At 43.8% G+C, this 269290-nt stretch overlaps 48 protein-coding genes and 3 non-coding genes across 75 annotated transcripts in view; 26 read left to right on the top strand and 25 right to left on the bottom strand.

Moving 5' to 3' along the window:
• Positions 1-34656, bottom strand: part of LOC132256545 (disco-interacting protein 2) — a 37157-nt gene extending 2501 nt beyond the window's left edge. Inside the window, exons 1-11 of one of the 8 annotated variants that reach the window (XM_059753034.1) lie at positions 34160-34656; positions 11304-11381; positions 6655-6957; positions 4978-5106; positions 4339-4711; positions 3793-4284; positions 3572-3729; positions 2103-3479; positions 1910-2032; positions 585-745; positions 1-62 (exon numbers count right to left, since the gene is read on the bottom strand). The exon at positions 1-62 is cut by the window's left edge and continues 658 nt beyond it. In XM_059753034.1, the coding sequence (XP_059609017.1) occupies positions 1-62; positions 585-745; positions 1910-2032; positions 2103-3479; positions 3572-3729; positions 3793-4284; positions 4339-4711; positions 4978-5106; positions 6655-6957; positions 11304-11381; positions 34160-34241 (3338 nt within the window). In that variant the 5' untranslated portion in view covers positions 34242-34656. Of the gene's footprint in view, positions 63-584; positions 746-1909; positions 2033-2102; positions 3480-3571; positions 3730-3792; positions 4285-4338; positions 4712-4977; positions 5107-6654; positions 6958-8463; positions 8731-11303; positions 11382-14588; positions 15384-34159 lie in introns of those variants that run through there. The other 7 variants (XM_059753027.1, XM_059753028.1, XM_059753035.1 and 4 more) reach the window with 7 other exon arrangements.
• LOC132265774 (uncharacterized) lies at positions 15297-22473 on the bottom strand. Its single transcript, XM_059766548.1, has 5 exons — positions 22382-22473; positions 22155-22247; positions 17124-17861; positions 15411-16823; positions 15297-15346 (listed from the first exon to the last, which is right to left on the bottom strand). The coding sequence occupies exons 3-5, from the start codon at positions 17791-17793 to the stop codon at positions 15297-15299; spliced, it is 2133 nt and encodes a 710-aa protein (XP_059622531.1). The 5' UTR covers positions 17794-17861; positions 22155-22247; positions 22382-22473.
• Positions 34657-34725: 69 nt separating the features above from the next.
• Positions 34726-35763, top strand: LOC132256583 (uncharacterized protein CG1161). The gene is made up of 4 exons (XM_059753078.1): positions 34726-34914; positions 35006-35124; positions 35195-35435; positions 35498-35763. Exons 1-4 carry the CDS (start codon positions 34858-34860, stop codon positions 35651-35653), a joined length of 573 nt encoding a protein of 190 aa, XP_059609061.1. The 5' UTR covers positions 34726-34857; the 3' UTR covers positions 35654-35763.
• LOC132256581 (zinc finger protein 227-like) lies at positions 35762-37576 on the bottom strand. The gene is made up of 4 exons (XM_059753076.1): positions 37245-37576; positions 36482-37186; positions 36273-36425; positions 35762-36196 (listed from the first exon to the last, which is right to left on the bottom strand). The coding sequence occupies exons 1-4, from the start codon at positions 37542-37544 to the stop codon at positions 35810-35812; spliced, it is 1545 nt and encodes a 514-aa protein (XP_059609059.1). The 5' UTR covers positions 37545-37576; the 3' UTR covers positions 35762-35809.
• Positions 37577-38203: 627 nt separating this feature from the next.
• LOC132256579 (general transcription and DNA repair factor IIH helicase subunit XPB) lies at positions 38204-40801 on the bottom strand. The gene is made up of 2 exons (XM_059753075.1): positions 40682-40801; positions 38204-40620 (listed from the first exon to the last, which is right to left on the bottom strand). Exon 2 carries the CDS (start codon positions 40613-40615, stop codon positions 38231-38233), a length of 2385 nt encoding a protein of 794 aa, XP_059609058.1. The 5' UTR covers positions 40616-40620; positions 40682-40801; the 3' UTR covers positions 38204-38230.
• Positions 40802-41035: 234 nt separating this feature from the next.
• LOC132256582 (protein FAM117B-like) lies at positions 41036-43992 on the top strand. Its single transcript, XM_059753077.1, has 2 exons — positions 41036-41421; positions 41490-43992. The coding sequence occupies exons 1-2, from the start codon at positions 41217-41219 to the stop codon at positions 42356-42358; spliced, it is 1074 nt and encodes a 357-aa protein (XP_059609060.1). The 5' UTR covers positions 41036-41216; the 3' UTR covers positions 42359-43992.
• An 8415-nt stretch (positions 43993-52407) lies between these two features.
• Positions 52408-54041, bottom strand: LOC132255885 (venom carboxylesterase-6-like). Its single transcript, XM_059752056.1, has 2 exons — positions 52804-54041; positions 52408-52740 (listed from the first exon to the last, which is right to left on the bottom strand). Exons 1-2 carry the CDS (start codon positions 54039-54041, stop codon positions 52548-52550), a joined length of 1431 nt encoding a protein of 476 aa, XP_059608039.1. The 3' UTR covers positions 52408-52547.
• Positions 54042-56589: 2548 nt separating this feature from the next.
• Positions 56590-57991, top strand: LOC132265714 (syntaxin-12). Its single transcript, XM_059766478.1, has 3 exons — positions 56590-56839; positions 56949-57158; positions 57390-57991. Exons 2-3 carry the CDS (start codon positions 56953-56955, stop codon positions 57982-57984), a joined length of 801 nt encoding a protein of 266 aa, XP_059622461.1. The 5' UTR covers positions 56590-56839; positions 56949-56952; the 3' UTR covers positions 57985-57991.
• A 462-nt stretch (positions 57992-58453) lies between these two features.
• On the bottom strand, positions 58454-64266 carry LOC132255884 (ankyrin repeat and BTB/POZ domain-containing protein 2). Its single transcript, XM_059752055.1, has 8 exons — positions 63395-64266; positions 62086-62874; positions 60258-61917; positions 59739-60195; positions 59477-59682; positions 59246-59403; positions 58861-59185; positions 58454-58683 (listed from the first exon to the last, which is right to left on the bottom strand). Exons 1-8 carry the CDS (start codon positions 64264-64266, stop codon positions 58459-58461), a joined length of 4692 nt encoding a protein of 1563 aa, XP_059608038.1. The 3' UTR covers positions 58454-58458.
• A 9253-nt stretch (positions 64267-73519) lies between these two features.
• Positions 73520-75480, top strand: LOC132265740 (mitoguardin). The gene is made up of 3 exons (XM_059766508.1): positions 73520-73877; positions 73937-74398; positions 74460-75480. The coding sequence occupies exons 1-3, from the start codon at positions 73833-73835 to the stop codon at positions 75435-75437; spliced, it is 1485 nt and encodes a 494-aa protein (XP_059622491.1). The 5' UTR covers positions 73520-73832; the 3' UTR covers positions 75438-75480.
• Positions 75481-75632: 152 nt separating this feature from the next.
• Positions 75633-80049, top strand: LOC132256285 (probable histone-lysine N-methyltransferase CG1716). 2 transcript variants are annotated; one of them, XM_059752618.1, is made up of 6 exons: positions 75633-75883; positions 75945-78078; positions 78142-79023; positions 79086-79210; positions 79278-79805; positions 79878-80049. In XM_059752618.1, exons 1-6 carry the CDS (start codon positions 75794-75796, stop codon positions 80043-80045), a joined length of 3927 nt encoding a protein of 1308 aa, XP_059608601.1. In that variant the 5' UTR covers positions 75633-75793; the 3' UTR covers positions 80046-80049. The 2 variants fall into 2 exon arrangements, with proteins under 2 accessions (XP_059608601.1, XP_059608600.1); XM_059752617.1 differs by having other exon boundaries at positions 75942-78078.
• Positions 80050-80104: 55 nt separating this feature from the next.
• Positions 80105-81007, top strand: LOC132256289 (large ribosomal subunit protein eL27). Its single transcript, XM_059752621.1, has 3 exons — positions 80105-80216; positions 80458-80683; positions 80751-81007. Exons 2-3 carry the CDS (start codon positions 80465-80467, stop codon positions 80934-80936), a joined length of 405 nt encoding a protein of 134 aa, XP_059608604.1. The 5' UTR covers positions 80105-80216; positions 80458-80464; the 3' UTR covers positions 80937-81007.
• Positions 80999-82914, bottom strand: LOC132256286 (tRNA (uracil-5-)-methyltransferase homolog A). The gene is made up of 2 exons (XM_059752619.1): positions 82684-82914; positions 80999-82602 (listed from the first exon to the last, which is right to left on the bottom strand). Exons 1-2 carry the CDS (start codon positions 82801-82803, stop codon positions 81028-81030), a joined length of 1695 nt encoding a protein of 564 aa, XP_059608602.1. The 5' UTR covers positions 82804-82914; the 3' UTR covers positions 80999-81027.
• A 53-nt stretch (positions 82915-82967) lies between these two features.
• LOC132256287 (protein disulfide-isomerase) lies at positions 82968-86610 on the top strand. The gene is made up of 4 exons (XM_059752620.1): positions 82968-83084; positions 83268-83489; positions 84678-85969; positions 86047-86610. The coding sequence occupies exons 2-4, from the start codon at positions 83336-83338 to the stop codon at positions 86089-86091; spliced, it is 1491 nt and encodes a 496-aa protein (XP_059608603.1). The 5' UTR covers positions 82968-83084; positions 83268-83335; the 3' UTR covers positions 86092-86610.
• A 183-nt stretch (positions 86611-86793) lies between these two features.
• Positions 86794-88081, top strand: LOC132256303 (oocyte zinc finger protein XlCOF26-like). Its single transcript, XM_059752640.1, has 2 exons — positions 86794-87019; positions 87085-88081. Exons 1-2 carry the CDS (start codon positions 86864-86866, stop codon positions 88036-88038), a joined length of 1110 nt encoding a protein of 369 aa, XP_059608623.1. The 5' UTR covers positions 86794-86863; the 3' UTR covers positions 88039-88081.
• Positions 88082-88165: 84 nt separating this feature from the next.
• On the top strand, positions 88166-93953 carry LOC132256301 (mediator of RNA polymerase II transcription subunit 1). Its single transcript, XM_059752638.1, has 4 exons — positions 88166-88352; positions 88437-88576; positions 88643-91661; positions 92518-93953. The coding sequence occupies exons 1-4, from the start codon at positions 88334-88336 to the stop codon at positions 93660-93662; spliced, it is 4323 nt and encodes a 1440-aa protein (XP_059608621.1). The 5' UTR covers positions 88166-88333; the 3' UTR covers positions 93663-93953.
• Positions 93954-94068: 115 nt separating this feature from the next.
• On the bottom strand, positions 94069-98409 carry LOC132256302 (caprin homolog). The gene is made up of 4 exons (XM_059752639.1): positions 98047-98409; positions 97637-97819; positions 96600-97572; positions 94069-96227 (listed from the first exon to the last, which is right to left on the bottom strand). The coding sequence occupies exons 1-4, from the start codon at positions 98170-98172 to the stop codon at positions 95395-95397; spliced, it is 2115 nt and encodes a 704-aa protein (XP_059608622.1). The 5' UTR covers positions 98173-98409; the 3' UTR covers positions 94069-95394.
• A 68-nt stretch (positions 98410-98477) lies between these two features.
• On the top strand, positions 98478-104740 carry LOC132256300 (Golgi-specific brefeldin A-resistance guanine nucleotide exchange factor 1). Of its 2 annotated transcripts, XM_059752637.1 has the most exons (7): positions 98478-98801; positions 98867-99065; positions 99126-100565; positions 100630-103767; positions 103824-103969; positions 104069-104105; positions 104222-104333. In XM_059752637.1, the coding sequence occupies exons 1-6, from the start codon at positions 98697-98699 to the stop codon at positions 104102-104104; spliced, it is 5064 nt and encodes a 1687-aa protein (XP_059608620.1). In that variant the 5' UTR covers positions 98478-98696; the 3' UTR covers position 104105; positions 104222-104333. The 2 variants fall into 2 exon arrangements, with proteins under 2 accessions (XP_059608620.1, XP_059608618.1); XM_059752635.1 differs by lacking the exon at positions 104069-104105 and having other exon boundaries at positions 104222-104740.
• Positions 104741-104867: 127 nt separating this feature from the next.
• LOC132256304 (UPF0235 protein C15orf40 homolog) lies at positions 104868-105469 on the bottom strand. The gene has a single exon (XM_059752642.1). The coding sequence runs from the start codon at positions 105329-105331 to the stop codon at positions 104894-104896; it is 438 nt and encodes a 145-aa protein (XP_059608625.1). The 5' UTR covers positions 105332-105469; the 3' UTR covers positions 104868-104893.
• Positions 105470-105966: 497 nt separating this feature from the next.
• LOC132256593 (ATP-binding cassette sub-family G member 1-like) lies at positions 105967-108366 on the top strand. Its single transcript, XM_059753097.1, has 6 exons — positions 105967-106165; positions 106233-106717; positions 106780-107116; positions 107321-107451; positions 107524-107692; positions 107760-108366. The coding sequence occupies exons 1-6, from the start codon at positions 106072-106074 to the stop codon at positions 108362-108364; spliced, it is 1821 nt and encodes a 606-aa protein (XP_059609080.1). The 5' UTR covers positions 105967-106071; the 3' UTR covers positions 108365-108366.
• Positions 108367-108404: 38 nt separating this feature from the next.
• On the top strand, positions 108405-110031 carry LOC132256595 (uridine 5'-monophosphate synthase). Its single transcript, XM_059753099.1, has 2 exons — positions 108405-108668; positions 108742-110031. The coding sequence occupies exons 1-2, from the start codon at positions 108528-108530 to the stop codon at positions 110029-110031; spliced, it is 1431 nt and encodes a 476-aa protein (XP_059609082.1). The 5' UTR covers positions 108405-108527.
• Positions 110032-110084: 53 nt separating this feature from the next.
• Positions 110085-111340, bottom strand: LOC132256599 (calcium-binding and coiled-coil domain-containing protein 1). Its single transcript, XM_059753105.1, has 3 exons — positions 111147-111340; positions 111015-111090; positions 110085-110951 (listed from the first exon to the last, which is right to left on the bottom strand). Exons 1-3 carry the CDS (start codon positions 111338-111340, stop codon positions 110085-110087), a joined length of 1137 nt encoding a protein of 378 aa, XP_059609088.1.
• Positions 111324-112853, bottom strand: LOC132256598 (E3 ubiquitin-protein ligase RNF220-like). Of its 2 annotated transcripts, none has more exons than XM_059753103.1 (3): positions 112750-112853; positions 112256-112652; positions 111324-112194 (listed from the first exon to the last, which is right to left on the bottom strand). In XM_059753103.1, exons 2-3 carry the CDS (start codon positions 112646-112648, stop codon positions 111424-111426), a joined length of 1164 nt encoding a protein of 387 aa, XP_059609086.1. In that variant the 5' UTR covers positions 112649-112652; positions 112750-112853; the 3' UTR covers positions 111324-111423. The 2 variants fall into 2 exon arrangements, with proteins under 2 accessions (XP_059609086.1, XP_059609085.1); XM_059753102.1 differs by having other exon boundaries at positions 112256-112678; positions 112750-112843.
• An 89-nt stretch (positions 112854-112942) lies between these two features.
• On the top strand, positions 112943-114768 carry LOC132256594 (another transcription unit protein). The gene is made up of 2 exons (XM_059753098.1): positions 112943-114480; positions 114540-114768. The coding sequence occupies exons 1-2, from the start codon at positions 113010-113012 to the stop codon at positions 114725-114727; spliced, it is 1659 nt and encodes a 552-aa protein (XP_059609081.1). The 5' UTR covers positions 112943-113009; the 3' UTR covers positions 114728-114768.
• LOC132256597 (probable phenylalanine--tRNA ligase, mitochondrial) lies at positions 114724-116162 on the bottom strand. The gene is made up of 2 exons (XM_059753101.1): positions 115642-116162; positions 114724-115583 (listed from the first exon to the last, which is right to left on the bottom strand). The coding sequence occupies exons 1-2, from the start codon at positions 116133-116135 to the stop codon at positions 114761-114763; spliced, it is 1317 nt and encodes a 438-aa protein (XP_059609084.1). The 5' UTR covers positions 116136-116162; the 3' UTR covers positions 114724-114760.
• Positions 116163-116592: 430 nt separating this feature from the next.
• On the top strand, positions 116593-118333 carry LOC132255648 (zinc finger protein 90). The gene is made up of 5 exons (XM_059751752.1): positions 116593-116999; positions 117063-117720; positions 117790-117886; positions 117960-118056; positions 118199-118333. The coding sequence occupies exons 1-5, from the start codon at positions 116831-116833 to the stop codon at positions 118327-118329; spliced, it is 1152 nt and encodes a 383-aa protein (XP_059607735.1). The 5' UTR covers positions 116593-116830; the 3' UTR covers positions 118330-118333.
• An 862-nt stretch (positions 118334-119195) lies between these two features.
• Positions 119196-122620, bottom strand: LOC132255883 (sodium-coupled monocarboxylate transporter 1-like). The gene is made up of 7 exons (XM_059752053.1): positions 122463-122620; positions 122079-122395; positions 121930-121997; positions 121040-121203; positions 120344-120971; positions 120104-120282; positions 119196-119463 (listed from the first exon to the last, which is right to left on the bottom strand). The coding sequence occupies exons 1-7, from the start codon at positions 122618-122620 to the stop codon at positions 119196-119198; spliced, it is 1782 nt and encodes a 593-aa protein (XP_059608036.1).
• Positions 122621-123637: 1017 nt separating this feature from the next.
• LOC132256512 (annexin B9) lies at positions 123638-128405 on the bottom strand. Of its 3 annotated transcripts, none has more exons than XM_059752970.1 (4): positions 128271-128405; positions 125369-125893; positions 124379-124795; positions 123638-123966 (listed from the first exon to the last, which is right to left on the bottom strand). In XM_059752970.1, the coding sequence occupies exons 2-4, from the start codon at positions 125879-125881 to the stop codon at positions 123910-123912; spliced, it is 987 nt and encodes a 328-aa protein (XP_059608953.1). In that variant the 5' UTR covers positions 125882-125893; positions 128271-128405; the 3' UTR covers positions 123638-123909. The 3 variants fall into 3 exon arrangements, with proteins under 3 accessions (XP_059608953.1, XP_059608956.1, XP_059608954.1); XM_059752973.1 differs by having other exon boundaries at positions 124388-124795; positions 128271-128403; XM_059752971.1 differs by lacking the exon at positions 128271-128405 and adding an exon at positions 127978-128184.
• A 10396-nt stretch (positions 128406-138801) lies between these two features.
• Positions 138802-139802, top strand: LOC132255882 (uncharacterized). The gene is made up of 2 exons (XM_059752052.1): positions 138802-139008; positions 139067-139802. Exons 1-2 carry the CDS (start codon positions 138802-138804, stop codon positions 139703-139705), a joined length of 846 nt encoding a protein of 281 aa, XP_059608035.1. The 3' UTR covers positions 139706-139802.
• A 66-nt stretch (positions 139803-139868) lies between these two features.
• LOC132256513 (serine proteinase stubble-like) lies at positions 139869-140853 on the top strand. Of its 2 annotated transcripts, XM_059752975.1 has the most exons (3): positions 139869-139907; positions 139980-140172; positions 140240-140853. In XM_059752975.1, exons 2-3 carry the CDS (start codon positions 140015-140017, stop codon positions 140820-140822), a joined length of 741 nt encoding a protein of 246 aa, XP_059608958.1. In that variant the 5' UTR covers positions 139869-139907; positions 139980-140014; the 3' UTR covers positions 140823-140853. The 2 variants fall into 2 exon arrangements, with proteins under 2 accessions (XP_059608958.1, XP_059608957.1); XM_059752974.1 differs by lacking the exon at positions 139869-139907 and having other exon boundaries at positions 139911-140172.
• A 19-nt stretch (positions 140854-140872) lies between these two features.
• On the bottom strand, positions 140873-149532 carry LOC132256511 (uncharacterized). Of its 2 annotated transcripts, none has more exons than XM_059752968.1 (7): positions 149171-149532; positions 148346-148766; positions 142482-143394; positions 142136-142414; positions 141711-142076; positions 141430-141652; positions 140873-141367 (listed from the first exon to the last, which is right to left on the bottom strand). In XM_059752968.1, exons 2-7 carry the CDS (start codon positions 148757-148759, stop codon positions 141043-141045), a joined length of 2520 nt encoding a protein of 839 aa, XP_059608951.1. In that variant the 5' UTR covers positions 148760-148766; positions 149171-149532; the 3' UTR covers positions 140873-141042. The 2 variants fall into 2 exon arrangements, with proteins under 2 accessions (XP_059608951.1, XP_059608952.1); XM_059752969.1 differs by having other exon boundaries at positions 149196-149532.
• Positions 149533-151890: 2358 nt separating this feature from the next.
• LOC132255881 (protein jim lovell-like) lies at positions 151891-161756 on the bottom strand. The gene is made up of 5 exons (XM_059752051.1): positions 161667-161756; positions 157850-158068; positions 155761-157009; positions 154809-154940; positions 151891-152654 (listed from the first exon to the last, which is right to left on the bottom strand). Exons 1-5 carry the CDS (start codon positions 161754-161756, stop codon positions 151993-151995), a joined length of 2352 nt encoding a protein of 783 aa, XP_059608034.1. The 3' UTR covers positions 151891-151992.
• Positions 161757-176806: 15050 nt separating this feature from the next.
• On the top strand, positions 176807-180350 carry LOC132265566 (ubiquitin-protein ligase E3C). The gene is made up of 5 exons (XM_059766279.1): positions 176807-177196; positions 177256-178214; positions 178281-179143; positions 179201-180045; positions 180115-180350. Exons 1-5 carry the CDS (start codon positions 176864-176866, stop codon positions 180280-180282), a joined length of 3168 nt encoding a protein of 1055 aa, XP_059622262.1. The 5' UTR covers positions 176807-176863; the 3' UTR covers positions 180283-180350.
• Positions 180267-180806, bottom strand: LOC132265567 (DNA-directed RNA polymerases I, II, and III subunit RPABC4). Its single transcript, XM_059766280.1, has 3 exons — positions 180606-180806; positions 180451-180543; positions 180267-180385 (listed from the first exon to the last, which is right to left on the bottom strand). Exons 1-3 carry the CDS (start codon positions 180670-180672, stop codon positions 180363-180365), a joined length of 183 nt encoding a protein of 60 aa, XP_059622263.1. The 5' UTR covers positions 180673-180806; the 3' UTR covers positions 180267-180362.
• A 79-nt stretch (positions 180807-180885) lies between these two features.
• Positions 180886-191566, bottom strand: LOC132265530 (fasciclin-2). 5 transcript variants are annotated; one of them, XM_059766229.1, is made up of 9 exons: positions 191194-191566; positions 190944-191118; positions 190662-190715; positions 188307-189131; positions 187070-188039; positions 186471-186660; positions 183235-183442; positions 182951-183040; positions 180886-182265 (listed from the first exon to the last, which is right to left on the bottom strand). In XM_059766229.1, exons 1-9 carry the CDS (start codon positions 191243-191245, stop codon positions 182124-182126), a joined length of 2706 nt encoding a protein of 901 aa, XP_059622212.1. In that variant the 5' UTR covers positions 191246-191566; the 3' UTR covers positions 180886-182123. The 5 variants fall into 5 exon arrangements, with proteins under 5 accessions (XP_059622212.1, XP_059622214.1, XP_059622215.1 ...); XM_059766231.1 differs by lacking the exon at positions 182951-183040 and having other exon boundaries at positions 180886-182286; XM_059766232.1 differs by lacking the exon at positions 182951-183040.
• A 666-nt stretch (positions 191567-192232) lies between these two features.
• LOC132256161 (pyruvate dehydrogenase (acetyl-transferring) kinase, mitochondrial) lies at positions 192233-196468 on the top strand. 3 transcript variants are annotated; one of them, XM_059752401.1, is made up of 4 exons: positions 192233-192501; positions 192565-193391; positions 194990-195262; positions 195717-196468. In XM_059752401.1, exons 2-4 carry the CDS (start codon positions 192585-192587, stop codon positions 195846-195848), a joined length of 1212 nt encoding a protein of 403 aa, XP_059608384.1. In that variant the 5' UTR covers positions 192233-192501; positions 192565-192584; the 3' UTR covers positions 195849-196468. The 3 variants fall into 3 exon arrangements, with proteins under 3 accessions (XP_059608384.1, XP_059608382.1, XP_059608381.1); XM_059752399.1 differs by having other exon boundaries at positions 192233-192505; XM_059752398.1 differs by having other exon boundaries at positions 192233-193391.
• A 1587-nt stretch (positions 196469-198055) lies between these two features.
• LOC132256156 (protein daughterless) lies at positions 198056-205166 on the bottom strand. Of its 5 annotated transcripts, none has more exons than XM_059752390.1 (12): positions 204828-205166; positions 203375-203427; positions 202729-203187; positions 202104-202373; positions 201094-201165; positions 200651-200897; positions 200368-200461; positions 200106-200201; positions 199559-199663; positions 198954-199099; positions 198408-198523; positions 198056-198221 (listed from the first exon to the last, which is right to left on the bottom strand). In XM_059752390.1, exons 1-12 carry the CDS (start codon positions 204907-204909, stop codon positions 198177-198179), a joined length of 1785 nt encoding a protein of 594 aa, XP_059608373.1. In that variant the 5' UTR covers positions 204910-205166; the 3' UTR covers positions 198056-198176. The 5 variants fall into 5 exon arrangements, with proteins under 5 accessions (XP_059608373.1, XP_059608374.1, XP_059608377.1 ...); XM_059752391.1 differs by having other exon boundaries at positions 199559-199648; XM_059752394.1 differs by lacking the exon at positions 199559-199663.
• Positions 205167-205257: 91 nt separating this feature from the next.
• LOC132256153 (axotactin) lies at positions 205258-212938 on the bottom strand. The gene is made up of 7 exons (XM_059752361.1): positions 212830-212938; positions 210224-211233; positions 207673-210132; positions 206974-207603; positions 206309-206917; positions 205911-206092; positions 205258-205713 (listed from the first exon to the last, which is right to left on the bottom strand). Exons 2-7 carry the CDS (start codon positions 211194-211196, stop codon positions 205291-205293), a joined length of 5277 nt encoding a protein of 1758 aa, XP_059608344.1. The 5' UTR covers positions 211197-211233; positions 212830-212938; the 3' UTR covers positions 205258-205290.
• A 918-nt stretch (positions 212939-213856) lies between these two features.
• Positions 213857-214556, bottom strand: LOC132256166 (putative oligosaccharyltransferase complex subunit CG9662). The gene is made up of 2 exons (XM_059752406.1): positions 214388-214556; positions 213857-214320 (listed from the first exon to the last, which is right to left on the bottom strand). Exons 1-2 carry the CDS (start codon positions 214527-214529, stop codon positions 214010-214012), a joined length of 453 nt encoding a protein of 150 aa, XP_059608389.1. The 5' UTR covers positions 214530-214556; the 3' UTR covers positions 213857-214009.
• A 132-nt stretch (positions 214557-214688) lies between these two features.
• LOC132256159 (caspase-8) lies at positions 214689-216308 on the top strand. The gene is made up of 2 exons (XM_059752396.1): positions 214689-214861; positions 214923-216308. Exons 1-2 carry the CDS (start codon positions 214739-214741, stop codon positions 216306-216308), a joined length of 1509 nt encoding a protein of 502 aa, XP_059608379.1. The 5' UTR covers positions 214689-214738.
• LOC132256168 (UPF0547 protein C16orf87 homolog) lies at positions 216264-217078 on the bottom strand. Its single transcript, XM_059752409.1, has 2 exons — positions 216661-217078; positions 216264-216451 (listed from the first exon to the last, which is right to left on the bottom strand). The coding sequence occupies exons 1-2, from the start codon at positions 217002-217004 to the stop codon at positions 216364-216366; spliced, it is 432 nt and encodes a 143-aa protein (XP_059608392.1). The 5' UTR covers positions 217005-217078; the 3' UTR covers positions 216264-216363.
• Positions 217079-217166: 88 nt separating this feature from the next.
• On the top strand, positions 217167-217904 carry LOC132256165 (B9 domain-containing protein 1). The gene is made up of 2 exons (XM_059752405.1): positions 217167-217416; positions 217482-217904. The coding sequence occupies exons 1-2, from the start codon at positions 217170-217172 to the stop codon at positions 217808-217810; spliced, it is 576 nt and encodes a 191-aa protein (XP_059608388.1). The 5' UTR covers positions 217167-217169; the 3' UTR covers positions 217811-217904.
• A 73-nt stretch (positions 217905-217977) lies between these two features.
• LOC132255879 (uncharacterized) lies at positions 217978-219209 on the top strand. The gene is made up of 2 exons (XM_059752050.1): positions 217978-218019; positions 218084-219209. Exons 1-2 carry the CDS (start codon positions 217978-217980, stop codon positions 218873-218875), a joined length of 834 nt encoding a protein of 277 aa, XP_059608033.1. The 3' UTR covers positions 218876-219209.
• Positions 219114-219625, top strand: LOC132256167 (CCAAT/enhancer-binding protein homolog 2-like). The gene has a single exon (XM_059752407.1). It carries the CDS (start codon positions 219227-219229, stop codon positions 219536-219538), a length of 312 nt encoding a protein of 103 aa, XP_059608390.1. The 5' UTR covers positions 219114-219226; the 3' UTR covers positions 219539-219625.
• Positions 219626-219849: 224 nt separating this feature from the next.
• On the top strand, positions 219850-220806 carry LOC132256164 (MICOS complex subunit Mic27). Its single transcript, XM_059752404.1, has 3 exons — positions 219850-219920; positions 220017-220163; positions 220221-220806. The coding sequence occupies exons 2-3, from the start codon at positions 220024-220026 to the stop codon at positions 220750-220752; spliced, it is 672 nt and encodes a 223-aa protein (XP_059608387.1). The 5' UTR covers positions 219850-219920; positions 220017-220023; the 3' UTR covers positions 220753-220806.
• A 112-nt stretch (positions 220807-220918) lies between these two features.
• Positions 220919-220990, top strand: Trnam-cau (transfer RNA methionine (anticodon CAU)). The gene has a single exon. It is a non-coding gene; the product is annotated as a tRNA-Met (tRNA).
• A 592-nt stretch (positions 220991-221582) lies between these two features.
• Positions 221583-221654, top strand: Trnam-cau (transfer RNA methionine (anticodon CAU)). Its single transcript has one exon. It is a non-coding gene; the product is annotated as a tRNA-Met (tRNA).
• Positions 221655-221843: 189 nt separating this feature from the next.
• Positions 221844-221915, top strand: Trnaw-cca (transfer RNA tryptophan (anticodon CCA)). The gene has a single exon. It is a non-coding gene; the product is annotated as a tRNA-Trp (tRNA).
• On the bottom strand, positions 221854-241590 carry LOC132256160 (UNC93-like protein). Its single transcript, XM_059752397.1, has 8 exons — positions 241221-241590; positions 236968-237393; positions 231873-232168; positions 230854-231088; positions 223270-223461; positions 222473-222702; positions 222119-222279; positions 221854-222049 (listed from the first exon to the last, which is right to left on the bottom strand). The coding sequence occupies exons 2-8, from the start codon at positions 237237-237239 to the stop codon at positions 221960-221962; spliced, it is 1476 nt and encodes a 491-aa protein (XP_059608380.1). The 5' UTR covers positions 237240-237393; positions 241221-241590; the 3' UTR covers positions 221854-221959.
• LOC132256158 (medium-chain acyl-CoA ligase ACSF2, mitochondrial-like) lies at positions 224183-226157 on the bottom strand. The gene has a single exon (XM_059752395.1). It carries the CDS (start codon positions 226142-226144, stop codon positions 224390-224392), a length of 1755 nt encoding a protein of 584 aa, XP_059608378.1. The 5' UTR covers positions 226145-226157; the 3' UTR covers positions 224183-224389.
• On the bottom strand, positions 239454-240385 carry LOC132255453 (juvenile hormone acid O-methyltransferase-like). Its single transcript, XM_059751498.1, has one exon. The coding sequence runs from the start codon at positions 240338-240340 to the stop codon at positions 239492-239494; it is 849 nt and encodes a 282-aa protein (XP_059607481.1). The 5' UTR covers positions 240341-240385; the 3' UTR covers positions 239454-239491.
• Positions 241591-269290: the final 27700 nt, after the last annotated feature.

Below are 269290 nucleotides of genomic sequence, written 5' to 3'. Positions count from 1 at the left end.
TACAGCACGTGATCCGGCGAAGAGTTGGCTCGCCAGCGCAGAACGGCCGTGATCAGTTGGTGCTGAAAGGCAGAAGGATTAGGCTGAACTCTCGTACAAACATACATACTTCCGGAGCATCGTCTTAGAATTGTTTTCATAAGCGTCACAGAGGCGCTAGCGTCGCACATAGCTGCCATTTTAATTTTCTAGACTTTTCTAATCAAAGTTTGTACTTAATCAATACAGAATATTGTTAAAAATTTCATATTTCACTCGTAATTAGCTTAATATTTCGTCTCAAATGCTAGAGAATTATTTGCGAGTGGAATATTTCCACTTTACTTGAAGCGTCGGGTGGCCATTTTGAAAAACTAACCCAAGCCATCTTTTTCCATCTATATTTCTATGTGTATTTTTGCAATTTTCAGCGTTTTATTGTATCCTTTAGACTCTGATTCTTCTTACAATGTAAATACACTTTAAATGATATTTTTTCTCTAAAGATTTTCCAGGTTTTTCAGTGAAATTTGAGGTTTTTTGTGCGAAAATTCTGGACAATGCTCCGGAATTCAAATCCTGCTCTTCTTTGCTCGCATTCTCACCTTCCTTTCGTTGTCATCCGAGAGGCCAATATCGCGTCCCTGCGCCACAGCCAGGCGATTGCCCTGCACCAAATTTCCCACCATCACTGACGCCGGACCCACAGACGTGTCTGTAACACATCCAGATGAACTTCCAGATAGAACTTGTGGTTGGAGTGCGCCTAGCCACAGTTTTGGGCATTTTTATTTGAGGGGGCGTGTTAATTTGTGAGCGACAGATTGCGATGCGTTATTGCGAGCGAGAGTCAGTAGGTGAGAGGAGTTCAGTAAGGAGATCACACATTTTTGTTTGTTTGTTTGTTCCACATCCCACATTTTTCGCAACCATTTTTGCATCCATTTTTTTCACGTATTTCATTGTTGCATGATTTTTTTTTCAATGTGTGGTTTGTGTGTGATTTTTGCGTGTATTTTGTTTGTGTTTTTTTGTGAGTGTTTGCAAGAAAAGAATAGAAGGAAAGAAAAAAGAAAGGTGAATTTTAATGAATTTTCACAATTAACCTTTTCTCTCGGTTTTCTCTTTTTCGTTTTTTGATAAACAGGAAGAAATCTTTCAAACAACACTATTTCATGTGAATTTTTAGAAAGAAAAATTTAAAAATCAAAATTGAAAAACAGAACAGTATTTGAAATGATAGAAAAGGACTAATAAAAAATAAACACAAAATAGAGCCAATTTATAAGAATTTCTTCTAAGTCCAAACAATAAGTGAGAAGCACTTTCAAACAAGTGAAGAAGACAAAAAGAATAGAGTTCTAAGAGATATCAAAACATCTAGGAAGAAATAAATCGAGAAGAAACTGAGAAATAATGTAAAAGTGTGCAACATTATCTGTAGCTTTCATAATCATGTTATAAACAACAATTTCACAAAAGATAAAACACTAAAAACTCAAACATTTCAACCCTCTTTTTCACCCTTTGTGATTTTTCCCACGTAACTTTAATCAATATTTTATGTATTTACAAGATATTGTGTTATTCAAATGCAAGAATAAACAGAATATAATAATATGAGATCAATTCTAATTGAAATATATATATATATTTTTTTTAATAATCTTGTAAATTACATAAAATATTGCGCAGATTCTCAATTCCTACATTTAGCCATTCTTTATCAAATCTATCATTCCAACAGAAGCTTCCACATTTTCAACAGCAAACACAAAACAAAATATCATTGAAAACGTTGCGTTCAATAAACACAGGGTTAAATAGAGAAGATTAGAAGAAAAAACGAGCAGAACAATAGTTGAGAAGGGGGAACAAAATGAGGCGTCTTTCATCTATTTGGAGGATTTCATTGGTCAAAAGGACTCACCTTGGTGCATCTCGCGCGGCTTCGGCAGATTCGTGACGCACGTGTGTGGACACATGAGCACATTAGCTGGATGCAGAGATCCCTCGAGGAATCGCCGACGAGCCTCACACAGATGAATTCCTCCTGTCGAAAGAGAGCGAGAGAAATCGTGAATTGAGCGGCATTGCCGAGAAGTGTGGCTGGAAACTCTTACCTAATGGAGTTTTTGGCAGGTGATTCGGTGGCACGAGAGCGAGACAGTAAATGCCAACTTGGTGGATGGAATCCACCGCCTGCAGCACTCGTGACATCCACTGGAATGACTCCTCCTCCGAGCAATCGGGCCGCTGCTCTGCAATCACGCACACGCGCTCGTCGCGCAGCACTTTGATGCTGAACACGGCGATGCGGCCGCGATAGATGAAGCGCATCGGCTCCACAGCCAGCACGGTGGCAATGATGTCGTCCGCATTGTGCTTCCGTCCCGTCACGGTCATCAGGCCGTCGCGTGAGCCACAGACAAACACGAGACCGCCGGGCCCCAGGAAGCCCAGCAGACCGCTGCGCACGTACTGATCGTCACTGATGGGCTTCACGGGCGGCGGCGGCGCCCCTTCCTTCGGCTCCGGCGGCTCCTCGGGCATCGGCTGCACACGGAACGCCGCATTCGTCAGTCCATCCAGACCGTAATACGACGTACCCGAGGCGCCAGAAGTCACGCAGATCTCACCCACTTGATCGGTCTTGCACAGCACTGGCGGCCCTTCGGATCGCACCACGACCATCGTCGTGGCTGGCATGACCTGGCCACAGTCCTGCAGCGTGAGCGACGTGAGGGAGTCCTCGCTGTCCACGCGCACCACGCCGTGCGACAGGGCGGCCATGGACAGGACGCCTCTGCCCGTGGTGGCGGACTGACTGAAGCCACCCTGGGCGCGTCCTGGTCGCCTCAGTGACACCGTGAAAGCCTCTGAACTGCTGGCGCACGGACAGATAGCATCTGGCCGCAGACCCTTCGACTGGAACACACTCAAGAACTGATCGCAACTCGACAGCGACCACGGATTGGCGCCATCCGCCACCAGCAGCATCCGCAGCGACGACAGCGAGATGTCCTTGTGATCCTTCGTCGCCAGCAAGCCCCAGTGCAGATCGCGACTCTTCACGAGGCAGCACGAGGCGCGATACTTCGTGATCAATTGCATCCACGATGACGGACGCAACTTCATGAGTGCATAAGGAATGAAGAGAACGTGCATTCCGTTCAGCACTGACGTGAGCACGCTGTGCCACAAACCGACTTCACGCTTGAAATCCAGCACGCACACCACAGTCTCACCCTCCGTGTAGTGGCAGGCCATCGTGAGGGCGCGAATGTGATTAATCATGGCCTGACGCGACACTGTCACGCCCATCACGCTGCCCTCCTTGTCCGTCGTGTACTCAATGTACGACAAGGCATCCTCGTTGATGCGCACGTTGTTGATGTTGAAATCCTTGGGCGGCTTGGGCAGGTGTTCCGTGACGAACCAGTGAAGTCGTGGCCATCCTTTCAATTTCGCAATCTCTCCCGTCGTGGACTTTGGCAGTCCTGCATGGAAGAATTAAAGGATTTAGTCACAGTTCTTTTGGACAAATCACATAATTCTTCATTCACACATCTGTGTTCAGACATATTCTCACCTTTGAGACACGCCTCGGATGTGAGCGCGATCTGGACACCGCACGAACTCAACAGGAAGCCCACTTGCTGAGGCGGTGAATCCGAACTCGACAGAGGCAGCTCGATTGGCAGTGGAACGAGGCCTCTGAACATGCATCCGTACCAGGCTGTGATGAAGCTGCAAAAATACACGAGAGATATTAGTAAATACTCCACACTATAAAAGTCTCACACAACTCACTTGAGAGGATCACTGTTGGGATAGACGAGAGCGACTCGATCTCCAGGTTTGAGCGTAATCTGTTCTGAGCCCTTGTTGAAGATCTTCGTGGAGAGTGCGTAGGCGATCTTCTGGGCGCGCGACATCAGCTTCCCATACGTCAGTGTGGTTGTCATCTTCCCATTGGGATCCAGAACTGTCGCCATCGGTGATTTTGGTGAATTCCCACCGTATCGCTGCAGGGCAGCCTCGAGAGTGCGCGACAGGCCCGACATCACCACCAGCTGTTCACCCTGCACGGGCGTCATGGTGCTGCCCTCGGGCTTCGGTGCGTTCGGATCCTTGGGATTGGCCGCAATCTCCAGCTCGATGTCATTGTCCTCGTAGAATTCGGGCAGAGGACGTCGCTTGGGACGCTTCAGCGTGTTCAAGAGCTGCTGAATCTTCGCCGACACCTTCCATCTGCCCGCCGTGCTCGTGTCACCGGGCTCCGTTCCCGCCACATTCACGTATCTGCCGAAGAGTGAGTGTAAATACAAGCCAAAGAATCAATGCTGCAATGTTTACCTGGTGACACGATCTGCTCCGCGCCGTGTGTTGTTGAATTGCGTGATGTCAGGCGCGGCGTACGGACGAATCTGAAAGTCCGAGATGTCCGTCATGTCGTACGAGTTCTTCTGAGTCCTGTGAACACTGGCTGGCGGCGATCCTGCACTCGAGGTGTCCGACAGCGGTGGCGCGGGCAGATTCTGTGGCCGCCTGTCGGAAATGTGCGACGATGTCTTGTGATGCTCGCGACTCGGCGGATGATGCGATGGCAGCTTTGCCGGCTCCCTCGGAATGTTCCCACCAACAACGTGATCACGTGGCAAATTGTATCCATCGCGTTCTGGCGTGGAAATTCTCTCCTCTGGAATACTTCCCTCCTCAGATGACGATTCTATGTGCGCGCGAAACAGAAAACAAATAAGAAGAACGAGAAACCATTGAGACAATCAGCCATGAATTGGTAATCTTATGGATGTCACAAGTCTGAATGAACACATCAAACTTGATCTTTTGCCATTAAAATCACACAAGAGAAATCTCTCTTTCTCTCTCTTTCTATCTAGAACATTGTGAAAGGGGTGAAAAGCACCAATCTCTCTTTCTTTCTCTCTCTCTCTCTTTCTCATGAAGGATTCATGAAGAAATGATCATTTTTACCTGAATCATCATTGTCACGATCGGGACTACGATTAAGCACAGAACTGCGTTTTGATGGCATTGGTAAGCTAGGCTTTGGTCGATTTTTTAGTGCGGCCAGAGCTTGCTGAACGGCCTCTTGTCTCACTTCTGCGGAATGATTTTAATGATCAAAACAATGAATGTGTGAGTGTGTGTTGGAAAGATGCATAAATGAATGAGTCAAATTAAATTGAAATGTAAAATAGAATGTGATTATAATGAGATTTCTAACGCAATCATTTTTTTTTTCATGATCTCTGTACAATTTGTGGGGACAATTTTGCTGATCTTCCTTTCATTTTCTCACATATAAAAGATATTTACATTATTTCACAAAACAACAACAGAAAAAACTGTACAATTCATCTTGTAATATAAAAAAATGTCACAAGAAATTCTCTTTACAATCAAACAAGTCAAAAGAAAAATAAAAATATGCCACATTTCCCCTAAAAACTGATAAAAAAAATGTGCAGACATTTCTAAAGTGTGATCATTTTGATAATTATTAATAAATAGAAGAGAAAAAAAAGAACAAATACAACTTTAACACGACAAATTCAACATAAAGAACACCTTCAATCTTTTCATGCACAGAGAGAAGAAAAGAAAAAAAATCTTCAAAGTTCTCTAAACTTGTTTTTGTGCAATTTTAACAAGAGTGCAAAGAAAATGTTGGAGAAACAATATTTCGTCAAAGAATTCACTCGTGCGCTTCCTCGAGACTCTTGTTGTTGCTGTTTTTTTTCTTCACCCATCAAACACTAATTCTCCATATTCTTGCTTTCATTTTATCTTCCAGTCCAAATCGTGCTTCGTGTGTCCCCATTTTCCGTCCCTCTCCTACTTTTCCCTCTCCTTTGCATTGACATTTTCTCACATTTTCTTTCATAATTGCGCCCATTTTTCAAGCATCTCTCAAATACAATGTCTGAATGCAATTTTGCCATCATTTTTGCTCATGGCGAAAAACTATCTTGACGTTTTTCTTCTTCTTCATCTTCTTCCTCATATTAATTTTTCTTTTCCGGAAAGAAAAGCGCATTTGTCAACTTTCCCCAGTGCTTCACTGCAATTTTTTATCAACACTTCTTTCAGCATTTTTAATGGTGTTCAAGAGAGAAAAAATTGACGATAGAATTTTATAATAATGATCACTGTGACATTTTATATCAGCATATTTGTCATATTTGCAAAAATTCAAGGAAATCGCTTTTCATTACACTCTAAACACACTCGAGAGAAGGACTTTGTCATGTATTTAAAGACCATCACGAAGCGCAATCGACCAGGGAAAATTTCAAATTGACCATTGAAAAATCATGGTCATATTTTGAGACACAGAAAATAATAATTGTGAGTATGAAATTCAGTGTTAAGCCATAAAGTTAGACGTTTAGTTGCTCAATAAAGAAAAAAAAAAACTAAAGCTTCTTGTCAATGTGATTTTTTCTCATAGTGCACAAGAAATTGATGAAGCAAAGCCACTTAAACGCGAATCCCTTTGCCTTCGGTTCTCAATCTCAAAGTCCAACACTCGAGCAGGAAGTCTGATGTGTGGAAAAAGAGACTCTTCTTCGTCATTCTTCAGTGTTAATTGATGAGCCTATATACATGATTTCTGTTAGGAAAAAAAAACTGTCTTGAATTTTTTACCGCTCGTGTATCGACTCTCTTGTCGCCCCAGACGCCGATTTCTCCTGGCCTCAGCGCCAGATTCCGTCTGCTGCTGAGGCTGTTTCTTGTGCTGCTGCACACTCTGGCCACTGGCACTGCCCGTCTGCGTCGATGGCACATTTGCGGCACGATTCTTCAGATTCTGGGCAATTTGCGCGAGAATCTGCTGCGGCCTCAAGTCCCTCTCATTCACATCATGTGGCGACTTATATGGACTGCATCCGCGAAAATTGGGCTTTGACTCCTCCGCAGTCTTCTTCTCAGGACTTCTCTTGTCCGTCACTAATCATTATGTTTGATAAACAAGCAACCGTCCAACACGCGCGCCCCAATGTTGCACATTTTTATGTGATTGAATTTCGCGTGATTTCAATTGCCATGCAAAAAAGAAAAATTTCACACACAAAAATTTCAACAACAGCAAAAAAAAAGAACAGAGAAGGATCAATAGTAAACAACATGAAACTAAATATAACTGAATTAATAAATCTATTAATATCAAATTAATTATAACTATTATTGCTCAAAATCACGCAGTGTCTTTTCCGTCCCACAGAATCCGATAAAATTTAGCACAATATTAATCACCGTTGTTAGATATTTAAGCAAACAGACAAACAGTTAGGGAGAATTTCCCGCCCCTCCAGTCAAACATGTGGACTTTTGGGCAGTTTTCATCGTGAGATCACCGTGTATGATTTGGCGTTAAACATCAGCTGCGCGCGGACCTTGTAATCAATTCCGAAAAAGCGTGAAATGCGATGTACAGTAAGAAAAAGAGTCCAAATACACGCATCAAGAGAATTGTGTGTGGATGGATATGAAAGAGGCGCACAAACAGCAAAGAGGTTGGAAATCAAGTGCGATCGAAAATCATCCATTGGATATAATTTATGAAAATTTCAACACATAAAAGAACACAGCAAAAAAAAAAACTATACATCTCGTATATATAAAATGGTTGATCTTTCAACAATTGTACAATTTCAACACTCTCACCGCGAAAGCATTGCGCAGCATTGCTGCAAAAAGATCTCAAAATCAAATCCCATGCAAAATCCAAAAAACGTTGAAAAGAAGGGTGATGATAGAGTCAGAGAAAGTGACTTGAGTTGCATCTCTCTTTTATGGTAGAAATATTTCTGCTGACCAAGGGCATTTTATTTATGAGATTATCTATGTAAATTCACTGAAACATTATCATCATATTCAAGGTTGATCGAAGTTGATATTTGATTATACTTTCAACTATTATGCAGATTCATTCACTGAACCTTATTAGGACAACCTCAAGTACAATCTCTATTGATTTTGAATAACAAATAGAGTTCGATTCACTATATTTGAAGTCATTCTCTTTCTCTTTATATAGACTCTGGTATTTATTAATGAAAAGCATTCATTGCTTGAACAATTTAAACAAAAGGAATAATTTTAATCTACATTTAAACTGTGCGCTTCATGTCTTTTTCAGTCTATCACGATTCTTCACGAATCTCATAAGATTCAAATTTTTACAAACTGTTTTCTATGCTATAGAAAACCAAAGAATCCTCAAATCATCTCGATGGAATATTGTGAATTTCATGCAAGACAAACTGAAACGTCGCTTCTTATCTTCATGATTCTAAGCATTGCTTATTCTTAACGTAAAATTTAGCATCTTACAGTTGAAGAGGACTGGAAAATTCATTGGCAAAGGGAAATCATAATTGCGTTAAGCAAGAACTAATCAATGCACACACACACACACACGCACAAGTTCTACTCAGTGGAACACGTAATAACCTGAGTGATAACGCTTCTCATTGTGCGTGACACGCCGCTGCGTGCGTCTCGTGCGATTCGGGTGGTGGTGCCCCGAAGAACCACCCCCAGATGACTTCTGGTGCCCATGCGACGATGACGAGTGGTGATGATGATGGTGACTCGACTGCAGCGAGTGCACGTCGTCCACATAACTATAGCCATCGGCTGACACAATGCCGCCCTTTGAGCTGCCGCCGCACGGAATGGGCGGCGGTGGCTTCTGCTGCAGATTGTAATACCCATCACCTGATTTTCCATCCCACCGTTTGTTTTCCACATTCGCACACAAGAGACACATTGGCGGCAATTGGAAGAGAAGGTAAAAATACATTTTGTGTAATTCACCAAACATCACAGTTAATTATCCCGAAAAAGCCACCACATTGGCATCCCGAATTGAGAGAGATGTTGAGAGATGAACTCGAGAGACACTTTCGTGTGTCTCAAATTAATAATCTTATGCGGAATCATCACTGTAGCCTTATGAATATTGATTGGTGTGCTAATAAGCGAAGAAATAAAACATTCTAAGAATTTCCACTGGGAGAGAGAAGAAGAGAAAAACACTTAATTTGCTCATTTATTTCTATAATACTAATTGAAATTTTCGCTTCCTTCAACTCTCTCCGACCGAAAAAAAAACGAACAGATATTAAATGTAACTGTTGTACAATCTTGGAATATTTTTACAATCTTGCCTGCAGAATATTAATAATATGCTAGAGCGAAGAGAAGAAGAGCCAAAGCGGCACATTTTGTGTGCAATCACTGGATTAAATCGGACAGTTTTACATCTACACCACATCCTCATGGGTAGAATTTCTTCTCCAACAAGCACAAGAATATGCTTACAAATTGTGCCTAATTGAAATCAATTTCATCTCTTGTTCTTCATCTCTCAACAGAGAGTCGTTAAAATCACTGCGCCATAATTACAGAAATTTTCTTTCCAAAAACACGATGCAATCTTGAATGATTTCACAAACTTCTGATGTCAGTTCTTCATTCTTCAATCGTTCTCATACTTGATAATATTCAATATATGAAGGGCAGTTCAAGAAAATCATCATTTTCTTCTGACTTCCACTAAAAAATCCTTTAAAAATGTACAATAAACTAAAAATCGTGATAAATTTCTTGGTCAGTGAATGAATGAATGATATAATTCAAAATTTTCAATTAAAATTTCGTCTTATTTCATTAGAAAATTCCACTCTTTCACATATTCTTCTCTCTCAACCATTTAACGGCCTTCTCTTCGTCTTCATTGACGTCACACCTCGCAATTTGTGGTCAATTTGAGTTACATTTTGACTTGAAATATATCTCACATGAGAATTACTCTTGACGTGAGAGCGTAAAAAAAGTGAGTAGCAAAGGCCTCATAATCATCTTGAATATGATTTATATGATGATTTGCAATTGAGCAGAAACACGATGATTTGTTCACCAACACGATCGCGCGACAGGAGGAATCACAGAAACCAGACGAAAAGTGTTGGCGAAGCAAAAAGAAACGCATCAATCTAAAATGGCAATTTGAGCTGGAGCAGAGAGAATGATGATGGAAAAGCATCAGAGATTTATACACACAACATTATCTCCGGTGCGGCGGAAAAGACGTCTTCTAGCCGATCATCATCATTTCGTGGCCACTTTGCTGTGTAGCGAGCCGATGGGCTCTAGCGGTTATATTAATTGCACCACCTCGCCATGGCGATCAACTCTAGGCCACCAACACGCGCGCATGAGCCACATTGATCGCGCATAATACACACAGCAATCTCTTATGCACTGTGGTCATTCGCCTCCCCTCAATTGCATTCAATGAGCTTTACATCTCTCCATGTTTCATGCCTTCAATCTCCTGCCGTCCCGCAACAGAATGGACGCGCGATAAACAATTGAGATGAGATTGATGAGGGGTGCAATTCACTTTGCACGCATTTTCATATTGAGAAAGAAAAGAAGAAACAAACATTATTCTTCAACTGAGCAGAAATCTCTTCGCGAGTCAGATTCTTCACACCATGTTTCATTTCCCTCTCTAGCGTCAGCAATTGATTTCATTTTTCTGAACGCAAGCACTGAAAAATGAGATGAAATTTCAGTGTAAGACAAAAAAAAAACAATCAAATCTCCGAGATTTATCACCGATGGAAACTCCTCAATAATCATCTTGATAGTATCTTTTTCGCACCATATTCAACGTCATCTGCTCTTCAACTTCTTGCACAATAATTATGCAATTCATCTTTGTATATTCTTGTAGATATTTAAAGTATATTCTCACCTTTTATGGTGTCGGTCTTGAAATCACTTTTGTGTATATTATAATACAAGAGATGCGATGCGTGTGCCGCAATTGAATATCATTTTACTTTAAAATATGAAAAATTATTGTCTATTATTGCCATGCAACCTTGGGCAAAAATGGAGATGAAAGAGTCGAAATACAATCATTTGGCACACACGAATCAATCACTTAATCTCTATTGACCTGTATTTCTATGTCTTGCTTGCCTAGACACCCTCTTGATCCACATATTGCGTACCGTTCTAATCGCGGAAATGCTCAATAAGATCACTTATTGAGAAAATCATCTTATCACATACACGATAATTATTGAATAATTTCTAACTGGCTCAGTGATGCTGATGAAGTAATCATTTACTTGTCGCGCCAGCAGTTTCTCTCAACATCTCTCATATTCGTGTCACTCAGTCACCGATTAAATGCAAAGATTAATCATATAATATCCGCTAAACCACACCAAATTTATACACTATCAAAAACCTCGTCAATTCTTTTTTCTCACCTGGCTGCGCATTCTTCGCCAAATACGGCTGAAGTAGTCTTGTTCTCTTCTTCTCATATCCTTTCTGTGTGATGTCACCTGCAATAAGAGATGTAAAAACATGATTTTAGAGAAGAAGCAGCGAACAGTTTGGAGTGAAAAAGCAGAGTAAATAAATCAAACAGGTCATTAACATTAGAAATTTGTTTCAGACTCCAAAGCATCCATGTAATGAGGAAGAAAGCCTCAATTAATCATAAATACAAATGAAACTGATGCTCAAATAACTGTTGAACAACTTCAAATCTCCACTGATTCCGTTTTTTCCTCTCTTTCTCTCTCTCTCCTCTTTTCATACCTCGTGCGTCCATCTCATTAAACTCACCACAATGCTATGTTTATGATTGCTCCTTCTGACAAAATGCTATGCTCTCTGCATTACTCAATGTCCAAATATGCTATTCGAGACTAAAGACTTCTTCAAGATATGACACTCTTTTGCTTTATCGTCAAACTGTATAATCTCAAAATCCACCCACGTGAATTTTAATGAGACTCACGACAGAAAACACCACAAATATGGCATCACAAGTAAATATTTCAGTTTGTATTTTGCATTTTGAGAGGCAAATCATCTCACGTTGCAACAGTCATCCCGTCCTTATCTCACACACAATCAGGGTCAAAGTCAAACTCAGCACACGTGAAGATTATCCCAAATTTCCTCCCATACAAACTACAAAAGTGTGCAACTCATCCTCAACAATATCCAACAACAACATTGTACCAATGTCCACTGGCTGCGTTGCCCTCTTGTTGTGGCTACTCTTTTTATCGCCCATTCCAGCAACAAAAGCAAAGACACACGCGAACAAAAAGAGCCCGCCAACTCAGGAATGCGTGTTTTCATACAACAGCACTGCTTCTATTTAATCACCGAAATGTGACTAAATATTTTCTACACTTTGTCGTATTTTTTTGTTTCTTCTCCTCTTGTCATTTTCCCCGAAAAATTTATTCATATCACAAACCACCCAAAAAAAAGAAGCCAAAATTCAGTCAATATATTGAACAAATTACATGCATTAAGGCTTTACAAAATTATTAATAATAATATTGAACTCATTCAAGGCTGCAAAAGTAGACTTTTTTCACACATTCATTGTGTGACTCATTGTGATGTTTTTGCCCTCGTGCGACAACCAAGAAGAAAATAAAAGGCAACACAACAACAAAAAAAAAGAACAGTGCGATGAAGAGGAATTCATGTGATAAAGTTATATTCTTGTAGCTTTTGAAGGGTGTATGCAAATTGTACAGAAGGCAATGTTTGGAATGACAAAAACGCCCCCAAAAGCAGGAATTGACCTCTGAATTGTCGCTCATTCCAACACAATCATTGCCACATCGCACAACTCACTTGTCTTTTCAATAGGCCGAATGAATAAAAATCACCCACGCAAAATACATTTTAGTACTAATAAGTCTTGTAACATGAATGTTATTGTGCATTTAGTCAAATCACACAACTATTCGAATATCAAATAAAATACCCCTTGCGACACAGCATCATTATGACCATTGAATATCTGAGAGTGATTTGAATAACACCATCGAAAGCACTCTTGAAACATCTTTATAGATTAGACATCAAACTTAGCAATTAAAAAATCAGACAAATTATTAACAAACACTCATTCTAACATTACATCAAATCTTGATATTGATAATCATTTAATCCTGCAATCTTTCACTCCATTAAGGTCTCTTTATAAACCTACCGACATTATAATATAATCTATCACATGCCATCTGTGTATTCTGACAATAATAATACACTTGGAAATTTCCTTTATGTTCAATGGCAATGAATATTGACGTGAGTTTCACTTTCAATAACAAATAATAATAACTATTGAGGCTCTTCTTTTTCCTCAGTTTCACTCCATAATGTCATGTTGAAGACAAAGTGTAGAAAACTCTATTAATGCCATGTGATTGAACTCATTCCTTTCGCGTGTGTGTCCTCCACAATCACACTCTGTGCTGCCCGATTAAAATCTCCCCTTAATGGCACAGAGAGAGAGTGAGTCTCCAATTGTTTACACCCCCACATTTTTAGTTATTCCGCACTTTGTGATAAAATTCCATTGAATTTTGCAATTAAGTTTCAAAAAGTAACTGAGAAAATCAATGCTGCTGCAAATATTTCTCTCAAGTATAATCTCTTCGCCAATGACACATGAAACATACATATATAAAAGCCATGCTTCGTGCATTGACAAAGACACAACTCTTGGAGATTATTTGTGGAGCAACTTGTGTTATTGTAAATATGCGTACAGTCATGGCAAAAAAGGCACTGCTAGTGAGACTCTATTTGCTCTATTTGACTCTTATAGCTGAAGTTCCAATTGAACACGTGGATATTCAATTGATAAATATTCATTTGATCTCCTCGCAAAACAACCACACAATAAAAACAACACACACCAAATACGATAGAAGAATGCGCGAAGGAGAGGCAAATGATCCATTTTCGCCATTGTACAGTTTCCTTGAGAGACACATAGATAGAGTGAGAGAGATCTTCTTTGGGTTGTTAACCAAAAAAAGAGAAATCAATTGAAAATCACACTGTACATAATTGTCCCGTGAGAGACTTCTTTGTCAATGGGATGAGTCAAATGTGGTACAAGACATTGGAACATTTCCAAACAATTGAATGTCTATATATTGAAATTTTCAGTGAGAATCCCAATTCATCAAATTGTGCGGCAAGAATAGCGAGAATCATCAATTCTTGATGTGTTTTCTTCTCGTGAATTTACAGTACAATTGACTCTCTCTCTCTCTCTCTTTCTTTCTAAGAAGGAAAATTCAATAAAACTCACATAGTTTGAAATCTTATCATTATTTGCATCTCATTGTTTTCTTAGGAAGATTTCTTTTGCCTCATCGCAATGCCGAAATATTCAACAACAGGAAAATCTCCCACCATTGAGTTATTCACATTACTTTGAAGCAGAGGTAAAGTTTAGTGAGACATGAGAAACTAATGAAAGAACTTGAGAAAATTTGTCAAAGTGAAGGGAAAAAACCGCAAAGTAATTTTTTTCTTTCTCTCTTTTTTTGGCTAAATTGACTGACCAATTCTATCAAGAAGAGAAGACATCCGTTATAGTGCGACCAAGAATGTTCTTTTCTCTCCTGTCATGAAAGAACGCCATTCAGGGAAGAAACCAATGTGTTTTCATTAAACCCTTTTTGACCAATACATTTTACTCATATTTATATTATACTCACTATAGTAGCTGTAACCATTCTTTCTCAGTGTTGAGTGATTCTTGCGCAATTTCTTCTTGGACTTCCTCCTCTTCACCTTCCGCTTCTGATATCTCACGCCACACTCACAGAAGTCCTCATCATCGAGGCAATTCACCGAGTTCTCATCGTCCTCCACGGGATTTCCATGACCATCACAGATACACACACTCTCGCCAGTGACACCATCCACCACGCCACACCTGAAGCAGTACTCGCATCCACCAATGCTGTTCGTGATGAATTCATTCTCACTGAACTCATCACTGTTCTCCTGGCGCATATTCACGTGATTTTCCACCTCCTCAGTCACCTCCTCCTCCTCCTCATTGTCATTCGACTCGGACGAGCGCCGGATTTTGCAGCAACTGCCACAGCGAATGCCGACCAGGGACTTCTTGGCATTCTGATGCACCGGCGGAAAGACATTGGCCAGCGAGATCTCCTGCTTTCCCACACCATACAAATCCTCCTCATCCACCACCTTTCGGCGCTGATTCTGCCGATACAGACGACTCTTCGCCATGCGTCGCCTCACTTCTGGCGGAAATTGAATCTCCGCATACGGCACACGCTCGTACAGACGCTGATTCTGTGCCGGACTCGCAGCTGAAGCCTGAAACATCAGCTCCGCATACTTCAAATGCTCCTCCAAACTCTTGTCCATGCGTCGCACTTCCTGAAACTGATTCAGACGTGGCGTTCGACGATTTGTACTACTCGCACTCCCGCCACCCTGACTATTGTTCACCGTTGCCGATGGTGGCCTCTTGTCCGGGTGCGGAAATGAGAAATCATTGAAACTCCCCGGATTCACTTGCATCGACTCATCTTGCATGGCCAAATTGGCACATTTGCGACGCAATGTCTCATTCCTGGCCACAACATGGGGCGAACAGTACAGTTCACGCTCACCAAAGTCCTGATAGAAGTCAGTAATTGTGGCCTCATTGATCTTCTTCTTGTGCATATAGTAATTCCTCAGGCGTGCCAAGTGCTCCTCATAGAATGTCTCAAGATCATTGATCTCTTGCGTGAAAATGTCCTCGTCATCGTCAAAATTACGCCTGCGATAGAACTCCTTCTTGTTCCTGCGACTGCAAAACTCCTCGAAATCCCTCAAGAATTGACTGTCATACTTCTGCTTCTTCTTCCGCCTCGACGAGTTCCTCTGCACGACCATCACCCTCTTAAAATACCCATCACGACTCACAGAAAGCTTTGGCTTTCGCCTCTGTTCACCCTTCTTCGATTTCTTGCTCTTCCGCCGAAAAAGGCTCTTTGGCTTCGTCAGCGTCAAACTGAAGCCCGAATCTCTCGATGACATGGATTTGAAGGATTCATTCTTATTTGTCGCTTTGGCACCCGAAAACTTCCCACCATTCATATCCAGTGACAATTCATCCTGACCCAGATTCAATTGCTTCCAAATCCTCCCGAGATTCACCGAGTAGAGTTCCTTTTGACGCGTAAACGGATTCGTCTTGATCCTCAAAGGATAGGGAATACTTGAGTCTGGCGAGATGATTTCCCTCTCATCGAAGTTATTCTCTGCGTTATTGTACGGCTTCGGGTACTCAAGATTGATCTCAAAAGTCGTTGAGTACTTCATTGGCTTCACCTCCTTGTCCATCTTTGGTGTCTCCTCAATTCTCTCCAGTGTGCTCTCGTCCTCCGAATTTCCCGAGCTCTTCTCCGTCTTCAGCGCCTTGTAAATCTCAAAAGTACACTTTCCATTCTCCTCACGCGCCTTCTCCACATCGTCCTCCTCTTCCAGCGCCAAAGCCGAGTCCTTGCTCAGCTTCTTCGTCAGATTCTCCCGATTCTCCAAACTTTCCTCCACAATTGCCGGAATCTTAATCACCACGCCGCCACTATCTTGCGCCGTCTTCACCTTCTCCATGCGAAAAGTGTGCGAATCAATGATGGGAAAGCTCTTCTCTGGCTCATAAATCAGTCTCGTGCGTGACACATTGCCCGCACTCATAGCCATCTCTCGCGTGACAATCTTCGCTGGCTCGCACTCGTCGAAGTTCGTCTCCAAATACACTTTTGGCGGAGCACAATATGTCTTGAATGTCACCAAACTCGGCATCTCTTCAACCGAAATGATGGACGCCGTCGCGCGATCCACCTCCGAGTCATCGCCATCCGTCAGGCTCTTCACGGCGCATCCCATTGTCTCCATGCTCTGCAACGAACGGTCTCGATGGTGGCCTAGCGAGAGAGTCTTCTAAGTGTCACCGTAAAAAACACGAAGCAAAGAAATGATTTCATTTGATGTTCTTCCAGCCGAAATAGAACAAAACAGCTCAATGCGTATCTTAAGAGTCTTTTAATCCCATCAAATAGACCAAATATGGATTTTCTGAGCAAAAATAGTGATGTTTCTATAGCAAATGAATCTAAGAAAGTGTTGAAAATAACTTTAAAAGCCCATTAATGCCATTAATATTCCCATTTGAGCCGCGTGAAGAACATCATTGAAACATTTCTCTTCACTTCACTGCATCCTACCTGATGACGAATGTCCTGAAGACTGATTCGACGACGTCTCCCTGCCAGACAGGACGAAAGTGTTGACATACTTGGAGTCATCTCTCACATCGTCATCCTCCGGCGAATTCTCCTCTCCGGCATCCACCACGATCGAGTGCAAATGGTGCGAACCTGTGACATCAATCAGACTCTTGCACGCCTCCGTGGCATCGCCGGCGTGAATTCTCTCGTCGTCGAGCCTCTTCAGATCACAGAAAATCGACTCGCTGCTGTTGAAGCCACGAAAATCCATCTCCACCGTCTGCACCTCGATCTCACGCGTGTTCTTCTTCACGCCGCCCAGCGACAGGATCTCCGTGATCTCCTGCAGGGAGGACTTTGGCCCATTGTCACCATACTGATGCTGGCGCTGCTGCATCAGCACATCCCTGTGACTTACCAGCGAATTGGCCACTTTCATCGCCGCCACATCATCCAGGGCAATAACAGACGACTTTGCTCGCGTCTGACCACAATTTCCTCCTCCATTGGCACGCTTATTTCTACCACGGTCCAAGTAACTCTTCCGGATGCTGATGCGTTTGAATGAATCTGACCTCTTGAAGCTGGCATCGACACCTTTTTCTTTATTCTTGCTCTTTTTCGTCTTCAGCAAATTCCTGATGGACTCAAACGTGATTGGCTTCATCTTTTGTCTCTCTTTCAGCACTTGTATTTCGTTTTTTTTTTTCTTTCTTCAAAACTCCTGCACTGACACTGGAAAAAATTCCTCCTTATCACACACCACACAAACAATTTTAACATTCCTTCTCATGGATAATCTCAAGATACTCCAGTCTACTTTCCCCACTTAATGTAATCATTTCACTTCTCTCTCTTTCTCCCTGTGTTTTTCTCTCTCTCTTTGTCTCTCGACTTATGCAATACATTCTTTCTAAAACAATTAAAAATTACTTTAGCTACCAAATTGTTAATTGCTCTTCACGCGAGACTGAGAAGAAGGAGAAAACTGTCTTCACAACTCTCAGGAAGACAATAAAGTCGTAAAAAAACGAAGCTCTGAAGACATTTCTCTCACTCTGTTCATCATGTGAATATTTTGTTGTGCATTTTCGAAGTGAAGGAGAAAACATAAACACCCACAAGAAGATCGTAGCACGAGCTAATTGTCATCATTTGTACGTTATAATTTCCACAATGCTACCTTTTGACGGAGCATTTTTCCCACAGACCAGAAAATTGATGACATCGTGTAACACATAATTGGGAATAAATTTATCATCAAGACTGATATTTTCTCAAATCACCTCACCGAGGTTTAAATTAAATTTCACTCCACTCTTGAAGCACTCTTATTGACCTCTTTCATATTGCTATCCATTCATGCGTCGTGAATTATTTGTTCCGATGAATTTAGCTCTGAAAATTCTCTTCAAGGTTAACAAGATCTCTCTCTATATTGATGTGCAGTAACGGGAGTTAAGATCGTAATTATGCACGAAAATAAGGAGGGAAGAACATAGGAGAGATAATTAAATTGAGTGAATTAATTGACGATAAAATATTACATTACGGTCTCTCTTTCATTTATTAAAAATTTGAATAAAATCACACACTACCGAATGGTGAATCTGGATGAAAGTTATGTTTGAAAATGATCTCTAGAGATTCTGAATGTAAATTGCTCAATTTCTGCTCAACGCGCGCACAATATATGAGAAGTGAATTTAGCAAAAATGCCAAAACATGCATAATGAAGACACTCCAGATTATATAAAATACAATTCTAGTGTAAAAAAGCGAATCGAGGCATAAAAAGTAGGAATATCAAATCATTTTTTTTTATTCATTCACCTCTTCACCACCATTTGAATCTACAAAAAAAAATAAAAACAGCGGCAGTAAAAAGCAATGTTCAGTTAGACCAACAGGAAACAGAGTGGAAAATAATTTTTGTGTAATACTTGGGCATATTTCTCCAATCTTGATAACACGATTGAATAAAATGGAATAGAAGTAATTAACTAATAATACCAGAGGAAATTGAAGTTATTCATAGAATAGCAAATGTTCAATTTATAGGGCAAATTTCCCCTTCATTAACCATCTTAATTCACATCCTCTGTGCGCGTGTCGCTTTTGCCACATTTTGATCAAAAATGTTTGAAGAACAACAAAACCACACACGAAAGCCAACACGTTTTACTTTCAATCTTGTAAACCACAGAAAAAAGCAACTGGAAAATCGCGGCATTTTCTATGTCAGAGAATATCACCGGCGAATTAACTCGGAATTGACCGCATTTTTCCACTCACGTTCTATCAATTTCAGACATTCCGAAAAACATGCGCAATTTATTCTTTACAATCATAAAATGATAATCATAAATCTACACAAGAAGGACTTTAGAAAATTCATAATTGTTCAGTCATTTGTCCAGATAAAACGGATTCTCTTCAGTTACCGGAACGCTGAGCAAATTGTTATTCATTTTCTGTGTTAATGTGCCTGTCTGATGTTTAACTGGGCAATTCTGAGAATGTTCTCCAATTTTTGCCTTTGCACACTCTCACAGACCGTTGGATTGATTCTAGCCCGCAATATTTGATGTATTCTAACAAAACCATCATCATGGCATGAATTTAGGCGATGTAAAAAGCTATCGTGCAAAAACAAATCTCACAATTCACGCCAACGTGAAGCATGTTATTCCGCATGGCGCACAAATATATTGCCTGTTATGCTGAATAAACCATCGAAATTTGCCACTTCACGACGATCGCATGGTTTCTCACCTAAATTTGTATTCAATAATACACATTTTCTATTTAATCAACGCACAATTGTTTCTGATCACACAGAAAAAACATTGTTATCATGCAGAGAAAGAGCAAAATAATTTCACTCGGTCAAATTTAACACATTTCATTCTCTCAATTAACAGAAAAATACTTCCTCAAATCAAACTGCTCCAAAAAAAATGATCAATTTCTAACAATTTCCATGGATTTTTCTCAGTGCATTTGGCGCCAAGACTTCTTTAACTCTTTCTGTTTACCATTCACTCGACAAAAAATGAGTCAGGAAAATAAATCAACAGTGGCAAATGAAAGAAATTTCCTTAAATACACACAACACTCTTCTTTCTCACTCTATTTTCCATTTCACCTCACACTAAAACGTGCCACCGAAAACAAGGAAAAAGCGTTCAAAATTGCCAATTGAATTTAAAAAATAATTTGGTGAAATTTTTTCAAGTGATTTTTCCTATTTTTCACCATAAAAGGTAATACAATTTCTTTCTCTACTCTGATGAAATGTGTTTGATAAAAATAAAAAAAAAACTGTCAAAATCATCTGAAAAATTACACACGATCTTCATTATATTTTCTTTAGATCTCTGAAAGAGTGAGAGAGAAAAATGTAAGAAGTCTAAGAAAAATTGCTAACTTTCTTATATGCTTTTTTAACTGTAATTTCTTCTGATTACCCTTGAAAGATGTAACAATAAATAACAATTCGTGTGGTTCACTGTCTGATGGTGAATTCATAATTGAATCTCACCAAATTGCTCAAGTACACATAGAGAGAGAAAGAGAGAGAGAGACAGTCAGAAAAATATGCTTACAAGGAATTTCCCAATTAAATTTCTCACTGAATTTCAGTCATATTTTGACTCTTTTTTGAAGAAGCCTCTGATATGAATTCAACACGCCACACCCTGTAAATTCAGTTTAATTTCCAGTGAATCTTTCGCTATTGTTGTGTACACTTTAATTGTTACTTTTTCCATTTCTCATTTATCGCTCGCGCCCCTCTTTCAAATTGCCATTTATAGCACAATTTCAGTAAATGTTGCTACTCTTTTTTCTTCCAACCTTCCAAACAATTACATACAAATAGTGACAGAAAAAAGGAACAACAACAAAAGACACTGGAGTGAAAACTCTCAGTACAATTAATTAAACTTCTTTTACTATTTCACATTTCACTCTTTTTCCACACTAAACTCTTGCATCTTTGCTGTCCAACACTTTTCTCTCTCTCTCTCTCCCTCTGTCTTTGCGTCCAGAAGACGTAACAACATTTCAGGTTTCAAAAGCCAAGGATTTCATCTTCAATCTTGTACAAATTAGAATGGTCACAGCGTGGAAATGACGCCCACTCATCTAAATAACTGCCACTAAAAATTTATTTGCCAATTCTTCTATTCATTCCCATCCTTTAGGGAAAAAAGCTGCCAATACCGCGAAGGCACATTTTATTGCTGATTGATTGCGTTTTAGTAGAAAATATATCTTCTAATTGTCTCACATGGAAATTGTTCAAAATCTCCCACAGATTCTTCACCCATTTTATTTTATACTAAATGTCTTTTGCTCTTCCAATGCAAAACAAAACCCTGAGAGACAGAAAACCAAAAACAGAACAAGAAGAGTCCAGCGTGGAGGCAAAAAAGCACGATTATTCATATACGATAGCATCATTTTGTGTGTGCAACTTTGAGACTATGAAGAGGAGGTTGAAGATGGTTGAATTTATTGCGAATTGTTCAAGAAAATTCTCTCTATATACATATATTGGACAAGTTTCAATTCCAGAATGGAGGGAAAAAGTTGATAAAACCTACTTGAACAAAAAAAAAATTATATATACGAGAGAGAAATATATATTGGAAGTAGGAATAAAAAGGCTTTTATTCTGCCTCTTTTCCATCTCTTCTTGTAATTCTTCTCCACCGTTTTCTCTCCCTCTCTCACTGTCTCTGGGAGCTCAAAACTCCCAGTGAGACAAACATGAGTTTGTGCAGCATCAGAAGAAGTAGAAGAACCACAAGAAGATGGTTGGAAGACGAGTTTAATGACCATCTCGTGAGACTCATTTATTGATTTCCATACACTCTCAAACCCTTTGATTTTAATGCCTTCTCAAAACTCTATCAAAATGTCCTGTTTCTTCTTCTTCCTCCCCCAATTCAATCACAACCAGACTATAGATCAATTTCTTGAGATTATCCAATGGAGAAGTCACATATGAAGATCACTCACAAATTCACCTTTCTTCTCTTTTATGTAATCATGTCTCTCTTAATTCAACACTGTACACAAGTTCAGTTTAGAGATGCCAAAAAAAACCACAATCTAGAAGAAAGTCCAGAAATTCAGCAAAAAATAACCATCAAAGGATATCTTTTCCCGCATTTCCACATTCTTTTTCTACATATGGCAAATAAGGTGAAATATATTATTGCAACATTTATGCAAAAAACACACACATTGACTCTGGTGAACCACTTCTTACACTGAGATCTCTCCAATTCTCTCGCCACGGCGCGTTCTTTACATTTTGCCCACCGCGATTCAACTGAAGGCATAAAGTGGTCTTTCCACTTTGCCAACCCATCGACTTCATGCAGAGCCCACAAACACATGGAAAGACACCAAAAGCTCAGCGGAAAAGAGAAAGAACGAGCATCGGAACACAAACACATTGAAATGTGTGCAGAAAGTCACAGCAAAATACCTGAGAAAACTCATGCAAAACTATTTGTTCTAGAGAGCATTGATCAAAAATTTTTCACAATCAACTCTATTCACGCAAATAAACACTCTAAAATCAAGTGAAAAATACACCAAACAAAACCATCAAATGTGGCAATTGAATGGTTGTCAGAATCTCTCAACTTCTTCACTTAATCAATTGACTAACGGAAAACCTCTCTTTTTATGTCGCACAACACATCCTTTCTGCCCTCTTCGCAGCAGCACAAAATTCACCTGCGACGCACAATCACATAAAACTGAAACCACATCATTAAATACCACAATATATTGATCATTGGGAAAATGCATGGAAAAAGTTCTCAATAAACCCATCCTTGTGTTGCACACAGAAGAGAAACACAAAAAAACCTACACAAGAAGTTTCTCCTCCTCACATCTCTCTATCCATGTTAAACTCTTTTCTTGATCCGGTTTTTGCTCTTTGTCGCACACAACTTTTCGCCTCCCAAAGCGCAACTTTGCTACCTCTTCACCTTCGGAGTCTCTCTCTCTCTCTCTCTCTCTGGACTTTGGAAAATCTCTCAATAGATCGATTAATCCACGGTAAAATGAATTTAGTGATCTTTTTGCACAGATAAAAAATTCATGATATTCATATTCTATTCGAAAGAAGGATAGCAAAGATCACCGAAAAATCCATCAAAGTTGATATTTTAGCAAAAACCATTTAAATCACGACACCCGCAATTAATCACTCTTGGTTTACCACCAAGAATTTGGGCAGGTTTTTGCATTATATTTGCCACATTTCTCAGAAATCACTCTTAAAAAAGAATGCAGAGCAAGAAGAGCAAAAGAATTCATGCTGAATTTCACTAATCATTCTCAATTCTCTGTCTCTGACTGACGTTTGCCGGAATGCCATAAATTCTGAACTAATAATTAAACTACAAGAAAAATCTAAAGTCATAAAATAGTCAGTGGAAAATACTAAAGTGAAAAGACATCACGTGGAAAATATTCCCAATTTGATATGGACATTTTTACCCTGTTGAAGATTGAATACTTTATATATAGTCTCAATTAGAGAGTTCTTCTTCGATTCTCGCACTTCACAATCTCCTTTTCGTTCATCACAGCTTCTTTTTATCTCTCTTTCTCCCTTTTTTTCTTCTTCATGAAATTGAGATGAGAACATAATCTCTTATAAGCAAGAAAAAGAGGTGAAAAAGAGACGCTCAGTCGATGTTGGAAAAAATTGAGATCTCAAGACATTCCATCTGTTACTATTCTTAATTCTTCCCTTTTTCAAAAACTGGTTTTACTTTCCTTCAATGTCAGCCGCTTTGCACTCTACCACAGAAAGAGGGAGAGAGAGACGTTAATGCTCTTTTTCCATACAGCGGGGAAAACTGTCATGACCCAACTTATAATGAGGACTTTGTCAATCAAGTTCAGTGGAGCTTTTGTAAATCCATCTTTTGAGCCATCTTGCTCACGAGTGTTGTGTGTGCATTTCACAAGATGTGCACACTAACTCTGGTTACTAAAAATAACCCCACATAATTTGCCATGAAACCTGTTCTCTTTGCACACACCATCGAGAGTGGGAGGAGATGCAAAAAGAATATCCTTCTTCTGCCCCTTTTTTCCTATGATAAACTCACACATCAGAGCAGAGCCAGTTGATTTCTCCCTCTTTCCTCGCTTGCGCATCCTTTCTGGGTAATTCAATGTGCAGAAGAGAAGAATTTCTTACCTGAAACATGAGACAAGAAATACAAATTAGCCGGTATTTTATTGAATTTCAAATGAGCAGCTGATTAAGAAGGGTGATAATTGAATTCTCTGAATCATTTCCAATACACAGAATCCATTTGACAAAGAAGAAGAATCGCCGATCGGACATTAATTATTTGCCTTCATGTTGTGATTTTTCTCACGCGTCTTCATCGTCCAGAACAGTGCATGTCTCGTGAATAACACACCCTGGGGCATCAAAATGCAATTGTGTGGCGTCAAGAAGTCAGACTATTGTTTATCTCAGAAAATTCATATAAATCAAATGCCCTCAACAGACGTGTCTTTTCTCTGTCCACATCCTCATTATACTATCTTCATATGCAAAATTTATGTTCTATCGCCACATTTTACGGCTTAACACAGAACTTTTCAGCATGATTGATGACTTATTAATGTAATATCAGTGAAAGATTTTGCATTTCTCGTCTAATTTGATAGACACTTCATCCAATTCCACAAGGAAATCATCATCAAAAACTCACTCAAAAGCAATCTCACAGTGATATTAATCTCTCAATATGCAGACAATTTATTAGATCAGCATCGAATAGGCGAGAGAGTGAATATTTGCCTCAATACATCACATATTTCATTCAAATATTCATATTGTATTGTGCAATACAAGGAGAGTTTTCAATTGAAAGCAAATTAATTTGCAATTAAACATTTGTTGCAATCCCACCTCACATTTTCACTCTCTCTCGCACATTTCACTCCTCTCTTTGCCCATGTCTTATGTACAAATATTCCTTTTCTGCTTCATTTTGTCTGTGCACATTCTGTGAAATATTGTCCAATTTCTCTCTCTCTTTTTCCCTCTCGCAACCTCATCATGAATCTATCGTTTTGCACATATTAACAACACTCCCAACTACTGTGAACATAATCGAATAATAAATGAAATCTCTGATCGTGTCTGAAGATCTGAGGAATGCAGAAAAAAAAACCACACAGCGAAGCCAAATTTACAATTATTGTCTACTCAATTATTTTTCTTTAAATATATAAGAAGCTCAATAGTATAAGCAATATATTTGCCGCCCAAAATATAATATAAAGTGTATTTAATCACAAGACGAGCTTTGATGGAAGTTTCGTGTTGCGAAAATAAATACAAAAGTGTCAGAAATTTCTAGTTTAACAAGAGAAGAGAAGCAGAAAATGAAGAGAGAGAGAGAAACTTTTAAAGCAATTTCCGTGCTTTTGGAACTATTCACACACAGTCTCGTCTTCATCGCTCATGCACCTTTTCTTGCAACGTCTTGACGTCACAAAGGTCGGATATTGACCCGCCGCCTTTAAGCTTGACACTCTCTTTCCTCTCTCATGAACATCACGACACAACAGCACACAAAAGCCCTTCTTTTACAGTTAAAAACGTTTTATCAATTTCAAGAGTGCTTATTTGAATATTCGATCTTTTCCTGATACCTTCTTCTTCTTTCTCTCTCTCTCGTCTCTCTCCTTGTGGACACAAAACAGCGCGCGCGCGCGCCTTTCATACACAATTCCATTCAATTGCTCAAGATTACAACTTCTCTCAATTTCTCCATATATTCGTCTCAATGTAAGAGATCCCCAGAAAAAAACACACATATAGAAGCATGAAAAACGACGTGATACCTTAATCCACAAACAGCACCCAAAACTCTGATTTTTTCTTACGAACTGCGAGGCTTTAAGAAAGTGCAAAGCACAGGAATTAAGTAACTTTGAGATATAGAGTGAATTGAGAAGATAAACTGCTATTAAATCAGTGAAATGATGTGAAAAATCGTCGGTTTTCGAATCTCTTAAAGAAAAACTATCATCTGAGACTCTCTCAAAAGTCCGACAGTCAATTTCAACCAGAGTGTCTCGGCTGAAGCCCGTCTCTTATCTTAAGAGGCCAGTCATGGAACTTTCAAACATTCTCTACCTTCTCAAGCATAAATGTGTATATCGTAAAATGAGGTGGAATTTCAAATACTAAAAACACCCCCTTAAAGATCCATAAAAAACCCAACCACAATAAAAGAATGTTGAAGAATTATTACTTTTGAATATGATTAAAACACTTTTCCTTCTAGTCAAAGCAGTGAAGTGAAGGAGATTTTCTTCCACCCACACAAACTCCCAACAATTCTCTTGCTATGCCAATTTATATAACCGACAATTGTTGAGAGGAAAGAGACTCTTTAATTTACACAAATGATTATACTTTTTTACCCACACTCGCTGTGCAGACATAATGCACTATTAAATTCCACACAAATCTCTCAAAGCGTGGAGAAGAAAAATCATTGACTTATCGTCCTTGAAACCATTCCAATTTTATATATTAAATTGCAATCGCACACCTGAACGAGACAAACAAACACTTCTATTCCATCAAAGTGTGTTCCTGGAAAGCAACAAACAACAATTTCACGCGACAAAGTGTCTCTGTGACTCATAAACAGTCCGACAATAGAACTTTTATAGTTCATAGTTTTTTTTTTCTTTTGGTCTTGTTTTGAAAGTCTGCGCGAGAAGGGAAAAAATTGATTTTCATTCAATTCCACATTTAACCTACATTTTTTCTTTCTTCAAACACCCTCAACACAACCTATTGGGAAAAACTCTTTCTTAGAATGTCTGAATAGTCTTCTTTCACTGCTCGCAATAGGATTCTCATTTTCTCACTTGTTTTTCTCTTTCTCCTCCTCTTCTTCTGGCCAGGAAAAAAAATGCTAAATTTCTGCAATTCTATCTCTCATCTCACAATTCACGTGTTTTGTATTACATGAACTTCTACTTTTTTTTCCCCTCTCTTTCTTTATCAAAACAACTGTTTGCTGACCCACTTCCACAAATAAATACAAAATAGCAGAATAAATGGCGCCAATAATCATCACATCAGAGTATTAAAAGGCGAATCATATTCAGAATGTACAAAAGTGCACGTAAAGCAAATGTAAGAAAATCTGCGCCAAATATCACATTTCGCTTATTTGGCAACTTCCTCCTCTTTCATCATTTGCTGCACAACACGATGCAAGAGTAGAGAGAGAAAAGTGTCGTCAAATGATGGAAAAATCATCATGATGCACTTTTCAATGGCAAAACACAAAATGTCGAGACAAGCAAGTATCCTTCAACCGTGCCATTTTTTCTCCCTCTTTCGCTGCTTGCAATCAATCGCAACAAGCATGTGATGACAAAGAGAAGACAACAAGTGAATCATCTCAGTATGTATTCAATGTGAGCACAAACACACACACTGAAGAACAAAAAAAACATCATCATGCCAAGATTGCGTTCAATGCACTTCTCGTCTGTCCAGAAACAACACACAAAACTAACCATCAGACAGAGGAGAAAAGAGAGGAAAATTGTGCAGAGGGAATCGAGAAAGCAACAAGAGAGAAAGATGAAAGGAGAATTGACATTGATTTTGATTGTTTCTAACTCTGCAACATGATGCATTTCCATCCTTAAGCAATTATAAACTTGCAATATGCCACAATTGTCATCAAACATTGTGACAAATTTCCATTGTGACACTTTTCCAAAGAGTCATTGGATGTCACACACCTTTTCCGCCTGCATTGAACACCACAAGCATTAAAATACAAGATGTTCCTTCAACACCATCGCTTTGATGGTAATTTAACACCTCATCTCAAGCAAGAGAATCATTCTCACGGTACGATAACCTTCACTTAGCAAAATGGTGAGACAAATTAGAGTGATTCACGACTCTTCTGCATCCCTTTTCAACTCAATCTTCACTCTCTTTCCTTCTCAGCAATGCAGGCAATTACATCAATTCAAAAGATCCTATCAGATTTAATTTTGAATCTCTGAATGAAGAGATTTTAATTCAATTTATTAATGAAAATGTAAACCACTTTACAAGAAAATTCATTAGAATTTTTCCAATTATTCTATCCTAAATGAATGAGAAATAAATCATTCAATATATACATATTATGTGTAATCCATTTTCTTTTCAATGCAAATTCTCGAGAAGAAAAGATTGAAAGTATTCTGAATGCAAACGACAATTTTATGCAAATTCCCATCAATAAATTTATATCCTTTCGCATTTCTCAGAAATAGAGAACAAAATGCGAAACAACTTCTGAAAATTATTGCAGATATATTATAAGAAGGGAATTTGGACTGAAAGTCATGTAATTAAATTTTAATGTGCACAAGAAAAATAGGTCGATTAATTTGATAAAGTTCACTGATTTCACAGCAAAATTCCCATCGACACACCTCAATTTTCATCAAAAATCCACCCCTTTTCCATTGTGTAATTTAACTCTAAAAAAAATATACCTACAAATATTTAAATTTTAAACAAAAATCAGTCATTTCTGTCTGTCTATTTGTGTGAATTTCCAACTGCCATCAAAATGTGCGAATGTTAAGCCACCAATTTAATGCAATTTCATTCCATGTGCAATTTGCAATTGTCATAATTCACACCACTCTCTCCAAAGCGCCACACAACATTCACATCATATGTATATATATATACATGCATAGAAATATATGTGCGATGAGTGATAAATTGTGAAAACCGCACCAAAGTTGAACACTGCAGAATTTCCACTGTAATCAACTCACTCACAAACACTGCAGCGCCTGATGAGGAAGTTTCACATAATCTATATATATATATTCCTTCCTTCTTATTGAGGAATTCCCTCCCTTAGATATAACAGAATATGCTGAAGGAAATGCTCGAGGGAAAATACTCACAAGCAGGATATTGAGACGAAAATGGAAGAAAATCCATTCAGTGTCACTTGAAAGTAATTTCCATGGAAAAGAGAATCGATCAAAATATAAGAGGAAAAAAAACTTCTCAATATCCTTTTTCTCGTCGAAAGAAATTTCATTACATTTCATTCCATTTTATCTCACTAAAATTCATTTCATATTCACTCTGCGCGCTTTGCAAACTGCAGCACAGAGAAATTCATTCAACATCACATAATCTAATTCAATTTTAAACTCGTTAATTTAAATCAATTACAAAATTTATAATTTTAATATCATAACACGTGAATTTTCATAGCTGATTTTACAGCATTTTTTAAACTTCCTTTTTTGAAAGGAATGACATCATACATTTAATTATGAAAAAAGTACATTTTTCGAAGAAAAATCAATCAAAATTGTCAACACACTTTCCATCCAATCACTTTTAATTGGACGAATGCAGAGAAACACAAATTGAAAATTGCATTTCATACAATTCACCCAATTTCCAGTGTGTAAAGCAATCCAAAAATAGACCATTTTATCCCAATCAGAGCACGAGATGAGAAGAAATGGGAAATTCTACGGAGAATCACGAACGCAATTCAATTGGATTATAAAATCGCTCTATTCATTATGTCTGTATTTCAAACTTTCCTATAATTTCACTCAAATCCAGACAACATTGGTAAATTCATCACAAACACAAGAATAAAAAATTGAAAATTGATTAAAAATTGCTTAATAATTAATTATTCAAAAATTCATTTTCACACAATCTTTCTCAACCATTTGAACCAGACAAAAGTCTTATTTATTTTCCTTGGCTTCTTCACTTTCAAGAGCCTCAAAATTCAATTCCGGACGTTTATTTCGACATCCGCCGAATACGTCGAATGTAAACAAATAAAACACAGCAATCAAATTAGACAACTTTTACCATCTAAATGTAGTCATTTCTTATCCTCTCAATCTCTCTAAGAATCACGCTTTTTGAGGAAAATTTGACGATTTTGCGACAGAGAGAAATTATTAAGTAAAACTTCTCTCCACGAGAAATTCCACACACATTTTCCCAGACGAAACAGAGAAGGAAGAAGTGCAAGATAATAATGTTAAAACGATTACAAACAATGAAGGTGAAGGCTGAAAAACTCCATGAAAATTATGCAATTTCATTGTTTTCTGTCGCAACTCGCAAATGTTATTTATTTATATTCTTTTTCCAACATTAAACATTACACATTTCATCGGCGTAAAGAAATTATCATAACTTATCATTATGATTTACGAAAGCGAATTTTTCTTTTCTCTCTCTCTTTTTCTCTTCTATGAAATTGATATATTGAGAATGAATATTTGCCAATTCTAATAATAAAACACTCTTCCTCGTGGGAGATTAGAATTTCTCAATCTCTGAAAACTTTCCCTCCCAATAAAACACAATCATTTAACCTTGAATTGTTGCCAGAACTAATTTGTATCCTTTGCGAAAATCCTCCTGAGATCATTTATTAATGGATTTTAGTGATGGAAATCAAGTGAATTTTCACACTGACGGAAAATCCTCTTCAAGCCCCTAAGCAAAGGAAACACAACAAAGAGTGTTGTGGAGAGACAGAAGAAAAAAGAAACGCGCCGTGTGTTTGTGGAGAATAAATAGAAAGAGAGTGGATTCTCAACTGCTTATGGACGTGACATCATCGCAAGAGTGATTAAAATGTAGACTCAGCATTTATAATCATCACTTTGAGGGGTTTTTCTGGAAAAATTTCCACCATAAAGAGAGTATAACTTAAATTACAGGCTCATTGACCAGGTGAAATTTTACACTTTTCTGTCACGGTTTAACAGCAATTCCCATAGGAAAAATCCAGGTGCAATCAAGAGTCCCCTTGTCGATTTTGTCGCTTTTCAGCCAATACTCTTTTTTTTGTTCAATATTTCACCATTAAACTAAATTTATACCTTACATTTTCATACTCACACTCTTATTGGAATTCCCACTTGAGCCAAGCAGTTTGTGAGGAAGAATTAAAGGCTCTCTCGCGCTTCATGGCAAGGCAGAAAAACCGCCGCAAAATGTGAATGACTCATGCAACTCATGAGCAGTGGAACACAACAGAAATGTTACCTCAAACAGCAGCAACAAAAGCTGCTGAAGAATTCAGCACAGCACAAATTGGCGAGATGTCTAGTCACCCCTCGAATGAGAAGCGGTAGAGTGAGAGAGAAAGAAGCTCCAGAGAGGAAATACCAGAGAAAAAATGTAACAATTTGGATAGACGATTAATATTCACTCACGGAGTAAAAAACTGACAGACAATAGTCTGATTTTACCATCGTTTAAAAGGCAATAAATTACAAGAAACTTAATTCTCAATATTTTAAATAATTATTTTATAAGAATTCATCAATGTTTCAAAAGTTAATTCACTCATTTAAGCTTAATGAAAGATAATATTTTTGCCGAATAATATCACTTCTAATTCCAATATCAACTTCAAATAAGATTTCCAAAATTTCCACTCACATTTTTACTGCAAAAGACACATTTTTCCCCCTTCTTTTATTTACTCCACAATGAAGTTCATAACTTCTTTGAAGATTATGGGCAGGTTAGACAAGTTAAAAGACCGCAATTGAAGATAAACACAATTATGGTAATTTTCTGGGATGTTTTCAGCGCACTGATGTGAAAAAGAATGAAAGAATCAACCTTTGTCTTATCTCAAATACTATTTCCGATGTTCTGTGGCATTTGCCAAGACGAGATTCTCCATACAACAAACAACACTATTCAATTCTGACCCTGTGAACTCATCACACTTTATTGGCTTCAGCCAAACCGCAGAGAATTGAATTTTTTCGTGTGTGTTTTTCTTCTGATTATTATAAAAATAACCATTACGACATGGAAAAAAAACGACTCATCAATGATATATTTTACAGAGCTTATCAGAGATTAAATTGACCATTCAACATTACAAAGATAAATACACACATTCTGTCAACTGGTAATCACACATAAATCCTTATTTTTCCTCAATTCCACAGGAATTCCACTCATCTTCATGAAATGCAAATTCAGTTGAAAACATCTTTCATTGATACCAATTTATAGCAATTAACCAATTGACACTTTTTAAATTCACACTCTGTGCTCTCTCACCATCACAATTACAATTTACCCGCGAGGCATTCCTTCGGCTGAGCCCACAAAAATCGCCCCACATGGTAGAGTAATTGAACTCGCGCGCCCAGTGAAAATGAATGATAAGGAATTAGTGTGATTTCATTTCCCCAACTTACTTATCGGCGCGCATTTCAGGAGAAAGTTTATGTATGTTTTGTGCGTCTTTTTTTCTGCCATCTCTTCTCGTGCTTTGCAATCAATCACAAACACACACCTTAACCTGCAGCCAAGGTGAGAAAGTTGCCTCACTTTGGCAAATTTTAGTAGTCTTCACAGAGCAATAATCGAAATTATGCTTCTGTGTGTGGAGGAAAAAAAAAGAGGCTTGAATGCGATGTAAATACAATAAAAGTTACTCTTCGTGCTCACTAATCACACTCATTAATTTCACATTGACTTTTACAGGGGTTTTTTGTAGGCTGAGTTTATAAGGAAAAGTGAGAGAAAAGTTTTTGGGATTTTGAGGTCGTGGAAATGGACAAAATATCACCTTGAGAAGTGTTGATATTTCGGAGGAAATTCATAAAACTGCTAAACACAATTTATGAGAAAAATACACATCAGTTTATTCCTTTGAAACACCTTCAAAATCATGTACAATTTCATGCAGAAGAAGAAATAAGAAAGAACTGTGTATAAAACACGCATCAGCAATATAAGAAATTCATGATGCATCGCTGAAAAATTCACCCAAAAGCCAAAATCGATGGACAGCATAATATTTTTGGGCAAAAACCAACGTTTAAATAAAAGTGACGGAAAAGTGGCAGGAAAACATCGCGCGGAACCTTGAAGATTGTGTGTTTGAGAAAGCGCACAGGCAGATGTTTCTTATCATTCAGTCACGACAAAAATTAAATAATGCTCAATACCGAAGGAGAAGAAAGGAAGAAAAAAAAAACTACAGCCAACAGATGAACATTCTATAAATATTCCATCTTCAATTAGTTTGATTGTTAATAAAGAAGGAGAAAAAAAACAACCATCTTTATCATCTTCTTCCTACTTCGCCAGGCACACAAGTCACGTTGCGGCAGAAAAGGTGGAATAAAGATCATACAAGTGAAGTTCCGGAAATAAATTTGACATCAATATTTCTCTCATGAGAAATTACCAGGCAAAAGGATACGAAATGTTGGAACATTTTGTGAATATTTCAGTATCAGACATTTGAATTATTTCTAGATTTCTAATTAACCATAAAACAAAGGCTTTTTATGCCTAATTGTGTCCTTTTTTTTTCCTCCCTCAAAGGACAGCTGAAAAGGTCAATTTCCTTTAGGCAATGTTAATTAAAACACCTTGAATGATTCAGTCTTTGCGTGATGAAATTCTCTAGAAAAATCACTGCTGGAAAACGCATTTTTCGTCACGCAGAAAAATTTTGACGTCAAAATGTGACTATTTTTATCTGGCATTTCAGTGTATATGATGAACTCTTTTCCCCGAGTCGCACGGAAAACAACAACCTTTTTGCATAGGATTAATTGGGAAGATTTTAGGAGTAAAAAAAAGCCTCCAAAATAGCACGATATTTTGGGCGGAGGCTTTTTGCACTGTGCCAACTGCAGGTGAGGTTTGAATTGTAGGTCAGATGGCGGCTGGGAAATCCAGGGAATTCTCAGTAATTGCATAAAGAGTGAGGGGTTGAATTTTACCGGGATTTTCCAGGGTGTCAAAGGCGCTCCTGGCAAATTATTGATCCGTCTGACTGCTTTTCCCCGGCATTTTCTCGCCACTTTGCCCACCCTCGGCGACCATTCAGGGCGTTAAGGGTGCTCTTGGGGACACATTGGGGCTCTCTTTAACTCACCTTCAGACAATTCGAGATCCAATTCGGCCAATTTCTCGCGGATTTCCTCCGGAAGGGCAGAAAAGTCCATGAAATCCGACATTTCGCTGCTTCTTCAGTTGCTCGTAAATGCACAAAATCACACCCTCGCAAGCACGAGATTGAGTCCAGAATGAGCAAAACCACCCTCGAGTCACTCACTCATGTCGAAATGTGAGGAAAAGTGACTATTTTCTGTGCACTTTTGGAAAAATGTCTCTGAGCGTTTTTGTTGTAATTCGATGGAGAGAGAGAAAAAAGGACCAATGTTCGGAATCTGACGAGAACACTGACTTTTCACTCGTCAATTATCACGGGATTTTAGCCTGAGCCACCACATCACTCATTATTATTCACTACAGTGAAGATTGCCTGACACTTTTTCACACATTGGATGCGAATCAACTTCCTATTTGGGGTGGAAAATGCCTTTTTCCCCGGACGAGCGACGAGCACTCGCACTCCACTTCGAACCAAAAGTCCAAAATGGCCTCCGTCTTGTCGTCTTGACAAGCGATGAGAAATCGATGAAGAGCAGCGCCACTGGGTGACTGGGAGCGGAACAAAGAGGTGGACTGTCAGATTGCAAACAAGAAGATTTTCACGAAAATCGTATTTTTGCGAATTTCGCTGAATTCCACCACAATTCCCAAGTGAGAGTCAATGTGAATCGTGCAGAAATGTGGCTGAAAGTCTTTTCCATTGCCCTTGTGGCATTTCTCATCGTGGGCGTTGAGGTAATTCAGAGAAAAGAGCACAATAACATTTTTTCAGGCCAAATTTCATTAACTTTTCTCCCACTTCCCGGACACATTTTCACTCATTCAGGCTCAATCTTATGAGGACAAGAGATGCAAGTGCATCTGCCCGAGTGTCTCGTCAGTGCTAAACAATACAGATGACACGAATAGAATGCTCATCATCGACAATGTTCCGCCAACAAAATGGTGAGTCGCACACTTTCTCTCTCGTCCGGAAGATGTTTTTCCCTGACCACCAAATCTCTGTCACGTGCAGCAACTGCGACGGTGTGATTCTGCCGCGGATCGGCGACAAGATCAAGGGCAAGGAGCAGGAGTTCTGTCCGCGGTGTGAGTGCAAGAACGAGATTCGCAACACAACAATCATCAAGGTTGTGGTAATCATCGTGATCTGGATCATCTCGCTGCTCTCCTGCTACATGCTATTCCTCTCGTGTCTGGATCCGTTGCTCAACAAACGCGTAAAGGCCAACTACCAAGAGCACACCAATGAAGATGTGAGTAAATTCTCTGTCTGCTTGTCCGTTGTCTGAATTTGATCATTCTCTGGCTCTTTCAGGAGGAATCTACCAGCACCCCTTCGTCTTCCTCGCATCCCATGGGTGTTCGCAGCACGAACATGCTGAACAGGGTCGGCCACCAGCAGGACAAGTGGAAGCGCCAAGTCCGAGAGCAGCGCAGGAACATTTACGATCGCCACACGATGCTTAACTGAAGCTTCAACCGTGCGTTAATCTTAATAATTGGCAAGTAATTTGATACATTTATCTCCCTTATCTCTGTAAAAGACTCCTTGTAAGTGATAATAGAAAGGACACCAATGTAGATGTATTTGTGGTGATTAGGAGTTCTCTCGAGCCTTTATTGCCTCTTAAGTGGATTCAGTCTGGTCGTACTTCTTGTGGCGATTCATGTGACCGCGGAAAGAGTCAGCGTACCAGCCGCTGTACGGACACAGGCGGCACTTGAAGCGCTGTATCTTCAGATGATCCCTCTTGATGTGCGCCCTCACGCTCCTGAATTCCGAGTACGTCTTGTCACAGTCGGCGCACTTGAAGCGCTTCCGACTGTGCGTCGCGATGTGCGACTTGAGATTCTTGTCGCTGTGGAAGGATTTGCCGCATCCTGACTCGGGACACTTGAAAGCCTCGTCGGTCTTTTCGTGGCTCTTCATGTGGTGCTTCAGCAGTGTCTTGTACCGGAAGGACTTATCGCAAATGATGCAGACGAATGAGTTGCTGAGTCGTTTAACACTCGTCTTCACGAGGACACAAAAAGAAGGACTTTGATGAGCTAAAATCTGATTGGATTTTGGAGTGTTGAAGAAAACTCACTGGTTGGTGGAAATTCTCTTCGCTCTCCACTCGAGTGGCTTCCAAAGTGTGCCATTCCGTCAAGTGATTGTCCAACTGTTCCTTCTCCGTGAAAAGTTCCGTGCAGAAATCACAGCTGAAGATGTCCTCGCTGTGAACCGCTCTCATGTGAGTCTGCAATGGTTTCACGTGATTATCTCAAGGGGGAGAAGGACGTTCTGGAAACTCACTCTCAGGTCGTTTTTGTACACGAAACTCTTGTCGCAGAGCGTGCACTTGATGCTCCTGCCTCTGCTCTTGTCGTGCACCGACGACAAATGGAACTCCAGGGATGTTGGCCAGCGATACTCGCGATAGCAGCCGTCAATGTTGCACTTGAAGGGCAGACCTTTCGTGTGCGTTCGCATGTGAATCTTCAGGTTCCCCTTACTGCTCACAATCTTCCCGCACACTTCGCACAGCCCATAATTATCGGCAGGATTGTAGAGCGCCGGACTCGCCTTCACTTCAGGCGCTTCAGGCTCTGCGAAGAAGGGATCTCTCTGAGGGTCTGAATCTCTCTCAATCTTCACCACAGTCTCCATCTTCAGGACCTTCTCTCCAGCCACATTTTGACCACGGATTTCTTCTCTGTTGTTGTGCTTCAACATGTGCACTTTGTAGCCAATGCTCCAGGTGAACATCTCATCGCAGATGAGGCACTTCAGAGGACTCTCTCTCCTGTGAGACTCCCTGTGCCGCCCAATTGTTTCCACAGAGCAGAATTGACCGCAATTCTCGCATTGTCTGAACTTGTCCGGAAGCCTTCGCGGCGCAATATTCTCATCTCCGTGGCTCTTCATGTGCCTGAGGAACTTGTACTTCCGCCGAAAGTCCATCGAGCAGAAGTCGCACTTGTAGACATCGTCCAGATTGTGAGATTTCAAGACGTGTTGCTGGAAAGCAGGAATTTTTCAGAGACTATCGCGACTTTGGCAGCGTGTTAAAGATTACCTTCAATCTCGAGAAGCTGAGGAAGGACAGCTCGCAGAGTTCACACTTGAACGGAGACTCTGTGGGAATGGACCAGTTGACCTTCGGCGGCGGATTTGTCCACACACTCCCGGTGTCCTCGAAGAGATTCATGAGATCCTTCAGAGCTTCCCTAGAGAACGCCGGATTTCCACTCGTATGCGGCCTAAAAGTGTCTTCATAATTGTACTGGACACAAGTGTAATTCCCCAGCTCCTGATAGTAGTTCTTCACCAGGAAAAGCCTCTGCTCCAGGCCGAACAAGTCCAGAGAACTCTTCATCTCTCCTGCCCAGCAAAAGGTAAACACGGTAAACACTTAAAATTCCCCTCGAAGGAAGCCTGTCAAATTTACCCATTCAAAAAAAAACCGTCATTTTCATTTCACTTCTTCTCTGTATTCGCAATTATGGGCTTTGGTCGCGCCCTGAAGATCAATTTCTTCTTCACAATGGCCTTCACGAAGTATTCCGTCTTCTGCTTCGTCTTGTTCTCAATTGCCACCGTCGAATCCAGGATTTGACTGTCGGAAATGCTTTGATTCACATCCAGAATCTCCTCTTCGGCGTTATCGCTGTGCTTTAGGACTTTCTGCAGGACCGCGAAGGGCTTCTCCATCGTCACTTCCCGCCCGTGAAGGATGTGGTGGCCAATGATGAGGATCTGCGATCAAAAGACAGGATTTAAGATGGTCTTCCTGGTGAACAGACGCCCAGAAACTCACCGGCTGGCCGTATTTCGTGTAGTAAAGATCGCCGATGAATTGTTTTTCCATGGATTGATTGCCTCTCACCTCCAGATCACCCTGCAGCTCAACGAAGCCCCACTCTGGGACACCATCCTGACACCTGCAAGAAACGGAAATTTGCAGACGAATGAGTAATGAACTCTGCAAGGTAGAAATTTCAGAAGAAAAGCCACTCTCTAAATAATTAATCAGCGTGTGATTTATTGGAAAAATACAGGAATTCAGCCACGGAACTTCTTGAAGAGTGGATGCTGGTGCAAGTTCTTCTTCTTGTACTCGTAGTACACGGCATCGTCGCCACCGGACATTGAGCTGAGGCCGCCCACGCGCTTGGCCGTGGCGCGCGAGCCGCCGGCGCCGTCGCCGGGCACCTTCTCGTCCTCGCAGTCGATATCCGAGGCCGCCAGCACCTGCTGCAGCAGGTTGCCCTGCTCCTCGCGTGTCCTGTACAGCAACTCCACGTCGCTGTCCATGCCCTCCAGGTGCGTGATGACCTTGTAGCTGTAGCCCTGGTCCACGAGGAAGCGCTGTCGCTTGCGCGAGTAGCTCATCTCCAGCGTGTCTTGCGACACGAGCGTGTAGAAGAAGGCGTTGTAGTCCTCGGCGAAGGCGCCCTTCTTCGCGCGCAGGATTCTGCCCAGACGCTGCGCCTCTTGGCGTCGCGAGCCGCCGTGCGACGAGATCTGAATGAGCACATTCGCCTCCGGCAGATCGAAGCTCGTGTCCGCCACTTTGCTCACGAAGATCGTGTTGACTTTGCTGTTGAACTTGAAGTTCTGCAGGATCTGGATACGCTCATTCTGCGACGTCGGCCCGTAGATGTAGGGCTTATTCATCTTGATGGCGTAGTGCTTCAGCGCGAAGACGTTGTCGCTGAACACGATGGTCTTGTCGCCGCGCCGCTCGTGGTAGCGAATGAGGAACTGCGTGGCGCGGAATTTGTTGGGATTCATCACGTACAGCAGCATCTTCTTGGACGTCTGACAGAGAAGATACTCGCGGTAGAACTCAGACGTCATGGGGCACCACACCTCGGCGCACTGCACCTTGGCGATGAAGCCCTCCTTCTGCAACTCCAGCCAGTTGGCCTCGTACAGCTTCGGGCCGATGAGGAAGTTCAGGTCGGCGATCTTGTCATCCTCGCGCAACAGCGTGGCTGTCAAGCCCAGCTTGCTATGGCTCTGCACGATGGTCAGCACGCGACGGAACATCTTGGCGGGAATCGTGTGCACCTCGTCCAGCACCATGATGCCCCACTCCTGATCCTGCAGCCAGCGCATCGTCTGCTCCGCCTCCCAGCTGCGCTTCTGCGTGTGCGTGATCATGCTGTACGTCGTCACGAGGATGCCACAGCCCATCGGCTTGTCCTTGGCGTCCGACGTGAACCGGCAGATCATGCTGTCGTCCGCCGTGGACCACATCTTGAACTGCTGCTTCCACTGCTCCACACTCACGCCGCTGTTGCACAGTACCAGTGCCCGCTTGCGCACCGTGCACACCGCCGTCACGCCCACCAGACTCTTGCCGGCGCCGCACGGCAGCACAATAACGCCCGAGCGGGCTCGCCCGTTGCCGAACATCTTGCGGAGACTCTTCTCCTGGTACGGCCGCAGCACGGCGCCCGGCTTCAGGTCCAGATTGATGTCCGCGTTCACTGTGTCGTTGCGGAAGTCGTACTCAGCCAGCAACGGGTGCTCTATCTCAATGCAGCGCTTCTGCAGCACCTCGATCTTCTCCTGGTTCACCTCGAACGACACCGTGGTGAGATTGACGTCCTCCTCCTCGTCCTCATTGTCGATCTTCTCGTAGTAGTTCGTGATATCCTCCGGCACGGCACTCTCGCCGTTGTTCGGCGGCTGCTTCTCGTCCTGTGGCTCCGCATTGGGCGCCGCCGGCAGCTTCGTCCCGAAGCTCGTGATGCCCTTCTTCTCCTGCACTTGCGTGAGGAATCCGTCGTCCGTCTCGCTGTCCTGCCGTCGCAGACGACACTGCTGGATTGTGGGATCCTTGAGCAGCTTCTGCAGCACGTCCGGAAAGGAGCTCTCCACAAAGTACTTGTTGTGCTTCAGCACCAGCTTCACCTTGCCGTACGACAGCGTGCACAGCTGGATGAACTCCACGATGCCCTTCGGCACGCTGGTCTTGCTCAGGCGATTCAAATACTCCACGATGTCGTGCGTCTGCAGCCCCACGGACACCGCCGCGTACAGGCTGTACGCCGTCAGCTTGTACTCGTGGATGTGTTCCGGACGACACACGGGCTCGGAGATGGCGATGAGGAAGTCGTGCGCCACTTTGTACACCGGCGAGAACGACTCCACGAAGATGTGCCCATTGGGGGCCACCCACAGTGGCCGGGAAGTGTGGTCAATCTTCAGTTCCATCTGCGAACGGTAGTCCTTCGCCCCGTATTCGTCCTCCTGGATGGCGTCATCGTTCTTCTCGGCATTCTTCGACGCGGCACCCGGAATGCCATCACTCTCCTGCGTCTCATCCTCATTCTCCACGAGAGTCGTGTACGCTTCGTCCTCGGCGCGTCTCTTCTTGCTGAACTTGTCCGAGAAGTTCTTCGAATCACGCTTGTTGCCTCTCTTCGGAGGACCCATTTTGCCTGGCAAAACAACACGCTTTACTACAAGAACTCCACTGGATTCCAACACTGGAATACTCACTGTGCGCCTTTCGTGCTGATTTAGGTAGATTTTATCACAAATTCAATAGGAAAATTGGCCAAATAGCCGGAGCCGACAATTTCACAACACTCCTCAATGACGTCTCGCGAATCAAAACAACACATTGAGGTTATGTGACAAGAACAGAAGCAAAAATCTCTGCAATCCCTGAAATTGGGTAAATTTCCATGCTAGAATTGTGCTTTACTTACGTTTTAATCAGAATCGGCATTTATCGTTCACAAAGGACCCCAAAAAACCACGAAAAACCACTGGAAGAGCGCCTCAACACACTCAACTCTGTTCCCAGAAAAGTGTTCTCACTCCTTTGGCGCGCACTCGGATAATCCATGCGACGCTACGACCTCTTCAGGGTCATCCGAGAAGGTGCTTGAGAAGAGGAAGAAATTTTCAGCAACAAAGCTGGTGAAGTGTGAGAAAAATGGCATAAATGGATGTGAAAGGGTGATAATTCCAGCGCAAAGTCTCCCATTTTCTCCACCGTTGATCAAGCTGCGAGATATTGAGCGCGAAAATGTCGAACAGAGTGCGAAATTCCGAGCGACCGCCACCATTGAAGGCTGTTCTCCCCGTTTCCTCCCTGCTGCGCGGCTACCAGTGCCCCCCTTCGGCGTCGTACTTCACCACCACGGCCCTGTCGCCCCCGCTGCGTCACATCTCGCCCGAGCACCTGGTCAGCGCGTCCGGACACCGCAGTCCCGGGGCGCTGAACTACAAAAGTGAGTCTCCTGCGCGCGCGAGTTTGTCGACCTCTCTGGAAAATTGTTTTCTTTTTGCCACTTTGCAGCTCCCGGAAAGGGCATGGGGCGCTCGCTGGAGTCGTGCATGCGGCGAACAGCCTCCCTGGATGCGCTCACGTGCGCCCGACCACTGTGGTCTGGCGTCCACACGCACCACTCGTGCATGTTCCTTCATGTGGACAAGGCCACGCAGACAGACGACAGCTATTGCCTGGAGATGAGCGGGCGTAGCTCCGTAGAGCCCCAGCGCGCGGATACGCCCACGGACGTGAAGGTGGAGAAGGTGGTGCGGCAGCGTCTGCAGCCGCGCTCGCAGCGCAGCGCCGAACATTCCGTCAGCTCGCAGACGATGAGAGCCAGTCCAGTGACCATTCCCGCCAGGGCCGTGCCGCCGGGCCACCTGCGCCCCATGCGTAGCTCCGTGGAGGGCCTGAACCAGGAGATCGAGAAGCTGGTGCTGCTGCCTGGACAGCCGCACTCGTGCCGCCCAGAGTCCAGCCGCAATCTCTTCTCGCGCGGCACACCGGACGGTCATCGCGCCCCCATCGCGGAGCTCCTGCACGGCGACACGCGCTCCGTAAACACGCAGACACCGCTCGGCGACGCCTTCCTGTCGTCCGACGACAGCCAGAGCACATCGCCGGACGAGGCGGGCAGCCGCGGCGCGGGATTCAAGGTCTCCGCGACCGCCATCACGAGCGCCTCGCCCAGGATCAACAGGTTTCTGGCGCGCGAGCCGCCGGACGGCTGCGAGAAGGTGAGTCTGCGCCCCACGGAGTCCAGCGACCACCAGACGACAATCTTCAAGCCGTGCTTCGTGGGCGGCTTGCGGCCGTCCTTGGGCAGCGCCTTCCAGCCACTCCAGCCGCTGTCGCCCAGCGCCGAGGAGCCGCCGTCGACGCCGCCAAACGAGTGAGTATTTTCCACAGCATGGCAACTTTTATGGACTGATCAACTGACGAAGGACAAATTGGCATATTTTGCGATTCTATGTGAAAATTATTGATGCAGAAAAGACTTTTCGGGTGCTATTTGTTAGAAATTTCCCCATTGGAATTGCCTTGCGAACGACAGAGATGCATTCAAGATGATTTTATGTGGGCAAAATTGGCACTAGATTCACCATTTCAATGATTTTTCAACTTACACTTCAAGCGCCAAAGAGAAAAACAACACCAAAATTCCATTTCTCTAATAACTTTGAGGGAATTGAACAAGAAATTAATTATCATTTTAACTTCATGTTAAAATAATGAGAAATCTGAGCTTTTCCTGATTTTTATCTTGTGAAAAAATGGCGCGTTTTCGCTGTTGATTCTTTAAGTATTTAGTAAAAAAAAAATATCCCAGATTCTTTTACCATTTTTTTTTCATGGTGAATCTAGGCTGTAAACCATAATTTGATAAATGATAAATCGAATGGCGCATGTTAAGATGGTTAAAATTGACTTTTTGGTAAAATGAGAACAGAAAAACTATAATTTTGTGCCATCTTCGAGGCGAATTTGCAAGAAATCAATATTCTCATCACTGAGAGACAAGTTTATGACACAAAAAACACACACACACACACACACACGCAAAAGATTAAGGAACAAATTATTTCCAAATATTCAATGTACAAATCATTCTAGAATTAGTGTGTATGGATTTAGTTTTTGGATAATATCAAAAGGAAAGGAAAGTCATTAAGATTCCACTTATTTATTATCTTTGTAACTTTTGTAATTCATCGCTCTGGTGCACGCGATTGAGGTGGCGGAAGGAGTGACAAGTTGCTGAGGATCTCATGTAGAAGAGGGGATGATAATATTTTATTGATATCATAAGATGAGAAAAAATGTGCCTCGCCTTTGGCTGATGAAAAAAAAGAGAGAGAAACGATAGAGAAAGAGAGAGAGAGAGAAATGTATTTGAAACCAAAATTTAAATGAAAGAGTATTTAAACAAATGAAAAATATCGAAATTTACTATACAAAATAAAGAGAGAGAGAAAAAAAAATCACTTTTGAGCTTTAAAATTAACGGATGAAGGAGAATCTTTTTTTCAATTATTAACTGTAGTAATTTGAGATTGCTCGGCAATTGCCACTTTTCCTCCACTTCTTTGTGTTGGCGGATAGATAAGAGAGCCCAGAAGAGACACTAAAGACGAGAGAGTGAGAGAGAAAGTTGAGGAGAATGAGAAAAACTCAAAAAAGGTATTCTTATAATGAGACACAAAGTGAGATGACAAAAATGTTGTGTTGTCTTGATATTTAAGAATATTTTTCTAGCTGTAGCTGCAAAGGAAACTAAATATTTTCATATGTATTGAAGAGAGAAAATATAAGTGGATATCTTTTACAAGGCGGAATTTGAGGGGTTGATTAAGGAAAAAAAAACAAAATACACATATGAATATAAGACGTACGTTTATTATAGCGAAACAGAGAGAGAGACAAAGAGAGCAAACGTATTAAAATTGAGAAAAGAAATGAAAGTGTAGTTGTGTAATGAACATATCTATGCTGTCGTGATTGACTGAAATAAAATCGTAAATAAGCAAAAGTTCCAAAAGAAGCGCGCGAGATCAGAATCCTGACGATATCACTTTGAAGAATCGGTTGCAATTGCCGAACTGAAGGCACTGATAAATGGCGTCCCAGCGGTGGTACAGCGGCTCCTTCACCTCCTTCACCATCTTCGACTCGCTGGAGATCTCCATGCGGAGGCCGCTCTTGCCGTACGGAATCCACCGCTCGGTGATGTAGGCGTCCTTCTTCGGCGTCGGATCTCTGCAAGAGGGAAAAATAGACAGAAGAGCATATGAATAACGTGTGAGGAAATGTGTAAGTTTCGCTTTTCCAACAATCATTCACTTGTTCGCCACAACTGCGCATGTAATCGCTTGCAAACATTCGCAATTATCATGCACCAGCATTTTTGTGTCCGTAAACACACGAGGAAGAATGCCATTCGGTGGCTTTGAGTGTTTCTCGGAAAGTGTTTTGTGTGATTTGAACGTGCTTTTAAATAATGTGCATCAGTTTATTTTGATAATAATAGTCAATTTAGATTTGAGGTGAACTTTATTTTCCAAAAATCCAACAATACACTGCTTCACGCATTTTACTCATCAAACCTGTGACTGAAAATTAGCCTCACATTTTATTTTATTACTACACTTGCCTGTATTTTGCGAAATTCGTAATGTATCGAACCATTCGCTCGCGAACTATAAGATCAGCTTGCGTTATCGGTCGATCATTGACCGGAACAAAAAGATATCGAAGATCATCGCCATGAGCAGCTCCGAAAGTATTTGAGCTGTTCTTGTGCGAGAAGCGATAGAAGAAAATATCAGACGAAGCATTGTCTCGATAATAGTCAATATATTGCTTGAATCCATGAATATCCATGACTTGTACCATCAATCTCTGGCTTTCGTTATTCAACTCCTTCGCTCCGTCGTACAAATACTTCCTCAGCGGTTTCATGATATTATCTTGAGTGAAGGGAAAGGACTTGTTCCATCGCGCCGAGAGAGTTTCCATATTCATAGGGTTGATCGCGATAATCTCAGCTGTTGTGTATCCCATCAGAATTGGGACATCATTCCACACTCTGTGCTGCAGAAGTCTCTGTTGCTCGTCCTGAACCATGGCTGTTCCGGTGTAAGTCGCCTCTTGTCCTTCAGCCGTTGGCACGAAACAGAAAATTCGCTCTCCGAACAACGAAATCGTTGTTTCTTGGCCAAACTTCTGGGTCTGAAAGACTTCAGCTGGTAGAGTTTTCAAGACATTCTTCAGTGAGCCATAATTGCAAGGCACATTGAGGCTTTTGCAGAGGGCTTTTGTGCAGCTTTGAGTGTTGCTATTGTACGCCCATGCATTTAACTTCGATCCACTCATCATAATTGCGGCACTGAACAGTCCTGCAGATGCTGGAGCTTGTATATGATGTGAAACAGCAGCGCTTCCTGCACTCCATCCCATCAAAGTGACCTTATTTGGATCGCCACCGAAGTATGCAATGTTCTTATTCACCCATTTGAATGCTTCTAGTTGATCGTGAAGTCCTAAATTTCCGATGAAATTATCATGTTCGCGATAGAGAAATCCTAAGGCGCCTAATCTGTAGTTAAATGTCACAACGATCACGTCTTGATCCACTAGATAATCCATTCGATCGGCTGAAACTGAATACGCCGAACCAAATTGATACCAACCGCCGAAAACCCACACAATAACAGGCTTTGGAGTTACACTCTGTGTGACTTTAACAAAAACGTTGAGATACAGACAATCTTCTTGTCCATCCACATCAATTGCTCCTCGATTTTGAATGCAAATTGGACTTTTCTCTGTGAAATACCATTCTCGTGCGTAAATGAACAAATCTAGAGGCTGAGGAAGCTCAAATCGAAGATTTCCTATAGGAGGTTCGGCGAAAGGAATGCTCAGAAAGGAGCAGAATTGACCTCCGCTGGGCGTTTGCTGAAGCAATCCATATCCTGTCACTGAACCATGATTTTGTTGCAAAGTCACTTCACAATTTCCTTCAACAAGAACACAAACTTTGCACAAAACTATCAAAATCACAGCTACTTTCCTCATTCTTCAGACACGATTCTTAACTCGCGAACCGCACAGACAGACTGAAATTCATGATCAAGCGAACGTGCTTTTATTTCAGTGTTTGGCCAATAAATTTCGGGCATGTTGTATCTCATTATAAGACTGGAAAATGCAAAAAATTTGCACGTTTTTTTGCTCAGATATAAAATATTGTGATAAAATCACTTCAGACATCCTGCGTGAAGAACGGAAATATATTCTTCAAGATGATTAACTGTTTTTTCAGATTAGATTCTTGGCAATATTTATTCAATGATTTTTTGTTCGTTTTTTTAGAAAGACGACTCATAATTTAAATAAGATAATTAACTTTTGAACATGCTTCTGAGCATTTTCTATAAATCACCAACAATTGAATTATTGAAGAAAAATTGTGGAAATATTTAACTCGACTTCTGCAGTTTTCAAACTATCTGAAAAATTGAAAACTGAAAGAAAAAGCGTGATGTAAATCATTTTTTGAGATCATTTGTCAGACAATTTAGATCTCATGGCCATCGAAACAACTTTCACACAAACTCTTTCCGATTTTTTTGTCCCTCTTCAGAGCAAAAACCATTCTATTTTCAATTCATTTCAAAGCGAATATTCTTTTTTACCTTTTATTCGCAGACATCTGTGAATCAACTTTAACTTGTAATCTCTTTGCATGCTGATTTGCAAGCTTTCGTGGTTGGTTTAGAGATTTATGTAGCGTGTAAATTTTGAGGAGATCACAGAAATTTATTAATTCAATTGAAAATATGAGCAAAATTGCAGCACTTGCCTGTATTTTGCGAAATCTGTAATGTATCGAACCATTCGCTCGCGAACTATGACATCCTGAGGTGTAATTGGTCTGTCGTTGACCGGAACAAAGACGTACCGAAGATCATCTCCATGAACGGCTCCGAAAGTATTTGAGCTATTCTTGTGGGAGAAGCGATAGAAGTAGATGTCAGACGTCGCAGATTGTCTGTAGTATTCAATGAATTGTTTGAATCCGTGCGTGGCTATGGAATACACTGTCAATCTCTGGCTTTCATTGTTCAACTCTTTTGCACCAGCGTATAAATACTTTCGCAGCGGTTTTATAACATTATCCTGTGCATATGGATAGGATTTGTTCCAATTGGCCGAGAGAGTTTCAAAAGTGGCAGGATTTATGGGCAAGAATTCAGCAGTTGTGTATCCAATAATAATCGGGACGTCATTCCACACCTTCTGATGAGTCAATCTTTGCTGTTCGTCCTGAACCATGGCATTTCCGGTGTAAGTCTCATGTCCTTCGGCGGTTGGTGTATAGCAATAAATTCTCTCTCCGAAGAAGGAAACAGTTGTTTCCTGGCCAAACTTTTGTGTCTGAAAGACTTCAGCTGGCACAGTTTTCAAGATATGCTTCAATTGACCATGATCACAGGGAATATTCAGGCTCTTGCAGAGCGCTTTTGTGCAGCTTTCAGTGTTACTCGAGTACGTCCAAGGGTTCAAGAATGATCCACTGAACATTACAGCACCGTGAAACAATCCGGCCGACGCTGGAGCTTGCATGTGATAAGATATCGAAGCACTTCCTGCACTCCATCCCATTAACGTGACACTATTTGGATCACCGCCGAAGGAAGCAATATTCTTATTGACCCACTTAAGCGCTTCCAATTGATCTTTCAATCCCAGATTTGCTATTAAATTGTCGTCTTCGCGATAGAGGAATCCTAAAGCGCCTAATCTGTAGTTGAATGTCACAACAATCACATCTTCATCCACTAAATAATCCATTCGATCGGCTCCTTCTGAGTACGCTGAACCATATTGATACCAACCACCGTGAATCCAGAGAATTACAGGCTTGAGGGTCGTGGAATGACTGACTTTAGCATATACGTTGAGATACAGACAATCTTCTTGTCCATCGACATCAATAGCAACTCGATTTTGAATGCAAATTGGACTTCTTCTTGTGAAGTCCCACTTTTTCGCGTACAGAGAAAGGTCCAGAGACTCAGGAAGCTCCAGCCTTAGCTTTCCAACGGGCGGTTTGAGGTAAGGGATGGCCAGGAAGGAGCAGAAATATCCTCCACTGGGTGTGTTTTTCAATATTCCATATCCTGTCACTGAACCATGATTTTGTTGCAATGTCACTTCACAATTTCCTTCAACAAGAACACAAACACTCCACAAAACTATCAAAATCACAGCAATGTTCCTCATTTTGTAGAAAAGATCATCCACTTTAGAGCGCACAAGTAAACTAAAGTCCACTAGAAAGAAGCCAGTGTTTTTATTGCTGAATCCCGGCCATTCGTGGTTTGTTATGTGCGTTTTCTTACCCCAAAATGCGAGTTGTGACATAAGGAATAATGTAGAAAAAGAAGAGGCATTCAAGTGAAGCTCTTTTATAATAAACACAATTGAGACATTTGTGAGGTAAATGAGTGAAAAATGTTATTTTTATTCCAAATTAATTTTGAAACGCATCCATATTGTATAAATTTTATTCAATGTGTCCATTTTTGACAAAACATGAACACTAAAATACGATAATCTGAGAAGTGTTTGAGCACGACGATTATCTGTTAATAACAATAAATATTTCGATAACTCTTTCCAAACTGCTGAAAAGTGCGTGTGGCTGAAGAATAAATTAGAAAAACTGTCTGATTAATTATCTAATCAGATATAGAGCCTTAAAAACACTTTCCAACTACTTAAAATTCGCACGCAATAGAACTATTCCTCTGTAATAACTTGGGAAAGTAGAGCAGCCAGAAACTTGACATGGACAATTGCATTTTATTAGATTTACGTTTATTCCAAAGTGAGGGTTTTCCATAACCTATCCATTGACAGCCATCAAAGTCTTGACCTTAGCTTGCAATTTTGTAATGTTTGCTTGCCGGTACATTTCAAGATCATTTCCGCATTTCTTGAGGAATTAATTCCTTTTTATTTATTACTTTATGCATTCTTAGGAATGTGTTAAAATATGCTTGACACTTCTGCATAAAATTTTATTTCCTTGAAAGAATATGAATTTTTACTTGCCTGTATTTTGCGAAATCTGTTACGTATCGAACCATTCGCTCCCGAACTACGATATCCTCCGACGTTATCGGTCTGTCATTAACCGGGACGAATATGTAGCGAAGATCATCGCCGTGAACGGCTCCCAAATCATTGGAAATGTTCTTGTGGGAGAAGCGATAGAAGTAAGTGTTGGACATCGCATGGGCTCTGTAGTAGTCTGTGAATTCCTTGATTCCATTAATCATGTAGGCAAACACCAACAATCTCTTGCTTTCGTTGTTCAGTTCTTTTGTCCCTGATATTAAATATTTTCTCAGCGGTCTGATAACGCTGTCTCTTATGTTGGGGTAAGAGTAATTCCATCTGCCCGAAAGGGAAACCACGTTGGCAACTTGTTGCGGCCAAAACTCAGCTGTGGCGTAACCAATCATGATGGGAACATCATTCCACACTTGATGATGCATCAGTCTATGCTGCTTATCCTGGACCATTGCAGTTCCGTAGAAAGCTTCGTTTCTCTCAGCCACGGGCAGGAAGCAGAAGCTTTGCTGGCCAAAAAACGACACGGTTGTGTCGTAACCTAATTCGCGCGTCTGGAAGACTCCTTCTGGCAGGGTTTTCAAGATATCCTTCAGTTCGCCTCGAGAACAACTAACGTTTAAGCTTTTGCAGAGGGCCTTTGTGCAGGTTTCGGTGTTTCTAAAGTACGCCCAAGGATTGAATAGTGTTCCGCTAAGCAGAATAGCGGCGTGGAATAGTCCAGCAGACGCTGGAGCCTGAAGATGATAAGACACAGCAGCGCCTCCTGCACTCCATCCCATGAGAGTGACTCTCTTAGGATCGCCGCCGAAGTACGCAATGTTTTTATTAATCCACTTTAGGGCTTCCAATTGATCTTTCAATCCCAAATTTGCTATTAAATTATCGTCTTCCCGATAAAGGAATCCTAAAGCGCCTAATCTGTAGTTGAATGTCACAACAATCACATCTTTATCAACTAGATAATCCATTCGATCAGCTTCATTTGAATTGGCTGAACCATATTGAAATCCTCCACCGTGAATCCAAACAATGACGGGCTTTAGGCTCTTATTTTGTGTAACTTTGGTATAAACGTTGAGGTAGAGGCAATCCTCTTGTCCTGTTGCATTAACATATGCCTGATCCTGAATGCAATTTGGACTTCTTGTCCTAAAGTCCCATTCTTTAGCTTGTGCGGACAAGTCAAATGGCTGCGGAAGCTCCAATCGCAGCTGTCCCACGGGCGGCTTGAGGTAGGGAATGCCCAGGAAGGAGCAGAAGTAGTCCCCACTGAGCGTGTAGTTGAGCAAACCATAACCCTTCACTGAGCCGAGGCTCTGTTGCAAAGTCACATGGCACTTTCCTTTCACGAGTACATACAATGTACATAAAACAATTAAAAACACTATTTTCCTACTCATGGCGATCCTTCACTCACGAAACGCACTAAAAGACTGAAGTGCAATTGCGAAAAGCAATTGATTTTATTTTTACTCATTATTGGGTCAGTGGAATCCCGGATATTCCGTGACCGGATGGAATGGACAATCAGGCGAAGCATTGCTTCTCTTCAAGTTAAATCCAATTGGGGCGTCATTTGGTGAGGGGAAGTGCTAAATGGTTTAATGTTTGATTAATATCTTGCGCTATTTCCATAATATTTTTATTCGTTAAGTAATTTATTGTGCACTTTCCATTTCGCGATTACACACTAAGATGGTGAGAAGTTGTGTGTGTATTCAAGCCTGGACGATGTTATCAGTGAAGTGTAAAAACTAGACATGATCTTGAAATTATATTTCGTTCGTCTTACCTGTATTTGGCGAAATTTACAATATATCGCACTAATCGCTGCCTAACGAGGACATCCTCAGGTGTTGTGGGAATGCCATTATTTTCGTGTATGAAAATGTAACGAAGTTCATCACCGTGAAACGCTCCAACGTCATTGGTGGCATTTTTGTGGGAGAATCTGAAGAGGAACGACTTTGATAAGGCGCTGGCGGTGTAATAGTCAGCAAACTGCTTGATGCCATAAGTGTTCGTGCCAATTACAATCAGTCTCTTGCTCTCATTGTTAAACTCGTCAGCATTGGAGATCAAATATTCCCTCAGCGCTTCGGATTTGCTCTTGTCTAAGCATGGATATGTATAATTCCACTCTACTTGGAGACTTTCCCTGTTCGTCCGATAGTAGTACCACTCCTCGGAAACCGTGTAACTCAGGATGATCGGGACATCATTGAACACTGGCACAGAGATTAGCTTCTCATGTTCGTTTTGTACCATATTTTTCCATATATGCCCGTTCTTTTGAAAAGTCGGCGCGAAACATGGATAGAGATCACCAAATAAAGACACAGTTGTTTTATATCCGAAGCTGAGGGATTCAAAAACGGATGCTGGAATCGTTTTTAGACTGGTTTTGAATTCTCCACGAGCACAAGATATGTTCAGAGCTTCACAGAGAGCTTTTGCACAGTCTTCTGTGTTCCTATGGTATCCCCAAGGGTTGAAAGAAGCTCCACTGAGCAGAATGGCACCATGGAATAGTCCAGCAGACGCTGGAGCCTGAAGATGATAAGTTATTGAAGCGCTTCCTGCACTCCATCCCATTAATGTGACACTATTAGGATCACCGCCGAAGTAAACTATGTTCTTTTTGACCCACTTTAGCGCTTCCAATTGATCTTGCAATCCCAGATTTGCTATTAAATTGTCGTCTTCGCGATAGAGAAATCCTAAAGCGCCTAATCTGTAGTTTATAGTGACGACAACAACGTCCTCTTGCACTAAGTGATCAGGTCGATTGGCTCCTTCTGAGTACGCTGAACCGTAGTGAAACCATCCGCCGTGGATCCAAACTATCACAGGATGCAAATGTCTCCATTGCACGGGTTTTGCATAGACATTGAGGTAGAGACAGTCTTCCTGTCCAGTTGCATTAAGAAAAACGTTGTTTTGCACGCAAATCGGACTCCTTGTCGTGAAGTTCCACACTTTTGAGTTAGTCGACAAGTCTAGAGTCTCAGGAGGTTCTAATCTCAGATTTCTTACAGGCGGTTGAGCATAAGGAATGCCAAGAAAGGAGCAGAACATCTCGCCACTTTCCGTACGATTTGTTAAGCCATTTCCTATCACTTGACCGTGCTCCTGCTGCAATGTTACAAGGCACTGTCCTTTAACTTGAATCCACTGCAATTGCACTAAAACCACTAAAACTAATATCACAAAAGCACCGTTCTTCATAATCGAAGCTTCTCTAGCGAATAACCTGGATAGACTGAGGCTCGAAGTGAAGTATTTAAGTGCGTTTCCCTTATAACTTCTTGATTTATTTGATTTATTCAACAATGGAATGCCGGACATTTCGTGACTTCTTGAGCTGTTTTTGTTAGGCATTGTGAATATATAGAAAATTGTAATGCGCACAAATCGCATTTGCAAAACTAGGTTCTCTCAATTGGGCACATTAGTACAATTGCCATAGTAGAGACACTCGTATATTCCGTCCCACAAGATGAATGACGTGCTCTCTTTGAAGTGCTCCATAGTCAATTGGCGCCCAATGTTCATCAGCGATCTTCCATTGCGACTGCCGAAGGGCTTCCAAGTCGCATTGAGATGTGGTTCAGGAAAGGGCGTCGGATCCCTGAAAATTTAATTTGTTCTCTATGAGCTTAGAAGGGTGATTTTTTCCCTCCACTTTACTGACCTGAATGTGATAAAGTTCGCCCAGAGTTGCAGCAATTGTGTCGTGTTGTCTGTGCGGAAGATGAATGGCAGATCATCTCCATGGCGTCCGTGACTGAGTGAGAACTTGTACAGGAATGTCTTCGATTTCGTCCTCTTGGCGTACTCCTCGGCAAATTTCACCACGCCATGAATGAGATCCGAGGCAATGAGGAATTCCGTGAAGTTGGATTCCGGCAGTTTTTGCGTCACGAACTCCTCAATGACGGCCAGATGGTCGGGATGCGGCAGGATGTAATTGGATGGGGTGTTTTCGTGATGGTACTTCACGTGCGCCTCCGTCTCGCGTGCCGTGAAGCCGATCAGGAGCGGCACATCGATGGCTGGCTTGGTCTTGATCACGAGTTGGGGGAGTTTTCCCGATGGCACGAAGCAAGGATAGAACATGCCGAAGAGGGTGAAGTAGGCGAGGCCATCGTTGATCACGATGTCCGGTAGGGTGTCTGCGCAGGGAATCTCCATGTTGCGGCACGTGATTGAGAGGCAGAGTTCGGGGGAGGGCGAGTGTGCCCAGGGATTGAGAAAGGAACCGCTCATCATGATGGCGGCACTGAAGAGTCCCTCTGCGGCCGGATCGAACAGGTGGTAAGACACGGCGGCACTGCCTGCACTCCAGCCCATCAGCGTGACTTTTGACGGATCACCGCCGAAGCTGGCGATGTTCCTCTGCACCCACCGCAGGACTTCCTGCTGATCCTTCAGTCCTGCATTTCGGCTGACGTTCCCGCCCTCGCGGTAGAGAAATCCCAGCGCGCCGAGGCGATAGTTGAACGTGACAACGGTGATATTTTGCGCCACGAAGAGGTCAGGAAATTCCGCCAAATCGCTGAAACCGGACCCAAAATTGAAAGTGCCACCGTGGATCCACACGAGAACCGGATCGAGGCGCTTATTCCCAGGCTTGGTGAACACATTGAGATAGAGACAGTCCTCGGATCCTGCCATTGTCTGCTCCTGGAAGTCATACTGAAGGCAATTGGGCGGTCTCTGTGTGAAATTCCACTCCTTGCCGTTGTCCTGCTGCAAGTCCTTGGCCTCAGGCGCTCGGTGCTTCCTCACCCCAATCGGGGGCTGTGCGTAGGGGATGCCCAGGTAGTGACAGAAGCCCCTGGACAGCAGCCCCACGCCGTCGCTGAACTGGCACTCATCACTCGCGAGGCACGCAATCGAGATGTGGAACAGCAGTGCGATTCTGAGCATCTCGCACGACTCTCCGGCTTCAACTGATTTTCGCCAGTGGCGACCTTGCCGCGGGATGCAACTCGAGTGCAATGTCTCGGGCGAATCACGAGCAACATCTTCACCACAATCGCCACCACTCTTCCCGGATCAGGCGGTCAGAGACGCGCGCGCCAACCGCCCGCCGAAGCCATTGACTCACGGCGAGCTAATCGATTTGGAGTCAGTGCTGGCAGAGCAGCATCGCAGAAATCATCTCCGGCACGCAATTAACCCTCGGCTGCAATAGAGGGGGAGCCCCTTCGGCGGCGCGCCATCTAAGATGCTGCAGCGCAGCATCCGCGGCGCCGCGTTATGGCATCCTAGTCAATTGGAAATTTGAGTCATCTCCATTTTAAATGCCGCGGATTCCGAACGTGCCTCGAATGCTCCAATGGAGAAAGCCGCGCTGTGTCTCCATCTCTGCTCGCCTCATAGAATGTGTGATGGACTCTTTCTTGGCTGTTTTGTGTCTCATCCGGAGACGGCAGGTCGCACATGCAATCGCCATTTTGTCGGATTTTGCAGCGTCCGCGATTGGTTGCTCGGGCATTTGGAATCAACCATGAGGCCCGACCAAGCAAAATGAATGAAAAACGAAGTCACAGCTTTCAACAGGCGCCCAGAAGAGGCCGCACAGTCGCCATGTGCAATGCCCGGCATGCTAGTTGGAATCCGTGGAATTTGCTCATTGTGACACAATCAAATTCAATATTGAATAGGCGAGCAGCAGTGGTGGCAGTGCCACTCTCGACAATGCGTGGGGAAATTGCCTGGAAATACGGGTGGATGGCATTTCCCAATTCTCTCTCTGTCATTCCCATTGTCTGCCAGTGAAATTCCCACATTTCTCACATTTAAACCTTTCAAGATTCCTCGGAATGAGCGCTCAGGAGCCAAGAGACGCCAGCTGGTAACTCTCCCTCCTCTTCCGATACGAAGTGGCCTCCGATGATCGGCGCTTCTATCGCAGTACACTGCGCCACTAGTGCTCTTCTCAACTTTGCCCACCAGGCGCACAGAAGCGCCACGCGGGCCGCCGTCGTTTTGGAGCTTTCCCCCCACTCGAGCGGCCAAAATTCGCCAATTTCCAAATTTTTACTGCCGCCAATGACAGTGCTGGTCCGCCAAATTGGCACGGTTCTGATGCTCTGGTGGATATTTTGCCATTCAAGAACCCTCTCTTCAAAAACAAGCACGAGGCGTGCTTAAACGACGTAAGGCGGTGCCTGCCGAAGGTTGCGCTCTGTGGGATTTCTCCCGAAACACCTCGGAATTGATGCATAGGAAAGAAATATTGACACGGTAATGTTCTAGAGTCTATTTGTATTTCTCTCGCATCAATTGGGTCACAAGTGGTCACAAATGACCCAAAAGGTTCATTGCCGTGAAAGGGTTAAATGGGTGAGATGCCAATGAATGGCATGAATTCGCACTCCCCTCCGCCCAATCCAGCTGACTCTGCTTCGCATGGTCGCAGCAAGGGCGGAGTTGAGGTGGTGGCGCTGCCTTCGGGCTCCCCAGAGGATCCGCGGGGGTCGCTTCTGGGCTCCCCTTCGCTGTGAAGCATCGAAATGACAAGTATGCGATAAGAAGAATTTTCTGGTGCGGAATGTCGGCCTCTCGCTCTGACAATGCCCGTCACGGGCGAAATCCGCCAGCAGCCACTTATGCCGCCCTGTTCAGATGCGCGAGTTATTTTCGCCGACGCGAATACTTCGCGGTCGCGATTTGGCGGCTTTAATTGCCTCCCTCGCAATCATAGTCCGCGTCTCGCGGTTTTTTCTGTCAATGCGCCCGGAAGGTCTCGCGAGGATGTGCCCCCCACTCCCGGACGCTGGCTATGGGTGCTGGCCGGAGAGTGCGTCGGAAAAGCCACGGAATAATTCCTAGGCTTCGCGTTTGGATTCTCCGGCTCGCAAATTAGTCGAGTGTGCCGCTTTAGGGCGCACAGTTGCGAAATTGGCGCGCATCTCTGCACCGCCCGCCATGGGCCGTATGATTGCCTGGTCATTAGCGATAATGATGTCCATTAGTTTTGAATTGAAATTGAAGATCATCATCATTATTGATTGCCATGTTGGACTACTTTGCGTCCGCGGAATGGCTCTGTCGTCGCTCAGAATTGTCCTCCGCCACCCGGAGCCAATGTTTTCTGCCCAGGCCGTCCGGGTGTGCCACGCGGGGTGCTCTCTGGCGGCACCACGGTCTCACTTTCCTCGCCGGGAAGCGATTTTCAGAGTCGTCATTGATGCGCTGAATGACAATTAAGTTCACCACTGCACCAGGCGCTCATAAGCTGGCGCTCGCCAGTCCGTCGGACGTCGTGCTATTCCGCGTAAACCACGGTGTCTGACATTTCAAAACAAAATTCGCGCATTAGGCGCTCAGAAGAGGCATTTTCCGGCGTCCGCAGAGCGCCAAATGTCCCCTAACGTCGAAGATAGGGGCCATTTTCCGATGGGTGGGGCCAGACAGTGCGGAAAATGGGGGAAATCGGGGAGCCATTGAGCATTCTGGCGCGAAGGATGACACACAGAGTGAGGATTTAAATCCCCAGCCGAATGTTCGAAATTCGAAAACGCACACACACACTCGCAAACAGCTGATTTGACGTTTGTGACTTTGACAGCGGATTTTTTCTTTTGTGTGTGCGAAAAAGTGAAAAGCAGAGGTAGTTTTTGTTAGTTTTGAGTCCTTGTGCACCGCTCCAATTGGTCGCAGTGTGTCCAGCCATTGGCAAATCCGCGTGGTATCCTCGCCAGAACACCAACAGAGTGGTAAGGAAGAGCTGGATGATTGCGCCCGTTGTCTCTCCGCTGATTCTTGATGACTCATTTGACATGACAAAAAGCAGTGCAAGAAACTGAGCAAAACCTTGTTTTTCAGCATCATGTCTCGAGGATTTAACAACAATTACGGCGCCACGAGCAGCACAGCCGTGCCCGATGTTGTGTCCTTCAGTCCCACTGAGTTCATCTCCCTGTGCGAGAATGTGGCGCACAACATCGGCTCCGTCAAGTCCGGATGGCAGGCGCTGGAGAAGAGCAGTAAGATTATCGGCACGCAGCGCGACAATCAGCAAGCCAGGGACAAAGTGTGAGTCCGGAAGCCTAGTTTGGGGTGTTTTGCGACAGCATTGAAGTCCCTTTCTGACCCGATCAACTTATCTGGTCAGTGATTCATGTTCTATAATTGGTATTTTGGGAGGTTCTTATCGCTAATTGGACTGATACATATTTTAAAGAGACACAATATTTACCAACAACTCGATGTTACTCTTCTGTTGGTTAAAATCTTGCTGAAATTCTTGCAATTGTCGCTTTTCAGGCACCAAGTGCAGATGTCCACGAATCAGAAGATAACGGCCACCAGCAAGGATCTGCAGCGGCTGGCGGCCATTGTGCGCGGCGGCGACAAGCAGCAGAAGCTGCAGGTGGAGAAGCTGACGTCGGACTTCAAGATTGTTGTGGAGAAGTACTCGAGCAGCCAGCAAGCGATCGCCACGCGGATGAAGGCGTCGCTGCTGCTCAACGCGTCGCAGCATGACGACCTGGAAGCGTCGGCGCAGGAGACGCAGCAACTGATGCAGGCGCAGCGTACCCAGCAGCAGCAGCTGCAGCTGGAGCAGGATCTGGTGCTGGAGCGCGAGTCGCGCATGCGGCAGATCGAGGCGGACGTGCTGGATGTGAACCAGATCATGCGGGACCTGAATGTGATGGTGAGCCAGCAGGGCGAGACAATTGACACCATCGAGAGCAGCATCGAGAACACGCGCGGCAACATCGAGGAGGGCGCGTCTGAGCTGATGAAGGCGGCCGAGAATCAGGCCAAGTACCGCAAGAAGGTGCTGATCCTGCTGATAATCGCTGTGATAATAGGGTTAATTGTTACGGGAATAATTGTTGCACGGCTCAAGAGTTAATTTTATTTCTTCCCATTTTTTTTATAATTTTATATATATATTTTTTCACCTACAATTGGCTTTTCAGCGTCCTTTAATTGTTTTTCTTTCTCTCTATCTGTCCCTCATTAGTGAGAAGGGAAGAAGAGATGGAAAAGTGTACATGATACAAAATCTTCTTTACAACACATTTCTAAGAAATACCGTGAAATTCTTAAATACTTATTCGATATAGTTTATGGAAATTCACGTCACTGTCTTTCCTCCCCAAAATGTATAAGTTTTCTGTTCGCAGAAGGGAAAAAATCATAATAGAAACGCAAATGATAGATCCTAACAAATACAAATTACTGTTATGATATAGGATGGATAATGAAATATGATTAAACATTGTATTTACGAATATATTTACTCACAATTAAAATTGATAATATAATAGCAAGTGCGCGTTTATAAATTATTGTCTTAGGAAATAAATAGAGAGGCTGAGCGGCGTCAGGCGCGCGGCGGCGCGGCGTGCATATTTGGTGGATTCTGCAGCGATTGGCGGCTCTTGATACGCGCCTGGAGCGTGGCCAGCAGCCCGCTGAGGACGTCGTGATTGGGGATCTTCTTGGCGAACAGCAGGCGCTTCACGGAGTCATCGTACGTCAGCAGAGCCACCATGTTCTGCAGCAGGAAGCCCTGGCAGTATTCCATCAGTTTGTGCGCGTTGTACACCTGCGCGAGCGCCAAGAGGAGCACAATTTCAATTAGGATAAGCGATAAACTCGATTGGAACAAAATTCTTGTCTTCAAGACTAGGAAAATAATCAATAATGATTCTAGGACACCCAGAGACTAAAAGCGTAGGGATATGATCTATCCGGGAGAGTGTGGAGAGCCTGGAAAACCCACCTTGGCGTGGATGTACATCGCCACCACGTTGTCGATGTCGATCATGCCTGAGCACCTGGCCTCGGTGTAGCGCAGCAATCCGTCCAACTGGAAGAAGCTGGCGGCCGCCATGAGCTCCAGGATGTCGTCAGGTACGACGTCGAGAGTGTTGCAGCCGCCTGAGTAGAGGAACAGCATCACCAGCTCGAAGATGTGATAGCGAATGTCGTTGATCTGCACCGTCGGCGTGTTTCCCTCCACTAGCTTCGAACTGAGCATGTTCTGGAACCTGGGCGACGCCGTCACCAGCACGATCTTATGGCCGTAGAAGATTTTCCCCTCCACCCTGCAAAAGTGCACGCGCTCGTGAACGATCTCCGTGTGAGAGATGTCCTGGAAATCCTACCTGAAAGTCACATCGCTGAGCTCAGGATTGTTGACGAACTTCGGGTCGATGCGACTGCCGTTGCCGGGCTGCATCACGGGCTCCTTGATGGACTTGATGGACTCCCAGCCGAAACACGTGGCGAAGATGTCGGCCAGCAACAGTGTCGTGCCCTCCTTCTGGCAGGACAGAGTGCAGAAAATGAGTGATTTGCCGTGTCTTTTACATCAAATGCACATTCTCAAAACTTACTTTGCTGTAGCGGAAGATGTTGAACAGAAGCGGCAGACATTCGGTGACGAACTGCGAACTGTAGTCATCTGGACAAACTTGCAGGAAGTCCTGGAGCAGCTGATCGATCACTGCGTCCAGTCTCAACTCATGTGCCGCCGCCAGAGCGTGCATCCAGCAGTGCAGCGTCCAGGGAACGCCCAGAGTCCTCAGCTCCACCGTTATATCTGCAGACCCAGAGACATTCAGGGCGAATCCTTCAGGCAAATGGCCAGGAACTTACCCAAGTGATTGTTCTCCGCGCTGTGGTACATCGCCTCCTGCAGACTCTTGATCTGCGTCTTGCTCAGCGCCGGCGCGGCGTCTGAGCTGTGATTCCTCTCAACAGCCGTGCGAGATGTTGAATCTCCTTCGGCCAGCATCTCCTCAAGCGACAGAACCTCGCGATTCCCGGGCGCCAGAGGGTGCGACAGCAGCTTCCGCAGCGTCACTCTCTGGCCGTGCGCCGCGGCGACGGAGATTGCACTGTAGCAGCCTCTCTGGGCGCTGCCCGAGAAGCACAGGGAGTCCTTCTGCTGCGTGGACAGGAACGTGTGCGCTCCGTGGGCCAGCAAGAGCGCCACGATGTCCAGACAACCCGCTCCGCTGGCCACCTGAAGGGGCGTCAGCGTGCACTTGTCCTCACTCAGTCGCGCGCCGCCCTCGACATGAGCGCCGCGCTCGAGCAGAATCCTCACCGCCTGGAATAGCCAAAGCACGTGATAAGCACACGCATACTGGGGCTGATCTGCGGATTTCTTACCTGGAAGTTACCTCTGCATGCTGCAAAGGTCACGGCTGTCCAGTGCTGTGTCTCCGGATGAATGGCCGGACAGTGGCCAGGAACTTCGATGTTCGGATCAGATCCGGTGTCCAGAATGGCTTGCAGTGTCGCCTCGTCATTCCTCATCGCCGCAATCATAAGCGGCGTCATTCCCTGGTGATTCAGTGTGTCGTAGCGACTGGAGGACGGTAGCAGGGAACTGGCCTGGAGGAACAGCTCAGGCCGTCCGGTCATGATGAGGCGGAAGGCCAGAGCGAGAGTTGCTCTCCTGCCGCACTCATTCGGATCCTCTTGTGGGGGATTCGGGCCGCCCGCCACTAGGCGCTTTGTGGGCAATTCCTCCTCCCCGAGAATCGGCCTGGGTGGACAATCCACGCCCGGCAGGAGCAGCCTGGCCGCCTGCATGATGTCATCCTTGTCGATGAGCAGAGCATGACGATATTCTGCGTGACTCGAAGTCACTCGCAGCCACTCGACCAGAGGCGGAAGCACTACATAAGCCCTCTCGTAGCACAACTCCTGGATGCCGTTGGTACCGCCCGAGGAGCCGCCGGCCGTGGCGGAGTCGCCGTGCTCCAGCTGAGAGCAGCGCATGAAGTAGAAGAGCGCCTTGAGCGCCCCATGAGAAAGGCTGACGTGGTGCAACTTCTGTTGCGCCCTCAGCACAAGATCCCTCAACTCTTGCAGGCTCCCGACGCACGTGGTCAGCAGACAGGGCTCCAGCGCCTGATTCTGCTGCGAGCTGTTGACAGATCCAGATCCGATGGAGGATTGACTAGCCCAGCGAGGCATTGTGAGCGCCCCGGAGGCAATTCTGCCGGCATTGAGGTGTGAATAGGGCTGCAGCAGACCCCAGAGGTCACCAGAGCCGGCGATGGCGTGCTCCAGGCCAGTGGCCGTGAGGGGAATGGCCGCGTCCGCGGGCAGGCTCTGTATCAGGATTTCCTCCAGTAGATTCTCCATGCCCGCCGTGAGATACACCGCCGCATACTCGTGCACGAAGCGTCCGAGGCGCGCATCCGCCATCCAGCGATGGAATCTGCCCACGGGCAGTTGCAGTCCGGCACGCGATGATTTGCTTTGCTTCAGCGCTCCATCGCCCGGCACAGCGAACATCGTGGCCGCCCGGAGGCACGCCTTGATGCAAGAATCCGCCAGAGCTGGACACAGCACGATCTTGAACGCTCCCGCCACTTCGTGCTTCGAGCACAGGCCCAGGGCGCACGAGAGGCGCTGGATCTCTCTGGCCACGCGCACCAGGGCGCGCTGCAGCAAGTACCCCAACCGCGGCACCGCCTCGATGCTGATCCGGTCCGCGCTCTCGCGACACCTGCCGGCGCGGATGACGCGCAGGATGCAGTGCTGGCTCCAGGGCGGGTACTGCAGCTCCACCAGGCGATTGTGCGAATCCACCCACACGAACTCGTCGGCACTGGTAACGTTCGTGTTCACCGTCTCCAGCGAGGAGTAGCGCCCCAGGCGGCGTGCCGGCTCAGAACTCTCGGAGCCGGCGCTCAGGCTGCTGTACGTGGAAGTGCTGGTCTGCGAGCGCATTGTCAACTGCTGGATGGCCTGCTTGATGTCCTCCAGGCCGCTGCCGCCCCACGGCACCTTGGCCGGTGTCGCTCGATGTCTGGATCTGCTTGAGTAAATGATTAAAAAATTTGAGTTTTATCATTAAAATTGGAACTTTTAATCCTTACTTATATGCAAATATTAAAGAACTAATATTATATGGAAGTCAAAGAAATTGACTGAGATCCTAAAGAGAATTCGCGCTTGGGTACAGGAGTTAAAAGCTACTCACCGCGAGTGACTTGTACTTGCTCTGGATCTCGTGCTCCTGCTCGTGACGCCGGCCGCCAGTCTGTCTTCCGGAAGCGGTCCCAGCGGCGCGCTGCAGTTGCCGCCGGGAGAGCTGCTGCCGTGTCCTGTGTCTGACATGCTGGCGTGGCCTGAGGAGCGGTTCTCGTCCGACGACGAGTGACACTCGGCGACTCTCTGCAGCCCTCTCAGGTCGTGCGCGTGATGCGTGCGTAGCGAGATGCTGTTCTTCGCCGGCTGCTGCTGCGCCTGGCCGCCCTGCCACTGGTTGGTCTGCTGCGTCGGCGCCGCGGCCTTGGCGGGTCGACTGAGTGGCCCTTTGCTGTCCAAGGCGGCGCTCAGCATCGGCGGATGGTACTTCACCGGCGTGCTCTGGACGGTGAGCTTGGTGGGGCCGGCCAAGGAGCGATGCGGCACCGGCTTCGCCACCTTTCCCGGCCCCGTGTCCCTCTCCGGCACCATCGCGGCGATCGCCTTGCTGGCCGCAGCCACTTGTCCCTGTCGCACCGCTGAGATGGCCAACGTCGACTCGTTGTATGAATTCCCACCAACGCCGTCCTCGCGCTTCGCGGAGCCGAATTCATTGGCGGCGGGGATACTGAGGTCGTTGGCGGGCGAGGCGGCGGTCTTCCTGTACGGCTCGGCGCCCGTGGGACGCGAGGCGATCTCCTTGGGCACGCGCAGGGCCGGCGACACGATGGCAGGACTCTGGATGGGGACGCTGTGTGCAGGATAGGACACAGGCACGCTCGAAGCGGCACTTCCTGAGGGTCTGCAAGTGGAGAAAGCATAAATAGCATTAAAACAACACTCTCAGTTTCTTCTTCAGCAACTCTTCCACGCTATTTTTCCCAGAGAAAACACCTTAATATAATGGCCAAGGGGGAGATAATATAATTCAAAAATTTGTGCACGCATTTTAATTCGTATGAAAAATCTCAAACACTTCTCAGGACTCTCAGATAGAATAAGAAACCTTTTCTAATGCCCTTGTTCAACTGTACACCACTTCTGACCACATTATCTCCCCCTTTGGTGGTGGTAAAACATCTGCCCTATCCGAAAATCTACAAATTCCACGCATCATCTTGCTAAAATTATCCATTTTCATGAGGTTTTGCCAGTGAATACAAAAGACTTCAACGTCAGCATGCACACGAACTTCTTTTTCCCAAACATCATCGCTTTTCTCCGCGTCCAACAATGGCTTAATAAATTTCTCTCAGTGATTTTTCTCAACTTCCTCATTCGCATTTCCATCTCAAAACTGTGCATTTCGCCCAGCTCTTTACCGTGTTCTCCACTCTTGGACGAAACTCCAGTCGAAGGAGTCATCATTCAGCGATTGCACATCGCTGCCGGACGAATTGCTGTCGGCGATGCTCTTCACCAGTCGCGAGGCTTCCACGAAGTTCTCCTCAATCTTGATGTTGATCACCCCATTGATGACACTCTCCACAAAGTGTGGCAGCTCACCAGGCTGACTCTTGGGCGCCACGGCGCACTTCTCGAACGTCTTGTCGTTGATCTTATCCATTTTATCACTTTTCTGAGGCTTCTCAGGCACTTTTCTCACCACTGCTGACTCCTTCTCGCGATTCTTCTCCTCCAGCACACTCTTCAGCTGCCGCATCACATCGCCATTGTCCGGCGCTTGTTTCTTCTCCGGCGCGGGCGGTGCTGTCTCTTCCAGGAGGCGACTGGCATGGTGAATGTCCGGAATAGAGGTCTTCTTCTCACTGCGGCGCTTGTTCAGCGAGTCCCCGAAGTAGATCACAACCTTGTGACCCGCCGCCGAGTTTCTCTCGCCATTCTCTGCCAGATTCGTAGTGCTCCTCACGATACGCTGATCCTCGTCGCGCAGTGGCGCTAAAAAGGAGCTCCTCTGGTAGTTTGAACGACCATCAAACTGCCCCGGAAGCTCATTATAGCTGCTGGCCTTCGTCATGCGTCCCTGAGAGCTCTTCTGTGGCAATTGCCTGAAGAAGGACGAGCGCTTCCTGGCGAAATTCTGTCCCATCTCATTCAGCACGTCCGTCGAGAGGCGTCGCCTCAGTATGAAATTCTCATCATGAGCCACCTTTTTGTCCATCTTCACTTTGATCTGCTTGAAGTCACTCAACTCACGACACAGCGTGCACACGCAATCCTTGGAGCAATGCATGATTGCCGAGTCCACTTTTTTTGCTTTGCACTCTCGAATACAATACTGTAATAATTGCCTTCTCTATACCATTTCACGTCCTCACACCGCCTCAATTCGCGTCCAACTGATGCCACATGAGCCATGAAAAAAGCAGAGTAGCCCTCCCACCCGGCGAGGGCGCCTCTTTCTCCGCGCCCGCCACTTTTCAAGGCCCCCACACATGCCGCGATTTTCAATTTCAATCGCGAACAATGAAAACATTAAGAGATCTTTCACACACCTCAACACTCACACACTGGTTGATGACCAGAGGAGTGCAAGAGCAGCGAATTCACAACTGTGAACATCCCCTGGGCCAGAGCTGAGAGCCGCACAGGCGCGGATCGACTGATTCGTTGATCCCTCATTGCCTTGCAAGAGGGAGATATAATGGTCAGAAGTAGTGTACAATTCAGCAAAGATGCTAGGAAGGGTTGAAAGAGTTGCAAAACTTAATTTTCATAAGTTCATATTCCATTGACGTTTTCCTATCCTGAAGCCAATAGAAAACACCGAAAGACATTAAACTGGGCGGCGCATCCCTGCGGGCGTGGCTTTTTTGCTCACTTCTGAAGAAGTCAGCCTCCACAGCTCACACCGCTGGACTTGAGTCTTCTGCCTTGGTATATTTGTACGATAGAAAGTAAAGAAAAAAAGCCTCTTCCACTCCTGAATTGTTTCAGGTGTGCTGAATGGGAGACAAGCGATAAAGAGATTCTTATGTCGACAAAAAGCCATGTTTAACAGTGGGAGAAAATGATCAACAATAAAGCTGGAGGAAAAAAGCCACACTCACGGGGTGAAAAACTCCCACACTTTCATCTCACTTTCAGACAATTATATTTAAATTATGTTATTTCCTCGAGATGCACACCATCATTTTCCTTTTGGCGGAGAAAAAAAGGCGGAGACGAGCCAAGAAGGTGAGAGGAGACATTAGAAAATCGCATTATCAGCAGGTCGATGATCTGGTGTTTTTCTCGAAAAAATGAAAATTGCAAAATAATTTTTTTTTTGCTTTCCATAGGAAATTATTGTCCTATTCGGGTGGCAATTTCACACTAATTGGCTTCATCTCTTGCCTCACATATCTGTGTCTCTGGCAGCGGTGGTTTCGTGATCGTGAATTGAAAATGGAAATTGAATTAGAGGTGGAATTTTGAAATTTGCAGCTGTGCTGGAAATTGCAAAATTACTGGATTCACTATCACAGAAAATGAAAGGGAGAATATGGAGATCTATTTTGCTTTTTTCCCATAAACTCTTCAAAAACTCTCGTCAGTTTTTCCACCGCGCGCGTCTTTCAATGGTCCACGAGATCATCTCTGGGTGTATATATTTATTTACAATTGAAGAAGGTGAAAAGTTCATTAGCTTCTTGTGTGAGAATCCCCAATTGACTTTCTCCACCTTTTCCACAATTGTTCTCACACGGTTTTGTCTCTATCTCTCTCTCGCCTGCCCTGGAGCTTCTCGCACGGCGCGAAGAAAGAGCCACTTTGGCGGTAGAGGCAAAAATTGGATCAAATTACATTTAGTGAGCGATCAAAGTCAGAACGAGCTGAAGTCGCTTCTAGCGATTAAGTCCGGAGAAAGAAGTGCCTTCACTTCAACGGGAGACGCTCGTGATGAAAGCCCCGCGAAATGAGCTCAAGATCGGAGCCTGAAAATCGAACAAGAAATATTGATCATAACTGTTCAAGAGCCGCGCGCGGTGGCATAATATGCTGACTTTTGGGTCAGTTACCCGCGAGTGAAATTGTCCGAAATTACACACATCACTCAATTTCAGGCCCGGAAAATTGGCCCAGGAAGCCGAGCGAATTTCTTGCCATCTCTCAAGGTCATTCTCATGACGGACCAAGGCATTTCTTTGCGCCTCTGCTTCGTCGGATTTAAACGCCCCGTCTTCATTACCTCTTTTGACAATTTCATCATGCAAAGTCCATCAACGAGACGGTCTCTTTCCATGGACCAAAAACGTGAAATTACGCACTGATTTAAGTACAGTGCAAAATTAATTCCTGCGAATTGCTTCTGCAGTACAAATGACAAGTCTTCATTCATTCCACAGCGGACTTAATCACTGTTTTGCATTGGCAAATTGATTAGGGAAATGCGGGGTTACTAGGGACTGTTGCTTTGAGTCCATTTAGGGTTCTTTAGATTTATCAAAGATTCGCTCTCAGCGATCAATCGCAGGGCTGTCAATTGACCGTTAGAGCGGCCATTTTTCCCGGAGAAAATACCAAACACAGAACAGGCGATACTCACATATATCTTCGTGGCTTTGGTCGCACGATCTCGTGGTTGGCGTCCGTGATGCAGAGCGGACTGAGGGCGCCGGCGAGGTGCTCCACGCCGATGCGGCCCGGATCCCAGCTGTGGCGCCCGGCGAGGCTCCAGGCGGCGGTGGGCGTGCTGGTCTGCGGCGTGGCGGCCAGGCTGGCCGCGGACGGCGGGGCGCCCGGAACAGCGGCCCCGTTCGTGGGGTGACTCATGAGGACGGCCGCCTAGGCCGCCAATCGGTGGAAAGGGGTAACGAGGCCATCCTCCAGACGCGCGCTGACGGTTTCGGGTCAATCTGCAAGACACAGTGTTTGTGACAGAGTGATCAGAATCGAGAGATTGGCAGACTGGCTTTAGCCAAATGTGAGGAATGTTACTCGGTGAAGAGACACAAAGTGGAATTCTCATGCCGGATATTCCAGTGGCATTTGCCGCGCGCACACATTTCTCATTGTCCGAAATGATCTTTCCCATCTTGATTGTGTCTCTTCGCTTCTCGCTAATTCCATCCTCAGCCGCGCGCGCATTTTGTCAGGTCAGAGCAGAACGCAGTCACAGAACATTTCTCGTGACTTCTGGACGTGAACTCGCTCTGTGCGCACGGAAAGGCGCGCACTACAATCCATGCGCAATGCCAACTTCTTAGGCGAGATGCCACCATACACTTTCTCCAGCATCTCGCCAATCGTCTCCGCCCTTGATCCACACACTCTTTCTCTCTGTCTTTCTCGTGTTATTATTATTTTCTTCTCCCGCGGGGAATGCGACGAAATAATATTAAACAGGTTTTCCCAGGCGAGCTTGTGTGAGACATAATTTCAATGATCAGAATTGGAATCCCGTTGCTCGCGCGCAAATCTTGGAGACACACACTTGGTCACTCCTCTGGAATGCTCAGCCACAGTGACTTTCTACGCCAACGCCCCCCTTTTCAGGCTGCAATTTCTCGCTCAATTGCGAGAATTAGCAACAAATAAAAAAAAAGATCGCGCCCCAGCAAAATCACAATCCGCATCCAGATCACAAGTGCGAGCATTTTTATATGAAAATTCCATTGGCAATTGAAAGTTGCATGAGGGTTGTCTTTGCGTTTTTTCCTCGCGCGCGCGCGCCAATAAAAGAAATCTCACATATTCACTCTCTCGCGCCTCTTGCATGGGAAACTATTCAAGTGGCATCTCATAATTGCGGCTGAGAATGGAAAAAATGGGAGGGAAATTAATTAATGATGATCTTCGAGTGTTTAGCGGAGATTTTGAGATCTTGCTTGACGGTGAAAGGGGAGCAATTCTAAGCGCAATTGGGTTAAAAATTCTCAACACACGAGCATTTAAGTCGTTGAAGAGGTCACTTGGATGAGAAAGAGTCCAAAAGAAGATTTCTTAAGCGGATTAATAACCTCACAGTTTGATGTAAATTCCATTTTCAATTTTCTCAGTGTGTTTTCTAGAAGGATATCCAGACTGAAACAGTTCCTAGTCAAATTCTTATAGAGATAAAGTCCTAAAAAGTCTCAATTCTTCCTTGATCCTCCATATAAAATGATTCTAGGCAACTCTAGTGATCCTTCATGGATTGTGCAGAAGACACTTGTGGGCGGATTTGAAATAATAATCAAAATCGTTCATAGTTGTGTAGCTTTTTATAAATTCAAAGCAATTCATACTCAATTTCCATCACAGCGAACAAACATTCAACGTTTTTTATATGATCACTAAGTGCTCATTATAGGATCCATTGAATGTCCTCTTTTTTATAGCCACTCCAAAGCACTCTCTCATGTGTGAAAAATGTTATGCATAAATTTCTCATTGCATGCAGAATTGATTGCCTGTGATATACTTTAACCAACCAGAGTCGAATGTTATCTAAACAGCACGGAATATTTATGGACTTTCACTTTGAGCAACCCTTCTTGTCCTCGCCAAATGCCCATATTCTTGAGCATCTAAAGAGCCAAAACAATGCTGACTTTCCCTTTCCATCTCAAAGTCATAATCGCGCAAATTGAACTGCGCACCAAACTGATTGTAATCTCGAGATTGCTGTGCATGAATTCGGAGGCCATAAAATTTGTACCAATTCTTTTTCTGCCAATCTGCATGATAGCATTTTACACTTATTATTTCAATCATTGCGTGTGAAGAGAAAAAAAAATCGAAACTATTACGGCAACAAAAGTATCCGCATTGCAATTATATGTTCCACTTTGGGTGGTAACAAGTGATGTATTAATAGTTGTTTTGTGTCGATTGTGGGCGGATATTTGTATATTTGGCATTTTGTAAAGAAAGTGAAGTTGCCTTGCTTGCAACTGTTTCGCCTCGTTTGCCAGTTAACTTCAGCGATCCAGAGAGGATTGGAAGCATTAGGAAAATAATGCGGAAGCTGTGGATGTTCCCGACTAATGCCAGCAACTCTGCAGATCAATCAGTGCAGGATGATTGCCTCGTGTGCGAGCCAAGGGAGAGATTATGTGATCAGAAGTGGTGTACAGATAAGCAGAACTCTTAAGAAGAGTGGAAATACTTCCAACACTGCTTCATAAAAAGCTCAATTTAATACATTTTTTGGCACTTTATTTGATATTTTCCAAGGAAAAACTCATCATAATGCTTTACAAAACTAAGGTGTCTTATTTGACTCAGTCGAAGTATGAAAAAAAGACTCTAAAATTAATCATTTTCACAACCAGGCTGTAAATTTACTCATTATTGCCAGGATTAAGGACTTGTGTGCAATAAAAACTGCAATTTTGATTGTTTAGGTGAAGTTTTAGAATTTAATTTAATTTAATTTAGAAAATATAACAAATGAGAATATTTGTAACTCTTTTCCTAAAAATCTGAGAGAGAATTTTTCAAAGTGTTCTCAAGACGCCCAGGAACCTTTTCATCTTGAATGTCTGAAGGATTTTTGGAATCGTTGAGAGTGTCAGGAAGTGGTGTACACCATCTGAGACGCACTATCTGCCCCTTGGTGTGCGTATCCACAATGTCAATGTCATCCCTGAGGGCAAGTAAATTCCTGAGTGGCCACAGAAGTGGCTGATGATCGTCTCTGCATCGTCGTTTTGCCTCTTTGACCATCATTGCAGCTCAAACGCTTCTTCCTTCTCATGCTTCCTCGATTCTTTCGCTGCATTTCTCAAATGCTTCACTCTCTTCCTCATGTTTTTCCCTCCCCATTTTCCACCCAGAGACGGAAAACCTCATCATGAGCTTTTCCTCCACAATCGCACGGTCAATTGCGCTCGCGCGCGCGCTCAGAGTTCAATGGTTTTTCACCAATTTGTCTCTAAGCCACATTTTTAAGTATTGTCGTGTGGAGAACGTAAAAAAAAACTTAACGATTACATTCCGAAATGAAGCAAAGTGTCTCTCGCTGGATGGAAATCACTCAACAACAGAGCCATAAATTTCGAGGTGTACAGTTTTTCCGCCGCCAACAAGTCCATCAATATCTTTGTGTCAAAGAGCTTGAATTTCAGACGTTCAAACCATCACTGGTTAATTGCTGTTCGGGATTCCGGAGTCAGAAGAGGAAATTATATCGCTCACCGTGCATGACACGGTATCTCGAGAGGTGGTTATTATTCAAATTCCGTCAATTAAAGATAATTCTCAATTAACAAGAGCAGAAGGGGCGAAAAGTGTCCATGAGAAGAGGACTTTTGACCCTCCGTTTGCGTGATTTTGCGCCATGATTACGTCTTATTGGCCAAAGACACATTGCAAATCGTGGATGGAACGCCGCGTGCTTTACTCAGAGCGTCAAAGGACAAGGAAAACTTTCTCTCTATCACACAAAAGAAGATCAGTGAAAAATTGGCGGTGTAAATTTAACATTTGTGCCTACCCAATTAGTCTCTAAACTCGATGGATAAATAATAGTGTTTTGGGCATTTGTCTGCAAATTGTCTTAATACACACAATTTACCATTAACCGCCACTTCACACGCCTAATCACACACCTCGAGTCTTTTTCTCACCTCCCAGTTCCGATTGCCATTTTAGTGCAATTTACTCCTAATGCCGCGTGTCTCTAGCCACGATCAAATACAGAAAAATCAAATGGATAATCAGGTGAATGGATTTTGGTATTTGATTCGTGTGTAGTTTCTTCCACCGTCTTTGCTGTTGTAGTTGTGAACAGACGCGAAACAAGTCACAGATATTGCCACTGAACCGATTCAGAATTGAGTAAATCACATTGAGAAATTCGCATTGCTAATTTCAAATGTGAAAAAGAGTAAATGCAGTGGAAGAAAATTCAACCAAATTCAAACAGCGAAAAATGCTGATTTTGCAAGAAAAACTGTCAATTTTTGAACAACTAGTCATCTTTTAAAGCACTAAAATCTATATTAGTGTGCCAAATCGTGCTCTTTAACACTAATTAAGTTTTGGTCTTTCGATTTAAAACATTTAAGTCCACAATTGTGTAGAAATACGACTAAAAAAATTTGTGCTCAGTTCAATATGCTCACTTAGATAGTAATATCAATTCTTTTAATCTGAAATTCGAGCATTTGAGGAACTTAAGCCTTATGAATCATTAGAAAATCTAGATGAGAACCAATCTATGCCACACAGCAGGTTTTGTTCCCGAAATTCCCAGTAATTAAACAGTGGAGAGAGTCGAAGGTTCGCCGGAGAATCACAGTCGCAGCAAGTGCAGCTTGCGTATTGTCGATTCTCTTGGCCACTCTTCGTGGCTGTGCTGGAGGAATTGGGAGTGAATGCCGCGCAGAAAAGCCACCACTACTTGGCAGAGGCACAAAAAGACCACATTCCAATCGGCTATATAACACAGCCACCAACATTATTGAGATAAAATGTCTTGAGACTTTCTATTGCAAGAGCCTTTTGGGAGTCACACAGCGTACATTATATAACCTAAATACTCTCTGACTCTCTCTTTGCACTCTCTGTCCCTCTGCGCCCTTTTCTCAGCACTTGCCACACACTCGCCTGCTGCCCTTCGCGAGGGTGTCCTTTGTGTCTTGTGATCTTACCTCTTGCGGGACTCACGCGCGTATCCACAAGTGTTTCAGGTGCTCCTCTTCGTCACAAAGCACAGACAGAAGCACTGCAAGAATTCCTCCCTGATCACTGGCACTGGCACAACTTGGGCTCTTCACACTGGCGTCACCAGGGGGAGTTTTTGCTTTTTCTCTGGAGTTTTCCCACTGTTTTTCTCTTCACACTCTGGTGCATACGAAATGGCGCGCGCGCAAATATAAGGTGCAATTTTCGTTTTAGGGCAGCTCAGGAGGCAAAACCGTTCGATAGCAGCTTCCAATGGTCCATGACTAACTCGACCGAGTCTCCGACGATCGACTTCTTCAATCGAGACTCGTTCTCTTCTTTTTCCATCCCAAACACCTTCTCGCGAGAGCGTGTTTGTCCTCTTGGGCCGTGCCTCTGTGTTTGTACATGGGCGCTCTCTTCGCGCGCACTCGATGCGGAATCAACAAGTTATCAACGTATGAAAAGAACATAAATAAAATTAAAAATTAAAATACCTTTGCCGCCAGTGTGTGAGTCTCTTGGCCGGCGATCTCGCTCGCTCAGCGGTCACCACGACGCGCGCGCGAGCGAGACAACCTGCGCCAGGAGGACACACAACAGCCCAAGAAGAAGAACGCAGAGAGGCAGAGAATGGCCAGAGGGTACGGGCAATTTTCACGGTGTGTCTGTGTGTGCATCTATTTATCCCTCGCTCACCCATCGCCCAGAAACAGCGCAGCAGAGAGAGAAAGGTGAGATTCTAAGAAGAATAAAAATTATTTATATTAAAACTCTCAACTCTTCTTCATCACTTGTCTCCATTCTTCTGATGGAATTTCTGGAATTTATCGTAGCTTCGAAAAACTTTTTGCTCGCCCATCCAAATGGGAGGCTCTCGCTCTGGGGGCAAAAATCGGTTGGAATTTATCACAAGGAGGGTTAGATAAGGCTGGGTGATAAAGATTCCCTGGAAGTTGTGCGGCTGTATTTAGGGAAGCGCACTGATACCGCTATCTCGAGTGGCTGCACTGCATATCAATTAACACGAATGCTGAGCGCTTCAGCTTCACGCTGACGTCTTTTGACCTTTTCGAGTTCACACGGCATTTGGCTTTGACGACAATACAGTCGAAAAGACAATTCTGATAAAATGAGCGGCAATTTTTATGCTAAATTAATCACAAAATCAACGAAGGGACATGAGTTGTGAAAATATGCTACAAAGTCCATGCACAATTTCACTCTTGTCGTATGAAATTCATGAGAATAATGCAGGACAGTCCGATGATTGTCTCTATCAACATTATCAAAATTTTACAAAATGCTCAACACTTGTAATGAAATAAAGTATGAAAAACTTTCCTTCAATAATCAGACAGAATGTCATAGGATTGTCTATCGGCGGTCAGAATTAATGCCTAGTGTAAATCTTCGAGATATCAACTTTTGTTTCATATGTAATAAATAAAAATCCATCAATTCGTGTAGATAAACCATAAGCGCATTATAGAATTCAGTAATTCTTAAAATAATCAAGTTTCTGGACTGTTTGCGTATTTCGCGCTCTGCATCTCGCGATTTCCCGCCACGCCATCGCGATATATCGATATATCATTGGACTGAACTATCCGACTGTCAAATAGGGAAACATACATGAAACATAGTGAAAAAAAAGCCCGGAAAAGGCATGAAAAATGGGATGATGGGTTCCTACGGAAAAAATCGTGAAAAATCTTATGACGAATTTATTGAACATGGCTGGATATACTATAGTTGCTAATCTCTAAACAATCAAACAATCCCACGGGCTGTGAGGAATATATCCCTGGATTTACCTAGACCACCTAAGGCACTTCCAATGTTAATGTCATTGAGTCTTTCCCATCTTGTCCCTCGTAGCTTAGGATTCATTGAGGACATGTCACCTGACACCCTGGGGATTCGTCTCTTGACACACTTGTTTCAGTCGAGGGACGCCAGTCAATGGGGAACTACAGATTGCGGATTTTCCACCCTTATTTTAGACTTAGACGTTAGTAAAACAGCACAATAGACCCTAGATGTTTTGTAGCTTTGTTCGAGATTGAAATAGTGTGGATTTTCTGTGAATTATGGGAAGTGTTTTGACATAACCTTAATCATGAGGGGTCAGTGAAAGTGCCTCCGATTTTCTTCGGGGTGGACATAGGGGAGACACCAATTGCGCAATAAGCTGGAGAAAATAAGACAAAAAGGAGTGACAAAATGCCAGATTATCAGTTGATACCCTTCAGAATAACCACCCAGAGGGTAAACGTTGGAGAAAGCAGTTTCCGGATGTCAAAGGCTAACTTTCACTGACTTTTCAGGTGGTGATTGTGTCTGTAACAGCCGGGATTGCTCTGCTGGGTATCTTGGCGAGGTACTTGAGACGCCGTCGCACAGTGCGTCCGCCCAGGAGGACCAGGAAGCTGCCCGGCGGCAGGAGGACAAGGAATAGCCTGAGAAGTCCCAATGATGCAATTTCAGTGGCGGGCTCGAAGGCCAGCGCGAGGAGTGTCAGTCCTGGAGGCAGCATCTTAGCACTCTCTGACCGTCTGTCCCTGGCCTCTGGATCCCTGGGAGCGGGAGTCTTGAGTGCTTCCACGCCACTGACTTCTCAGCAACTCGGAGTGCTCGGTATGGAAGCGCTGGAAAACGTAATAACGCACTGGGAAGACGCACTGGCCGCTCACTGCACGGCGTCAGGGGTTCTGGTTGTGGGCTCCTCCGAGGAGTCTGAGTTCTGTCTGGAGATTCAGAACCTCCTGGACGTGGCGTATAGTTTGCAGGTGGGATTACAAGGATTCCCAGTGATAATCTTGTGGTAAATGTTTCTCTGCCTCCCTGTAGGACCAGAGCGAGCTCCTCTTCCTCGACCAGAGGTCGGTGCTCTTCCGGGAGGAGAGTTGTGTGGTGGAAGAGGACGTGACTCGCGGCAAGAGGAGTGGCAGTGATCCAAATCTCGATTCGGCGGAGAGTTTCGCATCGGCTCTCGACCAGGTGGCGGATTTGAGGGAGTTCGAGGAGTTCACGGAGGTGTTTGCCGCCTCAGCGGATAAGTATCCGTTTTACCAGAGCGCCTTGCGTCACATGGAGGAGCATCCTGTGCCTTATCGCACAATGCGAACGGAGTTGGTGACTTGTTCGACGGATCTCGAGTACCTGGGGAAGCTGCACTGCCTCAGGCTGGCCTTTCAGCTGCTCTTCCGCGATGACAGCACCAGCCGATGGGTGGCGGACACCGGCAGGCAGATCCTCACGGATCTCATGTGCCTCGGAGACAAGGATCCCAAGGACTTTCTCGTGGGTTACGAGGAGATGATGACCTTCCTGCAGGACGACACCAATTGGCCGGCTATTGAGCGAGAACTCGAGACGAGGAATGTCAAGGCGATGACTTTTTTCGATGTCGTCCTGGACTTTATCATCCTGGACTCGTTTAAGGACTTGGATTCCCCACCCGCGAGCGTGATAGCCGTGTGTCAGAACCGCTTCCTCTCGAATGGCTTCAAGGAGACCGCCCTGACCACGGCGGTGTGGTCAGTGCTGAAGGCCAAGAGGCGCCTGCTCAAGTATCCGAATGGCTTTATGGCCCACTTCTATCAGATCTCCGAGCAAATTTCACCGCTCATGGCGTGGGGATTCTTCGGACCGGACGACAATCTGCGCGAAGTGTGCCACTACTTCAGGGATGAGACCATTGGCTTCCTGAAGGACATCTTCAGCTTCCAGAAGTGTCGCTTCACGAGCGTGGAAGAGCTCTCAGAGGACATCCTGAAACACATGCGGCAGCGGGTGGACAATATTGGAGTGAAGTTCAGTAATTAGTCGACGCAGTTTTTAACAATAAATAACAAGTTAGCGAATGGGATTAGATTTTTTTTTCCTTCGCCTCGATTTTCCTGACTTTCCTGGCTTCCTGGAGGAGTGAGGTTATGCGATGTGGTGGCGGGAATGTTGCTCTAGCGGAAATTCTGAGAAACACCGTCGTGAAACCGAAGACAGTCGAGGATTTTGCGAAGTGTGACATTCTCGGAAAAACTCCCCGCACGACAAAACAATCCACTCAATCCAGGTTTTTCCGCACCTTTCCGGCATTTTTCCTGATATTTCACCATAGATAAATGATCTGTCATCTGGGAGAGAAGTGATTGATACGCGAAGACAAATAGAAAACATTTGCAATGCCAAAGAAGAGGAAAGGTCGCGGAGGAAAGGCTTCCGGGCGTGCGGCAAAAGTTCCGGAAGCCGCCAAGAGCGCCCCAGAGCCTGAGGTGAGTTCTTAAATGTGTTCAAATTGTGTGGAATTTAATAATTGTTGTGATTCTTCAGCAGGTGGAGGAGGATGTGAAGGAGCACTCGGCGGAACTCGAAGTTCCGGATCTGTCGGACACAGTGGAGATAATGATGCTGGACGATTCAACGTCAAATGACGGATTGGGGAATGGGGAATACGATATAAAGGATGATTCTGTGTATGATCTGGAACAGCAGATGTCTCAGAAAATGTCCTCGAGTGAATTTGACTTTGAGGAAGAAATTCCGGTGTTCAAATTTGAAAAGTTTGGTGCGGAGGAGCTTCACGAGAAGGTGCAGAAGATCAAATTGGAGCCTGTTGAGGAAGTGAAGGTGGAAGCAGCGGAGGAAAAGAAGGCGGAAGCAGTGGAGGAAATGGAGACAGACGTGAGTAGTTCCCTTCCGGAAGCCACATCAACCACTCCGGAGAATCACAGTAAAGAATCCACGCCCAATATTCGACGATCCACGCGAATTAAGAGCATCTCCAAGACAAAGCAACGCTCTCATGGTCACGGATTGGTGCGGGACAAGGAGAAATTCCTGCCCAAGGCGACGCCAGAGGAGGCAAAGCCCATGAAGGTGAAGTCCAGGTGGCGGCATTCGGCGGAGATCGAGCAGAAGCTGTCCGAAGCACTGCCAGAGGTGGAGGTGAAGGCGGAAAAGGGGCCCGAAGAGGCACAGGAGAAGAAGGAGGAACTCGAGAAGGCCAGGAAGGAGGAACTTGAGCAGAAACTGAAGCAATTCCTGCCCATTCGTGACAATATTTATCAGTGCGAGAGGAATGTGAGCAAGGATGCGAAGAAGATGCTGTGCGATTGCTTCCTCACGCCCGAGGACATGGACAGAGGTGAGCTGGGATGCGGTGAGGATTGCCTGAATCGCCTGCTGATGATCGAGTGTGGCTCCAAGTGTGTTGTGGGCGATCGATGCACAAACAGGCGCTTCCAGAAGTACCAATATTCGCCCTGTCGTGTGTTCAACACAGAGAAGAAAGGCCTGGGCATCATGGCCACGGACACAATCCTAGCTGGGGACTTTGTGATGGAGTATGTGGGTGAAGTGCTGAACTCGAAGCAGTTTGAAGTGCGCGCGGCCAATTATTCCAAGGACAAGAACATCCATTACTACTTCATGGCTCTGCGAAGTGACGCCGTGATCGATGCCACGGTGAAGGGAAATATCTCCAGATTCATCAATCACTCGTGTGATCCCAATGCCGAGACGCAGAAGTGGACAGTGAACGGAGAGTTGAGGATTGGCTTCTTTGCCACGCGGAGCATTGCGCCTGGAGAGGAGATCACGTTCGATTATCAGTATCAGAGGTATGGCAAGGAGGCGCAGAAGTGCTTCTGTGAGGCGGATAACTGTCGTGGGTGGATTGGAGAGGAGCCCGATTCCACAGATGAGGAAGAGGATGAAGAGGATGCCGATGATGAGGGAAGTGAGGCTGAGGGAAGTGCCGGAGAGGCAGATGAGGCGGAAAAGATGCCACAGGAAGCAAAAGTCCCGACGAAACCACGCCGGAAGGAGCCCAAACCGAGAACACCGGCTGTCAGGAAGACGCCAGTGCGTCGTCGAAGAGCGGGCAAGAAGAAGCGCCCTGAGATTCTCGATGATCCCGATCTGGACGATGAGATTGACTTGCTGACGGTGACTGGATTGAAGAATCAGGCACACACATTGAAACTGAGTCGATTGATGGTGAGAGCAAAGGTCCTGGAGGCAAGGAGGCGTCTTCTGAATCTCCTGCGGTACGGAGAGTTCCCTTGTCGTCGCCTCTTCCTGGACTACCACGGCTTGAGACTCCTAAGCGGCTGGATGGCGGACGGAGCGGCCGCTGAGAGTGTCTCGTTCCGTTTGGAGCTGCTGGAAACGCTAAAGACACTGCCCATCTCCAATAAGACAGTCCTCAAGGAGACTGGAGTGTTGGGAAGTGTGGAAAAGTGGATGGGATTGGCTGATGCCACACCGCCGACAGATTCTCCGTCAGATAAGAGTACAGAAAGTCCTCCGAGTGAATCCAGTGCTGCTCAGACGCCTCAAGAGACGCCCCAAGAACAGCCACAAGAACCACCTCTTCATGAAGTGTCTCAGGAAACGGTCCAGGCGTCAAATCAGGAGGGAGTGGCTCAGGAGAAGCAACAGCCAGCGGAGACAGTCCAGGAAACCAGTGAGTTTTTACTTCGACACCAGATAAATTTATGTTATTCCTCATATTCACCTTTTCTTTCAGCTCCAGCTTTGCCTCCTGTTCCTGTCGAAGATACAGAAGCGCTGAATGTCAGCATTAAGGATCTGGGAAAGTCACTGTTGGAGAAGTGGCTGAGTCTGCCCGAAGTGTTCAGGATTCCGAAGAAGGAGCGCATTGAGCAGATGAAGGAGCACGAGCGCGAGGCTGATCTCAAGTACATGGCGCTGGGATTGCATATGGATGATGAGGCGCGCGGGGAGGAGAATCGCAGCAATGCCAGGTACAAGAATGCCAAGGAGGAGCCGAGGAAGATTCCGACGGAGGTGAAGCGCGACCGTGTCGAAGATCAGTGGATGAGCAAAGCGCAGCGCCGGCGATTGTTCGCCATGCAAGCGGCTGAGCAGATGGCGGTGCGCCGGCGGATGGACGAGTGGGCGCATCATGAGTTCCGGTGCTCGTATTTCGGTCTGGATCCGTACGCCACGCCGTCAGAGGACATCCCGTCGTGGGTGGATCCGGAGACGGGACAGTGGTTCGCCTATGACTTGACTGAGGTGGAGACGCCCAAGAGTTATGCTCACATTCCGGCGCCTCAGCGGCCGACGTCGATCAACATTGAGGATTATGATCTGCCACAGCTGGACTTGCCTGAGGGTTGGGAGTACGCGCTGGACACGAAGGGGCAGATCTACTACTATCACAGGAAGATCAGGATATGCCAATGGGAGACGCCTATCAGGATTCTGCCACTGGGCGAGCAAGAGGCCGCCAGGGCGGGCAGTGGATCGGAGATGATTGAGGGCGCGGATGAGGGCGGGGACAGTAGCACCACGGACACGTGTGACAGCGAAGAGGAGGCGCTGGAAAAGAGGATTGCCAGGATAAAGAGTCTGCAGAAGATGGGGATCGCTGCATCGGTCATTGGTGAGTGGTTCAAGACGTGCTGAAAGATTTCATTTGAATTTGAGTTGTTCATTCGTTTTCAGCTAAACTGAATCTCTGCGATCCGGACAGTGAGGAGGAGATGGAGAAGCCCGATGGAGAGGAGAGACCAGGAGAAGCTGCAAGAATACGGTGTCGAACAAGATTGGCAGAGTATCGGGAAATTAGTGTAAGTGTGACACAAGATCGTCTGTATGGGATTTCCTGGTATGATCTTTCGTGCTTACTTTTCGCAGCCTCGTCGTGAGGAGGACAAGCTGTACAGCCAGATGGAGATGAAGCGCTATCGGGAGACCAAAGAGAAGTTGAGGCGCCGAAAAGAGGCGCTGCGGAAGCGAAAATTGACTCCAGGCGCCGATGGAGTGTCTGAGGAGGAGGACAAGGAGTCCGAGGAGGCGAAGAAGACTGAAGATTCGAGTGCTGTGTGCGATTCCACGTCAGATCTGCTGATTGAGAAGATTGTCTTGGGCAACAGTCGAGTGGATGAACTTGACGAGCCGTTGATGCGCGGCGAAAGAGGGAAGCAGAAGATGCAGCGCAAGAAAAGACACTTGAGGCACAAGTTGAAGAGTGTGAAGAAGCTGAAGACAGACAATCCTGTAGTGGATCCTCAGGATGCCAATGTGTTGGCAAAGAAGATTAAGGATCAATTTAAGCTGAATATCGCGAGCTGTATTGTGCAACATCTGAATCCATACAGAAAAGACACATGCACTGTCGGTAGGATAACAAATAATGACGATTTCAAGCACTTGGCGAGAAAGGTGAGTCCTCGGGTGATCCCTGACGCCCTCCACTGGAGTGTCTTAATCACGATTTTTTCCTTATCCTTGCAGTTGAGCCACTTTGTGATGTTAAAAGAGCTGAAGCACTGCAACAATGTGACTGAACTCACGGTCACGGAGTCAGTGAAGCAGAAATCCCGCGAATTTATTCGCAAGTACATGGCGAAGTTCGGTGAGATTTACGTGAAGCCTGAGAATGAACCGGAATACAAGGATTAGGCTCTGCATAGCGTTAAGTTTAGTGCGTGAATGTAAAGGATTTTAAGTAAACGGATATATTTGAATTTTTAGTACTCCACGCGCGGTGCTGCCTCTGGCGGCTGAGATGAGGTACCAAGGATTGTAGTGCTGTCTCGCTCTTTTTCTCTTTCCGGGTGTCAAACGCAGAAAGTAAGTCTGCCGTGTGGCTGTATTTTCATCACTTTTTCGTGGGTTTTTCCTCGATTTCCGCAAAGAAGAGTGGTTAAACACGCTATTTAATTGATGTTTTATAGATTTGTGTTAAAATCTAGCGTGAATTTCTGTGGAAATTGAGGAAAACCCGATGTAAAAGTGAGACTATTCGGCGTGGCCATTGTTATGGGCACCTAACCTCACTTTTTAAGGGAGCTAATTTTTCCTGCTCTTCCAGGACCAAAATGAGGAAGATTATGAAATCTGGGAAGGTGGTGCTGGTCCTCAGTGGACGGTACGCCGGCAGGAAAGCCATCATTGTGCGGACCTTTGATGATGGCACGTCAGACAAGCAGTTTGGCCACGCTCTCGTGGCAGGAATCGATCGATACCCTCGTAAAGTGACCGGCAGCATGGGCAAGGCGAAGCTAAAGAAGAAGTCCAAGATCAAGCCTTTCCTCAAGGTGGGTTTTCACATCTTTTCCATCACTGCTGGGTGAATACTGATTGAGGGTTTTCTCTTTTTTCCAGCTCCTGAACTACAACCATTTGATGCCCACACGTTACAGCGTCGACATCCCGTTCGAAAAGGTGAGCGTGAGAGATCTTAAGGATCCAGTGAAGAGGAAAACTCACCGCTTCCAGACGCGCGTCAAGTTCGAAGAAAGATACAAGGCAGGAAAGAACAAGTGGTTCTTCCAGAAGCTCAGATTCTAGGTATGTTCCGGGAACTGACGATTTGTGAGGAATTGGTTTATAATAAAAGTGGGCTTATTATAGACTGAAAATTGCGCCTCACCACAAGACTTTATTCCTTTTCTACACATTCTTCATCTTCCTGAACTTGCACATCATCCGCTTTATCTTTGTCCCTCTCGAAGAGGAGAATCAACTCCATGTGCGGCGTGTGGGGAAACATATCGACTGGCAGGGCTTTCTTCAGCTTGAATGGCGCCCCTTTCATTGTCTTCGAGCACGGACGCATCAAATCCAACCAATTCTTGGTCACGAACTTCGGAGCGCAGGAAACATACACGAGTCTGTTGAGATTTCGGGCATTTCTCAGTTGCAGAATTGATTTTGCATGCAATCCAGCTCGTGGTGGATCCACAACGGCCAGGACATCACCTGAAGTCACGCGATTCATGAGGCTGAAGATGAAATCATCTGAATTGCCAGTGAAGAAGTCACAGTTGTCAATTCCATTGGATTCAGCGTTGAATTTGGCATCCTTCACGGCTTCCTCGATGATCTCCACGCCCAGAATGGCTTTGCAGTGCTTGGCGAAGCACAGACCGATTGTCCCAGCGCCACAGCAGATGTCCAGGACAGTTGTCTCCTTCCCCACGGCGCCCAGTTCAATGATGCTGCTGTACAGCACTTCGGCCGCCGGTGTGTTGATCTGGAAGAAGGATTCGGGGCTGATGCGGAACTTGAGCCCATGAATCTCATCTGTGATGTGATTCTGCCCATGGAGGGCCAACATGAGGTCCTTCTTGTTCTCCTTGTCCTTTTTCCGCATGTCTTGGTAGAAGAGTGAGCTCACATTCAGCATCTTTCCTGGTCCTTCCGCGAAGAACACTTTCACGTCCTTCTGCAGCTCGTGCGCTTCCTCTTCGGCGAGAACTTTCCCATTCACACCAACAATAAGCATGATTTCATTGCTTGTGAAGGACAATCGCGTGACAAATTGCCGAAACACTCCCGTCTGGTGTTCAGGATTGAAGACATCGTGCTTGGATGAGCGCACAAACTGCTGAAACATCCTCACAGCCATCTTCACCCTGTCCGGGATGTGCTTCAGCTCATCCACCGGACACACCTCCACGAAGCCCGTTGCATAGCTGCCCAGCCGGAAGCCCACGACGTCCTCACCGTTGGCATCGCGTCCCACGGAGAATTCACACTTATTCCTGTAGCCACACACCAGCGGAGACGCCCTTATCTGCTCCAATTCGCACGGAAGTCCGCCAAAGTGTTTCCTCACCTCCTCAATTTCCTGCCTTTGGCTGCTGCACGCCATCCAGTGCTGCCCTGAGAACTTCTTCAGCAGATTCTCCACCTCAGACTGCTTCTGCTTCAGCTGATCTTCATAGGACAAGTGCGCCAGCGCTGTTGTGCACTCAGCAATGGTTTTGGCCTTTTTGCCACCACTGCCCAGCTCTCCATCGGCATTCCTCTTCCTCACCAGTGGATCAGGAGCGGGCTTGGCTTCGAAAGCCACAAGTTCCTTCCCCTTCCACGACATCCCATTCAGTGCTTTGATGCCCTGATCTCTGGCTTCGCTGGAGCGGAAGCAAATGTAGATCCACGGATTGTTCCTCTTGATGAGCTTGATTTTGGCAAAGTCCAGCTTTAGCTTGTGCAGGAGCTTGCGCAATTCCTGAAGATGAGATTATTTGGGGAAAATACACTCCAGATTATCTGTTTTCTTTTTTTCTATAGATTTTCATGATTTTCTCACCCCCATTCCATAATGCTTCGGCAGATTCTTCACTTCAATCTTGAAGATTTCAGACGTGAAACCTTGGTTAATGTATGCAAATTCATCACTTTCCGCCTTCGCAGGTTCTTCTATCTCCATAATTTGCGATAATTTCCTCGTTTTCCGCCCTCACGTGTGTGTATTTTGTTGTTTTTCCACGCCGGTTGACGTTCACCTCAGTGACGGCAGCGCCAGTGCACCCAAAAGCGGCGGCTGTCGGGGAAGCGTCGTATTGGCGCTGCAGTCGACCAATCAGAGCTCCCCACGAGAGTACAGTTGAATCCCTGTGTCGACTTTTCCCATTTCCTCACCGGATTATCGCCATTTCCACCCCATTGAGCACGACGGAAGTCTCGCAGCCATCACCGAAATACTCACAGGTGAGACAATGGATCGCAATTGGCACGCAGGGAGGCCTTGGCAGGAAGTCGCCGGGTCGGGTGAAGTGGGGTTTATCTGTTGCTTGTGCCACGTTCAAGTCCCACGTCTCCCACGGCACTTCCTTCAGTCCGTGAGCATTTCACCATCGAGTGACAATCTCCATTCACTTGTGCTCTTCACAGCGAAGCCATCAGACCGGCCGGCAGTCCCCGGGTGTGAATATTATACGTACACTCTACATTAGTGCAACATGAAGCTTTTTGCTCTTTTGAGCGTCCTCGTGACCCTCCTGGCCAGGATCCACTGCGAGGCGGAGGTGAAGGTGGAGGACGGCGTGCTGGTGCTCACCAAAGACAACTTTAAGGAAGTCACAGAGAAGAATGAATTTGTCCTCGTGGAATTCTGTAAGTAACATCACAAAGAAGCGCATGCAGAAGACAAAGCCCCACGAAGAAGGTCTGGAGGGGCTCTTTTGCCATGAGATGCAGTGGGATTTTCTGCGAGAAATCAACCCAGGGTCATTCACCCTCTCAATTCTCGGGTTTTTTCCACTGTCTGGCAGGGAGGCGCCACCCCAAGGGGCCCCTCTACACCCCAATCAATCGTTCTGCATGCCCGCGACACCCCCATTTTGTCTACTTCCCACGGAAAACCACCCGGAGTGGTGCCCCTCAAATCCCGCTTCCATATTGTTTGAGGAGTTGGAAGAAAGGTGACGTGTCACGTCCAACATGAGAGCGCGTGCGAGAGCGAGACGGAGATTCTGCGATGGCGACATCTCTCAGTATCATCCCGTATCATCTCAGCCGGCTCTCTCTCTATTCCCCTCCTCATTTCCATATTCTATCCATTCCGCCATTTATCACTCTATTCTCGCTTGGAATCCTGCTTTTCTCGTTTCGGCCGCCCTCCTGGCATTGCCCGGGTGGAGAAATCACGTTCCCAGGGACGAGCAGGTGCCGGGAGAGCTTGAATTGGTCATGTTTGCTTTATCATTGAGCGCTATTTCACGACATTTTTGAGCACTTCCCCGGTCTTATCAATGAATTTCTGAGCCCGTGTGTTGTTCCCCAGATAAGGCACAACCTAATTGCCGCGGCCCGAGGGGAATTGAGGGCTGACAAGTGCACGAAAAACAGCCCCGCAAATTTATTGCAATGTTGTGTGTGGTCAAATATAGGGCATGACGAGGCGATTTTGGCCTATGCAAGACGTGATGATAGATTGTGACTTTGAAATTGTTTGCTAAAAGTGTCCTTCGAGAGGTCATTAGCTTCAGGTCAAAAGCTGCAGAACAACATTAGAAAGATTAGAATTAATTTATCACACTATAAACAGTTTATTAACATTTTGTGGGGAGAAAATCAATCGATTTGGTTCTTGGACAAATCTTAAGAACCCCTTAAAAACTCTTACATTATGTGCAAATTTAATACACTAGAAATAAAATAGAGAAGAAAATTGAGAAGAAAAAACCTTCATAATTAGATTTATGTGGAGAAGTTGCAAAATAAATGCGAGATTGCTAAAGATTGCTAAATCTTTTTGTGTCTCAATGCCTGCTAAGCAGCTTCCTTTGTCTCTTCTTACAGATGCTCCGTGGTGCGGACACTGCAAAGCCCTGGCGCCTGAGTACGCCAAGGCCGCCAAGACGCTGGCCGAGCGCGAATCGGACATCAAGCTGGCCAAGGTGGACGCCACGGAGGAGAGCGAGCTGGCCGAAGAGCACGGAGTGCGCGGTTATCCTACGCTGAAGTTCTTCCGCAAGGGCAGCGTGATCGACTACACCGGCGGCCGCCAGGCTGATGATATCGTCACGTGGCTGAGCAAGAAGACCGGGCCGCCGGCGCTGGAGCTGGAGACTGTGGAGGCGGCCGAGAAGTTCCTGGAGGACAACCAAGTGGTGGTGGTGGGCTTCTTCAAGGATCGCGAGTCTGACGCCGCCAAGGCCTTCCTGGCTGTGGCCAATGCCGTGGATGAGTATCCGTTCGGTGTGACGAGCAACGAGGATGTGTACAAGAAGTACGAGGCCAAGTGCGGATCTGTGGTGCTGTTCAAGAAGTTCGACGAGGGCAAGGTGTTCTTCGAGGGTGACGTTGAGGAGGAGAAGCTGAAGAAGTTCGTGCTCAGCGAATCCATGCCACTCGTGGTGGACTTCAATCATGACTCAGCTCAGCGCATCTTTGGTGGCGAGATCAAGAATCACCTGCTGTTCTTCCTGTCCAAGGAGAAGGGTGACTTCGAGAAGTATGCCGAGCCTGCCAAGGCGGTGGCCAAGAATTTCCGCGAGCACGTGCTGTTTGTCTCCATCAATTCTGACGAGGAGGACCACCAGAGGATCCTGGAGTTCTTCGGCATGAAGAAGGAGGAGGTGCCGGCCGTGAGGCTGATTCATCTGGAGGAGGACATGGCCAAGTACAAGCCTGAGAAGAAGGATCTGTCGCCGGAGTATGTGAAGCAGTTCGTGCAGGACTTCCTCGATGGCAAACTCAAGCAGCATCTGTTGAGCCAAGATCTGCCTGACGATTGGGACAAGGAGCCCGTGAAGGTGCTGGTGTCCACGAACTTCGACGAGGTGGCGCTGGATAAGGAGAAGGACGTCCTGGTGGAGTTCTATGCGCCCTGGTGTGGACACTGCAAGCAACTGGCACCGATCTTCGATCAGCTGGGCGAGAAGTTCAAGGATAACGATAAGGTGGTGATCGCCAAGATGGACGCCACGGCTAACGAACTGGAGCACACCAAGATCTCTTCTTTCCCCACGCTCAAGTTCTACAAGAAGGGCGACAATGCCGTTGTGGACTACAATGGCGAGAGGACTCTGGAAGCCCTCGCGAAATTTGTGGAGTCTGGCGGAAGCACTCCAGCCACATCTGAGGAAGAGGTAAAAGAATTGCTCGCGCTTGAATCACTTGTATTCCATGCTGGATCATTCTTTCTTTTTTTCTTTGCCCATTCCAGGAAGAGGACGCGAAGGCGGATGAGCACGCAAAGGACGAATTGTAGACTTCCGGAAGCGATTGAGAGAGGGATGATATAAAGTGTGTGAATGCGGCAAAAGCGTAGATTAACGGTGTGAAAGAGTCCCTCTCGGAACCTCTTTCCCTTCTCACAAACTCTCCTCGTTTCACTTCTTCTATTTTTTTTAACCTATAATTCCCCTTCTCATTTTGTTGTAAGTCTTTTTTTTTTGTAAAAGAGTACCAAGAAGAAAGCTAGAGTTTAGTGACTAATATTTCGAGATGAGAGCAAAAGTATATATTATATAGAAATTTGTGTAAATGGAATAATCGAGACTGTTAAGAGAATTTTTCATCGAGGAAATCCACGGAAGACCGTGAATGCCTCACACTGCAGTGTTTACTAACATTCCCTACAGAGCGACTATATACTTGATTGATATTCTATCTCTTAACTTATTTCATCTTTAAGAGAGGTATTAAAATGGCACAAGAGAAAAAAAGGGTCTGTAGCAGAGCGCATTTCTACTGAGAAATTGAATAAAATGATTGGGAAAGAGAGTGATTACAATAGTTTTCAACCATGCTATTTATGTACTTCTGCCTCCAATGTGAAGTATTTTAAAAATAAAATTTTTTACAAAATTTAAGTGCTGGTCTTTAAAGGGTTGGGCGTTTAAACATTAATCATTAAAATTCTGGAACGAATGATGAAACCATTCCAGCCGCTAGATGGTGCAGCTGGCCTTTGAGGTTAGAAAACGTGTGTGATTTGTTTACAACACGAGGTTTCTCATCTGCTGTGTAGTTTTGTGGCCATGGGGAGTCCCCAATTGACGGAAACCTCAGACACAGAGGCAGAACAGATACCCAGGAAGTCTAGGATTAACTACACTTGTCCCTGGGAGGGATGCAAGAGAGGATTCCGGCGTGAAAATGAATTTGACCGGCACTTCTTCAGTCATACTGGAATTGTGAGTAAAAAAAAAAAGTCCCTCCAGGCGCCCCCGTTTTTCTAGTAAATCGTTGTCAATTGTAGAAAAAATACACCTGCGAAGTGGAGGGATGCACCAAAAGCTACATAATCACTGACCATCTAAGACGACATGTGAAAGCTTCTCATGAAACCATTGGTCCGGAAGAGATTTCCTGCTCAGTGCCTGATTGCACGATGATCTTCACCACTAGGAGCAATATGATGAGGCATTTTAGGAAGAAACATGAGAATCCTCGGGTGTTTAGCTGCTTGGACTGTCAGGAGGTGTTCAGGAGGAAGGATCAGTTGAGGAGGCATCGAATGCAGCACACTGGACAGTTTCCTCACGTCTGTGACGTTTGTGGTAAAGGATTTCTCAATCTGAAGGCTTTCAAATCTCATGGAGTGGTTCATCGACAACTCAAGTGTCCTCAGTGCGAAGTGAAAGTCAACAACTGGACGGAATTGGTGACTCATCGTCGACGAGAGCATCAGAAGGTGTTCAAATGTGCTTCTTGCGATAAGGAATTCCACACGAAGGGCCGCCTGAGGAGTCATGAAGTCACTCATCTGCCCAGAGAACAACAGCCTAGCTTCATTTGTGACTTGTGCGACCGCGAGTACAGCCGGAAATCTAATCTCGCTGCTCACATTCACACAGTTCATGAGAATAAGAAGTTCTCCTGCAATGTGTGCCAAGCTACTCTGTCCACCAACCGAAGGCTGAAGGAGCACATCACGAAAATTCACTCAAAAGAGCCAAAAAAGCCTCGCCAAGCGCCACAGAGACCAAGAAATAGGAGAAAAGATGCAGGAAAATCAAGGATCTCTATGGCTTCCATGCTCGCGGGCGTGTCAGCACCTCCAGAAGTGGAGAAAATGCTGCTGAAGAATGAAGGAAACTGTTTGGAGCTGGATTACTCTCCTGTTCTGCTCAGTGGATCAGCCACTGACACGGAATCTGAGATGGGATTCCCATTGTCAGGCATGCGAGTTACTGTGAAGGGTCATATATAGGAAATGTATCATGAATTGTCCAAAAGAAAAGTATATTTTCAATGAAAAGCTTATGTTTTTAGTTTCACTGGAATTCCATATATTCAAGTTGAATGCTGTGAGTTTTGATTGTGATCCCTGTCACCAGTGGCGCTGTCTGATGACAGCGCGAGTGTGTTTTTTTTGGGTGAGAAAATGAAGTGCGTGTGAGGTTTTCAGTGCATATTTCTTTCATTTCTGCATCATCACGAGCATCTTTCATGCCAAATGTGTTCAGGAAGACTAGCTGGTGAGGTGTAGTGTTGGAAAAGTCACGATGACCTCTAAGATGAGCGGTGAGTTGACTGGAAAAGCGCGTGGGCTTTTGACATGTCACTGATGGGGCGCCTTTCTAATTGTGCCACCCTCATTTGCCACAGGAAAGCCTCCCCTGGCCATGAATAGTGTGGGGGAGAAGAACAAGAAGTGGCAGCTGGAGCTGCTGATGGAGCGTTTGCGGTCGAAGGCGTCCAATAAGTCATTTCCAGAACTGGCCAAGTCTGTTCGGATGGCATTGTTGGTGAGTCTCTGATGGATTCCGGGGAGTCTTCTGGCAGATGATTGACTGATTTGTGGTGACTTGCAGGAGAAGCGGTATGCACTGGATGCCGTGGAGAAGGCGAATCTGCAGAAGTGCTTGGACAGTATGCAGCACTGCATAAAAGTGACCACGCGTCAGGGCCTTGTGGAGCGTCTGGAGAGTCTCACGCGGCAACTGGGACTGAAATTCATGGAGGACTCGTCAGGACTATTCATCTCCTCAGACATGTTCTACTTGGAGATCGTGCTGGACGCCAATGGAGCTGTGCAGGACGTGAAGGTGCATCATGAGTGCAAGATTGAGCAGCAATCCTGCAGTGAATTGGTGAATTGTTTGGTGAATGGAGATTTCGCGGACTTCACCACTCAACTTGAGGGCTTGGCGTCCATTTATCAACTCAACGCTGAGCCCAAGATCAAGAGCAAAGCCTTCGTGGCGCTGCAAGCACTGGAAACCGATCTGTATAATCTGTACAAGCTGCAGAGTTTCTACAAGGATCCCACGGCTCTGCTCCTGCAATCTGCCATTGGTGTGGTGCAGAAGAGACGCGGCGGTCATTCAATGAAGTTGACGTACTTCGTGTCGCCTTATGAGCTGTTGGATGCCGAAGCGAAGACTCTGACGCCTCTCACAGTGGATGGCATTCACTCGCGAAAGCTGGGAACAAGTGTGACGGTGAATCTGGAGGCTTCGGCGGCCAATAAGCTGCAGATTCAGTCGATCCTCACAGTGGCACAGGACGGAGGACCTGTTTACGCACCTCTTGGCACACTCAACTCCACCATGCTGCCCGCCAGCTTCGTGCTGACGCTGAACAAGAAGATGCCCATGACGTTGTCGCTGGTGCAACAGCTGACGCAGATCACCGAGCTGTCTTTTGGTCCTGATCCCACCGCGGCGGAGCCCCTGCTGGGCCTAATCGCTGGCGAGGCGATCGATGGCGAACCTGTGGGCGGTTCTAAAGGCATGTTTGTCACATTGCCGGACCAGAATCACTGCTATTTCCTCACTGAGGGTGACTCGCTGAAGGGAATTGTTGTCGCCAGTGTTCCCTTCACGGAACCCATGCACGTGCCCAAGATCATCAAACTCCTGCGCCAACAAGCGCTATTCAACACTTTCATCTCCAGCTGCATTCGGGCCAACAGTCGTCACGATCCGGACAGCACCACGGTGTTTGAAGTGAGTGCTCTCTCTTGTCAGCACCTCATTGTGTCTCTGGAGCATCCGTATGACGAGTCAATGGCCACGGTGGAGTTCAATCTCACGGACGTGATGAATATTCAGTGTCGCATCTTTGCTCCTGGCAGGACTTATGACAGTTTGAGTGGCAAATTAAGTCGCGTGGCACAGAAGACATTGTCAATTCCCGTAACAATGCGCGCCTTGCTCAAGGCATGGGAGCAAGAGAGTACTCTTCAGGGCCAGAGGGGCTTCGATCAGGGGAATTTTAGTCTTGCGCTCGGCTCCGGTGATCCGGGCAGTCGAAATGGGAGTGTTTCGAATGACTTCAGTAAGTCTTCAGACTCCAAACCAGCGTCCAACGTCAGCAGATCGCTGTTCTCGGACGAAGGGGCGACTGAAGAGGCGGAAGATGCTGTGGGCGATGAGGATGCCGCTGAGGATGGCGCGAGTGGATTTGGCGAGACGGATTTGGATGTGTTTGACGCCGAAGTGGCGGCGGAGGCGCTGAGTGAGGCGGGAGCTTTTCAGGTGGTCACGGCGAGTGACGGGAGTGGGAAGAGTACGAAGAAGCGACGCGTGGAGGAGGATTTTTGGAAGAGCCCAAAGAGTAATGTGCTGGACGAGATGAGTGGGAGCGGCAGCAACAGTGACTCCAACTCTTTGGGCGCTGAATTGGCTGACGGTGGAGTCACGGCGTCCAGCTGGAAGTCCGACGTGGAGGCGACGTCCTTCAACATCAGTCCGTCGCGCGAGCTCGATGGCACGTCGGATGGCGAGGCGGAGACTGAGAGTGGCGATGGGGGCAAGAAGAAGAAGCGCTCCCGCGATGAGAGTGGTGAGAAGAGCCTGATGCCACCATTTGTGAGTATCACGCCCATCTCCACGGCTCCGTCGACGAACTTTAGTTCAGTTCTGGCTGGCATTGGTCTGGACAGGAGGCCAGGAATTGAGATTATTCCGCTGGGAGCGACGCAGAATCTCTCGTCTAGCATCACAATAACGCCCATCAATGCATCGAGTGCGCCCAAGGAGAAGAAGTCTTCGTCGTCGTCATCCAAGAGCTCCTCAAAGTCGTCCGACGAGCGGAAACTGGAGAAGAAGAAGAAGAGGAAGAGGGAAGACAGCCCAATGGGACCACCGGATGCTCTTAATAAGCCAGTGAGTGTAAGCATAAAGGGGTCCGATGGGGCGCCGCTGTCGCCTTCGGGATTGCTAAGGAAATTCTCGTCGTCGTCGCCGAAGCAATCGAGTCCCAAACATTCGGGATTGCAGAGTCCCAAGCAATATTCATCGGCGTCGCCCAAACACAGCAGTGGCACGGGATCTGGGAAGCCGAGCATGTCGGCTCTCAAGTCTGCCACGAGCTCGCCGAGTGGCAAGAGTGGTGGTGGTGAGAAGAAGTCTTCCAGCTCTTCGTCTTCTGGCGCATCGTCGCGGGACAAGGAGAGAAGCGAGAAGAAGTCCAGCCGCAGCGACAGTCCGAAGATGAAGGCGTCGTCGGTGAAGCTGAAGCAGATCGATCTCAGTTCGGCCTTTCAGCTGTCTGGCATGGACGCGGCGGGTTTGCAGGATCTCAACAAGTCCTCGCCGCCAAGTCAGACGAAGAACCGCAAAGGTTTGGGCCTCAGTGCGGTGATTGACAAGCTGAAGCTGGCGCAGAATCAGACGGACGAGCCGAAGGAGAAATCACCGCCGAAGGGGGACGGCGTGTCGCCCACATCGTCATCGTACATGGTGAAGCCGAGTCTGGACGGTATGAAGATCACCATCAACAAGACGCGCAACAAGGAGTCCTCGCCAAAGACCAGCGACTCGAAGTTGGGTCTGAGCGCGAGTTCCGGTGGCGGCAGTGGATCCAATTCACCCAAAACCCACACAGGTGAATTTTCAATCTCTTCCTCTGTAGATGGTACAAAAGGAATTTAGTGCATGAGACTGTTTCTAGAGGTTAATTCATGGTGCTTGTTCCTCTCTTGACGTTTTTTTTTTCATCTTTTGTAGAATAAAAGCACTTTTGACTCTGACTTTCTTTGCCTTTCTAACATAGGACTCTTGTGTTAACCCCTTTAGAGCCTCTTTCCTCGCCAAAAATCTCTCGAAAATTGATGATTGATCCTCATTGAAAGTAGGAAAACTCTTATTCTGATGCTTATCAAAGGGTCTTTTCTTATTGGAATGATGAGAAGAAGATCTAATTTGTAGATGGTAGTGTTGAAGAATTGATTGAAATTGATCCAATTTTATCCAAAGCATTCGTTTGATTCTTCCTTTTTTTCAAATAATAGTCAGACTTTTCAAAAATAAACTTCTTCTGGTCATTTAGAAGTGATAAATAAAGTAATTTAGTTGCTTTAAAGAAGGTAAATCTTAATTGTTGGTTTGCAAACTTTATCTTCTCATAGAATTTCAGTTCTGCCTAGATTGCAAAAGCTAGATTTTTTTTTAATTCCCTTCTTTGCTCATGTTTAATACTCAACTCACGCTCTTGTTCGACACTAAAAACTAATGAAAAAAATAGTCTGTTTGTCAAATTTAAATCATTTTCTCTGTTAGGTAAGTTTTCTGTGTTGAAAACGCCTTTAAACAGACTTTGATGTGATGTTTTTTATTCTTGAACACGGAGAGGGTTAAATCACGGGAATTTCTGGGAATTTGCGAAATCTGAAGAAGCATGAGGTTTTGGTGCATGTGGAGATGCTGAGGAGGAGTCTGGTTGACTCTCAACGTCTTTGCAGGTCTGAAACCTGGCGTCAACAGTGGCCCAGCGTCGAAGAAATCCCAGCAAAACTCCTCCGCCACGTCGAAATCATCTGGCGCGTCAGACTCCAGTCGACCGACCTTCCAGAAGTCCAACTCTTCCGGCAGCTTGTCCAGCTCGTCTAAGGGCGGTGGGAATGGGGGTGGCTTCACCAAGACGAGCTCAGGCAGCGATCTGTCCAAGGCCAGTTCAGTGAATCATGGCTCTGAGGCGGGAAAGCGCGCTGAGAAGTCAAAGGCGCCGTCCAGGAACACTTTCGAGAGTGTCTTCCTGCAGGCCAATCGAGAGGCGGACGCAGTGAAGAAGCTTGCGTTCGGCGGAACGACAATTGAGGGTTTCATGAAGGCGCTGGACAAGAAGTTTCAGATTCCCAAGCTGTCCGCCAGGTCGGCGTCCACGGATGAGGTGAAGAAGGAGATGCGGCCGGCATCGTCGTCTTCGGCGCCCACGACGCCCATTCCGCAGATGATGGCCTCGCCCACGGGCAGCAACAGTGGCTCTGGCAGCTTCCAAGGCGTCAGTGGGGGTGTAACGAAGATGCTGGCTGAGTATCTGACTAAGGACATGCCCGGCAAGTATCCCTTCGGCACGAGCGCCTCGGGCGGCGGCAACACGGGCTCGTCGCCGAAGTACGGCGGTGTCTTCAGCTCTGAGATTTCTCTGGGCAAGAGTCTGAGTCAGGATTCACTGAATCGCGACACTGGCGTGCGATCTAATCCCTCAACACCCACATCCCTCGTAGCGTCGCCCTTTCCCTCGCCAGTGGCCATTTCGCGCTCTTCTGCGGACTCTCCGGCTCATGATTCGAGCAAGTCGAGCCTCACGAAGGACTCCACGAACTCACCGCTGGCCACAATGCGCCCTCCTTCGGCACCGCCGACACCCGTTCAGGCCTCCTCTGGCGACTCCGGAGCACTGGACTTCTCCACACGCGCTCCTCCGCCGCCCACGAAGACTTCCTCCTCCATTTCCACCTTCCCGCCGTCGCCTAGCGTTTCGCTGCACATCGTCAAGTCGCCAGTTCCGTCGCCGCTCGTCATCCCGTCGCCCCACTCGGGCTCGCCGTGCATCACAGACGACGAGCTGATGGACGAGGCGCTGGTGGGCATCAGTGGCAAATGACACTCCGCCTCCCAGTCCACATGCCTCGTGCTCGAGATCAGCCTGAGTTTCGCCGCGGCGCGGCACACAAGCGTTTCACACATAAGTTATAAAGTACAAAATATGCTATTTAGGAGTGAGCGTGGCCGAAGAGTGATGGAAGCGTGACGAGAGGAAGAGAGAGAGAGAGAGAAATAGAGATGTCCATATTTTTTTGGAGAATTGAGAGATGAGGATAGAATCTTGAAAAGACTCTCCAGTTGAAGCGAATCTTGACGTTATGAATTGTCTTGTAGAACAAACACACATTTTTTTTTACCCTCCTCTAAATTATTATTATTTTTTCTTCTTCTATCAATTGATTCACAAGAACAATTTCAAAAAATGAGATTTTCTCCTTTTGTTTGCTGTATTCCTCGCTGTAATCGCCGTATTTAGTATTGAAATATATTAATTTTAATCAATCACATACCCAAAAGTGTTTTTTTTCTTTTTCTCCTGGGGTGCAAAAAAGTTCACAGATTGAAGCTCAATAAAGCCAGCATTTTGTGTCATTCTTTTGTAACCTTTTATTTATTCTTCATTTCCAAAAAAGAGCTAGATAGAAAATTAAATGTCAATCTTCAATGCTATTGGAGAAATGCCGTCTTTTTTTCTATTACATGATTTATAACACCTCATTATGCCTTGTGTGAAAGCAATTCCTTTTGTCAATTCATTGTAACTGTTGCTATATATAGTCAATTGCTTGTCTCCCCGAACTCAGCTAAAACACGCTCCTATTCGTAGTGAAGTAGCATTTAAAAACTTGATTTTAAGGTCCAAGAAAAGAAAGAAAACAATTAACACTCCACCTACCAGAGATTCTACAATATCTCACTGAGAATTTCCAAGAGAATTCAATTGACTGATTTGTGCAAAATATTCAAAAGTTTCAAATTCACCATTTTTTTTTTATTATAAATAGTGAAACTACAAAGATGAGACGAATTATATGCAAGATTTTGGATTGATTCGCCGAAGAAGCATTTGAATTCATTTAGAATACAAGCCTGAAATTTAATGACGACGGCTCAAGCTGAAAAAATTTAATAGGATTTGGCTGTAGATTTAGGCATTATAATTGGCACAATTTGACACACTTATGCTAATGATGCTCAACATACAGTTTTGCTAATTGTTTTTCACCTACACAAATATCTATGATCTGAACTTTATGGAAAGTTCCTGCGAAAAACCTCAATGAAACATTTTTTTTCTTCAATCATGCAAATACATTGAGTGGAGTGTTAATATGCAAATAAAGTGAAAGAAAAAACGCCTATCGAGCCAATTAGAGAACCAAAAAAATATATAATTTTCTCTTCTCCTTTTTTTATTTTATAAATTATACAGAAAGAGTCATATTTCTTAGAGAATCTTCAAACAGAAGAATTCAAAATTGTGATTCATCAATTTTGCATTTCTCCTCTGACATTATAATTCATCAAAGTTCATTTCCTCCTTTAAATATATTTGCTGTGGGATTTTATGGAAAAAAAAACATAACGAAATGGGATTATAATACTCGGTTAATTTTCATTATTGAACTCCATTAGAATGAGAATTCCAGTTGAAAACAGGGATAGCGATTGGGCGCGTGGACGCCACACTGGGCCGCCGTTCGTCCCTTCGTGAGACGTTATCAGAGCCGCAGAAGTAATGAAATGATAGTAGAAAGTACGTGAAGAGACGAAAATACTCACGCGGCCGCTTAGTCATTCTGTGCCGCCGCGGTGGCGCTCCTCGTCGGCCCCTGGTAGCCGCCGGCGGGACGCGAGGGCCTATTGTCGCGTCTGTTCGAGTGGCTGCGCTCACCGCGAGGTCCCATCGACGAGCGCGCCGAGCGGCCCTTGAAGGTGCTGCCGCCATTCCCGCCGCCGTTGTGGAAGCCTCCGCCGCCGTTCTGATTTTGGTAGTAGTTGGGGTCATTGTTGCGATAGAATGTGCCGCCGCCGCTGCCGCCGCCTGAGCGATTGGCACCACCGCCGTTCTGGTGGAAGCCGCCGCCGTTGCCACTCGGCCTGCCCGATCTGTAGCCCATGTTGTGCACGCCTCGACGACGCGGATGTCCTGTCGCATAGCCGCGGCGGCTGTTGTATCCGCCCGACTGACTTCCCTCCGCCTGCCACGAGCCGCCGAACTGGTTGTCGCCGCCAGCCGAGTCCGCCGGATTCCACTCCTTGCTCGGCTCCACAACCTGCTCCGCCCAGTCGGTGCTCTCCTCCGGCGGCGCCTTCTTCGTCACCGCCGCACTCTCCTCCGGCTTCCACTCGCTGATCGTCAGCTGCTGCTCCTCCACCGCCGCCGCCGGCTCCTCCTGTCGACTGGGCGGCGCTGGCTTTTCTGGCTGAGCCACACTCGGCATCACCGGCTGACTCGGCGGCTGTATCATGACAGATCGATTCTCAGCTGCGAATTGCTGACCCTGTTGTCCATGAGCCGGCGAAATGGCGCCCCCAGCCGGCACGGGTTGAACTGGCTGAGAACCCGCGTTCGCCGGCGGCAATGGACGAGTTGCTGCAAAGCCAGGAATATGAACAGCGGCTGAAAGAGAGAGAGAGAGAGATTGAAGATGTCTATGAATTTGTTTAATCTCCCAAAGAAGTTCCTAAAAGCATTCCTTCTTGTCCTTTTTCTCTTTCACCAATTAATTTCTGACTGACTAACTTCCTAAAGTCCGCATTAGAAGTGCTTGAGTTGTGAAATTCCATAGCAAGTGACCCAATTTGCTGCCTTCCAAAGATAATTTCTACCTAGCAATACAGCAAGTTGAGAACGATTCAGTGAATTTCCCTTGACCCAAAGATTCACCCACAAAGCAGCTTTCAAAGGAATGCCATTCAAAAGCATTCCCATTGACAGCGCCATTAATGTATGTGCGCTGCCTGAATAGAATTCCACAGAATTTTCGCTCACCTGCGAGATGTTCCGGAGGCGGAGGATTGGCTGTGAGTGGTGCATTGACGACGGTCGGCGGCTTCATGCCCGGATAGACATTCTGCGGCGCCACCATGGGAAAGTTCTGATTGGTGAAGGTCTGCGTGGCGATGGGCACGGCCGGCGGTTGCATGTGGGCCGGCGGCACCGTGACGGGCGGCGCCACGGACGTGATCACATCCGGTGAGTCCAGCTCGGAGTCCTGGAGGAAGAAGTAGGTGCTGCCGCCGATGATGTCAGAGATGGGCCTCATCTGCTGCATGTACTGCTTCTGGTGCTTGAAGTAGTTCTGCTCCATGGCGCGCATGTGTTCGGCATTCATCAGGGGACTGGCCATGCCCACCAGCGGCGGCGTGACCGTGCTCATCACAGACGCCGGGATGATGGTCGTGATGGGCTGTGGCATCAGCATTTGCGGCACCAGAGGCGCCGCCGTCTGGGGCAGCGCGGCTGGAGGCAGCGGCTGAGCTGGCTGTGTCATGGGCTTCTCCTCCACCTTCGGCGGCTCCTCCTCCTCCACCACCGCCGTCGGACTCTCCACACCATTCTTCACCACCTCATCCACTCCGGGCTTGTCCTTGTCCGTGCCTGCAAACTGTTTGTCAAAGTAGCCAGAATTTTGCACCACCTGCAGAATGTTGCGGACGCGCTCGTAGTTTGTATCGCAGAAGGACTTTGGCTTCCCATCCACCGTGGAGATGAGGTGATCGGCCGCCTTCTGGGCGCACGCCAGGTAGCTTTCGAGATTGGATCCGGGCACGCGCTTCACCGTTGAATTGTCGTACAGCTTGTCCAGCAGATCCAACTCCTTCTTCTCCAGCTTTGCCGCCCCATTCGAGCCCGTGAGGAAGTCCTCACGCGCCTGCTCATCACGGAGATTCTCCAGTGTGTCCTGAATTATCAGCACTTCCTTCACCTTCGTCACCTCATTCTGGATGCGATTGGCAGTTTCCTGCAAGAGAGACACACTTGTAAGGCAGACATTCGGCCGGGTTCTCCACTCCACACATCCTCACCTTCCTGGCCACTTTCTTCTGATCCTTGTCCCACATGGCCGAGATCGCGTGGACCTGCTTGAAGAGCTCCCTGGCAAAGTCCAGACACTGTGTGACTTCATCGTACTTGGAGACGGCGATCTTCTGGTCCGTGGTCAAGTCCTTGCCCGACTTCTGCAAATCCCGATAAGACTCCAACTTGCCCTGCAAGCCAAACAACCAAACAGCTTGTGGGAACGGTAGAAAAAACACCCGGAAGGCACATGTTAATATGGCGTCCAAGGCGGACAAAGAAACCCAAGCGACTCAGGGAAGAAAATTCCACCACTGCCCACAAACACACTCCGCAACATAATAGCTGGGGACTCTGTGGAGTGTTTGGTTTTGTTGGGGACGCGCTCCAAGAGGGCGGAATCGCAAAATGTACAAACCTTCCTCTTCTCCAAGTTGCGAATCTTGTGCTCCACCGCCACAATCACTTGGCGAATGGGAGCACCATTGTCCACCAATTGCACCTCGGCGGAGGCGCGTTTCTCTATTTTTGCACAGGAAGGCATCTTATTTCCCACGGAAAATCTCCACTAAAACGTGCCGTAAACGCAAAAAATGTCCGACAGATGTTGACACGAACTGACACTCGCTGCCCAATAAAGCGTTGTCTGCACGTGAAATGCTGTAAGTGCGAAAAGTCCCACGAAGTGTCTTTTCGCTTGATTTCTTGTCTTTTTCCTGATCACTATGCCCACAGAAGATTGAAAATTGATGCCCTCAAGTGTCTGTAGATGGTTAATTAGATGATACTCCCTCAAATTATCTCGCTTTTTCTCAAATTGACAAAATCGCAGTTTTCTCTGACATGCTGTCACAGCATACTGCCATCTCGTTCTTGCACGTCGCTGAGTTGGAAGTTCGTGGGAAAAGTGTGTTGCTTTGCGGAGTTTTATTGCAGGATTTCCCCAGATAAATCGTGTAAAAAGGTGAAATTCCGAGAAATTCTAACATGTAGGAGTCTGAAGTGTGTGCAGTGATAAAAATTGTGCGTGAAAAGTTGGTGAAAAAGTGTGAAAAGTGAGGTGGAAAAATGGCCCCACCAGGTAATGGGATTTTCGTGGTCAGGGGCGAATTGTCCACCCTGACAACAGCCATGAGACGTGGGGCGCGCTGGAGTGGCAGCAATTCCTACCAGGTGAGCCCCATCGACTTTCGCGGACACGCAGCGCAGCGCCCTAACTTGACGTGTCACTTTTGCAGGATGAGGAGCAAGACGGTCTGCTGAAGCCACTGCACGAGCTGAAGAACATCCTCATTCAGAGTGAGGATTTGCGCCTGATCGACCCCAATGTGTTCCTGAGCCCCTTTCTGGACATCATCAAGTCGGAGGAAACCACTGGTCCAGTGACAAGTTTGGCCCTGTCGGCTGTTAATAAATTTCTCTCTTACGGACTGATTGGTGAGCCTTTGTCCAGGCTTCTGGGAGATCAGGCTTATTCATCTCTGGTGTTTCTTGCAGATCCCACGCACGTTCATATTGCCACAACTGTGGAAAACATCGCGGATGCCGTGACCCATGCGAGATTCGTAGGCACTGACCAGGCTTCTGACGGTGTGGTGCTTATGAAGATCGTCCAGGTGCTGCGCACACTGATGCTGAGCCCCGAGGGCAGTGCTTTGACCAATGAGAGTGTGTGCGAGGTGATGCTGAGCTGCTTTCGGATCTGTTTTGAGCCACGACTCAATGAGCTGCTGAGGAGAACAGCCGAGCAAGCTCTGAGAGACATGGTCTTGCTCCTGTTCATGCGTCTGCCGCAATTTGTAGAGGATCGGCAGCCCTTCAATCTGGCGAAGAAGCTGAAGATGATCGCGGGCAGTGACGGTGGCCAGAAGAAGAGGAAGAGCAAGACAGTGCCGAAGATTCCTAAAGTCACTGCCTTGAAAGCCGAAGAAGGTGAGCAGGAGCCCATTAGTCCCACAGGAATGACACTGAAACCACCGCCTCTGGCCACCACACCGGCCACTCCTGCTGGGAATATCGTGGACATGCGAGGGAAGATTGCCGAGACGCCAATTTCGTCCCTTATTCAAACCCCAAAGCGTCCAGAAGATCCTGAGACGCCGGAAGTAGTCGCTGAGGGAGAGAATGGGAAAGAGACTGAGTCTCTGGATGAGGAAAAGATGCCACTGAATCGTCATGAGAGTGTCGAATGCGAAGCTGATGTGGAAGATGAACCGGATGAGGGAAAAACTGTGAAATCCCGTGAGGAATATGTGAATTCTGTGGGTGTGAGATTCACTCAACAGCGCAGCATCACGACAGTCCTTCTCCCATATGGACTACCGTGCATTCGGGAGCTGTTTCGCTTCCTCATCTCACTCTGCAATCCGCTGGACAAACAGAACACCGACATTATGATGCACATGGGCCTAAATCTCCTGACAGTCGCTCTGGAGATTGGCGCTGACAGTATTGGGAACTATGATTCTCTTCTGGTGCTCGTGCGGGATGACATGTGCAGGAATCTGTTTGCTCTGCTCAACACTGAGCGTCTCACCATCTTTGCGGCGGATCTGCAGGTGTGCTTCCTGCTCTTTGAATCCCTCAGAGGTCACCTGAAGTTTCAGCTGGAGTTCTATCTGACCAAATTGGCGGAAATCATCGGCAGCGAGAATCCACGGATGCCGTACGAGATTAAGGAGCTGGCCCTGGACAATATGCTGCAACTGTGGCGCATTCCGGGATTCGTGGCGGAGTTGTACATCAATTTCGACTGTGATCTTTACTGCACGAATCTCTTTGAGGACATCACAAAGCTCCTGTCGAAGAACAGTCTGTCCGCCACTCAGGCCATCCACAGCACTCACATTCTCTCCCTGGACGCCCTGCTGACGATTCTGGAGGCCATCAAGAGGAACTGCGTGGCCACGAAGGCGGGAAATACAACTACAGTTTCGAGTAAGACAGATTTTTCCTTCATAAAGTCATAATTATGGATTTTCACAGCAATTCCTCTTTTCAGGACACTCGAGAAACAATTCCAGCTGCGAGAGGATTGTGATTGAGAGCGATGTGAATCAGAGTGGAGCCGAGAGTTCAGCTGTGGAGGTGGAGAACATCAGTAACTACATTAATTTGTCTCAGCTGGAGCGATATCATCGCAACTGTGAAGAAGATGCACCCGTGAGTCACGATCAGTTGGCGAAGTTGAAGAATAAGAAGCGGATTCTGTCCCAGGGAACGGAGCTGTTCAATTCGCGTCCTGAGAAGGGAATTCTGTATCTGCAGGAGAATGGATTGCTGAATCCTGTGCTGGATCCGAGGGAAGTGGCGCACTTCTTGCGCGAGAATTCGGGACTGGACAAGAAGATGATTGGCGAATACATAAGCAAGAAGAAGAATGTGGAGAGTAAGATTCTGGAGACATTTGTCAAGTCCTTTGACTTTACAAATTTGCGAATTGATCAGGCGCTGAGATTGTACTTGGAGACGTTCAGATTGCCGGGTGAGGCGCCGCTGATCTTTCTGGTGATGGAGCACTTTGCTGATCATTGGCATCAGTGCAATGGAGAGCCTTTTGCCAACACCGATGCGGCCTTTAGGCTGGCGTATGCGATCATAATGCTGAACATGGATCAGCATAACTACAATGCCAAGCGATTGAACATACCCATGACGGTGGATGACTTTCTGAAGAACCTGAGGGGACTGAATGGCAATCTGGATTTCGATCAGGAGATGCTGGTCAGTGTGTACAATTCGATCAAGAGCGAGGAGATTGTCATGCCGGCCGAGCAGACGGGCATTGTGAGGGAGAACTACTTGTGGAAGGTGTTGCTGAGGCGTGGCTGTGGCCGCGATGGGCAGTTCCACCATGTGGCAGGAGCCGCACACGATAGAGAGCTGTTCAGGATTGTGTGGGGACCAACATTGGCGGCACTGAGCTTCATGTTTGACAAATCCAGCGATCCCAGCATCAATCAGCGCGCCATTCGTGGATTCTCAGCTTCGGCGAACATCTCTGCGCACTACAGTCTGCACGAGGATTTTGACGCCCTCGTGCTCACACTGTGCAAGTTCACCACGCTGATCAGTGTGCCGGAGGATGCCAATGAGATTGGAACGAGTGTGGCTTTCGGGCAGAATGTGAAGGCGCAATTGGCGCTGAAGTGCACCTTTGGGCTGGTGCACGAGCACGGAGACACGATGAGGGAGAGTTGGAAGAATATCCTGGACGCTATGGCGCAGCTGTTCAAGCTGAAGCTCCTGCCGAAAGGATTGATGGAGGTGGAGGACTTCTGTGAGGCGTCAGGACGTGTGGCTCTGGTGCATGCGAAACCGCAGCTGGTGAAGTCAGATGCTGGCCTCCTCAGCAGTCTGTACTCGTATCTCAGCTCGGATAGCCAGCGACAGCCGTCTTACGAGGAGCAGGAGATCATAAAGGTGTCCAGGAAGTGCACCAAGGAGTGTCAAGTGGATCAGATCATCACGGAGTCGAAGTTTCTGCAGTTTGAGTCACTGCAGGAGCTTCTCAAGTGTCTCTTTGGGTGCATCAAACCGCCAGAGAGTCACAAGTCTGTGGGTGTGTCATATCCTGAGGATGTCACGGTGTTCCTCATGGAGCTCTCTGTGCGTATTCTGATCCACAACAGAGACAGATTGCTGCCACTGTGGGAATCGTGTCGGGAGCCACTTTATCAACTCCTGATCGGTGCGGCAAAGTGTGGCTATGATTATCTGCTGAATCGCACCATTGTAGCCATTCTGAAGTTGGCTATCTATCTGATGAGGAATGAGGAACTTTGTCCAGTCGTCTTGCAGAGTCTGAAGAGTATTCTTACACTGAAACCACGTGTGATTTTCCGCATCTCCAGGCAAATCTCGACGGGAATCTATGAGTTGCTGAAGACAAGTGCTCAGAATATCCACACAGAGGCCGATTGGGCGATTATCTTCACACTGCTGGAGTGTGTGGGAGCGGGAGCAGTGCTGGTGGAGTTTGAAGAGGCATCAAATGCGGTGAATGGCACGAAGTCCGATGGAGCGCTGAGCAGTGAGGATGATTCGGGGCTTCCGGATCGTGGCTACACATCAGACTCCGAGGTGGGAAAGAGTGGGCAGTTGTCCACGACCAGCACGCCTCTGATCAGTCCCACGAGTGCAGAGAACTGGATTCTGGTGAACAAGGATGCGGCTGATGTGCAGATGGCGAGGCCTCTGTCGCCCATCAACACGTTGGCCTACACGTGCAAGCTGGTGGAGCACAGTCCGGTGGCGCTGGTGAAGTGCTGGGACAGTTTGGCGTTCATTGTGAGGAATGTGGCGCACATCACGCCGTACAACTTCGAAAGCTGCGTGAGGTGCATGAGAACCTTTGTCGAGGCATCGTTGAATGGCGGGCAGAAGACGCTGAAGGCGAAGGCGAAGAAGGCAGCGGCGCGGAGGGACAGGAAGCGCGATGAGAGCACGGATAGTGAGGAGGAAGAGATGCCCGAGAGGTATCCAACCATAGCTATCCAGTTGCTGGATCTCATGCACACTCTGCACACGCGGACGGCGCAGATCTTCCGCTGGTGGGCCGAAGAGGGTGGCGTTCTGCCGCATGGCGGAGCCTTGTGGGCGCAGGGATGGTGTCCACTGCTTCAGGGCATCGCCAGATTGGCCACAGATCAACGCCGGCAAGTGCGCACGAGTGCCATCACGTGTCTCCAGCGAGCTCTGCTGGTGCACGATCTGCAGACATTGAGCGGCCCAGAGTGGGCGGGATGCTTCAAGCAGGTGCTCTTTCCACTCCTGTCGGACCTCCTGGCGGAATGTCCAGCGCCCAGCGATCCCAGCCTACTGGAGGAGAGCCGCATGAGGACGGCGACGATCATGTCGAAGGTCTTCCTGCACCATCTCACGCCACTCATCGGCCTGGTGGGCTTCGCTGAGCTGTGGCTGGAGATTCTGGACTACATTGAGCGCTTCATGAAGGTGGGATCAGACATGCTGCACGAGGCGATGCTGGAGAGTCTGAAGAATATGCTGCTCGTGATGCACTCCGTGAGAGTGTTTCACGCTGCCGATGGTGTGTCTCATGCTCCACTCTGGGACGTCACCTGGTCGCGCATTTCCCTCTTCCTGCCGCACCTCAAGGAGGAGCTGTTTAGGGATGATAGTGAGTCTCTTTCACAGTCAATACTGTTCTCCTCAACTAATCAGTGAATCTTTCAGCTATTCCAGCTGCCACAAATGTTCAGCCTCTTCAGCAGAGTCCGGTGGACAGTATTCCTACTCCGCCGAAGACCAGCATCATCCTCCAGCCGCCGGTGCTGAACCAGGAAGCGCCTCCGCCAGCGATTCCCCTCCTCGTTGGACGGGTGAGTGTCGGTAGTTTTAAGTGAAAGCATTCGGAAAAGCTTGCTTTCGGAGCCTCTAAAGCTTATAATTGGCCTGTGACTCTCTTTCGTTATGCAAAGCTGGTCCCGAGGAGCCCTAATTTTCCTAGAGATTGAGGTAAAATTGGAGCTTTACTCCTGGAATTGCTTCTTAAAAGAAAATCCCTTCTTTTTCTTCTTTTAATTTGTGAATTCAAAAAACCTGAGTAATTTGGGGCTTTGTTTCCTTTTCAGGCATGTCCAACAGTGACGGCGGCCCCAGTTCCCATCCTTGTGCCCAAGGCGCCTTCCCTGCAACAGCCAGTGACTCCACCTCAGGTGGCGCAGGACAGTCAGCCCTTTGTCAATCCTGACTTCTCGAACGTGATTGAGCTGCCCGTGACCCCGAGTCCGCCACTTGCGGAGCCCGGAGTGCCGCTAAGTCACTTGCTGGCCGGCAATCAGTATCCCAGCCTCACGAAGGTGCCACCGAACATCGCCCAGAGCTTTGCGCCAGTCTTCGTGCAGCCGCAGAACATGCAATCTGAGACGGACATCTACAGTGACTACGTAAAGAATCCCTACAATCTGACGCTGCAGGGTGAGGCTGAGGCGCCGCCGCCGTCGCAGGAGCGACAAGAGCGGCCGGAGACGAGAGTCCTGGGCTCTGAGGGTAGCTCCAGGGAGTCCAATGTATTCCAATCGGCCAACTACTTTGGCAACGACACCGGAGTCATTCCGCCGGGGTCCGAGGTGTTCTTCGGGGGGCCCTAGAGGGTCTCTCGCCCGGAATCGTCGAGTCATGCAATTTATCTGTTGCTAGATTTTTAATTTTATTATGTTATACTGTATTATTGAGTAAATTATTGGACGAATTGGACATAATAAATCAAACTAATCATTTTGTGGTAGAACTGGTGCTTTTTATTATCGGGATTCGGCTTCTTTTCCCAGAATTCTCAGAACTTCCTCGACACTTGTGCTGCCCTTGGCCAAAATGACGACCTTCTGGCGGGACTTTGAGCCCCTGTCGAGACTCACATCGCTCTTGCGGACAGGAAGAATGTCCGCCAGGTACTTGAGAAGTTCCGTGTTGGCCTGACCCTCGACAGGAGGAGCTGAGATCTGAATTCCGACACCATCTTCACCAATATCCGTGATTTGACTGTGTTTCGCGCCTGGTTTTGCATTCACTCGAATGCAAATGCAGCCATTCTTGTCTGTGGTCACTGGACAGCTTTGCTGGCTGGTGTTCTGGGCTTCCTGGTCACAGGAAGAGCCCTTTTTCTGAGACTTCTTGGCTTTGGACGACATACTGGCGAGGCTGTTAAATTTCTGTAGATTCCAAGATATTCTGCCGATCATGAAAATTCATGTCATTCAAATTCACTACACATTTTCTGATATTTTCCAGAGAAAAATAAAGAAATTCTGGAAAATTTACACTTTCTGAAAGCACGTCAAATTGTAAACAAACCCAGCTGTTCAGTTCTCGGCCGCCTCGCGATAAGTGCGACTTTCGTTAAGTTTTGTCCCATTACGGGGTAATTTTTCATCGATACTGATCGACACCGAATGGAAGAATGGTGGGAATTCCCGCTCTTTTCAACTTCCTAGTGTTTTCTTCGCAGTATTGCAGTTTTGAAAATGTATTGTGTTAAATGAGAAAGTGTGTTGGTTGAATGCAAATTGAGCTTGCGCGCTTTATCGGTTTTCTGTTCTGCTTCCTCAACATCCAAGAGCTTCATATTCTCGGTTGCAAAATTGACATTTCAAGAATCTAACGAAAGAGACATCTAAAAACTTAAAACTGGAAAAGTGCCTCAATCGATGTTGCATTTGAATTAATATAGTGAGTGTGTAAAGCGCAATTATCATAATAATTACCCTTCTATAAATACAATTGGTGTTCTGACTCGTTGCAGAAACATCAATTTACTCTTTCGCATGCTACGTCACCGCTCTCTTACTTTCTCTCTCTCTCTTCCCTCTCTTCAGCATAACTTTCGATGCGAGCTTGCGAACTGTACAAGAAACCAAAGTACCAGTGACTCGTGAGCACTCACGAGTGAAGCCACACGAGTCACACGATTCCGCTGTTCATCATGAGTCCGGAAAACGGCAATATTGTTAGTGAAAGTGAGGCGATAAATATTGAGTTTCTCAACATATGCTATTCTGTTTGTACACGTAAGAGAGGTAAACTCATATTTTATCATTTATCTATCGAATTATCATTCGAAAAATTAATTCTTGTGAGTTGCAGATGTTAAAACGGAAATTCTCAAAGGATTGTCAGGGAAGTTCGAGGCAGGAAGAATGTGTGCAATTATGGGTCCTTCGGGAGCGGGCAAAAGTTCCCTCATGAACATTATTTCTGGCTTCAAAACCACCTTTGACGAGGGTGAGATTTTGATAAATGGCCAAATTTGCAGTGTAAATGAATTTAGGAGGAAATCATGCTATATTCTGCAAGAATTTGCCTTGCACAGCAAATTGACGGCAAATGAAACATTAAAATTCGCCGCTGAACTGAAACTTCCAGCGAAAGTGAGTGAGAAGGAGAAACTGAAGATTGTCCATCATGTGCTGAACATCTTGGGATTGGATAGAAATGCCAATACTCATGTGGATAAATTGTCTGGTGGCGAATGCAAACGTCTCTCAATTGGCGTTGAATTACTCACAAATCCGCCAGTCATGTTCTTGGATGAGCCAACAAGTGGCTTGGACAGCGTGTCAGCAGTTCAGGTAAATATGCTGCTCTTCAGCTTCAATCTCAAATCACATCTCAAACTTCTCTTTGGTCAAAGGTTGTTTCTCACCTGAGAGATTTGGCACGAGCCGGCAGAACGATCGTTTGTGTGATTCATCAGCCTTCATCGCGACTTCTTGAGTTCTTCGACGATCTCTATGTGATCTCCAATGGGCAGTGCATCTACAGTGGATCTGTGGAGAAAATGGTGGGAAGTTTCCAGGAATCTGGCTTCGAATGTCCTCTGTACTACAATAGGGCGGATTTCGCCCTGGAAATCGCCGCTGGTGAGCGACCAGGAAATCTCAATGCTCTGATCCAGAAGAGCATCCGAAAGGCTCCCAGTGATGTCCAGGACGGAAATTGTCAAGATAACCGAGAGCTCTCTGAGAGAAGTGAGTAGATTTAATCGTTTGTTGAATAATAAATAATTACTATCATATTTTATTTCACTTGCATTGTATACAATTATATTTCTATCTTCTGTCTTTTCTTCATTAAATGCGTATCTCTTGATAAATCTCGATGATAACTAATTTATTTTTAGAATCAATTTTTATTGTCAGGCAACGCTATTAAATATCCATTTCTATTTCTAGGTCAAATGCTCCAAAAAACTCCAATTTTATCAAGCAATCCCAACAATCATGACGGAAAGAACGCAATTTCTCAATGGAGACAATTTTCCATCCTACTCAAGAGATCTTTCATTTGCATCGCGCGAGAAAGTGTAAGCAAAAGATTTTTTTTATTGCTTCGTGTGTAACAAAAGTCACTTCAATCGTGGTTCTTTTTCTTGCAGATTATTACACAACTTAAGATAGCAACGCATCTTTTTGTTGGTTTGCTGATTGGTGGCATTTTCTACAATATTGGCAATGATGGTGCGAAGGTTTCGGCAAATATTTCTCTTCTATTCTTCATTATCATGTTTATTTTCTTCGGGAATTCTATCCAATATGTCCTGCTTTGTGAGTCGTAATGCTTTTATTTGGTGTGTTCTTGAATGTATTTTCATTGTGGTTTTAAATCATTCAGATCCAGTGGAATCCAGAATATTCTACAGGGAATACTTGAATAATTGGTACGGATTTTTTCCGTATTTCTACTCCAAAATCGTGGCTGAACTTCCGTGCTTGATGATCTCAACTTTTGCCACTCTTCTTCCTGTTTACTACATCACAAATCAACCAATGGAGCTCGAGAGATTCCTCCTGTTTGCCAACATTTACGTCCTCACCACGATTATTTCCCTCTTTTCCGGACTCGCGGTTGGCGCTCAATTCAGCACTCAAGTGGCAGTTTTCATGATGCCCGCCTTCGGAATGCCTCTGATCGTCTTCTGCGGCTACTTTATTCACTACAGCGAATTACCATCTCTGCTGCAGCCACTGACCTTCATCCCATTCTTCAGATACATCTTCGAGGGATCCTTTCAGGCAATTTACGGCTTCGGACGCAAGAGTCTCGACTGCCATCAGGTGTTCTGCTACTTCAGATCAGTGCCGAAGATCCTCGAGATGATGGACATGAAGGAGAACACTTACACGTTAGATCTGCTTGGGATTCTCGTGTGGATTGTCCTGTTCAAGATTTTACTTTATATCGTGTTGAGGATGAAAATAAGAAAGTTTACAGTGTAGCTGAAGCTTTTGAAATCTCAGCGCCGCGTCGTTAAGTTTCTGCGCGCGTGTTTGTGTGTGTCAACAATCTGTGCGACACGTGCTTTTTTCCATATTGCATTTTCTTCAGAATTTTCGTGTTTTTCTTTCTCTTCACATTCCCCGGGAGTATATTTGGGACAAAATGGAGACGCAACTTAAGGAGGTGGCACTGAAATTGCACGAGATTGGTGCCGTGAAGTTCGGGGAGTTCAAGCTGAAGACCGGTCGAATGTCACCTGTTTACTTCGACTTGAGGGTCATCGTGAGCTACACAGGAGTCATGGTGAGGCACATGGGGATGTGGAGAATGACCCGGAAGATAGTGTGTTAATCGTACCTTGTTCTCGGGTGTTCAGAAATCCTTGGTGAATCTGCTGATTGAGGTTATCAAGAGAGAGGAAATCGATGCCAAATACGTCTGCGGAGTGCCTTACACTGCCCTTCCTGTGGCCACTGGTGTCTGCTGGGAGTCCAATCTCACTATGCTGATGCGTCGGAAGGAGAAGAAGGACTATGGGACGAAGAAGCTGATTGAGGGACACTTTGAGCGCGAGGAAAACTGCCTAATTGTTGAAGACATCATCACGTCAGGCGGAAGTGTCTTGGAAACAGCTGACGATTTGAAGGCTGAGGGTCTGCTCGTGACCACAGCCCTGGTGATCATCGACAGAGAGCAGGGAGGCAAGACCAGACTGGCTGAGAAAGGTATCGAGAGCTTCTCTCTCTACACGATGTCCTCATTCCTGGACATTCTGCACAAGGCGGGAAAACTTCAGGAAGAAACTGTCCAGTCTGTGCTGAAGTACATTGAAGAGAACAGATTCCCACCATCAGCTGCTGTAGCTGAAGCTCCAGTTGATCGGCTGAAGATGTCTTTTGCTGAGAGAGCTACTCTGGCGAAGAATCCTGTGGCAAAGGAGCTCTTTAGACTGATGCAGACGAAGCAATCCAATCTCTGCCTGGCAGCTGACCTCACGAAGACTGCAGACATTCTCAATCTAGCCGCCGAAGTTGGTCCCTTCCTCTGCCTCCTGAAGCTCCACGTGGACATAATCAAGGACTTCTCAAAGGACTTCATAGCGTCACTCAAGCAATTGGCGCAGAAGCATCGATTCCTGCTGATGGAGGATCGCAAATTTGCCGATATCGGCAGTGTTGTGGAGAGTCAGTATCAGGATGGCGTGTATGAGGTGTCTTCTTGGGCTGATGTGGTCACTGTGCATGCTCTTCCGGGTCCTGGCATCCTTCAGGGCCTGCGGAAGGTGATGAAGGGCACAGAAGAGAAGCGGGGAATGTTCATCCTGGCGCAGCTCAGCTCTGCCGGCGCTCTCACCACTTCTGCCTATGCCCAGGACGCTGTGAAGCTCACTGAGGGCTTTGAAGACTTCCTCACGGGTTTCGTGTGCCAAGACGGAAGTCTTCTCAAAGCCCATCCGGGCGTCATTCAACTGACGCCGGGCGTGAAGATTGAGGGAACCGGCGATGGCCTCGGGCAGCAGTACAACACACCAGCAAAGGTGATGGGAGAACTTGGAGGCGACATTGCTGTGGTCGGGAGAGGCATTTACGAGGCGAAGGATGCCGTGAGTGCGGCAGAAATCTATCGCACCACTCTCTGGGACGCATATTCCAAGAGGATCCACTGAAATCCTAACATTCCTGCTGAATAATTCCCCTTTTTTTCAAGCAATAAAATACACTACTTGTGATGGGAAATCTTGCCAATCTTGAGAAGTGCCAAAGCTGTGCTGGTTCCCAGCTCTCCAGCCAAGCTCTTCTGTCCCTTCTCAATGTGTTCGTGCGAAGTCTGAACGATCAACTTGAGGATTTTCACCTCCTGCCGAATCTCCTCGAGTTGCTTCTCCAACGACGACACTTTATCTCTGAAGTGTTGCCTTCCATGGCGAGCGAACAGAAGTTTGTGCAAGTGCTTGATGGACTCCTGAATGCGTTGAGCCTCAAAATTCTCCTCAGCTATGAAATCCTTGGTCGTCTTCAGGACTCTCTCCCACCTCAGGGAGTTCTGCTTGAGCCGCAGACAATTCTGCTCCAGCTCAGACAAGCGATTTATGTATCCCAGAATCGTGGCGACTGAATCTCCAGTGATTCTCACGAGATTCCTCTTCAAATTGTCAATTTCCCGCAATTTCTCCTTCTCAATCATGGAAATCTCTCGCTGAGCGTGAAAGAAGGCATCGCAGATGGACATCAAGTCGTCAGGTGAGGAGAATTGGGTGGAATCTTCAGCTGCGAGTTCCACAGCCTTCTCGAAGGGCTGCAATTCTTGCACTTTCCCCTCCAAATCACCCTTAAAAGCCCTCATTTCGGCTATTTTCGCCGTTAGACTCTCAATTTCCTGGGCATATTTCTCCTGTTTGCGCATCTCCTCAGATTCCAGACGCTCAGCCACTGACTCCCTCTCCTGACACACTCGCAGGAAGTCATTGAGCGTGAGACATTTACTCCTAGTCGTCTTCTGATCCTGATAAATCTTCCCCATTCGCGCACTGTTGAGATTTCTCTGCTTCTGGGCGCTCTTTCGCATGTCATCCTGCTGACGACTCACCTGGACAGGAGGGAAGATAACATCAAGAATCATTATGGCCACAAATATGAGCGGGAAACTCACCTCTACAGCTACATCTTCCACGTGGAAATTCCTCAGCTTCAGGGATTCCTCCAGATCCGTCCATTTGTGTGAATAACTAAGGAATTAATTGCGTCTTTAGGCAACTTTTTCAGCTGTAAATTCTCTACTTACATAAATTTTCCCAATTCTGGCTTGGAGTGGACTTTGTGGAGCACCACACGAGACACTGGGACATTCGAGGGGGCCACAATTCGGGGCAGAGGAGTCTTCTTAGCCTTTCCATCGCACCCAAACATTTTTGCCAATATCCAGAAAAAAAAATTGTTGACGCGTTTCCTGGACAACGAACGCATTCCTGAAGACATTCAAGCTCAAGGCTCACAGATGTTCGTATATAAAAGACGATGTATTTCATAGGATTGAGAATGTCAGGTATGATAAAAATGTTTTAGAGGTAAATTCGTCGCAGATCCGATGGAGATGTGATCATGTTGCACTGCGGACAGAGCTTCCTGGCGCCCAGCGTCCTGAGCCAGCACTCCTCGCAGTGCACGTGCCAGCAGGAGATGGACACCACGGGCACCCGGAATTCATCCAGGCAGATGAGACACTTACACTTATTCCTGCTGCCACGCTCGAACTCCAGAATCTTCTGCTTCAGCGCTTCAATTGTGATTTCATGGGGTTTCCCTATGTTCTTCGCCTCTGGAGTGGGATAAGGTGACATCTCGTCCACCTTCTCCAGCTCTGGCGGATCCGGACTGATCACGCGTGAGCTAGAACCAGTGACCAGACGCCGGAGATACTCTCCATTCTCCTCCTCACTCGACAAACTCGACGGCGGCGGAATGACATCCTTCTCTGAGTACTGCGACGGTCCATAGACTTGCGTATCATCGCCATCCACATTCAAATCCTCGTCGTCCTCGTCTGGATTCTCCTTGGTCACAACTGTGCCCACACCAGCAGCTCCCAAGCCACCCTCAACCATGCTAGTGGCTCGGATTCTCGTCTGTCCCGCGAATTCGTACTCCTCAAAAAACTCCCCATCGATATCGATGCTGTCGTCATCACTAGAATTGCTGCCGGACACGGAATTCCTGCCCTGGCGACTCTTCTTCAGGCACGCCTCCACGTGAACGTTGATGTCTTCGGTGCCGGGAATGGATTTGTCACAAATCGGGCAGGAATGCTCCAGTTTCCGCTTCTTGGATTTCATCTGAAAACAAAATAACGCCCCATTAGACATCCTCCACGCCTGCCCCACACCATCCACTGACCTTCAGTCTTGTCTGTCGATTGCTCTTGATTTTCTGATACGTTCCCCAAGCGGACTCCCCTGTGGAATTCCCGGCAGACGAGCTGGAGCCACTTGGCGACTGGACAGAGGAGCTGCCACTCGATGTGCTCGCACCACAGGCATGATTCTGCTGTCCGGGGAGCTTCCTGCTCCGCTGGCTGGAGAGTTTGTCCAGCCGGTCCACCTCCAGGGCGAAGTGCTGATCAATCTCCATGGGACGCACTGTACAGCTACAGATGGGACAACACATTGGCTCAGACAGTCGCTTCCGCACGCGGAAGCCTCGACCCTCTTCCGTGGCACTGCTCGAGCATCCTGAGCACTCCACATCCGTTTTCTCGGGCTTCGTCAGGGTCTTGACTTCGAAGGACATTTTGCTGCGTGAAATCACACAAAAGGTTCTCTATAGTGATAAATTTGGACGGTTTAGCATCCGAGTGTGGATATTTTGGGTGGAAATTGCTAATTACTTACGGCTGTACAGAGAGATAATACGGATTAAAAACAGATACACAATAATTTGTATGTTTTGAGGCCACTTTTTGCTGCACTTTGACGGAACTTGTCTAAAAACAAGGGGAAGTTTTAGCACAACCCGGTTTGCATGCCGCCCCACTGTTCTAAAAATCACACTTGTCAATTCTGCGTCAGTGAAGCGTGTTGTTTTGAAGTTTCCGCACATCTCTTCGAGTTTTTCGTGAATTTGTGATATTTCCCTGTGAATTTCCAACAAAATGTCTTCAGAGAACGAGGGCAGTGGCACCAATGATGGTCACAACACGTCTGATGACGATGCATCGCGCTCACCAAAGCTGCAAATCGATGGAAATGCTTCTGATGGCAAATCGGATAAGTCTGGTGACTCCCCAAGGTCCTCTCGGTCAGGAACTCCACACTCTGGACAAGGTTCTGTGCGCTCCAGATCTCCACACTCTGGAACAGGTAGTCCACGGTCTGGTGGGAGTTCTCCACGATCCCCAAGATCTCGCAGTGGTTCTGCTTCGCCACGATCGGGAAGGAGTTCTCAGCGATCTGGCTCAGGAAAGAGCACTCCTCGCTCTCCCCGGTCTGAGAAGAGTGGTTCAAGATCACGCAGTGGCTCGCCGGCAGGATCAAAGTCTCAATCTCCAGACAGAGCGCGCTCACGAACGCCAATATCCGATGAGGAGACAATCATGAAAAATCGCAAGAAGGCATCAGCTCTGATTGACTCGGATAGTGAAGAAGATGAGGCTCCCAAAGCCGATGCGGCTCCTGAAGTGTCCGCCACGAAGCTTTTTGGTGATGCTGATGATATCAGTTCAGATGAGGGCAGCAAATCTGATGGTGAGAAGCGTTCGGACAGAGAGAAATCGCCATCGCCGGAAAACGAGGAGCGTCAGTTCATCCGGTCGGAAGATGAGGAGATGAAGAGTGATCAGGAGGGTGGCGATAAGGAGACCGAACAAGAGCCTGAGCCTATCAATGAGACGAGGATTGACGTGGAAATCCCGAGAATCATGTCTGATCTCGGGAGAGACATTCACTTTGTCATCCTGCCGAATTTCCTGTCCGTGGAGACGCGCCCATTCGATCCGGAGACGTACGAGGACGAGATTGACGAGGAGGAGACACTGGACGAGGAGGGAAGACAGAGGATCAAGCTGAAGGTCAGCAACACCATTCGATGGATGGAGAGATTCGGCAAGGATGGCGAGAGGAAGCTGGACTCAAATGCGCGCATGGTGAAGTGGTCAGACGGAAGCATGAGCCTTCATCTGGGCAATGAGATCTTCGACGTGTACAAGCAGCCTTTGCATGGCGACCACAATCACTTGTTCATCCGCCAGGGCACGGGTTTGCAGGGCCAGGCGGTCTTCCGGACGAAGCTCACCTTCCGGCCACACTCTACGGAGTCCTTCACGCACAAGAAGATGACCATGTCGCTGGCGGATCGTCTGCAAAAGACCAGCGGCATAAAGATTCTGTCGCAAGTGGGCCCGGATCCGGATCAGGATAGGCAGTACTTCCTGAAGAAGGAGGAGGAGAAGCTGCGACAGGCGCTGCGCCAGAAGACACACCACGTGAAGCCCAAGCGAGGCAGGGAGTCGGGTAATCTGACGAGCTCCTACAGGGATCACGATGAGGGATCGGAGGACGAGGGCGGCATCTCGATAGCGGCGATAAAGAACAAGTACAAGAAGGGAAAGGCGCCGCTGGAGAAAGGTGAGTCTCCTGGAGAGACAACAGAAGCATTTTCATCAACTAATCCTGAATCATTCCAGGTGGAGGTGCAGGAATTTACTCCTCGGACGAGGATGACTCGGACTTCGAGGCCAGACCCAAGAAGAGCAACAAGAGCAAGGCTGCCCTCAAGGATTCCGACGAGAGTGATTCGGACAATGGCGCAAATCAAGAGGCTGAAGAAGACGAAGATGAGGCGGAAGAAGATGACAAGAACGATGATGATTAGGCTTCTTGCTCTTTAATAAATATTCCTGGACTTCTATCTAATCTCCACGTTGAACTTCTCCACAGCATTTTGTCCTATCTTGGCGTGAATCTCATTCACTTCCGCCTGCGTGAGTGTCTTCTCCATGTGCCTGTAGATTATGCGGAAGCAGAGGCTCGTTCTGCCGCTCTTGGGATGCTTAAATTGGTCACGCAGCAGCACCTGCTCCACCATGTCTCCGCCGATGCTCCTCACCTCGTCGTAGAAGTCATTGTGGTCGAAGGAATCACCTCCGGATGTGCCTGGCAGCCAGAAAGAGAGATCATTCGAGCACTGAGGATACACCGAAACCGCTTTGTACACCTTCCCATGCGGCATGTCGTCGTGAAACTGACTCAGGAAGCCGGAATCTCGGCTCCAAAACAGACGAATGTCCGGAATCTGGAACAACGCCATAGCCAAGCGTTCCAGTCCCAGGCCAAAAGCAAATCCAATGGCATTCGTGTGGCCACAGCGCTTTAGAATCTCATGTCGCATGATGCCACAGCCCAGAATCTCCATCCATTTGTCACGATGGAAGATCTCTAGCTCCCAGGAAGGGTGAGTGAAGGGAAAAGTCTCCTCCACCCAGCGATACTTGATTTTCTCGCCGAACAGACTCTTCACCAGTCCCACCAGAGTGTCTTTCAGTTCCTTCTCGGCCAGTTTCACTGCCTCCAAAGTATGACACGGTTGATGAGTGGATTCCTCCTGGCCAGCAGTATTTTCCACCATCACTTCAAGATCCACCTCGCCGAAGAGACTCTTCTGCGTGTGAATTCTCACGGCATCGAGTTGGTGAAAGACAGGATAGTGTGTGGAGTCAATTTCATCCCGCCTGGAAGACAAACACATCTGGTAAGTTGATCATTTCATTCCTTCCACACCAGAATTACCTGTAAACATCTCCCACGATCAGGAAGTTATCCAATCCCGCCGAGATAAGTTCCGCCTGGTGTACCGTTGTATGAGCACGCAGCATAAAGTCCCTGTTCAGGTAGTAAGACTGGGACTTTTCTCTGCTGGGATGATTTCCAGGAATCAGAAGACTATCAAAATTCTGCTCCACACTCACAATAGGACTCAATGAATCGTGAGTGCTGAACACTGGGTTTCCCCTCGAGTTCCGGTACCTCTGACCGAAGTACTTCACAATCCTCTGGCGCACTATCGAGAGCGGATGGTGTTCCTGAACGTGAATCCGACGCTCCAGAAAAGACAGAATTCTAGGATTGACATTTGTCCACTCGTCTGGACGATACACACGGCGATTTATCTCCAAAGTGGGTTTCACCTCACTAACAGGCTTTGTGGAGAGATTTCGCACGATGAGACGTGGGAAGAGTGTGGAAATTAAGCGGATTTTCATGAGATTTCCTGCCACCGGCATTGTTTACAATTTCACAGTCAAAAAGGGCGATTGTGATTCAGATACCAGTCGTCATTGGCGCTCGTGTCGCCCAGACAGGATTTTAGTACAGGAAAAATGATTTTTCGGGAAATCTGGCAGAAAATCTGAGGAAATTGATAAATATTGCAATAATTTTTCACTCAAAAATAGTGAAAACAGAAAGACAATTAGTAAATCTGACAAATTGTTCATGCGGGGGTGTTTTTCCCACGAAATTCAGGATTTTGATGAGATTTGGTGGTTCGTCGTCGCATTGTAGAATTCACTGATATTGCATTCAAAGAATTTTGTCTTCAAAGAAGAAATTAAAATTAAATCAGTCTGTGGCGTTGCTGTGGCGATAATTTGAAAATATGCTAAATCAATAGTAAATTTGCTTTCGTGGAGATCACGAGAGATTTGCCTTGAAATATAACTCTAAATGCCTTGGGCAAGTGAGAATCTCTGGACGCGCGAGGATTCGCGCCTTACCGGGAGCCGAAGTTGGCAGGCGTGGGTGATTTAGACCAAAGAACTGAGCAACGCTGGGCAACCTTTTTTTCCCAAGCACACTAAGAATTTTGAGCTTGATCCTGTCATTTTGTTTATTGGCGAGTTGGGGAAAAAGGCAGAATGTGCCGCTTGTGAGGCGTTGTGAGTGCAATAAACAGTGAGTGAACGCGCTACAGGTAACGATGAACTTCTCAGCATTCGGTGGCCCCTTCTCGGGCATCCACCAGTTTGCCGCAAAGTTCGGCAATGACTCCACACAACTCGGCTCCTATGCGGCGAACGCGTCGGCGGAGTCCGCGGCTCAGGACAGTAGATATTCCAATCCCAACCACTTTAGTCAGAACCCAGCAGGTGAGTGCGCCCCGGCCATCGAACAGGAGAGCGACTGACGCGCCTCCCTTGGTGTCTTTGCAGTGTCTAGTCCGAACATGCAGTACGCCCAGAACATCTCCATCCCGTATGCGTCTGGGCAGCCGTCGCAGAACGAGCACCTCTTTCTGCACGACAAGCAGAAGGCGGCCGGCCTGAAGCTGGACCGCAGCCGCGACGAGGTGCTGAATCAGCAGATCCTGCAGAACGTCAACCAGTCCTGGCAGACGCTGGCCAATCCGGCCAACTCTGTGGACTACTCGTCGCACCTGCTCTCCGCCACACTGCCCATCTCCATCCAGCACTTCCTCAAGTACTCAGAGTCCATCAAGAAGGAGTCCGGCATCTCAGGGACTGGCCCGTCCTCAGGCGCGGCCAATGGGGCCGTCACGAGCGCCGCCTCGAGCCTCCTGGCGGCCAATCTCACCCACGACCTCGACGGTGATCTCAATCCACCCACCACGGTGGCCTCCGGCGCCGCCGCCGCCGCGTCTGGCACCGGCTCGGCGAAGAAGAAGAAAAAGAAGGCGCCCAAGCAGAAAGCGCCGCGGACGGTGAAGAAGCCGCGTCCAAAGCCCGGCGAGATTCGCGAGACGAAGGCGCTGGACGGCTCGACGCTCTACTGCTGCCCGGAGTGCCAAATGGCGTATCCGGACAGGCCGCTCATTGAGCAACACGTCATTTCGCATGCCATAGAGAGAAGGTAAGACCATCCAGTGTCTCCCTCTTTCCTCTTCTTAGAGTGCTAACGAAACTGTTGCTTGCCTTCCAGATTCGTTTGCGACATCTGCAATGCCGCTCTAAAGCGCAAGGATCACTTGACAAGACACAAGCTGTCTCATATTCCCGACAGGCCGCACATTTGCAATGTGAGACACCAAATCTCTGGGGAAATGCCCGGACTAAACCATTCCTTCTCTCTCTCTCTCTCTCCCTCTGCAGATCTGTATGAAGTCGTTCAAGCGCAAAGAGCAATTGACACTGCATATCGTTATTCATTCTGGTGAGAAGAAGCACATATGTCCGGAGTGTGGCAAAGGTGAGTGTTGAGACTGGCATTTGAGTCAAATTGGATTGCAATTCCAATTGGATTCTCGATGGCCAACAGGAAAATGTGTCTTTATACAAATTGAAGAAAAATACTGAAGAATTTTGAACTGTTCTCTCATTGCCAAATGCAGGCTTCTACCGGAAGGATCACTTGCGCAAGCACACTCGCAGTCACATCGCTCGTCGGGTGAAGTCCGAGGTGTCGTCTCAGACTGTGGGCTCCACAGGAGCGGCCAGCAGGAGTCAGATACACGCTTCCTGAGCCTCGTACAAAGACTTCTGGTAGGTTGGACGATTGATCATTTGATTGTGGCATCGTGAGTGGTTGAGTTTAAGGCGTTCTGTGCGTGTTCGTGTTTGTGGATTAAAAGCAAAGTGTATAAGAAAGCATATTTTTCTTCCAAATGTCGTTCAGTTTCCAACGATGATCCTTTAATATTTTTTTTTATTAGTGGGGAAAAATTGAGAAGTTGATAAACAAAAAAGTCTAGTGAAAAAACTCACGATGTCGCGATGTCTTATGATGAATATATGACAATATGTCCAATTGTGACGGAGGATGTCTTTCCACTCACAACTGTTTGTGTGTGGGAGAAGTATTTTTGAGAAAAGTACCTCCTCCTGAAGGTGAACCTACCAGAGAGTCTCTCTATTTTATATTTATTATGACGCAAAGTAATTAAAACCACCAGTTTTAAATGATTTATAATTTACTAATTTAATGTCGTATGTGCAAATTATTGTTCGTTCATCTTATAAATTCAGTGTTAATACTTAGTCATGACGATGAATGAGATGGAGAAACACAAAAAAAGAAAAGAAAAATATTTGGAAATAAAAAAGAGGGAGAGAAGAGGAGAAAATATGAGTATTTGCGTAAGAATAAAGGAAAAAAAACATGTGGAAATTAAAAACAAAAATTGTAGTGGTAAGTGAAAAAAAAACAAGAAAAAATATAAACACACCCCTCTTCTAATCTATATTATATATTTGAAAAAAAGTATAACTATATTTATTATTTAATTTACTGTATGACTTATTGAATATGTCTTGCAATTGTAAAATTATACAAAGTATGAGAAAAACTAATAAAAACATATATTTGCTAATGTAACCAATAGAAATATGCTACTTGGTGATTTTCACTCTGGACAGCGTCCGCTCGTCCTTCGGCATGAGATCAATCTTCTCCTCAATGATGTCCTGACTCCTGGCGATCTCGTTCACATCAGTGTCGCGCGAGTGCACGAGGCGCGAGATCAGTGTGGCGTCCACGTCTCCGGGCTTGTTGCCGCCGGTCAAGTAGCGCATCAGGAAGGCCACAGTCACTGTTGTGACGATTCCCAGTGGAATGTAGAACAGATAGGATATCCGGAACAGAGGAAAGACGTAGGATCTGAAGAGAAGTCAAAAATTAAGGCAATCGAGACTAAAGATATTGAAGGATTCTTGACAAATCTACCAGCAAAATACTTAATAAAACATTTGAGAATCCAAGAGAGTATTAAAGTATTTGAGTTCATTGGCTCAAGGAAGAATCTAGGGTTTAAGTCTTTTACAAATAGAAACTGGTTTATTGGGAATCGTCTGGACCAGATATCAACTGGTTGCATTCTTATTATTTAACTGCAAATATTTGCCATTCACGAGTGCAAATAGAGCAATTAAGTAAAGTCTCAGTCTGCAGGTGGCTTTGAACTTGAAATTAATCCAGAATTAGTCTTCCAAAAGGGTCACTCTCGAGATACTGCATCAAGCCTTATCGCGTCCATGTGACGCAGGCATCAATACAGTGTGATTAATTAGCACAATCGATTTCATATTCGGCCTCAGATACGCGCGCTATAAAGAGCGAATCACGGATTCTCACGAGTGCGTACTAAACATGTTTCCGTGTACTTTTCCACACACTGATCAGCCCGAAAATCGATAAATGTGTGTTTGGAGAAAGAGGCAATTAAGTGGATAAACAGAAATACATTATGCGCTTGTGCTTAGTCATTAATTAGCACGATTGTTAATTGACCAGTTCTCACCTTTCCGCCTCTAAAGACGTCTCGTTGAGATTGACGGTGATGTTGAAGAGATCGGGACAGCCTTCGTGCGAGAGAGGCTTCGTCTCGAACACTATATCGCCCGCCGCGATGGCCGTTTGGGCGGAGAAGCTGATCCAGCCCATGAGGATCAGGCCGGCAATGCCGCCCACGAGGGCGCACTGGAGAGAGATCACGAGGATTAGGCGCGTGGCATTGAGATTGTGAATGGGAGCTACTCACGCTTCCGTTGATGGTGGGGAAGAAGATGCCCAGGATGAAGATGCCCAGAACAGATCCACTCGTGACGCCTTCGAAGCTGTTCGTGAGCTGCATGATCGTGTTGGATTTCTCGGCGATGGCCGTGAGTGGGACACAGAGGAGGCCGAAGACCACCACGACGCCCCTCATGATCCAATTCTTGGCGCGCATGCTGAGATCCTTCCGCGAGAGGGGCTTGAAGAAGTCCTCCAGCACCACGGCCGCCATGGAGTTGAGGAAGGTGGACATGGAGCTGAGCGCGGCGCAGAACATTCCGCCGATGAAGATGCCCGCCAATCCCGGGAGGTTGCGCGAAATGAGGAGCACGAAGAAGGGAATGAGCTGATCGTGCTCGCGGATCAGACCTGCCATCTTCGGGTCGCAGTCATTGAACGTGGCCAGCAGCAGTGAACCGCCGTAGATGCTGAGGAAGTATATGGTGACGAAGATGCCCACACTCAGCCAGGCGGCGCGGTGCACCTTCTCGATGGAGGGTAGCGAGAGGTAACGCTGCACGACGTTCTGATTGCAAAAGATGTAGCCGCAGTATCCGACGCCGCCGAAGGTGATGGACCAGAAGGAGTGCCGAATTGTGGGATCAATGTTAAATCTACAAGGTTTCAGAAATTAACCATCGAACGCTTCCGCTTAGGGATGAAGGGTGAAAGAGGGATTTACGTGGGAAACTCATAGCGATCCCTGTCGTAAGTGCTGCGAAAGATGCCTTCGAAGCCCATTTCATCGCTAATCTCCACCGTGCCTTTGATTAGCACCACAATTATCGCCCCGAACATCGCGACTGTTTGGAAAACATCCGTCCAAACGGTCGCACGGAAGCCACCCTGCAAAGACAATGACGACGTGATGATGATGGAAGTGATTTCTTCCCCAGCACAGCACGAGGGGCTACTCATCGCACTGTCAATATTGACACACATGATATTGGAAATTCCTTTTTCCCCGAAAATATTCCAAATTGTTTAGCCAAATTCCACCAGTGTTTTGTCTGGTGAGGCAAAAACGATCAATGTCGCGTGGAAAGTTTGGTGTTGTGTTTGTTTCGCATTTGTAAATAAAAAATCATTTAAGACCACCCAAGGTAAAGGTGAAGATAATAGATTAAATTAATGTACATATTTTTTGCTCGGAGAAATGCATCTAATTGAATAAGTTAATTTTTTCCTTTTTGCGACTGACCAACCCCCTCGAATTTCTATTTATAGGTGTTGTAAATTTTCCCAAAAAGATGTTTGACCAAATTTGACCTCACAACTATAATATTAAATTTTTTGAGCAAAACATTGGCTTGAACATTAGCACACTTTGCGACTCTTTGAATGAACATTTCACTGAATCATTTTGCGGTTTAGTTGGCAAAAAAAACCTACAAACACACTGATAAGATTTTCAGACTTACGCTTTTTCTCACAATTTCTGTGCAACTGCGTAAATGCTGTGGGCAATGGAATGAGTAGCCCCTGTGCGGGGTGTTTTATTTTTCTATTGAGTGTGGAAAAATCCGTGAAGAATTATAGAAAAGGTAAAATGTGGAGAGAAGAAAAACTCACTACACAGGTGTAAAGAACCACGATTGATACCAGAATGGCGCTGGTGATGTTAACATTGGTGCCAGTGACTGAAAATGGAAGACGAGGGCAGAAAGAGTGTGCAATTCTTTCACTTTGACCACTCTAAGAGTGGATCGCGAGCTTCTCACCTTGATTGAGCGACAGACTTGGGACGTAGAGGAGAATTGGCATGTAGAGTGTGGAGAGGATGAGGAAGGAGATCGAGCCGAAGAGACGAACGCGTCTGTCGAATCTCTTCTCCAGATAGTGATACATGGAGGTGATGTTGAGGGAGTAGAAGATGGGCAGGATGTACTTGTTGAAGACCAGCGCCGTGACCAGGAATGGGAAGAAGGAGAAGGCGAAGGTGCTGCCGTACAGGTACATCTCCGTCTGCACACCCATCAGGCCGATGGCACTCAGTGTGCTGGCCAGGATGCTCATGCCCACGGGCACCACGCTCATGCTGCAAGAGAAGATCACAGTTTCACGCCACGCTTCACGCGGGAAATTTCCACTGGAGTCACTCTCACTTTCTGCCGCCCATCAGGTACTCCGCTTCCGTCTTCAGCGTCTTGCGATTGGCATAGCCATGGTAGAAGCCGATGCACATCGAGATGACCAGCATCAGGATGAGAATCACGCCATCCGTGATGGCGAAGGATTGACTCGCGACGTCGGCACTGATCATTATCGTGTGAGCTACTGAAGCGCTCTGGCTGAGAATGCCGTCTTAAGGCTTTTCGGGAGGCTGATAAATCACCACTTCGAGGGTCAGCGCGCCGCGGAAAAAATCATCTTCCATCCCGCTTTGCCACTCACTCTTTCCAACTGCGAATATTGCGGCAGGTTGAAATCAAATCTCTGGGCGTATAAATTCTTCATTTGGGTAGATAAATGGCTGGTTATCAGTGGAATCGTAAATAACTTGAGGTTTGGTTTAAAATTAAACAAGTGCCTTTTCGCGATTCATTCAGCAATGATATGCATCGCTCAATACTACACTTTGATAACTTATCATGCGCTTCATGAGTTGAATATGCATTATTGATCGGTGTGGATATTAGGCTATCGAGGTGATCAATAATTCGATTGAGACGATTGTGTTTTTTTTCTTGAATTGTGATGTTTAATCAAATGGTGAACAACTGAATATCATATAAATTCTCTCTTCTTCATACGAATTACTTTTTTGCGATCTTTTTAATTAATTGTTTCCCATTAGAGAATAATCTGAGACAGCATAAATAATTGCTTTTCTCATTTTCACAGGTGTATTCGGAATATTCTAAGCCGATTGCCTTTAATTAGAGCACTGATCATCCCCTCAACTCTTTCACTCACTCTTCGCGACATTTAATTCCATCATGAATATTTTCCAAAACTACTTATGTGCTAAAGCAAGGCACAGTTTTTTTGCAATATTATACAAACAATTCCATGCAGTTGATGTACATTTTTTCCGCGATATCATTTGAAGAGTGTGACGAAAAAAATACTATGAATATTTCATGATATGACGAGTGGAAAATTTTGAGAAATTTCACGTATCGATATAGAGGTCTTTTATCTCGACATCGCGAAAATACGTATGCAGAATGTGTGAGAAGTGTCGATTGGCGCCAAGTCACCTTCTCACAGGCGCTTTTCTATTCCCACAAATCCAGCGAAAAAAAAAGATTAATAATTTGCAATTCGTAAAGGCCAATCGGTGAAGAATGGTTTTTTATTCTAAATATTGGCTACAACCACAATTAAATTATAGTATATACGTTTTTATTGTAAATTCTAAACATCTTCTGGTTTTGTATAAGAGATTCTCCAATATAAACGACAAAAACATGAACGATTTTATTTGCAAAAATTATGCAGAAGTATGCAAATATTGGTAAAAATTTTAGTGTCTCTTCTGCTTGGCAGCTGAAGGAGGTAAAGTGTTATGAGGCACTCTTTAGGCACTCAGAACCGTACTGGCTTCGCTCACAGGCCACCGACGAGTGTCAAGAGCAGCTTCTTGTAGTCACCTGAAGTGTCGCCCTGCAGGAAGGGAAGCAGATACAAGACGGACGATTAGTGTTGGAACGACGCTGTTTATAGGCGAAAGACACACATGAGTTATTTGAAGGCAGGGCTGCTGAATTTTGAGAATACAACCAAAAAGTCCAATAACTTCTCTTAGACGATCTTTTCATGTTGGTTTAATGACAATCTTGCGGTTAGATTTAATGCTGCGTGATGAGTAAAGTGACTCAATCTTGCCACAGGTCAGAAACTGATAATCGAGTTATGTGACATTGGCGCGTCTGAAGTGTGTGATAATGAAAATCGCCAAAGAGAAGTTCTTTCGTCAAACAGCCCCACATTGAAGCTCTGGTTAGTCGATTATTTACCCATAGACGTGCCCAGAAGATGCAGAAGGCGAGCAAAAAAATCAACAAAGATACCATACCCAAGTTACCTTGATCCACGACACGAGGCTCTTGCCGTACTTGGCCTCGAAGGCCTCCTTGATGTCGCCCAGATCGATCTCCGAGCGACTCACGATGATCCGGATGAGAGTCTTGTCGTTGGTGCCCAGGCCATTCATGGCGTCGTGGAGTCTCTCGGCGAAGTAGTCCACTTTGGACTTGCAGCAGCCCACGATGGCCAGCATGCCCTTCTCCACGGCGCCGCTGAATTCGCTCTTGATGGCCGACTCGATGTCCCGTCCGGCGATGTTCTGGTACTCCTGGAAGATTTGCCGCAGCTGCTGGTACGAGCGCGTGACCAGGAGTGAGTTAAAGATGGACTCATCCGTGCCCCACTGACCTTCGCCGGCGTCGAAGAGCGCCTGGGCGTCAGCAATGGCGGCGGCCTCATCCACTCCCTGTGGAATTCATGGAGAAATGATTGTTAGCAATTGTGGGAATTCGCGTCATTTTCCATGACGGTAGCAATGATTGTTTAGCTGCTGCTGGAGATCGCGAAGTGACTCACACCTGATAATTTTTGTCGTCATCTCTCACCGACACAAAAAACGGGAGAAGCGATAGAATCACTAATAACCCGGAGGTGATATCTCGCGCAACAATGTCGCTGAAGAGGCTTTTGTCGCTAGAATGTTTCAAGGAAATGTTTCTCAAGTGATCCCACTTCTGAATTGTTACAAATTACAGTTGAAATTTGGGTGTTTCAGCAATTAACTTGCTTCTTTAGCTCAAACGCCACCAAATATATGTAGTTAACTCACACCTCGTAGATATATTGGATTTGACGGTGGATTCCCTCGTGAGTCGCACGTGAAACTTTCCCGATGGAAAAAGGTTACGACAATTGCGAGCAAAAAACCACTGAACTTGATTATTCTCTCGCATCATGAGACATTAATTGCAGGCCTAAAAAGGCACCTCGCCTCGATTGCGCAAATGGCATCGGTGCGGAGAAAGGCACATCTTCTCACCTGATTCTCATCTCTGTTGCCCTGCACCAGCGATCGGCAGAGCCTCTTGAAGTGGCCACTCGTGTCTCCCTTGAGGTCGTCCTCCAGCGTGCGTCCGTACATTTGCTCGTAGAACTGCGCGATGGTCTTGATACCGTAGTTGGACAGCGAGCACAGCACCTCGATGATGCACTCCTCGTCGGTTCCCATCCCGGCCACGGCGTCGTGCAGCTCGGACGCGTAGTACTGCGGCAGGGGCGTCATCAGGGCCACCACGGCGTTCTCGAAGTTGCCGCCCAGCTCGGACTTGAGGTCCGAGATGAGATCCTTGCCGTAGGAGGTCTTGAAGGCCTCCACAATTTCCAGGCGCTGCACAATTCCACGACGGCCCAGAACCTCCATGATGGCCTTCTCGTCCGTGCCGAAGCCTTTCATGGCCGTGCGCAGCGTCCCGGCATCGGCCACGGCATCGAAGGGATCTGCCGGATAAACGGTCGGCGTGCAGCGGAAGGGATAGTACTCAGCCGAAGACATCTTTCACGGAATCTGGCGGAAGTGGAGAAAGTCGATTAGATCTTGCGTGTGTGTGATTGAATATGGTGCAAACATTAGATGCTTTAGTTGGCAATTTCGCACGGGCCAGAGTGTGTGAGCGGCCTCATTTCACCTCTGCGCACACAATCTTTCTCAATGTGCAATTTAATGTCTCTCAATCCCATTCACATGGCAAAAATGCTGGATCAGAAGATGCTCACAACATAAATGGCTGAACGGAGTCAGAGAGGAGGGAAAAAAAGCAGCGACGCATTGGCAGAATATGATGAGGTGAAACTGAGAGACGCGTTTAAAGAAGGGTAATTAAATTATCACGTGTTGGATACATCAATCTCGATATGAAAATGTACATTAAAAGAAGAAGAAGAGTAGCTGCGAGGCACAGCAAATCTCCATCTCACTTGGCCATTAGTGCCATTCTTTCCACTCTTCATTAACCCTCTAATGCGAACGAGTTTCCACAATTGTCTCTAGCTCGACAGATCGCTATCAAGTGGACAGATTCAGTGATTATGTCGGCGATAAGCATAAGGAGAGAGAGTCACGTTAGTGCAGGCGAGAAGGAAAAAATGCCCGCCAAATCCGGAGATTTCTTCCGTGAGAAGGTTAAAGAAGAATCAAACACGAAAAAAAAATCGACAAAGAGTTATTTTTGACCCTGAATCTTTTTTTCTCCCCATCAACACATGTCGAGAATATGAGAGTTGCTTAGCAGAGAGAGAGAGAAAAAATGTTTAGTTGTGTGTCTGGCAAAGAATACAATCGTTCAATGTGTCATGAATAAGTAAAGCGACACGATAAGTTAGAAGTTTCTACAATCTTGTCGAAGTTAAGCAATTACCTTCTCAATAATTCACCTCATGAATCACAAGAATGAAAAATGTGTTATTGATTGTCCAGTAGAAGTTGCCAGATTTTCACTGAAATCATCTTGTAAAATTGCTATCTTTTCGCATATGTAAACATCTTTGTCACGATTCGTGTCGTTGAACTGAATCACGAATAAATTCACTGTAATTTTTCTGGAGAAAATATTGAGTCAAAAGACACATGGGTAATTTAAGCGAGATAACATAAATTAGTGGTAATTGAGGAAAAAAAGGTTTAAAAGTAAGATTTGTGTCAAAATTATAGAGTAAAATGAGCAAAATGCCTCAAAGACTTTTCAGAAAGCTCTAAAAATTCACAAAACTGAGACTTTTCATAGGTACTTAAATTCAGTAACACATAAAACCAAAGAGTATATTTTCACAATTAAACACTTCAATGAAATCTTGCAAAAATCTTGCGAATGATTCAGAAAATCATTGTAGCAAACTTCTCTTAAAATAAGAGACTGGTTGAATGATTCCTCTTAAAATGTATGAATTGAAAAAAAACTCAATTTGATAACTTAATTTTAATGAGTCTCGCTAATAAATTGAAGTTTCTTATCACTTTCGGACAATTTCAAACCATTATTATGTTATCAAAACCATATGAACTTTCTTCAGTGTGTGTGTTGATGAGCAATCGATTGGCAATTAAGGGATCACAGAGTGACAAATTTAAGCAGCTATAATGCTATAAAATTAGATCATCGATATTCCAGTGAGTCTGCAACACAGTTTCTCAGTGGAAACTCGCTGTGAATCTCGCCGGTTTCTTGGGAAACGCGCGATTTAGCATTGCGACATCGCGCATGAATCAAGCCAAGAGAATTTCAGCAGAAAATGCTTCGGATGGAAATAATTAACTACGCATTGAAGAGAGTCAAGGACTTATTCTATTCTTCACTCCTATATGCTTCGTGTGGGTTCTTTTTTGTGTTGGCCAAAAATTACTCTCTTCGGCTGAAGAGGTAGAAAATGAAAACTTGACGAAACCGAAATCGGAAGATTACACTGGCAACTTTCGAAATTTTTGGGCATAAAAGTGGAAGAGAAGAGTTGATTTAATTACAATGCGTGGGAATTGTTACAATCCGAAGCGCAGACATTTAACAAATTCGCTCCCATTTTGAGCTTTTTTTCTCCATCACTCTTAGTTTTCAATGCCCCTTTCTCACTATATAGTTTTATGTTTATGATCTTCACCTCTATTTCCTGATAACTTGCCACGATAGCAATTCCCCTGGGCAGATAAAACACCTTCTCTATTTGTTGAATCTCACTGACAAACACACCATTCGAATGCTGAAGGCGAGGTGTAAATTGCTGAGTGAAAATGTGCCGAAAGTGTCGTGATTCTTTTCACTTGCACGGGACAACACACAATGGAGAGTTTTGCAAGAAAAGTGAGGCGGGAAGAAGACCGTGATGAACAATTTTGCAATGCTGAAAGGTGCACGATTGAAGTGGAGAAATTGTGGAGGAGAATAGGAACTTACCTGCAGAAATGTGCCTTGAGGAATTGCACAGCGAAAACTGAGGAGTGTGAATTCGGTCGAATATTACTTGAGACACACCCAAGAATATGGGAAACCGCTCGTACGTACACTTTAATACTGACTCTCTGAGTCACTCTGTAGTGGAGTGTCATGTAAAAATGGGGATTACGTCACGTGGAGCCGAAACTGGCTGCCGGTGAAGTAGTAGAACCAAACATGCCCAATTCAAATCTCTCAGCGCCAACGGTCGAGCGCACAGCATGTGGAACACTGGCCGAAAGGCGGGAGTTGCTGTGAAGCTGCGCATTCAAATCGACTCGTGGTGAGTTAACTTCTCCTCTCCGCCGGAACTCAGGTGCTGTCCAACCATGCATTGAAGTCTTCTCAGCGAGTGGCAATGTTACCTGTTGAATGCCCGAAGAGCTGAAAAGACTTCAAGAGCCGGAAAATTCTACGACAGAATCAAATTACACAACGGAGAAAAGAAATGGCACACAAAATATTTTTAGAAAATATAATAGTTTTATTAAAATATAATAAAATAGTAAATTATTTCGATGATTGAATTATCATAGTGCTTAAGAAGTCATAAAGAGCCATATTTATTATGGTTTGTTTAGAATATATTACGATGGATAATTGAAATTAGTGAAAACCGTTCAAATATGCTCTACAAAGTATCATGTTGAGTGATGTATTGTACAGAAGAAGAACATCAGCGCATATCACTGGGTGAGAAGGCTCTAAATTCCATCATCAAGATTAAGATGAAAAGCCAAGTAATTGACTCTGTGCATATGAGTTTATCTTTCCAGGCAATTTCCACTGAGCAAATGAATTTTCTAGCCATAAATCATTGTTTTGCTACACTAAATGATCTGCAATTAATTGATAATGAAATCTCCGTTGCACTTCAATTGACCATGCAATTCAGCCGGTGGATTCCCATGCAATTATGCAGCTGAGAAGGTTGCGCGCGCGGAAACACTTTGAGAATCGCTGTGCCCACCACTTTCCAGGTGCTGCTCACTGGAAAATTCAGCGCGGGAAGAGTGGCCGCGGTGTGTCATTAAGATGATTTTCATGGCGGCGAGAGTCTCTCCATCAAATTTCCATTAATAAGTGAACAAATGATACATCAAATGAATTATTTATGAAAAATATAAGAATCTTTAACTGTTACAATTGAATCAAGCCCACAAATAATGAAATCTTTCGTTCAGGCAATCACATTTAGAAATAAAATTATATCAGGAAGCAGTGAAATTAGTTGGAAGAGAGGTGGTGTTTTTTCATGAGTCAGAACACAAGCTGCGCAATAAGACAATAAATAAAGCGAGAGATGGTGAAGAAGAAGTACATTTAAACATGCGAATTTCTTCAGTTTGTGTGCGCTGTTGAGAATCAGATATGAAATTGCCGCAATTTTCTCTCTGTGCTTCAAGTCTGGCCAACGGATTTTTGGCCAAAAGAACACACCCTTCTTAAAGGCAACAAAAGCCTCATTGGCAATTTATGATGTTGATGGCAGAAAAACCCACTGATCCAATTGATTTGATCTCATCGCAGCACTTCAATGATAAATCAATCAATTTCACCTCAACAATTGATTCCCATTTGATCTCCTCACATCGACGTGATTCCGTTCCCATCGCAGAATGGGACTTTGGCTTGCGATGCTGGCGAAAGAGAGAGAAAGAAGAAAGTGCAATTGTCTGCCTTTTTAGAGATCTTTTCCCGCTCGGCAACATATCACACATTCTCACACTTTCATGTGGACGCATTTTCATCTTTGATCGCATGCGGATTGGGAGCAGCAGCGCAGCATGAGGCCCTGCAACAAGAGTGCAAATTTGCGAAAAGAGGGACCCACAAATTATGCCCCGAGGGCCGCAATTCGCCATGGGGTTGATGACCCAGCGCAGTGCAGCCGAAAAAGACGCAAGAGGAGGAATTGCGCGGATGCATCCAGAGAGAGATGTCCATCAGCGGCCAATGCTGCAGCCACTTCTGGGGACTCCAGCGTCGGAAGGCCGCATGGTCGTCAGGACAAGCCAGAGAGATAGGAGAGACTCACAATTTTCCCACATGCGAAGTCGAAAGGCAGAAATTTTTCTCCACATTTGCGCTTACTTTCTCGGAAATGATTTATTTCCGCTCATCTTAAACTCGCACTTCTCCACAAAATTTATGCCATCACATGATACAGTTTAGCATTGAATTTTTGTGTTTTGAGATTTTTCTTGTCTCTCTCTCTAATTGGCAAAAGAGGGAAAAGTTGGACTGCATGTGGTTGAGTGCCATTGACTTTCTAACTTGAGAAGATTATAAGTTGTTGAAATTTGCTTTAATCTCGCTCATACAAGAGATTTCTTTGGTATTTTGTTGTTGTTTTTCATTCAAAATAATATAACCGATGTTTTCAAAGATATTATTAGTTTTTAAATGCCATGTTTTTTTTTCTTCAAATTTTTCATAACTATTTATTAGGTAAAACAGAGATTATGATGGCAATTAATAGTTATTAAATTATTTGAAATGAAAGTAAGAAAAAAACAACACTAGGAAATTTTAATGAAGAAATTTAAATTGCCGAAAGGCGAAAAATATCGTTAGAATTTTAATTTTAGTTTAGAAAATATCGAACATTATCCCACTTCTGAATTTTAGTAATTCGTTACAATTCCAGAGTCACTTTACATCTGACATTTCACTGAAATTCTACAAGACATAAAATCCCTTGGATTTATTTGTTCTTAATCCTTTTCTCGAATAATACTGATGCCCCTAAAGGTGCATAATAATCGCAATTTTTCACACACTGAGAGAGAATTGCCTTGGGTCAAAATACCACTATTTTACACCGAGTCTATCAAGATCCAATTTCGATTCATAAATCACTCTTATCGCAATTAATTCGCTGAACTTTGCAAAAGCAAGTGTTCCGTTGCCCTATCGCGATCGCAATCCACCTTGAATCAGGTGCAATTTGGCCACGGCCGCTGTGCAAGTCACTCTTCCGCCGCCGCTGTGGTGTGAATTGGTGAAAATGGGCAATTTGGCGGAAAGTGGCGCATTTTCTCTCGGAAGGGAGCGCCCGGATGGTTTCGGGGAAAGCGCTCCGTGGCCAGTAGCTGGACCCTCGACGGCCGGAGTCGCAAGTGCACGGCATCCAAGAAGCGGCAGGCAATAAAAAAACGGCCGAATGTAATAAATGCTGCCGCTGAGAGTTTCCTCAGCATGCAATGCGCGCACGGCGTCTCGCTCGCTCTTGTGCATCCGAAGTCAGGTAGTCGCTAATACATTAAGTACACATGTAGATGGGCAGGGTGGGGCCCGTGAGGGACGGAAGCGGCCGCAAGGGGGAAAGTGGAAGATCTTATTGCCATTAATTTCTCCCTGCGGTGTGTAGAAAGCGTCGCGCATGAGAGCAATTCTTTTATCCGCACACAAGCCAACGATGGACGATGCACGGTGATCCCATTTCCCTCAGCACTGGAGGATCGGCCAAAAATCATTGCCACTTTTACCTCTTTTTATTTACATACCCACTGGCATCACTCGCTAGATCAAATCCAATTAAATTTACTTCTCTTTGGGGTCTAGTGGTGGAAAAAATTTGGACCACATTGTTGCACCTTTTTTCCGCGCGCGCACACACACACTCCGCCTCGAGCCAATGGTCCGGAGGGGGCACAAGAAAGGCCCAGACGGAGTCTCATCGTCGGCTAATCAGTGGCGGTGCTTCTGGTTTTTTGACCACAGCAGCCTCTAGAAAGGTGCTTTAATTAATTCATCGCTAATTAGTGTATAACATATCACTGCAATCGGACTCTGGGCGGGAGATATGAGATCAAAAATACTCAAATATGCTCCAATAAATTCATGGAAAGTACAGCATTTGGGCGGGAAGAGAGCACAGCAAATGCTTAATGAGACGGTTAGTGTCAGCGAGAAAATTTGTGAAGACAGGAAGGACATTTGGATGATTATCTTGCTTCAGCTCAGAGAATTATTGAGAAAGAAAAATGCATGACTAAAATGATTGAGCAATCAAGTGACGCTGTTAGAAATTTCAGAAGTATAGATTTTGATGGATTCTGAGTGGCAAAGTGCTGAATTGGGCGCCAAAATCGAATCAACCTCAGTTTGGTGAATGCTGATGGCTCAGTTGGCGTTCGCCCCTCGATTTCCTGCGCTGATGGATGAATAAATTAGGAAATCCCCAAGTGAGCCCAGCGCAATTGACCAGTTAAGATCAGAAGCCGACCACCTGGCGATGATGGTACAAGTCGCGCTGCAGACGCGAAGTGGGCTCTCTCGCTCTTGTGCTGCCCCCTCCGCCACGGGCTCCCCAACACAAGTGAAGCCAGTCTCGTCAAAGTCAAAAGTAAGCCGATAGATGTGAATTAGTTCAGTCGGTGTCTGTCTGTCTGCAGAGGTGCTCGCGAGCGGTGAGACCTAAGAAAAGTGGCGAGAGTTGAGATTGACGAGGGTTCGCGCTATTGGGAGGATTAGGGGATCGGACTGGACGATCTGTGTTCGCCAGCACTCTCACCTCACCTGCGTGGCGGTCCATCGCGGGGTGAGAGCCAAGCGGGGCTCGCATGTGTGAGTTGTTGTTGCTCAAGTGGACTCGCGATCCTTCGTGCAAGTGCAAAGTGCGTGGACGATCCTCCGGTGCAACGTCATCAACTGTGGGGAAAAGCGCGGGAAGGCCGTGACCCCGACCAGTGGAAGTCATCCTCTTGTGCGGCTGGAAACAGTTGGCCGACACCTCGGCAGGAAAAGTGCGTGGAATCCGAGCAGAAGGGAGAGCAAAAACCCGTGGCTATTCCGCAAGTGGCTCTGGAGGCTGCGCGCCACAGTGCTTCTTCACAATAACAAAATCCACTGAATTGTGCTGATTGCACCTCGTCTATGTGTGGGGTATGTTAATGAATTCACCTCTTTTTTTTGCGCCACCCATCTCTTCACTGGCCAGCAATTCCTGCTGTGCTGCATTTCATGGGCAAAAAGGCCTCTTGCTTCGGCATAAATCGCACGTAGAGAGGGAAATATCAAGTAAAATATTTATTGCTAACGATGTGGTAAATTAGCCAAAGTGCTCTGGTGAAAAGAAGATGAAAGAATCAAAATTTATATACCAGTGTGGCGGGTTTTTCGAAAAGCCTCAACAAGGGGCATATCTAGCACATCACTTTTGTGCAGAGCTCGGGTTTTGTGCAGAAATTCCGGACGAGGAAGGAGAAGTAAAGTTAAAAAAAAAGACGGTAAGAAGTGCTGTCAAGAAGTGATGAGAAAGACATTCACCCTTTTTGCCATCGCCGCCCAATTGAAAGTCCATCTGCGATGATAAACCTCTTGGGATGGAAATTGAATTCTTCATACCGCCATCGTCAGGTTGGCCGATGAGGAGAAAGATCTTCAACTGAGAGTGTGAAAGAACAGACGGTCGGCGAAAGAGTAAAAATAAAATTGAATATGTAATAATGATGGAGAAACGAATGAAATGTTTTCAAGCTGGTTATTTTTGCTTTTCATATTTTAATAAATAATTAAGTACATATATATATATATATATATGTGTGTGAGGAAATTGGTCAGAGAGAGAGACAGAAATGTGTGTTTCTTCGCATCTCCGCATTTTTGCACCGCGCGGCTGCGGTTTCTGCAGATGTATCGCTTAATATTAGGCATGCGATATGGTGTAAATTGCGAGCGAGAGAGTCTCTGGCCAGAGAGGGAGATGATGAGAGATTTTCTTCCAACATTAACTAGTTAGTGGCTTCATAAATTATTTAACTTAACCCCTTCATTCATGCACATCACACACTCGCGCTCGAGCTCAAGACTCCGCCAGGTGGACAGAGTTGAGAGGGAGGCGTTGGGCACTCCACCTAGATGAGAGATCTCAATTTCCCCGCCACGAGCAATGCGCGGGATAATAGAGCAAGGGCTGGTGAATTTTCAGGGCAACAATTATTCAATTCATCACTTTATTGGTTGCACTTTCAATTCCCAAAAATTTCACTTCGTTATCAAATACCTGAAGGCTCAGGCTTGGAATTGAAAAAAAGGTGAAAACGCAATTTGAGATACATCCGTTAAATCGTCAGTGAAAACGACGAGCTAAATATTTCGACAATTTATTGTATGATAATGCGATGTCATTTTTAAATCACAAAAACACGTTGCCTGTCATGAGTGATGAATTTTCGGGCACAATGTGTGACACGAGAGGATTTGCAAAATGCGTGTCACAACTGACACCACAATGACTGCCAGATCATGATCATCTGCTGGCGGTGCATCTCTGTTGTGGGCAAACACGTTGCAGAGGAATGATGACCGCGGCGTTTGTGGCTGAGGGCGCGCGCGCGCGCGGGGGAAGCGAAAACGCAAGAATGGTAAAAGACCCGATAATTAATTGACCACATAAGAGTGAAATGTTGACTTCCACCGCCCTCGAGAGTGGATGACAATATATGTGAGGTATGAAATTTTCTGCGCTTCCATTGCCCAATTTCATTGTCTCCTTAGCGTGTCATTATCATCCATTTTTTTCCGCCAAACTCGGCATCGTCTCTCGGGTGTGTTATCCATTCTTGTGGCATTTTTGCCACCATGTGGAAATAACCCCGAAATTACGGTGAACAATCAACAACATGGAGTTTAGCGGACAAAAAGAAGCATTCACTGCGAAAATTACAAGAGGAAAATGATGTTGAGAGATGGGTATTTTTGTATAGAATTGCGAATAATACACTTGAACGGTGAAGAAGAATGAGACGAGAGAGGTTGTACGTGAGTGTGTGTTGGGATGAAGAGAGAAAAAAAAGAAGCCTCAGTGGCATTTCTCTTCTCATCCCATCCTTCTTCTGCGCCATAAGAAGGCACCTTTCTTGCTCTTTTTCTTTGCCAGCGCGCGTCAAACAGTTAGAAGTTATTCACCGTAAATGCGAAATCATTAGAGGCATAAATACATACAACCTGACTTTGCATTCATTGAGTGGTAATTCAAAGAAAGTGAAATTAAACACACATCGCTTCACCACCATTATTCAATTTCTATTGTACGTTTCGCCTTTAGCCACTGTGTGTTCTTAGAAAATTGCCTCCGCGCAATCCGCCAACCAAGAGAATGCGAAGCGAAGAGACGCAGCGAAAATGCGTGGAATATTGCGAGATTTTTATTCATAGAAAGAAAATGAATGATGAGTAATGATTGTGCAGTGGAAAGGAAGAAAGAATTGCACACACATTTCCCCATCGCACAACTCTCTTGCAATGATGTCGAAAGAGAAAAACCTCTTGCGGTGGAATTAACTCTCAAACATAGAGATGACAAGCATTTGTCACATATTGTGGAATTCCCATTTAGGTGAACATTTGCAAATTCAAATTTCCGCTCACTCCCAAATAGCTAAGAAAAAAAAACAGAAGAGTCTCTTGGACATTGATCAGCGAATTAATTTGCAATTTTCGCAGATCACAATTTGAATTTTAGCGTACCAACGAATTACTGTCATAAAGAGAGACACTTGACTGTAAATTGCACATTTCCTGTCAATAATCAAATCCATTTACACAAATCGTCGATGAACCAAATGCAAAATATCCCTGAGAAAGAGTTTCCGTCTTGCCTCTCATTGAACTCTTTCGTATGTTTTATCAGCGCATTTCACTAGAGTGGCGTGCAGATTGTGATTCTTTTCCACTCAATAGTGAGACTATTTAGCAATATGCTAATCGAAAAGTGCACAAGGAATAAGGAAAGACTCATATTATCAACAATCACTACGCTACTGCTCTCGTGCGCGCGCGCGCGCGGGGATTAACCATAAATCATAGTTGAGAAAGTAAATTTCTTGTCGAGTTCTCTGGTTTTCAGATAAACCAATCTTCGCGCTTGAAATTCCCTACTGTTTGTCTCACAATTTTTACGAACTTTATTAGTTTGGCTCGTTTGGTTTTATTTCCTTCTCATCTGGGCCGAGATTTTTATTGTTAGGAAAAACATATGTGGCTTCTTTTCTTCCATCCATAAACCATTCACCTGACTCGTGGAGCATTGCGAGTTCTTCTGCGTCATGTTCAAAGTGTGATTCTCAGTGAGTGTGAGAGATGAAAGGTGATTAGCGAACAAGATTCTTATACAATATAAAATTGATCATATTGGGCATTTCGTTCCCATATTGATGCCACATCTTTATGAGCTAATAACAGATTGCTTGTTTAATGGGATTCATTAGGAATTCTTTTGAGATTCCATCGTGTGTTGGGTGTAAAAAGCGCACCATGTGACGATAAAATTCTATTGAAAATCTTTTCTTCTATCGCCCCAGCAGAAATATTGGCTCACCATTAATTTGTTTTCATATGTATTAGAGATATTTCTGTATCTCGCTGTTTCTGAAGCTTTTTTTCTCCTCCTTTTATCCATATCTGCAGAGGAGTTGAGACAAATTGGTTTAACAGTAAAAATTGGGTAGAGAATATGAAGAGAAAAAATCATCGAATTAATTAATATTAATTGCAACTAATGCTGATTAATTTGAATTTTGTCAACTCTTAAGTGTGTTTATGCGTGGAGAAAAAGCGAAATTATCTAGAATTGTTATTTATAGTGAGATTGATTCACAGCAAGAGATTTTTTTGCCATATATGAAAATTTATTAATTGTCGAGAGAATCTACGCGTGGGGCGCATTTAGTTGAAGAGGATATTTTGCTGAGATAAATTGATAGTGCTAATCTTCGCCAGAAAGCCGTTAACCCTTTCCATCTTGCCTCTTGCAGACAGTGTAAACTCCACAATGTGGAGGAAATGGATGACATACCAGCTGGTCATAATTGTAATGTGGTTTTCCGAGACGAATTTCGCGGGAAACTTCAAGATCACGCACAAGCCGTGCTCGGTGCGCCAGTTTGAGGGCACGTGCATGTTCGTGTGGGAGTGCATTAAGTCACGCGGGCAGCACGTAGGCATGTGCGTAGATTCATTCATGTTTGGCTCGTGCTGCTCACACAACATCACGGCCGAGGACGTGATCGTGTCCCAGAAGATCACCTTCATACCAAATAAATCTCCAACTGCCACAAAGAAGCCTCAAGTGTTCTCCAGTAAGCCCGTTACGTCAGCGAGGTAAGCCATTGGGACATTTTCTCACCACAATTTCACTTTCAACCCAGTCATTCTTGCCATTCTCACCGAACGCATTGTGCATAGAAATTGAGCCAGAAGGCGGATAAGTGGTTGGAATTAGAGGTTGAAAAGACGATATTTTTCTGCACTAAATCCGGCTCGAAGGACCAGGAATTCGAATGAGAACTGTTTGAAATTGAAAAATTTTCCCTATTGTTCATCAATTCTCCCTTCTTTGCGCATCTTTTGACCAGAAAGAAGAGACTTTCTGCAGTGATCCGCCTTCCGGCTGAAGTGTAATTGCCGGTGGGAAGAATAAGAACACCGTTGTGGGAAAGTTGCATACGTGATTTTCGAGATATGACATGGCACAATGCAATGGCACGTGTGACGCTGTAAATTAGAGAGGGAAAAAGAAGTATGCTTGAGACAATATGAAAAGGGAAAGTTGTAATCGCAAAATTCCTGCGAAATATCGCATATTTTCTGTGTTAAATTTCTCGTCACGACATTCATTGTCTCTCGCGATGCACACAGTAATGGATGTAATATTGAAATTGTGATGTGATTTTCAGTGGAATGACAACAATTCTTCGACCAAATGGAGGTGGAATGCTGGTTGTTCGTCCCTCATTTCACAAGCCAAATACATTTCACACCACCAACACAGCAGTCAACTACCCAAATGTCGCTTTAAACACCATCTCGGTGGTGAGCAACAGCGTGGCGCCCGAGGACAATGCCGTGCAGGACTCCTCGGACCATCACGCGCCGCCGCACTGGCAATCGTCCACGCAGCCCAGCTTCGTGACGAATCCGCGGCCCGCGACCACGACGAGTAAGACTTTCGTGCCTCAGAAGCACAAGACGAAACCCAGCAAGAAGCCCATCTACGCCACGACGGCCCCGCTGAAGGCCAGCACCACTAAGGCCACCCCACAGAAGCCCTCGTCGCCGCCCAGCCGGAAGCCCACGACGCCCACCACGACGGCCGCGCCGCCGCCCGCCAACGCCACGGATGCGGAGAGTCGCATCCTCACGATATCCGCAGCCAAAGGAGTAGGTATACAAATTTCTTTTCCTCTTATTCACGAAAGGGCGCCGCGAGCGGGAAAGACCGACCAAAGGATGCAAGTTGACGCTTTCCCGCTCTAACGGACATGATCAGAGACAGGCGAACTGCATGACAAAAGCTGCAAAATGGGATTTCACTTATTTGAGGAACATAAAATTTACTCAAGTTTCATTGTCTCAAGCACTGTCAGTGGCTATAAATTACACAGTTCTTATCGTGCTGATAAAGCGTATCAACATTAAACCTTTTGAACCAATCTTCGCTGCTGTGAATACTCTGAAATTTCACGATAAATTCAGTAGTGAGAAAATGACTTCGTACGATCGTTTAGTGCCAATTGCCACCGAAGATCTTCCAATTCTTCGAGATTTATACAAGAAGAATTGGCCTAAATATAGGATTCCCTACCACACGATTACTCACTTCACATTCTGGCTCGAAACGTACAATGTTGAAGACCTTTTGGTGTGGAGTCTGAATGATTCTTGGCGAGAGAATGGCACAGTGATCATTAAGGTTAGTCAAGCTGAAGATAAGGCATTTCACAAGGCTCTCAATAATCTTATATTTGTAGAATCATCGGGATATTCACTTTGCCACTCTCGATTCCACTCAGGAGACCTTAGTCAGAGCCTTGTGCTTAATGGATTGGAGTGGAGGACCTCTGATTTGTGGATTTGAAGAACATTTTCGGCCAGCCATTCGAAAAGCTGCCGAAATAGCTAATTTCCCAATCGTCATTGAGGATTCTTTGAAGCTCTTCACATTGACGAGAGAGAAAGCCAGAGCCTTGCAGAAGGTTGATCTTGACGAAGGTTTAACTATCAGAAGACTCACTGTTGAGGATGCGTCAATTGCCAATGATTTGTGGCGATACAAGAACTCCGTAACTGAAGTTCTTCTGCAGAAAATGGCCAAATACAACATTTGCTACGGTGCTTATACTCCCACTGACAAACTAGTGGGATGGATCTTCATCACGCCCTACGGAGCCATTGGTGTTCTTCATATTCTCGAGGAATTTCGCGGCAAGAAGATTGCTCAGGCTCTTGTTATACAAATGATAAAGTATCTCATTGACACATTCGCTGATCTTGAGCCTTACGCTTTCATCGACGCATTGAATGTGGCATCGATAAAGCTGTTTGAAAAGCTCGGATTTGAGGATCAACACGAACTTGGCTATTTCATATACACAAATTCAGATATTTAATAGGAAAGTGCGGTGAATAATAAAAAGCTGGTTTTTGCTGAAGAAAATCTAACTGCGATTCCATTTGGATGGCGAAGTGAATCTAATTGCTTATGAGAGGTGTGAAAAAGCCATTTAGCGCAATTTTTGCATGCAGTTCGCCCAAGAACCGGCCTTTCACTTCCCAGGCCTCGAGTGATTTATTGGTGAAACTCACCTGATAGTGTGTGATGCCGCATTAAGTCCAATGATTCTATCGTGCACTCTTTCCCTCTCTCTCCCAATTGTCTTGCAGAATGCGGAGTCTCGTCTCTGGCCACGCGCTCCGAGATGCGAATTGTGGGCGGAAAGAATGCCGCGTTCGGCCGGTGGCCCTGGCAAGTGTCCGTGCGCCGGACGTCCTTCTTCGGCTTCTCCAGCACTCATCGCTGTGGCGGCGCCGTCCTGAATAAGAACTGGGTCACCACAGCTGGCCACTGTGTGGATGAGTAAGTATTGTGTGGCTGGAGAGGAGAGTGAAGAGATTAATGTTGCTCCTCAATCTCCCACTTGCAGTCTCCTGACGTCCCAGATTCGGATACGAGTGGGCGAGTATGACTTCTCCCACGTGCACGAGCAGTTCTCCTACGTTGAGCGAGGAGCCTCGAAGAAGATCGTCCATCCAAAGTACAACTTCTTCACGTACGAGTACGACCTGGCGCTAGTCAGACTAGAGTCGCCGCTGGACTTTGATCTGCACATCAGTCCGATCTGCCTGCCGGCCACGGACGATCTGCTGATCGGCGAGAACGCCACCGTGACGGGCTGGGGGCGCCTCAGCGAGGGCGGCACCCTCCCCACGGTGCTGCAGGAGGTCACAGTGCCCATCGTGAGCAATGACCGCTGCAAGACGATGTTCCTGCGCGCCGGCCGCCACGAGTTCATCCCGGAGATCTTCCTGTGCGCCGGTCACGACACCGGCGGCCAGGACTCCTGCCAGGGCGACTCCGGTGGGCCGCTGCAGGTGAAGGCGCGCGATGGGCACTACTTCCTGGCCGGCATCATCTCGTGGGGCGTGGGATGCGCCGAGGCGAACCTGCCCGGGGTGTGCACGCGCATCTCAAAGTTCGTCCCGTGGATCCTCGAGAACTCCATCTGATCCTTGACAACGACATCGAATCCCAATTTTGAATGAGAGACACTTGATGAATGAAAATTGCTTTTTGTGATTTCAACACCGGACTTTCACTCATCCTTACTAAGTTATGGCTTTATTTCTCTGTTTGTCTCTCTATACTTAAACATTAAGGGCGAAAAGAAGGTAAAAATGGGGCAGCGTGTGAACGGCGGATGTGTAGAAAAGAATCTAGAAAGGGATATTAGAGAAGTCGCGACAGAAGCAGCAAGAGCGGCGACAGGATCATGAAGAGGAAGGTCATCTTCACGCCACTGCCGCTGAAGCAGCCCAGGTTCTCTGTCTGGAGAGCGAACCGGGAATTGTCCGGGAAGCGACACTGCCTGTCGTTGCAGCGGATCTGGATCTGGTCGCCGCCACTCAGTGATGGTCCTTCCACGGAGATGAACAGGGGCGGGCAGTGGTGGATGTAGAAGTGATCTGTGCAGTAGTCACTCACGTCCTCCTCGAAGGAGTTCTGAGCGATCCTTGTGCATCTCACTTCGCCATTCTGATTCGTGGCGTTGGCCCTGATAGACAGAGAAGAAAAATGGGTAAGTGTCAAGTAGTTAGACTATGTTTAGACTCTGACCTTGGGTTCGGCTCCGTCCTGGACATGCACACTGTCAGAGTGGAGTAGCCTTGTCCCTGAATCCTGACCACACGGCGACGATCTCCAGCGCGGAAGAAGTAGTTCGGACTGACGCGATAGAAAACAATTCCCTCAGGCTCAACATAATCATTCTGGGAGTCAATGCCCTGATCTTCAGACTGCCAAGTAGCTCCACAACGATGATTGATAATGCGACGAGGATCTATACAAATTCATACATTGAGATGATGTGATTTGAACACTTCAAGATCTTATCTTACTCTCTTGAATTCTGGTGATCAAATCCCTCAACTGAGCGGGAATTGTGTTGTCCTCAGCGCCACTCAGACCACTGACTCGCAGAGGATGAATGTGGATGCGCGGATTGCGGACAAACCTATTCCACCTGGTTGCTGTGCCTCCGGAAAGGAAATAGAGTTCCATGTCGGGGAAGATTTCCCTCATGGATCGCAATCTCTCATCGGCAAAGTCAGAATCCGCACCACTAACGCCAGACATGTTGGGAATGATCAGGACAATCTTAGATCTCCCACCCATGGTTCCGTTCTGACGTTCTTGGTCCAACTGATTGGTCATCAAAACTTGTAGAGTGGGAAGAAGATGAGGGAACTCCACACCCTGAGGATCTGCGAGAGAAAAGTGGGGGTTTAGGAGCTTTCAATGGGTTAAGCGAGATGTTGCTTACGAGTTTGATGGGTAGTTAGATTCCATTGATGGTAGAGATCACTGAGACTGTTAGTCTTGCCAACAATCACACTTCCATCAACAGCGTTCATGAGCGTGTACGATGTTCCGAAGGGATTGACATCGAGACTGTGCAAAAGGTGGGCAACGGGTCCGCTGATCTCCATGAAGGGCCAAGAAGTGTCCAAGAAAATGTACAGATCGGCCGAAGTTCGCCAGATGTTCTCATCGTTCGGCCTGTTATTAGTCACCGCGCAGGAAGGATCATTGAGAGATTGAGCTGTGGAGAAGTGAACAGAATTTTTTATAGTTTGCTGCTAAACATTGGATCTTCAGACTAGACTTACGAATGTAGGTTGACAAGGATTCCACGGCGGCATTGGAGAAGGTCTGAATACCAGCTGGATTGAGTGTGACTCGGAGTTGCATGTCTCTATCCAAGACTGTACTGAAAGCAGTCGTTTGAGCTCGGAGTTGCTCCACGGGTGCCACTTCTGGGAAAAGACTGTTCCTGTTGCAGGCTCTGAATCGCCTCTCGAAGACACCTCTCTGGCTGTAGTACATATCAAGAACCTGGCTCAGTTTGAGGGGATTGTATCTGTTTCTCCAGTCGACCACATTCAGGCCCATTATGAGGCCATCCAAACCGCCTCGGATCTCAGGATCGGTCATTTCGAAGAACTCACGCTGGCGCAGGAAGAACCAGCGAGGAATTAGGGTGCTGTTGAAGGTTCCTGGAGCACCGACGGCGATGGTGCGACCAGCCGCAGAGCCCTGACGAAGAGCCACTTCTGAGAGATCTCCGGAAAGAGTTGCGGCCCAGCGATTGTCCACATTGAAGTTCTGCTGTTGCTGCTGAGATCGGCTGGCTTCGCGGGATAGTGCTAGGAGCTCCCTAGTAGTTACCGATTGAGGTGATAGGCCAGCAGCTATTCCGCTGATGACAGGCCCGGCAGACAAGGCTCCCCATTGGGACAAGATCACTCCGTTCTCCACTGGACACTGACTAATGGCCGTGTTCACGTTGGTCACTTCCACTTGCTCCCCAAAGTCCGTGTCCAGGAAGTTCTTCTCCTCCAATTCTTCATCCTCAACTGGTTCGGGCTCCTCATCGGCTTCCACTTGGTCCTCAGGCTCCTCTTCACCCTCGACGTCTCTTGGTACGCGAGATCTGTACTGCGATAACTGATTGCAACGAATGTTCTCGTCTCCACGCACGGCAGTGTCCACAGAGGTGGAAAGCATGAAGTGCAGAGCACACTGGAAGATATAAACCAAAAATCGATTATGCACAGGCAATGCTTAAGGACACGATCCAGGGAAGGACGATGAAAGATCGACAAGACCTCACAAGAATATTGGAGCAGCATTTCTTCATCTTTAAGCTCATTTGCGAGAATCAAACCGCGTGAAAAGAATAATCAAGAGCACCACTCTAATTCCCTTCCAAATGAGCTCTTTTGCTCCGAATTACCATCGCCAGCAATTGAGAGTCATGCCGAGAAAATCGGAGTGATAGATTGATTTGCGATGCAAAGAATCCTAACAATGGCATTAAAAGTTGCTCGATGAGATTTCTCTGGGCTACTCTCGTTAAGTCGTGCCAGAAATTTGGCCTATTGATTTCTCAAGCTATCCAAACTGATTAGCTTTTGAGAAATTTCTATCAATTAATAACACGATAAAACGGCTTTTTCTATGCATCGGTTGTGTTATTAATTTCTCACAGTGATTCGAAATAAATATTTGCAAAACATGTTCACTGAACGGTGGCGAACATGTGTAATTTGGTGAGTAACAGCCAAGACAGAGAAAGTCACTGTGACCTCTCGTCTTCACTCCAAAGCATATCTTTTTATCTTATCGCCCGAGATGTGTGATTTTCATCTGCCTAGGCAAGACAATCATCTCTGAGTGAGAACAGTTGTCAGAAGTTTTCGAGCTCCGAAAGAGTGCAAAAGAAGTCTTGATGGAGAACAATCGAGTGGTATTTTTCTGGATCTTCGGAGCCACTTTCGTGTTCTCCGCAATCGCAGCTCCTCTTCAGCCGCTGTCCACCAATTGGTGGGACACGAATGCGGAGATTCAGATCCTGCAGGAGTACTTGAGGATTCCCAGCGTGCATCCCAACCCAGATTACGGTGAAGTGCAACTAATATTTAAGAAGAATTTGAGAGAAATAAACCAATAACTTCATAATGCGTCAAGATTCATAGCAGAATTTATAATGACGTCATGGTCAGGATCATCAGTATGACGGAATATCGAATAATAAAAAATAACCCGTGTCGTAGTGAGATATAAATAAATCTTCTAGCACTCAAAAATAACCATAAAACTGCTGCGAAGGCTTATAATCATAATTACTTCTTATGCGACTGCTCAAAACTACGATAATTTATTGCTGATGTCTCGCGAATTTCTTTGACAATGACTTTAATCTCTCTTCCAGAACCGTGCGTGGAGTTTTTGAGACGACAAGCAACAGCTCTTAATCTTCCCATCAACGTTTTCACTCCTGTTCAGGGAAAACCAGTGGTTTTGATCTCTTGGCAAGGAAGCGCTCCTGATTTGCCTTCGATTCTTCTCAATTCTCACATGGACGTCGTTCCGGCATTTGAGAATAGTTGGACTTATCCACCGTTTGAAGCAATTATTGATCAGGAGGGAAAGATATTCGCTCGCGGAACTCAGGATACAAAGAGCCTGGGATTGATATACTTAGCCGCCATCAGAGAACTTCAAGCACAAGGATTTCAGCCCAAAAGAACCGTTCATGTGCTTTACGTTCCTGATGAGGAAATTGGAGGCATTGATGGAATGAAAGCTTTTGTGCAGACACAAGATTTCAAGAATCTTAATGTGGATTTTGCCCTGGATGAAGGAGCAATATCAGGAACAGATGTATACAATCTTTTTTATGGAGAAAAGACTTCGTGGAAGGTGAAATTCATAGCCAGAGGCCAGACGGGACACGGATCACTTCTCCTGGACAACACAGCCGCGGAGGGATTCTCTGCCATCCTCTCGAGGCTCATGGAGTACAGGAAGGCTCAAGTGCTGAGAGAAAAGTCCGGAACTCCTCGCGGCAACTTGACCTCGATTAACCTCACGATTCTCTCGGGCGGAGTGATGAACAACGTCATCCCGGAGGAATTGTCAGCCACTTTCGACGTGCGCGTGGCTCCGGAAGACGACGAAGAGGCGCTGATTGGACAGTTTAACCAGTGGATTACGGAAGCCGGAGGACAACTTGAGATGGTATTTGAGCAGAGGAATCTTAAAGCACCTCCAAGTATTCCTGACAACTCAAATCCTCTCTGGACGAGCTTCCAGAACGCCATGAGTGAGCTTAACATGGAAATACTATCTCAAATTTTGCCTGGAGCAACGGATTCAAGATATTTGCGGATGGAAGGAATCCCAGCTTTTTCATTCTTGCCAATGAATGGTACTCCACTTCTCGCTCATGAGAATGACGAGTTCATTTATGCCGATCAGTATATCAAAGGCATTGGGATTTATGCGAAAATCATCGAGAGACTCACTGTGAATTAGGAAACTCTTCAGAGGCTCTACGTATTTGAGAAGCGATTTACTAATCAAAAGATCAATTGTCATTGGTAAAATACAAATTCTAATACGTGCATGTAGAATATAGATTGGGAATAAATAAAATGGTTATGATTGGACTCTTTCAGATTTCATAGTGGTTTTAAAATTTATTTAACAAATGATTCTTGTATAAATTCAAATTCTTCGCTGCTTTTCATTGTATTTCAAGTATTAAAATAGACACTTTTTCAAGGACATAACTTTTTGCTCATAAATTCTTCACTCTATAACTTTTCGAATACACTATAAATCAGAATGTAAAAACTCTCATGTTCACCCCAACCATAATTTTTATCTTATCACTTTGTGACGTGCAAAATTTCGTCTATAAGAAGTCAGTCCAAACAATCATCTCTGAGTGAGAACAGTTGCCAGAAGTTTTCGAGCCCCGAAAGAGTGCAAAAGGAGTCTTGATGGAGAACAATCGAGTGATATTTTTCTGGATCTTCGGAGCCACTTTCGTGTTCTCCGCAATCGCAGCTCCTCAGCCGCTGTCCACCAATTGGTGGGACACGAATGCGGAGATTCAGATCCTGCAGGAGTACTTGAGGATTCCCAGCGTTCATCCCAACCCAGATTACGGTGACATGGAATTTAAATTTATAACTAAATCAATTGAGTACAGAAATAACTCGTGACTTCTTAAAGTTATGCATCAGGATTTATTAACAGATTAATTTGTAAAGTATCCAGTGTCGTACCGGCTCATATGAAGACTCTTGAACCGTTTGACCGATAGTCAGAGAATTAATTTTGACTTGAATGGAGTTATAGAAACAATGCAAGGCTTTCTGAAGGTTTCATTGTTGTGACTCAAGTTAAATAATACTTTCAACTAACAGTTTCTTATAATTTTTTTTTCTACCCAAATTCAAATAAAAATCACACCCAAGTACAACACAGACTTAATGTAAACAATTTTTTGCATAAACGTTAAGCAAATTCTAAAACGACTAAAATTTATTACTGATGTCTTCGCGAATTTCTTTGACAATGACTTTAATCTCTCTTCCAGAACCGTGCGTGGAGTTTTTGAGACGACAAGCAACAGCTCTTAATCTTCCCATCAACGTTTTCACTCCTGTTCAGGGAAAACCAGTGGTTTTGATCTCCTGGCAAGGAAGCGCTCCTGATTTGCCTTCGATTCTTCTCAATTCTCACATGGACGTCGTTCCAGCATTTGAGAATAGTTGGACTTATCCACCGTTTGAAGCAATTATTGATCAGGAGGGAAAGATATTCGGTCGCGGAACTCAGGATACAAAGAGTGCGGGAACAATTTATCTAGCCGCCATCAGAGAACTTCAGGCACACGGATTTCAGCCAAAGAGAACTGTTCATGTTCTTTTCGTTCCTGACGAGGAAATTGGAGGCATTGATGGAATGAAAGCTTTTGTGCAGACTCAGAATTTCAAGAATCTCAACGTGGGTTTCGCTTTTGACGAAGGAGCGACATCTCCGGCAGAGAATATCAATCTTTATTACGCCGAAAGGACATCGTGGAAGGTGAAATTCATAGCCAGAGGCCAGACGGGACACGGATCACTTCTCCTGGACAACACAGCCGCGGAGGGATTCTCTGCCATCCTCTCGAGGCTCATGGAGTACAGAAAGGCTCAAGTGCTGAGAGAAAAGTCCGGAACTCCTCGCGGCAACTTGACCTCGATTAACCTCACGATTCTCTCGGGCGGAGTGATGAACAACGTCATCCCGGAGGAATTGTCAGCGACTTTCGACATCCGCGTGGCTCCGGAAGACGATGAAGAGGCGCTGATTGGACAGTTTAACCAGTGGATTACGGAAGCCGGAGGACAACTTGAGATGGTATTTGAGCAAAGGAATCTTAAAGCACCTCCAAGTATTCCTGACAACTCAAATCCTCTCTGGACGAGCTTCCAGAACGCCATGAATGAGCTTAGTTTAACAATTGAGCCTCTTGTGTTACCACCCACGTCGGATTCCCGATTTTTGCGATCTGAAGGAATTTTAGTCTTCGGATTTGCGCCCATGAATCACACTCCATTCCTTGCTCACGAGAACGACGAGTTTATTTATGCCGATAAGTACATCAAAGCCATTGGGATTTATGCGAAAATCATCGAGAGACTCACCGAGCAGTGATCTTTTGTGTAATTTGGCGAAAATTTGGCTCAGTAGAAAATGTAATAGTAGAATTGCAATAAATTCACGTCCATCGTGAATGTCTGAAAACTGTCATTTTTTTCGATAAGATAGCAAAACTGATAACGGTGACGCTTAATTTCCGTTGTCTTTGTATTTTGGTGAAAATCTTCATGTTTTATGATCGTGAATTTTAATTCTTTGAGTGGTGAGCAAAAGTATACGATGTAACTCAAATAAGATTGCGATAGTAGAGAAACTATTGGCGCGCTGAATGCACAAATATCTATTGGCCTCGGAGAGCAAACAACCTTATCAGTCCGCACAACCGCCGTGATACTCATAGTCGATGTTGATGAAAGCCCTCCTCTTTTCCAATAGCTTATCGTTATCACAATTCACATGAAATGCGATGATGGATAAGGAGTGTGAACTCATTCCCAGGGGCTCTCAAGTGGTAATCGGGAGTACTCACCCTCTCTGTGGCCGTGAGTGTGTCGTTGGGGAATTGCTGTGCATTTCCGGGCAGCAGGCGAGTCAGCAGGATGCGATGCTTGGTGAACTGGAAGCCCATGGGACTGAAGGGCAGCACGGCTTCGCTCACGTCCACTCCTGGCGCCCTCTCGATGCCGTCCTGCCTGAATCTGTGCACAATGGACAGGGAGAGCTGGCGCATGTCTTGGTTCCAGTTCTCCGAGTCCTCAACCTTCCGGATCAGCTCGATCAGCATTTCCGGTGTGTGCGGCAGGCGATTGTCGCGCATAAAGAGTTCCTGGTCTCGATAGCATTCCTGCAGGGCGGCTGAGATCCGCGTTTGGGCATTCTCCTGACCCTGCACAGCGCTCCACAGGATCACGCAGAGACTCACGAGCAAGAGTCTCCCGACCATGGTGACACTGAAAGATGGCATCGACAGTGATTAATAACAATTTCGTGAGGCACCTCAACCAGTTTGCGAGCATAAGTCAATATTTTAACACAGAAAATTGATTAGGCTCCTTATCTCGCGCACTGAGCTTACGAAATGAGCACTGAGAGATAACAAATTGATCTATTTAATCATAGTTAGGAAATTCTGGGCGGTGTTTAACCCAATTTCTCATGATTTTTCTATATGAAAAAAAGTCTCTATTCTTCAGAAAATTCCACACACTTTTGCACATTTATAAACGCGCGTAAAGTATTTCGGAATCGATTCCGATTTAAATGTGAGCACACAATTGAATTAACTTGTAAATATGTCATGTGGTATGTAAAAAGTGGAAAAATCTCAAGATGTTTCAATGGAATTGAGAATCACCTTTTTGCTTCCTCCAATTTCTCACCTTCTTAACAGTTTTCTATGTCTCTTAGTGTTGTTTTTTCCTGGGTCTTTTCCACTCACACGTCTCAACACTGGGTGTAAAAGTGCGGAAAGAGTAGAAAAAAGGCCACAATAGCCGAGTATAAAATTGATGCTCAAGAGGCACTTATTGCAAAATACAATTTCTCAATGGATGCTCATTCACCAGTCCTTCTTGTGGGACCTTTTAGAGCATAACGGTGACTTCTGTCACACACCCGATGACCCGAATTGTTGGTATTTTGCCGTCTGCAAAATCTCTGTCCACCTCACTAGTCACACCACGAGAATTCACTGTGCGTCGAACAGGTTAATAGTGAGCAAAGAATGTTCTCCTTCGCATCATTGCGAGCCACACCTTGCGATAAGGGCCCGCACCCGAGTGATAAGACTTCGAGTGCGGAATCTTATCAGTTCGCTGGGAATTCAGATACGCACTGTGGCAGGTTGTGTGGAGAAAGAGATAAAAATGGGGGAAATAAGAGCGAAGCAGGAATTTGTCATACGCAATCCACTCACTCTATTCCTGGAAAAACTCAGAAAATTCCGATTTCCATTTATTATTATTCACTCTAGCAGGGCTCTGATCTTATCTTTAATCTTCTTGAGATGATTCATTGTCATAGGCAAAATTTTACACACTTTTCTAGACATATTTTGGAAGCGCAGAAAAAGCGCGCGCGATTTTGGATTTGAAAGTATTCAATTGAATTCATTCATTTATTGAACCCTTAAAATCGGGAATATGTTCTTCATGAGGGGCCAAATGTGACTTAAGAGATGTCTGTGATGCTTGAGTCAGACTCTGACCTGAAAAGCCCCCTGAAAATCGTTCAAAATCATCAGTAGATTAGATAATTTCGCATCAAGACACACACTTTATGCAATTCAAACATTTATTTTCTCATTTCTCGTATGTAATTTATGTTACTCTGTCCCTCCATTTACGTCATCTTAATGTAATTCTATTAAGTTTACAGATTTCATATTTGGTTGTCTTCTTTGTCCATGCTGTGTCCATTTCTCAACTAAAACGTACGCAATAGAGTTCTTTTTTCCGCTGCATTTCAACATTTTCTTTCCCAAATGAGAATCAAATCCTGGATGTCTTTCTTTTTTACAAAATATTATTATCTAAAAGTATTGCCTTTAAATGGTCTTCTTTTTTTAATATTCTCTCTTTTCGGTAAATGACAATCTCTATTTGGTAGTTTTTCCTTTAATACTTTCTCACCATCGTCGTCAATTGTTTATACCACATTAAAATAATTTCAATAGATATTAAGATTTATTTTCATTCATCTAATTCTCTTATGAGGTTAAATATATATATATATATCAGATTGATTCACCAATTTTTTTTGTTTAATATGCTTATGACTACATCTTTTCTCCTAATCCCATTACCTTCTCAATATATAGAAAGACTTTAATAGAGGTTCTTCTGTTTTTCCTTCATCTTTTTCATAGTTTTCATCTATTCTTTGTTCATGTTAGTAATTTTTTTTGTAACTTTACATGAGGTACAAGACATATTACTCTGTATTAGTTTCAATTACTATGACTATAGAGTTCAAAAATTGATTAAATCCATTGAAGTTCCTTGTTTGTGTTGCATTTATCAGAAATTCTCTCAATTTCCACACACGTTTTCCCATGAAATGGAAGTTTCTCATAGTTTTTTTTTGTTTAGTTAGAATAATTTCTGTTGTCTCCTTTTTAACTACCAAAAGTACGTATATAATACATTAACTGTACAAATAATATACAACACTTTTTTTTTTTTTAAATTCATCTTAATTTTTATACACTTTTTTTTCATTTGTAATACTTGATTTGTCTCTCTACGTGATATCATTTAATAACTCACATCAATAGATTATATTAAATGAATTCCTTTCTTTTGTATTCTTCGGCATTAATTTCTTCACTACTTTCACACCTTTATGTTCCTCAATATATTCTTCCCAGAACTAAATTGCACTGTCTTTCATCCTTTTGCACCAGCACAAGAAAAAAAACCTTTCCAGGAGGAGAAAGAGTTCTTCTCGCAAAATGCTATCTTTTGTCGCGGTGGAAGAAAGAGTTGAATAAAACATGGAGAAAATATCGCAGTCTTTTGAATCACCCACACGGTAAATAGCCAAGGGGAGGAAGATGGGAAATTTGTGGAATTGGTTCCGCACAACATTCCTGTTCAACATTAATGGATGGCTGGTTAATAATGAAGACGCGGAACTGAAGAAAAAAAAGTGCATGAGCTTCGTAAAAGCTCTCCCAAAAAAAACATTAAAAAATATCACACAATAAATGAAAGAACACGCTGAGCGTTGAACGATTCAAGAGCGTTTTCTTTGCCATTTGATTTTTCCTGGTTCGCCGAGGGGTGATGAACAAGTCAATGTTCAGATCGCGTCTCTTAAGGTAAGAGAAGTTGAACTGTTCGTGAGTGGAAAAGCATGAAAATTTAAGAATTCTTGCAAAGTTCTATGTTTCAACAATGCATATGAATTCTGGCGGATGTAATGAAGTCTAGAAGCAGCTCAACACCCCTTGACGAAGCATAAGTAAACTGTCTAGAATTCACATTCGTATTGCACTATTTCAAATAATCACTTCACTCCTCAATTCCAGTATCTCAAGAGTCGCCGTCAATTTCTAAAGTTCCCCGCCGCCCCCTAAAATTCAGGTGTGATTCAGCTCAGGAGGGGATTTAGCGCTAGTTACATCATCTTGAGGGCATTCTCGGACAGAGCCATGATCTTGTGGTGCTGCTCCTGTCAATGGCGCTCGAGCAGCTCTTTGGGCTCGTGCTGGTGATTGAACTGCGTGGCTGGCGGCGGCGTTTTGGCGTCGTCCGAGGGCGGTGGCGGCGGTGGAGGCAGTAAATTCAGCATGGAGAGCGGAAGTCCGGGAAATGCGCTGGAGAAGTCGGGATAGAAGGCCGGCGAGAAGGAGCCGAACATGAGATTTGGGTGGGAGACTGCGGCAGCCGCGGCGGCCGCTGCTGCCAATTCGGGATCCGGCGGCAGCGGTGAGCCACTGCCGCTGCCCGGCGGCGGGGGAATCTTCAGCAGTGTGCCGCCATTCGATGAGCCGCCGCAGTCTTTGGTGCCGTTAGCCTGCTCTGACTGATTGTTGGCGTTCTGGTTGGCCTTCTTGGAGCTGTTGTTGTTGTTCCCGCAGATGCCCATCGTGAGCAGCTCAATGGGTGGCCCACTGATGCAGTCCTTCCGCAGCTTCTCCAACTTCAGGCTCTTGCCGTACTTACCGCGCACGTACATGAGGAGCGAATTGTAGGGAATGCCGAATATGCGGGACGCCTGACTCGTGGTCATCTTCTTGTTCCACACGTGCTGCAGCGCCTCCGTGAGTTCAGCGTTGGTCCACGACCTCGGCGGGCCGCCTCGAGGCGCCGAGTGTTGACCTTTGGGTCGAGCCACTGCTCAGTCGCAGATTGAAGGGAGAGAAAAAGAGAAGATTCCTTGAGAATCACTTTTACCGACGGCAACCAATTTATGGCCATCTTCAGCACTTTCTCCCCTTAAAATCGCCTAAGACAACTGAACGGAATCTCGAGCAAATATAAGTATAATTTTAATTGAAAATTGTGTTTAACATAATTCTATCCGTAAAACATTGGGATGTAGACGTTCAGCGAATTCTTACTCTTGACAAATTAGTTGGATTAGTAAAAACACTATAAATTTCTGCACACAATTCTCCTGTTTTCTCACAAGAACATCTTATGCGGTTTTCCTCAATGCAATAGATTCCATCAACTGTATCCAATTATCACGTCCCATTTTAAAGTATCATCGAAGCTTTGCGGAAGCTTTCAACTACTATGCTTTGAACATGCAATTAATGTCTCCTTGTTAACAATTCCGATACGAAAAGGAGGGAAATTATATAGTGAATTTGCTGTCGTGCCGTTGCCAAGAAAGAGAAACGAACAACATGAGCATCTTTTGAGTTTATCAAATTGATTTTTCCAAGTCTCACACTTCCTTATTTTCCCCGAGAATGTCCTTATCTGTGTGCGTCCATTTCTTTTTCTTAAATTGCTTTTAATGAAGTTGTTAATTTTGCCTTCCAATGAAGCAAGAATTATGATAATTTCCATTATTATTTTTTTCTTCCGTTTCGCATCTCAACTTTTAAATCCAGCGCGCCTTAATGACGAGAGAGAGAGAAAAAAAGTGATACATCTCAGCTCGAGAGTTCATCGGGAAAATTAATTAAAAAGGGAATTGATGAGTTTGCTGGAAAAGTCAAAAGTATCGCACAATCAGATTTTCTTATAATTAAGGGATTGAATATTGGGGATTTCTTATGGCGATGCGTCAAAAATCGAAGGTAAATAGCATTGCGACGTTGCCTTTATTTCCGCCACTATATTCTCATAATTTGTCATTTACTAAATGAGTTACGAGTAAATGAATCGATGTTGCTAGAGTTAAATAAGTTTGTCACGTGAATTAATAACATTTTCACGTCATGCAAGGCATTCAATAACGCCAATATTGAGTGAATATTCTCTGAATACTCCTTATACTTCATGCGGTTTTATGATAACTAATTTATGCCTAATTAACTCTAGATGGGACGTATATTGTTTATTTGAAGCATAGGTAATTCTAATTCATATTTCTCCGTCTTCTATTGACTACGCATGGATAAATAGTTATTCTGGATTCTTTTTCCCTTTTAATGTGTCTTTGACATTAGAAAGAGATCGATTTTTCTCAAACTCAACACGCTGTGTCTTCAATTATTATCTATTTCAGATCATGTTAATCGAATTTGATAAAATAAATAAACCCAGAAACTGTGAGAAAGTAACACTTTACATGCTAAACATGCCGACTTTTGGATTTCTTTTGTGAATGTTTCACGCTTTTTCCTACAATCTGCCCTCAAAGAAATGTGAAAAATGCAGAAATGTGTTATTTGTGGTTAACTAGTGATCTGACAAAAATATTTATGCACAAATTAACAAGTTATCAGCACGACAAGTGTCCCATAAAATTTCCCTAAGCGATACACCATTGAGATTTGTGATCATAAATTGGAAAAGAAAGATACTCGCGAGGAAGCTATAACCATTCCTAATGAGCACACAGTTTTATCGGATATTTGAGTTGTGCACTTGAGTCCAGATCTTCTCGATCTTGTAACGTCTTTTTATGATCTTTCCCGAGAACACCTATAAAAGTTCTCTTGCCTTCGTGGCCACAAATCATGAACAGATGACTCCGAGAAGAGGAGACAAATCACAAGAATTATCACTAAACTTCAACTCCTTAACGGTCTCTTATTCTTTTCTCTCTAAATCGTGCCGAATTAATGGACGAATGCACTTAAACGGCCAGCAATTTCACAAGGTTTTTTTTTTCACCATGAGAAGTTTTCGCAAAAGTCCACGTGAAATCGTGTTAAAATCTCATCAGCATCAATTAATTTCAATTATACTTCTGTTTCGGCACGCAGATTTCCTTCGTGAATATTTGATGGACACTAATCACGGGGAATCATGCAGAATTGCTAATTAGTGCTTTTAAGGTGGGCATAAATAACCTGAGACATGACTTACATTTCTTCTTGAGGAATTTCGGCGGATTGCTGTGCAGATTACGCTGATCCACTGGCATTGGTGAGCCGTACAGCCTCGATGACTCGGCGGCGTGCTGGAAGAGGCCCAGCGGCGGCGCTTCCATGCCGAAAACTACAAAAAATGGAATAGGCGAACTTTGGACTCAGGAAACTCCGCGGAAATTCTGTCACAGACTCTTTGCTCAAGCTCAGCTTAATCCTATTATCGCTGATTAGCGATTTGGCACAACATCAACCAACCCAGATGCTTAATTGACGATGGAGAGGAAAAATAAAGATGCGACCAACATTCTTTGTTGGCTTAATCAGGTCAGCATCTTATCTTCACCTCGAGGTTAAAGCAATTAGCACTTTGTGAGTCTTTAATATGTCAATATACAGAATATTGCAGAAAAATGAATATAATTCATTTAATTTTAATTATTCATTTTTCCAGTTTCTCATTTTCATTTAGTATACGGAGAAAGAAAGTGTAATCCTTTGCTTTAGCATTTTGAAGAGGTAAATACACATACAGAGTGGTAAATAGCAGCACAAAACTTGTTCAATTCTTCTCATCTGAAGTATTTTCTTAGAGATTTCATTGTTTGTTTCTGTTTTCAAAACTTGCAAGACTCGTGCGTGTGAAAATTGATTGGCAATTTCCTAGAAATCCAATCTCAAGTTTATTTATGAGTGAGAAGAAAGTGCTTCAGAACCAATAAAAGGTCAAAAAGACCTGAATTTGAAAGCATATATCAAGACCTTGATCGCCAATAAAGACATCTGGATAGAGACACTGTGTAATTTCCGCTAAAGTAACATTGGAAATTTCGCAAAAGATGTAAAAAAGAATCCCTGAAATTGTTTCTTAATTGCCAGGACTCCTAATTAGCATGCACACCTGGAATTTCGGGTGAAAGTGCTTTTTGGGGGAAAAAAGTGAAACTCACTGTGGGGCGGACTGAAGGAGAGCTGCGACACCGAAGAGATTCGCGGGAAGGGCAGTGCTGCAGACGGGAGGATCGATCCATTCTGCTCCTCGAATTTCACAGCCGATGGTGTGCCAGTGGATGGGTTCCTGGGCGACGCTGGCATCCCGTCCCCGTCCGGTGGGCCCTCGTCCATCTTCTCATTGGCACTCTCTTCGGGCTCCACGGAGTCTGGCGGTCCTGGGGGTGATTCTGGTGTCTGCATCATCATGCCGTGGCCGGGCAGATGATTGGGCAGCATCTGGCAGCACTTGGCGAACGGTGACTGACTCCACGAATTGAGATCCTTCAGGTTGAAGAGGATTCCATTGTTGTTGTCGCGCTTCTGCTCCTCTTCGCCACTGCGATCCTCATTTGACGATGGTGGCGTGGTGGATCGCGTGCAGAGATTCTCAGGTGCATCCGGTCGCTCTGGCGAGTCATTGCGGGAGTTATTGATCGCTTGGTGGTTCTCTGACGGCTTCTCAGCGTCCGCCTTTTCGGCATTCAAGCGACACTGCAGAGGATCCAACACCAGCATCTTCTGGCTCAGGTCCTGCGGTGCTGGATCGTCTCCTGAGCGTCTCCGGGGACGCGCTTGCTTCCTCCTGGGCAAATTCGTGGCGTACACGTCAGAGTTCTGCATGTTGTCCGCGGAATCCAGGAAGCTGTGCGGAGAGATGAGCAGCTTGTGCAACTGTCCCGTGTTGCGACTGGACACGGATTCCGGGCTGGCGGGTGAGAGAATTGTGGAAGTGTCTGTTGCCATATCCAGATCCTCGGGCGTCGTGGCGAAGAGAATTGGAAAGCTGTCGGACACACTGAAGTCCGCCAAGCCGCGGATTTGGAGCGACTCTCCGGCCTGAATGAGCGTCTGTACGTGAGTCTTGGACACGCGAATCTCACCGCGGTACATGAAATCGATGATGGCCTGCACGATCCAGCCATTGAAGTCCTTGAGCACGATCACGGGATGCTTGCATGGTGTATCGGCGAAGACGCGCTGGAAGAAGGGCGAGCACGCCGACAGGACCACCTTGTGCGCCCGGATGCTCGTCTCGGCGCACACCAGTGTCACGTCCACGAGGGTCTTGGTCTGCAGCAGGGCATTGAATGCGTGCACCATGTGGCTGTGGTGGTTGTTCCACCGGAGACTGTACAATTCTTCGGAATTCATTGTGCTTTGGCGATTTACAACTCTAATGCCATCAGAAATCTCCTCGAGATTCACCTGAAACAACGGATAAAGACGTTATGGATATTAAAGGGTCTCTAAATATCTTCCGACAGACTTTTCAGATTGGTTAGATAAGCTGGAAAGATGAAAGTAATTGAAAAGTCTCGCGGATAAAGGCAAAAGATTGCAAAAATCACAAGGAAATTTGAGTTTACATTTTAAATCACAAATGAACTAATGTTTAGCGGGAAAAGAACATTGATAAGACCGCCTTCTTCTACATTATAAGTGTCTAAATCAAGAATAAAGACACATAAAATATAACTTAGTGGGGAATCCAAGAAATGAAAGCATTAAGTTTACATTTAAAAATTGAAATGATTCAAACTGACTTTGCAATCCTACATTTTAAGAAACATTGAAACGAAGTAAGAAAGCAATAAAAAGGTATTTCGTGGAAATATTGAAGAAAACTATTTGTCCGATAGAATTCAGGTGCAGTTTGAATTGTATTTGTCAATGTAAAACCATACGAAGCAATGAGAGGATTTATTGTAATTTTTCTACCATTCCTAAGTCAAGAACTGTGCAAGACATAATTCCTGACCACGTAGAAAAGAATGCAGTGGAGTATGTCGGGCAAACACCGCGAATTTCCCAGCGAAACCGCAGGAAAAGCGCAAGGCTGGGGGTGGCCACAATACAATGCACAACATTTTCATCTGTGGATTGCATTTGTGGGGATTTGCTTGATGTTTCCATCCATCCAACTGCTGATCGATATTTATTTATTTTTTTACTAATAGCTGCTCCGCCCTCTAATGAGTGTCGCCGCGCCCAGAACGACTCTCTTTCTCTCTGGCCATCGCAGATGTGGTAACTCGGAATTCTCACCCATTCATCCACCTTTGTCATCTGTTGTGCCAATTGCTGTGTTGTTTTGCTCGCGCGTACCTTTTTCCCCTTTTGCACTCCAGCGCGCTCAAGTGCAGCGGACATCGCGAAGGGGGAGCGAGAGAAGGACAATCGCATGGATGCAAGGACAATGCTTCCCCTCAATGGACCCAGCTCTCGCTCATCCCTGCGAGTGCAAAGCTCAAATTCTCTTTCCGCCTTTTGTTGCGATTCATAGTTTCCCATCTCATTGAGAAATCATGCTTTCCATTGTCACATCAGAGGCATCAGAGCGATAAAGCTTTTCAGATTTTCCCACAAAAGTTTCCACAGGTTTTTTTTTTAATTCATCCCTGAGCAACAGAAGATGTTCCACTGAACATTTCGTAGTCCCTTCTATTGTTTCTAATGGTGAATGATTGTTGGAAAGTCCCTGTGAAAGCATTTTCTGTTGCTTCACCCTAAAAAATATTCTTATTTTCAATTTTTTCTGCAAAATCTATGACAGAATTATTGAAACTCACTTTCATTTTTAGTGGTTTTTTGAAAATATATGGATTTTTCATGTGTTCAGACAAATAATTGATTTATTTGTAAATAAATATATAAAAGTCATTGTAGAAAATTTAGTTCTTAAATTTAAAATGAATCCATATTGTTGAGGTCACAATATTGAGACTTTGGAGCATCTTGAGGAAGAAATAAGTGTAAATTTAATTTAGGACATGCAATTTTACCCAGGATTCTTATGCAGAAAATTTTAACAGATGTATTAGAATTGAGTTTGTTTACCACATAGAAAATGAAATTTTCTTTATTCATATTTGATACGTAATCGTCCTGATTATTTATTCTTGACACCTTTAGTTATTGAATTCTGATTGAATCATCATTAAACAGTTGAAGTTTGAATACCTCTATTCGATTGTATGGTTATCTATGTACTCAAACAATTTTTTTTATAAGTTTTGATTTTCTATCAAAATCCAGGAATGATTTTTTTTTCTCAAAAAAGCTATAGGGTCAACTGACGATGTTTTACCCTTTTTGCAAACATAAAAAGTCTAAAAAGTCTTAGCATGATTATTAAGTAATTGGATGAATTTAATTAACATTTTTGATTTTCTTTCTGCACACTAAACAGTGATGAATTCTCACAAGTTTCTTTTTAAAATCCTTTTTGTAACTGGAAGAAACAGTGAACAATGCACATTATCTGCGCTCTTCTGTGAGATTCTTCATAAGTGTTTCTCACAATAGTTAATCTTGGGGAGTCATGTGAAAATCCGTGCACTCAGGATGTCTGGCAAACATCAAGGAGTTCCCACAATTAAATATGTAACGCCGTGGCACTTCATTCCCATTGAAAAAGCACCGTGCGTCTCAGACGAGTGAAAGGGGTTGAAGATATTCCCCAAAATTAAATAACTGTATGCAAATAGATTATGATTTGTGTGTGGGGCTTCTCGAATTTGCGATTACACTGTTTAATTAGTACAATTTACTGTGTCTTCTGCCGTCGGTTTCCGCACACTCGAAGCACACCACACACGATTTTGGGGTTGGTGAAGAAAGGGTGGAACTGGGGACACTTACTCAGATCCAAATTGTTGTTTCCACCTCAATTAATTGTTCACTTAATCCCGCTCCTTTCGGGATCCGGGATTGAAATCCTGTCTGGCTCTGAATTGAATGTTTGTGGTATGTTTATATCACGCTTCTCACCTTCAGTACACTTTTAGCACATGGGTGAGAGTTCTTTTTCACCTCGGAGTGGCACTATGTGCTTCCTTTCACAAAAGGTGTGCAGCAACACACTTGATGGAAAAGTGGCGAAAAGTTGAGGAAACTAGCATACAATCAGCTGTTTTTCACACACGCACGGCAATTTCACTGAGATTTTCCCATGCTTTTCACACATGACAAACACTGAATTTCACTTCTTGCCACAAACATTTTATTTTTCCTTATTCTACCACTTCGACAAGAGTACAAATTTTCACGATATTCCTTCACACACGCAAAAGCTTCTGTCGATTTCTCCTTATCCTATGTTTTTTTTTCCTTGAGTTTATGTTTTTTTTTTAATTCTTTGGAGGGAAGATTCTCAACTATTGTGAATTGTGAGGATGGACTTTCACTGATCCGCGAGAAGAAAAGTCACGTTAAAGTATGATTGGTTGTTTGTCAGCAAAAAAAGAGCGCCAAAGTGTTGTGCCGAAAAATAGAAATTGATGCTGGACCGCGCGCGGTGGTTGATTTGAGGTTGATTTTGAATTTTGAATATGTGCGAACCACCGAGCGCCTCGCCGACGTCTTAGGATTGAGGAGAGCTGACTTCAACTATTCCTCAGCATTTGCCCGAGCCACTCGCCGTATATCACACTTGATTGTATTTTATGCTAATATGTGGAAGGCAATACACATACTCATATCTCTCTTCCACACACCCTCCGCGCGTCTTCTCATTTTTACCCAACACAACACCCACACCACGCGGCGCTCTTCCCTCGCCGCCCACCCGCCCCACACCCGCGACACACTCCACATTTTCTTATAGCCACCCCCGCGCGTGTATGTGTTGTACGAATGTACGGGCGAGGTAAGGGCTACACTTTCCACTTGCCGCCATCCCTTTGCGCCTTGTTGTTCTCCTCCGCGTGTGTGTTCCAATGGGAATCACCAGTGTGCCCGGCCACCCGGGCCACCCACCCCCACGCGGGGCCTCTTCATTATCTGCCCGACGTGCGCGTGTGTGAGTGTGCCACATAACCCCAGCCCAGCAGTCCCTTACCTCCTTCGGCTCTCCGTGTGTTTATTTTGTTGCCACTCCGCTGCGAGCGAGAGGAGAAAAAAGGCCACCTCTCACTCACACAGCCCCACACCCCCAAGCACAGCCGTTGTATGATTGAAAAATAGAGAGAGAGACCGTGAGATGTACAGAAGACATTATTAGGTAGAGCGCCTCTTCCCCTCCATCATCCCCTCCGCCACATATATGTGTGACCGCCACCCCTCGGCGCTCTCCTGTTAATGAATCCGATTAGGGGGTGAGGACACACACAAATCTTATACGCGTCGCTCACTCCATTTCCTTAAAAACCACCTCCCCTCGCGCCCCGTGCCACACTCGAGTGGGGACTTCTTGCTCCCCGCAATCGAACGGGGGCTGGATGTGCCAGAATCGAGCGAGAACCACTGGGGAGCGCGAAACATTGAAACACTCCTCGCTAATGATTCTTATGGGGAAGATTATGGAATGCAAGCTGATAAAGCAGACAGCTTGGTTTTCACTCTCCAACCATCTTTCACGGAAGAGGAATATTGAGGATTTAAATAGATTATACGGCTTTATTCTATCCTTACATTGAGGATTTAACAACAAACCTATAGGCGAAAGAAGTGATAGTCAAAGAGTAATAAGCAGAAACAAGTTTTCCTTCAGTTTATTAATCACTAAGGGTATTTAAGGCATATTTAGCCTATCGTTTCTCTTAAGTTTGCTCATTACTACAAAAGGTTTGAATTTAAGTCTTGCACCGGAAGAAATGGATGGACAAACAGTTTGTTTGAATTGTGCATATGATAAAATATTTTCAATATTCTCATGACCATTGAACACGAATTCACTCATCATATTTTTAATGCCTGTTGGTGTCTCTTGCAATCCCTGCTCTCGCTAGCGCAATATTCCTCTGGTTTACCTCATCTTAAGTATTGGCGCGTGGTTTTTGCACCCCCCGGAGTGGAGATCCAGAAAAATTCCCCTCTTTTCTCAACTCATTTGAGACGCTGGCCATGAGCAAGACCGACCTACCCAAGACTCAAGTGGCGGAACAGAGTGAGAGAGAGCCTCAGTCGGAGGGGCAGTGGCTTCGTGCATCTCCTTCACTCCGTTTTTTAGCATTCTTCCCTCTGTTTTTCCGTCTTTCCTCCCGCCGCGGCGCATGCGTCCCCCACCCACTTGGCCGGGCGGGTGGGGAGAGACAGAGAGAAATTATAAAATTGCGAGTGTCAAGGGGTGGGTGGGGGGTGCCCAAATGAATGCTAGAGCGAGAAAAAACGTCTCACGATGGACGCAATGTGTAGAAGGATAAACCCTTACAGTTGGAAGAAAACGCCACCCACCCCAGCGCCTGTCATGTGGCATGGCATCTCGCATCATCACGTGCTCGGCATATGGGACGCGAGGGAGATGCCCAGAGGACGGAGTCGCCACCCCGCGCCCACTCATCAACCCGTCTTCGCAGGGGGTGGGGGCACGGCGTGAGTGAGATGAAAGACGGGGTGAAGCACGAGAGGGATTTTAATTCGTGCCATGCAAAAATATCTTATATGCTCGAGTGTTTTTCTCTCTTTCGCGTTCGCGGAGGAAGGCGCTCCTTAAGTCACCCTCACACCCCCCCATCAGAGGCTCCCGTATAGGAGCGATTTTAAATACCAAGCACCAACGGCCGTGCAGTGTTTTGTCTCTTTTCCCGCGATGGTGGGTGGGAAGCGGAGCCCCAAAAGCCACCCTCGGCAACATTTCATATCTTCTTCTCGGGCTCTCGACACACATACACACGCACGTGGGACATACCCTTCTGTGGTCATGCATGGAAAATGTGTTGGAGATGTTTTTCCGTCCCTTGCAAAAACCACACAAAACAATCGCACTGTTCACTGACCGCAGGAATCAGCAAATATTAGCTGAAAACTGTGTTTTTGGGGTGCTCCACGTGGAAGAGAGACGCACGGAAAAGCGATTATCGCGCTGAATGCCGGGAGCCGTGGACGAAGAGGTCCACCGTGAGGTGGACAGTATTGAAGTGAAGGGAAGAATCGCTCCTCGTGCACTCTCGGGCGCGCCAGAGTGGCGGAAAGTGTGCGCCACGGGGGGTGATTTCCACCCCCCAAAGTCGGGGGTGACACTGAGCCGCAACAATTGTCCACATTGCGCACCACGAGGCCTGCAGATTTCACCTTATACTTTTTATTCCTCCACTGACCATTACGGCGTTCCCCACCCAATCGCGCCCCACTCCATCTCCACACACATCCGCGTGTGTGCACCCTTTCACGATGCCTCGGTGGGAAAAAAAACACCCCCCAAATACCATATGATTCTCCACATTCGCCGAGGCAAATGTAGGGAAGGAAGACAGCAGGATGAAAGAGAACGGAAACCCGAGGATGTTTGTAGGTGAGTCACAATCGACATTTAAAGTCTGCGTTTTCAACATTATATGCTTATTTGTGCATGAACTTTTGCTTTCGTCGAGGACGCTCTGCTGAATGTCTCTGGAACACCTAAATTCATGATGAATTTAGACAAGAAAATAAGCCAAACGTAGCTTAACACATTAGAGGGCTCCGGCAGGAAGTGGGTTACCTGTGCATAAAGCAGATGGTTGGTTGAATAAAACACTAACCCTTTCACTGCATGAGGGTTTTGTAGGTAAAATTTTGTACGTCACATCTGGTTGAAGAATCTGCAGAAAAACTAACCCTCTCGTGATGAATAAATTGTGTTCAACCCATGACAATTTTTTCTTATACATAAATTCAATTATTATCTCCACACGACTTAAAACGTTCGTTTTCCTGCGCAGCAATTTAAAGATTTGCAAGGAGTTTTGCCATGTAGAATTTATGTGAACTCCAATTGTATTCAAATAATTGTGCGATAAATTCTTAATAAATATAATTTGTAACGTTTGCATCCCGAAAAAGGATTGACTACATTATAATTTTATAAACAACCGTGAGACAGATTATTATCTTAGTGGCAAACTAGGTTCTTATGCCCTATTATATCACTGATCTTCATAGCTGTATAAAGATAATGTTTGGTATCCCGAGCAGCTCTCAAGTCCGTTGTTTTTAGGTCCGTATAATAAAACTTCAGATGATTCCTCATTAATATTACTGTAATGAGACACATTGGGAATGTGCTCAAAGTTCTCCAATGAGTGAAATGCATTTCCTTTCAATCATCCCTTTCCTAATTTTCTCCATTCATCTTAGGATCTGTAAAAATGTTGATTTTGTTCATAATCATTGCCTTTAAGTTAAGAATGATATCAGGTAATAATAAAATCGGTTTGTCGGTAAAATACACCAGAATGCATGGAAATTTGAGCACAAACCCTTGAAAAATTTAAAACATCTTCATTATGCTTATGATTGTATGGAATATTCTCACCTTCTCCCCAATTTCTACACGTGAGACGCACTGAATTTCCTGGGTTAAACCACTAACCGATGGCAAAGGTGACAATATAGCACAACCACTGTGAAATATTAATGTATGTCGAAATTCAATAATTCACCATAGTGATATTTTATCAGAGTTTTCATCTCTTGACAGAAAATCATACATTTTATCATGCTGCGGTTTGTCGGGCATGAAAACTGGCAGAAGCACCCCACATATTGCTTCCGTATGTTGCAGTTCTCCTCAAGAACCTCTCCAGCATGTACATATATTTTCAAGAGACGTCGATGGAGCAGAAAAGATTGTGCAGTTCTTGGAGAGGGTGGTCTCCCACCCACTCGACCGCACAAGGCATTGGTTGGATTTCTGTAGAGAGTTCGCATTGATTTGCTGAAGTGCGCGCGAGGAAGAACGAGAAATTCTCGCAGTCTTGATGTTAATTAAAATTGAAAAAGATGAAAAATCACAAGGACAACAAAACTGTATCCCCACCATTGCGCGCGGGGGGAAGTGTGTACATTTTATTTGTGTGCTATATGGTGTGCTATATATGCACAATGTGGCGGGTAGCATTTTATTGATTAAAAAAAAGAAGAAGAGAAAAGAGGCAAAAAACAAATGAAATAACTCATGTATTTCATAATTGCACATCTACATATGCAAATAATTTTCTGAGTTGGCGCTCTATAATTTCCACATTGGAAAGAACCTCCGCCCACACCACCCACGTGACTTCTTGCGCCCCTCGAGCAACTCACACTGCCGAACACCCACCAAAACCCGTCAAGATCTTGCCTCGGCCGCGCACCCCCTGCCATGAGTTTGGGTTCACTTTCTTGTGTTTCATTTCGGCACTCGTATACGTTCTATATGGCCGCTCCGCGTGTGTACTGTACATTAATGCATTAGGGTAACTGTTCGGTTATTGGGCCCCAATCAGCTCATCTCAAGGTCAGTCGCTTGCGAATTTGCCGCTGATAATGTTCGCAGTTTTCTGGGAATATTTCTTGGTCGATTCTAAGCACTGCCAAATGATTGATCAATGCAAATTGCTCAAATAATGAGCCTTTCAATGGTAAAAAGTAAAATAGAGAAGCCCACATGGTTGCCATTAAATGTCTAAACTCAAAGAAATGTTTCGCTGGAATTGTTTCTTGCCTCTGTTCCACTTTACAGGGTGCAAGAAAGTGAGATTTCTCAGTTGGGAATTCAAAATTCGATTTCCAACGACAAAATCCACCCCCAAATTGCGTCAAGAGTGCTTGATGAGTAGTCAGCAAGCGGCAGCGCTACCCTAGTCAGATGGTAAGTAAAAATGTATAGATGATGATGGCCGGGCGGCCTGAAGAAGGTTGATTTGCATTTCCATTCGGGCGCCCTTCCCCGCCATCATGCCGCTCCTGAGATCCCTGCGCGAACCCGCGACACCCCTCGCGTCCGTCTTCATCCCTTGACATTCTTTCGCTTTCTTAATTATTTGTCATATCTCTTTCCGACACACAAAGGTTTTATTTTTACGCGAGGGGTTTGGCGTCTGTGAGAGCGAGTGAATATATTTATCGCTCTCTGGGAAGATTTTCCACACTGGGAAAGGACGGTTAGGATTTTCCCATGTCTGTGTGTCATGCCATGTATTGGTGGCCGTGAGTTTTCTTCATTCGTTTAATTTTTGTGTTTTCCACCCTCACACTCCCAACCCAAAAAACCCATACCTGGGCCTCTTAAGTCAGCGTCCTGGCCACGAGAAGCATCGCAGAAAATGGGAAAAAGGAGTCAACACAGCAGCAAAAACACTCACACATTTTGTGTGTTGTATATTTTGCGCGCAACGAATGGAAAACCCTTCGATGAAGAATATCGTTTTCTGATATTTTTCATTACGACTCTCCTCAAGTGTACTAACACAGTCAAACAGAACACATCGCGAGGAGATTGTACACAAATGAAATATTTTACAGACCAAGGAGGCGTTTTCGCCCATAGGAAAAAACACAAGAAGAAGAAGAGTGTGTATATGCAGAAAAAACAGAGATGCTCAAGGGTGGTTTCTGGGCGAGAGGCGAGCCGGAGTGCGGAGAGTGTGGTAATTATGTGTATATGTTAATGTATTTAACGATTTTTTAAGCAACCACCCTCGAATTTATTTTCCCGCTTCGCGGACGCGAGACGCGGCGCGGGGGTGGATGAAAGCCACCCGCTTCAGAGTGAAATGAGAAATTTCCAAGAAAGACGCGCAAAAGACGCTCCGGAGGAGGAAAAAGGGGTTCGCAGATGCCAACAGCGACCGCGGCCATGGTGAGGAGAGAGTGTGGGCGCTTCTGAAGCTTCAGAAGTTTTTGGCAACTTTCAAGATTTCGACCAATTTTGCAAAAAGCCATCCTTGCATTCGGAGCGAATTTCAAAAATTGAAAACCGCATTTTCCAATGAGAAAACTAAAGTTGAACTTCTTCTCATGGCATCGAGGCAAGACAGTTTCTGATAGTGCACATTAAGGAGAAGTCTGACAATTTGCAGAAAGCATGCAAAAATGGGAGTTTCACTATTAAAATCTCTAATCGTTATTAGATATTTTACGTCACCGCGTACCGTTGTTGAAAATCATTTTAAATTCATATTTGCATAAGAAATTTATTTCTGTTTTAGATGATTTACGTTTATTCGCAAAACTTAGATTTGGAATTAAGCTTGGAATTAAGTTTCTTCGATTGTCTTAAAATTTTTTTCCAGTTTAAGATGAAGAATAAGAATTTGTACTTCACAATATAACGAAAAATATTCTTCAACGATATCTTTGGATTAAACAGAAATATTCATTTGACATTTATCAAATGATCCTTTTTCTTAAATGTGAACAATTTGAAATTTCAAATGGAATCAAGATTGCAATCATGTAAAGACTTATCTTAGAAATAAATTCACATCCTTGAAAGTTACTTGAGTATCATCTTTATAAATTGAGAACTTCGCGTCATTGGTTCCTAATTAATGTGGTATCAATTCAGCCTCTGAAACTGTTCACCAGGGATGAAGCTTTCTTGCAGGTATTCGAGGCACTTAATTTCCATTCAACAATGGCCATTAATTACTCAGTAGTATTTTCTCATTACCACCACGCCTATTTATCCATACAATTTTCGCAAATATGAGCAAAATATGACGAAAGAAATCAGTAGCAAAATGCTAATTACTTTTCTTCTGCCGTATTTCTTCATCTTGACGCAAATGAGAGTGCCTCGAGCACAATCTTGGCATGTACGGACGAATGGGTGAAAATTATTGATCCATGTGCGTGGAAAGAAGTAAAGTGAGACGAATTTTAAGAAATGAGTGTCCATCTCGCGCGATTTCTCGCGCAGTGATGCCAAGTTCTCAGACATTGGGATGAATTTCTTATTATTGACTCGATGAGCGCGAGCGTTTGGCAAGTGTTTGGCGAGATGCTGATGAAATTTTGTATAAAAGATGAAGGGACTTGTGGGAAAGTATAACTAAATGATGAATTGACATGGGGCTGGGCCTGCCATCGCCGAAGAGTTACCTCTCCGCATGGGTTGGTGAATCTCCTTGAGAAGGATCCACAGCAACTGGACAAACTGCGCCAGCGCCGTGTAAACAAAATTTAAATTTTATCAAATACAAGACACAAAATTATACACGAAAAACCACCACACAATAACCGCGAAAATATGATAGCGAGAGCGTGAGAGTGAGACAGTGTATCCAGGAAGAAAGGGTTGAGGACATTTAAGCAGAAAAAGTGGTTCGGGGGGAGTTCTCAAAAAGAGACAACCACAGCGATGTGACAATGAGAGGGAAGTAGAGAATGACAATTTATTGATAAAACCTCTCTTTGCCATATTTTCCTCAGCATTTTCCTCATGTATGAAATTAGTGACATGAAAAAATTGCCTTCTTCTTCGCTTTGGAATACCATTCGAGGGCACAAATGAGTGCGAGGGTTGATTTTTTTCTTCCTATTTATGAGACAAGAAAGCAATCAGGGGCGGAGGTTTCAGTTGTTACCAAAATACATACGTGTGTGTGAGCCTCTGAGGAAATCCATGAATCATGACAATTTTTTAATTCTGGGCACAAAAGCAAATTGAGACCAATAAAGCCATGTTAAGTTTCAAAATCATATGCTGGAAATGATAAAAAATTAACTGAGAAGTAGAATGGAAAACCGGTTTATTTCTTCTCTGAAAATCCACACAAATCCGGTTTTAGCTCTAAATTTAACAATTTTACCTATCATAATTTGCCGGTTATCATTATTAACTTACAAAAATTATTTCTTCAAATATTTTTCACCACAAATAACTAAAATACCCCAGCGATTCAAAAAAGCTAAAAAAAACCACAGCTAATTTAGTTGAAAAGTGTTAAAGTGACTGAGCTAAAATTTTAGCAGCCCTCGAACAAAAAGTGCATAGGTCAGCGGTCGTAGCGGACGATGGTGGAGACTCAATAGCGTTAAAAACACAGCAATTTCAAGCAAAATATTCAGCTTTTCTTTTAATGCATTCGGTATCTCTGAAAACCCGTAAATCTTTTAATTTTGAGGTTATTTGCATGGCGTTATTTATACAATTCATTGGAGTGTTGTTATCACGAAGTATATTATTGAAATGTCAAGGTTTTACATGATGCGACATCTGTGTATTCAAGTACGCATCAGTAATTTGACTGGTCGCCGCTACGTTCGCTAGTGCATCAACCGAATTGCTAAATGTTTAGTGAAAGAAAGCCAAATAAATAGCTTTTTAAATCTCACCGTTGAGATCTTTGCATTTTGTGCTGGCTGGGAAATTGAAATACAGAAAACGGATTTAAGAAACTTGTATTTTTCAATTTGTAGAATTATTATGATAAGATGACTAGAAAATGATCAAGGATTAAAAGCAGTAATTGAAATTCGTGGTATCTAAATAATTTTAGAAAGAAATTATCTTACGAAAGATACTGTAAATTTGGTTTCTCTAATTTGGATCTCTAATAGATCCTTGTTGTGCTCATTGTGTTTAGCTGATCCACTTACAATTTCCACCGAAAAAGACTAAATATTTAATAAAAATTAATTGAAACGAGAACCAATGAAAGCTTGTGTTGCTAAAATTCAACTGTAGAACAAGGAGAAGTTGACAGTTGAACCGAAGACGCGCCATTTTTGGGCATTCTCTTGGAAGAAAAGTTTAAAATTAACGATGGGAAAATCCAAGAACCTATAGCGATTAGGACAATTTATGTGCCTTATCAAAGGGATCATGCAGAAGAGTATAAGAGGGCAATTGGACAAGATATGGATTATCACACTCTCCACCCACATTTATCCCATTGATACACTTTGGACGCGCAGTGGGAGGAAAAGTCGTGGGTGTATCGAAAGAGTGATTAATAATTAAAATGGTGTGCCGGAGGCAGGAGAGTCCGTGTGTGCGCGCTTCATCTCTTTGGCAGCGCGTCTTTGGCATCAACCCTTTCGCAATCTTGGAAACTCAACCCTCTCTCTCTCTTCCACACCCCTGATCCATGTATTTTCTTATATTTTTCAACCAATCGCCACACACAATTCATATCTCTTGCCTTTTTTCCCATCTTCTTCTTCTTCTTGCTAAATGAAAAGAGCTGCGTGAATAATTTCACCCCGTCTCGGGGTGTGTGTTTGTGTGTGTGTGAGTGTTTGCCACCCGCCTTATCTTCTTCGTGAAAATTAGAAATTCATCTCAAACAAAGAAATTGCGGAGGAGATTTTCCTCCACGGGCCGAACAAGTGTGCTCATAGTGTGTCGTGTGCTATATGTAGGCATGGGGTGGGCGCAGCAGGCAGAGAAAATGACGAAAAGTAATGCGAAAGCTGAGATAGAGCACACACACACACACACGGGTTTAGTAAAAATTCTTAATTTCTAACATACAGTTCAACTCATCTTATTTCCCCGGCATCGTGCACACTCATTTATATTCTTTTTTTCTTGCGCTCTCTCGTCTCTTAAAATTTTATCCCGTGTATAAAAAGTGTGTGTGGCACCCAAGGAGAGTTTGGGCATAAAAAAGAAACCATGGAAACGCTTCTGGATATCGACATGGGGACGCGCGTTAATGTAACCAATTTCTTTTCTAATTACATCCCTGCGCGCAAAAATAATATATGATAAAATTGTGTGAGTTCTCCTCTCGCTCACTCGTTCTCCTTTTCGCCTTTTTCTTCATCATTCCACCCACCCGTCCGCCCGCCCGGGCCATGCAAATGCGAAGTGGGAGCCATATATGGGTGGGTGGGCGGCCAGAAATGAGTGGGTGGCCTGGGCGAGAGTTAAATTATCATCGGGAATAGAAAGAGTGAACAACTTGTTTTTGCCCTTCCAGCGACTTCACATCAACATCCCACCCTTCCCACACCCCTTCGCGCTCTCCCCTCGTCATCACCAACCCCCCCCGCGCGCGCGGTGGAGGGAAAAAGTTTTAAAATAATGCTGTATACGTTCATCTCATCTACATAGATATAGGTATTTAAAAATGTTCGCGTGTTCTCTTTCTCATTTCTTTGGCCGGCGCCGCGCCGATTTTCCACTTCTTCGGCGTCTTTCACCCTCCAAAGTCGCTTCGGTTGCCGAACACCCAAAGCCATTGCCCATTGCGTCTCTCTTCTCATTTATCCACCCCCCTCGAGCCGCCCTTTCTTCAGCTTCCCTGCCGAGATGTGTGCTCATTACGCAATCTTCCATGCTCAAAGCCGCACAATTGACACTCTGGCCGGAAATCCACTGGCCAAATCTCAATCTGACCACACAGAACAGGTCACTTTCAGCAACCCCTCGAGATGGACATGCGCGGACAGATAGCAGTGTCACTTACCCCTTACAAACTGCGCTAACCCGATTACTTGACGGTGTAAAATTGCTATTCACAGGCTTTGATTCTGTTTACCCATTGTTATTGTGCCGAGATGACCATCCGAAGTGGTCGAGAGGGTCAATTTGCACACCCTTCCCTGTCCCCTTCTGAGAATGGTCAATTTCATGGGGCACTTAAGTGGATTATTCGGACAATATTAAACACATAAAAAGGGAAATGGGTGGTGCTGTAAATCATACTTTTTTACTGATTGTTTAGCCCGAAGCGCTTAGTGTTTTCAACAATTGATTAAAAGAGACTTGAAAAAAGAGGAATTTCAACCATTTTATCATCTTATTGTATGATTAAATGTGCAGATTTCATTGTACTCAAGATTTCAAAAAAAAAATCTGTAGATTCCTTTATACATACAATGAAAATGTTGGATATTTGTTGTATTTCCTTCCCTGAAATATTGGATAAACAGTTAATCGGACTTCCTGACCACTTAAAATATTGTTTTACTTTAAGAGACTTTCCTTAATTCGGTAACATCTATCATTAGTATATTACTTCGCTTTTCTGTGTATTTAAATCGAATTAAGAAAGATTTAAGCAATAGAATAGAGTTATAATGTTAAGAATCAAATATTTTAGAAAGACGAAAAGTAATCATAAGATTTTTCCAATATAACTAATAGATCAAGATGCTAAAGGATTAAAATTTCATTTACAGAGGTTTAAGGCTTGATTTCAATTGGTCTAATGTGAAAAAATCGTGGTTTGGTTAAATTTAAAGGAATGTTAGTTAAACTAAATAATATGATAATATTTTTCTCTTCAATATCAATCTAATTTTATTGCAAAAACTACTAGTTATGCATAATATAAAGTCTTTATCATTTTCTGTGTAACTGAAAATGTCGTTTTTCAAATTACATCAATACTTCTTTGAACTCTCTTCTCATTTATTTAAGAATAATATTCCAATTGATAAATATATTTTATTACTACGAATGCACAGATGATACCTTTCCCATAATTCAATGCACCCTTTCATTTAAATTGGATGCATTTCAGATGGTAAAAAAATCGAATTTCCCTATCAAAGACGGCAGAGAGTCTTGTCATGTTACCTCATTTAATTTCTTTTAAAAATGCCGTCTTTCCAATGCATCGAGAGATGCTTCAATCCGTTTGAGCGAAATGGAGAAACACTACAATAGTGTTTTATGCGTTTTATGCAAATTGATGCTTAAGATCGTCTGACAAAGGTTTTTTTTTCTTTATCGAAAGGGTGAATTGCACTATAGCAAAGGGTGCTTCTTGCTTTTTCACATCGCGCTCAGGTATTTGAATTTCGATTCAACAAAAATTATCCTCATCACGACTATAGATAACAACGAATTTAATTTCTATCGTGTGTTTTTTGCTGATTTCGTACATTCTGTGGTGATTATCCAGAAATTCCTTCACTTAATGAAGCTTGATTAAAACATCTTTTTGCGAGGAAGCCTCATTAGAAATGGAAGACGCTAAATTCTCCGGCGGGAATGATTCAACTCTTTCGTTTCTCATTATTTAGCTTCTCTTGCCAACGACGTCACTCTTTCGCTTCTCTTGCGTAATTACTTTTTGGACATTTCAATTCTTAATCTTTAATTTCATTCTTATTTTATATGTAGAAAATTGTGAATAATTCAATATTCAATTTATTAGGATCAGTCTTGAGTTCTTTGATATTTTTATTTTATGACCACGAAAGCAATATTCAATCTTCTTTTGAAATAACACGATTACTCTTGGTTAGTTTTGTTATTTTTTTTTCATAAAAATTTATATAAATTTTAATTATTTCGCATCACGATTAATTTGTAATAACTCTGCATTGACATTTAAAGAAAGTCCGCATTTAGTTTTACCGACGGGTTTGGCGAAAGAGTTAATTAAACGCACTTGTAATGAAATTCATAACATTACACAATACTTTTCGTCCTTTTGTGTACAACAATGCAATATTTTAGGTGCAAAATCTGTTTAAAAATTCATAAAAGCAATATAAAAGTATTTTTCTGTGTCTACAATATGACTAGATCCAGATGCTTCGCACGAGAAAAATATCTCGTTATGGAATTTTATTGTCTTGGTTTAAATTTGTCGCTTGAATACACTTATTTATGTAAAATGAATTAATTCACACGGTTATCAAAATTAAAAATAGAACAAAATGTGAAACTGTGAATTTGGCTCTAAGAGTAATTTTTTTTTAATCTAATAAACTCTAAATACTCCGTAAGTGGCAAGTGCATCTTATATTTAAAAGCTATTATTATTCATGGGGTTTAATAGAAGAAAATTGTTTTATTATTTTCGACAGAAGAGTCTATTTTTGAGTAATAATGCACTAAATAAATGTGCACACACTATAATAATTTAAAATCCTTTAACAATTCAAAAAAAAGTTTCTAATTTCCTTTTTTTCTGAATTGTAAATTGTGAAAAACCGATGTTATTGGTGATATTCGTCAACACACCGTGTAAAGAACACTTGAGAGCTTTACTTGGAATCTATTTTTAATGTTAAAATATACTTGTTTTGTTAATTATTGTTTTGATTTTTCTTACATAATTTAATGCAAAAGCGGAAGCCAGAGAAATATTGGTTAAAACCTTGCGCCGTTCTGGAACAGATTCATTTGAAATGTCATAAAATATTCAATTTCTTCTAATGGAAAAATTCCAAGAAGAAAACCTTCTAATTTTTCTGCCCCAAATTAACTTGTCTTAAACATGCTAAAAGTCTATTTTGAATATCACAAACTGAAAATAAATATCCTATTCTAAAAGGATTGCGTTGTGTAATGTATTGTATGCAAAAGTTCCTCTTTGAAAACATGTTATTGTACTATTTTAAACATTCACGACTTATTATATTCGAATGAAAACATGTTTTTTTTTCTAAATGAAAAGTGACCAGAAGGGTTGTTTGCTGACCCACAGATCCTCTAAGCCATATTGTCCCTGCGCCACAATTGTGCAGCAATCACGACTGTCAACACTATTTAAACTGGCCCTTCATCATCCCTGATCAGCCCCTGATGGCCATTAAAAGGCAGTAATTAGCCTGGACCCTCGGCGAGAGGGCGCGATGGGTGAGGGTCAGCCAGTGTCCGGTCAAGGGGTTGAGCGGCGCCTGATAGAGCCATAATTGGTCACTGAGGAATGACCTGTGCAACTATCAAATGGATATCCCTTCGGAGATAGCAATTAGGAGTGTTTTTCAGCTGGGCTGAAATGCTGGCTCTCGCGGTGGAGGGAAGTTTAAAAAGCGGAGAAGAAGCTGAGCCTCGCGTCCCCTCGTCTTGGCATCCTTCCACTCCTCTCGCTCTCGCCCACCCCCTTCGATGGTCGTTCGCGGGCGAGCGAGAGAGAGACCGTGGGGCGAAAAAGAAAATGAAGAAGATGAAATAATGAGAAAGTGTTATGCAGATGAGTTAGAGGTTTTCCTCTCAGCCCACCCCTCATGATCCCACTCTTCCTCATCCACTTTCTTTGTGGGGCTCCGCCGTTCCTCCCCGCGCACCCCCCTCGGCCCCATGTCAATGCTCTCTCGCCTTCTGGACTTTGGGGGAGGACTCGAAATGAAATAAAATCGACTCGTGCAGTCTCTCGCTCGCTCCTTCATCCACACAAGGAGGAGAAGAAACACATCACACACACTCCCCCCCGGCCCACCCCCGGCTTCACTAATTTAAATGTTGGATATATAGCTTCTTCGCCGCTGGATGTACGTATGTATGGGCTCATGGCAGAAAGAATGGCTGTGGAGGATTTTAAAACGCGCGGGCTTAAATGAGTTGAAGGGGTCGCGCGCGCGGAGGCGGGTGATCCGGGGGTGTAGAGCAAAAAGAGTCAACAGTGGAGGTGGTAAGCAAGAGTGAGTGAGAGCAGAAGACTTTAATTCGCACCTTTTGATTAAAATCAATACTTTGTATATTTCACGTCTCTCCTATTTCGTATGTCCCTCTCATTTCTCCCATCCAGGCTTTCTTCTTAATTTCTCCCCTCCCCAGCGCACACTTTTTTGCCCACTTCATCCCACCCACATGGAAGCCACCACCCCCTTTAGCATCCCACATCCATTTCCTTTTTGCCCTTCCGCGCCTCCGCCACACTTGTATATATTGCGTTTCTTTCTCCAATTTTATGAATATGACAAGGAATAATTATAAAATGTTCACATAGCACACAGCCAGTGAGTAGATATATCGCAACACTAAAGTATAAATGGAATGTAAATACAAGGAAGAAAATAATAAAAATGCCCTGGTAAACGCCCTCAGCTCACAACACTGTGCGCTTCCACTGCCAGCCAGAAGGCATGGAAGTTGTCTCGTCGCCTTATCGAAATAGTTTCTCTATTTCACAATAATGATTTTGAGTTTGAATTTGCAGATTGTGATGATTGAGAGAGACATATTTCGCAGAAGAACCGCCCATTTGGAAGCTCCGCCTTCAGCTCTGACTGAAATTACTTGAATGGAATAACAGAGATTTCAACTCTTTTTGCGTGCTTTTCTAAATGTCGCACAATAGATTTTGTGACTGTTGCGCAGCCAATGAGTTGTTTCTCTTACATGAACGATTTGGTCGACTGAACAGACAAGATGATCAATTTATGAGTTCTCTGTAAAATAGTTAAAATATTCTAAATATTTTTATTTTTTAATACATATTTTAATTGGAAGATAAAAAGAAATTTGAAAATATATTAATAATATTATAATATAAAATGATATGGCAATAATATATAATTTATTTGTCTGTACTTCGGTGTTAAAAATTAAAGCAAATTATTTCAAAAGGATATAAGAAGCCAAAAAGAAAAAAATTAGTTTTTATTGATAATTCTATTTCAAAGACAGATATTGCTTATTAAGAACGCTCAAAATATTTTCCACTTTTGCTGAAATAAAGTCCACAATCGTGGTTTTTTCATGAGACACAATAGCTGTGCCACGTTGATGAGATGACCCAACTAAAAAGTATACATGTATGAAGGAGCGAAAAAAGGGTCGTGCGAGGAGGAAATTTTTGGAGAAAATTCTGCACGAAAATGAATAGATATTGATTAATTTTTCCTCAGACCCTCCTTTCTTGCTCCCCCATCAATTCCCGCCCTCGCGGCGAACTCCAACTGAAATTAAATGCAGATATGGTGAAAAAGGCAAAAGAGGCCAACTTCCTAAACATTCCAATAGATATTCAATTAATAGATAATTAATATTGGTCACGATACTTGTGAGCACATCAGGTACAATTCATTCACTCGTAAGCGTGCGGCTTCTCGGCCACGCACGGAAGCTCTTCCTTCTCTCTCTCTCTCTCTCTTTGTGTCGCTTTCGCTCTCACAAATTGCACTTCGTTAGGATAATTGAACTATCATGGTCGTCGACAGTGTCCGAGGAGAGGAGAAGAAGGATTATCTGCGGTTGGAGACAATCGCCTCAGGCTCGATGATGCAGTAAAATGGGAATTTAGTCGAGGTTTCTGCACAGATTGAAATCTTCTTGTCATACTTTGACCCATAAAGCATCAAATTGCTGCTGTGGATGCCGCGAGTCAATTAATTTTTGAGATTTTTGCTCACTTTGGAGGTTATGATGCCTGTAAAACACCACTCAACAGTTTCTCTGAATTCAAATAAAATCTTTTTTCATCGCAGTCCCGTACAAATGGCATGTTTTAGTATTTTACCACTAATCTCTGAGATTCATTTTGAGAAATTGCCTAGGAAGTCTAAGAAAACTATCATCTAGAAGGTTTGGCGCATTCTTCATTCATCCGGGAACGTCTACACCAACGCCATCCGGTGGGCATTCTGTGCATCGAAATCATACAAAAACTGTCAGATGATTGCCAAGAAGGGTGACAGGAAGTGAAAAACAAAGCAAATTACAGTGAAAAAGTCCTCAGGACAATGTATAACTTCAACGGTGACTTCCGGAGGCGTCCTGAGCAAAATTTCAGCGGCCAGTCACGGAAGCCCGACCGTGATTCCGTGATCAGGCGGGCGCAAGTGGAGAGATTGAAGCGAGAAGAGGCTCGACAGCAGGAGACGAGCGCCTTCATAATCCAGTCCTTCTTCCGCAGCTACTCACACAGGCAGCGCGTGAAGGCATCTGAGAGGTGCAATTTCGATGCCTTCGTGCCCGCCCACAATGTTCGGGTCACGACACAGCAGCTGGACTATCTCTTGCAAAGATTCATCTTCTTTTTCGATCACTCACGAACTGACGACTGTCAGCGATTGGTGAGTTGTGTTGCGCACTTCCTGTCCGGATGACTTGCACATTTTCGCTTCTCTTGCAGCTGCGAGTGTGTGAGCTGATCATCCAGGATCCCAATGTGGTGTTCCACAGTGTCTTGTGCGACAAGATCTGGAAATATCGCCTACAGAGACTCTTGCTGATCGCCTTGAGGCAATTGCACGCTTCCGTGAAGAGTCCTCCAGGAGTTCTCCTCCAGATCTATGAGATCTTCATTGCCAACGATGCTCCAGCGCCGTGGCATCAGATTGTCATTGATTTGCTGCAATATCTGCTCCAGAGGAACTTCTTCCTATATCTCAGGACCATCATTGACAGCCAAAGTGGACTGATTCCCACAAATCCGGCTGACATTTCGCCAAATCTCCCCTGCTTCCGCTACCTCCAGCTCACCATGAAGCCCCTGTATCTCCTCCAGTGCACAGACGATGATGTGTTCAGCGTCACTGTGCTGTCAAACTTCCTGCGACACATCTTGAGTCCCGAACTCACGAGATCCAGCAAGATTCTCCTGCTTCCGTATTTTGTCACCTGCAAGAAATTCCCATACATGAAGTTCCTCACATATCTCTCGTCACTGTCATCGCCCGACGGCAGCCACCTCTTCTCCAGCTCACTGCTGTACTCCCTGCTCTACCTGGATCGCCACTATCTGGACCTGGTGAGGAGTGTGGATACAAAGTCGCACTATCTGCGCAGCCTGTCGAGGATCCTGCAAGCCAGTGTCTACAATTTTGTTGAGAGGCGCCTGGAGGGACAGATGGAGGGTCAGAGTGACTCTGACGAGGATGAGGACGTGCCTGTGACGATGAGCGAAGTGAGTGTGGAGGAAGAGGCGCTGAGAGAGAGTGTGAAGATCCTGGGAGATGTGCGTCACATGAACAAAATCGCAGAGTTTGTGGACTCTCTGGTGGATGATCACGAAGCCATCTCAGCCACATGCCACATTTGCAACAGCCTCATGATTTACGGCAGAATGTCCGCGTCAGGATCCAGTCATCTGTGAGTTCATCAACACTGTTCAATTCATTCTAGACTGTTCTTTTATCGTCGTTTCTTTTTCTCCAGATTGCTGAGAATCCTGGCAGAGAGATCGAAGTTCATCCGCGCCATTTGGTTCAGCGTCGATCAGCTGAGCAAGTCCTTCGGCGGCTCCTTCACGAGTGCCATTGTGAAGTGTGCAGAGAGCTCTGTTCCCCTCCTCACCACCTTCTGCACACTCCTCAGCCAGAAGGTGTCCACACTGCACGACGAGGAGTTCATAGCGGGTCACGAGGTGGACAGCCCGATGCCCTTCAATGTGGACCAACTGATTGAGGTGAGCCACAAACTCACGACACTGTGTCTGGAGCTCATCGATCTGGCGTTTCCCGAGACGAAGATCACGCTGAAGAACAACTACAAGCCCATCATCGATCCGTCGGGCGGGCGAGTGAGTGAGACGACGATGGAACTGGAGAGAAACACCAAGTGGCGCCACATCTTCAAGGTGTGCGTGACTCTGCTGCGGCAGATTTACAACAGAGACTTGCGCCTCAGCTTCTGTCCGGCGAATCACTGGGAGATTCCCTCCTTCAATCTCGTGATGGACAAGAGTGCGAATGTGTTTTATCTGCAGCAGAGCGTTCAGGAGGATCTCATTCCACTGAGCACGCCCAGCGGCGCGTCGGGCAGCGATCAGATGCCGACGATAGACAACGGCGGTATTCCCATGACAGCCAAGCAGATCAGATCGATAAAGATCCTGAAGGAGATCCCGTTCACCATCTCCTTCAACATTCGCGTGGTGATGTTCCAAGAACTGCTGGCGGTGGACAAAATGAGGGCTCAGGGTGAGTCTCATCGGTTCTTCGTGGAGCCCCGAGTGCACATCACAGTGCGACGATCGCATCTCTACGAGGATGCCTTCAACAGTTTGGCTTATGAGAATGGTGAGCATTTTCCCGCTCTTTCCTTACCTGCCTTAACTTCTCCTCTCTGTCTTTCAGAGCCTGATTTCCATGGGAAATTCAAGGTTCAAATGATAAATGCTGCCGGACTGGAGGAAGTGGGAATCGATGGTGGTGGAATTTTCCGGGAATTTCTGTCGGAACTGCTGAAGACGGCCTTCGATCCGCATCGTGGCTTCTTCATGATCACCACGGATAACAAATTGTACCCAAATCCGGGCGCTGGGAAGATCGTGGAGGACTTCAAGGAGCACTATTACTTCATCGGGCGCGTCCTGGGCAAGGCGCTGTATGAGAATCTGCTGGTGGAAGTGCCACTGGCCGATTTCTTCCTCTCGAAGCTCGTCAGCAAATACTCAGATGTGGACATCAATCAGCTGGCGTCTCTCGATCCTGTGCTGCATCGCAATCTGCTGTCGCTGAAGGCGTACGACGGCGACGTGAGTGAGCTGGGGCTGGATTTCACGGTGGTGTGCGAGGAGCTAGGCGAGACGCGCGTGGTGGAGCTGAAGCCCAACGGGGGCAACATTTCGGTGTCCAATCACAACCGAATGGAGTACATCCACTTGATGGCGGACTACAAGCTCAACCGGCAGATCAGGCCGCAGTGTCTGGCGTTCCGCGAGGGGCTGCAGAATGTCATTCCCACGGAGTGGCTGTCGATATTCAGCAATAAGGAGCTGCAATTGTTGATTTCCGGCGCTGAGCACTCGATTTGCGTGCAGGATCTCAAGTGTCACACCAAGTATGGCGGCAACTATACAGCGGATCATCCCACGATTGTCCTCTTCTGGCGAGTCATTGACAGCTTCACGGACATCCAGAAGAGACAATTTCTCAAGTTTGTCACCAGCTGCTCCAGGCCACCACTCCTGGGCTTCCGGGTATTGCTTTTCTTTCTCTCAATGCGTCTTTTTAATCTGTCTCTAATCCAGGGTGTTTTCTCCTTGCAGGAACTCGACCCACCTTTTTGCATACAGGATGCTGTGAACACAGAGAGACTCCCGTCGGCGAGTACGTGTCTCAATCTCCTGAAACTGCCCCCATTCCAGAATGAAGAGACCCTCAGGATGAAGTTACTCTATGCTATTGACAGTGGTTCAGGTTTTGAGCTTAGTTAATTTATTTTTTCTTCCGCGTAAAACCCATCGTGTATTTCGAAAGATTTATTCAATAAATTGTCGTGAGATGTCCGTGGGAACTAGCGAGCATCAAATACCACCACTGGAAAGAGAGAGAAGTGGAGACAATCAGGGGACATTTCTTTGGGAATCCGGAAGTGTACTTACATCTCTTTGTGCGCTTCTTGTACATGATTCTGTAGCCACACTCACGGCAACGGATGGGATCACGCGGTCGCATGTCGTTCTCGTGATGACACTCTGGAAATATCACGGAAAAGTGAGAAAAATCCACACTGAAGACCAATAACAGAAAACCTAACCTCCACAAACATACACCATGGCGGTTTTTGTCACCGCAGAGTCCTTCGAAGTGCTGGGTTCACTCATGTTTCAGCTGAGGGACTCTAGAGGTACTGTTGTACACAATATTCACTTGTAATTTTCCGGTATTTCCCTATGATTTTCACGAAAAAACAGCAGAAGACGCTCAATGCGCTTTATTTGTTTACCAAACTGACGAAATGTCTGCCACTAGAGGCGTTGCCAGCGCGCTGCTTCCCGTGGAAATTCTTGCGGGGAAATAATTCAAAATTCCATCCGTTAGTTTGCATTAAGCTTTTCGTCACTTTATTTTTGTTTCGCTTTTTTCGAGAAAGATAATCTTTCTATCTATAAAAATGGACAGTTATGGATAATTGTTCTTTTCTCACAAATGTATATAATATTTTTTTGTATAAAAAACTATATCGTAAATATGACATTTTTTTTTTTCAATGTAAAAGCACATTTTTGTCTTTGTTTTTCCTTTTCTTTCACAATTGCTCGCGATATATTGTAATTTTCTGTTGAAATATTTTTTTCTTTTGTTATCTCCCACAAAATGGACATTTATGAGTTAAGAAAAGCCACACAAAAAGACCCATTAAAAGCGTGTTTTTAATATTTGAATGCACAATGTGAATTTATGGATCACATCTTGAGGCAGAGAAGCGATAAAAAACATTCTTTCACACATTTAGCTTTGTTTTTTTTTGGTTTCAACGCCACTTAATTCTCCATTCTTGCACGTGATTAGGTTAATAATTTAATTATTAAAGGTAAGCATAAGCACAAGGTGATGTCAACAGAAATTCTGTGATTATAAGTTAAATAGAGAAAAAATGTAACACAGTTTTTTTTGTTGTTGTGATAAAACAGAAACTAGAGATAAACTACAATATTTCTCCTTTCCGTCTTAAACTTAGTGGTAATCTTTACAAGTTAAGAACTAAAAATAACGACTCAATACAAATTCTAAAAAGTGTGTGATTTTGATTTTAGGATTCAATAGGATTTCTTCATTTCTCCATTTGGCAAAAACTATTCCCTAAACACAATTACAATAGTTACAATTGTTTATATCAACTATCTTGGTTCATCTCATTAAAGTTTTGTGTGTTTCTCTTTCTCCTAAGAAAAATCAGTCCTTTTTTTTCTATATAACCCTTGATTGACTTTGACAAAACGCCAATATCCCACCCTAAATACACTTTCTTTCTCTAAATTATACACTTAAACGAACTAAATATTAAACTAAATTCTTTCATAACGTTAAGTAAAAAGGTTCTGATATTAAAATTCTCGTTGAAAGACTTGAGCATATATCTTTTCATCCTTTCTCTCTCTTTTTTCTTCTTTTTCATGATAAAAAAAATTGCGTACAACACATTTGCTCTCTCTTTCTCTCTGGAGCTCTAAAAGTAGTACAATAGTAGCTAAAAATTCTCAATACTTCCTCTCATCCACTTAAGTACAATTCAAGCTGCTTTCGTTGCATTCTGACGAGGTAATTGGAAAATTCACACGGCCGAGTTGCGCCCAATCAGTTCGCCGCTGCGCGAATAAGTCATGGTGCCGTCGTAATCCACGGAAGACGGGATGAACTTCACGCCGCCATTGGCGGCCACATTGTTCAGCGGCTGATTCTCCTGATCGTCGTCCCTGTTGAAGATGATAAAGAAGCTAAAGTGTTTAATTGTTTATCATCTCCATCACTGTGCATTTCATGCAAACAAACACACAAATTCTCTCCCGCGGCAATCGTGAGAAAGAGGCTGAAAGCATGCAAATTTTGATGAAAATTCTGTTAAAGACACTGCAAGTGTGCCGAACAGTCAATAACTGTGGAAAATACAGAGTCGATGAATTAAACTGACAACTTATGAGGTAAAATTGTGATTTATCCACTTAAATATTTTCTTTAATCATATTTTAACGCACAATTTTAGAAGAAATATTCTATAAAATCCAATTTTAATATGTTTTACATGAAGTTCGCAAAACGTTTTCAACTTAATAATTGTCAAATCACATTAAAAAAAAACCTCATTTTCTTCAGTACTGAAGAGCTAAAGAAATCGTGAGTAAATAAATATGAAGATGTGCCAAATCATCAACAAAGTGTATTAGAAATAAAAGGTATTAGTTTTTGATATGATCAAAAGGAAATTTGTCCTAAATTTCAGAAGTGACCTAATCAAACTTTCGCTACTGTATATTGTCAGTTCAATTGTCCATCTGTGTGGCAAAGAAACTCTATCAAATTTCCCATCAGTTGTTGTCCCTCGGCGGCTACTGTTTTGCTGTGTTTGGGGGAAAAGAGCGTGTTGAGATGTGATTTGCTTACAAGGGTGTTAGTTTGGGTGGTGTTAGGCCCATCTTGAGTGACGATGGCGACGGCAGGGGAGACGGCGAGGGCTCCTTCACGAGGCTGCTGCTGCAATAAGGAAGCGGGAAACGCCACCCGTAAAGACTATCGCGCGAGAGTGCATTCGAGTGTGTTAGAATGATGGGACACAACGACATAAAGAATGGTAAGAATTCTTAGAGAGAGAGAATGTTTAACCCAATGTCAGAAGCATGCTTTCTTCTCTGTCACCAATTTCACCGGGTATCATTTCACCAACTCACCTGCTGAACTTGTTGTCATCATCGATGTCCCTGGACGGCGAGGACTTGTTGCCACTCTGCCTGATGGTGGCCAGCAGGCCAATGTTGCAGATCTTGCAACATAGCAAATCCATTATGATGAGCAGCAGCAGAACGCCGCCCACGGCGATGGCGATTATCGCCACAGACGAGAGGATGGGATCGTCTTTCCTCAACACCACATCGCCACCTGCGCGCGAAAAGGAGTGGCGCCGGAAGGGGGAAGAGAGCGAGGCGGAAGAGAAGAATTATTGCATTGAGTTAAATAAAAATAATTCAGTTAAACAGAAATCACATTTTGCTTCACTTGCAGACATTGAGACATTTACGCACAGAGACACAGAAATTATACAAATTATTCTAGCATTTTGTTTAGCCACAGGAAAAAAGAGAAAAAAAAGAAACATGAAAACCACCAACCAAAGCAACAGAAAATCTCTACACCAATTAATTCAATGTTATAAAATGCCGAGAAACAAAAACTCTGGTCAAACGACGAGAGAAAAGAAGAAGAAAAAAAGACACGAAAGATTTGGCAAAGAATAAAAATTAAACAAAGTATTTTCTTCAATCAACTCTCTATTAATATCGTCCAATGTCAAACAATCACTTAAAAAGACACTTCATAATGCTTCATAACTAATCATATATCTCCAAAATATGTCATCCTTTCCCTAATATAATTTGCGCAAGAGAACACTTGAGATTTTATTTATAGCTTGACTTAAAAATATCATCTCATCATTTTTTTTTCTCTCCTAGTTTGCGATAAACTCTGCTTTTCGCCATCAAAATTTCTGTCTTTCTCGCTCTTTCATCATCGCAACTTTGCATTGATTGAATATTGTCATAACAACACATTTTCTTTAACTCTTCTTGATGAGGCGTCAAGTGGAGATTCTTTTAAGTAAATATGATTGAATCATTTCAATATTATAAGTAGATTGTTAACAACTACATTTTCCACACAGTTGGATAAATTCTTTCTTTTCCCCTTTGCAGCTCATAATTTACACAAATTTCTTGTTTTTATTTTGTTTGCACTACAATTACAGATTTTGATTTTATCTCTCTCTTATTTCTTAAAATGTTTCAACTGTGAAATTTCATTTCACAGCAAAACCTCAGGCAAGACATCTTTCCTGTGCTCAATACGCTTTATACTCTTGTTTATTCTATTAACCTATCGCAAAGAGACAACTTTGGAGGATAAATAGAAGAATATTTATGTGATTTCGATAGAAAAAAAATTATGTTTATAGAAATTGAAGTTTTCAGTGATATTCGATGAAAATGCAGAATATCATCGTAAATTTATTGTATTAAATGCAATCTAAATAAAGTCACTTTTATCACATTATAGCGAACAAAAATAGCATAAAATCTGTTTCTTCAAACTGAATTTGCCATCAATTTTATCGACAGCTTGAAATTGATGCAAAAAGGCACTTTGAAAAATAGGAAAGAATTCGCCTTTCTCGCAACTACAATTGTATTATACAAAATAGCAATGATAGTAAATACTTTCGTGTAATACACAAAAATGTCGTAAAACTGGCAAAATATGAAACATTTCCAAATACACACAATTGACATGAAGACAATGAAAGAAACAATCATTCGATATTTATCCCTTCAACAATCCATAACATGTAGCAAACGAAAAATGCTCTGAAAAAGCACTAAAACGATCGGTGGTTTCCATTTAGCCAAATATTTACCCTAAAACTGTTTACATATCGAATGAAAAGAATGAAAAAAAAATCTACTATTACCGTGAAATGACTTGAGACGTTTGGTGCCTTTATAAACACATCACTCAACATTCTTCTAATCATCCTCACACTGTTGTCAGCACGTTTTATCTCATCCTAACGAAAATGATCATTTAGCGATATAGGAAAAAACCATGTTTTAAAATTTGTAATAATAATTTTTTTCAAAATGACAAATTCATTTAAGAAGAATTGATAAAGATTTTCTCGTCCTTTTGGTTAGCATAATTTTCACAGTGTTTTTCTCATCAAATTTCTCTCTTTCTCTCTCTACACAATATTCTTGAAATTCTTTCTCTCTTCTGTTCTTCATAAGATATGGTGTTATATTTTTTCTTTACTTTCTTTTTAGTGTGCTTCACATATCATTACATATCTCTCTCTATCTCTTCTTTCTTCTTCAACACACACACTTTTACCAGCCAGAGCAAAAGTCTCTATGGTTTTCATTTCATGATTTTTATGCGTCTGTCACCACACACCAGAAAAATCTAGCATCATTGCGAATGCAGAACAGCTGGCAGAGTTGAAACTGAGAGCAGGACAATGAATCCGTGAAAGAGAGCGGATGGCCATTGATATGTGACACCCAGTGAGTGTGCGTTGAAATAATTTCCTAATTGTATCAGATGAAAAGAGAGGCGCAAGAAGTACAAAAACATGGTGAGCAGAGGAGGAAAAATGAAAAAGAATGGATTATAGACTAAATAGAGAACATCAAATATGAGTGAAAATTGCTCCCAATGGCACGGAATGGTTAATTTTCAACGCTACAAAATCACTCTTTTTTCTTCTCCGTCTTTCTTCTCACTACAGAACATCATCCGCACTAAGTGAATGGAGTTGGTAATTAAATGATTTTTGTGCTTGAATTTCTCTCTCTCTCTCTCTTGCTTTCAATTAAAACTGCAGTGGTGAGATACATGTTGATTAATTATAATGAGAAAGAAATAAAAATTATCATAGGATGTGAATCTTCTCAATTAATGCTGCCAATTAATTTTCATAAAATATGGAATGGACAGACTAAGTGAGAAACATACTGAAAATGGTGTGTGATGATGATCATATTTAGCTGCCAACTTCTACAGTCAAATAATAAAGAATCCAACAACTCTCTCTCTTCTTTCTCTCTCTCTCTCTCTCTGAGCATGAACACAAGACATTACAAAATTAAAAAGAAAAAGAGTATTGAAAATACTTTGCGCAAAAGTAATGGTAAAAAAAAATTTCATACAGCTATTATGCGAGCACATGAGTAAAATCCTACGAAAATCATAAGAGGTTACAAGAGCACGAGCAGCACACTGTGAGACAGCACAAGCAAGACAATCCACGGGGAGGATGCTGCTGTATGCATGGCACGTCCGTCGGATGTGTCGACGGACGCCAGGCTGGATTGATACAGCAGCGTACCCAAGTGCCTCGGCGACGAGAACTCACCTCTGGCCGTCTTTATCATGAGACTCGCCGGCTCCGAAAAGCCGATGGCATTGTGCGCCCGCAACTCCGTCCTGTAATACGTGCCCGCCTGCAAGCTGCTCATGTCGTACGCCGTGGCTTCGCTGGCGTGAATGTCACGCGTCACACACAATTCACCCGTCTCGTGCCACTCACCGTTCACCTTCACACCCTGCAACACATCAAGAGGAGAAAACGATGAAGGGTGTCAGTCTCAAGGGACACCCCTCAAATGCTCGACATTTCCTCCCCATCAATAAATGATTTGATGTTGGGAGAGATGAGATTGCATCAGAGCTGAGAGCATTCTGACACACTGGATAAAGAGAGGGGCTAGAAAAATTGTATATTTTATCATGTTTTCACCCTCTGGCGTCTCTTGGTGTCATTTTTATAAGGAATTTAAACAATTTTCCCACTCTTTCATCACAATTTACCAATTTTACACTTTAGAACTTGAGTATAGAGTCAAAATAAAAACAGAATTCAAAGATCTCCTTCATCTTTGGAATGAAATTTATCTATAGTCTACAAAATGCTCTCAACTCTGTCAAAATATGCTTAAGAATGAATAAACTCACCGGACAATAGCGCAGTTGGTAGAAATCAATCAATTCCCCATTGTTCGGCGGAACGCTCCAGCGCATCTCAAAGTGATCAGCATACGGAGACATCACCATCGGATCCGCCCCATCTTCCGCCTCCGAGTCGTCAATAGGATTGTGCAGCAGACGCGGCGGTTCAGGCTCAGAGCGTCGCGGTGTCGATTGCAACTTGTACGCACTCCACTGGCCCAATCCCACCAAATTGCGCGCCGCAAAGCGGAAATTGTAGGTGGTCTGCGGAAAGAGACCCTCCACAATGTACGGACTGTCCGGTGACCATGTTCTGTTGAAGGCATTGTTCCAGTCACGATCCAACTCCCTGATGTACTGCACTGAGAATGCCGTAATTGGCATTCCCAACTCCACCGGCGGCGCTATGATGTCGAATGTGATGCTGGTGGCTGTGACAATGCGCGGAATGGCCTGAGGAATGGCGTCGGGGATTCGGGCTAGCTTCAGCTGCATGATGTGCTCACTGCGTCCCAATCTGTTGCTGGCAATGCACTTGTACGCCGTGTAGTAGCGATTGTCAACGGGTGTCACGATCAAATCACTCCTGGGTCCGCTGCCCTGAATCTCAAAGTTCCTGTCGTACAATTCCGTGATGAGACGCTCATTGAGACGCCACTCGATTGTGGCATTGGGAATACCCTCTGCCAGACAGCTCAGATTCACCGGTCGCTCCTCCCAGCTGAACACCGGCGGCAGTGTCTTCATGTAGTCAAATGTGGGCGGATATTCGACAGCAATGTGACCCACTTTGAAGGCACTCTCGCCCTTATTCCTCGCCACACACTCATACAATCCATCATCCGTGCGATTCACGTCCAGAATTCTCATTGTGCCACTCGATTCGCCACGTTCATCGTCAAACGACTGCTCAAGCACGATGCGATCGTCATTTGGCTGCGGTCCAGGCACTAATTCCTCCTTGGAGCCCCATCGACTGGTCAGACGAAAGAAATTATTCACATTTTCGAGATCTTATCATCAATTGTGTATATTTCTTCAATTGAAGCCAATTTATTACTATGCCGATAAGAAAATCTATACCATGAAATTAATATATTTGCGCGAAAATAGTTAAATTTTGCCATATAAAATCATCAACTGGAATATCTTCTCAAATCTATCATTAATCAACTCAACAATCTCAATGGGAAGATGTATACGAACACGAGGGAAACAAGCGAGAGATGATTGAATGACTCACCGGAATGTGATGAGCGGCGGGGGACGTCCTGTCGCCTTGCAGAGCAACTGCCCCTCCACCTTCACCGCCACTGTTGTATTCCACAGTTCGTAAATCCTCGGGCGAATGACGACATCAAGGAGGGTCTGAGACTGCGACACTCCGGCGGCATTCTTGGCGATGCACGTGTAATAGCCATAGTCATCCTTGTCCACTGTCAGAATATTCATCTGACCCGTGATAGAATTGACAATGAACCTGTCCGCTTGCGCCACATTCCGCTGATCAATTGACTTCACCCACGTGAATTCCGGCACAGGCTTCCCAGTGGCATTGCAGAATGTGGAGAAGCCCTGACCCTCCACAGTCTCCAGTACACTCGGCAATCCATAGATTTGCGGCTTTATCTGCACCTCAACGCGAATGCTGCGCTCCACGAGTTCTCCTGTCTGAATCACAGCCGCACGACAGGTGTAAATGCCATCATCAGCTTCCTCAACGCTGCGAATCAGAAGTCCATGCGTTCGCACCACATAGCGATCGCCCGTCTTGATGGGATCCCCATTCCTCAGCCAGTCAATGGACGGCGCCGGTCTCGCCGTCACCTCACACTTCACCACATAGTCCGAGCCAAGGATTGGATACTGATTCTCCGGCGCGTCCTTCCACGTGATCGCCACATACGTCTCAATGCGCACCGACTGCACCATCAGCTCCGTGTTGGCGTACGACGCCGTGCAGTAGTACGTGCCCGCCATGGTGTCCGTGAGCACGGGAATAAGCAGGGCCAAGCTCTGGTCCCCAGGAAGCACTTCCGTGTACATCGGAGGCGGCTGTTGGCCCGGTCTGCCACACGCACACACAAAGAAAAACCCCACATTAATCACCCTCCTCAAGAGCTCGAGAGTTTGTGCTTCGCAGCGCGCAAATCACAACACAACAAGAGGAAAATATCATCGGGTATTTGCTCGCAATTGGCATTTCTCTGTTAGACCAAACAATCATCATGGAGATTATTTATTTATCGGCGGGCGCAATGGTAACACATTAAAATGGGAAACGATGAGGAGCGCGCGGTTGCTCGGCAAATTCGTGCTTGTCTCGCCTCTTACCCAGCTTTCAATTAATCCCTCGAACACACACACTTTACGCCATCGAGATTTACGACCACCAAATTCCCCACTTAAATAATCATAAAAAAAGAAGAAGAACGTGTGGCTCAATAGGGAGGTTTATATTGCATATTTGCACCAATTGAGAAAGTGTGTAAAGCCATAATTTTTTCGCCTGTCTCATATTTTCTGTCTAAACATTTTTATTAAAACATTTTAGGGATAAAAGAGAACAAACTATAGGAGAAATTGAACAATGTATGGGGATTTTCGCAAGATGCTAGATTTAACAAACAACTCTAATAAAGACTTTAGATTTTGTCTACACTCCAATTTGTTATGATTTTGTGTATTTTCTTGTAAGAGAAATGTTATGTTGAAAATTTCTTATTAGATAAATTCCTAAGAGAATTAGAAAGTCAATTGTTTGCAGTATTTTATCCCATTTTATTGACTAATGCTGAGTTTCTTCAATTCTCTGAATGATTAAACACTCCTCGTAATTCATAAGAAAATTGCTCTTCTGATGCTCGAGTATGCCAAGCATTGTTCTTAGCTTCTCGATTTGCTACAAACGAGCATTGAATATTACTAGAGACGGGATGAATTAGAATGATTCACGCTTGAAATTCACATCACGTGCGTCACACTGTCGAGACTCTTGTTGTTATTCCAAAAGCCGCCTTGCAAATTTACTCCACAAGACTTTCTCTTCCTCTCTTCCTCTCTTTCTCTCTCTCTGAAAAGCCCCAACAAATTACTTATCCCATAAGCGAGAATTTGGCTCTCGAGCGGTCAATTTCCTCAATTGGCGCCCAATGGCGCGAAATTCCTTTGTCTTGCCGGACAAGCACGAACTCTCCGAGGCACTGGCAAACCTTCTCGTGGGGAATTTCATTCAAGAGGAGAGAGAATCGCATGCCACACAGTTCCGCATAGATTGGCGATATGGACTGAGGCGTCTCAGGGCGTTAAATGGAAATGCTGGTTTATATGTTGAATTGAATTGTGAGGAATGGGGCAAATGAATGGGTCACAATGCAAAGAACAGCAGAAAAAATACATGAATTTATCGTGTTAGAAGAAATTGTGAACACGCTGATGATTGTGTGTCCATCAGTGGAGGCGGATTAACAAGAGGCAAACTAGAGTAGAGAGGATTTCTGACCAGAAAAGAGGGCGCATTGATGGAATGATTATACTCATGTGCAACACAACACGATAGACAAACCAAGAGAAAAGGGGCATCGCTTTGTTCACTTACTTCACCGGCAATCGATTCCCGGATGAATCGTACAGTGGGCGGTAATATTCGATCCTGACAATTATTTATTTACAAATTTAACAAAAATCGTGATAAGAAGGAGCGTTGGTGGCGGAAAAAGTGCAAGATTGACGCATTCCTGGCGAGATAAGCTCATCTATCTTGCGCTCTTTCGTCTATCGCCACTGGGAAATTTGATCTTCTCTCAGCGGGAAGTGAGAGAATTTCATGTGAAGACAAGTGGGCGGGGGAGGATTAGGAGATGATGAGAAAAGCACTCACGGTTTGGGCAGAACAGTCATGTTCTGGTCGTCTTTCCACTGAAGATCCGACACCAAATTCACATCTGGCACATTTGGCCGACAAGTGAGCATGAGGGATTTTCCCACGGGCTTCCGCTGAATCGACTGCATGGGCAGTATCTCCAAATGGGGCTGAAATTGGCTCACGACGCCGTCTGCAAATTGGAGCGCAACGCAACACGAAAATTTATGAGTTCCGGAAGTTTGACAGGTGGCCGTCCTTGACTCACCAAAGGCAACGATGAGCAGCAAAATCCCCCGCAGAGCCATCATTTTGCCCATGGATCCAGCAAGTGCACCACAAATGCCACCGACAACACCAAATCCGGACGTGCTGGCGCGTCGGGAATCGCGTGAAAAATGCAAAATTTACTCTCTGTGCCCCGCCCAGAGATGTGCAAAAGACAAAAAACCGCGAGCAGCGCACTAATCACATTTCAGCGATGGAATTTCACGCGCGGCACACTCAATTGGACACCAAGGGCGACTTGTGCGGGCCTCAGTGGGTTGGAAGGAAGTGAAAGGACAACAATTTGCTCAACAAACGAAAACAGAAAACACAATAAAATGCACCCCAAAAAAATCAATAAACGCCATGCACTTGTCACTGGCAAAAGTGCGTCACCCGCGCAGAGTCGGTACGGCAGAGCATCGCGTGGGACAGCGTCGTGGGACAGCGTAGAGAAACAGAAGATTTCATACGCCACAGTTTGTGGGGTATATTTGGGTGTAGAATTCCTGGCTGATCATTTATTACCTTTTATAGTGAGATACAGTAAAGAAGATGAAGAGTGGTGACTGAGTGGAAATTCTTTATGGATTCTGAAAATAGTCTAGATTAGTGAAACGAAAAATCCCCTTTAAAGTTACCATTTTCTTTTATTTTTAGATTCCTAATGAGTTCAGTAAGAAAGTAGGGGATGATTTAATTTTTCAAGTATTTCCTGACTAACTCTGAACTCATTCTCAAGATTACAACACCTTTTCACCCTTTTCAAAGGTGTGAAATCAAAGTTTTTCCTATTTATTTTACAGTGTACAAATTGTCCTATTTTTTGGGACGTGTCCCAAATGAAACATTTAATTTAGCTGCGAATCGCTAAATGGAGTGAACGAATGAACAAAGTTTTTGTTCAAAAAGGTGAAATTACATCCACAACACTGTTGATTCCGAAGAATTCGCGCGGTGCTTGTTTTTTTCATGTCCCAAGGCTTTCCCGCGCTTTCCTCCACAAACGCTGTACTTCGCAGAGCGCCGCCAGTGGCGCTGGTGTCTGTGGGCAGCGAAACTGGGCAGATTCGACCATGAGAGTTGGCAGTGTTGAGAGTGTTTTCCCGTGTAAATGACGTTCAGCGATGCTTTGTGTCGTCTTGAGCGGGAAGTGATAGATCTTGTGTTGTGGACGAGGCATCAGATGGTGCTCCGAGGGCACCAGAGAGGCAAATAGTGGCGTGAGAGATTGTGCGCTTTGCTGGGCCGGAAACGTCGTGCAGTGGTCAGGAAGTCAAAGAGCGTCGTGACCTTTGTTGCCCGCCCCGTACGTGAGTGTGAAGACTGAGAGAATAAATATTTGTGATTTGATGCCCTTGAAATGTTCTAGCATAGAGTGACAGAGGCAAGATGCGTGTGACAAGGCCGGTGTTTGCCTACACCAAGAAGATCCTCGACTTCTACTCGCAGTTCAATCCGTCGCCACTGTCCATCAAGCAGTTCATCGACTTTGGGCTGAATGCGTGCGAGAAGAAATCCTACATGTTCCTGCGGAAGGAGCTGCCGGTGCGCCTGGCGAACATCATGAAGGAGATCGCCCTGCTGCCACAGCAGCTCCTCAGGCAGTCCTCCGTGGCGATGGTGAGCCAGTGGTACCACAAGAGCTTCGAGGAGATCATCAACTATGAGAAGATCGAGCCCTCCGGTGACACGCTGAAGCGCTTCGTGGGCGACCTGAAGCTCATCCGCGACCGCCACTCGGATGTGGTGCAGACCATGGCGCTGGGCATCCTGGAGCTGAAGGAGGCGCAGCACGGTGAGATTGAGCCCAGCACGGAGGCGGCCATTCAGTACTTCCTCGACCGCCTGTACATGTCTCGCATCAGCATCCGCATGCTGATCAACCAGCACACGATGCTCTTCGGCAACACGCATCCCGATCCCGGGAAGCACATCGGCTGCATTGATCCCACGTGCAATCCCAGCGCCGTGGTCAGGGATGCCTATGACACGGCGCGATTCCTCTGCGATCAGTACTACTTCGGCGCACCGGCGCTGGAGATCGAGGAGCACAACGATCTGGAGGCTGACCAGCCCGTTAGGATCATTTACGTGCCGTCGCACTTGTATCACATGCTCTTCGAGCTCTTCAAGAACTCCATGCGCGCCGTGATGGAGCGCTATGAGCAGGACGAGGAGAACATCCCGCCGATCAAGGTGAGTCTCGACGCTGTGGTCTCTGCCTGTCGCCAGTATTTCCATGGCAACAGGCAGAGAAAGTGATAAAAGAGGGTAAACATAGCACAGTGACGTAGTGAGTGATCGTGAGAGTCAAGAAAATTGTTCTTTCACTCAAGAAGGACGAAGAGATTCAGTGCTCAGGACAGTTGAGGAATTTCTGGATTTTCATTGCCATTTTCAAAGAGAAAGACTAAATGTTCGATACAGCAAAGGGGCGGGGTTTTAACGTGGGCGTGGCTTAATATGTTTTAAGCTCAGTTTTCCAACAAGCTTTCTTCTCACGACAATAATAAAGGGAGTGTCTTTTTCACTTCATTTTCCTTACGCTACTGAACATCTTGTAAGGTCAGCCATATTCAAGGGTGTGAAAATGTGTGTCAGGAAGGCTCAGACACTTGATCTAATTTATCTCTAAACTGCTAATAATCGCAATTATCAGGCACTAATGTTGTTTTTTTCGGGGGGCGTTCTTTCGAGGTCAGTTCAAGGTACTAATAAACATTCGTGCGATAGCAATCGATTTAGTGCGTCGCGAAGACTCGCAATTGGCAACATTCGATACTAAATCCATCAAGCTGATCTCATACTTTCACTTGTTTGCTTGGCTTTTAGGGCGCAAAGCAAAGGTCAATTGCCAGCTGATTAGAGTTATTTTGAGCACAAGTCCAGATATTTGTAGTTAAGACTCAAAATTTACTGTGCAAGTAGGTTGATTTTGATTGCTCGTGACGTCAAGTGTGAGCGCAATTTCGTGCTATCTCTGTAACTTCCACTTGACTTTCCCCCGAAAAATCGAACGGAAGATACAAATGAGAAATTGGCCATCAAATATACTACAAGGTTCATTAGCAAGATTGCGTGGAGTAAAAAAAAAACTAGCAGTTGTTGGGACAAATATTGAGCTTATGATAAACACAATGGAAACTCCAGTCAAGCATGAGACATCAAAACAAGCATAAACACCAGAGAGGAGATATCATTTTCGGGGAGTTGTTTTGAGCAGTTTTTGCGCAGATTAAAAGAGTCAATGTTCGTTTTATGCGCATCTTACGGTGGACAAAACGTAAGATTCTCTACTTTAAATCAATTCAAACCTGAAACAATACTAGAAGTGTTAGATTGAATGCATGTGCGCAAAACTGAGTCAATTGCTTACTTAATGAATCAATGAATATTGAGTGATTGCAGTCTTGCCAAGCGACAATAACAGTATTTTACTGCCCTCGCTTATTAACTTTAACACTCACGTTCATGCTGTGGGTTTTATGGGTTCTCTGGCTTAGTTTTTGGTTGGTTTTAATTGAAAAATTCCTCTAGTCAGTGTGATTAGAAATTAATAAAAATGCAGCCAGACATGCGCATTTGACGGCGATAGTTAAATAATCTCAGCCACACACGCGTTGCATATTGATTTGTGTGCTAATGAATAAGCAAACGACATCAATGAGCTTCAATGCTCAGCAATTTTCCACTCGCACAAGCGTGGGGGTGGGAAATGAAGACATTATAGAGAAAAATCGCGTGTTGCACATCGTGAGAGCAATTTATCGCAATTTATCCACTCTCTTCCGCAGGTCACAATTGTGCGCGCAAAGGAGGACATTTGCGTGAAGATGTCCGACCGCGGTGGCGGAATTCCGCGCTCGCAAATGGATTTGCTGTTCAAGTACATGTACAGCACAGCGCCACAGCCGCAGAAGCACGTGGATCATCAATCCAACACCGTGCCGCTCGCCGGCTACGGCTACGGACTGCCCATCTCGCGGCTGTACGCGCGATACTTCCACGGTGACCTCTGTCTGATGTCCTGCGAGGGATACGGCACGGATGCGCTGATCTATCTCAAGGTGAGCCGCCTCGTGGGTCGCTATTACTGGTCATTAATGGGGCGAAATGAAGTCAAATTGCACACACGTGAATTGGCGCAATTTACAGCGCGCGCGATGATATTGAACTACATTTTATCGCGCGCGCGCTCTTCCTCCTCTTCAAGGCTGCACAGTCGCGAAAGCACGCGCATTGCAGAAGTTGGCAAAATTGCGACAAAGACTGATCAAATTGCAGATTTATGATGGACTTCTTTATTTGAATATTCAGTGATCTTGAGATGTTTGTCTACACTTTATTCCTTAGCAATGTGTTTATTGGGCAATTTGAAGATAGAATCTTGCCTTCAAATGTTCAGCAAACATGGCTTAAGTGTGATAACAAACAAAGTGCATTTTGATTCAATCAGTATTGAACAATTAGGGAATTATGAAGTCATTAAATTCAACTTATCCTGTTACATGTCCTTCACAGACCCTTTCTGATGAGGCCAACGAATTGCTGCCGATCTTCAACAGTTCCAGCAAGCGTTTCTACGAGCCTTACGTGCCCGTGCGCGACTGGTCGTCATCCAACAGCAAATCCCGGCCGCAGATCATCATTTGAGAGGAAGACGAAAGGGAGCGAATTTCCAGTGTGAAACGACGGTTGTATTGACGGTGCTGGTCAAGGGATTCTGTGGATATCATCCCATCGCAGCCAACGAGCATTTAGCACAACTCATTGTCATTGTCCTCCATATGATCGTATTTCTCTACCATTTTTATTCTTTCTACATTGTGTACAAAGTGCGGGCATAGAAATAAAATATTTTGTTATACGGAAAGAGCGCAGAAATTGTGTTTGTGTGGCAAATTGAAGGCGAATCTCAAGTTGAAGGTGGAATTTATTAATAGAGATTGCGAGAATAGAGGAAATTTTGGCCGATTAGATGACACTTTTCCGCACGATTAAAGTCCGGGACACAGAAGAGAAAGAGAAAATTCCCACAAGATTTTCTCCTTGAGCATGTTTTCTTCTTTCTTCCGCAATTCGAGAGAAACAAAAGACCTTGAGGCATTTTTTACTATATTTAATATAATAATGAAAATATAGAACCTTAACGAAGTTTTTTATACATTTTAGAGTCATTTTTAAAATTTAGCTAAACACTTAATTCATTTTTTTATTTTTAATACATAAGTAAAAGTATTAAGATTTCCTTTTTATACTCTCTTCTTCTTCTTCTTCTTAGAAAAAAAATAATATATATAAAATTCAAATTGATCAGATGAAATTATTAAAACTGATTTCAATACATTTTATCCATTTGTTTTTCTTTTTTACTTAAAATTCCTTAACTTTTACTTTGAGGGGACGCAGAAATTAAAAATTATAACAGACTCTGACACTGTTTCTCACAAAAAACTTACATGCTTGTGTAAAAAAAAAATACAGACAAAGAAGAGAAAAAGAACGAGAAAATACCTTAATAATCGCACGCATTGAGGGCAAAAGTCGTACTTCTCGAGGGATTCAAGAACTTAATTCGATGCTTTGTACGTATTTATTTTTTCTGGTTTTCACCACGCGATTTGTATTTACAGAATTAGATCTAGAAGACATAAAAAATTTTTTTTTTTGGGGAAATGCGATAAAGATTACAGTCACTGGGAAGATGAAAACAAGATTGCCGTTCAATGACGGGATAGAATTAATTGCTAAAATGGAAGAAAAGTCATGAACCTTCAAGACACACCCTCAAGACTATTATTTCCCTCTTAGTAGAATCAGGAAAATTATGCGCACGCTTTTGCCAGCAATGCGCGCGCGCAACATACTGAAGAGAAAATTATTATATAAAATTCTACAATAAGAAAAAAAAATATTTAAGTTAAGTATTTCTCCATTAACTCTCATCTCGTCACGGACACTAAAAATTAAGATTGGCAGAAAAGTTCTCTTCATGCTATTTCACTATTCACAAAAATTGATACGCTTTTTTTCTTCTTCTTCGCTCTCTGTATAAATTAAAAATTTTCTTACTTCTTTCTTCAATCATCATCATTATGTTTTCTCTCTCATTAGCGCATTATTTCGATTAATAAGAAATTGCGACACACACAAACATTTGCCCTGTGTGTGTTTTTTTTTTAATTCTTCCACCAGGCAAAATGACGCAGAAATGTCGTAATTTCTTATCAATTAATAATATTTATATAATTATTAATGTTATATATAAATTTTTAATGTATATAGCAACATTCATTCACGATTCTCGCGTATATTTTCAAAATGTATTGATTTTTTCCACCTCACTATCATTGTTTTTTTTCCTCTGTCTCTATATATTTTTTTCTGTTACATAGAACGCTTTTTTTGTTGTGTGATTTTTTCATCTTCTTCTTCTTCCATGAAATCAATTATTCATCTATTTATATATAATTCTTTTATACTTCCTAAATTTTCCTCCACATACGCATTCTTCCTCCTCCTCCTTTTCTCTCTTCTTCCTCACTTCTCCACTTCCTATTCCTATTCATTGTAGTTTAGAGTTTCTGCTCTCATTCGCACTCACTCTCTCTCTTTCTCTTTCTCTCTTCACCTTGGAACTGCTGCTCTTCTACGATGTTTCTCCTCCTCCTCCACCGCAAATAATGCGTCTGTGTCTCTTCTGAATCGTTTTCACACCCTTATTGCTTAACTTTATATACACAATCATGATGTAATTAAATTATTTCTCTCCACACAGTGTTGATTGTTTGTCTTATTTCCTTCATCGTGATTCTCCCAATCAATTCCTTTCCACACTCTCTTCTCTTCTTTCCTTCCCCTTCCTTCCTTATGTTTTCCCAGAAAAACCACCTACGCCATCAGCTTCTTCACTGCAATCATCAAATGTTGATAAAATGTCACGACACGACGACGATGTTATCGCCAAAATACTGTTAAGTGCTATTGTGAATGACTGTTGTTGTGCGATAAATTGGAGTGTGGACCCTGCAAAGAGGTGAATAAATAGAAGAGAGAGAGAGAAAGGTTCCAATTAATTGAATGATATTGCATAACAACAACACAGTGCTCGTGCCGCTTTACTCCTCCACGTGAATGTGTCATCATCCACTTCATTATCAATCGTTATCATCTCACTGTCAGTGGCACATTTATCAATAAATGACTACTCACGGATATTGATGGATATCCTTGCGATATCATATGATGCTGTGGCAATTTTGATCCATCCTCTGCCTTCTCTTCCTCCCTCCTCTTCAGGCAAGCTGCTTTCGGGTTCAGATTTCTCTCTGTTGGCGCAAATAATTTACACCAAAGAATTAGCAAGATAATTCTCAATTCACATTTTAATAACATCAATTGAGAATCGATGATTTCTTTATAGTCTTTTAGTATCATATTCTTTCTTGTTTTGATCCTTCAAAATGTACATCAAGATCACTTCTCTCAATATATCAAATTGCATTTCAATGTAAGATCATATTTTTCTTCACATGAAACCTTTCTTCAAACACAACAATCATCATCAGATTCACATTGCAAATTGCTTATCACATTGGAAATTGATCATATTTTGCATATATTGCAGAAAAGATGAATCTAAAGAGGACAGAATCTCTCGTAACGAGATTCACATTAACTCGTTTAGAGCGATATGACAATGAAACTGTCAACTGTTCTTACTCATTTAATGTAAATTCATCATGACAATTTCCTCACCTCGAACTTGTTGCTCCAGATTCATTATCACTTCTACTGCCATATTGAGAATGCCCAATTTTGTCTGTGGCTTGTCAGATTTCAGGTGTGTCATGCACATTCTCCCCAACTCCTTCAGGGCCTCGTTGATGTCCCGAATCCGTATCCTGAGGAACACACACACACACAACGTAAGTATTAAATTCTCAAACATCAATTACAATTCATTATAGTGGTTGAAAATTTATTTGAATAAAAACAATCAAGCAAAAGTTGTACCTCTAAACTTTACTTACACCAGTTCACAAGTGTATCAAAATATGCTTGCATTCCTTTTATTCAAACAAACAAAACAGCGATTTGTTGCGATCAATCATTGCAAAATGACAGACGAGATCTCTAAATTCCATACAAAATATTTCTTTCCAATCCAAAGAATAAAAGAATTTAAAAAAAAAACCCATCATACAAAACTGACTTCTGACTCGGATGTTCGCGTGAAGAGCTGGAAAGCAAGCATAATTGAAACATCTCTCCCGGATCAGTGCGAGATTAGAGGTAATGTTAAAACATCCTTTTGCTCTCTGTTAACAAGTCTTTCCATTTTTTTTTTCTCTAATTGTTACCTTTCACGAGCATTATTAGCTTGCCGTCTCTCTTTCTCTCTCAACGCCTTGAGACCGGGCTCCTCATCATCTTCATCGGCGCTTGAGCAACTGCGCGAAATTTTACTGTTTTAGTCCAAAAGTTTATTACAATTTATGGTGGCCCAGGTTTTTTCGACAATCGGTTTTGAGATATTTTTGGTTTTTGGTCAAATGTATTTCATAGCCGGTGCCGCAGGAGCCAAATTCACCCATGAAAAGGGAATCACAGAGAGAGAGAGAAAACAAAAAGAAAAAAGATTGTTTAAAAAGGAAGAGAATAAAAAGAGATGAATATGCTGAAGTTTGATTAGATCTTCAATAATGATACAAAAATATCCCCAAATGTCAGAATTGCATTTTTTTCTACATATATATTGTTGCAAGAGAGTAAATAAATGTGTATGCAATTATTTTTCTTCTCATTGTCATGTTGCAAACAAAATCACATCACAGATCACAAAATATATTTACCATCTTAATAAATAGAGTAAAAATCTTCCATATCCTTTCACCAAAACAAACTCACCTCTCTCTAACATTATTAGCTTGTCGACGTTCTTTTTCTCGCACCGCTTTACTGCACGACGGATCAGAATTATCACCTTCATCAGCACTTGAGCAGCTAAGAAAAATAATTGCATACAGAATTTTTTGTCAAGGGATATTTTTCAATATTCAACAATTGTGCTTTGGCACTAATTTATGCAAAGCACACACACACTGTTTTCTTGCATCTTCACTTTCTACGCGTGTGTGTGTTCAATAAAAAAAAGTCATGTAAAACTCACTATCGACGTGGTCTCTTAGCAGAACCCTTTGAAGATCCCTCAATTGAACTGCTACTCGGTTTTGTGTCCGCTTCTGTTGGCTCCTTTCTCTTTTCTACAATGTCAAAGAGAGCACACATTAGTAGATCATCAACTTAAGGAATCTCTAGACAGATTCTTAAGAGATCAAAATTGGTGGTCAACATTCAAAAACACCTCCTCCCTCGAGGCTACAAATATAATTCCGTCTCACCACCAATTCCGCCTCGAGTACAGAAAATGAGTAAAAGTGAATGATTATTACTGGAATTGCCACTTGTGAGTCTTTCTTGCTTTATGCTTCCCGCCATTGGATCGGCTTTTATGTCACTTTGAAGAGATGGCATCAATTGTGTACTTGCAACCGCGGGCGGTGGTCCGCTCCCACTGCCACCCGCCGCCCCAATAAATGCTGGATCCAATCCTGATAATGGCATCGGCAGTTGGGGTTGTTCACAGTGATTTCTCAATACATTTATGGCATCATCTAGTCGCTCCTCCATGCGTGCCCCCTGGAAAGACAACAATTGCATCACTCCACAGCCTTTGCCATCTTTCCTTTCCATTGCGCACAGCAGAAAAAGTCCCGCACACAAACACTTTCCCACCCTCCCTTTGACTTAGAGTGTAATACAGTAAAAATTAAAGAAAAGTATAACAAGAAAAATGGTAAAGAACAACAAAATAATAATAACGTCATCTACTTACATTCGTACTTTCTGAATGGTCTCGCAAAAAAACAATGGCATCATCTAATGGCTGTGTTTCTGGCGGATTAGCCTGTACAACAAAATACGCAGAAGCATGCAAAAAAATATAAAGAAAAATATTGTGGTGGATTAATTGTTAGGCTCAGCACACACTTGAATAGCAGAAGTCATAAATAAAAAAGACCCCCAAAAAAACAACAACAACATCATTAAACATCAAATTATAAATGTAAAAATTAGAATTTTCAGTTGTTAAATTGACAAGTTCTTTTGTGTCCATGTTCACCTCTAATTGCTTATTTATATCACATGTTGTTCTAACATTTAACTACTTCTGAGGGGTTTTCTTTTACTCTTATTTAACTGTTTGCAAAGAATTTCATCAGTTGATCAACACGAAACTTGATTCTGACTTTTCAAAATCCCTCTTCTTGGATTTTGGAACAGTTCAATTTCACACAACACTGCCTTCAGTTATTAGACTCTGTTGCATCCTCAACTTGACCACAATTCGTCTTGAGGTGCGCGCCAATCAACAGCACAAAAAGATGCTCAAGTTGTAAACACAGGTGATTAAGACACAAATTAGATACATCTCATGCCGCACAGCAATCATTTGTCAAGATAATTTGCTCTCTTTTTCCACTGTGTCTCCTCAAAAACTGCGCCACGCGTGTGACAGTGTGCGTGTGTGTGTGGATAAAATGGACCAGCGCGAGAAAAGAACTCATGTTCGACGACTTGGTAAAACATGTGAGAAGGTAAAAAGCACATAATTGAGAGTGAACAGAAAAAAGAAAAGAAGAAAACACTTGGACAACAACAGAGCAACACACATTTTTCAAGAGGAATTGTGAAAATAATGTGATCAAACACGTGAATGTGTGTCTTCTTCTCATTCTTCCTGTGTCGTCGCGCCTCTCTCCTTGTCGCCTTTCATCCGGATCCCAGTGCAAAAGCTAGACAACAATCACACTGAGTCGCAACGTCTCCTCATCATCAACTCACCATGAGTCCCCTGGTCACCAAGTCCGGCGTGTAGGCCCCATTCTGAAGGCCATTGACACTGGGATTCCCGCCAGTGACACTCGCCGTACTGAGAACAGGTGTCAATTGTTGCCAGGACGTTGCACCGCTCGATGCACTGCCCGGCTGGCCGGCAATCACTGGATTCGGTGGTGGATGGAGTGGCGTCTGCGACGTCAGCGGCGGCGGTGAGTTGACAGGAGTGGATGCATTTGAATTTGTATATGCAAGATTCTGATCAGGTGAGTAAATCTGCAAGGAAAGAGAAAAGTCAAACAAACCATCATCATCGACACAATTTCGCAATTCTATCACATCACAAATACACCACATAATCTGCAGTCTCTGTTAAATATCCTGTGTTGTTCAAATGTACAACAATATATTGTGATATTTCCCTCACAAAGATTCAACTGCAAGTCTGTCCAAGTATTTCATAAGACTGAGTGAGTGAATTTACTGCAATTGTGTCGCACTCAATCAATCAATAAACACCTTAACAATGCTCAGAATTATTCATAAACCCACCCAATCAATATGGAATCAATCCTGCATATTAAATGCAGTTAATGGAAAACTTTCTATGCTATCATTTTTTTTGCCTTACATTGTGCGCCGCCTTCCGGACGATGGGATCTCCTGCCTCGAGGACGGGACTGTGCTCTGGATGCGGATGATTGTGTGGAAGAGACAACTGTGGATTGTAGACGGCCTGCGAGGGCCCGGCGCCGCCGCTGCCGCCCCGGAAGGAGCTCATCGGCGGCAGACTCTGCGTCTGCGACAGCTGCCCACCCTCCATGTGGCTCATGTTGGGAGACATGCTGTAGTGATTGCTGCCACTCGCACCCCCATGATGCCCCGCCGGGCTCATGTGCGACGAATTGTGATAGTTGGACGCCGCCGTCTGTGGCGTATAAGCGCCGCAGGAGGACGGAGCGGCGTACCACGAGCTGCTGGCCGTGGAATCGAAGTAGGGCTCCGGCTGGTACAGGGCGCCGACCGCCTTGGGCGATGCATACCGCGTCACACCAACAGGATTCTCGTGGGCAAAGTCATCCGGTCCGTACTGAAATGGCGACAGCGGAGAAAAAGAGAGAGAGAGAGAAAAAAATGAGAAACATCTTGACAATATTATCTCCACTTTTGTCCACCGCGAGCATCAATTGCGACATGCTGCAATTTGGCTGCAATTTCAGCAGGTTTTTCTCCTTTTCTCGTGGCTCTTCTCCACACAATTTAATCACGAAACTCACCATTCCGTTTTCCATTCCGCCGTACGCCGATGATTGGTAACCTTTCTCCGCTCCTGGTGTGTCACAAAACGCACAAGAACACATGAAAGAGAGGCGGAAAAAAATCATTCACGGTGAGATGGAGTCGGGGTAGAGAACATCAACTTAAATACCCAGCATTAAGGGTGGTCGAGCAGAAAGTTCGGCAAGACATTCGGAGAGGGTTTAACGAATTTAATCCGCTTTCTTCTCCTTCTCATATTCGCAACATTTGCATTTTCTTTGTCACTTGTGATATTTTATCACAATAAGATCCCACAAATTGCATGAAATTTCTAAGCAAAGCACAAATTAATGTTCTACCCTTTTCTTAGTCACAATGACCTCGCAATATTTAATTATAGTTAATAAGCTAATATGAAAATTATCCGTTTGTAAAAACCAAAAGATTTCCTTCTTTCCACGTGATTTTCTCTCATTTTCAATTACATTTCAAATTCACAACAAAATCAGAAATGCAACAAGTAAACGATGCTAATTAGACTAATTGTAAGTTAAGAACATTCATTAGAAATTGTGTTAAAAACAGTAATTCTTAGATTTTCATACAACAAGTCAAAGTTCAAATAAAGTCTTTTGCAGAAGAAACTTGCACAAGTTCACACTGATTATTGTGTTATTTGGTTTGTTTCCAAAGGCAGAATTTGCAGAATGATGAATAAGATGCGAGCATACGGCGAATAAGATTCTGTGTCACGATTGCAAATCTGTGTGTTATTTTATACACAAAAACATTCCGCTGACCGAACTTTCCGCTCAACCTCAAGCTGAATTGTTGCATGGAGTAACAATTTTCTTTCTTATTATCCACTTCTTCACGCCAATATCATTATAAATGTATGACAATATAATTTTTCATTCTTTTTCCCTCTCGGATATAAAACAGTGTATGTTCACTTTGTGTCGCCTTTGCTCTCTCTCTCTCTTGGCGTTCGATGCCCAATCAAATCTCTCGCGCTCACTCTCAATTCCACACAACATTATGTGGACGGTCTCTCGGGTACATAATGTACATAATGATACTCTGGCGTATCGACGATATATTATGCACAATAATAATGCCGAGGAGGAAGAGGAGGAAGAGCGAGAGCGCGAGAGGGGGCGGGGGCAGCGAAGCGGGGCACCAAAGGTGAATGTTGTGTGGCCACTTCCTCGTACGCGTTTGCACGGCAATTGTGCGCGCCGTGCATGCGTTTTATGTGTCACTCGGACTCCGGCCCCGGACAGCCCGCGGGGCCGCCGACGGCCGCGGGCGCCACAGCCTCGCGGAGGCTGCAATCCATGTCCGAATACAAAGAAGTCGCAGCCACGCGTCACAAATCACCCAACTTTGCCGCCCGTGCGCCCCTCCTGCGCCCCCCAGCGGTCGCATTTTCGCCCAGGGGCGCCCCCACGCGCCCTCCGGAGCACTCACCATTCTGCTTGTTGGCGATCTTGTTGAAGCAGTTCTGAAAGACCTCGTACAAATGCATTGGCTCATCGTCAGAAGTCGCCATTTTGAGTTTATTTTCTCTTTCCCTTTTTTGCTTTCACACCACACACCAAATACCACGATTTTCCGTGGCGATTTTGTCCACCGCACGCACGTCCACCGTACACTGGATCACACCAAATTGTTCGTGAGAACGTGAATTTTCACACGGTGCACATCACGACACATCTTCTCAGCGCTTTCCACCCCAAAATACGCAATTTATCCGCCAAGTCTGCAAACAAGAACCACAATCACAAAATCAAAGATACGACTACCCGTGGCGCCACGGTGCACACGAGAAACCCACGGCGAGCCCACGAATTATGAGCGGTGGCGCTGTGAGCGGCAAGCATTTGAGTGATTCTCGCAGTCGATTTAAGCGCGCAACAGCTTTATTTCTCAATCACTCCTCATCCCTGTCCAGGGATTCTGTATCACTGGGATTCTCAAGAATGGGCGTAATGCCGTTCTCTAAGTGCTTCAGTGCCACCTGGTTCGTGAGGCTCTCGTAGGGCAGCGGCGGCTCAGTGAGTGGCACAGCACTGAAAGACACTCCTTTGAGCGTCATCTTGGGCGTCTCGTGGATCTTGGCCGCCTCCTCTTTGGCCCTGATAATACCCTCATCCGTTTCCCTCTCTATCCTCTTTGCGTAGGCCCGATTGGAGCGGTACACCTCGAAGGCGCACGCAATGATGATGATGAGGAAGAGAATGGACAGCGTGATGAACACCACCGGCGTCTTCTCCTCCTTCTTCGTTAGCGTCGTGTAGATGGACTTGTACGGAATCTTGATGGGTGGATCCTCTACCCATGTCCTGTCTGTGGCCTGCAAGAAGCCCCAAAGGGTGAGTCATTGTGCACATTTTCATATATACTTCAAGACCTTCAAGAACATGAAGAACAGTTAACCCTCTTCAGGATGTCATGTTGAATTTCTGATCAAGGAAATATTTGAGCAGGATTCTTCACAAGGATATCATCCCCAAAGCCTCGGGTATTACAGGGTGGAACAATGGAACTCACCAGACTGAAATTGAGCGTTGGCTCTGAGATGAGCTTCTGCACGGAGTCAAAGTGGGCATTGCACTGGGCGCTTCGCACACCCTGAGAATTGGTCACTGCAATATTGTCTGCTCCTGTTTTGGTGAAGAGCATGTATTCCTCCAGAGGCTTCATAGAGTCGTTATTGACTTGAATAAGGATATCTGGAAGAAAAAGACAATTCATTGATTGACTGCGCGTAACATTTCATTCACCTTCTGTCGCGATATTGCCATTGATCGTGTGCGTAAGATCAAAGAAAAATGCATTTTCTCCTTGAGAATTGTGCAATTTTCCACGCAGATCAATTGAGAAATTCCTGCATCTTAACTAGACTAACTTCTAGATATTGCATAGTGCAATTAGAGAGCGATACTCACTCGACAGGCATCCACTGTAGCTCTTATAGATGGCAAATCGAGGGTCTGTCGTATTGATGCCACCGATTTGCACCTCATTCACGCCCACATCGTCCGCCGCGGTGCCCGTGAGGGCCATGAGGGTGAAGGGCAGCAGAGGGACATTCTGTCTGTCCACCCACAGCGTCCCGTTGTCCCCGTGCCGCTCGTAGTAGACCGAATGGCGGGCATTGTTGAGGACACTTCGCTCGACTTTCCCCTTCACCGCCACACCTTCGCGATCCTCTTCGAACAGCAGATGCCCATCGGCACTGATGCCCAGCATCAGGTAGTAAGTTCGGTGGTTTTCCGTCTGCAGGAGCAGCATAATGCGACTGGTGCGCCGGAAGTCCTCACTAGAGAACGCCAATTGGAGCTTCACATAGTTCACTTTCCCACTCAATGTGAACTTCCTCTGGATGATTGCTTCTCCGCTGAAGTCGGCGCCCTTCTCTTCACTGCAGAACTCCCCGACGAAGCTTGTGTGCTCACAGTCACAGAAACTCTCCTGCCTGGCGAAGTTCTCTGTGCAAATCCCACCATTCTTGCACGGTTCGGCATCACAGAGAATCTGGCAGTGCGATAGAACGCCTAAAAGAGCGAAAGATGTTATTTGGGATTGATTCGGGCAGTGTGATATGTTTTACCGTGAGATAAATTGGCGTCCACCAAATCCTCAAGATCAATCAAAGTGTCTCCGATCTTCAGGCCACCGACACAGCCCACAAATCCCTGCAGATCCGGCATGTCCTTGTTGGTCTTGAGCAGATTCCTGGAGTCATAGCCACCGATGTTGATCTGGAAGTACTCAGTTGGAGGCGCTGGTGGACGATGTGGCGAGAGAACTTCCATTTCTGGATTCTCCCACGGAGTGTTTGAGTAGTCAGACAGCAGAGAATCTCCTCTGGGAATGGTGACATTCTTATCATTGACATACATGGATATTGTCTCGTCCGTTCGAATGATGGCAACTTGCACACTCTTGCCGGAGTTGAGATTCTCATGGCAAAGTGTGAGATTGACAATCTTTTGACCGCTGTTGAAGAGGAAGTTCACTTCTTCCGAATTGTTGATGTACAGATGAACGAAATTGTTGAAATTGTCGTTGGCGTAGAAAACGAGGGAGAAGTTATCATATGTCCTCAGATTGATGAGGAGATCTTCAGTGAGAATATTCCGCCAAACTTGCTTATCAAGATCCGTTTGCAGACCGCCCACGTAGTTTCGCTTGACGTAGGACTCTCTGTTGAGGAATGTGAGGGCCTTTTCGTTGAGATCTGCAGATTTGGGAGAGATAATAGTGTGTTAGTTGGATTATCACTGCGGATCTTCCGGTTCATACTTACTGGTTTCACAGAATTCGCCAACATGAGCCCAGGGATTGCTGCAGACACACTGAAAGGTGCTCCACAACTCCTTGCAGAAGGCCCCATTCTTGCACGGATTCGGCACACACGATGGCTTGCAGTCTTTGATGATCTCAGACAAGTGGACAGCCATGTAGCTGTAAATGTCGAGGATTTCTCCGTTCACAACCAATCCGCGGAAGCATCCAATCAGTCCTTGCTTGACTGACAACTTCTTCAGCAGATCCGACGTTGCGCCTCCGATGAACATGCTGCCTTCGAAGGGTCCAAACTCCTCTTCGGGCAGCAAATCTACCATTTGATAATCTGTGTTTATCATGAAACGCACGTGATACTCATTGTAATCTATCCAAATCTTGTGCCACTCTCCGCCATTCAGCTTTCTATTGCTGTTAATCACGAGTTCGCGCGTTGTTCCCGTGCTGAGTGTGAAGTTGAACGTTAGTTGATAATCTCCAGTGAGAGCCACCATGAAAGAGGGATAGTTGGGACGAATGGGTGGCTGAAAGAGTAGAATTGCCTTCTCGCCGGTTGTTCTGAATGAGAAGGCAATATCGCCCTTGCGCCAGCCAGGAACTTCGATGTACGATTGAGACGTTGTGAATGTGACAACGTACTTTTGTGTGTTGGTTTCCACACACTCCAGAGGTCCTAGAGTGATTCTTCCCTGCGCCTCCTCGTCCAGGATGTTCTGCTGCAGGAAGAACATGTGTGTTATACCCAGACTCTGAACTTCTGAGTACGTTCCCTCGTCGGAGAACCACTTGCCCTGAATTGAGCTGTCGCAGTTGCAACTCTGGTTGGCATCCTCACAAGTTTTGTTCACTGAACACGGACAGGAGCCTCTTTTCACATTTCCCAGGTAATCGACAGTGTTGTTCTTCGCTGAGGACATGAACCAGGTGGCAGAGTGCAGTTCCAGAGGGGCTTTGTAGCAATCGTACTTGATATGTTGAGTGCAGTAGAGCGAATGGGAGATCAATTCCTGAAGCATCTCAGGTGAAAACTCCCGATAAGTGATGTAGAAACTGAAATCGTTCCACTGAAATGATCTCACATCAACCTGCGATGGTAGATTGTGCTCAACGATGGTTTTGGTGGCATTTTCGAGACTCTGAAAGTCACACTTCACGTGAGCCGGTGGGAATATGCCGTTCCCATCGATGTCTATCAGGTACACATCAGACTTGGTGTAGCCCAGAAGAGCTAACTCTTCGCAAGTCTTGCGGTATTTGGTGAAGTGGCAATTCTTGCCGATATATCCGGTGTTCTTGCAGTCACACGTTATCCTGTCATCCTTGACAATACACCTTCCCCCGTGTTCACAGGTATTTGGGCGTTTGCACGGATCGACGTACTTGCAATTGTCCAGAGTTATCTCGCCCACAACTCTTTCCGTCTTCACGACATATCTGGGCTCGATGGGATAATTGTAGATTTCGAGATCGCGCATGCATCCAACCAAACCAGACGGAGCCGTTCTCAGGCTGCTGCCGAAAACCATCTTGTCGCCAATGTTGAAGGACAAGTTGTACTCTTGCAACATCGTCTGTCGATAATCAACCGTGAAGTTGATAACGCCGTCTCTGTAGGACAATTCAATGGCATGCCAAGCGGATCCACTCTCAATTTTTTGCTTCATCGAGTGCAAGAGTGACGTATTCTTGTTGTCCAGCATTATATCCAGACTGAGTTTGTCATTATTGAGGCGAATCTCCCAGAATCCCGGGCCCTGATCTGTCTCCACTTCACTGTATGCCAGATGAGCGACAGTTCTGGCGCTCTTGAATTCAAATCTAATTGAGATTTCATTCGTGTGATTGATGGGCCACCAAATGTGAGATGTGGCAAAGGGATAAGTCATGGGAATGACCTCAACATCGGCCTCATAGAATTCAGGCTCCAGGATTCCGATGTAGTGCATTTTCGGACTGCCCTTCTTCAGTTCGTACAGTATTGACACGTCATTGTAGAAGACATACTTGAGGGAGCCGGCAAAGTTGTTCTTCGACACAAGTCCCTTCTTCTTGTTCAGCTCAGGACCGCCGCCAAAGTAGATTTCAGGATCGAACAGGAGATTCTGCACAGATCCCGGAATGTCAATGATCTTGTACTGATCATCGAGGATCAAATGGACTTCATGATAATGATGGAGAATGGTGAGATTGTGCCAATAGTGAGAAGTGAGATCGGATCCGAGAACCACACTTATCACACCATCGCCAAAGTCCATCTCCACATAGACTGAGTGGTTTTTGATAGAGGCGCCAATGTATTGATGCTTGAGAGTTTCTCCACTGCCGTAGAATAAGGCAGAGTCGTCAAAGCGTGTCTTGAACATGAGACTTAATCTCGTCAACGGTGAGTGTGTTCGATCCTTCCAATCGTAGATTCTGTAGGATACATAGCTTGATCCTCGAAGGGTTAATACTGTAGCGGCTGCAAAAGACAGTGAGAGGAGAAATTGCACCAAATTCTATTCAAGGAATTCAACTAAGATCTGATATGACGCCAATTGAGTGCTACTTACTGTAAATGTCGCAATGTTCTCCTTCATATTTGGTACCGAAGCAGTCGCAGGATATGTCGTAGTAATGATTGATACACTTTGAATTCAGGAAGCAGAGATTCTCCCTGGTGTGGCACATGTTGAGGCAACCCTCCTTCACATTTTCATGCTTCGTGGCGACTAAGGGTGTGATTGGGAGGAGATCCGAAGCTGCCTTTCCTGAGCTCAACACAATATTCCTGATGCATCCGACAAATGACTCAATAATGTACTTCACACCGTGCAATTTCTCCTCCGAACTCAAACCACCCACGAGAACCACTGAGGGCAAATTTGTCGAGACTCCGTAGTTTGTGTCGTGATTGAGACCCTTCAGATACACCTCTTCCTGATTATTGTCCACTCTGGCGATCAATCTGGCTCCGTGCACATCAATTCTCACCATGACGCTGTGCCATTCGTCGCGATTGAGTCCTTCGCCGACGGTGACGGACGTGGAGTGCTTGCCAAAGACATGAACAACCTTCAGTTGTCCCTTCTCCACGATCACGTACAGTGCGTAGGGATTGAGGCTGATCCCTTCGGGATTCTTCACGTTGTGGTAGACCAGAAGGCCGTGTGGAAGGCGCGTGCGGAATTGGAAGGATATTTCTCTGCACAGGCGCAGCTGGAATGTTTGAATGATGTCACCGTCGAGTTGAATGAAGGTGTTGTTCTGGGCGAAGAGGAAGGTTTTCTCATGGCCAGACTCCTCGAAAGTCAAGTCAGATCCTCTAAATTCATACGGAAGCCCAGTTTTTCCGCTAAATGTTGGCGTTGTTGTAACAATTTGGTCATTTCTCGTTGATTCCTCTGCCGAATTGGGCGTTGTCTGTTGTCCAATGTGAACTATACTCGCATTAACCACCTCAATGTGCACATTGTGATCCGGACTCTGTTCCGCAATCGACAATTCAATGAGGCCCAAGATGATAAACAGGCCAAAAAGCTTCATCTTAATGTGCGCAATTTCACGTAAAACCAGCAACGTTCTGTGGAAGTAGAATTCAATTGAAAAGATCATTAGTGGATATAATTTGAACAGCACACGAACAAATATGACTTTAATAGCGATGAAATGCATTTATAGTGGAATTGTCGCGGACAAACAAAGGTACATTCCAGCTTGCGTGTGTTGTCTGGTTGAATTTGTTATCAGCAAATAGCGAGATCGAGATAATTAAGAAAGATGTTTCTCCAATTGAATGTCAGAAATTTCAGCTTTGACGCAAATTTATTATTTATCTCCCTATTTATTCTGTATGGTAAAAAATCATAGAGCGGCGATGGAATAATTGATGACTATTAGTATTAACAATTAATACGATGATGATAGTGTGGGAATAATTCTGAAGGCATTGTGTGATTATTATTGTATTGTCAGCATCGATATAGAGTTGTTGTGATTCTGCAATCACGAGTAAAATTCACAAGTTTGTGACAATTTGTACAATAAATGGTGCTCTGCATATGACAAATTATGCTCATTAGCACTTTTTGATAAGTCAATAATGGCTTTTTTTGCGTGACAATTTCAATGACTAAAAATGCCTTTAAATCATTTATTATTGACATGAGAGTGAAATGATTGTGATTATGAATAATAGTAAAACTTGTGATCCTGGATTAACCCTCTTCTGGTCCACTTCAAATATACATAATATTGAAATATCTTGATGCACGAGAGAGGAAACGCATTTGCGTTAGAAAAGACGATTTGCTGTGGACAAAAAAGGAATGAAAGTGTGAGAAAGAAGGCGAAGATGTGATAAATTCTCATCTCGTGCAAACTCATTCATCATCATTGAACGGCGACAAGCATGTGATTCTCTCTCTCACTCTCTCTCTCAGATAAACTTAATCAAATCAGCCGGCAGAGAAGAACACTTTCTCTCCGTAGATCGTATTTGCACTCCCTCGCGCGGTGGTCAATTGAATGAGAGTCGCGAGAGCCATATGATAGCACACAACTGTCTCTCTCTCTTATCAATCGCGCTGTGTGTGCAGTTTTTGGACTGGAGTTTGACGGAGAGGAGGATAAATTGTGGGTGTGAGCGAGAGAGGGAGAGAATGGCCAATAATTGTAATCACGCGTTTAATGATGCTGCGCCTGAGTGTGTGTGCGCTGTGGCCTTTTAATCTTAAGTGTGGGGGCCTCCCTAAATAAGATGTGTGCGCAATGAGACATGATAATTATCTCGCTTGCGCTTTTATCTCATCGCCGTTGTCTGATGGGCAACTTCGTGAGCTGGCGGCGAGAGGAGAAACACTGTGAAGCTCTTCTTATCACATGAGAAGCGGGGGAGGGGAGAGAGCACATATGTTTCAATATTGTGTGTAGTTACGTGTGTGAGGAGGAAGAAAATGAAATTGTGCCTAATTTAATTTGCAATGACGGAGAGAGAGAAAAAAAGTGCCACAAGTTCTGGGATCTGGGGAAGAGGAAGAGGTGCGAAAGGAAGGAGGGCGAATTTAATTTATAGCTGGAGATGAGACTCGTGAGATTGGGTTTTTCTCTTATCTCACTGACTACCTCATGTTCTCGCTGATCAGAATGACAAAATAAGTATAGAAAAACCGATACTTACACATGCCTAAATATGTGGTGAGACACCTTTTTTTGTCCTCCAGAGCGCACAAATATATTGAGATAATTTATCACACTTTTCCTCTCGCCACAGTGGCGAATATGCGGTGTTGCTGATCGGCGAGAGGTGGTGTTCTGGAGGGTGGAAAAGACCCTCTGGCGAGGGTGTTTGCACACTTGAATCACCACAGCACTCTTCAACCACCAGAGATTATATAATCCACAGTGCGTTTAAGCAATGAACTTGCAAGTGAGACAGCGAAGTGAACTGAGAGAGCTCAGCAAATAATCCACAGAAAAGCCTGTGTACTGGAGAGATCACCAGAGCTTTATATGATGGTGGAGGGCATAGCGAATTAGAATGCGCGCGCGAGAGCGAGATGTGTGTAAAGCCTCCCCAGAGCAGTTCTCACTCCCAGACGAAATCTCTCTCGGCGATATGAGGTGCGTTTTCACTCGTGCACAACACGACACAAACTGATCGTGATTAGCAATAAAGAATGCGCGGTCTGGAGCACGACGCGGCTCTGTGATAATGTGTGTGGGATGATGATAAGTGGTGGAGAGAGAGAAAGAGACTCTCATCCTCGGTGATCTCCAGCGGCGCTGTTCCCATTCGTGCGGCCGTAGACAAAACACCAACGGCAATAACATTTTATTTAACACTTATACTTCTGTTTACCAACAACATAAGTGACCATTCACACTTGTTTGATCGTCTTGAGAGCATCGCTGAGGATGGCTTTTCGATTGAGGTGCATTTCGCACGGTTTCGGAGCTGAGAAGAGAGTAGATGAGAGATCGCGATTCAAATAAATCTAATTAATAATTATAGTTACTATAATTGTTCAATTTTATCAGCAATCTTGCGATTACTTTGATAGCAACTCTGCTTCACTTTTTTTGAGTCTCTCAGAAGCCTTTTGATCTCTCCTGGATTCAAGCCGGAGCGTTGAGAGCTCTTGTGGAAAATGGGGGCAATACTGAGCACGGTATCTTGGAGAGATAAGTGAGTGGTATTGTCCAGGTTGATCCTTCGATACACAGATTTTATTGGACTTTTAAATTATGTGTGATAACTTGGCGATAACGCGTTGTTTTCTTCCTGATTGCGATTGTACGTTGTGCACAGAAGAGGCTTTGCACTTTCTGGCGCTTTTGAGTTGTGGTTCACGTGTGCCTTAGGGCTGCAGATATCCGGGCAGCTTCATTCGCATGAAGATCCACGTGGTGAAGAAGGAGACGAGGATAAAGATGAAGCCCATGGCCGTGAGGAGGATTCTGTTGAGCTTCTGCTTCCCTGGCGTGTGTGTCTGGTCCATTATGATGAATCCTAGGCCGCCAATGGTGAAGAGGAAGCTGCTGGCCAGTCCCTCCATGATGTACTGCCCATTGACGCGATAGGGCATAAATGCCACCGGCCGCGAGTGGCCGTGCTCATCGGTGGTGGAGCCCACACTCGGGGGCTCGACGATGACATCGTAGATGATGCCTGGGAGAGGACAAATTGGCCAAAATTAATGGGATGTGGCGTGGACTGAGAGGGTGGGACAACTCACCTCCGGTCACGAGGAAGTACGACAAGAGCACAAGTGAGAAGACTGTGATGCTGCTCGGCTGCTGGAACCACGATGGTCTCTTGAGGCGCAAGTTGGGGGCTTCGAGGACCACGAATGGAAGGCTGTACAGTGTTTCTAGCATGATAAATAAGCCAAGATATTTGTGCGATAAACTCGAACCGGCGGTGATGACGTTGCGCGATGAAAACAAACCACAGTTGGCAGCACTGAGCCGAAGCCGGTTTGGGCTGCGTATCTGTATTGTCGTCAGTTTGTTTATAGTTTCTGTGCATATAAGGAGAAAAGAGAGAAAATTTGTGATATTTCACCCTTGATTTCACCTGCTTAACCATGTCAATGTCCAAAGAACTCACCACTGACGCCCTCCCGAAAGCCTCGGCTCGTTTGTCAGTGGAGAACATATCTCTGGAGGATCTGGATATGTTGGAGAGAGATTTGCTCTTCTTGGAAAAGGTGAGTCACTTTTCGTATGTTCTTCCAGACGCAAAGGGTGATATTTCGAAGTATTTTGCAGGTTTCTGTGTGTTTCCTGTTGTGCCACGAGATTCGGGATGCATCTTTTGTTTTGCAGCAGCTTATGGTCGCTTTCCGGGTGTTGAAAGGCAATATTGTGAGTGGCACTCGAAGAAAACCTCACGACACCACGATAATCTCTTCCTGGGCCAGAAGTCAACTGGAATACAAGTGGAAAGAGCATTTGGTGGAGGCTCTGGCCATTGTCAAGTGCAACAGAGTGCTTCAGAAGTTAGGATTTGATCTGCAAGACCTTCGAGAGACTTACCATCCTCTGATTGATGAGTTCTGCGTCCATGTTCATCCAATTCTCAAGATTCTCTTCCGCATGTGTGAAAAACTGTCTTCGGCTGAGGGTCTGAAGATGATCCACCACATGAGGAGGAAGTATGACGATTGTGGGGAGTTTGGCGTGGACTCACATAAGTATTTGGAGCTGTATTTGCTGAATTGGCTGCAAAGCAGCAAAGGAATCATCTCGATTGGGGATGCAAAAGGTGCTGGAGCGCATTTTGAGCAGCTTCTGGCATTTCTCAAGGAGAATGAAATGGATGAGTTCTACGAGAAGCTCAAGAGATTCACCACAATTGCCTCGGATGCCAACATTGAGGAGAAAATCACTGGAAAAATGACGAGAAGGTGTGAAGAAATGACCATTTCCAGTGATTCCTTCCAAATCGACACTCAGAACATGGGATATGCGCTGATATTGAATCAGTCGGTATTTTATCGTGAGGAAAACAGGAAAGAAGACTACTTGTTCCTCACGGGTGACCTGGAGACGCGTTACGGGACGGAAAAGGACGTGGAGAGTCTCGAAAAGACTTTGAGTGCCTTCAAATTCACAGTAATTGTGAAGAATAACCTGAAAGACAATGAAATCCTGGCCACGATTCGAGAGTATGTTGACAAAACCACCAGCAAACACTCTTCTCTGATCGTTGTGCTTCTCTCGCATGGCTTTGAGGGCGCAATTTATGGGGCCAACAGCATTCCAGTGGAAATTCGCACGGTGAAGAACATTCTGTGCACAGAGAAGCTGAGGAACAAGCCCAAGGTCCTCATCATCCAGGCGTGTCAGAGCAATGAGGGCTTCACACAGGGGCGCCTTGTCAGCGACGCCCCGTCCAGGTTCTCGAATCTCCTGACCGCGTGGTCAACAGTCGAGGGCCACTTGTCCATGCGACACACAAAACAGGGCACGTGGTACATCCAGACACTGTGCGCGAAGATCCTCGAGTTGCACACGAGCGAACACTTGCAGGACATTCTCACGCGCGTGGCGAACGATGTGAGCGCCAAAAAAGGCGATGACGGCGAAAGAATGGTGCCAAAGATTGACTCTACGCTGCAGAAGAAGCTCTTCTTGCCGCCACTCAATTTGTGATTGATTGCCTTGCAATGATCAATTTATTTGATAAGAAAAACCAAGTTTAATTAAATCACTTTGGATTCCACACGACAGAGCCGAGTTTTTGATTTATTTCCGCCAGAATGATCGATGCGATTTTCTGCTTCTCCTCAGACAGCCTGGAAAGAAGGGAGAAAGAAGAGGCTTTTATCTATTATTGCTGACATGTGAGATAAGATTAAGGCGGGATTCTTGTTTGGGAAACTATCTCGATATACTTTGTTCATAGAGCAGCGGGGCTTTAATTTAACTTGACTCCGAAACTGCCCAGACAATTCGAACCCCCTTTTGCTGACCACCAGTGATTTGATTTGCTGAAGATACTCACTGTGAAATGGCATCGCTTCCAGATTCCTCCTCCTCCTTCTTCGTCTTCCTTCTGGGGCCCCTCAATCGGCCACCCTTGGGACCCTTGCCGATCGGTTCAATGGGATACTTGGTGCTGTTCTTCCTCTTGTTCCTCTTCCGCTTGTTCTCGAACTTGGAGGGATCGTAGAATTGGGGCTTCTCTCTGCGAACTCTGCCAGTCCTTCTCTTCTGACCGTCACCTTCCTCGCCAATCTTCTGTGAATTCCGGCGAGCACGCGCGTTGAAGAACGAGTGTCCACATTTGCAACTCTTGCACGCCACGGCCACTTGCAATTTGCATGCTGGACAGGCTTTTTTGATCATTGCTTCAGTGGATCTTCTGCTGTGTTTTGACTTGGTTTTGACACTCCGCGGAGCATTGAAAATACGCTTGAAGTTAGTCGCTGAGCGCGAGTTCCAGTGTCGGTATGGCAGCGCGTGTGCATGGCAACGATTGGCGCGTAAACAAGTGAGCGCGAGGCTGGAAGGATGGATTTTGAGAAGCACTTCCACTTGAGTGTTTTCGGGCAGCTGGAGAGTGTCTTCCTGCCGCTGGGATGTGATAGTAAAGCTGTGTACTGTAGGTATGAGATTCTGGCCGGTCCTGACTGGGAATTGGTGTCTGGAGCGAGGACTGGAATAACGCAGAGTTGTTCAGCTTCGAGACAACGATTCCAGGAGATCTCCTTCAACATGCCACTGGAGTTTACGTACAAATCCACTAATCCCTTTGGATGTGAGTGAATTACCCAAATTTACGGTGTATAAGTGAGCTAATTCTCAGATTATCTTGACTTCCAGGGCCTCAAATTGTCGTCAGTTTCTGGGGAAGTAATTTGTGGGGCACAGAAGTCTGTCGAGGCTACGCCAGGCTACACATTCCGCTGCCAGAGAGGGGGAAACACCGGAAGATTCAGGCTCCGATTGTCACGCCAAAACCCATGGACTTGTGCACCCAAATCATGGCATGGATCACAGATTGGGCGCCTGAATTGCGGGATCCCTCGGTCCTGGCGAGTGGGAATCGCACAAAGGGCATCCACACAGAGTCCTATGGTCACCTCCAGGCATCCTTCGACGTGCTGACGCGCGGCAGCGAAGCTCTGCACTTGGAGTGGAGTTGCCATTGAAAATACATTGGCCCAATTATTCACTGTTTGCCTTATCATTGTCACCTTGCCATCAATCACTATCAGGAATCTTGTTCGGCTGAATTCCTTCCGTGTGACGATTATCGAGTGGTCAGTTGGGGAAGGGAAGTGCTCGGAGTCATTCCGTGTGGGTTCATAGTCGAGAAATGGCGGAAGTTGTGGCTGTTTTGCTCCTCATCATATTCTCAGTAAGTTTCTCTCTCTCTGTCTTATCCCACTTCTGATTTATCGCAATAAATTGCCTCCTCGAAGGTGACTCTCGTGATGACTTGGCAACTGAGCCAGATCAGACCGTTCGAGACGAATCTGTGCGAGGATCGCCAAACGGAGGGCATCATCTGCTACAGTTGCAGTGTCGTTGCGGTATGCGTGCCAGTTGATGGGGAGTGGCTCACGATTCCAATTGAGGAGTGTGACACGGGTGGCGGCTTCTTCTGCAACGTGAACGCCGGCTCGTGCTCAAATGCCTCGGGACCGTGCAATCCAATTGGCCACGAGAGGAACTTCGTCTGCACTTCGGCCGGTATCTTTCCTGATCCTTACGACTGCCAGGTCTACCACATGTGCTACCAAAGTGGCAACAGTTTCGGCGCAATCAATGTGGAGTGCGGTGGGAATTATGCATACTCGGTGGAAACTGGTGACTGCTCCATCACAATCGATCATCACGTGTGTCGAGAGCACCAGTATCGGTGTGAGAATGTAGGCGATCGGGCACCGTGGCCGGGGAATCCCAATATCTTCTACGTGTGCAAGGCGGAGACACGCGAAGACGGCCAGAGAGTGCTCTATCCAGGACTCTATCGTTGCGGAGCTTCTGAACACTTCATCAACAACGAGTGTCGTCAGATCACTGGAGGAGATCAGTCAACTCTTCCGCCGGGCAATGATTGCATTGCTCAGGGAATGTTCGTCAACTCCCTGGACTGCACGTCATATCTGCTGTGCGATCATGAGTTGAATTTACACGTGATTCAGTGTCCGGAAGAATCATTCTTCAATCCCGTCAACATGGCGTGCGAGCGAGGAAATTGCACTAATTGAAAGATAATTTTATTTGATAGTTTGATCAAATCACTCCACTGTAAATTTCTTCTTCGGATTTAATTATGAGAAATTATGGAATTATAAACATTATACAAATAAATAATAACATAATGATAGATTTAGATTTGAATTGTATTGAAACGATTGAAACATTATTGAAACTTGATAGAAATACAAGATTTCTAATGCTTTTGTGGGGCGTTTTAGTGTGGGTCGGTTCAGCTGGGATGTGACGTCACTTGTCATAACAATTTAGAATATTGTGAAATAAGTGCGCAGGAAGCAAATTTCCTCCTGAAACCGCAGAGAATTCAGTGTAAAAGTGTGAAAAGTAGAAAGATACAGAAGATGCCGTCGAAGAAGAAGAACACAAAGGCCGTGGTGAACGAGTTCGACGAGGATTATCGCAAGAAAAGAGAGAGGAACAATCAGGCAGTGAAGAAGAGTCGCGAGAAGACCAAGCAAAACACCATTGAGACTCACAAGCGAGTGGAGAATCTGCGGGTGGAGAACAGAGTGCTGGAGAATGAGATTGTCAACTTGAAGAAGAAGCTGAAGCTGCTCAAGGAGCTCTTCATCGCCCAGGCCAGAGCCAAGAACAACAACAACGTGAATCTGAAGGAATTGCTCAGCAGTGACGATGACAGTGACGAAGAGTGAATTCCCGGAAGGACGAAAGGATTGTCTTAGGCTTAAGATTGTAAATTAACACTTTGTGGAAATCATTAAATTCATACGTTCATTAAATCTGGGAAGTTTTTGGTGTCATTTGAGTCAATTTCTCGAAGGGTTTTTAGCATTTTTCAGCAATTCTATCTCAAAGCAATATTACATATGATGACGAATGGAAGTGATTCTAACAAATAAGGCAAGATTCGAGGAGCAAATCCAGATCCTTGGTCACGGTCACCCATAAGATCGTCCTTGCATGAAAACATGAAATTTATGTAAATATCTCCAATGCGACGACTGCGCCCCTGGTGAGGAATTGTGGTAAACCATAGCTGTCAGGGCGAATTGCACAATTCCGCAGAAAATCCAGGTAATTCCTTCATTTTTCAATGAATATCTTTGAAAATTATTGATACTACAGATTTACTGATCAGTAACACGTATTCTGCACATTGTGTGCTTTCAGCTGCATTATGTTTGCGGCTGTTCCTGTCGCCGCCTCGCCTGGGAGTCCTGCACAGAGTGAGACTCCCAAAGTGGACAAACTCTCCTCGCCACTGATCTGCAAACCATCTGAACTGCCACTCTACGAGTCCCTTCATGACCAAGTCAAGTAATATGATCGAGAATGTATCTAAATCACGTGTAGATTCACAGATTTTGTTTGCAGAAAGGAGCCTTGCAAGCATCCGGAAGGTTCTTCCACTTCTTACAAGTCCGATATTGAGTCTGTGATCCGGGCAGTGCGCGTGGAGGCTTGTCAGGCTGTCCGTGTGGTGAGTGACAACAAGAAGCAGTTCGCCGATGCTTATGAGCACGCCAAGGATCAGACAATCTTCATCCGGAACTACTTGAACGAGGAGCAGAACACCATCCCAAGGATTGGAGCTGTGGCCATTGGTGGACTGACTGGATTCATCTTTGGTCTGCGCGGAGGCATCTTCCGGCGTCTGTTCTATGGCTCGATCGGCGCTGGAGCCATTGCCGCCGTCTGCTATCCCAAGGAGGCTGAGAAGGTGACCCAGGAAGCCCTGACGGAGGCGAAGAAGTACTCTACCATTGCTGTGAACTTCATCTATGGCGTGAAACCGGGAGATGAGCAGATAAGTCTGCCCAAGATCCCCACGAGTGTGGATGAGGTGAAAGAGAGCCTGTCAGGTCTGGCCAGTTCAGCGTGGAAGGCAGTTTTCCCCGAGAAGTGAGCCTTCGGAAGAGATGAAATTGTAAATTTGTAGTCAATGAAGCGCCGTGTATGCGAATAAGTGGTGTTTTATTAGGTAATTTGCCAAATATTCAATTTATTTGTGATTTTATTTATGGGATTAATGCTCTGTAGCAAAGGTAGAAAGTTTGCCGGCAATGGGCATAAGCAGAGTGGCGCAGTGGAAGCGTGCTGGGCCCATAACCCAGAGGTCCGTAGATCGAAACTACGCTCTGCTAATTTTTATACTCACTTTCTTTTCATCCTTTTATTATGGGATTTTTTATGAAAATCATGAATTAATCATCTATAAAATGCCAAATGTAAAAAGGATTCGTATTTTGGGAGAGCCTAATATAATGAAAGTCATTTTAAGCCCTACGTCAGTGGCGTAGAGATGATATGAATATGATTTATAAATATATCTGTCGGAGGTAATTTGTCTACTTGAATTGTTTGAAGTATCTGACGATTTAGTGTTGATTGGAAGAAAATAATCTGAATTAAATTGTCCTTAATGTACCATAAAAGTACTTACAAATGCAAACTACGCCACTGTGTCGAAAGACGAGACACAAACCGACTTTCGGAGAGTTTTCCGGATGCATTCTGAGAATAGTCACGGCATGAGGAAATCATAAAACCATCTCAAATGGCCGAAATAAGCATAAAATTCACTTGAAACATACTCAAACATTTAAAGAATCTCATTAGAATATATTATATGTCGTTTGGATGTGATGCAATCGCTGTGAAATTCGTTAAAAGTGACTTTGGTGTGAAATGAAGTCGTATAATGATGAGTATGACATTTGCTCAGGAGCACTCAAGAGCAGAGTGGCGCAGTGGAAGCGTGCTGGGCCCATAACCCAGAGGTCCGTAGATCGAAACTACGCTCTGCTAATTCTTTTTTTTTCCTGCCACAGATATTTTTTGCACACTCTGCAACACAGAGTCAATTGGTGATGATTCAACTGAGGCGGAAAAATGTGGTATTTTTGCATAGAATGCTGTGAAAAAATGACATTCGATTTTGTTCTCATTTCACCATGCGCCTAAGCAAGTGTTTGCACGAAGCATATGACTTTGTACGACTCCGTGGCGCAACGGTAGCGCGTCTGACTCCAGATCAGAAGGTTGCGTGTTCAAATCACGTCGGGGTCAAGCTTCTTTTTTTTTATTCTTTTTCCATGAGTATTTTTGCCATTTTATTCACTCCCAGCGACCAGTTCGAAGGATTTCTCATTGGGTGGATTTTTCTTCTGTCTCCTCTCCATCACTTCGATTGTCCCGAAGCCCTACAGAGACGGAAAAATGGAGTGTTTAGTGGAGAAATTCACCAGAAAATCCCCATGAGAAATGCTTACCGTCATGCCGACAAACATTAGCACAAGTAGCATGTAAAGTTTCGTCCTGGAGCAAAGATAGGGACTCAAAGAGTATGTCACAACTGATCCCGTGGCTTCCCAGAGACGGAAATTGCTGAAGGCGGCTTCTTCCTTGCCGGGAAACAGAATTCCGCTAAGGGCTGAAGACACAGAAAAGACTTGTGCTAAAAACTGTTCTTAGTTGAGAAAACTACCCTCTTCCCCTTCGAGAGAGGGGAAACATCGAATCCTTCCAGCGGACTGGAAGGATTCCTTCCAGTTCTGAGAACCCTCCCCTAGCTCAACGATGGGGAAGTGCTTCCAGTTCTCAAGACAGTCTCCTCAAACACTCACCGTTGACTTGCACCAGCCACACGCCATCCGCGAGGCCCCAAACGGCCGCCATGAGGCAGTACACGAGGCCTGATGAGGCTTCGGGGCGCCAGAATTGCATCCAGAAGATGAGGCTGGAGTGCAGCACGAGATTCCCGAGCAGCACCGGAAGGCGACCGGTGATCTTGGTGAGGGCGCCAGCCAGAGCGGAGCCGACGGCATTGGCCACGCCGAAGAAGATCATCGCGTATCTGTGGGGTGAAAAAGAGGGGTTGTCTTTAGGGGAAGGTGGGGAAAGGAGGGGACATTTTTCGCTCTGACGGTTTTTCTCAATGACACTCTCTCTGGATTAGCATGCGATTTGGAGCAGAAATACACTAAGAAGTATTGCAGACGCTCAACAATAGTCTATGGACATGTTTACTATTGCTTTCTTGCAAGATATCGCAAAAAGAAGAGCAAAAAAATGGTAAGCTTTTCTTCTATTAATTTTCTTAAGAGGAAGATTTTAAAAAATTGAAAGAAAAGCTTATGAAATAGGAACAAAAATAATGAATATTTAATACACATGAAAGGTTGGGTGAAAACGTGGAGTGAATTTCAAAATTTCAAATTTTTGGCTTTCCCAGAGATTAATTAAAATACAAATCACATTGCTATGGTTTAATTGGAATGAATTTTGCTACACTGTGAGTTCAATTGAACATATTCCAATAATAATTGCACCCATAGTCAAAAAGCATAAATCGCGCATCAACCGTTCATTGCTAAATTGTAATCGTTTTATGTGTGCATTGCAGAGATAATTGCATCCTCACCCAATATTGGAGATTCCCCAGCCACAGGCCACGAAGGATGCCGTGAAGTCCACCGCGATGAAAGCCTGTTCGGCACCAATGAAGGCCGTGATGGGCAGCAAGAGCAACTGATATCTCTCCTTGAGTTGTCTCAGCGTCACAGCCAAGAGCTTTAAGCCCGAAAGTCCGGCACCGCGACGCTTTTTCTCGTATCTGGAAAAAATTCAAGTCCTACGCTCACAAAAACTTTGTATACTTGAGCGATAAATAAACATATTCTATTCTATTCTATTCTATTAAGGAGACTTATTGCACTGCAGCGCAGCATTGTTTGTGCCACACATTCAATATATTCTCAGCGGATCTGCACAAGAACGTGCTTAATATTTCTAGGTAAGCATCATGCATTCGGCGAAACGTATAATTCCCAACGTGTCTCTCTGGGTAGGAAAGGTAATTTTCTGCAGAATCAACACCGCCCTGTAGAGCATTTTGTCAACCGCGCGAGCACGTAGAAAATATGAGGCAGTGGTGCATTTGTGGTGAATTTGTGGCGTTGCGTTGGCACTTTCAACTGGAACTCCAACTCTGTGGGAGTTGATAAATAGCACGTTGGGGAATGGGATGGGGCGAGGGGGCGAGTGAGTTTATGCAGAAAACCACGAAATTGGCCTTCTTGGCATCCTGAAACACGCGCGCATCGTTCTCATCATCCCCAGAGGACGGTCGAGGGTAAGCATTACTTTCAGGGTGTAAATTTTGTCAGGCAAAAGGGGACAAAAAAAAACACTTGATGAAGATGTGGGAAAAGTGCACGTACCCGACAATTCATTTATAATACTGATGCTACACTTTTTCAAAGACACTTCGTTGCAGACGAGAAAAACCATGACATATTTACGAGTAAGAAATTCATTAATTCCATTCGTATATATTTTCAAAGTCACTTTCGGAACTTTTAACCCACTAAATTATGAACAAACTTCTGTTTATTTGTTCCATTGAGAAATTTAATTGCTAATTCATCTTATATTTATCAATCAGAACGAAGAGAATTTTATGATTCTTTGACTTCAAAACACTTTTCAATGAATTTCCCTTTGGAATCATATTAAATCTCAGTCAATTTATTCCTTTTTACCTATTTCCCACTACAATCAACTTTAAACTGCTCCTGAAGCTTGAATTTTTGTATCTTTCCCGACACAGTTTTGGGAAATTCCTCGATGATCCTCAAGTATCGAGGAATCTTGAAGTACGCAATCTTTCCGCGACAAAACTCCTTAAGTTCATCAATTGTGTAGCTCAGATTCCCATCACGGAGTTTAACGAAAGCGCAAAGCTCCTCGCCAAGTCGCTCATCGGGCACGCCGACGATGTAAACCTCAGCGATCTTTGGGGAAGTTGCCAAGAGGTTCTCGATCTCCTTGGGGAAGACATTCTCTCCACCCCGAATAATCATGTCCTTGAGTCTGCCGACAACTTTTCCGTATCCATTTGGCTGCAGGATGAACTGATCGCCGGTCTTGAGCCATCCGTCGTGACCTAGAATCTCCTTCGTCTTTTCCTCATCGCCCCAGTAGCGAATCATGGTGAAGTAGCCACGAACACAGAGCTCTCCAGGATCACCAAATGGCACCATGTTGCCCTCCTGATCGACGACTTTTGCCTCCACGTGGTCATGAACTTGCCCAACTGACTCCTTATCATCCAGCACTTCGCCGTCCTTATACTTGCCGAAGCTGACAGAGGAGTTTTCTGTTGTTCCATAAACATTCCTCGTCACTTTGACGCCCAGTACATTTGTGAGATCTTCCATGACCTGGGGTGGACATAAAGCACCACCGACGAGCGCTAAATCGACTTTGACATCCAATTTCATCTCTCTCTGCTTCCGCACCAAGTCAATATGCATCGTCGGTGTGCCGTAGATAACAGAACAGTTGTGATCTCTGATTGTCAATAAGGTTTTCTCAACGTTGTAGACTGGCGATGGAAGAACTATAGTTGCTTGGTTCATTAGACCCAGTGTGATCGATGTTATGGCACCGTAAACGTGGAAGAATGGCGTTGGAACACAAATCCTCTTCTTAAACACCTTCATGTTTCTTCCCACTTTGGCGCCATTGTTGATGAAAGCTAGGTGCTTCAGGAGAGCCGCTTTAGGCCTACCAGTTGTGCCTGAAGAGAACAGAATACTGCAACCACTGTCCGGACTGATGGTGTTCTGAATACTCTCAATCTTTTCGACTCGATCTGTTGAAGCTCTCGATGCAACATCACTCAGTTTGAGCACACCTCTCAAATCACACCTCGTGTCCATGATAACGTGGGTAAGTGAGGGAATTTTCTCGCAGGACAGCTTTCCGAAAGATGACTCTTGTAGTTCTGGAAGAATCTGCTGTAAGATTTCGTAGAAAGGTCGATTTCGGAAGATTTCACTCGTTACCAGAGCTTTCACGCCGACCTTTTGCAGGCAATACTCCAACTCAGATGGCTCAAAAGCTGGATTCAGAGCGACAAGAATCAATCCAGCTCTGGCAGCTGCGAAGAAGATTATCGGCCAAGAGATTACATTCGGAGCCAAAAGTGCCACACGATCGCCTCTCTGAAGGCCCAAGTCAATGAATCCAGCTGCCAAATTGTCAGCTTCGGTCCTGATTTGGTCGAAAGTCAGTCTCTTCTGCTCCTCAGGCGCAACAATCGCCTCAAGATCCCCATATTCACTTGCCACTCTGCGCAATTCTTGACCTATCGTTCGGTAAATCAGTGGCTGCGATCCGTTGTTGTGGAAGTAGCTCAATTCACTGGCTGTTGTGCTCTTTTCCCGAATCGATGCCACAAATTGGGGTAGTTTGATGAGTTTTAGTGAATTGCGAAGACTTGAGATCACCATTTTGCTGCTTGTTTTGCCACTGACTAATGAGATGATAACAGAAATCTATCTCCAGACTTCACTGAGTTGACTTATCTTATCACAATACTACTTAATGTACTATTGAATTTCAATTAGATAAGACAGCGCAAGCGTTGCAGTTGAACATGGCTTTAAACTCTCACATCTTAAAGATGAGCTGCGTTAGAGATTCAGCGCCTTGAGGAAAAGGGAAACTGACTATCTCGCAAGAATGGGGGTGGGAAAGAAGGAGGAAACTGCGAGACATTTAGACTCACGAATAGTTGAGGACATTAGGGAAAATTTCTTTTATCATCCACGCCTGTGGAAAAAGACGAATCAGCAGCACTTTCATCAAGATGAAGACACATTTAGACTATATAAGATGGCAATTCCGGGGAGATTGAAAATTTCTGCTGGCATTTGACAACAACGTCTGCTCAAATGGACAAGAAGACCTCATCAAAGTATTGCAATTTACAAAGGACAGTGTAAGAGAGCAAGAGCTTCTTGATGTTGAAAACTTCAAAGCATTTTTAAATCCTCTCAGGAGGAAAAATCAATTTTTCCCTCGGAAATTGCGATACACTGAAGACTATCAACAAAGGGCGATGATGGTGGGCAAAAACGGAGAATTTCTCAGAGAGATTTTTCTCTATTATTCCAAAGCGCACTGTTGAGACATTACTCGGCAGTGCCTAATAAGAAATTCCTCCCTTTAATATACATTTTGCAGTGGGAGAAAAAGTTATTATATATGTGGACATTGAGAGAAATAAGGGAATTTCTTTCTTTCGCAGTTTTTTTTCTCCCTTCGTTCACAACTTCTGTGGTGTTAAACAATGGAAATTGTGAGATTTTCCTCGTTCATCACGCCAGAGGAGGAATCCTTATTTCAATTTCTCCTGCCATTATCAAGCTGGAAAAAAACTTACTGCTTGGCAGGGGACTTGAAGGAGGTCTATATATTCTCAAGACAGTCTTCTAATCATTGTAATGATCTAAAAATGTAAAAAATTAATGCTTCTTTGACATTTTCAGTGGACATTGCGTATTTTCTACTGCTTATTTTCAATTTCACCATCAATTCTCTGAATTTGCAAATGTGTCTTGACGCTGAGAGGCATTTTAATCACGATTTTTTTCATCCAATTACGCCTAAGAGAGTGACAAAAGACACTTATCCAATAAATTAAATGTTTAATGTGTTCTGGAGTCACTGCAAAAAGTCCATCTCTCGCCTCGACGGACTCGAGAGGCATTTCAACAATAGTTTGGGCGGAGAAAGTAACTTTTTCCCCATAATGGGTCATTGGGGAAAGTTGAGGTCCTTCACGTCCATTAGTGGCCTAAGCAATTTCTCCTCCACAACCCTCAATGTTCCACTTTTTGTGCGGCATTTCTCCTCATGCGGGCTGCAAATTCAACACACACGAAATAATCTCATTTTATGAGCACAAGAAAATCATCAAGTTATTCCAATTTCTTCTGGTTGTGCATTTTGCTCCGACGCGTCTCAACTTAATTATGACAACGTGGATACAATTGTGAGGAAAGTTTGAATGGAAAGTATGATGATGGAAACTGTGCTCATTTCTTCACATTCGTCCATATTTGTGAAAGAAGGGAAATTCTTTCTTCACACTTTTTTCCCTCGATAGAGAGAGAGAGACACAGTTTGTGAGAAATATTTATGGGAAGAAAGTGCTTTAAAATGTTCTAATCCAACCTCAAAAATGATCCAGTGCTGAAGGAATTGAATTTAATGAAAAGAACCATAAATTCTCAAACGACAAACTTTAGCCCGCCAGAGAATGGCAAAGTTACGACTGTTTTATGACACTCCCGTAAACACATGTTGTGTCTAAACTTCAGCCCAAGAAGGTTGCTTAAAAGTCTCATTGCTTAAAGAAAATTTATTGAATTAATTTACTGAAACGTCCATTGATTCAAAATTATATAGAGTTAGCGTTTATTAAATTCCATTCAAATGACAGCGTCTGCCTTTCCTTCATGGGCGCGCGGGAACAAAAAAGGCACTCGCAGGCTGGGAAACAATACATTGTAGGTCGTAAAATTAAATTATTCATTTATTATCTCATTATATCAACACCCCAGACGCGCTAAACAACGTCTGTTGTGTCGTGGCCATTCATTTCCAGTTGATATGAGAATGTCTAGAGGGAACTTTAAACATTTTTCAGCATTTTCTTCGTTTATCTGTTGTAGAAGGGAAAAGTTTTGCACGCGTTGCGAGGAAGAAGTTTAATGCCAAAATGATGATGTTCAATAAGTGTGTTGAAAAGTTTAGTTATAACACTAATTGGCTCCTTGCGACTGTCATTTGCATGCCTTCGACTAAAGACAAAAAGCTCCCAGAGAGCTTTTTGGAAGGTAAAATGAGTGCGATTGGCATTTTACATAAGAGCAAAAGAGAAATCCTATAATTATAGAGTTTGTCGATTGGAACATGTGAGATTATGTTTGTTATACACAAGATGATGTTGTTGTTCCGTCTTCAAAATAAGCTTATAATATTCAAAATACCTTCTTTGACAAAGCATTATAATTAATAAGCTTTGTTCAAATAAAGCAATTAAAGTTACTTTAATTACCATGTCAATCTCACTCAAGCTCTTGATATTCTCAATCTAACTAAAGCCACATTGAGTGCATTTTACCAGTTATCTGAAAGGAAACTTGTAAATATAACTTTATCCAGTTTCTTTGCGTGCTTTTGCGAAAGTCCAGTGAATTTTCTGTGTCTGAAAGTGTTTGTACAGACCGAAAAAGTGTGCCACAATCACTTGATCAGAGACTGGAGAATTCAATGTTTGCAGAGTTGTTGTTGGACTTGTGAGAATTGTCCAAAGTTTCCGACGCTCCTTCTGTTGCGTTTGCACAGTGCGATGAGACAATAGATTGTGGAAATGAAGAATGACAATGAGAACAGACATCACTTAATTTCTAACCATCTTCGAAGTGTGTGTTGAGGGGCTTGTATGTCTGCGAAGCATTGCAAAAGGGGCTCAAGAATTGTCATGAATGGATTGCGGAGAAATGTTGAGAATAGCGTGGCTAAGTGCGAATTTCTTCTATTTAGAAATGACGATAATTATTGATAAGCCAATGAAGCGATCCACCCCTTGGCGAAGAGCTCTATATTCTCGCTTGCTTGCGTTTGTTAGAAGCAAGTCACGCTCTGTTTATCCTGTTTACACCAGAAGCATTTACCGAAAGGCGTGTCAGGGCGCCGTGGGAAAGCTCTGCGGGATCTCTCGTCTCGCGTCGGGATGTTGGGAGCTTTTCCATGTGCTTCCGAGGCACCGTGAGTGCCTGATGGAAAAGTGGCGTTGCGGCAGAATTTATATTAATGGTGTGCGAGTGAGTATTAGCCCGTCTTATTTTTCTACCCTCTGTGCGCGCCACCTTTTTTCTTGCCGCCCGCCCGCCATCAAAAGCCTATTCACACCATCTCATATCACCACACACACACCCACACACACACAAACACATATATCCCTTGAAGCCTGATTTATAACCCAGTCAAGTTTGCAATATAGCGAAAGTTTCCTGACTGCGTGTAATGTACAACAAGCAACACTGCCTATCGCATCTTTTTGCACCCCCGCGCGCGTGTGTGTCAGTAAATTTTGAATTGATCCGCATTTGTAACCAATTCACGGCAATATTTTCTCGTAAAATGGCAAACAAAACAGCATTTACACGAATCTGTGCGATAATCCCAAGCTTAGCTGCTGAATTATTTCCTGAGCAAATCAAATAACTGCCATTGCGCACAACGTGGCATATTTTGCATAATAAATGCATGCCAAAATGTAAAAGGGACGCATGAAGTGGTTTTTACTACTGTGAAGTGTGCTTCTGCAAGTAAAATGAGCGATGATGCAGTTTGAATCTGCTTGATGTTGTTTGAAAGCAAATACTTTTGTGTTGTAGAATCGCATGTGCAAAAAGTGTGAAGAAGTACGATTTCTCCCATTTCCACTTTGAAGAAATTGACTTTGCTCTTCCTTGTTTAGTTTCCTGGCTTATTTGACTTTATTTGATACTGTTGCATTGCTTCGTATTCTCTATTTGCTAACGTTAGTGTTATGAAACTCACTGTATTGAACGTTTAGCTACTAACATCAAAGATAGAATCCCACAAAACACATGTGGTAGATATGAAGACGACATATTTTCATCTGTTTTCTTATGCTTTCTCATTCTGATAAATTTTATATCACACGATTCTCAGCACATAATCAGCCGAGAAGTCTGTTGATGAAGGCAAATTCCACTTGGAGTGATTCCAATCAAATGTTCATACCACATTAAATTACTTTATGCAGAATCTTGCATATTCTGCACAGTGCAAATAAGTTTATAAATGAAGTTTCCAGGCAAAGGAAGATCATATGAAATATTCATCTAACTTTCTCTTTGCACTTCTTCAACAGAATGCGCACTAATAATTGCTTGCTTATCGTATCGTGTGTAAGTGTTACACACTCGGAAAATCACGGGAAATCCTGTGCAATTTTCCTAATGGACGACTTTCATCTGTGGAATCTAGATAGCGGTGCGGAAGTGTTGACCATGAGAGGAAGTCGGAGAGAGGGTGTGGGAAGTAAATTGACAGGAAAATCCTCAAGCGACGACACTCTCGGCGCTCTCGAGGGAGCGAGACTGGAGAATTAATTTACCTTGTCAGGGGATCCACTCCAAACGCCACCGCCAGACAGGCCGTGAGCATGCAAGCCAGAAAGATGCCGGAGAGGATGTGGATATGCCAAGGCTCAGGCGGACGCAGATTCGCGTTCTCCATGGCGCTCACTGTGCTTGGGCAGTAGTTGCTGCCGCAAATTGCCGCCACATCCCGCAGGTGAGACGAATTAGCCGGACTAGAGTGGCCAGACGAACCAGTCAAGTGGGTGAGAACTGCCGAGGAGATGAAACACATATATCATTAGTATGTGGAGCACGGCAGCTCATCAGGAAACTTATCAGACGAACAGAAGGAAGCTGAAGATTGCAAATGCCAATGATAGTTTGGGGATTTCTCTGGAATTTCCACGCTGATGAATCGTGATGGAATTCTAGGGCTTCATGCGCTTTCATACAATTTAAATAGATTTCACGTTTGCCACAGAGTATTGATGGGTGGGGGATTCAATAAAGTGTTTTGATGAGCGAGTTGAGATTTTCATGAAGTCTAAAGGTGTGTATTTTAAGAAACATACGTGGTAGGAAATAAGATATTTGGAAATTACAATTTATATCATTTTCTGTCTGTACTGTAAGATTTGTGTGCTGAAAACACGCGAGTCTATCCGCTTTGTGAGACATTTTCATCACAGTCTTAGATGGTTTGGGAGCTTTGAGGAGACCTACAAACGTGCTCTTCAATATTAATACCAATTTTTCACACTCTCTCGCCGCGACTTCCTTGTACAGCGAAAGTATAACAGTTTGAGATGAAGAAGAATGGAGGTAGAAAAGTAATTTGGACGTGTTTCTCATTTTCACACCCTCGCTCGTCAGCATCACGGCGCACATTTCAATTTACTACTCACGCAGGAGCACAATTGTAATTGACTCATCCCAGCGGAGTGTCGAGAAAATGACTCTGTGTCGTGGGAATTCCGCCTGTTGGCCTCGTGACTTTCGGGAGCTGACGTGGCGTGAAGGAGTGACATGTTCATGGTCTCGCTGGGACACTTACCTGAGGACGAAATCAGGTTGCCCCACACTTGTGCCATTTGGTAGAAGACGAAGAACAGCCCGAAGAAGCGCACCACGGCCACGTCGCTCTTCTTGTCATTGCGACCGCCGAAGCGTGTGAAGGACTCCGCCACGACGGTGAGATAGGTGCACTTGGCACACCACAGCAGACCACCGCCGAAGCCCACGGCCAGGCCGGCGGGCAGGAGAGTGTAGGCCCGCGGATAGAACTGGGCAGCGATGAAGGGCATGTAGGCCACGAAGGAGAGCGCGATGGTCCATTTGCAGCCGAGCCATCTGTGGAAAATGCAGATGCCAAAATAAATCACATGCAATGACAGAAACACTTCAGGATTCTCACCGCAAAATTTAGCTTCTCTATTTATAACTCTGTTTATTATAGTGTTCTCTTTCCCCGTTCAGATCTCTCGAAAAGTTCAGTGACTGAATACTATGAAATTCAATCGATAAAAGCACCCCTTTATTTCATTTCATTACCACTGATTATATTTTGTGCAACCTGTCTGCGATATTTGAGGAAAATTGCACTTGAGATTGATGAGATTTTGTGTGAGATCAATTAAAAGTTTCCCATTGGCAGTGCTTCAGAAATTGGCAGAATTGATTCAATAATCTCTTTATCATTGCACTATAAAATTTATTGTTCAGTCTCCGGTGGAGTAATTAATCACGCTGCAATGCAATGAAAAGCTCCCTGGTGGCATTTGTGCACTGACGATTGGAATGGATGGTGTCGAGCAAGAGTGGAGGAGATTCATTGGAATTTATGGCTTACGTCAGACGCTTGATTGTCTCGCTAATTAATTAAAACTCATGCGACAAGAGTGGGTATTCTCCGTCACTGCTTCGGTGTGTCAAAGGATTTTTGATTTCAAAAGCCAATCACCCACTTCGAGTGCTACCAATTTAAGATATGAGCGAATTGAATTGAAATGAATGTGTAAAGTTGAATTTTCCTTAGCAACAGACATCTTGAGTTATATCGTGAGAAATTGTCACCACTCGGAAGAGATAATTTATTTTAGTATTTTTATGCATAATTTCTCAGAAACTTCTTCCAAGGCTTCTCCTTTAGACTTTGGTCGGCAGCCAAAATGTTAACTAAAAGCACTGACAAGAGACTTTACGAAGAAAACCACAGACAATTCGTGTGAAAATTATTTCTTCTCTGGCAGTGGAAAAGTGAGAAATTCCTTGCCATGCATATGGGGAAAGTTTGCTGTAAATTTGCTGACATTTATGACAGAACTTCTCCATTTCTCAGACATCGTTAAATATTTTATTGCAATTTTCTAGACCACTCTCGTGCAGAGGGAAAAGTTATTTTTGCAATCTTCCTTCATATTTACCCCTGAAGAAGAAAGAAAAAATCCTTCTTTTATCAATTTAGTAATTGATATACTTTTAACTTTTATAAATTGCTCTCCCGACGATAAAAGCTCGGCGTTATATAACCTTTAGAATTAATCCCATCCAGAATGCAAAAGTGTTGTAAAGATGCCTTAAGTAAACCCATCATTTTATGTACCATATAAACCCTCTTTAAAGTGACGCTAAAACTCCTCAGTTCGTGCCGAAATCTCGTCTTTAGCGTGCTGGCAAAACTCACCATTGCCAGCCGTTGATAAACAATACTTTCCGGGGGTGTGAATACACGGAAACAACAGCAAACCCTCCCTTAGAAATTCAATATATGTGTACACGTCCCGACTTTGAAGCCACCACGGAAGCATATAGAAAATGGAAATAGTTTTGCATATTCTTTACATTTTTCATCAACACTTTCCCCCTCATTGGTGGCTTATCGAACAGCCTCGCTGCCTGTGACGCGATGCTGTGTAAAATTAAAGTGAGATATATCAGCAATTTGCACAGTCTACCCATCTAATGTGGGGTGTTTTGCCTGATATTTGATGGGATGATAGGGAAAAGCGATAAGGGGCTTTCATTTCAGATGAAAATATTCCCTTGGCAGATTCGTTGGATTTAGATTTAGAGCAACAGCGTAAGTTCAAGAGTAGTTTCTTGGTTCCTAATGCTTCACGTTCTCTTTCTGGAGAAGCTCCAATGCAAGGGGGAAAATGATTACTGAATTTAAACCATTGACTTTGTGAGAATTCAATCAAAATCAAGTTTAAGCTTAAAAGGCATATTAAATTTCCAATTGTATTTCTCACAGGCAAGTTTGGCTAGAGCGTCAATCTTTTGTTCAAAAATCGATTAGTAATTTTCCCCTTTGCTCCAGTGCCCAGCTTAATAGTTCAACATATTATGGAGTTGAGCCAAATTGAGCAAAGTGTTTAGCAATTTACATGGTCAATTTTGGCTTTTTGGCAATTGAGATGAAAAGTGACTTAATTTGAAATGCAATTTCTCTGGTATTTGCAGACTGTGTGGAATGACAATGAAAATCGGCGGTAATTTTGGCTTGCCATCGCAATCGTATAACAATAATATCAAAATGTGATTTATGTCTTCCGAATGGACTAAAAACGATTAATTCCCAATGAAAGAAGAGTCCATAAAAGCAATAAAAAGCGAATATCGATAAAAAATATTTGTTTTCTCATCAATATAATTCGTTGTTTGGGCATCTTTTTTATCACCACTCCGGAGGCATTTTGGGCGCGTTGGCAGAAAAACCGTGCAATCGTCGAGTGATTTTGCGTTAAATGAGCTTTCTTTTATCGCGTGAAATTTTATTTGTCCTCGGGGTGATGTGAAGCTTTCCGCTCGTGAATTTCTCATGGAATTGATGAGAGTGCGTGTATTGATGAATTTATGGTGATTTATGCAGACTGAGGCGCTGGGCTAAAGCTGAAATAATGACTTTATCTGGACATGTTTATCAAGTTGTGGTGCCATGGAGATTTCAGGTGGCCCATTTGTGCGCCGGGGCAATCAATCAAGGGCCCTGCAGCGCAGTGTCAGGATGTACTTTAATTGATAGTCCAATCAATTTGGCTGGACGGAAAATTCCACCTCAATCCACAAGTGCTGAAGACATCCTATCAACTCCTGTGGAGCGTGAAAGCTCTCCACGTGTAGGTGTGTTTACCAGGAAAATATCCCATAAAAGTTCACCCAAATCTCCGGGCAGGAAGTTTTGCTAGTCGGGACGAGGAGAAGTTCTCAGCAGGCTTTCGAGTCTATTGAACTGCAAGTAATGGAAGCTCCTTCCAAAGTTCATGATGCGATGGTGTATTTTTATGGAGATTACTGCCCTTTTTCACGCCTTTTTTTCCTTGTCCCTCCAGCGCGCACCCCTGAAGAAGGGCTTCTTCTGCAAAATGGCGAATCTAAAATTAACTTCCTGACCTCACTCACACTCTTGCTTGTGTTTATTTCTGGCCCTGAAACCTCCTCCTGAGCGCAATTCAGCACGTCAATCGGCGACTAATGTGACATTTTGTCTATCGATTTCCTACCTCTTTAGGCCATCCCAAGTGCGTGCTGAGAAAGACAATTATTTTCTGCGTGAGAGCACGCAAAAGGTGTCCAAAGACGCGGACTTGAGGTGTGTGTGTGTGAATTTTTAATAGAACAATCCCGAATGGAATCTACCAAGGAAAATCGTGTACTTCAGTATATACACAGAAAGATGAAATTATTCATGAGGAGGCGTGCAAAACGTCCCGGGTGGCTTCCTTCGCTGGATGGAATCAGTATTAATGGAATTGTGGTTGAGCTTTAAGGGAGAGAATTCTTCGTTGTAAAATAAAAAGTCACACTTTATGTCTGCCTCAGGTCACAATGATTTAAAAGCTCGTTTGGGTAAGAATTAAAGTCACCTGAGCTTTACATTGAATGCGCCAGAGAAATGGGAGAAGAAAAGCAAACCACTTGAACACGTGTGAGACTCATTGTTCGAAGGAGAATCGTGTTGGAAGCTTTTATTTACCGTGACTGTTAAAAGCTCCTTCTTCCAATTTTCAAACAATCCCCAATATCTTTTGCTCCCTCGCGAATATATCACTCAAATCCCACTGAGGGACTTAATCCTTAATCAAATTATCAGACAAGGGAAGAACGGTGGAATTCCCCTAAATTAATTCTTCGCTCTGGCTGTAAATTTTTCAGTAGATTCACAAGACAAAGAGCTCGTAAATCATCCCTCGCAATTGCTTCCGGCATTACAACGGTCACCCTTGGGAATTTCAATTAAAATGATAAATATTCGAGCTCGTTCGAATTGCTGGAATTGCATTGAAGTGTCGAATGCCGGAAGACATCTCAAGTAAGTGTGGTCAAAGAGATGTTTTGCCGGTCACGAGCGAAAATATGCAGATGATCAGCAACTCATGCTTGATTCCCTGGACTTGGTGAATGGATTTCTGCACTTTTGTGCGCTTCGGCGACAGGTCAGTAATCTCTCGTGACCCTCGCACGATTGAAGGTTACTGCACTCTGGCATTCCCACTCACTCTTGGACACTCTCGCGTGGCTTTAAACTTTCAAATCGATTGTTGGGAAATTCCAAGAGTAGGTGAAGTTTAAAGTTTCAGAGAGCAAATAACCACTCGGAAGAGTCGGAAGCAGATAATGGCTCTTGGGAAATAAGTTGGAGATGGCTTATTACTAATCCATTAGAATTATTTAACATTCCCATTTCCATTCCCCATCGACATCTCCAAATCCATCAAAAAGCTCTTCAACTCTTAAGAACCCATTGCTCCACACAATTGAACCAAGAAGTTCTGCAAGATACCTGAATTAGTCATGAATTTTACGTGTGATTGTACAGAATAAATGTTGATACATTTCACTGAGTTAAAGCACTTAAAGAGTGAAGAAGTGCTTCAGTCATAACACTGAGAGCTGCAGGTGAGGGCTTTATCCCTCTGCCGTAAATCATCCCCATTTATTCTGCCCCAGAGATTATTCCCACTGCCATCAGTTACACTGGAGCAGAAGAGGTTGCAAGAGAGATGGCGAAAAGCATCGAATTCATTGGCATTCTCTCGATCTCTCTGTTGGAATTTGAATTCTCGCAAAGTGTGCTCTCTTCGTCGCTTCGAACCTCCGTTCACGCTTGATGGCGGCAAGGGTGTGAAATTCGGATTGGCCAGACTCACCTAATGACCGCCGCGGGCAGGAAGATGTTGGAGAGGATGAGGGAGCCGTAGATGGCGGCCAGGGTGAAGGTGCCCAGGGAGGCGTCCGAGTTGACGGAGCTCTGCAGATTGGAGGTGCCGTGAAAGGCTGTAAAGTGCACCATAAAGGCGAAGCCCAGAATTATCACATTCTTGATAATGCGGAGGTTCTCGTGGGGCGACAGGCCTGTCTCTGAATGCTCGTCACGACTTGCGACTCCATTTGGTGGATCGCTCAATTCTCTAGATGGCATTTTGATGGCCTCTTTTTACTGGGCACCGAGAGTGGATGGGCGGCTCTTGAAATCGACTGGCACACGTGACTCTGTCCTCCCACCCCTGGATGTGATGGACCCTTTCTCGCCTGATGGCCCCTCGCGTCGCTTCCTGATGGCACCCTCACGAGCCCTGCAAAGGAGATGGTGGAGATTGAAAATGATGAAAATTTGCAGGGACACGCCAGTAATTGTGCTCATAAATTATTTCATCCTTCAGAGTCGAAGAGAGGAACCTCGTCTCAAGCACACAATGCCACATCTCCGAACAGCCCCACATCACAGACATTATGGTGAGAGCAATTGGAAGACCCGCACTAACTCTCGGAGTGGATGGCAAAAAAGTGCTGAAAATGGGATGCGAAGGACACTGAGAGAGAGAAAACTACAAAATGTACATCTAATAAAGTTTCATTCTTGATGGATCGTTATGACGCTGGAAAATTTCACCAGAATCTCCGTGACAATGTGGAGATTCTGGACGAGGAGCGGCAACAAAGGAATGGATGAGGATTCACCAAGAGAGATTAACAACCATCAGTTTTGCAGCAGCTTTTTGCCAACTTTCGCTCTCTATACATAGTCTATGTTTTATCTCCGTGTACCGCTGAGATACAGCAAGAGAATGTTTTATGGATTTTCTCGTGGTCGCCTTGAGACACAAGTGTCGAAAGTCAGTGAGTCAACTTGAATTTCGGTCAAATGTAGAATTAAAATTTGATCAAAGCTTTCGAGGATTCGCTTTTCATGTGCACACTAAAAGGACAGAGAAGTTAGAGTTCTTTTTTCTTCTTGCGCCATTCGATTATTAGACACTGAAGCAGCTCGGATTCTTCTTCATTTTCTATGGGTGCACATCCATAAAACATCCCAAATGCTCAAGTTCAAGAGGGCAAAAAACACAAGGGATGGGAAAAAAGTGCAGAATGGCGACACACGGGGAGTTGAAATGTGCCCAGGATCTCCAATTGACATCCCTTTTGCCCTCCAAGCACGGGACGAAAGTCAAAGAAATAATTTATTCTGCTCCATGTCTTTAAAGTGTGTCTATGGAACACTGGAAGCACAGCCTGTGTTCTCACGGTTGGGCAAAAAGTGGATGAAATGAATTACACAAATATTTCCCTTTCGTCCCCCGATTCATACATATGAAGGGGTCATTAACTAAGCTTTAAGCATCCACTCTGAATGAGAGCAACAACATGGAGTCCTCGGTGAAATTATATCCGTGAAGCAAACAGTGGCTTATTGTGAAGTGAAAGAAACTTTATTATGAAAATGCCTGCGTTTCTCAGCTTTCTTCCTCGAGGGTTTTCTTGTTGCCGCAACAAAGGCCAATTGCGAAACTTCTCATTATACACACTGTGAAAACTTCTTAAAGGAACTCTACGAAGGGATGCCATGCCCGTGAGCTTTTCCAAGTCGTGTGCTTTTATATGCATTACCTATAACGTCATGGCTGAACAATTGGCACTTTTCGATCCAATTTGACACTGTTTGAGTGTGTGTTGACATGTGCCAAAAGTCTCACGAAGCGAACTTATACACCTCTTGTCAATCAAGTATCCTTAAGAGAATTATGGCTCAATGATTTGCTATATTTTTCATGAATCTCTCCACGATGGCAAAGGAGTTGTCGAAGCAGGTCACGTAGCGAATATCGATAATGTTTTGGCGAAAGTTTGTCATCCTTGAAAACTTTTCTACACCCTATTGTTGCTCATCGACGTGAACTTCTTCTCATGCCTGTTTGTTCAGTCCTGCTCGCAATCATTATCACAATGCAATGACCTATTTTGCTGATTTATTGTCATATGTTGAAGAGTTCCACGAGAAAATGCAATGTGAAGGCAGTATAAAGCAGTTTAGGAGCTTTTCACTGTGGAAAAGCAGAAGTTCATTAATTCACAAAGCATGCAGATTTTTGCTTTCCTTGTTTTAATAAAAAGTTGTCCTTTCATCAACAATGTCGACAATTCTCAACAGTTCACTCAACCATATTATGCAAGTAATTGAAATTACTCGCACTGAAATGAATTCCTTATGAAGGCTTTTATGTTTGCGTTGCACTCGTAAAACTGAAAGCCACCCTCATTCAGAGTTCTATGAGAAGAAATACAACGACAAGAATATATCAAAGATTTTTGATGACAAAATACTTGAGATTTTCTCAGGAAAATGTTATCTTGATGCGAAAGTTATGCCTTTAAAGCACACTTTTTTCACTTTGATCATTTATTCTTCTTTCCATACAAAATCAAATAAGTATTGGGTTTTTCGATTCTCCCAGCATTATCTCGATACTGTCCAAGCACAAATTGATCGAAGTATTGAAGACGTTCTTGGAAGATTTCCTCCTCTTCTTCTGCTGTAACATTCTTGGCGAATTTACTCGGCATTGATTTGAGGAAATTCTCTTTTGCCTTATCAGAGCCAAATTCGAAAGGATCTTGCCTGAATTCTGCTTTTAGATCCTCGAATCCTGATCTCTCCATGAACTTCAATGCTTTGGCTTTGGCCTCGTCAAGCATCCTGTAAGGATAAACGTAGAAATCCTGCCATCCTGTGAAATATTCCTTCCATCGAGGCTTCTCACAAACCGACAAGATTGCATCGATAACCGGAGAATCGGCCACAATTACGAGGAAGCAATCGCCACCGGGCTTAAGAAGGCTATAGATGTTGTCCATGGCCTGCTGCTGATCCTTAATCCACATCAAGCAGAAGAATGACGTCACATGATCGAAAGTTCCGAGTTTTCTCGCCAAATTCCCATCAATTTCCACTCCAATGTCCAAAACTTCGCACGAAACTCGTCCAATTCCAGCAAATTCCCTCTTCTGCAGCTCAACCATTGGCTCAGAGATGTCCGAAAGCACGAGTCTGGAGAAGTTGGACGACAATCGAGGATACAAAGCCACGCGAATTGTGTTTCCAGGTCCGCTGCCGATATCCAAAACCGAATCCTTTCCATCCTTTCGCCACTCTATCCAGTCGAAGAACTCATCCAAGAGCACTTTCGTGTAGACTTTGGTGTAATTGTTTCCCTCAGAATATGCTTTGGCATTTTCAAAAGACATTTTAACTTTCACAGAATACTTTGCCGTAACGTCTTGAGAGACCAAATGTGACTGACGCAATGCTAAGGAGAATAGCGGAATTTCATGTGTTTCATAGACGAGCAGTTAAGCTGTCTTGAGAAATAGTTAAAATGTGTGTAAGAAAAGTGCGTGAGATAAGAAAATATTGAGAGTAATGATAAGTTTACACTGTTATCAAAGGGAGAAGTTTTGAAAAATTGAAAAACTACACGTGAGAGATTATCAATTAATTTAAATACATGCCTTAGGAAAAAGACTGTGAATGTCATTTTTTTCATGCTTATGAGATTTTAGACTCTTCAAAGCTTTTTGGATCTTAATAAGGCCAACTTTTGAATTACTCTTAACACTCATGTTTGTGTAAACACAAAATCTCAATTGCACGTGAACTGAGAAAAGTAGATAATTTGCCACAGTTTTTCCTAATTCTGCTGCGTGATTGTTATCATTTTACGATTTGATAACATTTCCTATCAACAAATTGCGCAATATTTAATACCATGTGCTTAATGATTTTTAAATTAATGAGTGTATTAGGTTAATATAAATTTATTAAATATATTAACAGGAGAAACACAAAGTATTCAGCGAAATAATAAACACAATTAAAAGCAGTGAAACTCGAACTCAGAATCATTAAATCCATTGAATCCTCAGAAGTGTAAATGAGTTTGAAACAGAATAATAATAATAATAACAACGAAAGCGGGAAATTGATGCAGTTTCTCATGTCGTGTTTCTTTCTGAAGGTTTCAGCGTGGGTCGAAATGCAATCTAAAGTGTGTCAACCAACTGACTTTACCGAGCGAAAACGTTGAAAATTGCGCTACAAATGTTAAGGTGTTACTTTTAATTATACCTCTTGGCAATTTTCAGGATTTTGTGTTCGTTCTCAGTGTGAAATTCCTTCTCACTCTTTCACTTGAACGGCATTTTTTTTTCTACACACTTCTGCAATGAGGAAAAATGTCAAAAACCACACTCCGAATGCCTAACAAATGACTAAGAAAGTGTTATAAAAACACTGGATGGATTTGGTAAACAAACTGCGCAAAAACTATGGCCAACTTGGGGTTTTCACGAGATTCGCACTGGGAGATTTTTTAAGATGTTTGAGAGCTTTCGAACAACTCCTGCGGATGTTGTCAGCACGTTGCACTGCACTCACGGTCAATTTAAGACTGTAAATTGAAAGTTTCTTCCTCAATGGAAACCAACAATCTCAGTCCAGTCTCTCTCATTCCGTCAACACCAACGAAATGCAAATCATAGTTTAATTCCATCAATAAGCATAGTTTCTCTCATTCGCTCGTCTCTGTGTTCGGTCGCGATTGCCGCTGGAAACGGGTTTATTCAATCTGTTGAGTAATCTTATGATTTGACCGTCAACACACGACGCAAGGGAGAAGTTCGCTTTCAATTAAGTGAATTCACATGGAAAATTGCTTTAAGAAATTCTGGGCAAAACTTACTCCAGTTTTCCCCACAATTTTCACAAATTGCCACATTAGCACACCATGACGGTGGCCATAATGAGACGCCAAAGCACCTCGCCAAAGATATTCAATTCCTCTTTCACCACAATGAAAGAGAATTCCAACCTTTTAAATTATCTTTTATGATTTTCGTCATTTTCAGAGATTGCAGTTTTATCAAAATATATTTTGAGAAAAATACAGATAACACACATCTGTAAAATCTTATTTTTCACAGCTTTCAGTGGCAATTAAGTTAAATAAAAAATGTACACTCTTTGTTATTCAGCAGGCAAAGCCCAAATTAATTAGAGAGAAAGAGTATGAAAAATTGCCTGGATAATTCTTCTCTGTCTCATTAAGAGCTCATAATCGCACTGTTGAGTTGTGAGCCAAGGATCGTTAGTCAAAGTGTGAGTGATAAAGCTCGGTTTTTCAAGAAATGCTGAAACGAGTTTAATTGATAGAAAATTGTTGGGACTAATAAAAATAATTGAAAGTGAGTTCCTTATTAATGACTAAGCGCGAGGAAATCTTTCAAAACGTGTTGCTCGTGGCCTCGAAAACTTTAATTTCCTCTCTTTCACACCTCTTGCAAATTGAATTCTGCAATTCTCATTATGTATTCACTTTGGGATTGTTTTAAAGCTCGTAATTAGTGGCGATGCAACAAGTAGGAGCACTTTTAAGAGATTTGCCACTCTAATTTTGATGATGAATGCATTTCCATGTTACAACGACTATTTGTATGCACTCTTGGGCAAATGAGTTGGTTATGTATGAGACATTATGCATAAACACATGACGAGGTCACATAGAATGCTCCGACAATGCTTTAAATGCAGACATAATTGAGGACAAATGCTTTTCAAACACACCCGTTTAGAGCAGATGATAAATTAAGTTGTCAGGAGAGAGAAAAGTCAACAATTGAAATTCACAATGGAATGAAGATGTTTAATATAGAAGCATTGAAAGCAAGGCAAAAAGTGTGTTTTCTATAGACTATAAATACAAATGATGAGTTGTAATATTTATATTATGATTTTTTGCATGAAAGTGAATCTTAAGGACCATTAAGTTCGCAATGAAACTTCTATCATTCCATCGTAAGTTCGGATATGCAATCTTCGTCCTCTGATCGAACTTTTGGCAACCTTAAGCCAAACATGAAAAAGCAACAGGAAGTCTATGGCGTTGCCAAAAATGAAACACAAATAAATCTCTAACACAATAATTTACGATTTAGCTGACACTGTGAGATAAATAACGTGATAGAATGAGGGCAAAATGACCAAAAATTAAATATCTCCGCACAATATATCACTGTCATAATGCAGCAAAGTGTGTGGATGAGCGAAGTTTTTCATAACGATGGCTTTTTTTTACTCTATGCGGTTGAAATTAATCAATTTCGTGTTTTTATACCGGAACAAATGGAGGCCATTTTGTCCTTTTGTTCACATTTGGCATTAATTGTTGGCTGAAATCAGCAATATAGCAACAGACGGAGACTAGATAATGCTGAGGGATGTGGGCACAGTGCAATTTGTTTGAGCAAATAGTTTGTCTGCCATGAAACAATGGAAAGTGGTTAATCAGTGCTGACAAATATCGCATGGCAAATACGCTGAGAAGTAAATCTTAACATACTAATTCCTGGGAAATGTCCCAAAGATACCCAGGAAGACAAATCACTTAGTTACTCAGGACATTCCTCACTTTAATGCACTTTAATCCTCCGCATCTTGCTGCGGAGTTATCGCTTCAGTGGCTTTAGCCCCAAGGCTAATCGGGTGCCATTTCAGCATGATATTAGCACTGGAGTGAGATAAGCAAGCAATCAATAATACTATACTTTTCTTTGAGCTTCTACCATTCGCCTTAAGTCGCGATGGGTGAAATTTCATAAGCTCCCGAGCGCTTTCAGGCAAAATATTTACACAATTATTGCCGCTTTGCAGCGAAAAATCTCCTTTGTTGTCGCATTTGAGAGCGATTGGAAAAATCTTCGTGGGGCGTAAAAGCAAAGTCTTGTTAAGTCTTATCAATGTGATTTTCCTCTTCTCCGGTCTGACACTTTTTCTGCAAACACCTGTTTTTCCTCCTCAGCACACTGGTGTGTGCGACTGTGTTCATCCAATCGAGCAACTTTTCCCTCCGTCTTGGCGCGGAAAAAGCACTCAGCGGAGCTGCGTTTGGCCCTAAAGGTGCCTTTTTTTCTCACATAATGAAGACAGGCATTCAGTTTTTGGGCTCAAGATAGATTTTAATTAATCATTTGGCCTCAATGTCGAGCGTGGGTGGTGAACAATGAGGAATTCAATTTTGGATTGAAAGCCATGGGAACTCACGGGGTGCAAAATACTTTGAAATGGGAAAATTAAATCACATTTTGCACACCGAAGAAATACATGGCTTTCACCCTGGATTGCTGTGAAAAATGAAGCTGGAAGGGAAATATATTGCTATGCAAGAGACGATTAATGTATTATTTGTTCGCGCATTTTATCTACGGTGATGATTTTTCAGTGGTCAGTAACGTCAATTGATGGTTTGTCGGTGATTCCTGGTCGCTTTCCTCGTTATTTTATGGCTTCACGTTTATTTAAGAGCCACTTTTTCATGGCTTGTGGTCACCGTGAAAGGGTAGGAATTGAAATCACCTGGTCATGATAAGCTCAATCGGAGTAAAAGTGTAGAATTCGCACCTGCGAAAGAAGGAATGAATGAATGTTTGTGCTGTCACTGAATACCAACAATATAATCTGTGTGAAATTGATGAATGACTTCCTTTGAATATTTCATGAATTGCAAAACACTCTGAAAGATGGTGCATTTTCAGTTGAATTTATGCAACGTCTGCATTGAATGGAGCGCAGGGTGCGAACCCCATGGAATCAGTTCCAATTTATAGGTGAGTGACAAAAAAGCTCGTAAAGCGTCCGAAAAGGGGTTCACTTGAGCCTCACGCAAGGCTGAAAAGGCTGTAATGGGTGAGATGCGCGTGGCATAAAAATCTACTTGAACAAATCGATCAGTTCAATTATGCAAATTGGCCCTTCGCACTGTCACATCGTGTGTTTGGACTGACTGAGTAGACAGCATCCTTCACAGGATTGCGTATATGTGAAATAATAGGACGTTTCAGATAGGAGAAACCCTCTCATATTGCGCACTGTCATTTCCGCTCTCAAACTATACTGAGCTAAAAGCGTGGAACGCATTTTTAAAAGCCTTCCTCTCACTTCCTGTTCGACATATAATCCCATATGTGCATTTTCACAGTACGTGAAATTCAATCTGTGTTGAATCTGCGACAGGAAATTTTACGATTCGATAAAGAATGAAAAATATAGTGAAAACTGAGGTGAAATTTCTTTCCGGATAAATTGGAGAGCTTTAAACTTTATGTATATGCCAATTTCTCTAGTTGTCATGTAAAAATTTAGCTCAAATATAATATTTTCATTCGTATTCGAAACTCTTTTACAAACTTATATTGCTCAATGTGGATTTCTTAATATCCTGAGTTTTAAATTAAATGAAATTCACCAAAGTATTTGGCATATTTCATCGCATTTTTCCTTTTCACCGGACATTTTACCCACCTTCAATATTCCATTAAGCAAATGGAACGAAAGTGATGAATTTATCAGATGAAATGTGGGACAACTTTTAATCTCGATGCCTCATCAGTGAATTCCGAAATGTGGACTGAAGGTTTTGTGGGGATGAATTTTTTGTTGGTCAATTCAATATTCTCTTTGAATTTCACTGGAAAATATTCCAATTTCGCTTCTCTATGTATTTGACATACTCAAATAATATGCATAATTTTTTTTCTATTCAAATATTCCAGCTTATTAGCTCTAAATGTAGAATTTATAGAATGCAACCATACATTCATTCTATATTGAATTGAAATTCTCGTGCTCACATTCAGCGCTCTGACACACGAGTAAAAGTGCAATAAGGTGAAAATGTAATGTACATTTCCAAACAAACTTGAAAACTGTGCTGGCATAAAAGAGAGAATTTTATTTGTTTGTTTCCTCGAATGTCTCTCTCAATATCTGTTTCCTCTTGTACGCATCTTGAAAATTAAATTTTCTACTCGCTGTGAATAGAGACTGGCAGAGTGATTGCATGTAGCATATCTGGAACATAACTGAAGTGATATTCAATGCATTTTGCGATGAGTTCGAACATAGTATAATTTTTCTTCATTTCTATTTGGTTTTTCATGAAAGGCTCATACTCTGCAATGGATACGGATTCGGATGGCTCAAAGAGAACTCAATTATACTATCTGAACTGAGTTTTGAACTGAGATGAGAATGTATAATGGATTTTGCCGAAAAAGGAATGATAACATTATAGCGAGTTTTATTTTTATATATTTTTGTTCTTCAAGATATTCCACCTGCTATTTTCCCACAGAAACATCATGTAATCTATACCATGAAAAGAGAGGACTCATAAAGAAGGTGCAACATTGTGATTCTCCAATGCATTTCTGGCTACATTTTCCAGCACAAACCGCCAGAATTTGTGTAAACATAAGTATCTAGTGTACTCATAAGATTAATAGAGCCATTTGGGAGTGGAACAATGATGCTTTTCCATGCCAGACGTAGTGAACCCCAAATTTTAAACAGAACTCTCACTGTGATGCTCAAAAAGCGGAGTGCATTTGCTGCTTCTTCCAGAAACTCATCATGATTCTGAGCATGAAACTCAACGGCACGAGTTGAAGTGTCGATGGAAAGGAGAATTTGATTCTCGGGTTGCACAGAAGATTACCTTCTTCTTGAAGTGTTCTGGAGGTGTTTGCTAGACAGATAAGAGGTGTAATTTCGTGGTAAGTGTGACTCTCTCGCTTGCTTTCACTTTCCACCCATTTCGCCTTTGCCACCCACTTTCTCACCACTATTTCCATGGCATGAGGAGAAGATTTTGCAGCCTTGGCGCTTACCTGTGTGCGGTAGTTGGACTTTATGTGTGCTTAGAGATTGGAACAAAGCCAAATATGCATATCACTTCATAATATAACGAGCGGCAGAAGTTCAAAAATTCGTACTCCTTTCAAGAAATGCGATTTCCATTTGGAGAAACTTCCTACAATTCTGCTCTCTCTCCATGGGAAATATGGAATTATTGAATTTCCCAAAATCCTATTCTAAAAGCCAAAAAATACAGTGAAATTAACAACTTTGCGGTATAAATTTAATAAACTCTTCTATTGATATGGTATTCATTAAATGGCTTTCAACCCCTGCAAAGAGAAGCTTGTTCCACACTTACTCCGGATGTGAAACCATTTAATATTCGCTATATCACCTAAACAGCTCAACACTGCATTTAATTAAGCCACTGGCACTAAACCGTGTGTGTGTGTTTGTCAGCAGCTCTTGACCTGATGGTCGTAATGAATTGAATTTCTCTATGTGGCACATGAAAGCTCCAACTTTTTAAAAGCTTCGTGCAGCGCGAGGACTGCGGTTGTGATACAGCGGAAGACACTCCCGATGCGATGTCGTGGAAAATCAGGCGTGGAGCGGACAGATAAGGACGAGTGTGGTGTAAAGGCTTTAAAGGTGTGGGGGATGTTTCCATGTCGCATGATTCAGAGGATTTTGCTCTGGGGAACAATTGTGGTCTTTGTTGGCTGGGGGCTCTCTTTTCCCATCAAATGGCCCCCAGCAATTTGCCTCAATGTCTCCCCAACTGTCGTCATTTGAGATTAGCTGGTGATGAGGAAAAATTCATCAGTGCTTCTGGGGCGTCCGCCGGACGTTTGTTTACCCAATTAGGCCCATTTCATCCTCCAATGTCGGCTCCTCGTCTGCCCGGGAAGTGTCGCCAAAACCCAGATAATTTATCCCAAAAGTCAGTCACTTTATTTGCGCAGAAGCTGAGGATGTAATTAAATGAATTATTCTTTTATCAGTTCCATCGCGAAAACACCCATGAATCCGCTATCGTGGCACAGTATCAGTTGCTAAATTATTTCCAGTCACACAGCAGCCCCGCCCGCAATTTGGGCAGCTCCACTTTAAGTCATCCACATAAATTTTCATTGGCCCCAAGGAGCAGAGCCGATGCTTTAAACTTCCCTATCGTGAGCACTGGTGGGTAAGATTGGGGGATTAGTGTTGGACGGATATTTGGTATTGTAAGAGAATGCTCTGGGGTGCTTGGCGTGATGCCAACAACAAGATTTTTGTCTCCAATTCTTCACGTTTCTTCCTTGCAAACTGTTTGTTGCCCATTATGGCAAGTCGTGCCTTTGTCTTGGTCGTCTTTTAGAACTGTTCCCCAGCTATATTCTCCACATATCAGCATTTCATGCTTGTCTGCCAACGATTTTGCTCCACTTGATCCATTACCCTCCAGTGTTCATGGCTTGGCTCATGACATGATGTAAAAATGACATGAAGATCAGCAAACTAACATGTGATTTTTTTTTCTTTAAAAGAAATCACGATTCAAGTTGTATTTTCGTTCACATGTGTTGAATTCAGAAGTTTCTACACACAGAGAATTATATGCCATTTAGTAGAAATAAGCAAGCGAATAAATTCGAAAATGGTGAGGGAGCTGTAAATCTCAAGAGTGCCAACTTACATGCCCACCAACAGAATTCAAGCTGAATTGTAGCATTTAGAGAGAACACTCCTCACAAGTTCCTCCCAGTGTTTACCATTAATAAATATGCACGCCTCGAGTGTCCCATCTCGAGTTTTCAAAAACCTTTGTGAAAGGAAGTCGAGGAGAGATGAGAAGTATAGAGTTAAATATATCTAATTAAAATCCTCTCGCTCTTCAGTGTTAAGTGTGATTTTCCCAAGTGAATGGCCTGAAATGAATTTGATTTTATGGACACTTTGCAAGTCATTCATCATACTAAAAGCCCATGGTCGATAGACTAAATAATGTTGAAGCCAAGTGGGTGAAAGAGCACAATATAGAAATATGGGGATTTTTCTAGAGGACCAGAAGCGACCCTTCCGTATTGTATGTTAGCACATGTAATCTCGAAAGATTAATGTGTTTATTTATGCATGCCAAGGCAAAAAATCCTTACCCATGTATGACCACCACAAGTCCATAAATAAGTTCTTCACTATTGAATACCCTTGTTGACAATGTTTACGAAATTTGTGGATAAATTTTGTCGGAACCCGAATATAGCTTTGCTGGTAAATTGTTAATGAAGCTAGTAAATTTATAGCTTAAACAGATACTTTATCAGCATGAAATGTGGATGCACTTTATTCTAGCAACTACTAGCTGTGTTAATTTTCCATAAGAGCAGCCAAATATTCAGTTTATGGAGTTTACAAGAAAAGGGCCATTAGCATATATTGGAGCTTATTATATGTTGCTAAAATTAACATGAATTCAGATATACGAATACAACATCGTTTTACGCTTCCATGAGATATTCTTTGGGGGAAATTGAAGAGGAAAGATCAAAAGGAGGCAAATATGATGACCTATTTTCCCACAAGTCATCAAAAATTAAGTGACTTTGCCAACATCTAAATGGATTAACACAAATTTCCTTTTTTCCATCCTCTAAAATTGGCAATTTAATGTAAATGTGCAGACTCTCGTAAAAAAGTGTTCCATGTGGTGCATGATAAAGTGCAAAGAATAGCTTTAAATAAAAGATTTAGCATAAAATGATTGCTTTTAGAGGACGAAAAATTAATAATTATAATAAATCATACGGAAAAACGTTTAATTGCAGTTGTGAATGTAATTTCAGTAACAACAGCAAAAATATGAATTAACATTCATGACGACCGTTTATTATATCCACAAAAAGTCCCCGTGGAAAGTTCATTTTGTTTAACGTGTGGGTGTATTTTATTTTACATACCAAATATAAATTACGTATTCCATCGTAGAGCGGGAATTCTCCAAAATAACGCTGGGTTTGCATTAAATTTACTTTCTGATCCTCCAACATATGTATGTACAATATTTGCATGGTGAATTCTAAAAACGTTCAGTGTATCAGAGAATAAAACAATGGGAAATTCCATGGGTCATCACAATGTTACAATGGATGCGGATAGATACATTGTATAATTTGATGAAAACTATGGAAAATGCTCGTCGTTTGAGCACTTTCCAATACCATCTGGACGGATAGATGTTGGGCATGAAGGGGGACAAGGGAAGATATTGACCCAATTCGCCCAGTGAGTGCAAAAAGTGAATTTATTATGTAAAAGCTGGGGGCGATAGTTTATTAAATTTGATGTATTTCCTCAGCAAAAACCGATGGAATGTGAGTCACGTAGTGGAGGAAATTTATCAGGCGAACCTCAGGCATTCTCCAAGATCTTCGAATGCTGATGGTGTGAGATGTGATGATGTATCGCAGGCTCTCCACATTGAAAATTACATTTGGAGAAATTGAATATTAAGTATTTTGCTGTGTTACACACATTTTCTCCCGCACTGCACGGGAGATAAGAAGCTCATATTTCCATTGAATAATTCCATCCTTTGTCCCTCAAAGACATCTTCGGGCGAAATTTTCATCATTTTCCCATTTGTATCGCACATTAAATGTAAATAACACTGAAGGATTATCTCACGGTGGCGCTCTCCACTCAGGCGTCTATCTCAGCTTTTCTTAGCGGCTCATCCCTGTTGTTACGTGATTTCCCCTGGGGATATAAATAAAATCGAATTTCTGTGAGATAAAAAAAAACATCGGGGGGTTCCAAGTTCTTAAATTCACCAGCAAAGCTCACGCCGAGTGGAGGGTAAAAAAAGGGGGGACATCGATGTCGGGAGAAAAGGGCTTCCAGTTCTCTCATGGCAAAAAGCTACGTGCAGCCGAGGAGTATAAAACCCCAGCAAATCACATCGTATAAATTTTTGTGCGCCCCAACAGAAGTCAAGAGTGGTGAAAATCTCTTTGGCACCCTCTTTGCTTCAGCTCGCAAATTGTCCTCATATTCATATTTATTAAAATGAAATTTATGTCCATGGCGTGGAGGAAATATTAAGCAATACCCAAACCATTCGTCTTCAATATTTTATTATTATAATGTCACATGCACTGTGAATAAATTATGAATGCACAAATCATTACCAGAAAGTCAAGACTCTCGATTGACTCCCACAACACGCATCCCCAAAACCCGAATTATCCGAGTCATTCTCAATTTAATCACATAATGTCAATAGATATATTTCAATTTTCTCAAGTTTCCCTCCTTTATTCTTCTGTTTGTGTATTTTTTTTTATCTCTCGCTCGGTTGCGAAACATCAAAGAAATTGGGATATATTTTATGCAGAATTACGGTCTTTTGAATGTGGACTTTGGGGTACAATGACTAAGCTAGAGATTATCATGGAAATCCCTTAATGGTTTATTCCTGAAGTGCCTGAGACAATAGGAGGAGGCACCTAAATGAAAATAATCCCTGTGGTCTATTTGCGAGATTAGAGTGGGAGTGAGAGAGTACTCTGTAATGTACAGAAATAGACGAAGTATCTTCAGTACAATGCAATATAAATTTTGTGGTGAATATTATCACTATACACAATTTTATTTTAGACACTGGGCGTGGCGAATGTGTGGGCGGGGCTTCAGAATGGACAGAGTTTACTGTATGGAATTCAAAAAAATACTCGGAAGCAAAGGAAAGAGAAACATGTGCAACAAACAAACTATAATTAACATTATTCCACGAGTATAACAACGGAATGAAAATATAGAAACAGGAGTATTCCAGGAATTAAAAAAACGATATAGTGTTCCATGGATTTTAGCATATAAATTGAACGAACAAGTAAATAAATATTGAGTGACAAATTCTAATTCTGCATTCACTTCAAATGCAGCATATCGAATTTAAACATAGTGATGTGGAAAATCTGTTCAACTTCTATTTTGTAGAACAACATAAACCACCAGTCAGGAAAAGTTAAATATGCGTCCAGTGACGCAATTGAACTTATTTCATTTGGATTTCCCAATGGATTTCTGTTCATCACACCATGCAATTGACTTTGAAATCGATATTGAAATGCAATATTTCTACAGTATATTTTTCAAAATTGCAAACCAGTTAAATCCTGTCTGGTTGCATGTGAAGAAAGGTGCTCTGGAAGATGTTTTTTCACTTTGGGTACAAAGAGAGCTCTTGCGAAAACTTTTTAATTACTTATTCACTAATAAGTCTTCACTATGAAATGCTATACTGTATGCTGAGATTTGTATTGTTTTCTCAAAACTCCCTTGAAGTCAAGAACTTTCCATGCTGTGCTTCAAAATAAGTTAGACAACACGAGGAATTTGAGATGTAGTTTTTGAAAATGGTTACACATTTTTGTGGTTTCCAGCACAGAAACAGCAAAATTTCCTCCTCTGCATGATATTAATATGCAATTTAGACACAATCACTGGATTTATTTTCATGCACCCTTTTTTGGGCTTTCTCTCAAAGAGATTTATTCTGTTGTTAAATGCTTTTTTCACGATGAGCAACAAGTGAGCAAATCGTCAATCAGGTGAAATTTCCATTTGTTGCAGGTGTCTCTTGTTCATTCTCTTTTTTTTACTCTTGTTCCACAATCAACTTTCAGCATTTATTGCAATGGACAGCCGAGAGAGCTTTAGTGGGGTGTTAATTTAGTGGCAATTTGTCACTGAACAAATTTGCTTCTCGAATGTCGAATGGCATTCAGCAGTGCACGTGCCGCGCAATAGTGCTTAAAGTTGACGCTCAGGGTAATTAAATTAGAATTTCGCCGCCATAAATGGCGTTTTACTGCCACTTCCTGCGACTATAACACAAGGTCAACCTACGGTGGCATTAAGTTGAAAATTGGCCCAACATTTGAGGTAAAAATTACAGTTCATTCATGCCCACCACTTGGCAAAGTGTCTCTGGGGAAATCTTCGTGAGATCCTGAGGGTGGATTTACGGATCGTTGGGGAGCGGGAAATGCTAATGCTGAGCTTCTCACCCCCCCCCCCCCGCCCAAAGGTTTCCCTTAAGACAGATTTCCATCACGCGCCAGACACTCCTTAAGGGCATGATGGCAATTGAAATGCGAAATTCTTCCAGAGTCGGGCTCAAAGGGAAAATTATACACGAGAGATAATTATGCCACTTACCTTTTAAGCTGTGCGCCACAGAAATAATTACCTTCGATGATGAAATTAGTGAATTTTCCCACAATATCTGCGCGTCTCTGTGCCACTGGAATCTTCGCATGTATAAGTTTTTTTCAGCTTCGCCCAGAGGCATAGCATAAAATTGAATTAATTGATGCCGAACGAAATGTAAATTTAACTTTGTGGGCCACACAAATGGGGCCCCGTCAATTAGAATTTATAACTTTATCGCTGATTTTATACAGAAGGAAATTCCGCGGAAAGCATTCCACCTCGATGGGCACGGACCACTCGCCGAATGGCAAACAGGATGATGGGAAAAATTTAATTGAGTGGGGATTTATAAATGGAATTGAATTTTTTCCACGGAGCTTTTTTTTACTGCCTCAAACCATTTGCCTTCTTTTAGCGCTCCTGCACAAGTGTTTTTTTCTCTTCCTTCTTCCTTCTGGACGGAAGTTTCAGCCTAAAAAGGTGAGGGGTTTACAAATGAGAAGCAGAAATGTAAATCCTGCACAAAATTATATGGTGATAGAAATGGACCACAGATTGAATGAAATCCACTGGATAAAGACGTTTTTTTTTATTTTCATGAAAGACTCTCTATTTTATCCACTTCTGTTGATATTATTGGTAATTTAAAACCTTTAATCAAATTTTCCATCGTACTGCTGACACTTTTTCCCACGCAAATCTTGAGATTTTGATTTTCTCTGTTTGTGACATGAAACATTTTTAATAGAAAAAAAGTTGTCAAGCGTTATTAAAACTCTGTAATGTGTGTCTTTTCATGTTAAATTATATATCGTCTTTAGGAAACAAATTGCTGGAAAATCAGAGAAATTCCTCAATGTGGAGAGACGATGCAAGACATATGATGTGAATAGTACTTAGGAAATGTCGTTGAGAAGTGAATAAATAGAGGAAATTTAAAGTATGATTTTCTAAAATCTTTTGGTAAATAGAGCGAGAATATTTTCCTCACTATTTTCCTATATTTCTTTTTTGCTTAATGGCTTGAAAATGCACATTTATTGTCCCTTTGGAGGGAAGTTAAAAAAAAGACTGTTAAGATGAAAACAAATCTGAAAATAGAAGTCTATAAATGAATCTTGCCAGTTTTTCTGCTCTAAAATATACACCCTTCTATTGATTAGCATGGTAGATTGTGGTGTGAGACTGTGTGGAAGCTTAATGAAATTGTGTGCTTATTAAAAGAGCAAAAGGATGTGCCTTCCACCCAGAATTCTGATGTGCTTTTGTGGGCCATGAAAAGCAGAGAAATCCAAAGCTTACATGAGAAGAGCTCAGTTGGTGGTTTAATGCGAAATCCCCTTTTCACTTTGGCAAAATCAAATGGTCTTTTGCGCGACAGAGACCGCATATTTAGCATTGAGTTAACTTTTCTTAATGTTTCAATGCGAATGGATCCATTGTCTCTGTGCCCCACTCTTAATGCACAAGTTTAATTGTATAAAGTCCCCTCGCCCCCCTCCTTCGACCTACACTTTTGCTGGATGAGCTTCAGAGGGAAATTTTCATTATTCCCACGCATGAGGACGCACAATATTGTTTTCATCGGTGGGGAGTGTGGGGAAAACAAAGCGAGGGGGATGTGAACAAAGGGTGTGAGCCATATAAGAAAATTTTCATGAACAACCGAGGCGGAGCAAGTCAAAAGGATCCCAAGGAATTCACGTGCTTGCGAGAGAGCTCCACAATGGGGAGCGGTTTAAATGAAAGTGGCATGTGTGGATGGAAAAGAAGACCCCACAATGCCATGCCACACTGTGTAAGGAATTTCAATCTCTCGGTCCTGAACAAAACATACGATAATTGACGCTCTCCACCGACATATCATAACGACGTCACCCCACTTTCACTTTAGGGATTTCCCACCCTCGCGGGGGGAACACTTATGATATGAAAATAGTTTAATTCCATGAGAATTGAAGCTCTTCTCCTTCATCAACAGATTTGCGGTTAATGAGTGGAGTTGGGACTGCTTTTTCGCTTTAATTCAATGGATATCGCTTAAGGGTATTAATTGGAGTGAGAGAAAGTCATTTGAATTAATTTTACAATTTGCTTTTCTGTGCGAGGATTGTTCTTAATTAGACTCTGGAGATTTTCTCATTCACTTCCAGATGGAGAAGACATTAAAAAAAAATTATTGAGCGATCTATAATTTTAATTATTTCAATATTTTTAAAGAGAAAAATAAAACTGTCCATCAAATTGTCAATTTTGTCAAACTAATTACAGTGTGTTTTTTTTTCTTTGTTAGCAAATTCACTCATAATATGTCAACTCTAACCCAAACGTCTTAACTTGCAAATCCTTTTGAATGCCTTGAAGCAAGAAATCGCTGAAGCAAGAATGGATTGGCAAATTTCAAGCTCTTCGGAGCTTCTTGCCTATGCTTCCTTCCGCATGATAATTAATCATGGTGAATAAATCATAAGCCGGAAGGAATTCTTATCTCCACGGTTTTTGGGTATTGATGGCAAAATTGTGAGTTATTCGGACAAGTTTCCCAATTTGGAGGCCCTCTTTTTCACCGAATGCCAGAGTGGAATATCTCTCTCGCTGTCATAAAATGTGATTTCCCGAGACGAAGGTTGCGCTGGCATATTTCTTGTGACTTGGACAAGCTTTCGGGGCTGTTTTCTATCATGTCAGAAGTGGAATTAATAGCCTTGGAATTATTCATGAAGTGAGATGAAAATCAATGGTGTGAAGGTGTTCTTCAGATCAATGAAAACTGTCTCAATAACTTTACGAATATGGCTATGCAAAATTCATAAGCTCTCGTCGTTCAGACAAAAATGATTATATTGTGCTTTTGAAAGATAACAGCCCCTTGTTGAAAAGCTCTGTATCCTGAATGGTATTTAAATAACCTGAAAGTCAATTGCAGAGAGAGCTTCCGAGGCAATTCATACAGTTTTTTCCCCCTCTCTCTCTCGCCCTCTTTCTCTCTCTCTTTCTCTCTGGTTGGTGGGAAAAATTTAGAGGATTGAATTTTTCCAGAAAAAATATATGTATTCTGGATTTCTGATGGAAATGCAGATGAATTGCTTCGGGCTCATTGACATTTTACGCAGGAAAAATATTATTTTTTGCGCATCAAAACCGCACGCTAAAGCAATTGAGGTTTAAGAACACTCAAAGAAGGATGTCTCCATCTTAAATATCACATTTACATGTTCAAGAAGATTGGCGTCCCGGCAAAAATATTTAATTCCGTTTGAATAATTTCTCAGCTGAATTCTGTTTGCATAAATTACGCTCTTCTGCTTCGCTGAGAAATCACACGGATTGCCTGGAAGCTTCTCATTAACCCTGGGCGAAGGAGGCGAGAATCGATATTGGAAGGATGGCCAATGCGAAGGGAAGATAAGAATGCCTGAGAGCGTTTAATATTCATAAATTACGAGAGTGATTCTTTATCAATTTCCCAGAGTGTTGTTGGGAAATTGAATCGGTTGAAGACAATCGAAGGGGTGGAAAAGGGTGAGGATTTGAGACAATCTAAACGGCTAAAGGGGTTCTCACCCAATTTTTTTTTTACAAAAAAAAGTTGTGAAAGGAAGAAATAAAGTCCATTTTTAATCCCTATTATTTTCTATAACAAATAAATTAAAAACAATTCAATTGAATTCACTTTTCGCAAGACTTTTACGCAAAATTCCATTGAATTATTCGGTATGTGGAAAAGATTGAACGATTAAAGATTAAAAAGAAGCTTTCTACGACTGATATTAATCGGCTAATGTTCTGAATTAATGTGTTTGTCTGAAGTCTTTGGAGATACTTAATGACTTTCAACGCTCTTTTGCGCACTAAAATGCAAATTTCAACACGATGAAATCCCTCAAACACGTTTTGTCATATTTTACGAGATTAAATAGAAATTCAAGAGCATCGACACACTTTCTCAGTTCACTTGTCATTCCTCCCCGACTAATTGGGGTGAAGACGATGCTCTCGACCGGGGTTGATTTGACTGCCAGTGACTGCTAAATTGTCGTTCGTCTCGCTGTCGCTCAAACCGAGAATTTAATTGAGCCGAAATTGCCCATTTGCACACTGTCGAGGACGTCGAGGAAGCTTTAGCCTCGCTGAAGATTCCCTTGGTGTGACAGTTGGCAAGGACACAATGTTAATGTACATCAGAAATATCCTTGTAATTGATATGTTTGTCAGTTACATTCAATTTGCATAAATTGCTTTCATCACACCCCAAATGGTGCCTCAACTTGCGCCTCCTGTTCGCTGTTAAATCATTGTTATTAGTAAATGGGTGGATTAGTCGGTGATGCCGAGAATGTTTCCACTTTAGCGAAACCGCATAAATTCATAGTCAACAATGTCGCAGTATAAATTTGCAATGCTCTGTCTGGCAGATAAATTTCGGAGCATATTTGTTTCCTTGATTGTGTGTGACATAAATATGCATGCATATGTAGAATTTGTAGCGGATCAAATACGTATAATGTTATTGTACAGCAATTCCAACCGCACAGCATTTATTATCGCTTGACTAACTTAGTGCGGAGTTGAGAAAAGTTCACAGTGTTTGTAATAAATTTTCTGAATTTTTTCCATCGAAGAGACTTTTTCGACCAGACGAAGGTTCAGGAAAAGCCACTGAAGCGCTAAATTCAAATATTAATGCCGGGGCATTAGTGCTTCCATAGCAAAAGTTCAAACTATCCATTATGGCAAAAATTCCAACTATGTACAATAAAGTGTGCCAAGAGAGTCAAGTTTACTTTCCACTCCTCGGCGACAGTTTAAGTTTCACCCATGTGGAATAAAGACTATGAATATATAAGCTTGTTTGCTGTATATAATGAAAGCTTTTCTCAATAACACACTCCATAGAGTTCTATTGTGAAATAGACATCGTCAAAATCTTTTCTACACAATAATACACAAAAGCTGCTTAAGCATCGTCCAAATTACGTTCGTCGTGTATTTAACCCCTTGATTTTGTGAGAGCTGTGAACATCCCCTCATTAACACCGTGTGCGTCGCTCCCGGAGGATCTGACCGCATTCCTAAAGTAACACAGACCGCAGAACACCCTCAAATAGTCCTTTGTGTGCTCAAAGTGCGTTGTTACACACGACGTGCTATTTGATTTTGCAACCATATAGGAAATGACTCTCGTGTGGCAGAAGCTTTGAATTTTGGCTAATTGCTGAGCAATATGTTAGCACAGCCGAGCATTGGAGAATCACATAATTATTCAGAAAGTTCTCGGGAAAACAGTATAAATGGTGAAGTTTCGATGAGTTATGCTGGATGAAATTGCTATTCCCACATTTGGAAGTTCCAAATAAATTGCCAGAGAGAGAGAAGGAGTGGTTCAATTGATATGGAGAGAACGTGGATGAGATTGATGGCTATGTTGAAATTGCAGGACACTTTAAGCTCCCATTCTCTCTTGATACATTGCTCTACTGATAATGGTCTTGTACACTGATTTGGGAGCACTTTCCACCTACTTTCGTGGTCTCTCAATGACTCTCCATCCAAGTTTTTCTCCTTTAGGGTGAGACATTGATCAATGCCCAACTGTTGACGCTTCCAATTCCTCTTCCTGGGGCAAGATTTAAGAGTTTCGAGCAGGGATTATCTGGTTTGCCAACCATACAGACACCCAACTGAGTGCCTTCATTGAATTTCTCAGCCGACAAAAGGACACTTTGGAGAGGTAAAGTTTCTGTTGGGTGTTAAAAGTAGCAGCAACAAGTCAGACTATCACCACAACCCACTTTTCACAGCTCAAGCCGACAGTCAATTGGCTTGAACTCTTCGCAGCTCTGGGGAGAGTTTCTCGGGACAAAGGGGGGAGTTGGGGGCATTGTTGTTCATAATTTTGGGCTCTGGGACACACTTTGGAGTTTCTTGATATTTCAGCTCAACACTTTCTCCCATTAATTGCCATTCATCACTGGCGAAAATCTGCCGGCAACTTTGCAAATTTCCTCACATGCTGTGATTAATTAATATGCCAGACGCGTAAGTTTACTGAATTGAATGGGTGGAGATGCGGAACTTCGCAATTAGTTTTCACAGAGTTACAGAAATGAAAAAGGATTTTGCCCTCAACACAATTCTTAAAGGTCTATTTTGACTTTAGCATTGTTCCAAAAATTCCGGCAATTCAACAATTTTTCAGTTGCATAAGAATTCAAATTATACTACGAGAAGAATTATATCTCTTATTAGGAGTTTTATTTCAATTAACAACAATATGGCAAAAGCATTTTGAGCACTGATTAAATGTCTGTTTGTGATTCGAGAAGATATGATAATATATTTGCAACAATTTAGAATGTTGCATTTGTAGCAGAGGAAATTAATCTGACGTTATCGTTTAATTTAATTTAAATTGCATTTATTCGAGAGAAGTCTGAAAAGGCAATTATACTAGAAATAACAATACCTAATTCAATGAATATAAATGCGAATACATTTCCGATTATGGAGCAATATAATCTGCACCGGAAACGATTATGGGAATACAGTTTAGATTCCAGAATCAATTTACTTATGGTGTCAGCGCTGTAGCATTTGAATGCATTGAAGATTGCTGACTATATTGATGGGGGGATATGTTTTGAAATTGCTGAATACATGACTTTGACTGGGTAATCCTATCCAACATTAACTGCCTCATATGTTTTCCGGTTAATCGGCCTTGCTAACAGTCCGGCAATCTATTTGCTAAGTATTTATTTGAACAGTATGACACAGAGCGTTCTGCAGTCATGCCTCAACATCAGCCATGGTTCGGGAGGTTTCTCATTCCGCAAAATTGAATACATTTATTCATGAGATTCATGAAATATTTGCCTCAAGTGGGGATCCTCTTGGGGATTTTTGCGCCAGGGTTTATATGCGAAAAACAGCCACTCATTCCATGGACACTTGCTGCTGATGAAAATGAACCCCTCGGGCGGATGGTGAAGATGGATTAGGTGGCAGGAGATTAATCCTGGCCCAAGACAAGGGATTCCGGTCCACGTATAAATAGTCATCTGTGCAAATTTAGATAGAACACTTCCTTTTGTCCCCTGACTGAGAGCCACAGGTACATAATATGCCAAGGGAGAACATAACTATGAATATGGGAAGGCATCAAAATGCAGTTAAATGCCGCTCACATTCTACAACTCGCGGTCATGCATCTTTCGGCCTGATCTTTATACGCTCACATCCTCGACATGCGTAGGCAGTCAAATGGGATTAATAAAAAATATATTAATCTACATAAAAGATGAATGGTACTGGCAAATAACGAAATTGGCTGTATAGCCGGAACGACTGTCCGGGATTGGTATCGTTTTATCATCCATCAATTCAGCCAGTGAGATTTGAAATTCATCAAAAAGGACGGCCAGACGATATTGGGCCGTGGATGATAAATAAAACCTCAATAAAGGCGGGGGCTATATTTGAGGAAGAACCCATGGATTCTCCCCAAGAGGCGAACAATCGTTTAATTTTACCTTCTCGGGCGGAAAGAATGGTCGAAGAGCAAAAAAAAGCCACCTCTACTCCAGTGGCGTGGCAGTGGTAAGTTTGTGATCTCAAATACGTCATCCTTTAGTGCTTGCAATGATAGAATTTCGCTCGTTTAGGACAGATTTTCTTTTAACAGTAAAAAATTGAGATTTTTGTTCCATCATCTTCACTACGTCTTTGGCTTTTCTGCTATCAACTAACGTATAAAAGAGGCGCACAAGTTGGGCAGTCGATGGACAAGGAAGGCAAAAAGGGATCGAAAATCTTAATTGGAGACGAGCCTTTGCTAGGAAAATTGGGAAATTTATAAGCAATTGCGGAAAGGTCATGTTTTGGTTGTATATAGTTTGCAAAATTTCCTATTCCCTCAATTTGAGTAGAGCTGTTGAGGTGAGAAGTGAATGAACATGATTTATAAGGAATCTCACAGAATCATTTATTCATGTCGTCAGCAGTCGGAAGTGGACAATTGTGAGTGGAAGTCAGTTGGATTGTCAACTGTGGTGTGAGAAACGATATGAATTGAGTGTCATCGCAGTTTTTCCAGTTTGTAAAACCACATTTCTCATCGTTTACCCACAGTGACAGTGTGACGTGTATGATGAGAAACCCATTAATTATATATGACAGACTCAATAAGGGAGAAGGCCAAAAGGATGCAATAATTCAGGAGGTAATTTTATCAGTCGACTTGTCTGTCAGCTGTGAGAAAAATAATAAATTGAAGATTTATCACGTCGTTCCACAGCATCAGTTGTGTGTGCATTTGATCGATCAGTTTAATTGGATTACCAAATAATGGCATTTAAATACACATCGCAGACAACTGCAAATACTCTCTGATGTTGCAAGTAAATTAATAATTAATCTATCAACCAAAATGATTATGACGAATTTGAAATGATAACTGCACGCACAGCCAGTGGAAAATTGCATGTTTCCACAGAACGTGATTTAATTTCTGAATTTGCACAGTACCAATTGGAATTTATCAGCGAATGCGCTCTTAATTGTCTTTGCAATTTTCATTTTGTACAAGCATTCCAAGCATTTTCATGGCAAGGGATTTTATTAATAAATCGCCGTCGAATTAATAGCAGAGCGAGTGTAACATGGAATTGGGCTTAGGGCATCCCTTTTAATCTCAATGGGATTACAAGCATTCAGACTCTCAATTTGTTAATCCTCCTCATGAGCTGATTGAATCAATTCAAGAGCGACAGGAGATTGAAATTGACTTGGATGAGACGCCAATTGGCAATAGTGGACAGCTTGACCTCAGTCAAGGCGACAAGTATCCTGTCCAGGGTCATGTCATCCTCCAAGGACGGTTACCGCCTGAGGTTTCAGTGTCATTGGGCAATGCCATCTGCACAGGACATCGGGGAACTCCCAAAGGAGGGTGTCTAAGTGCGGATTTACGAAAGGGATATTCGATTTGCAGACGGAATTGTGAGTTAAGAGCGGTGTTATGCTTTAAGAGACGAAGAAAGGTCTCTCGTGAAGTGTTATAATTCTGTATATTCTGGATTTGATATGATTTCGTGCTACAGAGACCGCATAAACCATATCTCTAATTCATCTAGTAAATGACTAGAAACATTTAAGGGGAAAAAGTGAGGAAATGATATAATTGTGAGAGTTTAGCAATCTACTAATCACTCGTTGACTAATTTTACTACTTTCGAAATGTAACTGATGTGTTCTGTGAAACCGTTGACGATATACGCAGCCGTTTCCCCTACAATTCAATCCCTCCCACATCGGTGTCGGATGAGGGAAGTTTGTCCCACAGTTGTAACTGTGTTTCATGCGCTGTAGAAGATGTTTTGTGTGATGAGACGAGAAATTGCAAGAATCCACCCATCGAGAACGTGCGCTCAGTCCTCATGAGATGACTAACTCGAGAGCAACCCCGTTTCTGTTGAGGACTGCAAAAGGACGCGATGACTTCCCCAGACACTCTTAAACACCCTGGAGAGAGGTGAAATATGGTCCGAATGCAATGAGATTTTGCTTTCGGCACTCGAATGTCTAATTAGTAGAAATGACAATTGGAAAATGCTCATGACAGGTCAGCAGGAGAAGAGATGAAGAGCATATGTTAGCTCTGCAGGGAGATACTTTGTCTGCACAGCAATTATCTCCAAAATCTCTGCTTCAATCTATGCTCGGACTTCTGCACTCACCGGCATCATTGCTCAGAATCCTGTGCTTCATACAATATGGCTTCTCAGCTGCATCTCAATTAGTGCGCCGATTGGCGTTTCGTCGCGGTTCACAGGCAAACAACACTGCACTAATTAATCCCAAATGCCCCGAATCCCAATAGAATATTCCTAATAGAGGCACTGTATTGATTCTAAATTCACTCGCTTTGGAAAACACAGATTTAATTAGTTTCCACTCCAACATCCGGCAACATCGATAGCATCCAAGATTAATTAGCGTGAGAATCTATAAGTAATTAGCAAAAATGACGAGACGAACTCGCATTACTAACTCAATTTGTGGGGTGGGGAAAATGTAGGGCGCATCGTTCGAAGACTAATGAAGAATTAATGAGTAAAAACAGTCCCCGTGAAAGATAATTCTCTCCTGACGCAAGTATCATCGGTGCTTTCGTGCTTCAAGATGGTTCTCAAACGGACGGAGGAGAAAACTAATGCGAAAGTTCTTCGATGCGTAAATACAAACATGAAGGAATAATGAGCAAATGTAATCTATTTTTATCCTGTCTAGGGCTTTAGCGTTCGACCAGAGGGGATTAATTTGGACAAATATCATAATATGGTAACTATTTCGGGCAATTTCACTATACTTTCCATTTAATTCACTTTAAAGAAAGGGAGAGAGAGAGAGAAACATGTTAACTCCATCGGGAAATTCAAATTGAGCTTGTAAAAGACGAAAGATTTATTTCATCGGGAAATTTTTGAGAAACTTTGTGATGTCGGATCGGCGCGAAGTTTTGCCATGGAAAGCCTTTCTTCGATGCCTTTCTTCATTGAAATGTTTATCTTCCCTCAAAGTCTCTTCATGGGAAAACATCATGGATTTCGCATTGTTCTGCATGTAATGCAATATTTTCAAATTCTACGAAATCCATATAAAAGCTTTACTTGCATGAATACACTAAACATATACTTGGAAATTCAAATCCCTCGTGATGATATTCTTTCCATCCCCCTTTTTTTGGTTGTTGATAATTCCGAGAAAGAAACGCGGTGATTTAGCAAATTGAGCCACAATGGAGCTTCCTTACAAATTCTTCCTCAGAGGCACAAAAATGACTGATTCTGTTGATATTACATCATTGAACGCCTGAGGTCACGGCAAAGTTTGTGAAACTATTTATCAGACTCAATCTATCTTGGGCCAAAAAGCCGTCAGGAGGATTGAAATATTTTCTAAAGCCATCCAACATTGGCTTGATAGAAAAAGTTTCTTATTTCCCGCGCTGGGGGAGGAAATGACTATAGACTTTTTGCTTCAGACTGTGTCTCTGAAATAGTGAATTTTTGCCATTTTTTCTCATTGTGTGGCTCAAAATATTGCATTTATTGACTCACGGACGTGATTTATAGGCCGAGAAGAGAGCTGAATAATTGGAAAATCCTGATTGTGTCTCTACTGCAGACATCGTGTTATGAATGAGACTTTCTATTGCATTTGGAAGTGTTCACACTCATGGCAAAATGAAAGGATTATTTACGTAAATTTTTACTGTTTTGCCCTTCATGGCTGTGCCGAATGTAGAAAAGTACAATCCGTGCTATGGCACAGCCCAAATGATGTTTCTTCGGTCATAAGTAATCTTGTGCGGCCGCAGTTTGCATGTTGCATCCGAGGAAAAGCAGCTGTGAAAGTCAATGTGAAAGAGAAAACCGATTAACCCGGGGTGAAATTAAAATTGCAGGACAGTGAAAAATGTTGCAGTTTCAATTAAAATCCTCTGCATAGAATTTGTTCACACTGCGGATGTTGGTAAATGAGAGAAAACAAGCAAATCACCATAAAAAAAAGCCTTCTCTTGGCGACTCAATTAAACTTTTCGCACTTCCTTGAGTCTCTGTTGAGCCACTCATTTAATGTAAATTGACTGTAACGAAGGAGAAAGTCTCGACCTCGAGTCACCTTTTTTTCACCTCCTCACGCCCTTTTTGACATGTCACATCGCAGCACAGAGGAAAAATGTGTGACAGTGAGGAGGCCACGGTGGAAACTTTTCAAAGCAATTCATCAAATGACACCCCCGAGCTCGGCAATTTACCCTCATGCCTTCTGGATCATCGCCCTGGAAGACATTGCTGGAAACAGTTCTGGGGCTTTATTGCAATTTAATTGTTCACATTATCACTGCTGCTGTTGCTGCTGCTTCAGTGCAATAACAATTGTTGAAGGCCAGGCAAGAGTTAAGAAATACAATTGGACATATCTCATAGCAATGGCCCATGTCTTGTTGTTATAATATCTGCTTTAATTGCATGTGTTTTTAATTGGAAAAATTGAATATAGTTTCTGTGCATTTCCCATTACATCCATAGGTTAAATTGGCAGTTTCTCATGGTTTCGGAGATAATGCTATTTTCACTTCGGTAAACTTTCAGGTTGTGTAAATTAGTTTTCATCTGCTAGTGCAGCACACAAATCGATACATTCTCGGAAATGCTATCTAATACTAAATTTTATGCACATATTATCTAAGTTTGTGGCACTTCAATTTGTTTTGGGAAATTGTTGCAGCCGGTATATCAAATTAAGTTCACTTCAATTTACCATTCATGGTGCCTGCATTGTATAATATCAGAGCCATACTCATTCGCCATGAAAAGAGGATGTAATATAGAAGGATTTGTCTCTAATCATCTTGCTTGCGGAGATGAAATGGGTAATTGAATTGATTCTACATTGTCTGGAGCTGCATGAGCGATAATGTATATATTGATCATTATGTTGTCGAAGGCAGATTTATGGATAATTAAAGATTAATTTTGAGTGCATGTTGTGCTGTATTTCCTACCAATATTCCTGGTGAAAATTTCTCAATTAGAATTAATGTGTACCACTTGCAAACATTTTCCACGCATTTGCTTATATCTAGACCAAAGCGGCAGAGTTTTCAGCCATAAATTAGGATTTATACCCGTTGCAGTTCATCGTTAGAGGCTCATCAATCAGTGGCACAAAGAGCAAACAATGGGATTCTAATTGAATCCTCGTGAATACAGCAAATGGCCGAAAAGTACGCAAATTTGGGCGTTTTAGCCAGAGCTTCCGCTGACATTTACAGATGTTGCGCCGCACAATCAAATTTCCCACCATAACTTCGAGAAAACTAACAACGCATGAAGTTGCGAGATAGAATCAAATCGGGAAAACGTTTCAGACGAGGACACGCCACACCACAAGACATATTCAAAGTGGTAACGTAATGTGTCACGTCTAATGAAATTCAGCATGTAAATCCAATAAAATACCCACAAAATGGCTCATTTAGAGGCATTTCGGAGATGGCAACAAGTATGTTTATCGGTTGGTCGCGCTCTCATTTTTCATGCTTCTGCTCACGTTCACTATAATTTCCTAATTGCCGACACATACTGTTTAATGTGAAGCTGAACATGTGCTATTGAAATCACCAGACACTCTTCGTCCAGGATTTTCAAACAATTTGACGAGATGAAAGACACTATTAATGATTCTACTATAAAATGATGATTGTGGGTGTATTAAAATACATTTAATTACAAATTCACGCAGTCCATCAAAAGTGGATTATGATGAAACAGCGGCCAACATTAAAGTCCCCCTAAAATCCTCTTTAACTCTATACTACACAAGTGGCGTTTCAGAATCGATGCTTCCGTGTGGTGGTTGGGGGGAAGTTGTCAAGGAACGTGTCAACAAGGAAATCACAACCAATTGATTTCCGATTCGTCAATTCACGCCCAGATTATGCCGACAAACTTCCACTCTGAGGCTTTCAAGTTGTGGTTTCCGACGGAATGCAAGCTCAGCGCCGAGCGGGTGTTTTGGGGGACGAAATATATAGGGATATAGCGAGAAGAGGAGAGAGATTATTGGACAAGGATGGATAGGCTTTGTGGTCTGGCAGTTTAGAGCAATGTTTACTCTAAGAATTCTGTATAACTTACTGAAAATTGTCTATATATTTTGCTGTTGATATAATTTTAAAGTATAATGTCTATTTTCCTTTACTTTCTTGCTTTTCTTGTCATTCTGAGACATTGTGATTGTACAGAGAGGTTTTGCAAGGACAATTGCCACTAGAGCATTTTTGGATTTCAAACAGTGTAATTTTGTTGTCAAAACATTTCTGAAAGTCTATGAGAAAAACGATAAGCAACTTGTGACGCTAAAGGCTCACAATTGGTGTATTTTTAACTTCAAGACTCGTGAAAAATCAGCCTTATTAGCTTAATTATTCGCTTAAGCCAAGAGAGAGAGAGAGAGAAGTCACTCATTATGAGTATTAAAATGGTCACATCTTGTTAACCTCTTAGTCACTCTTAATTATGTCGAGTTTTTGTCACGTTTGCCGCACAATGTCGTGATCCTGCATTTTATCACATTGTATCTGTGTTTCTGGTGGAAAAAAAATCCCCGCCAGTTGGAGTTAATCTGTTTTCCCTTCTGACCCTCTTAAGCCACGACATGCACTCTTGAAATTGTGAACCTCTCAGCCAGTTCCGCTCTCGCTGCTAAGCTGTTGGCGAGTGTTTCATGCTGGGCAACATGCTGACAATTTCCGCCTCGAGAGAGTGTCTCGGGGTTTTTAGTCACCATCATTGTCACTAAATAGAGACATCCGGGCTGAACTTGTCCTTTTCGCCCCATGTCAGCAATGGACAATGAAAAAGCGGCGCGCTGGAAGAATGGAAGTGGAGCACAAAAAAAGACTAAAGAAAAACACTGTTGGATTTTCCAATAAACTCAATCTTCCATTTGTTGGCTTTTGTGCTTCTGAACTTGCCTCTGAATTTCCCTCATGTGTGTGTGTAAGTGTGTTGTTATTGGAATGGGCGTGCAGAGAAATCAATAACCATGGGCAATATTCCTCGTGAAAAAGACGAAGAGAGAGAGAGAGAGGGGCAGAGAAGTGGAGTAAAAATTAAACACTTTTAGTGAGAAAGTGGGTTCTGTGAGAATAAATCTTTATGGTTTCACCCTGTCATTTGTCTTGGCGGGCAAACTGGGGAAATCGTGCTATGCTTGGGGATGGAAAAGGCCTTGTGGAGAGATGCGCGCGAGGGAAATGTAATAAAAACAGCCTTTCAGGATCATCACCATGTCAATGAGATGATGAAAAATGACGGTGGAAAGCACTAAAGTTGCAGAGGAATCCATCAAAGCATTCCTCATGCAGTGAGTAAACAGCAAATTCTGCCATATTATGTGTTTTAATAATAACAATATAATGGAAAATCTCCATGATGGGCAATATAAAAGCTCCGGGAAAGGGATATTTACTACTGCTAACGCTTTAAAGTCCTTCCCTATGCCCAACACATCTCAAACGAAAGGCGCGCACTTCATGAAAATTTCAACGAGACTCTTTGGTGAACATTTTCTGCAAAGTGACAAAATTTCATCTTTCCCATTTATCTCACAAACACTGTGCGGAGCTTCTTTTCACGCGACAGGAAACTTTTGTTCTAGCTGAAAAAGGGGCTGCAATTTTATTAAAATAATAATACTGTGGAAGTTGAGAAGAGGGAATCGTCTGTCCATATATGTATATACGAGGGGATTTCGTAAAGTGCTGTCAGCAGAAGATAACACTTCTTAATTAATTTAATTATTTTCATCGCGCCAAGGAGATTTTTATTTGCTCGTTTCACTTACTTTTATCATCTCTTTGTCCCCATTATGCATATGCCGAGCTTTTCAATTCAAATCCATTCAACTCTAAACAATCTGAACATATATTTCTCACCTGGAGTTTAAGACTGGATTAGGATCTTCACTGAATTGTCACTTCTTTTCTTACCTCTCATTTCCTGCCACATCATCTTAATTGAGTTTTAAAGAAACAGCAACGTGTTGCTTCTATTCAGAATACCGTCAAGATAACATACAATTAGGGAATTTTACACTATCGACAGTCTTCTGAAGAATTCTGGGAAATTAATTTAGTTTGCTTCTGTGCTGGAACAATGCATTGCCATTGATAATGAACAGAAATTAATTGCTTTCCACTTACTTTAGCAGTTAATATCGCAAACATGTGAGCAATTATAAGATCGAGTACACTTTGTAAAGTGGAATTTGGCAGGTTTCATATCAAATTTCCCATCACACGCAGGCTAAAATAATTTCCCAACACTTCGTTTAATACCCACGAGCAGATGCTATATATTTGGGAAAACAAAGCAATCCTTTTCAGTGATACGAATGTTTGTCTTATCATTCTTCCGGTGAATATTCCAAATTTTCTTGAAAGGTTAATTAACCGTGAGCGAGGCTGGAAAAATCCCTCAATGGCTTCTTTTCCTCGTGCGCCGCCTGAGGGGGTGGAAATTGAAATCAGAATTCCACGTGTGTTTTTGCCTCGTCAAAGGGGTTTCCTTGATGGGATTACCGTGGGATTTTGCCGTCAAAAACGCGCTCATGAGAAACACCTTGAGCTATATACACCAAAATAGAAGAACAATAGGGAAGATTATTGAGGCTGAGGGCGTTTCGCAATTGTAATTTTGCAATTATTCCAGGGCGGCAATTAAATGGAAATC

The sequence above is a fragment of the Phlebotomus argentipes genome, unplaced genomic scaffold, assembly GCF_947086385.1.
Source record: "Phlebotomus argentipes unplaced genomic scaffold, Phlebotomus argentipes genome assembly contig_5, whole genome shotgun sequence".
Classification (NCBI taxonomy): domain Eukaryota; kingdom Metazoa; phylum Arthropoda; class Insecta; order Diptera; family Psychodidae; genus Phlebotomus; species Phlebotomus argentipes.
Note: the sequence above shows the minus strand (reverse complement) of the source record. Positions and strands in the feature narration are given on the sequence as shown.

Coding starts and splice junctions, on each gene's coding strand:
- LOC132265774 (XM_059766548.1), bottom strand. CDS start 17,793: ATGAAGCCAATCACGTTTGAGTCCATCAGGAATTTGCTGAAGACGAAA. Junction 16,824..17,123: donor TTCAGGACATTCGTCATCAG/GTAGGATGCAGT, acceptor CTCTCTCGCTAG/GCCACCATCGAGACCGTTCG. Junction 15,347..15,410: donor GATGCAAGTGAATCCGGGGA/GTTTCAATGATT, acceptor GGTGAACAATAG/TCAGGGTGGCGGGAGTGCGA.
- LOC132256583 (XM_059753078.1), top strand. CDS start 34,858: ATGTGGCTGAAAGTCTTTTCCATTGCCCTTGTGGCATTTCTCATCGTG. Junction 35,125..35,194: donor AATGTTCCGCCAACAAAATG/GTGAGTCGCACA, acceptor TGTCACGTGCAG/CAACTGCGACGGTGTGATTC. Junction 35,436..35,497: donor AAGAGCACACCAATGAAGAT/GTGAGTAAATTC, acceptor TGGCTCTTTCAG/GAGGAATCTACCAGCACCCC.
- LOC132256581 (XM_059753076.1), bottom strand. CDS start 37,544: ATGAAGAGTTCTCTGGACTTGTTCGGCCTGGAGCAGAGGCTTTTCCTG. Junction 37,187..37,244: donor TCAGCTTCTCGAGATTGAAG/GTAATCTTTAAC, acceptor CCTGCTTTCCAG/CAACACGTCTTGAAATCTCA. Junction 36,426..36,481: donor TGTACAAAAACGACCTGAGA/GTGAGTTTCCAG, acceptor AAACCATTGCAG/ACTCACATGAGAGCGGTTCA.
- LOC132256579 (XM_059753075.1), bottom strand. CDS start 40,615: ATGGGTCCTCCGAAGAGAGGCAACAAGCGTGATTCGAAGAACTTCTCG.
- LOC132256582 (XM_059753077.1), top strand. CDS start 41,217: ATGTCGAACAGAGTGCGAAATTCCGAGCGACCGCCACCATTGAAGGCT. Junction 41,422..41,489: donor CGGGGCGCTGAACTACAAAA/GTGAGTCTCCTG, acceptor GCCACTTTGCAG/CTCCCGGAAAGGGCATGGGG.
- LOC132255885 (XM_059752056.1), bottom strand. CDS start 54,041: ATGCTCAGAATCGCACTGCTGTTCCACATCTCGATTGCGTGCCTCGCG. Junction 52,741..52,803: donor GCGAACTTTATCACATTCAG/GTCAGTAAAGTG, acceptor TTAAATTTTCAG/GGATCCGACGCCCTTTCCTG.
- LOC132265714 (XM_059766478.1), top strand. CDS start 56,953: ATGTCTCGAGGATTTAACAACAATTACGGCGCCACGAGCAGCACAGCC. Junction 57,159..57,389: donor CAGCAAGCCAGGGACAAAGT/GTGAGTCCGGAA, acceptor GTCGCTTTTCAG/GCACCAAGTGCAGATGTCCA.
- LOC132255884 (XM_059752055.1), bottom strand. CDS start 64,266: ATGCATTGCTCCAAGGATTGCGTGTGCACGCTGTGTCGTGAGTTGAGT. Junction 59,683..59,738: donor CGCGGAGAACAATCACTTGG/GTAAGTTCCTGG, acceptor CTGGGTCTGCAG/ATATAACGGTGGAGCTGAGG. Junction 58,684..58,860: donor CGATGTACATCCACGCCAAG/GTGGGTTTTCCA, acceptor GCGCTCGCGCAG/GTGTACAACGCGCACAAACT.
- LOC132265740 (XM_059766508.1), top strand. CDS start 73,833: ATGCCAGATTATCAGTTGATACCCTTCAGAATAACCACCCAGAGG. Junction 73,878..73,936: donor TCAGAATAACCACCCAGAGG/GTAAACGTTGGA, acceptor CTGACTTTTCAG/GTGGTGATTGTGTCTGTAAC. Junction 74,399..74,459: donor ACGTGGCGTATAGTTTGCAG/GTGGGATTACAA, acceptor GCCTCCCTGTAG/GACCAGAGCGAGCTCCTCTT.
- LOC132256285 (XM_059752617.1), top strand. CDS start 75,794: ATGCCAAAGAAGAGGAAAGGTCGCGGAGGAAAGGCTTCCGGGCGTGCG. Junction 79,211..79,277: donor CAGAGTATCGGGAAATTAGT/GTAAGTGTGACA, acceptor TACTTTTCGCAG/CCTCGTCGTGAGGAGGACAA. Junction 79,806..79,877: donor TCAAGCACTTGGCGAGAAAG/GTGAGTCCTCGG, acceptor TTATCCTTGCAG/TTGAGCCACTTTGTGATGTT.
- LOC132256289 (XM_059752621.1), top strand. CDS start 80,465: ATGAGGAAGATTATGAAATCTGGGAAGGTGGTGCTGGTCCTCAGTGGA. Junction 80,684..80,750: donor AGATCAAGCCTTTCCTCAAG/GTGGGTTTTCAC, acceptor TCTTTTTTCCAG/CTCCTGAACTACAACCATTT.
- LOC132256286 (XM_059752619.1), bottom strand. CDS start 82,803: ATGGAGATAGAAGAACCTGCGAAGGCGGAAAGTGATGAATTTGCATAC. Junction 82,603..82,683: donor CGAAGCATTATGGAATGGGG/GTGAGAAAATCA, acceptor TCTCATCTTCAG/GAATTGCGCAAGCTCCTGCA.
- LOC132256287 (XM_059752620.1), top strand. CDS start 83,336: ATGAAGCTTTTTGCTCTTTTGAGCGTCCTCGTGACCCTCCTGGCCAGG. Junction 83,490..84,677: donor ATTTGTCCTCGTGGAATTCT/GTAAGTAACATC, acceptor CTCTTCTTACAG/ATGCTCCGTGGTGCGGACAC. Junction 85,970..86,046: donor CAGCCACATCTGAGGAAGAG/GTAAAAGAATTG, acceptor TGCCCATTCCAG/GAAGAGGACGCGAAGGCGGA.
- LOC132256303 (XM_059752640.1), top strand. CDS start 86,864: ATGGGGAGTCCCCAATTGACGGAAACCTCAGACACAGAGGCAGAACAG. Junction 87,020..87,084: donor TCTTCAGTCATACTGGAATT/GTGAGTAAAAAA, acceptor TGTCAATTGTAG/AAAAAATACACCTGCGAAGT.
- LOC132256301 (XM_059752638.1), top strand. Junction 88,577..88,642: donor CTGTTCGGATGGCATTGTTG/GTGAGTCTCTGA, acceptor GGTGACTTGCAG/GAGAAGCGGTATGCACTGGA. Junction 91,662..92,517: donor TTCACCCAAAACCCACACAG/GTGAATTTTCAA, acceptor ACGTCTTTGCAG/GTCTGAAACCTGGCGTCAAC.
- LOC132256302 (XM_059752639.1), bottom strand. CDS start 98,172: ATGCCTTCCTGTGCAAAAATAGAGAAACGCGCCTCCGCCGAGGTGCAA. Junction 97,820..98,046: donor GCAACTTGGAGAAGAGGAAG/GTTTGTACATTT, acceptor TTTGGCTTGCAG/GGCAAGTTGGAGTCTTATCG. Junction 97,573..97,636: donor AGAAGAAAGTGGCCAGGAAG/GTGAGGATGTGT, acceptor TCTCTCTTGCAG/GAAACTGCCAATCGCATCCA.
- LOC132256300 (XM_059752635.1), top strand. CDS start 98,697: ATGGCCCCACCAGGTAATGGGATTTTCGTGGTCAGGGGCGAATTGTCC. Junction 103,768..103,823: donor GGAGCTGTTTAGGGATGATA/GTGAGTCTCTTT, acceptor TGAATCTTTCAG/CTATTCCAGCTGCCACAAAT. Junction 103,970..104,221: donor TTCCCCTCCTCGTTGGACGG/GTGAGTGTCGGT, acceptor TTTCCTTTTCAG/GCATGTCCAACAGTGACGGC.
- LOC132256304 (XM_059752642.1), bottom strand. CDS start 105,331: ATGATCGGCAGAATATCTTGGAATCTACAGAAATTTAACAGCCTCGCC.
- LOC132256593 (XM_059753097.1), top strand. CDS start 106,072: ATGAGTCCGGAAAACGGCAATATTGTTAGTGAAAGTGAGGCGATAAAT. Junction 106,718..106,779: donor ACAGCGTGTCAGCAGTTCAG/GTAAATATGCTG, acceptor CTTTGGTCAAAG/GTTGTTTCTCACCTGAGAGA. Junction 107,117..107,320: donor CCGAGAGCTCTCTGAGAGAA/GTGAGTAGATTT, acceptor TTCTATTTCTAG/GTCAAATGCTCCAAAAAACT.
- LOC132256595 (XM_059753099.1), top strand. CDS start 108,528: ATGGAGACGCAACTTAAGGAGGTGGCACTGAAATTGCACGAGATTGGT. Junction 108,669..108,741: donor TGAGCTACACAGGAGTCATG/GTGAGGCACATG, acceptor TCGGGTGTTCAG/AAATCCTTGGTGAATCTGCT.
- LOC132256599 (XM_059753105.1), bottom strand. CDS start 111,340: ATGTCTTCAGGAATGCGTTCGTTGTCCAGGAAACGCGTCAACAATTTT. Junction 111,091..111,146: donor CCAGAATTGGGAAAATTTAT/GTAAGTAGAGAA, acceptor TTAATTCCTTAG/TTATTCACACAAATGGACGG. Junction 110,952..111,014: donor TGGAAGATGTAGCTGTAGAG/GTGAGTTTCCCG, acceptor CCTCCTGTCCAG/GTGAGTCGTCAGCAGGATGA.
- LOC132256598 (XM_059753103.1), bottom strand. CDS start 112,648: ATGTCCTTCGAAGTCAAGACCCTGACGAAGCCCGAGAAAACGGATGTG. Junction 112,195..112,255: donor ATCGACAGACAAGACTGAAG/GTCAGTGGATGG, acceptor TTTTGTTTTCAG/ATGAAATCCAAGAAGCGGAA.
- LOC132256594 (XM_059753098.1), top strand. CDS start 113,010: ATGTCTTCAGAGAACGAGGGCAGTGGCACCAATGATGGTCACAACACG. Junction 114,481..114,539: donor AAAGGCGCCGCTGGAGAAAG/GTGAGTCTCCTG, acceptor GAATCATTCCAG/GTGGAGGTGCAGGAATTTAC.
- LOC132256597 (XM_059753101.1), bottom strand. CDS start 116,135: ATGCCGGTGGCAGGAAATCTCATGAAAATCCGCTTAATTTCCACACTC. Junction 115,584..115,641: donor ATCGTGGGAGATGTTTACAG/GTAATTCTGGTG, acceptor TTTGTCTTCCAG/GCGGGATGAAATTGACTCCA.
- LOC132255648 (XM_059751752.1), top strand. CDS start 116,831: ATGAACTTCTCAGCATTCGGTGGCCCCTTCTCGGGCATCCACCAGTTT. Junction 117,887..117,959: donor ACAGGCCGCACATTTGCAAT/GTGAGACACCAA, acceptor CTCCCTCTGCAG/ATCTGTATGAAGTCGTTCAA. Junction 118,057..118,198: donor ATGTCCGGAGTGTGGCAAAG/GTGAGTGTTGAG, acceptor TGCCAAATGCAG/GCTTCTACCGGAAGGATCAC.
- LOC132255883 (XM_059752053.1), bottom strand. CDS start 122,620: ATGATCAGTGCCGACGTCGCGAGTCAATCCTTCGCCATCACGGATGGC. Junction 122,396..122,462: donor TACCTGATGGGCGGCAGAAA/GTGAGAGTGACT, acceptor CTTCTCTTGCAG/CATGAGCGTGGTGCCCGTGG. Junction 121,204..121,929: donor TGGTTCTTTACACCTGTGTA/GTGAGTTTTTCT, acceptor TTGTCTTTGCAG/GGTGGCTTCCGTGCGACCGT.
- LOC132256512 (XM_059752970.1), bottom strand. CDS start 125,881: ATGTCTTCGGCTGAGTACTATCCCTTCCGCTGCACGCCGACCGTTTAT. Junction 124,796..125,368: donor GCAACAGAGATGAGAATCAG/GTGAGAAGATGT, acceptor TGAATTCCACAG/GGAGTGGATGAGGCCGCCGC. Junction 123,967..124,378: donor CGTGGATCAAGGTAACTTGG/GTATGGTATCTT, acceptor CCCTTCCTGCAG/GGCGACACTTCAGGTGACTA.
- LOC132255882 (XM_059752052.1), top strand. CDS start 138,802: ATGACTTCGTACGATCGTTTAGTGCCAATTGCCACCGAAGATCTTCCA. Junction 139,009..139,066: donor ATGGCACAGTGATCATTAAG/GTTAGTCAAGCT, acceptor TTATATTTGTAG/AATCATCGGGATATTCACTT.
- LOC132256513 (XM_059752975.1), top strand. CDS start 140,015: ATGCGAATTGTGGGCGGAAAGAATGCCGCGTTCGGCCGGTGGCCCTGG. Junction 140,173..140,239: donor GCTGGCCACTGTGTGGATGA/GTAAGTATTGTG, acceptor TCCCACTTGCAG/TCTCCTGACGTCCCAGATTC.
- LOC132256511 (XM_059752968.1), bottom strand. CDS start 148,759: ATGGTCGGGAGACTCTTGCTCGTGAGTCTCTGCGTGATCCTGTGGAGC. Junction 142,415..142,481: donor ATCCTTGTCAACCTACATTC/GTAAGTCTAGTC, acceptor ACTTCTCCACAG/CTCAATCTCTCAATGATCCT. Junction 142,077..142,135: donor TCTAACTACCCATCAAACTC/GTAAGCAACATC, acceptor TTTCTCTCGCAG/ATCCTCAGGGTGTGGAGTTC.
- LOC132255881 (XM_059752051.1), bottom strand. CDS start 161,756: ATGCTAAAAAACGGAGTGAAGGAGATGCACGAAGCCACTGCCCCTCCG. Junction 154,941..155,760: donor CTCCTTCAGTCCGCCCCACA/GTGAGTTTCACT, acceptor CATTTTTTGTAG/TTTTCGGCATGGAAGCGCCG. Junction 152,655..154,808: donor GAAATTCCTCAAGAAGAAAT/GTAAGTCATGTC, acceptor GCGACTGAGCAG/TGGCTCGACCCAAAGGTCAA.
- LOC132265566 (XM_059766279.1), top strand. CDS start 176,864: ATGTATAACTTCAACGGTGACTTCCGGAGGCGTCCTGAGCAAAATTTC. Junction 177,197..177,255: donor CTGACGACTGTCAGCGATTG/GTGAGTTGTGTT, acceptor CTTCTCTTGCAG/CTGCGAGTGTGTGAGCTGAT. Junction 180,046..180,114: donor CACCACTCCTGGGCTTCCGG/GTATTGCTTTTC, acceptor TTCTCCTTGCAG/GAACTCGACCCACCTTTTTG.
- LOC132265567 (XM_059766280.1), bottom strand. CDS start 180,672: ATGAGTGAACCCAGCACTTCGAAGGACTCTGCGGTGACAAAAACCGCC. Junction 180,544..180,605: donor CATGGTGTATGTTTGTGGAG/GTTAGGTTTTCT, acceptor TGATATTTCCAG/AGTGTCATCACGAGAACGAC. Junction 180,386..180,450: donor CAAGAAGCGCACAAAGAGAT/GTAAGTACACTT, acceptor CTCTCTTTCCAG/TGGTGGTATTTGATGCTCGC.
- LOC132265530 (XM_059766229.1), bottom strand. CDS start 191,245: ATGGGCAAAATGATGGCTCTGCGGGGGATTTTGCTGCTCATCGTTGCC. Junction 186,661..187,069: donor ACCAACTGCGCTATTGTCCG/GTGAGTTTATTC, acceptor GATGTGTTGCAG/GGTGTGAAGGTGAACGGTGA. Junction 183,443..186,470: donor CATGATAAAGACGGCCAGAG/GTGAGTTCTCGT, acceptor TTTCGCGCGCAG/GTGGCGATGTGGTGTTGAGG.
- LOC132256161 (XM_059752401.1), top strand. CDS start 192,585: ATGCGTGTGACAAGGCCGGTGTTTGCCTACACCAAGAAGATCCTCGAC. Junction 193,392..194,989: donor AGAACATCCCGCCGATCAAG/GTGAGTCTCGAC, acceptor TCTCTTCCGCAG/GTCACAATTGTGCGCGCAAA. Junction 195,263..195,716: donor ATGCGCTGATCTATCTCAAG/GTGAGCCGCCTC, acceptor TGTCCTTCACAG/ACCCTTTCTGATGAGGCCAA.
- LOC132256156 (XM_059752390.1), bottom strand. CDS start 204,909: ATGGCGACTTCTGACGATGAGCCAATGCATTTGTACGAGGTCTTTCAG. Junction 200,898..201,093: donor ACCATTCAGAAAGTACGAAT/GTAAGTAGATGA, acceptor TTGTCTTTCCAG/GGGGCACGCATGGAGGAGCG. Junction 198,222..198,407: donor AAGGATATCCATCAATATCC/GTGAGTAGTCAT, acceptor ACCTCTTTGCAG/GGTCCACACTCCAATTTATC.
- LOC132256153 (XM_059752361.1), bottom strand. CDS start 211,196: ATGAAGCTTTTTGGCCTGTTTATCATCTTGGGCCTCATTGAATTGTCG. Junction 210,133..210,223: donor AGAACATTGCGACATTTACA/GTAAGTAGCACT, acceptor TGTCTTTTGCAG/CCGCTACAGTATTAACCCTT. Junction 205,714..205,910: donor CAACGCTCAATTTCAGTCTG/GTGAGTTCCATT, acceptor GGCTTCTTGCAG/GCCACAGACAGGACATGGGT.
- LOC132256166 (XM_059752406.1), bottom strand. CDS start 214,529: ATGCTAGAAACACTGTACAGCCTTCCATTCGTGGTCCTCGAAGCCCCC. Junction 214,321..214,387: donor GTACTTCCTCGTGACCGGAG/GTGAGTTGTCCC, acceptor GTCCTCTCCCAG/GCATCATCTACGATGTCATC.
- LOC132256159 (XM_059752396.1), top strand. CDS start 214,739: ATGTCAATGTCCAAAGAACTCACCACTGACGCCCTCCCGAAAGCCTCG. Junction 214,862..214,922: donor ATTTGCTCTTCTTGGAAAAG/GTGAGTCACTTT, acceptor AGTATTTTGCAG/GTTTCTGTGTGTTTCCTGTT.
- LOC132256168 (XM_059752409.1), bottom strand. CDS start 217,004: ATGATCAAAAAAGCCTGTCCAGCATGCAAATTGCAAGTGGCCGTGGCG. Junction 216,452..216,660: donor GGAAGCGATGCCATTTCACA/GTGAGTATCTTC, acceptor CCTTCTTTCCAG/GCTGTCTGAGGAGAAGCAGA.
- LOC132256165 (XM_059752405.1), top strand. CDS start 217,170: ATGGATTTTGAGAAGCACTTCCACTTGAGTGTTTTCGGGCAGCTGGAG. Junction 217,417..217,481: donor ATCCACTAATCCCTTTGGAT/GTGAGTGAATTA, acceptor CTTGACTTCCAG/GGCCTCAAATTGTCGTCAGT.
- LOC132255879 (XM_059752050.1), top strand. CDS start 217,978: ATGGCGGAAGTTGTGGCTGTTTTGCTCCTCATCATATTCTCA. Junction 218,020..218,083: donor TGCTCCTCATCATATTCTCA/GTAAGTTTCTCT, acceptor GCCTCCTCGAAG/GTGACTCTCGTGATGACTTG.
- LOC132256167 (XM_059752407.1), top strand. CDS start 219,227: ATGCCGTCGAAGAAGAAGAACACAAAGGCCGTGGTGAACGAGTTCGAC.
- LOC132256164 (XM_059752404.1), top strand. CDS start 220,024: ATGTTTGCGGCTGTTCCTGTCGCCGCCTCGCCTGGGAGTCCTGCACAG. Junction 220,164..220,220: donor TCCCTTCATGACCAAGTCAA/GTAATATGATCG, acceptor TTTTGTTTGCAG/AAAGGAGCCTTGCAAGCATC.
- LOC132256158 (XM_059752395.1), bottom strand. CDS start 226,144: ATGGTGATCTCAAGTCTTCGCAATTCACTAAAACTCATCAAACTACCC.
- LOC132256160 (XM_059752397.1), bottom strand. CDS start 237,239: ATGCCATCTAGAGAATTGAGCGATCCACCAAATGGAGTCGCAAGTCGT. Junction 232,169..236,967: donor CTGCCCGCGGCGGTCATTAG/GTGAGTCTGGCC, acceptor CATTTTCCACAG/ATGGCTCGGCTGCAAATGGA. Junction 222,703..223,269: donor TGGGGAATCTCCAATATTGG/GTGAGGATGCAA, acceptor TTCACCCCACAG/ATACGCGATGATCTTCTTCG.
- LOC132255453 (XM_059751498.1), bottom strand. CDS start 240,340: ATGTCTTTTGAAAATGCCAAAGCATATTCTGAGGGAAACAATTACACC.